Source organism: Carassius carassius, chromosome 21, assembly GCF_963082965.1.
Source record: "Carassius carassius chromosome 21, fCarCar2.1, whole genome shotgun sequence".
NCBI classification, from domain to species: domain Eukaryota; kingdom Metazoa; phylum Chordata; class Actinopteri; order Cypriniformes; family Cyprinidae; genus Carassius; species Carassius carassius.
The window spans coordinates 13430948-13712189 of record NC_081775.1 but is presented as its reverse complement, the minus strand read 5'-3'; the positions used below and the strand labels follow the sequence as shown (position 1 = coordinate 13712189).

Genomic DNA, 281242 nt, shown 5'->3' with positions numbered 1-281242 from the left:
ATATGTTGGACAGGACCCCCTTATTAGGGTTTACTGTGATAGAAGGATTTCATATGGACAGTGAGGCATTGAAACCATACTGCTGACTGTCTTCACGTGTAAAATAAAAAAAAAATCATTTTCATTGTATTTGTCACATTATATTAAATATAATAATAAAAGTTTCTTGAGCACCAAATCATATAATAGCATTTTAGAATGATTTCTGGAGGAACATGTGAAACTGAAGACTGTCTGCTGAATATTCAGCTTTGCATCACAGTAATAAATTACATGTTAAAATATATTACAAAAGTAAACATTTAAAATGTTAATAATACTTGACAATATTTCTGCTTTGTATTTTTTTTTCCAAAAGTATTTTTGACCACTAGTGTGTATTTGTCCACACTGAAGTCAACATCGGTTCACGAGGGTTAACATTTTGACACAGCTCCTTGGCATGCGCACATCAAGTCACTTGTATGCGGACAGAGCGCTAGTGCGCATGCGTGGACTGCAAACGCAAGTTTCAAGCTTTGTTTGGCAAGTGACGACAAAAACAGCGCAGACTCTGAACCTGAGGCTGTTTCTGACAGTTCTCACATCTAGTACACTTTGTACGCCTGGTGACATACTTTTGAACAAAGTTTTAACAACAGGATCAAGATGACAGTGACTTTGTTTTTATTAACACGTAGGTAGCGATGCCGATCATGACCGAAGTGTCAGATTGTTTGGGTGCACAGCAGCGGATGGGAAGCGATAGACGGGTCCTGTTCTTGGCGCACACACGGATCCCCCACACCCTGACCTCACACCTGTAGATTTACTGAGCAGATTTAAAGTCTGTACGCGATGGAAAACGTTGGAAAATTCGAGTTCAACAGGAAGGACTTGATAGGACACGGCGCCTTTGCTGTGGTGTTCAAAGGAAGACATAAACGGGTAACGCTAAGATGTTCACTTCAGATTGCCGATGCCAGTTAAGATGCGGCTTTTTATGTGTGAAGAAAGTTCTCTTCACGATTGTCATAACGTAAACCGATGTCTTTATTCACAGAAACATGATGTTGAAGTGGCGGTGAAATGCATTAACAAGAAAAACCTCGCCAAATCCCAGTCGCTCCTGGGAAAAGAAATCAGGATATTAAAGGTGAGCTTCGTAGTTACACGTTGTCTACGCACAGTTTTGCTTGCTGTACTTTATACTTTAACTTAATGTATTTGTTTAGCTATTAAATATCCGCAGATATATAGTAAACATTGCGGAACTCGACTTCTTGCTATCTGAAAGGCTTCTAACGTGGACCAAACAACGTTTACGTTAGCTATTTATATAAACAGTGTAACTTAAAGGGTTTAGTAAATATCACCAGCTCCACAGAGAAGCAGTTGCCTCTCTGACTTCTGCTCGCTTATAAAGTGAATGTGTGTTTTCTCCAGGAGCTGAAACATGAGAACATTGTCAGTTTACTGGACTTTCAGGTATGTACCTACTAATTGTTTGCTATGACTCGGGCAAATTTAGTTGTCGAGGTGTATTTATAAGCCAGTTGTGTTATTTCAGGTGGTCTCTGTTCTGTTGAAACATACAGCTTTTTCCATGTTACTAAAGATATTTATAACTCGAATATCGCATGGCCCAGTGTTGATATTATGGCTACAGTTCTCTTCATCTCATTGGTTAAACGTTAAGCCCCGCCCCTGACGCCACGCCCTATGTGCAATTTATCAGTTTTAGCCATAGTGAATAGATGTGTGCTTCATATGACTCACCATGAGTATTGATTTCATGTTGCATTCTCTTGCATCAGAAACAGTCGAATCATTATCTAAATTTCAAGCTGGACTCCATGAGAGGCACAGAAAATTAATCATCTTAAATGTCTTTTGTGGGTAAAGTACTGTAAGTAAACAGGCAAGAAACAATGGCAGGCATGGCAGGTGTCTATACGTCTGTTAAAGTATACACCTGAACCCTGTGCATGCATTAGCCAGCACCTGCCAGCCCAGCACACCCGTTAAACCGCCTGTCTCTATCATTTGCATACAGAACAGACGTTGTCTGATGTAGGATACCCTTATCAATGTATTTTAGTGAATAGAGGACAGGACTCCAGGCAGTCAGGCTGATCTGATGACAGACAGGTGGTTGTCTCAGGTGTGGAGAGATTAAGAAACACAACACATTGATTGTGTTATACCTTCTATCCTGCGGTGTTGTGCTCTTGAGCGAGTATGACAGGTTTAGATTGTGTGTACTGTTAAAATACCAGAAGACAAAATAAAAGAACAAATGAAGTTAAATAAAAAAATATATTATTGTATATTTATTTAATTACTACAAATGTCTTATATAATATATAATTTTATTTTATTAATTAATACATTTTAATAACCATTTACATATATAAATTAAAGGGGGGAAAAATCGAAATAAAACACAACATAATATTTACCTCTATGTCACTGACTGACAAAAGGAGAGTGTGTACAAGTTAATGTTTTGTTAAATTATTAACATATTAACTTAAGTTCTCAGGGGGTGCTTTAAATATATCACACGTCAAAGGGGTGACACAAAAGTTTAGAAATTTCGGATCTAAATTAAGGTACAATTAAAATAAATTGTTAATTAAATGAATCTTTTTAGTGTAGCAGCATTACTTCAGTGCACAAGGCGTCTAGTCCCAAATTGCTCTTTTAAATTGTAACTTTTCACTGAATTGCAGTTGAATGAACCACCCTGTGTAGTAAATCAAACTTCTCACCACAATATCCTCATAGAATGACTTGACAGTGAATGCACAATAATAATTCATGCTCACTCCATCATGCTTCACGCACTGTTAAAACTGACACAGGTGCATTTGATGCTATACAAGCCTGCAATTATAGGACCAGCCCCTTTAACTGGCTCCAGTATCAGTCTGATTTACATCTGGCCAGCACTTACAGGATTTGTCTTGAGTTTGTCCACCATCCACCTGTACACCGTGCTGTCAGGTGGATCCACTGCTTGGCGGCTGTCTGCTGAGCAGCTGATGGACCTGACAGCACAGTGTGCACAGGTGGATGGCGGCTGTCTTGCATGAAAGCTGAATAATAGCACAGGAAATAACACTTGTGCATAGTCAGTGAAACCCAACTCTCATCCCCCATATCACACTCGTGGAAACCTTTAACTTTGTTTGTTAAGCTTTATGTTGTTTTAGTATTTTGTTGTTTCAAAACTCCTTTGTATTGTGTGCTAATGGATCATAATGTTTTGTCAGTCATCTCCAGGGCCTGGTAAATATGTCTGCTCTGTAGCCCTGGGCAGGGCTTTACTTAGTTTACATTGCATTTCTGCTGATGGCCTGGTTTCATTTCTCACCGTTTCAATACACACACACACACACACACACACACACACACACACACACACACACACACACACACACACACACACACACACACACAGGGGAAGCTTTGCTTAAAGTCTTTATCCATGATAATTGTTTAACACTTATAAAATCAGCTGTTACACAACTTTGAAGTCATAAGGAGGCTGTTATCTTTTATGAAACAATGTTTTTTTTGCTTGTGTAACATGCTATTTAAACAGACATGCTCACTAAAGCACTCTGCTCACAGCAGACGGTCACGCCGGCCGGCTGCTGATCTGTTGACAGTCAGCTGTGGGTAATAACACCTCCTGTTTCTGTCCTGACTGTGGCAACACGCAGGGCCTGTATGGACATCAGCCAAATGGGACTTTTGTTGCACAACAAGTGGGCCATGTAAATGCCTCATTCAAACCGGTCACCATGGCTCTTGGCCTGTGTGTGGACATATTGATTTACTCCATTAAACTTATCAGGAGCAGAATTTCCACAGTAAAATACACGGACATGAAGGGGTAACAAACCATCTAGAATCCACCTCAGGCTTGATTATGCAGGCTACAGGGTCAAAGGCCATTTTTTAATTTGGTTTCTCCTAGTCACTATTGCACTATAAGAGCCTCTCAGTAGTCTTGATCTGGTCAGTAAAGAGCATTTTGTGCACTGATTAGCATAAAAGCATAGTATCTTCAGTAGTCTGAGATAGAAACGTCTTTCAAACTTGCTTGGTATACAGACAGGGGTTTGGAATATAGTCAAATATATTACTATTATTAAATGAACAGTAGGACATCCACACGATTCATCAATAATAATAATAATGATAAGAAGAATTATTATTAATTGTTGTAATTATTATAATTATTTTCTATGAATGTAAATATAATTATTTGTAATTGGTTTTGAATAAGTGTAATATTCATTTTAATTACCAATATAAATTATAAAATATAATAATTATTATTATTATTATTATTATTATTATTTGGTAATGTTTTTCTTGTTATTACTTAATACTTATTTTACATTTCTTTTAAATTTGTAACCGTTATTGTAATTAATTTACAGAAACATTATATAAAAAAAAAAAAAAATCTTATTATTATTGTATTGTTTGGACCTTACAAATGAAAGACAGCAGCAAATTAATTAAGTAGTTTCATTTTTAGATTCAACAGAATCATGTGAAACCAACACTGAACCAAAAAATAAATAAAAATTAAAAAATTATGTCAACCTCCTGTGCATGACATTTTCCGGCCCTACGTACCCATTAAAGTTTTCACAAATTATAAAAAAATTAAACATACATACATGCATAAATCAAGCACAGAGTGAGATATTTCTGTACCTGAAGGAGTGCATACAATATAACCTGTCATGAAATGCAGGCACACATTGTGATTTGTGTTGCTTGTGAGCTGATGCTATAATAACAGACTGTTCATAGAAAGCTTAGGTAAGTGAAGGCTTTGTATGATGAGTCAGTGTGAGTCAGTGACATCTGTTGTGAATCCAGCCCGAGGTCTGTCCTCATTTAGACAATGAAGACTTCGTGCCATGGCTGTAATATGGCATGTTTCTGGGTGTTGCATTAATATAATCAATTGTCACGTGTCTCTGTCTGCAGGAGATATCGGGATGTGTCTATCTTGTCATGGAGGTGAGTCAAGATGGCGAGCTGCACCTCTCACACACCCACTGTAAACCTCAAAATAGACTTGTGAAGTAGAGAAAAAAATCAGAGGTCAAATTTCACCTGCTAAGCTTGATTCAAACCTCTCTGTTATTATTGTCAGCATAAAGCCATTTGAAGCCCTTGTGTTAATGTGATTGCTCTTTCTTTTGAAGAGAGTTTGTTTTGTGTTGACTGTACACTTACAGTGTTTGTCTCCTCTTACAGTACTGCAATGGAGGAGACCTGGCCGAGTATTTACACTGTAAGTACACTAGCCTCATTTCAACCTGTCATCTGTACTTCACCATTAAATGTGCCACAGATTGCTACTGGTTGTTACAAATGAGGAAATTGTTACAACAGATCAGTAACAGTATCGTTTTTTTTTTTTTTTTCACTCACTTTTAAATGGATAATTGTACAAGTGAGGTGTCTAATTTTTCCATGTTGTTATATCTGCTTGGTCTATTTCTGTAGCTGGTCAGAGTAGACATAGTTTAGGGCAGATTGTATTGTAGAAAACCCTTGGAGCAGCACCACAACAAAGATTTGAACCTGTCCTGTATGCAGTTGTTGGCAAATTGAGATGCATCAAGAATACTAGCCAATAAAAATAATATTTTTATTTCATGGGTGATATTGAAACTGTGTATTGTTTCATTGACTTCATAAAAATGTAATTGCAAAAACCTAAAGCCAGCTACTAAATGCAAATTAAAAGTAAATTTAGGCATCACAACCTTGTAATGTACAATGTGAAAAATGAATAAATTACATTTAACAGTGTTACTAAAGGATTAGTGTTTTACAGTGTTTAGATAAATATTGAAAAATATTGAAAATGGGCATGAACAATTTGAGTAGCCAATATCAGACAATATATATCCAGTAGCTGATAATGATTAATAAATAATATTGTCTGGATGTCTAACTGATATGGTTACATTTTTTTTTACATTTTAATCACATTTTCATTTTGATATATTTCAGTTTTAGTTTAATTTTAATTTATTGCTAGATTAATTTTAGTGCTTCAAATTTACTTGAATTTTAAAGTTGTTCTGAAGTAAAAAAAAATCCAATTTACTTTAGTTTTAGTGTTTTAATCGGCTTATTTCAGTTTCATCTTCTCACCATGGCATCATTTCTAATTTTGTATCTGATGTTTACCTTTAATTTTAGCTTTACTTAAATTAACAAAAATATTCTGATAGTTTTAATGAATTATAATAACCATGCTTGATATATTGTCCTTCTGTGTCCTTTTTCGAATAACATTTTTGCGTTGATTATCAATCAACATATTGGTGATTTACAAAAGGATGATGCATCTTAAAGTTATATAATAAAGAATGATTGTTGACAGAATTTTAGACCAATGTCAGTTTCTCGAAGGTTGAAGCCTTGATCTTTCTTTGGTTTTGTACTCACTCTTGAAACTGCAGAGACATTTTCAGCAAACAAACAACTTGCCTGATCTTTCCAGAGAAAGATAATTCAGGACCTCTGAGAATAGCTTATTTCACACATGTGCTGCCACAAATAGAGCCCCTTTGGAAGTGGTCTCATCCGCGCACAGCACACACACACTTCTACGGGGTTAAAATACATCTTCATCTAACCATGAAGATTCCAGAGTGGCTACATTTACCGTGTTTACGTTGGCCGCTCTTATTTTAAGCCGTCAGACTTTGTAGCATTGTTAGGTCCCATGCCAGCCTCATCAGGGGTCATGTTTGCCTTCACCCGCTCACCTCTTGCCACAGACACACTGGCACAGAACCAAGATCCCCTGCTGAAACTCAAGCCACAGCCTGACCTCATCCACCTGTCAGTCTGTTATCTGCCCTGTCCTGCAGTGGAAAAACATGGGGGCTAAAAATAAGACTTCATTAAACAAGCATGTTTTGAGGGAAAGCAAATCGGTGACTTGGGGGGGGACTTTTTATTTTTGCTGGATGCCAACTCTTTGTAAACAGTGATGTAATATCCCACAATTCAAAGTGTTTTCATCAGAATAATCCTATTCTAAAAATTAAATCAGTTATTGCTCCTAACTCTTTCTCCATAGCTAAAGGCTCTCTGAGCGAGGACACGATCCGTGTGTTGCTGCAGCAGTTAGCGGGAGCCATGAGTGTTTTAAGGAGTAAAGGCATCGTCCATCGTGACCTGAAGCCCCAAAACATTCTCCTTTCGTACAACACTGGGCGCAAGTCTAACCCCAACAACATCTGCATCAAACTGGGTGAGTGTGCTGGGTCAGAGTACACCTTCTACTGAAGGAAACGCAAAGATCAGTTTGTACTGATTATGAGGCTATGCGATTGAGTTATCAGCTTTGGCAGTGCTTGGTTGTGGTGTTTTTGTTCTTGTGTTATGACTGCGGTTCTGTTTGCTCTTGAGTGTGTGACAGTGTCCCTACATAGCTGTGTAAAGTCAAACAGCTGAAAGACACTCTTTAACTACCGAAACAAGTGCTCAAATTTAGTGTTTAGCACCATACATTGATTTTTCATTCTCTCTCCCTCTCTCTCTCCAGCTGATTTTGGCTTTGCACGGTATCTGCAGGGAAACACGATGGCTGCTACACTCTGTGGCTCTCCAATGTACATGGTGAGTGCTTGACTTCATGTTTTATATTGTCCAAATTCTCAGGAAAATTGGGCTGCATGACTTGGGGAAAGAAAAATCGAATTGCAATTTCAATTTAAAATGTGATAAGTATTAATAAAAGTAAGTATTTTTATTATTTTATCAAGGTATTAAGATTATACTATTATTACTTAATTAAATTATTAAGCAAAATAATAAATATGAATATTAATGAATATTATTTCAACTTTTCCCTGAAAGAAATGGTATTTAAGAAAAATAAATAATAGTTTTATTTTACAGTCCAGCTGTATTATATTTATGGTCTTAATTTAGTTACTTTGTCAATCTTGAAGCTTCTCTTTGGTTAGCAACACTATGGGAAGATGTTAGCATGTGCTGCATTCCCAAATGCATTGAACCGAGCTGCTCTGAGACACTGAAAACACCAGATCATGAGCTGCATGTGTGTAAAAGAACGTATTTTCACTCTAAAATACATGGCCTTTATGGATTTCATAATCCTGTAGCCCTACAGGAAATGTACAGTATATGTCACAATAAAGTGCTGCTTTTATTTATCAAAATAAAATAACCAAATATTAGATATTCAGACTGACTCTGTGTGACTTACTGGTCTTGTTTATTTTTACAGGCTCCTGAGGTTATCATGTCACAGAGTTATGATGCCAAAGCTGACCTGTGGAGTGTAGGGACCATCATCTACCAGTGCTTGACTGGCAAAGCCCCATTTCAGGTCTGTAACATACACACACTGGCAAAAACAGACTTGAGAGAGAAAGCATCTTTTCACCTGATATACACTCTTACCTCGCTCCTTCATTTGTGGATGCTTCTGTGGTCCTGGTTTTAAATTCTCCACTATATATTCTTGGACTTCCTCTTTAAACACTTTGGATCGATTTAATGGAAAAGTTCATTAAAAATAATAATCCTTTCATCATTTACTCATCATCATGTCTCTGGAACAGACCAGAATTTAAGTTGATATTCGCTGAAAATTCTTCATGAATAAGTATTAATAGGCATATAATAATTTTTTATACACAACTACAAATGTTGAACGGTAGCATATTGTTAGAAATGCAAGCAGTGCCACCTAATGTTAGTTTCTACTGCGCCAGTCCTGATCGTTCTGGATTGCTTGAATTGCGTAAGTGCAATTGGCTGGCACCACTTAGCTGTTTATGCCCTGTGTGTGAAACATGATTGTGACATCTTACTGATAACAAAACCACATGCCTCTGCAACTTAACACACCCTCTGGTTTACTAACAAACACTCTCACCCATACATACACACATGCCCATTCACATGAGTGGTGTCCCTGTAGTTTCACTACCAGAACAGGTAGTTCTTCTTTTTACTTTGTGATGATCATATTGCAAAATATGCATGTGTGTGTAGTTTGCTGCTGCAATACTTCCACTGAATATTGCCACAGGCTGGTCATTAGTTTGTTATTAAAATTCAAAACACAATCCTGAAATGGTGACGTGCATGCCATTAAGTATTGGATTCTTCAGCTAAGCTTTTAGCCAGGTGCTGCTGTTGTTAGCAGGGCTGGTTTGTGGGTAAAGTTGACCAAGTTAACAGCTTCCAGAGTCCAGAAGGCTAACATGTGAACCCCGTCTGATCACACGGTCACAACCACATCTATTTATGGGTTTGTATTTTTAGCTTTTAGGAGTTGGTAATTTACTAGGAATTCTTGACAGTCCTGTAACGCAATGTCAGTCTGTGAATGGGTCAAGATGGGTCACTGAGTTCATTTAGATCACAGTTGTCTCTACCCTAACCAGTGTGTTTATCTCCTCCTGCATGGAAATACTGCTTTAAGTGCTTGTTTCTGCAGCCATTAGAAATTCATTATTATTTGTAAAAACAGACGAAAGCTCAAGCTTAAGATTTAATCTCAGACCTGGAAAAAATGTGTTTACATCCCAAACAGCCAGAGTTTACAAAGATGAATGCAGTTATACCATGTGATGAACTGCTCAGTACTCACCACAAACTCAATATTGTCCATAAAAATTGTGCAGATGATCAAAAAGTTACAATCATGTCAATAAAATTCTTCTATCTAAAATCATTTCCAGGCGAATACTCCTCAGGAACTGCGGCAGTTCTATGAAAGAAACCGGAGCCTGAGTCCCAGGTAAGTGACCCTGAGGACTGTATGTTAGTCATCAGTCAACATGATCCAGTTTAGTTTGGCCACAACCGGCGCAAAGGTCATAAATCTACAACTTCAGCTTACCTTTCAAAACCTGTTTGGGGTTGGGGAGATTTGTTTTCAAGAGAATAATACGTTACAGGAATAACGAAACTGATCGAAAGTGACAGGAAAGACACTTTTCTAACGTTACAGAAGATTTCGGTTTCAGATAAATGATATCGTTTTCTTTTCATGATCTTTCTGTTCATATACTGAGATGTATCTGTGTCAAATCAAGCATATCATAATGATTTCTGAAGGATCGTGTGATTTTGAGGTCCGGAAAAATGGCTTCTGTAAATTCAGCTATTCAGCTGTATTTAAAAGTCATTTTAAATTGTAAAAATATTTCAGAATATTACTATTTTTACAGTGTATTTTGATCAAATAAATGCTGTCCTGGTGAGCATAATTACAAATCAACCCCAAACGTTTAAACAGTAGTGTACCATAGCTCATATTTGTATGTTTTTTTGATAATACCCCCACAGGATGCTTCTTTTCTATCATTGTTTTTCCACATTTCATTCCTTTCCATCATTCGTGGTGAAGTTTTATTTATATATGTACACTGTTGCAATTTTGTAAGTCATGAGTATGACTTTTCTTTTAGTTTTTTTACTTTGTCAGCTCAAAGAGCTCTTGCACGACCGTATAAACATGTGACCATGTGATTGCTGTCAGTGTCTAACTCGGCTGCTTTTCCCAGGATTCCACGAGAAACCTCCAGTCACCTCAGGCACCTTCTACTTGGGTTGCTGCAGAGGAACCATAGGGAGCGCATGGACTTCGGTCAGTGGACAGACGTGCACAATCACACACTTGACTTTACAACTCTCATTAGCAAATCATAAACTCAGGCATTGTATCTCAAGGAATTGATTATAATAAAGGGATCATGGTCTATTCTAGATGAATTTTTCCACCATCCTTTCCTGGAGGCTAGTACATCTATGAAGAAATGTAAGTAAGATTGTGATGTACATCACTTCGTTTATCCAAATCTGCTGTAGTTTTGGTTGCAGCAAGATTTCAGTTTGTTCATTATATTCTTAGCCTCTCCAGTGCCCATGCCCACCTATCCCAGCTCTGCCTCTGGGAGCTCCAGCAGCGGTTCCTCAACCTCTCGCCTCACTCCTACTCAGGTACCACAATAACAGCACGTGATGCAGGATTTTTAGGATCCCTTTGGGGTGTACTGTGATATTCATGCTCCATATAAAGTGAATACAGTAGCATATAACTACACTACCATTCAAAAGTTTGAGGTCAGTTTTTAGAAATGCATACTTTTATTCAGCAAGGATGCGTTTAACTGATCTAAAGTGACACTAAAGATATTTATAATGTTACAGAAGATTTTTTATTTAAAAAGAAATGCTGTTCTTTTGAACTTTCTATTCATTAAAGAGTCCTTTTGAACAGTAATGTATATGAAGTTTTTTCGTGACAGTTTGAAACTGAAGCTCCGAGGCTCCTCCCTCAAACGAACCCCACACCATCTCCAGGTTCCCTGCTCAAAGACTCCTCTTCCTCAGACTCTGATGACTTTGTAATGGTGCCTGCTCAGTTCACCAGTAAGATGAGCTTTCGCACGCTTTGACCTATTTTGTAACAGGCAAAACTGCTTATTTGCACAAATACTAAATCTCAATCTGATAACTCTTGCAGGTGAACTAGTCAGTGCTGGAGGGCAGGACAGTCTGATGCACAGCGGGTAAGTGGGTTTACATTTTTTCAATGCTTTTAAGTGTTAAAGTGACAGGGCTCACGCAGATAGCATGTTCAGTCACATGTGGCATGCTCCTCATCTGTAGCCTGTATATTCATATAACACACATGCACAGAAGAATTTTGTTTCTGCACTTCATATAACGGTTTGCATGTCACTTGTTATGAATATTAATTTTAAGGGTGTCAGTTGACCTTTTGACCTGCTGACCATTTCTGACCATGGTTCTGTGAAAAGGGCTGTTTACGCACACTTGTGCAAAGAAAGAGGGAAGACCTTAGTGTCTAAGACAGCAAAAATCACTTACCTTAACACTAAGTTTACAAATACATTCTTGCAGGTTTTTTTAACCTGCGTGTCTGTCAACTTATGCATTTGTGACCTAGTTTTGCATTTGTGACCTAGTTTTAAACTACCGTTCGAAAGTTTCAAGTTTTTTTTTTAAGAAGTCTCTTATGAACATTAAGATTGTAATGATTAAAATACTGTAAAACAGTAATAGTGTGAAAAATAAAATTGGCTTTTATACTTTTTTTTTTTACAAAACATTTTATTTACTCCTGTGTTTTAGACATGTATGAACAATTCTTTTGCAAATCCATCTGAATCAAGATTTTAATTACAAATAGCTTCAAAATCATTGTATTGTTTTCTAAAATTGCTATTAAAATTGTTTAAAAAGGTTAATTAAATAAAGAGATATTTTCCATTTAAAAAGCTAAAGGTATAATTTAATTTAATCTTTAAAAAAACATTTTAGATAAAAAACCTCTATTTAACACACTAAATTCAAACTTAATTTATTCCGGGTTTTTTTTTATTTTTATTGAAGTACTAAAACTGAATTAAAAATTACTTAATTTACCTCTGTGATGGCAAAATGACCATCAGAGACTTCTTTCAGAAACATTAAGATATCTTACAAACCCACATTTTGAAACAGTGTTGTAATTATACAGCTGAATGGTTTAAACATAACTGTGTACATGTCTTTGTATTATTTCTAGAAGCTTACTGATGGGTGTGGGTCAGACGCCAACATCCTCCCCAACTGTCAGAGCCTCCCCAAGCCCTTCCAGGTACTGTGTGTGTTTTAGTATGGAGATTAGCATTTAATACTGTAGAGACTGTAAAAACATAACACACTCTCTCTTAATGCGAGAAGCTCACATTAACAATAGGCCTTGTTTGCATGTGTGAAGTGAGAGACAGCTGTCTGAGTTAACGTGACAGGAGAAAGCGTGAATTCTAGAGATGAAAGTAATTCACAGACCACCAGGGAACAAATGGTTTAAATGTATGTTTGTGGCAATCATTCACCCCCTCTCTCTCACTCTTTCTTTCTAGGCCTCTGGAGTCCTGTGGCAGTAGTTACGCACAGTCCGTGCCTGTTCCTGTGCCGACACAAAAACACAACTACCAGAGGATGGAGCAGAATCTAGTGTCAGTGTCTGACAGGTTGAGATTATTTTCTATTTCACTCTCTCTGACATAAATTACATACATATATGCATAAATGCATTTGTGTTTCCCTAATGCATTCCCTTATTTCTCTAATTTCAGGACGGCAGAATCAGGAGGATCCAGACCATATCTTCCCTCCCCACAGGGTAAATAAAGCAGCTCTCTTGCAGACCTGTGTGTTGATTTGCATACTTCACTAATTGAGGAAGAGACTCTAACTGTAGCTTTAGTAGGAAGCTACAAATAACAGAAATCTTTTGCAAATCCGTCTGAATCAAAATCGTTTTTGAAAACACATTAACACAGTTATGGAGATCAGATCAGTGTTGTTTTTGTTTACATACAATATAATTATTAAATTAAAAACAGTTGTCTTGCCAGCAAACTGATAAAAAACTACAAACTGCTAAATCTAAAACACAGCTATATATAAATGTTTACTAAAATTAAAATGATACTAAAAATATAAAAATAAAAGCTCAGGTTTTTTTCCCCCAAGTATATTCAAAATATCAGTAAATACATATAAACCATACTAAGATAACAAAGGTAGAAATTCATTGGACAAAGGTGAGGAGGTGTGTGTTTTTGTAGATCATATAGAAGATACTGATGTGTTGTCTATTCCTTTTTCAGTGGGAAATGTTCCTGAAAGACACAGTCAGCCTGAACCTGTTGGCAGCAGGACAGGGTTGCATACTGCAGGTAAAATACCATTTCACTGCATATCAATTGTATTTTTAAGATTTTCTTATTCTAATTTTCCCATTGTCTCTCAGATGTGTATAAACAGCCAGATCATGTCTCTCCTCTCTTTGTTAACATCACAGCCATGGACAAAAAACAAACCCACAGACTCCGGGCTCATCGGCACAATCCAGAATCGGCTGTGCACAGAGTGAGTAACTATAACATAACACATAACATAACATATTAAAACAGCTCTATCTCCATAGTCATTAGATTTAGCACAGAGCTATGTATAAAACATGATTGCATTTAAAACGCATTCATCTGAGTATTTGGCCAGTTATTTAGGTATGAAATTGTTATAATTTTTTTTAAGGAAATTAATACTTTTTTTCCAGTGAAGATGCATTATATTGATCAGAAGAGACCGTAAATGTATTTCTAATATTACAAAAAAAAAAAAAAATATATATATATATATATATATATATATATATATATATATATATATATATATATATATATATATATATATATATATATATATAATTTTTATTTTTTTTTTTTCAAATAAATTCTGTGCTTTTTGAACTTTTTATTTATTTAAAGGATCCTGAAAAAAAAAAACTTATCACGGCTTCCACAAAAATGTTAAGCAGCACAACTGTTTTCAACATTGATAATAGTAATAAAAACAGTTTATTGAGCAGCAAAGAAGCATATTAGAATGATTTCTGAAGGATCATGTGACACTGAAGACTGGAGTAATGATGCTGAAAATTCAGCTTTATGTGACTACATTTCATTTCAGTGGGATTTGGGTCGGCGAGCCATCTCTGGTCAAACCCCAAGTACAGCGTTGGTTCAGAGAGGCCTGATCACTCGCAACAAGACCATGTCTGACCTGAATGATCTGGCACAGTACCCGGCTACAGGGCCCCGCGTGCCACTTCTCAGGCCAGCGGAAAGAAGGGACACCGTCAAAAGGTATCAAGTCAACTTGGCTTTAGTTGAGGGTGAAGAAAGCTTATGATGCAGTAATGATGATAATTTATATTTTATCATCAGCGCTGGAATCACTGCTGTGATATGATTGGTGTTAGTTGGTGTTAGTTTGTTCCCTAGAGCTGTGTTTATGGGTCATCTGTGTTGTTGTAGGTCAGTAAGTACCGGCCGTCTCTCAGATAAGCTGCTGAAGGCTGTGTTTGGACATAAGTTTGACAGGGGCAGCTGTGAGAGCTTAAATTCAGACAAACTCATGGACACAACAGGTAGAGCTCTTTGGTTTTTATTATTATTTTTTTTTTATCTTATCCAGTAATCTCAAATGACTAGAACGGTTATTAATATGTTGTGGAAATTCATTGATATGTTTTCTTCATATCTGCAGTTAGTCATAAATAATGTTTTAAAAATTCCATGCTGTTTGAAATGGCATTGAGTCCTGATCTCTCTCTCTCTCTAGGACCCCCTGGTGTCAGTGATGGCACAGAACCAGGCTCAGGCAGTCCTCCTGGGGTTGTGTTCATGCTGGGCTCTCCTGGACACACACCTCCTCACGCCACTCGACCTAGACGCTTCTCAGGTGACACTTTCATGATTTTTCTTCATGAGATTGAAACACGTGTATTATATTTGCATGTTATTGTATATGTTGTACTCACAATGTTTCTTCAATTCACCACATTTGCTGTTGAAGTGGGCACTCCCAGCCCGACAAGCCCTGGCTGGACCTACGGTCATTTGCACGAGGCTTACAACTCACCTGATAGTCTGCGATATGGTAACACCGATGCCATGGCAACAAACCTATGTGAGGGTGTGGCTTTTGTGCCACCTGAACTGCCAGAGGAGACGCTCATGGAGGTAAAATAATTAGGCTATACATTATGTATGAAGGATATAGTCATTTAGACTGTTAGCCAGATCATATTAAAAACCAAGATGGTCTTGGATCATTCTGAAGGGGTTTTGTAACATAAGAAATAGATTACTAACATTTCTTAAATTTTTTAAATCTGTTTTCATGCATTATTGCTGAATAAAAGTACCGTACTAATTCATAATAATAAAAAACAACTTCTGACCCCAAACTTTGGAAGTTGTAGCGTCTATGACCATAGAGTTTCATTATTGACCAATCGGAACTGAGTATACTATTTTATTGTCATTGTGGCACCTGGTATTATGTGTTTTATTGAAAGTTAATTTCAGAATGTGATGTCTACCTCTTCTTCACCACAGGAGGTGCATACAGACTTGCTGAGCCAACTGCGCTTTATTTTAGCCTTTGCCCACTGCATCACAGAGGTCGCTGGAACAAAGGGCAGTGGGACTGACAGGAATATGGCACTTGATGCTTCATTCTTAGAGCAGAGCCTGGTGGCTGACCAAATCAGCCTGCTGAGCCGTGAGTGGAGGTGAGATACGACTCAGTCACATATGTAAACACACACACACACAGATTTTATGTGTGAAGTCTATGGCATGTATTCTGTACACTGTGAGTGATGTACACATGTGTATGTAGCTCTGCAGAGCAGCTGGTCCTCTATATGAAGTGTGCTGAGCTGCTGTCCTCTGTGCTTCACACAGCGATGGCTGGAATCAAAGAAGGCAAACTCTACCCATCAGGATCTGTCAAACAAGGTACATCATAGAAAGTTAGAAAACTAGAAACAGCCTTTATATAAAATAGAAATTGTAAGTGTTGCATTTGATCAATCAAAAAATTGCATCTACTATAATTAAGACATTCATTTTTGGTACTTTCAGTAGTACGTAGGCTGAACGAGATGTATAAGAAGAGTGTGAGCTCCTGCCGTTCTCTCACTGAGAAACTCCAGCTCTTCTTCACCAGCAAACAAAGACTCATGGACCGCATCAACAGCATTACTGCCGAGAGACTCATCTACACACACACCATTCAGATGGTATGAAAATAAACTTCTTATAATATGAGGAGAAACATATGAGTATCATATCACTAATACAGAGTATGAATTGCATTACTTTCTTATGTGATTAGATACAGACAGCAGCACTGGACGAGATGTTTCATCATGGAGAAACATCAGTAGAGCGATACCATAAAGCCTTACTGCTGATGGAGGGTCTGTCCTTAATTATTACAGAGACCGCAGATCTAAACAGTGTCAACAAATGTAAGCATGATACGCATAGACTACCATTCAAAAGTTTGGGGAAAGAAATTAATCCATGCATTAATATGTTCAAAAGTGACAAAGACATTTATGATATGATAAAAGATTTCTATTTCAAGGATGGATGGATGGACAGGAACAATTTTTAAAATCTTTTCAAATATAAAACAGTAATTTAAATTGTAAAAAATATTAATGACTCATCCCTGAGTTTGTCTGTCTGTAGGTAAACATTGTATTGAGCGGCGGCTCTCCTCCCTCCAGCCCCAAGGATGTGTGTGATGAACCCTCGTTGATTTTGCTCGGCATCAAACCCACAACATCTACATCTCATTTCATCCCAGCTGCCATATGAAATTCTGTAAGAGGAAGAACTCACACTCACCCACTCATTAAAAATGTGATACTTGGCTTCCAAAGCCAAAAAAAAAGGTCTATTTTATAATAGACAGAGATGAAATCTCTATTGATATATGCATATATAAACAAAAACGACATCTGCAGACTTAAACATCTATTTTGTTCACTGTAAAATAATATTGAGTGAATCAAGACGGTATCATTGGTTGAATAGATATCATGTTTAAATGCTTTGACCTCTGAATCTACACCAATGCATGATGGCACTTCCTCAGAGATGAATTTAATCTTAGCACTACAATGTTAAAGCCAGTGTTGGAGTCTGAATGAGTTACAGCTTGAATGCTTTTCATTTTGTCGTACTAAAACATGACTGTAGCATTAGTCTCCTGAAGTTACATGGAATGATTCTGTTTTTGATGGACTTATTCTGCATGTTTTTGCATGATTCTGATGAAATTATAGTTATCTGCTGTATCTTTAGGGAATTCATAATAATGACTGATAATTAAACATCTGTGGGCACCAAACGGTTGCTAAAATAGCAGCCGGTGGTGGATGTGTAGTATTCAGTGTTACATCTGTAAGGCTTAAATGTGGCAATTGACCAAAATTGTGGCAAACCTTTATAGACCTACTGATAAAGACTGTCATATGTTGTCATATGAGGTTGGAAAAGAATACTTGAGATTTGTATTATATTGACAATCATACTGTTATTCATATGTGTGTGATACAGCGAAGCACTTTATAAACTCTTTTGCCTTCTGGATGCCTGAAAAGAACCACTGCAGAGACAATCCTAATGGCTCATTTCGGGTTAATTAACACCTGGAAGTCAAATGAAATGAAATACAAAGACAGTCAAATGCAAAGACAGTATCTTGTGTGTAGCATTTTATATTTATCTGTTTTAGCTGTCCTTCTGAAAGTGGTGTTTTAGGTTTCAGTTTGCTTGCTGGGATGACTAGGTCTTTAGTTTTTGTAGTGATTTGATAGTGCCTTAAATGACCTAGCTTGTTTAAAATCTCACCGGACACTCAGAGACTTACAATCTGTTATACTTTCAGCGTTTCATGTCATATTCATTTCTTGCACTATTTTTGCATTTTCCAACAGGGATAACTCTAAAGGTGTTTTTAACTTGAATGATAAAAAGTTTCATATCAAGGTTTTTTAATGCAGTTAGTCAGAATTTTGTAGAATGATTGTGATGAATGTGCACTCTGTTAAATTGAGGACAATGAACTATTTTGTATATGTTGTTACAGTATTTGTGTTTTCTGGTGTTTTTGTCTTTTTATTTCCATTCGCAAAGCCTAAATGTAAAATATGTTAAGAGTGCATGTGGTATGGTTGTGTGTACTTGAATAAATTTCACTTTTATATTTACTTTGTGTATGTTGATTAATTTCAAAATATGCTATGAAAATTGTTGTCTATAAACTGTAACTGGAATTGTGGGTCTAGAATTAACTCAAATTTAAAAAAAAATTCCCTGTAATAATAGTGGAAATGTTAAAAGATTTTACTTTGCCAAGATTTTAAGGCATTAAATGTGTGTTTTAGGGCTACTTCATATGGATTAATTACACATAATTTCGCATAATTAATAAATTCTTATAATCAATCATGCAAAGTAGTAACTCGTTCTGCAGCGCTGCAAGAAAACCCCATAGACAGTAAAAGAAAACGAAGGGAAGCAAAACCTACGGTAGCCCCACCCTCAAATATATATTACGCTTTCTTTCTATGACGCGATTGGGCAAGAGCCCGTCAGTCAAGTAAACGTCACGCTCTGAGTCGAGTGTTTCCGGGTATTCAGAGAAGAAAGACAAAAAAAATCGGTCTATCGCTATGTTTCACAGAGAAATATCTGTCAGACTCCTATAACGGTTTAATTGAGAGTTGTGTTTGTGAGAGTGGAAACACAGGTGTTTTGTCACTCAGGCTCAAGATAGAGCTCCAGTGGATGGTCGGAGCGCGGGACGGTGATTTTACAGTAAGTGGCGCGTGTTGATGTTTGTGTTTAGCAGGCGAGCTAATGCTCCGCAAGCGGAAACTCAATCATATTCTTCTCTGTATGTTCGCATAAACTACACCTCTAAATACACTTAAAGAATACACATAGGTGTGTTAAACGTGTACTCACTGGATAAGAATAGCTATGTGTTGATAAGCGGAGAGTGGGTGGGTTTGTTAGCAGTAACGTTAGCAGGCTGAGGCTCACTGTCTCAGTCAGCCGTTAGAGCAGAGAGTAAACACCGTGTTGTCAATTCCACAGTGGGGTTACTGCTTTCAAAAAGTATCAAGGTAACTGCGTTCCCCCCCAAAAATACCATAATTACTAGTGTAAAATCTTAAGAAGTTAACACGGGGTCTGGTTCAAACAGAGTAGGAAACTGTCAGAGTTTTTTCTATTAACGTTACGTTGTTTCATTTTTTTTTTTGTTGACAGTGGCAAAAAAACAAATTTAATGTAATGACAGCACCTGTAGTAATTGTAATGTTTTAGCTGAAGCCTTTGTTACCTTGGTACATTTCTGCGAGAGGTGGAGTAACGTTAGTTAGATGACGGTCTATAGCTAATCGATACAGTATTGATTATACTGAAGGGCCAGGTCATTGTTTAAAAACACATGTTATTGTTTATCATATTTTAATATCTTCATGCCTTGTCGCATTTGGAAGATTTGTGCAGGCGATAATATATTTACATGTTGCTACAATATATAAACAATCAAGTTGATATTTGTTCGATAAATGTCAGTATACTGTATAGATATTTGTTTTACATTGAATTGTGAATATTGTGATGTTGTTGCTTTAGATAGGAATAGATTTGAGTAGTTTCTACGATCAATCCATTGTCCTTGTAATAAGTACACTGTAAATCACCTTGGATGAGTGATAGAGTGATACAAATATTTAAACATCAATATTTAGATTTTTGAACAAAAATAGTTAATAAAAATAAAACTAATGTATTGACAAGGCTGTTTGTAGATTTCTTAACTGACACAAAGAGGTAATAACACTTAAAGCTGCAGTCTGTACTGTATTCTCGTGTTTCATAAACACAATCCTTTCTGGAATACAATCTGCCATCAAAATGATTTATTTAATTATTCTTGCTTCTGTGAGAAAAGGCTATGAGCGATCCGTCACCTGCAGGATCCTCACATGCAATAGCCTAATAGCCAGGACAATTTCTTTATGTTTACAGACGTGACGTAATGACGCGGCAGCATGCTCAAATTTGCGAACTTTTCCTACGAAAACCTACCCGTACAACTCAAATAAGAAAATATTATTATAAGCTAACCATTGTGAATCACGCTGAAGTAAGGAGATAGTTTTGAACACTTGCTGGTCATGTACTTGCTCAAATATAGATTTTTGGATCATTTTTAACCAAAAATAGTTACAGACTGCAGCTTTAAGTTTATTACATGGTCCATTATGGGCCTCATTTACAAAACGAACATACGAAAATTGGCCGTACGGTCGTTTCAATGTAAAACATATCAATATTTATCATATTTATCAATATGGACATAAGGGGTGGCTACGATCAAATCTCACGTCATTTTATCATTTGTCAACGTGCGATCATTCGTACAATGAGACTGGCAGAATACAAATGTTTCATGAATCACACGTGAACTCTGTCCTAAGCTGATTTGTGCACATGGATCTTTGCTCGTTTCTATGTTAAATTGATAAATGAGGCCCAATATGAGGATGAAAGTCTTTCATGCATCAAAAAGTTTATAAAGACATTGTAAAAAGTAATCCATAGTCGCTTTATGATGATGAATTGATTTACTTACAGCTTTTATTCAGATATAAACATTTATCAATGCATAGCCTGTACATAGAGCACATCAAATATCGTAAACAGAAACTTAAACATGCTTGCATGACCTGTGAGAACGAACTTCATAGTTTCTTAGGCGTCCATACCATATTTAAAGATAGTTTTGGAACAGTGGACTTTCAATGGAGCGACAGAAGTATCTCAGGTTTCATTAAAAATATCTTCATTTGTGATTTGAAGATAAGTTATTCCTGTTTGAAACGACATAAGAGTAGGTAAAAAAAATTTGTGTATACTGTTCCTTTAATTCGAGTGAGATATATATTGGTCTGTCTCTACAAATTATTAATTACTTTTTGAAGGTTTAGTATGAATTTCTATATATTTGTCTAACCTAAATATATTTGCTTGGTAGAAATCTTGCACTGTTGTCTCCCCACAGAGTGTCTTTTAAACTGTTGAAGTGCCACGCAATGCACCATGGAGGAGGCCCACCAAAAGTGCAGAGGAACCTTCAGAGATCCAAGTCCTTCAATGGATCTGAGGCAGAAGACCAACAGCAGCAGCAACAACCACCACAGCAGCCCCAACAACAACAGCACCAGCCCATGCCGGTTACCCAACAACAGGCGGCAAATGCCAATCACCCCCAGTCACCGGTGACATCTTTTGCTCCGTCCGTCAGTCCCTCTGCACCCCAGTCTCCCAATTACCAAATCATCATGAGTCGGAGTCCAGTCACAGGCCAGAACATGAACATCACTTTACAGAACGTGGGACCAATGGTTTCTGGGAACCAGCAGATCACCCTGACCTCTCTTCCTCTCCAGAGCCCAGCATCCCCTAGCTTTCAGCATCAGCAGTGGAGGTTTGAACCGTCTTCATCTTACGTGGTGACATCACCCTTGCCCCAGACAATGCAGCCTCAAAGTCCGACCCAGCACAGTCCTGTCCCCATACAGGCTGTGCCAAGGTCAAGCGCTCCTGGGTCAGCTCTGGGAATGTGCAGTCAGAGCCCGACGCGGTTTATGGATGCAGGTATAATGGTTAGGCAAATCAACTTGAGCAGCCCACCTGGAAGTGGTCATTTTGTGTACCAGGATGGAACAGGATTGGCTCAGCTGGCTCCGACAACAGCTGGAGCTGTTCAGCTAACCTCACCTGGGACACCTGGGGTTGCCAGAGAAAGACGGCTATCCCAGCCGCACTCTCAAACCGGGGGCACCATTCACCATTTGGGGCCGCAGAGCCCTGTCGCGGCAGGGGCTGCTCTCCCAACCTTGGGCAGCCCTGGGCACATCACCACCTCCAGTCTGCCTCCTCAGATTAGTAGTATCATCCAAGGCCAATTAGCTCGCCCCATGATTTTTGAGAAGACAGCGCAAGGCATTGTGGCTGGTGTGGCGGCCCCGGCAACGGCCTCTTTTGGGATCCCATCCACCATCCCTCCATCCAGTCCATCCAGGAGCAACCCACCCCAAGGCCTCGCCAACCAGTCCCTGACTCCCACCAGCATGAAGAAGATGCAGCCGAAGAAGCTGGAGGAGATCGCACCCTCAAATCCAGAAGTGGCGCAGTTGAGGAAGCAGTGTCTGGAGCATCATGCAAAGAAGATGGAGAGTTTGAAGGATGTGTTCAAGGAGTACCTGATTGAGCTCTTTTTCCTGCAGCATCTGCAAGGAAACATGATGGACTACCTTGCTTTCAAGAAAAAGCCCTGTGTGCCTCTCTTCACCTACCTGAGGCAAAATGATCTTGACATTGAAGATGAAGAGGAGGAGGAAGAGCAGTCTGAGGTCATCAATGATGAGGTAAAAAAAAAAAAAGATTTTTTATTACCTACTATGTTTTCAAATATGCCAAACTTACATTTTCAGCAGCCGTAATGGTTGTCTTCATAGTCACATGAACCTTCATAAATTATTTGCAAATTTACTGCTCAAGGAAAACATTTCTTATTATCAGTGTTGAAAACGGTTGTGCTGCTTCATATTTTTTATTTAATTTTTTATTAAACCCTTTTTTTTTTCAAATATTTTTATACATTTTTTGATTTATGAATAGAAATTTACATTTTTATATATGTGTGTGTGTGTATAATCTCTGTAATCTGTCACCTTTTATCAATTTGCATCCTTGTTGAATAAAAGTGGGCTATTAATTTCTTTAAATTTCTTTAAAATCCCCCCAATTAAAAAAAAAGAATCAAAATGTATATAACTTCATAAATCAATATATTTTTAAGTGATTCGAACAAATCATCTAGTCACAGATGCCTTTGTGACCCATAAAAAAACTTTTCTTTGTATGGAACTCTTGCTCTCTTTTTTTATTTGGAAATATCAAGATCTTTTTTTTATCTGGCTTTGTATCTTTCATCTGTTTCTATGACAACCTCTCAGGTGAAAGTAGTGACTGGAAAGGATGGACAGACGGTGACTCCTGTTGCTATAGCTACACAACTCCCACCCAACGTGTCTGCAGCGTTCTCTGCTCCGCAGCAGTTCCAGGTAGAATTGTGAAGGGGGAATCATTCAGAACATTCCAAAATGTTACCATTCAGTATGATAGTGCTTTCATTTAGTGGTTTGACAGAATTGTGACCTTAGACATATCAGGCAAGCTTTAGTTAAGGTCACCAGTACTGTTTTTGCTGTGTGTGAATGAGACTCTCTCGTTGGTTTGTTTTCGGTCTTACAGACCCATGCCGGGGTGGCAGGTGGCAGCCTCTCGAACCCTGTGGATATGGAGGCTTTCAAGCGGCAGCAGGCCATGGCTCAAGCAGGTAGGGCGACGTTGACGCAGGGCAAAGGTGGAAGCCTGGTTTGTTTTCATTTGTTTCTTTATTCCCCCTTTTGTTTTCTGCTTTTCTTTTTGCTGTCCTTCCTTTTAATTTCTCCCCTTCCAATTCGCTTCTGCTTACTCAGTATTCAAGCATCTTTCCCCAGCTCTGTGTTTGAAGCCTGTAATCCAGAAAACGGGGAGCGAAGCTTCCCAACAGCTACCTGTTGGTGTCCAAACATCATTGCCATGTGCCAAGTGTTATTTCTCCTTCTTTTGGTTTTTCCTGTTCTATATCTGATTTCTTGGGAGGGATTATTTTATTTATTTTTTTCGTTTTGAGGGTATTGTGTGTTTTGCATCCCAGATCAGGCTAAGAGGTCCCGGATGGAAGTGGGTCGGCATGGGATGATATTCCAGCACCCCGCTGTAACTCCTTTAGGATCTACCGGCGTTCCCCTCCAGCAGCTCATGCCGACAGCGCAAGGTAGGAGCGCCGCTGCGTCTCGGGACAGATCCAATCTTTTTTTTACCATTACTCAATGCTGCTGGAGGTCAGGGTTCATTCCAGAGTTCCCAAAGTTGATCCCACCTTTTCTTCCAAGCATCATCTACCAGTTGTGATCCACTTGTTGGGACTCCGTTCAGACTCAGTCCTCATTTGAAATGTTTCTCTAAGCATCCGAGGGACAGCTGGGCAGAAGATACAGCTGAAGATCAATTTGGAAGACATCACATTTTTTTCCATTTATGATTTGTTCATTAGTTCCTTGAGCCATTCACCTCATCAATTTACGTTCTTCTTTGCCATATTGGCATCTCTGATTCCATCCAAGGCTCATCAGATGATGAGCCCCAAACTGGCTACTGGGATGTCCTATTTCACATAGTGTTTGTTTTGCGTTTAGTTCTGCGGTTTTATAGTTGACATCTCCTCTCCTGATCCTACCGAGCTCCTCCTTCACTTCCCTAAATTCACTGCATCGTCAACTTGGAATCTAAATGCATTTTCAGTCTTGGCTCCCTTCATCTAGCGAGTTATTTTCGTTTCTCCTCGTTTTATGGTCACCATGTTTTCAGTTCACACCCTCATTTTTGGTTTCCATAACATTGCTTCATGACCTGATGGTGAAGTGCCAAAATTGGCGCTCAGGAAAGGACCTTATAATCAAGCAGATTAACCTCAGAAAGCTTCGGAGCTGACAAACTGACATAATTGGTAATTTATCTCATGATGAAATGCTAAAAGAGGGAGATACTTAGTGTTTAAAGCTGGGCTTTACCTTCTTCTGTGCTAAACTTCCCTTGTCATATACCCTCTGCTTTGCTGTTGTGTAGCTCGAGTATTAACACAGATGTTCCAGACATTACCTGCTTCGTGCATGTTCATGTGTCAGTGCTTCAGTCGTGTCCATTACCTTTCTGTGCCTCTTTTTCTTTCAAGTTCTTCTCCTGTTTTGTAATATTTTGTTTCCTTAATTTGTTTCTTTGTTATATCTAGACTTTTCCACTTATGGATATTTCAATGGTAATGCATGATTAATTTTGTTCTTCATAGTAGTATTTTTAAGCATTGAACAAAATATTTAGATTTTCACATTTACGAGTTCTAATTTTCTTTCATTAGAACTTGTATATCTTCTTTGATTTTTGTTATGTAGTCATTGTGACACGAACGGTATTTTTCATTAATGTTCCCTTTTCTCCAGCATTGTGTAACACATTGCTGGTAATTCATAACATCATATCCATAAAAAACAAAAGAAGTTTAGTTGAAACACAAATGGGTAAAGTCGTGTCTTGAGATCTATTGCACCCCACAATCAAAATTGATTTTTAGATCCGTAAAGAATGGAGCACAGTTTTCGTGACTAATCATGAAACATCTTACTGTATTACAATGATTTATTTTATATTCTGTAATATTTTATTCCAGTACAAATATTTGACAGTTTTAAATTAACAAAAATGTGTAATATTTTAAAATGCTATACAAGATATTAAATTACAAATTAAGTTACTGTATAAAGTCTTTTTATAATAATATTTAATAATAAAATCAATATCGTCTAACATCAAAGTAATGAGAATTGGAGAGAAATGTTTTTAATTGTCATACAAATAATGTTTCAGCTAAAATTATATTACTAATCTTTGCATTTTTTAAACCAAGTATAATTTCTTCTGAATTGCAGGAGACCTATGACTTCTTTTAATTTTATCTTTATATAAGAAAAATTATGTCAGATATCAAGAGTTATATTAAATGTAAAATACAGCATTATATTGGCCCATTACGGTGCTTGTAAAAATATTTATAACAACAACAAAAAATGACAGAGAATGCAGTCTGATGGTCTCTGTAGACAGACATGAGCTAAGACAATATATTTTGTTTCCAATTCTTCATTTTCTCCTTCTATGGAACTCTTCTTTGCTCCCCGTTTCCCTCTGTCTTTCTCTCCTCTCTTTCCTCTCTCTGTTCTGTTTCCTTCATCTTGACCCCCATAACAGGAGGGATGCCACCGACTCCACAAACAGTCCAGATTGGTGGGCAGAAACAGAACCAGCAACAGTACGACCCATCCAAAGGTCCCCCGGTCCAGAACGCTGCCAGCCTCCACACGCCACCCCCACAGCTTCCAGGCCGCCTCCCCCAGGGTGGGCTCCCTATGGCTGCCCTGCCTCTCTCCCTGTCCCAGGGCCAGGCCATGGTGGTGGACCAGCAGGCTCCGGTGGCTGGTGGTCAGCTCCAGGTAAAGGTGTCAGGTGCTGGGGCCGTGCTGGCTCCAGTCAACCCACATGCCCAGCTGCAGGCACAGCTTCAGCAGATGCAGTCAGGACTCCACCTACAGATGCAGCAGCAGATGCAGCAGTCAGTCATGCAGCCTGGACAGGCAGTGAGTATGCTAAAATACATTTAGGACTATGCCACAGAAAACCACATTGACAAGTTTGTCTTCCTTATTTAACAAAAGCTTGTTCTGCTTATGATGATATTAATAAAAGTATGTTAAGATGGGCACATTTCTAGCTTTTCTCTAGCTTTTGGATTCTCTTGCTTTGGAGAAGGAAAATGATTTACATACTGTTGCAATAAACACACTGGGCAATATAGATAAAATAATATTCCTTGATCTTTACAGAAAAAAACCCCTGTAAAACTATAAACAAACAATCAAAGCATGTTTTCCAAACTTTTCACTAAATTAAAAAGAAGGATAAAATACATTTAGCAAAATTGCCACACAGAGTCTTGCAAACGAACAATTGAGTTTTTAAGTCTCTATTGATATTTTCACTTTGTGTTAAGTGTCTTCTCCCACCGAGAAAACATTTATTGTCGTGACCTTATCTTAAAGGCTTTTTATTAAATATATGTAAAAAATGAGTTTAGCCAAATTATTTAATTAAATACACTAGACCAAAAACACACATAACTAAACACTTTTTTTTATCACATTTTTACCAGAACACTTGTACATAAATACATGCCACATAGAGACTTCCAAGAATGTTTGAGGGATTATGCAAATGAACAGTTGAATTTTGAACTAACTGGGTGGTTTCCACTAATTTACAAAAAATGAATCAAACTCAAGTCATTTTTGCAGCTGATGTTTTAATCAGAGTCAGAGAAACTATTAAAAAAATCTGCTGTATAGAAAGAATAAAAAAAAATTCTGATAAAGCTCTTTAGGAAACATAATAGGCAAATAAAAAGTGCAATAAATTCATTACAATATTCAACTTTATATCAACAGCAAAATCATTATGACTGTATCATGAATATTCAATAAATTGCACAGCCCTACTTGCAACAGTATATTTTGTTACTGTTTATCCTCTCTCTTTTTCAGACTGTGGCACTTGTGCGTCCTGGATCAGATTCTTCCCAGCCTGCCCAGCGTTTGCTGTCCAACTCTCTCTCCAACCCTGCCATGTCTCCTGCTCCTCTAACATCCCCGTCCTCCCTCTCCTCCCCACACCCTTCTGTTCCGGTCCGCACCCCCAATACTGTCCCCAGCCTCTCTCCTGCTGCCCAGTCCAAACTCACTACCACGAATGGCACCACCGGGCTGAAAATGTCTGGTTTGGGTCAGAGTCCAGTTGGGCAGAATTCACAGGAATGCTCCCAGGACAAGCAAGCAGAACAAGCCAAGCTGGTGAGAACTCTCAGATTTAAAGCAAAAAAGATCTTTTACAGGGTTTCCGCGGTGCCATAAAAAGTCATAAATTTAATAATAAGAATTTAAGGCCATAAAAAGTCATAAAAACGTCCAGATTTTCCATACAAGGTCATAAAAAACATTTAGCCACGTCTTAAATTGATATGCTAGTCCATTAATTTGTTCTTCCATCAAAATGTGCTCGCAGCGGCAATGGCATTCATTTGTTTCGCCTGTTGCCGTTCTGTATGAGGAATCTGGGTGGTATCACACTGGTATCACAGCGTTCCAGAACTACAAGGTCCATGCGGCAGCATACAGACTTGTCAGAAGGACTTTCACAGAAACCCGTGCGAACTCCGAACATACTGTATCATACTGAGTCACTGCTTAGCTTAATTAAAATCATCCTGGCTATCACAATGGGAAAATGTACCATTAACGATCTATGGCTCGAAGACGGCGTGTTTAGTAGCTGGCTCAAGCCCGTTGCTAACAATCGGTATCAAGCATCCAAACACAAGACGCAGAAAAGCTGAACTGAGTAGCTGGTTAATCGCGCGCTGTGTTCGGTGCGGAGAGAGAGCCACATATCACGGACAGTCCCTCCTGCACATGAACGAACAAATACTAATCGCAGTTTTGAACAAACAAAAGGATGTGAAAGAGCCTAATTCAGTACCGCGGTGTTCTGGTGTTCAGGACTCACGCAGAGAAAGGCGTCTCAAAACGCTTGTACACCGAATTTGCTTCTTTTTGCTCTTGTGCCGACAAATACATACAAACCCCCGCCTTGGAAAGTATGCTCGAAAAAACTTTTTTTTTTCAGTTATTTGTCAGTTATTTCTTAAGTGAAAGTAAACAGTTGAGGAAAAAAATGCGTTCATCATCTCTTAAGGCGGGCGTACACGGTGCGAATTCGGATGGTCGGAAGATCGTACGTCCACGCACGCGGCACGAGTGAGTTTATTTTACAACCAGAAGCAATCGCACGAAGTTGATAGACGCGTTCGACTTGAAGCACCGCTGCATGCACAGAAGGATCACTGTATGACATTAAAGTACCGCGGGAGCGATAAGAGAGCACACATATCCAAAGCATTCGAATCGCTCTCGCGGTACTTTGATGTCATACAGGTGATCATTGTGTGCAGCGCTGCTTCAAGTCGAACGCACCTAATATAACTGCTCTCCCTCTCTCATAACTGCATATACAATATAGATACAAGCCGTGACTGTTTCCTACACGTACAGGTTATTTTTCAGCAATCGGAAACCGAGACGTTTGGTCACCCTGTGTGTGTGTGTGTGTGTTCTTGTATATGGTTTATAAATATCTGAAATAGGTATTACAATGTAAACATGGTTTGTGAGGACAATTCCTGTGCCCTCGTAAACCAAATGGCTTAAAAAATACTATACGGTGTTTAATAGAAATTATAAACATGCATTTTCCGTAATGGATGGAGGTGTATGGGGATATACAATATAGAATACCGTTACGTCTATGGAGAGTCCCTGTAAACTACATATGCGTGTGTGAGAGAGAGAGAGAACTAAAAAGGCATGGTACACGTTGCTAGAAACATCATACAGCGCTCGCTGTTCCTGTCAGAGTTCAGCGAGTTTATCCTCCTGGTCAATAGTCCACATTCGCGTGGCGCTGCCATCTTCGTCTTTCTTCTTCTGTGGTTTTCCTAGTTCGTGATTGGTAAACTTCAGATAAATCAACAAATCGGCTCGTTCAACCACGCACACGTCACGAAATCAAACCGATAGCTCACGAACTTTTTAGACATGTTTAAAAATTATCGGGAGGTCGGGAAGTGCTCGTAAGCCACTCTGCTCGGCTCGTAATTCATCGCAAATGATACGATCCGCGACCATACGAGCATACGCGATTTCCACACGATTGAAAAAAAACGCATGCAAACTCGTACGACAGCAAAAATCGCACCGTGTACGCCCACCTTTAAAGTGACCGCGCCTAATTTAGCTACTAGCTGCTGTAATGTTAATCCAAGAAAATTAAAGAAAAATCACTCACTGCTCTTGACTGCATTACATTCTAGTTTTAACAAGAATTTATGCACAGTCAAACCAAAAATTATCCAGACTCCAGATATAATTTTTGATATACATATTTTACTAGTAGGTACAGGACACTAATACATTTATGTAAGTGAGTATAAGCAAACTGTGACATATTATACCCCAAGAATCTTCATACAGTGAACTACTAGTGAAATAGATAGATATAAATGTTTTATCTATCTATCTATATATAAAATTGGGACCAAAAATTATTCAGCACCTTATAAAGCACCATGCATTGCTTATGTGGTTTTTTTTCTGAATTGCTAATGCAACTTTTTCACACCACAGACTGAACAAAATTAAGCATTGCTTGGTAATTGGTCAACAAAGTATTGATAGTTGTGTAAATATTGTCATAATAACAGTTGTCTGTAGTTTTGGTTGATTGTAATCATAAGTTATGACATTATCAAGACGAATTTGTTCTGACAGAGTTTAACTCTAAATTCATGTCATTTTATAACCATTTTAGAAGCAAAAGCAAATAAACTGTAATAATGTGAGAAATGTTCAAGGTGTCTGAATACAATTTGGTTTGATTGTACATTTAATTTTTACATTGAAGACTATCCAGTGCTATTTATTTTACATTTAATTATTTGGTTTCTGTACCTGGACACCTACAAACTTGAAAAAAACGTAAACTGTGTAAATAGCAAAAATAAATAAAAATGAACAAACATACAAATTAAAAATTTCAAACAGTGCCCACTGGTACAACCTTCAGCGGGGCCCTGCTGACCCCAGCTACGGCCCTGCCTGTGGGTGTTGAATACTGTGACCAAACACCAATAACACTTGTTATTTTGGAAAGAAATGGCATAAAATAATTGTTAATTTACAATGTTACTTTACAATGTTACAATTGTTAAGTGTTCCTGTGTTTTTGATACTCAAGAAAAAGAAGGCGAAGGCTTCAGTTTCTTAATCTTAAGAAATAATAGATTAACTCTTTAAATAATGAAACTTGTTACTTTCAATGAAAGTCAATAATAAAAAAAGACTTTTGAAAGGAGATTTAATGACTGAAGTTATTTATCGTAATTCGTGTAGGTCATAAATTCAAATCCTAATAGTCATAAAAAGGTCTTAAAAAGTCTTACATTTGACTGATTAAACCCTGCAGAAACCCTGTTTTAGTATGCATGAAAGTAGCACATTTTGTAGTATATGCTGCCTATAGTATATCACACAAGAGTGTAACGTGTTATTGTAGGAGAGTCATGTGAACCAGCGCATTGCAGAGCTCCGTAAAGAAGGCCAGTGGTCAGCTAGCCGCTTACCCAAGCTGCAGGAGGCCTGCAGGCCCAAATCCCACTGGGACTACCTGCTGGAGGAGATGCAGTGGATGGCGGCTGACTTTGCCCAGGAAAGGCGCTGGAAGATGGCTGCTGCCAAGAAGGTGAGAAGACTCGCACTCAGTCTATTATATTAGAAACTGATTATATGCACATTAAATGTAAATATATGATTATATGTAAAGGTCAGATGTAATGTTTTGTCCACATGATCTAGTGCCAATGACTGTTCAACATGGAGAAGGCTAAAATTCAACTTTGATTTTAAGTTAAACATGGTCTCTCTCTGCAGCTTGTGCGCACATGTGCACGTTACCATGTTGAACAGAAGAAGATGGAGGAACGTGAGAAGAGGGAGGAGGAGATGAGGCTGCGGCACATTGCCAGCACCATCGCCCGCGGGGTTGACTACTTCTGGTCCAATATTGAACAGGTACATTGACGTCATTTATACCAATATTATTTTAGTATTATATTAGTATTTATCACAATACTATTTATTAATACCCGAGTTGGATTTTATTATAGATTTTATTCTAGTTTTAGTAATTTTAGTACTTCAACTTAGTCATTTTAGTAACTTGCCAAGGCCAAGGCCACATTCATTTTTTTATGTTTACATTTTATTTCAGTTAATAGAACCTATATTTAATAGTTTTTAACTTTAGTTTTAGTTAGCAATAACAACACTGACTTGTACTTAAGTACCGGAACATAAATGAAAAATAAACGTAAAAACTTTTGTATGAGTCAAAAAAAGCTTAGCCCTCATTGACATTCACATTTGTTTGGTTTCATTAATGCATCATGTTTATTATAAATTAGTATTCACATTTAGAAAAAATCTCACAGTGACAAATGCTATTCCACTAAATGTGGAGGTTTGTCTTAGTTCCTCATAAAGAGTGTTTTTTCTCTCTCTGTCTTACCACAGGTTGTAGAAATCAAGCTGCATTTTGAGATCTATGAAAAACGACAAAAAGTTCTTGGCTTGCAGAAGGCTGTGAGTAAAGGTGAGATTAATTAATGTTATCTGATTTGTCTTAACTGAATGTTCAGACTTGGTTTATTAATTCAGAAGAGACTTTGTATTGCTACAGGCCAGTGTGCTAAAGTGACCCAGTCCTCTGGAGAGAAGTCCGATAAAGAGAGTAAAGGGGTAAGATCTTCTCCATGAATTCTCTGAGATCCTTCCTCATTGCTGCTTCACTCATCCTTTGATTGTACTTGACAATTTGTCTTCCCCTTTTTCCCTTTCAGCAGGAGACTGGCCTATCCCGCAAGAGAAAGTCAAGCACCTCGCTGTCGGATGTAGAGGGTACATAGTGCATTTATACATAGTTTCCTTACCGTTCTCTGCGTGTATGCTGCTGATTGATCTAATGTTGTTTTGTTGTTGAAGATGAGGAAAGTACAATAGAGGAGCAGGAGGCTGTGGAGGTGGGAGCTGATCAGAAAGCAGAACTGGCCGAACTAACAAAAGAAGGTAAGTTTTACATCTTAAACTTATGGGCATGTCTTTAAACAGTAATAAATTTAAATAAGTTTTCCTCCTTAATATTTTTTTAATATATCAGACTTAGTGCTGGGCGGTAAACCGCTTCATACCGAAAACCGTTGTATATTTTCATTACGATGTTAATTTTGAATATACCGCCATACCGGTGTATTTAATTACTCAGTGTTCGGGAACGAACGTTATGCTGCGCCGCGGCCGCGCGACACCGTTTCAGACGGACCCTTTACAATGTTGCACTTCTAAGCAGCGACTGCGAGGCGTGCTGAGGGTAAACACAGCAGTGCTCTGGTGTTACGTTATAACGCCTGTTTCACACACAGTCCAGCTGCACGAGATTGTCAGTGCGTTTTAAGGAGCGGTACGTCTGCAGCAGTGCAGCGATTGTTAACATACTGAGTTTTTTTTTTTGCTGTGCTGCAGGCGCTGAATTAAAGTGGAAGCAAATTGTTTGCGGGAAAAATTAACATGGATTGACATGGAAACGCAGTCACATGGGTTTTTGGCTAGGTTTAAAACAAGAAAAAGAGTAACAAGAATATCAACCAGCAGAAAATGCATTGTACACCTGATTATGCATAAAAAAAAAAAACGTCATAAACCGGAAAAGACCCGGTATAATAAATTATATATTATAATTATATATAATATAAATTTTTGGTCAAACCGCCCTGCACTAATCAGACTATGTACGAGCATAGTGTGTTACATGTTTAGACAGACTGAATTATATAATACTGATTTGGGGCATTTTTAAGGTTATTGATCATGCCTTCTCAAAAATATTTGAAACATACTGGTGCATCTCAATAAATTAGAATGTCGTGGAAAAGTTAATTTATTTCAGTAATTCAGTAAAACTCAAATTGTGAAACAAATAGTCAATTGTGAAATAAATTCAATGCACACAGATTGAAGTAGTTTAAGTCTTTGGCTGTTTTAATTGTGATGATTTTGGCTCACATTTAACAAAAACCCACCAATTCACTATCCTAACAAATTAGAATATGGTGACATGCCAATAAACTAATCAACTCAAAACACCTGCAAAGGTTTCCTGAGCCTTCAAAATGGTCTCTCAGTTTGTTTCACTTGGCTACACAAACATGGGGAAGACTGTTGATCTGACAGTTGTCCAGAAGACAATCAATGATACCCTTCACAAGGAGGGTAAGCCACAAACATTCATTGCCAAAGAAGCTGACTGTTCACAGAGTGCTGTATCCAAGCATGTTAACAGAAAGTTGAGTGGAAGGAAGAAGTGTGGAAGAAAAAGATGCACAACCAACTGAGAGAACCGCAGCCTTATGAGGATTGTCAAGCAAAATCAATTCAAGAATTTGAGTGAACTTCATATGGAATGGAATGAGGCTGGGGTCAAGGCATATAGACGTGTATTTGGCTACAGTTGTCGCATTCTTCTTGTTAAGCCACTCCTGAACCACAGACAATGTCAGAGGCATCTTACCTGGGCTAAGGAGAAGATGAACTGGACTGTTGCCCAGTGGTCCAAAGTCCTCTTTTCAGATGAGAGCAAGTTTTGTATTTCACTTGGAAACCAAGGTCCTAGAGTCTGGAGGAAGGGTGGAGAAGCTCATAGCCCAGGTCGCTTGAAGTCCAGTGTTAAGTTTCCACGGTCTGTGATGATTTGGGGTGCAAAGTCATCTGCTGGTGTTGGACCATTGTGTTTTTTGAAAATCAAAGTCACTGCACCCGTTTACCAAGAAATTTTGGAGCACTTAATGCTTCCTTCTGCTGACCAGCTTTTTGAAGATGATGATTTCATTTTCCAGCAGGATTTGGCACCTACCCACACTGCCAAAATCACCAAAAGTTGGTTAATTGACCATGCTGTTGGTGTGCTTGACTGGCCAGCAAATTCTCTGGGGTATTGTGAAGAGTAAAAAATTAGAAACAAGAGACCAAAAAGTGCAGATGAGCTGAAGGCCACTGTCAAAGAAACCTGGGCTTCCATACCACCTCAGCAGTGCCACAAACTGATCACCTCCATGCCACACTGACTTGAAGCAGTAATTAAAGCAAAAGGAGCCCCTACCAAGTATTGAGTACATTTACAGGAAATGAACATACTTTCCAGAAGGCTAACAATTCACTAAAAATGTTTTTTTTTTTTATTGGTCTTATAAAGTATTCTAATTTGAGTTTTTGTTAAATGTGAGCCAAAATCATTACAAGTAAAAGAACCAAAGACTTAAACTACTTCAGTCTGTGTACACTGAATTTATTTAATACACAAGTTTCACAATTTGAGTTGAATCACTGACATAAATGAACTTTTCTACGACATTCTAATTTATTGAGATGCACCTGTATTGTAACATTATGCAGTTATATAAATCTGTTTATACAATTTAATAATTTCATAATGTTTTCAAATGTTTTTAGTGGATTTAAATATGCAATTGAATTTTGTGCACAGGCTAATAATTAAGTTTATACCGTTTTCAGTGTGGTTTCAGTATGCATTACAGCAGCTATCAGCCACTGAAAACTCATATAGCAGAGCAACTGTTATAAACTGTGAGTTTGTGTCTTGTAGCTGAAGTGCCATTGGATGATCTGGTGAAGAAGTATACTGGTGCTTACGCAGAGGGTTTTGAGTGGCCGCAGCCTTCCAGTCAGAGCGAAGATGAAGACAGAGAGGAGGCTGAAGGTTTGTGTTAGGGCTGCACAATTAATCACACTTCTAATTGCGATTACAATTATGGATGCCACAATTACGTAATGGTTCAAAGCGGCAATCAATCTATTAAAGTCCATTTATGTTATTGTGTGCTTAAGAAGCATTTTTTTTTCTTCTTTATACATGTTATCTTAAGGGTTTTTCCCATTATTTTAATTTTAGTTTTAGTATAACATTATAATACCATTCATATTTTTACTTTTTTTATAATTTAAAGAAGAAACCAATCCGATGTATAGTTGACATTTGATGCTTAATACTATATAAAAGCACTAAAACGTTTTTCATTTAGAGTGTTTCAGGCTTGTTTATTTTCATATAAAATTGTGGCATGCAGTTACAATATCAAGGGAATAATTGACAATTATGATTTTTGTCATAATTGTGCAGCCCTAGTTTGTGTACGTCTACTGCTTAAGAACTAACTTTAGAGCCCCATAAAATCCCTGAAATACAAAAGGATTGAAATAAATCGGTACTTTTGGCAGTATATTTATTTGATGTCACAGTAGGGCTGCCCCCTAATAGTCAACTAACCGTTAGTTGACGAGAAGCTTGGTCAACCAAAATTGTATTAGTCACTTAGTCGAAGAAGAAGAAAATCCACAGGCGAAGTCACGTTGTTCATGACAGACAGATCGTTAACAGCTTCAGGGATGTGATTTTTCTGTATAAATATGGATTTCCGTATTTTCTGACCTCTGAGGTGTGACCTATGTAATTTGCGTACACACGAGTTGGTTTTCTGTTTTTTGGAGGGGGTGGGTTACTGCAAGATGATTGAAATGGCACAAATATTTAGGCAATTAACTAAATAAACAGCGAAAAGATTGTTTTCTAAAACATCATGGACAGAATGGTCCTGAGAGCGCTGCTTGAGCTCACAGTGCCATCTACAGGACAGTTAAAAATGTTATAGGTGCCATGTGCGAGTAGAATCGGTATTACTTGACATTCTTTCAGTCAGTGCTTCTGATTTAAAATGTTCATCTTAATGTCTATTTAGTTTTATTTTATTTTAATTACCAAAGCGCACACACACACGCATATATATATATATATATGTATATTAGGGCTGTGAATCTTTGGCAAGGCAGCGATTCGATTCGATTACGATTCATAGGTTTTCGATTCGATTCAAGAACGATTTTTGCAAATTTAGAACGATTCAATTAGATTCAATTCACAATTCAATTAGATTCGATTCGATTATAACGATTCGATTCTGCATTCTTTAAGTGCATTCATGGGGTTATTTAAATGCTTCTACTAAATTCTTTAAATGCTTAGTCAGGGGGCAAATTACAGAAGCATTTATGGTTGGAGAACCATAGGTTATAAAAAAAACAACTTTTGTCCATTGTTAAATGCTAGTTTATGATGCGACATGGCATACGTAAAAATGTATGTAAGCCAAGTTTTTAAAAAAGAGCTTAAAGAGTATTATGTATAAGCTAACATTTTGTCACACCAGGGGTGTAGCCATAATTTCAGAAGTGACAGAAATGTCAAATACAATAATTTTATGTATGTAGCCTATATAATATTAATAATAATAATAATAATAATAATTATAATTATTATTTTATTTTTTTTACAAGGAATTATCTTCTTTTTTAATTACTTTTAATTAGCTGTAATAAATCAAATACACTGCTGGACAATAATCAATCATTTGTAATCGATATTTTTTTCCTAATGGCAATTTTATGATTGTTTTATATACTAGGCTACATTTAATTAGCAATTATGACAAGAGTTAAAACAGTTAAAAATGTTATAGGCGCCTGTGCGAGTAGAATCGGTATTACTTGACCTGGTGACTTTTTATGAATGGTAAGAATTTGAGATTGCTTAGTGCTGTCATAAAATCATTAATCAAAATCATTAATAATTGTAATGTTTCCAAACTTTTGCCAGGCACTTTAATAATAACCATTCTTTTAATACTTTATTATATATTATATTATATTGTTGGCATGATTATTAAATGCTGCTTTTTATTTTTCACAGGACAATAGTATGAATTATTACAACATAAGTTATGGCTTCATCTGAAATATGTTAGTAGCAGCAACTTTATGTGGCCGCTTGATTTAATGTTAACAAAAATGTGCGCTATTCAGGTGTCTATGCAGAAAGGTGAAAGCTGAATAGCATTGTGCGCTCACTGCATGACAGATGGAAGCACCGATGTATTCACTTGTGCTTATAATACTTTTTTGGTCTTACAGATAAGAGGAATACATATTTTGAATCCGTAAAGACTCCACATTTATTTGTGTGCACTCACAATAACAAAAAAACTTGTGCTTTTGTAAAATAATGGCAGGATGGGCTATCTGCCATTTTGGTCTCTGTGAATTTGAGCTTCAAACTCAAAAATTATGTGTATACTTGCCTTATAGATGTGAAAAATACAGAGAGGGAGGACTAGGGTTGTAACGGTACACATATTGGTACCGAATATTACGGGTACGGGTCTTTCATTTTGGTACGCATGTGTACCGATTAAATGGTTCACTTTTTTTAGGAAATTCAGATGTAAATGCTGTTTTAACGCTCTTTGACATGGCACAACAGATCGCTGTATAAAGGCCCCAGGTCTGACAGCAGCATTAAGCGCAAGCGTGATAATCCCTTCCTCTTTATTACTAATTTTAACATGAAATAAATATGAATTGACATCTCACCCCTCACGTAATCACTCAATCAGTGTTTTAACCATGGAAAGAAGTCATTAAAACATCTTGTAAACAAAATGTCACAGCATTTCATTTACCTCAGACAAGTCATCAGTGTCTACAGCTCATTATTTGCTAGAGAAATGAATTCAAGTGAAGAACATTTTGCAAAATACTATAGACTATATACTTCATTATATTTTACTTTACCTGTTAGTGATGTCTTAATTATGTAACGTATGTTCAAATGTACAGCCACTCTGTAAATTATTATATTTCAATAACAAAAAGAAATTGTATAATTTAGAAGTTAGTTTAAAACCGTTTATTTAAAGAAAGCAATTTGTTCACTAAACCATTGTTTAATAGAAAACAAGGGCAACCCTATGTTACAGTAACAGTTTATGCTCTTCTCTGTTCAGACATGGATTCTCTGTTGGACAGTCCACATGATGCAGTGCTGATAGACTCTTTGCTGAGTATGGATCAGTACCGTGGGGCTGAGCGAAAGGCTTCTGGCCCTGATGGGAAGCCCACCAAGGATATCGCTGAGGTCGCTGCAGCAACAGACTTGATTCTGCCCAAAGGCAGCGCCAGGACCACTCTAACTGTGAGTCATTTACACCCTTACTCACAGGGACTGTTCAAAACATTATGATTACAGATTTAATTAAGCAGTTGTTTAAATCAAGTGGTCTCACATTGTCTGATGACTCATGGATCGTTTCCTCTCAGAGTGGTTCCCCTCCTCCTGCTCTGCTGCACGGTTCTCTGAGAGAGTACCAGCAGGTCGCGGTGGAGTGGCTGGCAAGCCTCCACCGCAAAAACCTTAACGGCATCCTGGCAGATGAAACTGGCCTTGGCAAAACTGTACAGACTGTGGCTTATTTTGCTCACTTGGCCTGCAACCAGGGTACCACCAGCAACCAAATTTAACAATTTTATAGACTATTACATTTGGTTTTCTTCTCAAAGCATTTGTTTATTGTAATTTTAAGAATAAAATGCAACACATTCTGCTGTCATGTGGATGTTGCAGGTATCTGGGGGCCACATTTAGTGGTGGTTAGGACCTGTAAGCTGCTAAACTGGGAGATGGAGTTCAAACGGTGGTGTCCTGGACTGAAGATACTCCTGTACCTCGGTAGCAGAAAGCAGCGCAGATACAAGAGATCGGTATGAACCAGAGAAAGCCAGCTAGCCCAATATGTACTCTCACATACTGCACACCTGTCTATCCATCCCTGTTGCTGTGGTCTAGCTGTTTTGCATTAGATAATTCCTTAAAATAGTTTTCAAATCAGTTTATAGGCCATTGAAATCTTTGATAATTAAGTTGGGTAGCTTTGGTCCAAGCCTTTGTCCATGTTTTGGTATGTTCTCACTTTCCCACTGTTGTCTTGTGTGTGCAGAGGTGGAGTGAGCCCAACAGCTTCCACGTGTGTGTGACTTCATACAAACTTCTGCTGAAAGATCAGTCTCACTTCCTGAGGAGGCGCTGGAGGCACCTGGTGCTAGACGAGGTGCAGCTCATCAAAAACATGACGGAGAAACACTGGGAGACCATCTTCAACATAAAGAGGTTAGGAACAATGCAACTGTTTTCTATACAGTATCTGTTGGTATCATGTTTTCTAGAGAATATTCACAGTAAATTTATCAGTTAAACAGCTGTTTAGAAGGAATGCAAAAAATAATAACACCATTCAATTTAATAGTTACTTATAGCATGTAAAATGAATGATTTTTGATTTTTTTTGAATTTTATTATTTCAGAAAAAAAGTATAGAAATTTGATATCCGCCATTTATTGGTTGTAATGTGCTATGCATCCTTTCTACTCTATTATTATTTTAGTTTTTTTAGTTATTTTAGCCTAAGTTTTTACATTATACTATTTATTAATGTTTTGAAAGATTTTTTTTATATTTTAAGTTTCAATTTATAGCTTCATTTCATTTAGTTTTATAATGTGCATTTAGCCTTTTTTATTTCAGTTTTGGTAATTAAACATTCTTTCAGTCAGTGCTTCTGATTTAAAATGTTCATCTTAATGTCTATTTAGTTTCATTTTATTTTAATTACCAAAACGCACACACACACACACATATATATATATATGTATATTAGGACTGTGAATCTTTGGCAAGGCAGCGATTCGATTCGATTACGATTCATAGGTTTTCGATTCGATTCAAGAACGATTTTTGCAAATTTAGAACGATTCAATTAGATTCAATTCACAATTAGATTCGATTCGATTATAACGATTCGATTCTGCATTCTTTAAGTGCATTCACGGGATTATTTAAATGCTTCTACTAAATTCTTTAAATGCTTAGTCAGGGGGCAAATTACAGAAGCATTTATGGTTGGAGAACCATAGGTTAGAAAAAAACAACTTTTGTCCATTGTTAAATGCTAGTTTATGATGCGACATGGCATACGTAAAAATGTATGTAAGCCAATTTTTTAAAAAAGAGCTTAAAGAGTATTATGTATAAGCTAACATTTTGTCACACCAGGGGCGTAGCCATAATTTCAGAAGTGACAGAAATGTCAAATACAATAATTTTATGTATGTAGCCTATATAATATTAATAATAATAATAATTATTATTATTTTAATTTTTTTACAAGGAATTATCTTCTTTTTTAATTACTTTTAATTAGCTGTAATAAATCAAATACACTGCTGGACAATAATCAATCATTTGTAATCGATATTTTTTTCCTAATGGCAATTTTATGATTGTTTTATATACTAGGCTACATTTAATTAGCAATTATTTAAATTTTCTGCACAGAATAAGGTAGAAAATATACTTTATAGTTTCTGTACTGTAATAAATGTCAATTAGCACTGCATCATTCATAAATTGTTTGTGGGTTTCATCAGTTCATTCTGCTTTTATTCAGTTTAGCTGCAGATATAGCCTGGCACGTCTATGAGAGCGAGATCGCTTCTCTTTCAGTGTGAAAACGTCTTCATCTCTATTTAACTTTTCCTCTCCATCAGCGAAAGACATCTGGCAAGTTTTCTCTCAGAATCAGTTTGCTAATGAAACAAACGCTACTTTCATGCATCTGATTATCAGATAAATCTCGTGCTCTTATATCAAGGTCGTTGTTAATGCTGTGGTTAATTTTAAAAGTTTCCTTCGTATATTCGGTTCATCCGCATTGTTTAAACACATTTATCATTCAGTCGAACTGTGCGTATGATTTAGACACTTACATTTCTGCTCCGTCTATGCAATAAATACAGCTGTCGACGGCTCCGATAACTCCGTCGGTAAGATGCAGAGAGCAATTGACAAACTACAGAAAAGTATAACTACTTCACGTTAGCATTACTGGCCACGAGTCCTATAGATCAGGGGTTTTCAAACTGTGGGTCGCGACCCACTCGTGGGTCACGGAATGGAACAAGGTGGGTCGCACAAAGTCACTTGGCTGCAGCTAATTTTGCGTTTCAATGACACACAGACACTAACACAGTTCAGTCTAGGGCTGCACGAATGTGACGAGTGGGGCGGGGCCTAGTGCCATGGGAACAGAGCTAGGCCGGTGGAGTGATTGGGAAATGAGCAACACTCACCGGTCTCAAGAACCACGGAGGAGATCGGAAAGATACAAAAGAGGAGCGATGACAGTGAAGGACGAGAGAGGACCAGGCCTGGGTTTTATTTTGTGTTTGTTTTTTATTTGTGCACGGCAGTCATCCGAGAGGGGCTGTCGCGCTGTTTTGTGTTTATTTGGTTATTAAAACTTTGTTTGATTGTCCGCCGGTTCCCACCTCTTTCCACGAAGGAGTCATCGAGGCGGTGGGCTGGAGTGAGTTCGCCCCCCCCCCCCCCCCCGGCAACTCACTCCAGCCCACCACATCGAGCACCCTCGGCGGCAGACTCCTTCGCCCTGCTCGATGGCACTGCGGATTCACCCCAGCGGCGAAGGATCTTCGGCAGCGCGCCCCTCCTTCCTCCCTGGCTTCGGCACCAGTGTAAAACATTAAAATCTTCACAATCACAGGAAGAAGGAGGCGGGAACTGGGAACCCACTCATCACAACGATATAGCCCACCAACATTAATAATGAACTGCAATATCCTTAGTGTGATTTTCAAATTGCAATTAAGTCCGTGTGCGTTGCGTGTTTTGAAGGTCTCAGAGCAATGTCATTAAAAGGTTCAATCGGTCTTTTTTTACCTATTTCACAATTATTTTAATCTCCAAACTGTTTTAGATAGTTCTGCTTTGCTTCTTATGCTTTTCTAAAAAAGTGTTGGATTGTGCTCCGTTCTCGCCGACACACACGGAAGGATCATGAATGCAACAAAACACAGCAGCGCAGATCACACTTCACTGGAGTGAGCCTGCTTCACGTTTTTATGGACACTACATATTTTAACGCCAGTAAACAAAAATTAAAACTTGTAAATTTGTAGTGAAATTTTCAGTTGTACTCTAAAATAAAATGGTTATTTTTCTTAAATACTTAATTTCTGTCATAAAAATTTTAAGTAAGATTAGGTTTAAAGTAATTTCACTCGTTGTTTTTTTTTTTTTTTTAATATTTTGGTGGGTCGTGAAATATATTACACTTGTCTAGGTGGGTCGTGGAATGGAAAAGTTTGGGAACCACTGCTATAGATCACACGTCAGCTGCGTCAGAGACGAACGGAGCGCGAGCGCAATCCTGTGACAGTCTCAGTCGGTAAACAGTGGAGCGCGTGAAGGACAGATAAGAGGCACGATTCATATATATATATATATATATATATATATATATATATATATATATTTATATATATATATATATATATATTAGGGCTGCAAGATATTGGGAAAAAATAACATTGCGATATTTTATTTTTCTGCGATATGAAATCTAATCAAATTTTTTCTTACAAACAAAAATGGGGTGAGCACACTTACATTCTCATTTTAAATGATTTAAACATCGACACCATCGTGTCAATTGATTAATATGTGCGAGGGAGAGAGAGCTAGACAGCGCTCGTGTTGTTTGAAGACGGTGAGCGTGCGGCCAGGGCTCGCTCGCTCGCTCTCTCTCTCTCTCTCTCTCTCTCTCTCTCTCGTACAGTTAATGAATAACGGATCAACTACGACAGCCTACATCGCACATCCTGCGATGTGACTATCGTGGATTCGTACATCGCGATATTGATGCTTAAACGATACATCGTGCAGCCCTTATATATATATATATATATATAAACGATACATCGTGCAGCCCTTATATATATATATATATATATATATATATTTTATTTATAGTTTTAGTTTAATTATACTATGCCTCTACACAATACTTTGTATGTATTAGGGCTGCCCCCGACTAAAGATTTTTCTGGTGGACTCGTAGTTGTTCATGTAAAGCATTTGTCGACTAATGGCATGTTTATTAATTATCGATTTAAATCATAATAATGTGCCTTTAATTGCCTACATAGCCTATTCACCCAAATGCACGCATAAGCTTGCAACAGCGCACCGGCAGACGAATTAATGATTATGAATGAATCAGGGAAAAACAGTAAGGAGGCTGCATTAACATTTTAATAATTTGATAAAGTAGCACTTTCTTTTTTTTTTCTTTTTAAGAGATGGCGACACTGTCGGCGACACTGACTCATAATTTTTTTTGCAGTAGTGGATGCACCTGTATGCATGTTTCATACAGATTACTTAATCTGAAAATATTTGTTTTTAATTTGAATTGGTTTATTTGGAAGATGATCTTAATGATTAATGATCTGTGTGACTTCATCAATGTGGATTTTTATTTCTTTATTTATTTTATGGTTAGTCGACTTTTAGGGGCAACCCTAGTATGCATTCATATATTGTAATTGATTTTAAGTATGCATGTTATTTTTTCTCTGTCTTCACAACAGTCAGCAGAGGATTCTCTTGATCAACACACCTCTGCAGAACACTCTGAAAGAGTTATGGACCATGATCCACTTCCTCCTGCCTGGAATCACTCACCCATACCTCAACTTCCCCATCAAACCCGGCACTGATCAGAACCAGGACTACTGCCATAAACTGGTCATCAGACTGCACAGGGTGAGGCTTGCTGGAAGTTGTTATTGGTGACTTACACCACAGAATTATATACTTTTGCTTAAATATCTTATCGGAGCACCACAATCCTATTTTTGTTTTCTTCCTTTCTGCTGTAGATGATTCAGCCCTTCATCCTGCGCCGTTCCAAGAGAGACGTGGAGAAGCAAATGCCTAAGAAGTATGAGCACATTCTCAAGTGCCGTCTGTCCAAGAGGCAAAAGAGCATGTATGAGGACATCCTCATCCAGCCCAGGTCAGCACAGAACACATTCAGCCAAACACAACCTTATCCAGCTCTTTTCCAGTTCATCTGTTTTGAGTGATACTCTGCCTTTCTACTGCCTTCTAGTGCACAGGAAGCACTGAAGTCTGGACATTTTGTCAGAGTCCTGGAGGTTCTTATGCAGCTGCAGAAGATCTGCAACCATCCAGACCTGATCCAGCCCAGAGACACATATAACTCTTATATATGTCAACCACTGCAGTACAACACCCCATCATTACTGCTCACAGCCCTGCAGCAGGACCACTGGACGGTTAGGAAGATAAATAAACACTTGGATTGTGGAATGTAGAAGAAAAATGTTTGTTTGACTGATTTTAATTTTCTTTTCCAGACTGTAGATATGTCACTGTTTGACATAATCGGTAATGAGGGCAGATTGACCCGTTATGAAGTAGAAGAGGCTCTGCCTAAACTCAGAATGACCAAACAGTTGATTGAAGAGATCTACAATGGACGCGACCCACCAGCCAGACCCAGACCATGCAAGATCAAACCTATGAGGTGTCCATCCATCCATGCAGACATATCTGCTTTGAACACATACCCGCCATTGTTATGTCATATGGATTTCTGTAGTTTTATTAAAATGACATAATATTTTTAAATTAGGCAAACCAATTAATACCACAATACAATAAAATACTCATGTTGATGTTGCTGTTTTTACACCAAAAATTGTCACTTCCTTCAGAATAATGCATGGAATTACTTTCTTGCTGAATGAATAAACATGTTGCAGGTTTTTTTCTATTAAATACAAATGCAAACATTAAATGTTAAACATTGTTATATCACCTAATTATGAAAGAGGAATTTATTTTCCATTTTTATTTTTATTTTATGATGATGTGGACATGTACAACAGGATTGGTCCATATGAATTGATACTAATTGTTGCATAATTTTAATTTCAGGTTGTTCCTGCCGGTGCAGTATGGAACTAAACCAGAGGGGCGCCTGGTCCCCATGACTAGCAGCACCACTCAAGCCCCTCGTGCCACTGCTGTGACTACTGCCCCCACCACCACTACCAACCCTGCTACTGCAGCTCCAAGCACACAGTCCAGAGGCAAATCACCTCTTACCACAACCACTTCTGCACAGGGTAAGACCCCTTCTTGTGTAACATCGAACACAAATGTGTTTGCACACTTACACCCAGAACTGTATAACAGTCTGTAAGTTTTGTGAAGTGATATGATATATGTAGTTGTGCTTCTTCCCTAAAAATATGCTCATGTCAGTTCTTGTGTGTGTGTGTGTGTGTGTGTGTGTTGTTTTTTCTGGCCATCTTACTTAATGGTGACATCTGTAAGATTTATTTTACGTCAGAAAACATTATCTTAAGCCAGTTTATGTACATTAACTAATATAAGCATGCCATTAATGGGTTTATCTCTCCCAGAGGTGTAAGCATTGAGCCTCCCAAACATCATCAAACACAATAAAGAGCAGGTGGATCAGATCAGGGTTGTTGTTGTTTTTTTGTTTTTTTTGCTAAACCTGTAGCCAGAGTTTGGGTCATGGCTAGTGTAACAGGCTGAGCCAGAGGGTGTTAACAATGATTGTGCTTAACAATTGAAAAAAAAAAAATGTGGTTACAAAAGTGCATGCCAAAATTCAAAGACTTGCCAAAATATGCAGATACAGTGGGGTAAAACAAGGATAAATATTGGCTGTGCTTTTGCAAAAATTTGATTCAAAATTTTGGTTTCAGATAGGATGCCTTATTGTAACTAATACAAAACTTCCGTTACAAATAATACATTTCATAAATCTTTCTTTCATAAATCTCTCTGCCCTTTAGCAAGTAAAAAGAATAATTTTTAATAATATTTTTTTTTATGCTTTATGAGGGTTCAGTGAAATCCCAAAATTTTCATTTTTGGGTTAACTATTTCTTTAAAATCAACATTAAATGGGAATTGCGATCAAATTGTAGGCTTGGACTTCATTTTGTCCATTGGGAATTGATAGGATTTTTGTCATTTGTTAACTGCTCTTATAATTGAATTGCTTCATTAAACAACAGTTTTCTATCAAAATAATAATCATAATAAATAAAACTATTGTCAGCTTTAATTTCATGGTGACTGCAAGCAATCAAATAAATGGCAATCCTCTGGCACTATTAGCTGTGAGTTTTGCATGGGCCAGCATCTCTCACCACCAAACAAAAAATCTATATTTTGTAACAAATTGTAAAATTTTATCTCCCAAATAACTTTTTATTTAGAGGATTAAAAAATTAATCCTTCAACCCCATTACACTCGCTCTGATCGGTCCATTCAGACTAGGGCTGCACAATTAATCGAATGCGATTGTCATGCACATCTTGACAGTGAAGCCGGTTCTGTGATTAGTGGTGAATCTCCATTACCTGCTTTCAGATGGAGCAGCATTTACTACACAGAACCATAGATCTCTGACAAGCTACGTAAAAAAACCGCAGATGATATAATCATGCAATTCTGAAATCAAGGAAATCGTTTGCGATAATGACAGCTGTTTGCGTAGCTTGTTAAGTCACCTTTATTTATATAGCACTATTGTGTCAAAGCAACTTTACAATATTAAATAGAAAAATAGTGTGTCACTAATGCAAAAAGACCAGAGTAAACACTAAATTTTCAGTTAAAGGCAGTTCGTCATTAAGCTTGTTAGTGAACTATGGCTGTGTGTAGTAGGCCTAAATTCTGCTCCTCCTGAAAGCATGTGAAAACACCGCATTCAATAACATGTTTTTACTTCATAACTCACTTCATAACTTCAGGCGGGTGTTTGAAATAAATCCTTCTGTGAAATGATGTGGTTTCTTACATAAAATAAGGCACGCAACATATTTCATAGTATTCTAAGCAGTGATAAAGGCAATTAGCATTGCATTATGGATATACTTTATTATAATGAAAATTATATCAGATAAACCATATATTTGCCGTAGTCGTGTCTTTATTAGTCATGTTGAATCAATGAAAGCATTTAAATCATCTCGGTTACATATGTAACCTTGGTTCCCTGAATAGGGAACGAGATGCTGCGGTGACGTCACCGCTATGGGAACACCTTCGGTGTGACGAATGTCTGAAGCCCTATACCATCCCGCCAATCCTATTGGCCAAATAGCGCGTGGCACCGCCCATGCATGCGTACGCATATATATACCTGGTGCCGTGCGCCATTTCACTCAGATTTCATGACTGAAGAAGAATGCTATCAAGGTACGGCACGGCCAGAACCGCAGCATCTCGTTCCCTATTCAGGGAACCAAGGTTACATACGTAACCGAGATGTTCCCTTTCATAGGTCACTTCAATGCTGCGGTGACGTCACCGCTATGGGAACGCTATACCATCACGCCTGACGTACCTGATAGCTTGGATCCAAGGAAGCAACTGCTCAAACGGAGAGAACCCGGGAGCCAAGAGCCATCCTCACATCCAGACTGTAAGTCTTGATAAAAGTGCTCGGTGAGGACCAGCCTGCCGCAGCACAGATAACATCCATAGAAGATCCACTGAGAAAGGCTTGAGAAGAAGCCACTGCTCTCGTGGAATGACCTTTTACTCCTAAGGGCGAAGCGAGCCCGCGCGCCTCATAGGCTAAATATATTGCCTCCACCAGCCAATGGGACATGCGTTGTTTGTAACCGCATGGCCTTTATTCCTTTGTCCAAACAGACAACAGCTGGTCAGACTCAACCATGGGGCAGTACGATCCAAATAAGTCTTAAGCTCTCACAGGGCAAGACTTAGATCTTCAGACTTCGCCACAGCAGGGGAAAAAGCCTCCAGGACCACCTGCTGAAAGCGAAAGAGATAGATGCGACCTAGGGACATAATTAGGCCTTGGTCACAACAACACTTCCACAGAGTCTGTGCTATAAAGTCAGGATTTATCCGGAACAAATTCCAAGGGCTCAAACAGATGCCCTGATAAACCATGCAACACAATGGAAAATCCATGAAGGAACTCGCACGGGGCGGAAAAGGCCTCCGCCGTCGCGCACCCTGTATGAACGGGAAACAGTGGATGACGGCCCACTGAGGCACCATTTATATATTCGTGGTAATCTGAATGGCTGCCACGTAAACCTTAGGGTAGCTGGTGTCACTCCATCCGAAAAATGTTCCTGAAGGAACTCCAGTACTGACGCCACTGGGCAGTAAACTGGATCCATATTATGAGTTTCACACCAGGCCATAAACTGTCTCCACTTGAAAGCATATAAGCGTCTCGTAGAAGCTGCTCTAGAATTCAGTATAGTCTTGGTAGTTTCAGCCACCAGCAGCAGCTGTTCCACCCTGTCCACCCGTATTCTGCATAATACCGCCGAAATCAGACAGATTGGGGGAAAACGCATACAAACTGGTCCTGGGCCAGTTGTGGGCTAATGCATCCAAGCCCAGGGGTGCTGGAGGGCATAGGGAGAACCAAAGCGGGTAATGCGTAGTCGTGTTTGACGCAAACAAAACCACTTCGCTTCCCCGAAAATCTGCCATAGGAGACTACCGTTTGGGGGTGCAATCCCCACTCCGCTTGCTCCAGAGTGTGCCTGGATAGCAAATTCGCTCCAAAGTCCAACGTCCGGGGACACGAACAGCTCGGATCGATAGAATTTAGTTCTGAAACCAAAAAACATGTTTCGCCAGCCTGCACAGGGGGCGAGAGCATAATCCTCTCTGATGATTCAGATATGACACGACCGCTGTGTTGTCTGATCTGAGCAGCACATGACGGCCGATCAGCAGATTCGAGAAATACTGGAGAGCCAGAAAAACAGCCAGTAATTCCAACCTGTTTATGTGCCAACTCCCTTGACAAACAGCTCCCCAGTCGGTCAAAGACGCATCCGTCGTGACAGTCTCTCGGGAAGCGCAAATCCCCAGCCGGACTCCAGTCAGGAGAATTCGCCGTGTCACCGGAATCGTCCGATGCGGAGACAACGGAGTGAAACATTCCATGCGTAAGCCCAGGCTGTTAAATGATTCAGCACAAGATCCCCATGAGAGTGTGCTTGAGTCTGCGATTGCGCTAAACACCAGCCAATCGCCTAAAATAGTTCAAACACGAACGCCCTGGGGCCGCAACGGGGCCAGAGATCCATCCATGCACTTTGAGAAGTACTGATACGCTTTGCTCTCTAAAGCGAATCTGAGGAACTTCCTGAGTCTCCTGATGATCATCAAAATCTTGAATTTCCTCAGCCTGAGTGCAAGATTCAGATGGTGTAAATCCAGAATGGGTCGTAATCCGCCGTGTTTTTTTTTTTTTTTTTTTTTTTTTTTTAATGACCGCTGTAAAAAACCCCGCCTCCATCTGAGAGGGGTGTACTTCCTCTATAGCCCCTTTGCTCAGCAGAGTTGACATCTCCTGTCGTAGCACCGCTATTTCCATCGGCTTCGCCGCCGTGGAAAGAATTCTGCGGAAAGGAGGCGGGCCTTATTGAAACTGAATGGTGTATCCGTGACAAATCGTGCGTAACACCCATAGAGAAATGTCGGGCAAGCGATCACACACGGCCCGAGACCATACTAGCGGTCTCAAAATTTCCGCTTCCTGCAACGCTGTCATACATGTTAAAATGTCCGGGCAGGAAAAGCTTGTGGCGTTCGTGCACAGGGGAAGTGTATGTATAAGAGCCGTTGCGTCTCGTTGTGTATAATCCTGAAACGTGTCCACGACAGGAATTAGGCCAACAGATTGAACATCGGGCTCTGCCGCTAGCGAAAAACGGCGGCTGTGCGAGCCTTCATAAATGGGTCGTCTGTGCAGGACCCTTGAATCGCCCCTCGATTTCTGAAAGCTGGATTGCGCAGAGTGTCTGAGGGAACGCTTGGCATTACAGCTCAATCCAATGCTGCTCGAAGCACCGTTTGCTGCGAGGCAGACAATGTAGAGTGTGTGGGGACTGCAGTGAGAGGGTTAGATGTGCATAGCAATCCACCAGCACTCTCTGGTTGAGGGCACAGTCCCTGGCAAACATCAAGGAAAACGCATGCGTCAAACTCGCTGCGTTTCGTTGTGTATAATCCTGAAGCGTATCCACGGCAGGATTTAATCCAACAAGATAAACATCGGGCCACGCTGCTAGCGAGAACACGGCAGCTGTGTGAGCCGTCATACACTGGCCATCTTTGCCAGCCTCCGCACCGTCCCTCAAACTCTGAAGGCTGAATTGTGCAGAGTGTCTGAGGGGGCGCGCGAATGAGAGCTCAGTTCAATGACGCTCGAGGTGCCCTTGCTGCGAGACAGCCAATGTTAGAGAACATGAAGGAAACGCATGCATCAAACTCGCTGCGTTTCGTTGTGTATAATCCTGAAGCGTATCCACGGCAGGATTTAATCGAACCACGCCGCTAGCGAGAACGCGGTGGCTGTGTGAATGGTCATACGCTGGCCATCTTTGCCAGCCTCCGCGCCGTCCCTCAAACTCTGAAGGCTGGATTATGCAGAGTGCCTGAGGGGGCGCGCGAATGATAGCTCAGTTCAATGACGCCGAGGTGTCTTTGCTGCGAGACAGTCAATGTTAGAGAACATGAAGGAAACGCATGCATCAAACTCGCTGCGTTTCGTTGTGTATAATCCTGAAGCGTATCCACGGCAGGATTTAATCCAACAAGATAAACATCGGGCCACGCCGCTAGCGAGAACGCGGCGGCCGTGTGAACCGTCATCCGCTGGCCATCTTTGCCAGCCTCCGCGCCGTCCCTCAAACTCTGAAGGCTGGATTGTGCAGAGTGTCTGAGGGGGCGCTCAAATGATAGCTCAGTTAAATGACGCTTGAGGTGCCCTTGCTGCGAGACAGTCAAATGTTAGAGTGTGGAAACTGCAGTGAGAGGCTTAGATGTGCATTAGCAATCCAACAGCGCTCTCTGGAGGCGGGCACAGTCCTTGGCAAACATGAAGGAAAAACGCATGCGTCACATTCGCTGCGTTTCGTTGTGTATAATCCTGAAGCGTATCCACGGCAGGATTTAATCCAACAAGATAAACATCGGGCCGCGCCGCTAGCGAGAACGCGGCGGCTGTGTGAATCGTCATACGCTGGCCATATTTGCCAGCCTCCGCGGCGTCCCTCAAACTCTGAAGGCTGGATTGTGCAGAGTGTCTGAGGGGGGCGCGAATGATAGCTCCGTTCAATGACGCTCGAGGTGCCTTTGCTGCGAGACAGTCAAAGTTAGAGTATGGGGACTGCAGTGAGAGGGTAGATGTGCATTAGCAGTCTAACAGCACTCTCAGTGAAGGGCATAGTCCCTGGTATATTAACATGAAGAAAAGCGTGTGCGTCAAACTCGCTGCGTTTCGTTGTATATAATCCTGAAGCGTATCCACGGCAGGATTCAATCCAACAAGATAACATCGGGCCAAGCCGCTAGCGAAAACGCGGCAGCTGTGTGAGCCGTAATCCACCATTTGAAGAGCAAAAACTGTTGATTAACGCGCTCGAGTGGGGGAGAGCGAGCACATGGAACTCCAGTGCATCACTGTATTCATAGTCAAGCCGCACATATCGCCCCTAACCAACACCTCGTGCGGGGCCTCGGCGACCGCAGAAGCGAAACGGTGGGGGTTAGACGCGAGGCGACTTAAGAAATACACTCCAGAGTGCGGATACTTCCTATTGGCGTAGTGCACAGGGGAAGTGTATGCATATTTTACTGTAGCCATAGGCTATCAAGGAGAGAACCTGTAGAGATGCTGCAACGAACCTCTCATAAGTGCCTCCTCGTGATAACCCATCATACGGCTCCTACCTTTCGTTGACTCATCGCGTCCGTGGAGAGGAGTATACTGCTCGTAGATGATCGCTGAGAACGCGAGATAATAGGGCACAGAAGATTCGCTTCGTACTGAAGGAATGAAATCTGAGTGAAATGGCGCGCGGCACCAGGTATATATATGCGTACGCATGCATGGGCGGTGCCACGCGCTATTTGGCCAATAGGATTGGCGGGATGGTATAGGGCTTCAGACATTCGTCACACCGAAGGTGTTCCCATAGCGGTGACGTCACCGCAGCATTGAAGTGACCTATGAAAGGGAACTTCTGTTTATTTAGCAACCACCAGGTTTCTTCAGCAGGGTGTATTTGGAGTTTCCACGCAAGAGCGCCCCCTGGCTTTCGGAATGGAGATTTACTACTGATCACAGAACCGTGCTTCACTGACCAGATACGCATGACAATCACAGCTTTAGTCTAATCGCGATTTCGATTTGTCGTGCAGCCCTAATTCAGACTGTTAACTCGTCTTCCTCTTTAGCCTCCACAATCAGCAGCTCATCAGGATCACTCTTAACAAGAGCCACCCCTAACCCCCCTTCTACCCCTCTGGCTCTGGGTGTGACAGGGGTCACCACTATGTCTGCTGTGGCCCCCCATGCCACTGCCGCCCACCCCCTCCAACCCAGTTTGGTACCCCAGAGGCTGGTGCTCAGCTCCCAGGCCCAGGCACGCTTGCCTAGTAAGTGGCCTCATCGTCACTCACTGCAGATGGGCCTTCTCCTTTGTGCCCTCTGCCTTGTGCGCCTGTTTCCTGCACAGCAGTATACGACCTCCGTGAAGATCAGAGACTACAGTATGGCTCTGCTGAAGTGGGCTAACATGCATACAGACTTCCACCAAAGAAACTAATGGTGATACTCAGCTCAAATTCAGCCAAATTGACACCATAAAGTTGGCATATTTCCAGTCTGATTTGAAGTGCAGAACATCTTCAGCAGATGACCTATAGTGGTTTCTTTCCTCACCCTTCACAAACAAGCATGAACCCTCCAGAAATTTCTCCGGACTGAACCTGCTGCCTCCAGTTTATTCACGTCGTCTTTTTTTGACATTTTTTTCTCTTTTTCTTTAATTTTTTCCCTTCTGCATTTTGATGACTAATCCGTTTTTTTGTGCAGTACAGTTGAAGGATGACCCAGAAGCTTTCTAATATGGTTTTGCCTCCCTATCTTTTCAGTGCAGCTTTTCTTCAGTTGTCCTTCTGTGGGTGTAAAGAGCGTCAAGCTTGTGGGCCCTGCTCCCCATGTCACATGTAACCATTGTTACATGGAAAACCTTTTATACAAGCAAAGATTTTCTCCCACTTTGTTTTGCTCCGCTTAACGAATCAGTCTGGTTTCAGGTGGTTTGTTTTATGTTTTTTGTTTGAGGAAAAAGTGTAATTCTTCCTGTTTAACACACCGTGGTTGTGCATGTCCCTTTCCGTTCTCACCCCGAAACTAACTGAAAAATGTTTTTTCTTTCTCAGAGATAAATGGTCAGCCACTATCATTTAACATTAGCTGTTTTCTACTGAAGGTGGAGATGTAGTGAAGGTTACTCAGTTGGTTGGGCAGGGTCGTATCACTCAGCCAGAGACCCCTGTGACCCTGCAGTTCCAGGGCAATAAGTTCACTTTGTCTCCGAGTCAGCTGCGGCAGCTCACCACCGGCCAGCCTCTGCAGCTCCAAGGAACACTCGGTAAGGTCCAGCCCATATTCATCCTCTCTCTGTCTCATTTCACTTCCATATTTCACTTGTGTCAGCTGTTTTTATGTGTGTTCAGTAAATCCTCATTATATGGCTTATTGTGATGCTTATACGTTTATGTGTCTGCTTTAGGCAACATCTTGCAGATTGTGTCTGCCCCCGGACAGACTCTTCTCAGGCCACAGGGGCCGCCCATGGTGATGCCTAATGTACCCCAGGCTGTACCTGTACAGAACTCCTCAGGCACGCCGCCCAATTCCACCTCCACACCCCAGCAAGGTAAGGCACTGCTCTGTCCTGAAGCTGATTGATATTTTCATTAGTGATCAATCGTCACCTATTCACAGTCAGGGATAATTCACCCAGAAATTAACATTCTGTCATTAATTACTCACCCTCATGTTGTTCCAAGACCTTTTTTTTTCATCTTCTGAACACAAATTAATATATTTTTGATGAAATCTGAGAGCTTCTGACCCTGCATAGACATAAACGCAACTACCATGTTCAAAGCCTAGAAAGTTAGTTAAGACATTATTAAAATAATCCATGTGACATCAGACGTTTAACCGTAATGTTTGGAAGCTACAAAAATATCTTTAAGGGTTAGTTCTTCCAAAAATGAAAATTAGCCTGTTTTTTACTCGCCCTTAAGCCATCCTAGGTGTATATGACTTTCTTCTTTCAGACAAATCCAATCCGAGTTATATTAAAATTGACCTGGCACTTATAAGCTCTATCATTGCAGTGGGTGTAAATCACCCGTTTAAATGATTCTGTTCAATCACAATGACACACTTATTAAAACTGACTTCCTGCCACCTGCTGGCAGTTTTAATTTCACCTTTAAAGTTTATTTTTATTATTTAAAAAATTTTAAATAACAGTATTCAATGTTTTATGTTTAAAATATCAAAACATTATTCATGTATTTGTTATTGCAGGTTAAATGCATTCATATTCTGCACTAAACAGTAGTGTGTAAATGCATCTAAATGCCACTTCAGATGCAGCATCTGTGTTTCCTCTGCAATGCAGATTAATTTTATTGATATTGATTTCATTTGCTTGGTAACTGCCCAAAGTTTGTATTATTCTAATTCACTGATTAAATGTAAGAATTTGACTTAAAAAACTGTGCACATTTTTACAAAATGGCTTTATAAAGGTAAAAATGCCCATAATAGGTGAAAATCTATTTAAACTTATTAGGAAAGATGAATTAATTAACTATCAGTATGAACTGACCAACAGCACAGAATATGAAGAATATCAAAAATTGTCCTTAAGGTACGAGCATAATAACACAATCAGCAAAACATCGTCTTATCATTAACGATAAAAACCCAAAAAATATTGAGATATTGGACCCCATGTAGGCTAGGACCTATTTGCTACTTGGTTGTACCTGCTTGTTTTCAGTCTTTGTTTTTTCATTATAGAAATTATGAGTTGCAATATATTACAATAATTTAACATTAATGATATTTGATTTGATTTCAAAAGATTTAAGGTAAAAGGTATAAGATTTTAAGTATGTTCTTCAGGGTTTACATACTTAATTCCTAATAAAAGGAATACTTTTTTTTTTTTTTTTTACTAATAAACATTTCTCTCTTTCTACCTAATTAAATATTTTAGAGCTTGGCTTAGCTAGCCAAAATTATATATTTATTATAGAAATTAAAATAACTTTTAAGATTTTATTTTATAATCATTTTTTAAATCTAGAAATAACACTTTCAAAATTTCAGTCTATTGTCTTTCAAGACCATGGGTCCCCTTAAAATTCTGCTAAGGCCCCCTAGTGGTTTTCCGCCCTCTGGTTGAGAACTATTAACCCAAGTATGTGATGTTCTAATGCTGTCTTAGTGAACTCAAACTTAAGTTTCTATGTTTCTGTTTGTTTCCATTAAAGCAACCACCATGGCAAGCACCACAGTCACTCAAGCTACCACAGACATGGGAACAAACGCTAAACACTCAACAAACACCACGACACAGGTAGGTGATTTTGAAAGACATGTTGAAGGAATTGATGAAGTCAATCAAATAGTTCTGGAATCTGAGCCTTGTCTTTGTGTCGAATTAGGATTCAATCGAGGAAAGGAACAGGCAGCTGAAAGAGCGTCTGGCTACTTTATTTCATGCCAATGTATGGCGGTCCTCACGCTCTGTGATGTATGGTTCTGACCTGATCAAGACCTGCTCCGTTTATGAGGGACACCCTCCACCAGCCTTCCCTGCACCCCAGCACTCCCGCTGGTCCTGGGTCGGCAGAGACAGCTGTATTAGGGCTCAGCGGACATGTGTGTCCACGGTGGCCCCACTCCGCTCAGCGATTCTCTCCAACACGGAGCAGGAGGCAGCAGGCACCTTGTTGAAGAGGTCTGGATTTGACCATGAACTTCTTGCCATGAAAGCAGTTTTGTGAGATTTTTGTGATCTAATGCTGTTTCCTGTTATATTAAAGGTTCTCCTGCATACTTCCTGCTGCTGTGGCCCCTCCCCCTCAGCTGTATGCATCCAATCCTCCACCATCTTACAGCTTAGCACAAAAATCATTCAGGCGACAGCTACAGGAAGTGTCCGCTCCACACAACGCAGAGATCCATAACTTAGCCTGTCCTCCTGTTGTCAGATTCCCTGATGTACACATGTTGGAGATGGATTCAGGTGAGCTCCACAACAGCACCTCAGCTCTGTTACATTCAGATTTAAATTTCACAAATATTACTGATATTCAGTTAAGCGCACTTGTATGTTTCCCAATATGGTATCCTCTATCCATCATAGAGCTACGATTCTGTCCTTTACAGTACCATTCAGAAATTTGTGGTTGGTAAGATTTTTAAATATTTTTAATGTAATATTTTATATACTTTGTACTAAAATGTTATGTTTTAGATTTTTTTTAAATGTCTCTATTTGGCATGGACACATTAAATTGATTAAAATCACACTAAAGATCCTTTTATTTAATTTTTTTGAGCTTTCTATTCATCAAAAAAATCCAGCCAAAAATGTAATGTCAAAAATTATGGTTTTCACAAAAATATGAAGCTGTTTATTGATTATTATTATTAATGTTTTCCACTTTGATAATAATAATTTAAAAATTCCAAATCAGCATATTAGAGTGATTTCTGAAGTGGCACTGATGTTGAAAATTCAGCTTTTTCATCACATAAATTATCCTTTAAAATATATTAAAATAAAAAAAGTTATTTTAAACTAATACAATTTCACAATGTTAAAAATAATAATAATAATTACTAACCCCAAACTTTTGAATGGAAATGTATGTTTGTATAATTGTCGGCTTTATAATTTATAAATATCAATAAAAAGTATAAAGCAGCTTTTAAAAGTTGTTCTGGTCAAGAATTGTCCATGTACAGTCGTGGCCAAAAGTTTTGAGAATTACATAAATATTGGAAATTGGAAAAGTTGCTGCTTAAGTTTTTATAATAGCAATTTGCATATACTCCAGAATGTTATGAAGAGTGATCAGATGAATTGCATAGTCCTTCTTTGCCATGAAAATTAACTTAATCCCAAAAACTGCATTTCATTGCTGTCATTAAAGGACCTGCTGAGATCATTTCAGTAATCATCTTGTTAACTCAGGTGAGAATGTTGACGAGCACAAGGCCAGAGATCATTATGTCAGGCTGATTGGGTTAGAATGGCAGACTTGACATGTTAAAAGGAGGGTGATGCTTGAAATCATTGTTCTTCCATTGTTAACCATGGTGACCTGCAAAGAAACGCGTGCAGCCATCATTGCGTTGCATAAAAATGGCTTCACAGGCAAGGATATTGTGGCTACTAAGATTGCACCTAAATCAACAATTTATAGGATCATCAAGAACTTCAAGGAAAGAAGTTCAATTCTTGTAAAGAAGGCTTCAGGGCATCCAAGAAAGTCCAGCAAGCGCCAGGATCGTCTCCTAAAGAGGATTTAGCTGCGGGATCGGAGTGCCACCAGTGCAGAGCTTGCTCAGGAATGGCAGCAGGCAGGTGTGAGCACATCTGCACGCACAGTGAGGCCAAGACTTTTGGAAGATGGCCTGGTGTCAAGAAGGGCAGCAAAGAAGCCACTTCTCTCCAAAAAAACATCAGGGACAGATTGATCTTCTGCAGAAAGTATAGTGAATAGACTGCTGAGGACTGGGGCAAAGTCATATTCTCTGATGAAGCCCCTTTCCGATTGTTTGGGGCATCTGGAAAAAGGCTTGTCCGGAGAAGAAAAGGTGAGCGCTACCATCAGTCCTGTGTCATGCCAACAGTAAAGCATCCTGACACCATTCATGTGTGGGGTTGCTTCTCATCCAAGGGAGTGGGTTCACTCACAATTCTTCCCAAAAACACAGCCATGAATAAAGAATGGTACCAAAACACCCTCCAACAGCAACTTCTTCCAACAATCCAACAACAGTTTGGTGAAGAACAATGCATTTTCCAGCAGGATGGAGCACCGTGCCATAAGGCAAAAGTGATAACTAAGTGGCTCGGGGACCAGAATGTTGAAATTTTGGGTCCATGGCCTGGAAACTCCCCAGATCTTAATCCCATTGAGAACTTGTGGTCAATCCTCAAGAGGCGGGTGGACAAACAAAAACCCACTAATTCTTACAAACTCCAAGAAGTGATTATGAAAGAATGGGTTGCTATCAGTCAGGATTTGGACCAGAAGTTGATTGAGAGCATGCCCAGTCGAATTGCAGAGGTCCTGAAAAAGAAGGGCCAACACTGCAAATACTGACTCTTTGCATAAATGTCATGTAATTGTCGATAAAAGCCTTTGAAACGTATGAAGCGCTTGTAATTATATTTCAGTACATCACAGAAACAACTGAAACAAAGATCTAAAAGCAGTTTAGCAGCAAACTTTTTGAAAACTATTATTTATGTAATTCTCAAAACTTTTGGCCACGACTGTACATTCCCCTTCCTGTCTGAGTTGGATAATATCACAACAATGGAATGCCGTTGTAAAATAATAATAAAAACAATTTAACAAGGCAATCAGAGTTTCCAACCGGCTGTAAAAAAGTACTTAATAAAACTGGTTTAATGGTATAAATTTTGGTGTTTCTGTTTGCAGGAAAACTGGAGGCGCTGTCTATACTGCTGCAGAAGCTGAGCGCTGAGAACAGGCGCGTGCTGATCTTCACCCAGATGACAAGCATGCTGGATATACTGGAGGCCTTCTTAGACCATCGTCACCTCACCTATGTACGGCTGGATGAGAGTCTGTCACTAGAGGAGAGACAGGTAAAACGCATGGAGTAACATATTCTCTGTTGCCCTGGCCAAGTCCATGTCCCACTGAGGCTGTGATGGTTTCTGGGTTGTAATTAAAGAAAGTAATGCAGAAAATGCAATACTTAACCCATCTTGTTCCTCACGTCCTGACCACTCTCAGGAGCAGGTCAAGAGGTTTAACCGCAACAGACAGATCTTCTGCACAATCCTGACCAATCGCTGCTGCTCAGCCATGGGCCACGTGTTTGACGCAGATACCATTGTGTTTTACGACACAGACCTAAATCCCAGCATGGACTTGCGCACACAGGAGTGGTGTGACAAGATCGGCCGCTCCAAAGACATCCACATATACAGGTAAGACTGATGGATTCATGAATTGTTTTCGCTTTTCAGGTTTACATTTGTCAGCTTTTTTACTAACGCTGTGCTCTGTCAGGTTGGAGAGCGGAAACTCAATTGAGGAGAAGCTTTTAAAGAATGGCACTAAAGACCTTATACGAGAGGTAGCTGCGCAGGGCATGGATTACACTCTAGCCTTTTTAACACAGGTAAGCGCTCATGCAATCACTGTTACTTTTCACCATTGAGGGCTGTTTCGAAACGAGTTTGCGTTTCAGTAGAGAGCGAGGCAGCTCTCTAGAATTTGGAACAGGGCCCGATGCTCGCATTATAAATATGATCCGGATCTTCACAGCGCACCATTCAAGATTTGTTTGAGGTGGAGGCTGGCTCTGGAGAAAAGGTGGAGGAGTTTGTTGTTCTCCACCAGGAGCCATCCCCGTCCGAATCTATCCCCCCTCATGTGGCCAGACCCTACATCCAGGCCCTGAACACCATCCGAAAGGAAACCCAATATGAAGACGAGGTTGAGGAAACCGAGGTAGACATGAAAAGTGAGAAAGTGGGAGGACAAGAAGAGATGGATGTGGAGGAAGGGGTGAGAGAGGAGGCTTCACAGATAGAGGAGTTGGCGGCAGTCATGGAGCAGGTGAGGTTATTGAAATTTATAGAAAATGTTACATGAAAATGTTGTTTTCGTATGTGGTTTTTATACCATGCAACCATTAACTTTTGGTTTTGTGTTATTTAACATGCAAATGCTGTTCATTTAACTTTATACACTACGGTTATTGAAAAAAAACCGTACAGCTTATAAATCATTTCTTATCAATGTTGAAGACATTAGTCTTCCATGTTTGTGGATATAATAATTTTTTCCCCAGGATTCTTTGATGAATAAAAAGTTCTAAAGAACAGCAATTATATGAAATAAAAATAGTTTGTAACATTATAAATGTCTTTTAGTGTCCATTTTGAAAAATTTCTCCTTGCTTGTCTAGCTGACTCCTATTGAGAGATACGCACTGCACTATCTGGAGTACCTGCATATCAGTGAAGATGAACAGGTTATAAAGGTATGAAACATTTTTACATATTACAATACATGTTATGCCTGCCATGTACAAAATACAGAATGTTTACTTGTCAATGTTTGTGTGAATTGCAGGAGCGCGTAGAAGCTGCTAAGAAAGGCTGGGAGCAGCAGCAGCAACAGAAACTAAAGGTAGAGAAAACGGAGCAAATGATCCTAGAAGATGAGGAGGATCTGTTCACCTACACCAGAGAGGATGCATACAACATGGTACAAATATATTCTAATGTTCTTTTCAGTAGGAAGTGATGTCATGTTGTGTAGATTTGATACCCTGTTCCCTTCCACTTTACAGGAGTATGTGTTCGAGAATGAGGATGGACAAACAGAAATAATGCCTGTAAGTTTAAGACTTGCACATTCCTGAAGAGAATTAAAGGAAGAATTTTGGGTGAATCTCCCAAAAACATGTCTAAATCACATTTTTATATCACTTTTTTTTTCATAATGAGAAAAATAATTTTTATTTAATGTTTATTTTGAAATTGGGGTAAAATTCTTGATGAGTTCGGTTAGAGTCACCCCTATATTTATTTAAAAATGTATGAAAATTGGTTCATAACTCTTACTACTGCTCTTTTCTGTAGCTGTGGACTCCCCCAACTCCTCCACAGGATGATAATGATATCTACATCGACTCTGTAATCTGCCTCATGTATGACTCTGTGCCTATGCCTGAATCCAAACTGCCCCCAGTCTACGTCCGCAAAGAACGCAAGAGACACATTGACCCGTCAGGTAAGACACATCAGGCTCAAGAAACGCTTTTAGTCTGAACTTACTGTGCTTAAACGTATGCTAAATTCTCTCTTTTTCTCTCTCTGCCCCCTCTTGTCAGCTCTGGGACGTAAGAAAAAGAAGGGTCATGGAGAATCAGTGATTCCTCCACGCTCTCTCTTCGATAAGGCCAGTCTTCTCAAAGTAAGGCGGGAGGGTAAAGACCAGAAGAAGAACTTCTCTCTGAAGCAACAGGCTCCTTTTGCCAAACCGCTGCCCTCACTGCTCAAACCAGCCATGGAGGCTGGGCAGGACAACCCTGAGTGGCTCATCAGTGAGGACTGGGCCCTGCTACAGGTACTAAGTCCGTCACACTATTGCATTATCACTGCCTATGTTTAACTGCACAGTTGTTGTAATTCTGCCTTTTTCTCTGTGTTCACAGGCTGTGAAGCAGTTACTGGAACTTCCTCTAAACCTGACCATCGTGTCTCCAGCACACACTCCTAACTGGGACCTAGTGAGCGACGTGGTCAACTCCTGTAGCAGAGTTTACCGCTCGCCAAAGCAATGCCGTAACCGCTATGAGAATGTCATCATTCCCAGAGAGGAGGGCAAAGTGAGTGATTGTACCAGTATCATGTGGTTTTGAATTCTTTTTTTTTTTTTTCAACATTTTCCTTGTGACGTAATTATACAAACTGTCCTGCAGCTAATATATGAAGCTAACCCTAAGAAGAACAAGACCAAGAGCATTTATAAGGTATTTAAAAAAAATAAAAATAATTCATTACATATTATTAGCTGTTTCCTTGGTAACAGTTTTTTTTTTGTTCAGTCTAAGAATAGTCGTCCTCTGCGCACGTGTCAGATCTACACACAGGATGACAATGCCACCCAGATCCAGCTGTACAACAACCGCTTTGAGCTGATGAAAATCATTGCTAGCAAGAGGAGCCCACCAATAAGACCACTGTATGTGCAGGCAGCGTCCAACACACAAACATTGCATTTATATTCTTCCAGAATGCTTTCATCAAAGCAAAAATATAATTTTTGGTGTTTTTGTTTCTAGACTGGGCATGAATCCATTCCAGAAGAATCCTAAGCATGCCTCTGTGCTGGCTGAGAGGTACTGACTCTTGATGTGTTACAAAAAAGCCCTGAAGTGAACATATATGTCGCACGTGCTATGAAAAAAAAAAATGAATAAATGTACCACTGTAGCACATATTTTTTTTCACATACAGTTTTGCATGTTCATAACTCAGCCACTGAAGTGACTTCGTTGTGCTTGTTTGTGTGTATGTGACATTGATTATACTTGGTAGTTATGGGTGTGTGGTAATATATTTTTGATCGTGGATGATTAAAACGTCTCCACGATCTGCTTTTAAAGAAATATTGTAGTATCGTGATATAGCGCACATTCTTTTAGATGCAGTTCTGGAGCATCCACCTCAGTATACTGTACAATGCGACATACGTTCACATCAAATGTTAACTCGGCAGTAGAGTTACACTCACAGGACACTGCACTTTTGTGCAATCACAAAAGTACATTATTTGCAGCTGCTTAAACATTTAATTCACATGCTGTTCTGACATGTGCTTTTTCGGAGTGCATATAGCCTACACATAAACTCCAATACTTGTTTTTTTTTTCAGACATTTTGTTTTTGGTACAGCCCTGTGATTCCAATATTAGCCAGCTTGGAAATTCATCATAAAAAAAAACTTTTACTGATACAATCTATCAATATATTGTAGATCTTTAGTCACATTTGATATTAATTTGTGGTTAAACAGCATTCATTCTTTTGTATTCATTCTTTCTTTCTTTTGTGATTTTAGCGGGATAAGCTACGACAAGCCTCTGCCTCCTATCCAGGTTGCCTCTCAGAGAGCTGAGAGAATCGCTAAAGAGAAGAAGGTGAGATAAATGTATAATAAAGTTTTTTTTTTTTTGTTTTTTTTTTGCATTTTTATTTATTTATTATATTGAACTCTTCTCTGTTTTCCTCAATCATCTGCTGCCATAGGCACTAGCCGAACAGCAGAAGGCTCAGCAACAACAGCAGCAGACTACAGGAGCCACCCAGCCTCAGGGAGCTGCTGCCCAGCCTCAAGCCCAGCCACAGGCCACTGCAGCGGCAGGAGTGCCCCAGCCCAACCAATCCGGAGCAGCAGCAGTCCCCAACACCGCTGTACTGGTTAGACTCCTTTAGTACTGCATGTTTATTATCACACTGGACTTTACGTCCACCTGTATTTAGCTCTACATTACCCAAGATGAAAGTCTAACTCATTTCTATGTTACACTTTTATTATTCATGTATACACAACTGTTCCAAAGTTTGGGTTCAGAAAGATTTTTGAAAATGTTTTTGAAAGAGGTCTCTTATGCTCTTAAGACCATGTTTATTTGACCAAAAAATACAGTAAAAGCACTTATAATGTGAAGTAATATAGTTTAAATGGTAATATTACAATTTATAAATTGTGGATTTATTTATATAATGTGTGATTTGTCAGCCATTACTCCAGTCTTAAGTAGGTGCGTTTACATGGACACTTTTTGCTTCCATCGAAATGAATTAATTCTGATTGACGAATCCGAATGTAGTGTTTACATGAACGGTAAATAAAGTGATCGGGTTGACGTGGGCGTTTACATGTCACAAGCTTCTGATCGGATTTACTCTTTTGACATGCGCACACTGCATGAATGAGTTTCCCGCTGCTGTTTTAAAAAGCACACGTTATATTTATCTACTTCGGGTCCTAATTAGGCGACGACCAGCACATGAACTGTTGTGCTGCTTAACTTTACTTTAGCAAAAAAAAAAAATAGTAGTAAAAGTGCCTCTTCCCGCACTCAAAACTAGATGTCTGTTGATGAGAGTCTTAAACGAGGACTGGAGGGACGTGGTCGTGTTCCACTTCACATACACTGAGTGAAAGGGGAGTTTTATAATGACAGGACACTTATTTATGTAATTTTGATCAGTTTGTGTATTAAACTAATATTTAATACACATTAACGTATTCATTTCAGTAGAAAAAAAAAATCTTACTGACCCCACATTTTAAACAATGACGTATTATACAGTAAGGTATAAGGCTATATGATGTTGATCTTATTTGAATTTTGTTGATTTTCAAGACTGGAGCTATCAAGACCGCTGCAGTGGGCACAAGCATCCAGCCAGGTATTATCTCATTACATTACTTTTACCTGTACTTGTTGTGAGTCCTGTTAATTTAAGTGCTGATCTATGTATATTTCTGTTTACACTTCAGCAACAGCTACAGTAAGTGGAAATGTGATTGTAAACACTGTGGCTGGAGTTCCTCCTGGTCAGTTCCAGGCGAACAAACGTCTGGTGTCTCCTGTCATACCTGGAGCCCTGCCTGTGAGTTCTGATCTAGATTTGCAGCCGATTTGATTGGTCACAGCAGTGCCTGCAGTGTGACATGATGTCCACATTGAAAGTGTAGAATACAAAATATATTCAGTTTGATTTGGTATTTTGTTGTAAAATTGCTTTTCAACTGATTTGTCCTGTTTATGTGTGTTAAATATTTGTTTCCCCAAACAGACGGCAGGAACTGCCACGGCTCAGGTGGTTCACACTCAGCAGAGAGCAGTGCCTGCAACTGCGGCCCCAACAGAGGTTGTTGCCATTGCGGCAGGTCAGAGCGTAAGAGCCGTTACCCCAGTGACCGCATCAGCTGTGGTGACTCCTGGTCAGTCCCAAACACGCACGCTGGTGGCTCCAGGTAGACCAAATGCCATCTTTAGAGAAGCCATGCGTGTTTTGGGTTCTCTGGTGGCAAAATCAATTCAGAGAGTCACACTTACGCATTGTTTTTGTGTAATCATATCTAGCTGGATAATCTACCATCATATTCTTAATCCATTATTTTTGCTTCTATAGCTCCCGGTATGCAGTTGTCTCAAGGTAAACCACTCACGCAAGCTCAATTCCAACAATTACAACTCCGACAACAGTTGCAGCAGCAACAGCAACAACAACCGCAGGCTGCATCTCCACAGATCAAAGCAGTAGGAAAGCCACAGCAGGTACACACACTCTTAGTATGTAGGATGCCATATTTGTTTTGCTTTTGCTTATCTATACTGAGGTATTAATTATGGTGAATGATGTCTAAATGCAGTTACAGTATTGCTCAACGTGTTACTCAACCCATGCTTCATGTTGGGTTTTTTTTACATTTCCAGACTTGGCCCTTATGTTTCCAGTTGTAATTAATCATAATTACAGTTAACAGTTGCAGTTGACTGATATGTTGGCCAAAATTTGACATTTTAGCATTACCTGGTCTAGGGTTGGACCGATAGATGATGCCATCATCCATTGCCGATGGCTGATAGACATCACAATGTTGAGCCGGCAAATAGCAGCGTAATAGGTTGATATAGTATCTATGCTGTCTAAGCTGTTAATATTAACAAACAATAAAATAAAAATGGAAAATCACTCACTCGTCTGAACTGAGTAACTTCTGTAGCTTTAATAAGAAGAATTTCTTACTTGAATGTTGCTTTTAAATTCTTTAGAGTAAAGATAAACATGGCAGATTGAGTGCTGCTCACTCAGGATGGGGTCTCCGCTAATATATTAGTGTCTGTCTACAGTGGTGGGTGGGGCTTGTAAAGTGTGATGTCACATTTCACAGATTTTATGAATGGCTTGTTCTGAGACGCTGCTTATGATTTATGGGGATTTCAAAAAAGTATTTTTATAATTACAGGGTGGTTGTGTATACACAGTGCCAACACACATTTATTTTCAAACAACATGTTAAAGTGAATTTTGCATAATGCCATTATTTATCAGCAGCTAAAATAACACTTTCATTTTATTTTGAAAAGAGGCCAAAAACAAAGAAAAAGCTTTTTCAACTAAGCCATTAGTCAGTTGTTCTTTAGAGAGATAAATGCTATTTCATGCATGAGGACTTTACATAAATCATTAGACAAGAGAATGAAAGAATCTTTTGTGAGGTGGCGGTGTTGTCAGAATAGCTTGATCGTAGGTTTAATTAGCAGTGACCTACGAGCCAATCACACCTAAAGAAAACATCCAGTTAAACCACCTGAATCTTAATAAACTCACCACTTCAATGCAGAAAGTCAGTGTAGCTCCCAGGGAGTTTGAAGAATGTAGTGATTAGTAGTCATTTGTAAATATCTGCTTGTCTCTGTTCTCTCCAGGAGTTGTTGAAGAAGCAGAAGCTGCAGATGGCGCAGCAGCAGGTTGCGGCGGTGGTAGCAGCAGCTCAAGGTCAGCAGGCTTCATCTACTCAGCAACCGCAGCAGGTTCACACCACACCGGCGGCTACGTCCAACCCTCAGATAGCGGCAGTCGCTGCGCCCAGAGCAGGAGCTGTGCTTCCTGTCACCAACTTACAGGTGGCCAGACTGGTAAGCACATACATACACACCCAGACTAACCCTTTCACATTCACTTGAATGAACATTAATTCTTTATATGTCTTTTCATTCAGACACGTGTCCAAGCCCCAGGACCCATTCAAGCTCAGCAGGGTCACACCGCTCAGGTGACTCTGACCAAACCACCTCCTGTCGTCTCAGTTCCTGCTGTGGTTTCATCCGCCGGAGTCACTACTCTTCCTGTCACTGTGGCCGGCATTAGCGTTGCCATTGGACAAGCCCAGAAAGCAGGTACATTCTGAAACGAGGAGACTGACGGAAAAAAGGGTTTACGTGGACTAGTCCGTTCAGCTGGACTCTAGCAGTGTTGTTACACATTACACATCTCCTCTGGGATTAAATCTAAATAGATATTAACACAGCATAATAAAAGCGTAACGTAAAAGCCAATTCAAAATGGTTATAAATAATATAATAGTATATTCTGATGAACAAGTCATGGCTTTGAAAGTGCTTATTTTGTACCAATTATTCTGTATATTTGGAATTTAGTGAATGTCAAAGAGTTCACAAGCAGGGCTGCATGATATTTATCAAAATAATATTAAAGCAATATGGCTTTCTGTGATCATCAAATTGCTCAGGCTGTGATTTGATATGCAAGCACTAAACTGGTTTTAAACTTGCTATTTATGCATGTTTAATTAGTCAAAAACAGTGGTCATGTGGCCTATGAATCTCTAATGGATTAGACATTTCACTAACTTATTGTGAAGCACCCTAAACCTAATCAGTTATCAGACAGAGGCTTACTGTAGTGAATGGTGAAAGACTGTTAATTGCAGCATTTCTGACTATAAATCAACAGTGTAGATGCTTGCTTTCTTTACTCGCCTACATCATCTCAGTGTCATTAACAAGCTTTTTGGGGCTCTTGTAGACTGAAGTGTGTGTGTGTTTTTGTGCAGGTGGTCAAGTGGTGACCCACCCGTTCCAGGTGCAGCAGGTTCAGCAGCTGTTGAACAGACAAAAGCAGCAGGCAGCTGCACAAGCCGCTGCAGTCCAGAAGGCAGCACAGCCACAGCAAACACAGGCTGCGGTGCAGCAAAAGGTACCAATCAGCCAGTGTGATTTTATTTTTTAATGAAGCATTATTTGTGTAAATGTGTCTTCAAGCCCTCTCTTCTTTCTCTCTTTATCTCTCTGTTTAGTTGGGCACGCAGCAGGCAACTCATACCACAGCCCAACAGCAGCAGAAAGTATACACCACCACTCCACTTCAGCCTGCCATTAAGACCCAGTTCTTCACCACCTCCATCGGACAGCCACAGAAACCTCCCGCAGCACAGCAGATACAGGTAAGAAGTTAGGCTCTCACAGCCAGCACATCTCTAGCACATGCTTAAGTCCAAAGCCTGACATGTGGTGTGATCTGAATGCAAGTATTGTGATGTAATGTGCCATGTATGTGTGTGAGATATATATCGTCTGCGATTATATCGTAATTGTCATTTTAACGATGTGCAATTTGAAATTATGAAGTTTTATTATTTGAGCATTTTAAAACACCCCTACAGAGTGCACACATATTCAACATGAAGTCTAGACAAGTGCGTGTGCACATTTATAGTGCATTTATAGTACATTTAGAATGATAACAATTCAAGATATGGGGACAGGAAATGTTATTTACATAATTTCATAAAGTTAATCAAGATCACTTTTTTTAATTATTTTTTTGCAACAGTTCAATAAACAAGAAGTTTATTAAATGACGTATGTTTTAGACACAATATTGCCTGTTTTTTCGACAACTAAAATAATTCCAAACATAACCACAACCACAGTGCTGTTTCGCATCTTTGAACAACATGACAGCTTTTCGTTCCTGAATGAATCAAGCATTTAAATGATTTGGTTCAATCGCAATTACGCACTTATCAACGGTGACTTTCTGCCACCTGCTGGTGGTTTAAATTTCACATTTAAAGTTTATTTTTATTATTTATATAATTTCAAATAACAGTATTGAACTTTTGTATGTTTAATGTATCAACACATTATTTATGCATTAGTAACCGCTGGTTAAAGCATTCCATGTCCTTCAGAGCTCCATTAAACAGTGTGTAAATGCATGTAAATGCCAGTTCAGATGCAGCATCTGTGTTTCCTCTGCATTGCAAAGATTAATTTTATTGATACTGATTTAATTTTCTTGGTAACAGCACAAATGTCTTATTCTAATTCACCGATTAAATGACTCAAAAGATAATCATTATTTTAGAAAAAATGTCTTTATGAAGGTAAAATTGCCCATAAAAGGTCTATTTTTAATTATATCCGTGTGAACAGAGCACCACACAGAATATGAAGAATGTCAAAAACTTCAGGAGTCAGCTGTCCACGGCAGTCCTTAGGATGCCAGCACATAACACATGCAAAGTATTGTCTAATTATCGTTAGCGATAAAATATCGAGATGATATATTTCTTTAAATATCGCACACGCCTGGTGCTATGTAGTGCTTTATGTGTGCAGTATTAGTGCCCAGCTCAGCTTTGTAGTGATTTTCCCTTCTGCTTGTAGGTCACTAAGATTCCTCAAATAGTTCAGCAGCAGATCGTATCCTCACCTCAACAGGTAAGTGTTTTAGTGTTGCACCTTGTGTTTGATTGCTTTACATTTATTTGGTGCCTTTTTAGTGAACATGAAGTCAAAAATGTTATTATTTCCTTTATTTGTGTTTGTTTCTGATTTCGGTCCACCACTGAAATGACTTGCCTTTTTTGCTGTTTTTTTTTTTTGTGCAAATAATTAACATAAATACACAAACATAAATGTTTGGGGTCAGTAGGATTTTTTTAAAAGACTTTTATACTTTTATTTGGCAAAGATGCATTAAACTGAACAGAAGATTCAGTAAAGACATTTATTAAAATTAAATTAAAATTAAATTTATGCATTTAGCAGACGCTTTTATCCAAAGCGACTTATAGTGCATTCAGGCTATCAACTTTTACCTGTACATTTATAATGTTACGGAAGATTTCTATTTCAAGTAAATGCTGTTTTCTTTAAATTTTTATTCAAGAAATAATAAAAAAAATGTTTACCTTTCCACAAAAGGATCAAGCAGCACAACTGTTTTATTCACTAATAATAATCATAAATCTCACAAATCAGCATATTAGAATGAAGGATCATGTAAAACTGAAGAATGAAATGATGGCTGCTGAAAATTCAGCTGCACATCACAGCAATAAATTACATTTTTAAAATATATTAAAATAGAAAACTGGGTAACACTTTATTTTAAGGTGTCCTTGTTACATGTTATATGTACTTACTATAATACATACATACATACATCTTCTTCCGCTTATCCGGGGCCGGGTCGCGGGGGCAGCAGTCTAAGCAGAGAACCCCAGACTTCCCTCTCCCTAGACACTTCCTCCAGCTCTTCTGGGGGGACACCGAGGCGTTCCCAGGCCAGCCGGGAGACATAGTCTCTCCAGCGTGTCCTAGGTCTTCCCCGTGGTCTCCTCCCAGTGGGACGCGCCCGGAACACCTTCCCGGGAAGGCGTCCAGGAGGCATCCGGAACAGATGCCCGAGCCCCCTCAGCTGACCCCTCTCGATGTGGAGGAGCAGCGGCTCTACTCTGAGCTCCTCCCGGGTGACTGAGCTTCTCACCCTATCTCTAAGGGATCGCCCAGCCACCCTGCGGAGAAAGCTCATTTCGGCCGCCTGTATCCGGGATCTTGTCCTTTCGGTCATGACCCAAAGCTCATGACCATAGGTGAGAGTAGGAACGTAGATTGACCGGTAAATCGAGAGCTTCGCCTTGCGGCTCAGCTCTTTCTTCACCACGACAGACCGGTACATCGACCGCATTACTGAAGAAGCTGCACCGATCCGTCTGTCAATCTCCCGTTCCATCCTTCCCTCACTCGTGAACAAGACCCCAAGATACTTAAACTCCTCCACTTGAGGCAGGAACTCTCCACCAACCTGAAGAGGGCAAGCCACCCTTTTCCGACTTACTATAATAATAACAATAAATTATGCATAATGACATGTAACCCGAATCCTTACTCTGACCATATAGTAAGTGCATGTAGTTAAATTATATTACTCAGTACTTAAATTCATAATTACATAGTAACAAGGACACCTTAAATTAACTTTTAACCGAAAACAGTTTTTACACTGTAATATTTCACAATATTATTATATATCATGTGTGTATAGATCCAGGCTCAGCCTGGGACAGTGGCCCTGACGCAGGCAGCACCCGCAGCAGGTTCGGCACAGACGCAGGTCATCCCCACAGGCACCGCACAGGTGGTGCAACAGAAGCTCCTCCAGCAGCAGGTTGTTACGGCAGCAGGAGCCTCCCCTCAAATCCAGACCCCACCGCCACACAGTCCGGCCCAGCAGCAGAGCGCCTCCGAGTCTCCAGCGCAGCAGGCCACTGCCGCCCCACAGCCCCAGCAGGGCAAAGGAAACACCCGCACTGGGGCCACCATGCGCTCCAAAACCCCCGCCAAACCCAGCGGTGGCAGCTAGAGAGTGATCTGAGGAGAAGGTACTTGGGCACAACATAGGGCTGTTTTTTTCCCTTCATTTTGTTCGGAAAGACTGGCCCTTTGTAATACAGGATCTCACCGTTGACAGTCTGGATTGATCTTTTTACAGTTTGAAGCAACACTCGTTAACCACGTCTCATGTTAATCAAACATCACTGTATGGCCAATCCGTTTCTTTGTTTTGTTTTTTTTTACAGTTTATTTACTGAAGCTCCTTCCTCTGGAGTCGAGACTGACTTTAAAACAATATGACGGCTCGTTTTCATATTGAACTCTTTACTGAGCCACTAAATGCTTGTACTTTTTCTACCATGCTACGTGCTCTGTTTATAGTGTTTAACGTCATCGCATCTTTAAGGTCATGGATCAGGTGCATTTGGATAACACCAGCCATCAGCTTCATCACTTCATTTGGCGTGCCAGGAACTCTTTTGGCAGGTCATCTCAACATTATTCATAATGTTCAATAAGTCGAATTATATGTGTCCCCCCCAATGTTTTTTTAATAGGTGTGGTGTTGTTGTCCCTTTGCCGTTTGTGTCAGTAAATATCTTTTTATTTAAGCATTTAATGATGATAATCAAGATTAGCAAGACTCTGCGAACCAAACTCAACCTTTTGGGATGTAGAAATGGCAAAGTACCTTTAGTTTGATATATGTGACCCATTCGAAAGTTCCCTCTCTGTAGAAGAATTTAATATATTCGCTTATATCATGACCCCCCCAAAAAAAAATTCTTCTCACCACATACACAAGATCAGCTACATGGATGGATACCATCTAAAAACTGTCAAGTGACGTGTACTTGTGTGTGAAATGTTTGTGTTTAGTGGTACAACAATTCAGAATGTGATTTAACAGTAAATTCATAGAAAACTAGCTGTAGCCAATTCATGGTAGCGGCAGCTGTGCCGAAGCATCGCCCTCCCAACTTTGATTTGGAAGAAATGTCATCGCTGAAATGTCAGAATAGTTCTGAACAATGTCACCATTAGTCAGTTGAGTCAGACCTCAGCTTGGTTGTTAGTGTGTTTACGTTGGCCTGCTATCAGCGATGAACGGACTTAAATCAAGACTTTCCCTCTGTGTATCTAAATCATATAATGTCAGGGCTTTCGGTCATTAATATGTCTTTTTGTATTGATGTTGGGTCAGGAACACATGTAAATAACTCAGGAGGGAGACAACGGCATTTGTATCTGTAAAGTAGTTGTGTATTCATTTAATTTTTTTTTCAGCCTACTTGTATAAAGTGTTATGTTTTTACATATGTCTGGCTTATGCTGTCTTTATTTGTCTGGGTGCGGGTATCGGATTACATTAACTCAGCGGTGCTGCCTGGAGTCCATAGATATGCATTTCTGTACGTCTGTGTGGACTTGCTGAGTGCAGTATGTGTCAGCACACCGACCAACAGGGATTTCAGCAAGACAACGCATTGAATCTCGCCTGCTCAATAAATAAAAAACACTTTTTACTCCAGCAGCAGCTTACAGAAAGATGATCTAGTAGTGACCTAATGAAGGAATGTTTTTTTACTGCAAGGTGAAGATTGTACGAGCTTTGATTTGATTAGTGTTCATATCTTGGGTTATCCATAGGGAGGCGCTCTTTCATTTTCAGTTTTTATGATCATAGCTGGTCTATTGCAGATTGGAGCAAAGTAGTAGTGTTTGCAAATCTAACGTCACTATTAGTTTTGCTTATGGTCAGGGATTAGGACAAGACCTTCATTTAACTCCTCTCACTCAGTTTGTGCTATGGACGATGCCTCAAATCATATTGCTTGCTGAGAAGAAGGTTATGTTATTCCTTTCATAACTAATAAGACAAAAGGGATGGACATCTGACTTTTAGTAACCAAATAGCAACACACTGGCAACTGCACAGCAATTCCCTTAATTTTTGAAAGCAACTTTTGCAATGCAAAAAAATCAACCTGTATTGAATTACTCTAGTGTAATTCTACCTGTATATTATTTTAAATCAACAAAAGATAGTAGTGTACAGGTAAATTAATGGTCAATAAAATTGTTTGGTTACCAACATTCTTCAAAATATCTTCTGTGTCTGCATAAAAGGGGTCACGTAAGCGAAAAAAGCTACATTGTCTGCTATCAACAGTGCACACCACTCATGTGTCCTGGTTCTCTCTTGATCTCATGTCGGAGACTGACACGGAACAGAAGAAATTGTTAAATAAAGTCTTTTTTTTTTCTTTGTACACAAAAAGTATTCTCATAAAATTATGGTTGAACCACTGATGTCACATGGAATATTTTAACAAAGTCTTTACCACCTTTCTGGGCCTTAAACATGTCAGTTGCGTTGCTGTTTATGCAGCGTCAGAAAGCTCTTGGATTTCATCAGAAATATTTTCATTTGTTTTCCGAAGATGAAACCGGTTTGGAACAACATAAGGGTAGGTAATTAATGACAGAATTTTCAATTTTGGGTGAGCAATGGTTTAAAGTCACTTTAAAACCAATCTGCTTTCTGTTGGTCAATGTTGCAAATTCATGTGAAACTTTGAATCCAATGTTAAATCCGCATGGGGAAATCTTTCACCCTCAAGGTACAGTCACATTTACTGTTGGTCTGTGATTTTTATTTTATTTTTTCATAAAAAAAAAAAAATTCAAGTAACAGAAATCTTTTTGAGAGCAAAAGATTTCCTCTCGCAGATATAGCAGTTGTTTCAACTAAAGGCTAGTTAAATTTTCCACGTTGACTGAAAGAAAGCAGCTTGGTTTGAAAAGGACTTATTTGTGAGTGGTGCTTTATGTCGCTATACTATTGACTATAGACAATGGACATGTTTGCATAAAATTTTCACAGAAATTTAATTAACGTGAACGCACTTTTTTTTTTTTTTTTTTAATTCGAGACCACGTTGATTTTTTTATTGAACTACAATTTAGGGTGAGCAAATTACAAAAATGGGTGAACTATCCCTTTAAAAGGTCATTTACAGGAGACTAGTGATGGGAAGTCCGATTCTTTTCCGCGAACTGGTTCTTTCGGACGGTTAGATTCAATAAACCGGTTGAAAAAAACGGCTCAGCGGTTCTTTTACGCTCGACGTAATGACGTCATTGGCGATGACGTAATGGCGTCACGTCTATCAAACATTCAAATATATAAAGTCAGTCATCATAACTAGTCAGTTAAAAACCTCATAATCAGGAAAAGTTTACATTTGAGTTTTGCATCAACGCACCAAAAATCAAGTAACAGCAATAATGTGCATACGAGGATTTAAGTCTTGAAGATATAAAGTAAATAAATTAGGTGTCATCAGCACAGAAACCATGATCCACTTACTATACATAATCCATTGCGATGTATTTGTTATTAAATGAACTTACGTTTCACCAGATTGCCCTTCATTCAAGCCCTCGGTTTACCTGCGCTCATAACATTAGCACAGAATCAGTTCGGTTCAGACGCTCTGTGAGTCAGTTGGCTTCACGCTGAATCACGCATCGCCCTCACCTGATTGGCTGACAGCCATCAATATAGATGACGGCGGGCGCCAAAACCTCAGAATCTTCGACTGAACGAGAGTTATGAGGCTGGAAGGTTTTCCACACGGCAGGTTACGTAATGTCTCGTTCCCTCCTCTCAGGGAACTAAGGTTACGTGAGTAACCGGAGACGTTCCCTTATCGAGTCAGTCTCTTGACATTACGTATGGGGAACAATAAAACCCCCGCTGTGTGGGAAATACTGACCAGCCCAGCTCGCATCGAGCCACAGAAGAGCATAAGCACTGGTTCTTACAGCGCATTAGCTCTAGGTCGGGTACCGGACCTGGTTGAAACACCTCTTGGCACCGAGCCAAATCAGCTCCTACACCATCGTAATCCAGTGCACCCAGATAAGCAACACTGGTGTGATATGGGGAAAATGCAGCAATATGTTGGTGCTTGGGAATACACTGCCGGCTTATAATGCGGGCATAATAAGGGGCCACATTAGATAGTGAATGAATGCCTCAACCGCAGATATTACTAAAATACCTGACGCTGTCTATATGACCTGGTCGAAACCATGGCTAGGGCACGAGCCAGGGGAGGCAAACAAATCTCCTGAATAGACATGCCTTTCGCCCAACCCCATGACGAGGCCAAACTCCTTGTGGAGTGGGCGTGCACCCCGATTGGGCAGGCGGTTCCCTGGGAAGCATAAGCTAGTCGCACAGCCTCCACTATCCAGTGTGATAGTCTCTGCTTCGACAGCGCGCTGCCCTTCTTGGCACCCGCGTAGCAGACGAAAAGCTGCTCTGAAGTTCGAAACTGGCTAGTTCTGTTTACATATGCACGCAGGGCACGCACGGGGCACAAAACGCATTTCTGAGACACTGAATTACTGTCCTCCTCGGGGCAAAATGCTTGAATTGTAATTATCTGAGCTCTGAACGGCGTTGAGAGTACTTTAGGCGAATAGCCGCATTTGGGTAATAGTCTGACTATACAATTGTCCGGTCCAAACTGCATACTCTCTCTCCCACTCGTTTCCCGCAAGCTAGCGTGAGCAATAGCGCCGTCTTAAATGAGAGCACTTTAAGGTCGCTAAACTCGGCTGGTTCAAAAGGTGGGTCGGACAGCGCACTAAGCACTAACGACAGGTCCCAGACCGGCATCTGACGAAGGCGGGGTGGATTTAGCCGCCTAGCTCCCTGAAGAAAGCTTGTGATCAGGGGGTGCCTCCCCACTGAATGGCCGTCTAGCAAGTCATGAAAAACGACGATAGCGGCCACGTAGACTTTCACTGTAGATGGGGAACTGCCAGCATCCAGACGTTCCTGTAGGAAGGTCAGAATAATGGAGATATCGCAACTCCTGGGGTCCTCATTTTTGTCAACACACCAGTTAGCAAATACTTTCCCCTTCAGAGTGTATAAACGCCTCGTGGAAGGGGCTCTAGCCTCTGCTATTGTCTGCAGCACTCGCTGATATACTCCACGCTGATCTGCCACACATGCAGGTCCCAAAGCTCTGGGTTGGGGTGCCATATGGTGCCCCTCGCCTGGGATAAGAGGTCCCTTCTCGGCGGGATCCGCCACGGGGGAAGCCGCGACATGTTCACCAGTTTCGGGAACCACGGCTGGTTGGGCCATTTGGGTGCTACCAGGATCAACGCACATCTCTCCTCCTTGATCTTTTGCAGCACCAGCGGCATTAACTTGACTGGGGGAAAACCATACTTCCGTCCCTTGGGCAGTTTATATGCCAGATCGTCTGGTCCCCTGTCCACGTACCGAATGCTGGTCTGCCATCGCATAGTGCTCCCCAGCCTGATAGTGAAGCATCCGTAGTGACCACTACACGTCTGACCACTCTGCCCATAGCAGCACCCTGTTCAAATATGGTCGTACCGAACCAAGGCGCCAGAGTCTCGAGACATGAACGCGTTATGATAAGGCATTCCGTTCCCGCTCTCCACGCCCGCGGCTTCACTCGGCCCTGTAACCAGTGTTGAAGCGGTCTCATGTGCAACAAGCCCAGTCTGCAGACCAGGGACGTGCACAGACATTTTGAGGGGCAGGGGCTCAAGTGAAATAAAGGGCACTTCTCATAATTAGGTTTTTTTTTTTAAACAAAAAGGTATATATATATATATATTAACGCAACTCTGACTTCCTTAAAAAAAAAATAATTAAAAAAGTTAATAAATTTTATCTTCCTCAAACTCACGCAATTGTTTCATTTTCAAAAGATGTCTACAAAATAATCAGTTCACAGAAACCATGGTCTCCTTAGTATTCACTAGGTTTATAGAGCAGCAAAGGAAACCATTCCACAATGTGCATGTTTTGAAAACATTTTCTATGCTACTAGTTTCAAGTATATATATGAAGAGTTCAGATGCAAAAGCCTCTAAGTGCCATCTGAAATTTTCTCATGAGCTTTTTTTTTCAAGCTCATATTTAAGTTCAGTAATTTAACTTAAATGACAATTAATAGGTAATTTTCATTGCCAGTAATGTGAAATAAGTGAACATAAACATACAAGCTTGATAAAAATGATCATTATTGAAGGAAATTTCAGATGGCACTTAGAGGATTTTTCATCTGAACTCTTCATATTTAGAATAACTTAAATAACTGCATCAAACAGAGGGGCGTGTTTTACTAATAATTTGTTTATTTTTTCACAAGGCACTACATCGTTTTTTTATTATTTTGGTGTTATCAGAATACATAACACTTTAAATTAAACTTACCAAAATAATTGAGTAAAAATTCAATAAAAGCCAATGTCATGTATGTATTTGTGGTGGTATGGAATACTATTTTATAAAGGTTTCGAGGAAATAAAAAAAGTTAAATTACTTAAATAGTTAATTTATAAATATTGTTATTTTTAAAGTTTAATGTTAACTTATTTCTACTCAGTTTTATTTATTAATGTACCAGATGCAGTTACTCAGATTTACTACATTTTTTAGAGTGTATCCTCCATCTGTTTGCATCTGTAGATTTCTTCTAAATTCACCAATTTAGATTTCTAAATTTCAGGGGGAAAGACTGTAAGTCAATAACTGGGGACGTTCTGTATGCAAATTAGGCGTCAACTAGTTAAAATGCGCACATTTGCATCTAATTGACAGGGCAATGCAGGTAAATAGGATAAACAAAATAACTAAAGCATATCACCTGGTGGTGATATATGCTTATTTTATTAACTTATTTTATTACATGGCTTGGTTGAATTCCAATGTAGAATGCGGTCTGTTATAACCAACAGACCGCTGTGCGGAGTATAACAGACCGTTGCCATGAAAAACAGAGCGTTGCTATGGACTCACAGGATTCTAACCGTAGAGACGGAGCGGACTATTTTCTTTAGTGGAAGCAATACAATCAGGTTTAACAATTGGGGGAGAGGGAGAGGGAGTGCTTCAGAACTCCTGACCTGATTTTTAGATACTATATTTCAATAAATATATTTGTTTGACAGGGAAGCTGTGTGCAAACAGAAATATATATTATAAAAAAAAAAAAAAAAAAAAGCATCCCAGAAAAAAGGGCACTTTCTCTCCAGGAATAAAAAGGGCAGGTGCTCAAGCCCCCTTTCATGTCTATGTGTGCACATTCCTGCTGCAGACGGAGGCTGTGACCACCATCAGACCTGTAGGATTGCCATCGTGTGGAGGGCAGATGCTGCATGTCCAGCCGATATGTACGCCTTCTCGGCGATGTGAGTAGTAGCTCTACATGGCCTAGAAGGCAAAGAGGTGGTTTTCCAGCCGGGGGAAGAAGCCAGGTGGGCCGCGATAGCATCCTCGACGGGAAGCGGTCAGGCGTATCCTAATTTCTCCCTTCCACCGTCGTCAGCAGCTGGGTCCCCTGTGCATGGGCTCGAGCTGAGTAAGGGGAGCGCCATGACCGGGTGAGTTCCTCATGGACCTCAGAGAAAACGGACGCGGGTCTCTGCAGGGCTTCAGCCTGGCGGACCGCGCCGAGGAAGGAACCGTCCATCCATCTCTTAGACGGTAGCTCCTTGGGGGCTGTCCACTCCAATTCCATATCTGCCTACGCCTCCGTGAGGATCGCCATAAGCTCCACTTCCAGCGAGGTGGGGGCGGCTTCAGACGGGGCCTCGGACCACGCTCCCAGGTCTGAGGCATTAGTAGACATGGCTTCTAGTGGAGGGCGGTAACTGGCCTCAGAGTATGAGAGGGGATCGTCCATGTGAGGGTGGCGTGGGCGTTGGGCCGACGCCAGTACCTCGACAGAATCCGTCGACGGAGCTCTCTGCAGTCTCCCGGTTCGCAGCTCGACGGCGCCGGACGGGGGAGAGGCAGGAGATACAGGGCCACCGTTACGGGTAACGGCCAGCCTTGCACGAAGGATCTAGATGGGAAGCTCCTCACAGGCACGACATCCCGATCCTTCGAATGCCGCCTCTGCATGAGCCCGACCCAGGCACAGCACACACCGCTCATGTGCGTCCGGGAAATCAATGGGCCCACCACACATGCGGCAAAGTGACATTTTAAGAGTAAAAATAAAAAAGAGTTATTCAATCAGACTTCATAATTTCGAGGAAATGGATTTCCCCATACGTAATGTCGAGAGACCGACTCGATAAGGGAACCGATGCAACCAGTTCTTGTCTCGAGAACAAGAATCGCTCTGACCGGCACGTGCTGCAGTTCAGTATCATCAGCTGCTCTACTCGTGTTCATGTTCTGTTTAATACAAACTCAATTTGTGAATGTGTCATCATTAACTATTAATACAGTACAGATATTTCAGAAATCATCCCTTATTCCTATTAAACAGAGTCTTTAGAGTCTTAATTATTGTCCAGCTTCCCTGAAAACCATCGGCGTAGGTTTGGTCTCATTTTTGGTGGGGACACCCCCTGCTTTATGAAAAAGCTTCTTATGTCCCCTTTTTTCTTCTTGGGTGGCATCTATAAAGTACAAAAAGGCGCAAAAAAAACTAAATATAAAAATGTTTTTACTGGCCTTTTTACTTGTATGTGGCACAGAGACGGCCCTGGTAACTTAACGTTGGCCGTCGTCAACATGCACGCGCGCACACACACACAAACACCACCCGCTCACTGCTAGTGCAATCTTAAAAGTAGTCCCGTCCTGCGCGTGTAGCCTGTCAGATACCCCGCCGCCAATCAAATTACAGAGTTTTTTGTACTGTCGTCATGGCCGTTAGAATCGATCCAAATAGCAGTGCAAAGATACAAATAGCAATTCAAAGGAGCTTGCTAAATATTGGTGGGGACAAATTTGTCATCTCAAAATATTGATAGGGACTAGTACCTAGCGTCCCCCCCCTAAACCTACGCCCATGGCTGGACTGGCCATTGGTCATACCGGGCATTTGCCCGGTGGGCCGACGTGCTTTTTGGGCCGATATCTCATACTCATACTTTTTTTTTTTTTTTTTTTTAAACGGCCCATAAAATTTGTACATCGGCGGCCCATTTGTTTTGTTTTGTTTTGTTTTGCTTAATTGGCGGCGCTGGGTTTGTGTCGGTGTAATGCATTGGTCAAAGTCAGTGTTAGTTTTTTTTTCTGACAGACCAGCCCATGAAACACGTAGATCAGCGGCCCATTGGCTCTTTTCTTGATTGACACTGGGCTGGCCCAATCACAACTTTAAACGAGTGAGCGAGCGGCAGCAGTGTCAGTGTGTATCTGTAAAAAAAGATGGAGAAGAAACGCAAGGAATGTGCAGATAAATAGCGTGAAAAAATAGAACCAGGCCCTTAAAGCAGACACTGTAAACTGTGTCAAAATATATGTTTTCTGACCTTCATCAGCTCTTGTGGCAGATGATGATAGTGAGGACGGAGGATCAGGAGAGAGATGAGAAAGTGTAGAGCCTGCGGTAAGCATAACTACTTTCAAAACACTTAGGCCATGTCAGTGTAGATTATTTCCACATCTGCATAGTTGACCATTACCGCAATTCACTAGAAATTTAATAAGAGGCGTTTGTAAACCATGTTTTCCGCCAAAATAAAAGCTTGATGCAGTTTGCGTCAAAATAAAAGATCATGTGCTTATCTCTTTCTAGTATAGAAATTGGTACAACTAATTAAGAAAGTTTCCTTTATTTTTTTGTGCATTTGTTTTACAAAATATGGCTATTACTGTCATTGGATTAATATTATAACTATTATTATGTATAGGTGTAATGTAAATAGACACTGTAACTAAAAGAGGTTTGAATTTTTCTTTGTTTAATTTGCACACTGAATATGGGTTGGAGCTTTTAATTTTGAACTCTCAAAGTGCATCAGATTAATGAATTTAACATTAAAATGCACAAAATTTTCACACGGGGGGGCATGCCCCCGAACCCCCCTAGAAGGACCGAGGACACACCACCATAGTTTTAATAAATATCCTGTAAGAAACACTGGTATTGCTATGCCAGAGCCGCTTATAGCTTGTTTTAGGATTCACCGCTGTGGAGTATAGTTCAACTGTAATAATAAATATACAATTTTGACTTATTTCATCTGTTAACTCTCACTCGTTCCTATACTCACTCATTAAATGGCATTAGTGGTTTTAATGAATAGTAGTTGGTATGCATATAATTAAGGGCGTGCAAAGATGGGTGGTGTTTATGATCATATAGTGGGCCGGTCTGGGCAAAAATGCCCGGGCCGATTTTTTGTCCCAGTCCAGCCCTGCCTACGCCCATGCTGAAAATCCCTTTGGCCTATACGTTATCTACAATATACAGATTAGAAACATTCATCTTAAAAAAAAAGGCAAAATAAAATAGTTATTTTATCACACTTTCCGATATTTAACAAAATACTTAAAAAATTACACGCATGCGCAGTATCATCAGTTCATCAGTTCTCAAATCAGACGCGTCCGAAAGAAACGGTTTTCGGTTCAGTGTACTGGTGATCCGAAAACCGATGCAACCGGTTCTTGACTCGAGAACGAGAACTGCTCCAGCAGTGGGCGTGTTCGTTCGTCATCTGGCTCTGCTCGGTGTTCATCTTCAGTTCGGTCTTCACAACAGTTCAGTCAGTGTACTGTTTGAGTAAATGAATTACTCCGGGATATTGGTTTATTTTGACTCAGATGGGGTGTCAGTCATGTTAAAAAAAGTTAACATCTTAAGTAGATTAATTGTGGATTAATGCTTATTGTACACGTGAACCATTTCAAACGATTCAGTTCGATTTTGTGAACTGGTTCAATCGGTTCACTAAGAAGAACCGGTTAAATTAAACGATTCGTTCACGAATCGGACATCACTACAGGAGACTCAAGATGACGTCAGTCTGCGGTTGTTACTGTGTTGCCATGAACGGTGATAAAATGTTAAGAAATATCTGACCTCTGAGTGTCACGATTGACCAATCCGAATCAAGTGTTCCAAGAGAGCTTGGACAGATTTGACAGGTATATTAGCTCTGCATACTAACCCAGATCACCCGCAGAGCTCGTTTGATGACACTTTAAAGCGTGCATCATGGGAACGACCTCGGTAGCTTTGTTCCACAGTGTATCCGCGTGCTCTAGATGTGTTTATTGGCGCTGACATATCTTCCCTGGTGCGGGTGGCTTGTGGTAATGCAGTGCAAGGTTGTTGCAGCGATTTGTCAGATGCTGTATCTCTCTCCGGTTGACACGAGCCTTTGCACAGAGCAGTTCAGACTAGAGAGAGAGCGTGCACACCTACAGAAGTGAGCGCGCTTTCCTCTGTATTTATCTGTAAATGTGAGAAAGCCAGTGCTGTTTATGAGGGGAAGGTTCACATCAGGCGCGTCGTTAGACATGGGCATCCGGGGCTTCAGCCCCGGATGTTTTTTTTATAGCCCCGGATCTCAAAAAATTTAATTTATTGATAATTATTATTATTTTTTTAATAATTTGTATTTATTTAAAAAAATGACCGGGTCTTTTAATTTATCCTTCGGAATCAATCATGTATTAAAGACGATTAAAATGTTTTCAAGCAGATCAAAGTTACTATGGTTACAGCTTAGAGTGCGCGCCTGAGGAGAAAGAGCTTTGGGCTTTACTGTCATTGTTGTTTGTGGCTTCTGGTGGTAGCTATGGACATTAGACACTTTTTAAAAAGTAAAATAAGGAGGCAAGAAGAGTTATCTACTGGCGCCGTTCCCTCATCATTAAGCTCAGGTCGGTGAAGGCTCTTAGCAAACCCTGGTCTAACGTACCTAGCCCTGTACTTACTGTGGTATTAATGCAGAACAACATGTACTGTATATATAAAGTACGTGGGACCTTACTATTTCGCCTATAACTAATCCATTTTGTGAGCCATAATCCGTTTCTCGTGAAGAATGTAGATGAAGTAGCCTATACATCTGATTTGGCGATTGAAACACGATGTGTAAATTAACGTTATTCCCCTCAGATGTTTAGCTAGCTAGAATACCAGGGGCCGTATTACAGAAAGAGTCTAAGATAGGATTTTCCCCAATTGGTATTACCGAAGCAAATACTAAATAACTTTAGGAATCATATCTTGCTTCATTCTTTTTATTTCAGGTTAGGAAATCCTAACATCGCTAGCATCAACTTTTCTGTCTGATAGGCTACCTATTGCAACCGATGTCACTTTTCTCATCTCGCGAGACGCGAGCTAAACGGCTTTTAATCGCTGTTTTGCTGCCGTTTTTTTAATGAAACATACAGTGAAAATGGAGAATTAACAACAACTCATTCATTGTTTCATTCTTATCATTGAACTTTAAGTCAGGTGACTATGGTGCGTTCAGACCGGACGCGAATAGCGCGTCGGAATACTGCGGTCAAGCCAGCCGCCAAGTAGAAAAGCACGGTCAATCTAGCCGCCACGTTATTTCTAGGGTTGCGTATAAACTGCGTATTACGGTAATACTGTCAGAGAACTGATCTGAATGCAGTGCTCTTCCAGCGAACGCTACTTTTTTTCCCCCCAACACACAGTCCGTTACTGTCTGATGCAGAATACCAAAATAAAACCCCCCTAATACTCATATTACAAAATAAGAACAATAATATATGCTTACATTCGAAAAGCTATAAAAAAAATAAAAGTTCTAGAATGCACAGACTGGTTCCACATCAGACAGGAAGTACAGTGTCAGCTGCATGCTGCTGCATCTACTTTCAAAAATCTATAAAAAATAAAAGTTATAGATTGCACAGACCACTTTCACCTCAGAATGAGAGTACACCTTACCACAATGTCAGCTGCATCGTTTCAGAACAGTCTGATGTGTAATTACAGAATAAGAGCCCCCCAAATATCATAAATTAGATGCTGCATCTCTACATTCAAAAATCTATAAAAATAAAAGTTATAGATTGCACAGGCCACTTTCACCTCAGATTGAGAGTACACCTTGCCACAATGTCAGCTGCGTCGTTTCAGGACAGTCTGATGTGTAATTACAGAATAAGAGCCCCCCAAATATCATAAATGAGATGCTGCATCTCTACATTCAAAAATCTATAAAAATAAAAGTTATAGATTGCACAGACGACTTTCACCTCAGATTGAGAGTACACCTTGCCACAATGTCAGCTGCATCGTTTCAGAACAGTCTGATGTGGAATTACAAAATAGGAGCCTCCCAAATCTCAAAAATGAGATGCTGCATCTCTGCTTTCAAAAATGTATATTAAAAAAAGTTATAGATTGCACAGGCCACTTTCACCTCATATTGACAGTACACCTTGCCACAATCTCAGCTGCATCGTTTCAGGACAGTCTGATGTGTAATTACAAAATAAGAGCCTCCCAAATCTCATAAATAAGCTGCTGCATCACTACTTTCAAAAATGTATATTTAAAAAAGTTATAGATTGCACAGGCCACTTTCACCTCATATTGAGAGTACACCTTGCCACAATGTCAGCTGCATCGTTTCAGGACAGTCTGATGTGGAATTACAAAATAAGAGCCTCCCAAATCCCATAAACAAGCTGCTGCATCTCTACTTTCAAAAATGTATATTAATAAAAGTTATAGATTGCACAGGCCACTTTCACTTTAGATTGAGAGTACACCTTGCCACAATGTCAGCTGCTTTGTTTCAGGACAGTCTGATGCGTAATTACAAAATAAATGCCTCCCAAATCTCAATAATAAGCTGCTGCATCTCTATATTCAAAAAATGTATATTAAAAAAAGTTATAGATTGCACAGACCACTTTCGCCTCAGATTGAGAGTACACCTTACCACAGTGTCAGCTGCATCGTTTCAGGACAGTCTGATGTGTAATTACAAAATAAGAGCCTCCCAAATGACCCGATGAAGCCAACAGTTCAATTACAGGCTGTCTCACAGGGCTGTAGAGGTCCTTTCTAGCTGCTAATCCTCCATTTGTCTGGATACTGACTGAATGCAGGTGGCCCTCTGATCTGGATAAAGACTGGATCTGGTGGCTACGGTGACCTCAGAATAAGGGAGAAACAGACTAATATTAGCGTAGATGCCATTCAAATACTTAGGTGCTAAACCATTCAGAGCTTTATAAGTAATAAGCAAGATTTTAAAATGTATACAATGTTTGATAGGGAGCCAGTGCAGTGTTGACAGAACCGTGCTAATATGGTCATAGTTCCTGGTTCTATTTAGAACTCTAGCTGCTGCATTTAGCATCTAGGACTAGCTGAAGTTTGTTTATTAGGCATGGAGCACAACCACCCTATAAAGCATTACAATAATCTAACCTTGAGGTCATAAACGCATGGAATAACATTTCTGCATTTGATATTGAGAGGATAGGCTGTAATTTAGATATATTTTTGAGATGGAAAAATGCAGATTTACAAATGATAGAAATGTTTTTTTTTAAAGAAAGAATTGCTATCAAATAGCAAACCTAGGTTCCTAACAGATGACGAAGAATTAACAGAGCAGCCATCAAGTCTTAGTAAGCGTTATAGGCTATTACATGCAGAGTTTTTAGGTCCTATAATTAACACCACCTTTTTTAAATCGTCTATGCATTCTGTTTTTTTTTAATTGGTATGTTTCGTCGGGCAGTGAAGAAATATAGAGCTGAGTATCATCAGCATAACAGTTAAAGCTAACACTGTGTTTTCTGATGATATCTTCTAAGGGTAACATGTAAAGCGTTTAGAGTCATGGCCCTAGTACTGAGCCTTGATGTACTCCATACTGCACTTGTTATTCATATGATACCTCTTCATTCAATGCTACGAATTGATGGCGGTCATATAAGTACGATTTAAACCATGCTAATGCACTTCCATTAATGCCAAAAAAGTTTTCTAGTCTATGCAAAAGAATGTTGTGGTCAATAGTGTCTTGCACTAAAATCCAATAACACAAATAGAGAGATACAACCACAGAGATCGGTCTATAATTAAGTAGTTCTCATCTTTGGGATCAAGTTGTGGTTTTTTGATGAGAGGCTTAATAACAGCCAGTCTAAAGGTTTTGGAGACATACCCTTATGGCAATGAGGAATTAATAATAGTCACAAGAGGATCTATGACTTCTGGAAGCACCTCTTTTAGTAGCTAAGATTGAATAGGGTCTAACATATATGTTGTTGTTTTACATGATTTAACAAGTTTATACAATTCTTCCTATCCTATAGTAGAGAATGACTGGAACTGTTCCTCAGGGGATCTATAGTGCACTGTCTGATGTAATATTGTAGCTGAAGGCTGCATCGTTACAATTTTATCTCTAATAGTATCGATCTTAGAAGTAAAGTAGTTCATAAAGTCATTACTGCTGTCATGTTGGGAAATGTCAACACAGTGTGCTTGACTTCCCAGCAAACTCACAAGACCTGAACCCCATAGAGAATCAATAGGATATTGCCAAGTGGAAAATGAGAAAGAAACCAAAAAAAAATGCTGCTAAGCTGAGGGCCACTGTCAAAGAAACCTGGGCTTCCATTCCACCTCAGCAGTGCCACAAACTGATCACCTTCATGCCACGCCGTATTAAGGCAGTAAGGCCTAAAAAAAAAATTTGTTTGGTTCCGGTTTCCGACCGACCCTGTCAATTTATGTGCGACCCAAATTTATTTTATGAGACTGGGGAAGAACGGTCTTTCACACATCGTTAATTAAATTACAGTTTCCTTTAAATGCTGTTTTACACTTAAGTAATCCGTTAAAAACCATTAAGTATTGCATCAAAACCCTTTAACTGTCAATTCCTAAAGTGAGCTATAACTTAAGGTTTGGAAATCGTAACATTAAGAGAAACACGGGGGGAGGGGGGAGTCAACAATTTATCGCGGAACAGAGAGGGCACTGACAACATGCTGACAGACAGGACATTAACATTACCAGCTTACTTTTAATATGAAACAAAGTCTCATTTGGTTATTTCACCTTTCAAATGTGGTCATTTTTTAAAGAAATGTTAACAATAAATACCGTTTTGTGGCTCTTGAATGTGTCGAACAGATCGCTGTAAGTTAGATCATCAGTTAAAACTAACTGATCGTCTCTTGCTTCTAGTTAATTTATAGCATCAAAATCAAATAAACCACATAAATGAACATAACAAAGAATGTTGTTTGACTACAAAAAGATGTCTGTACACTCCGTTTTTTAAGTTCAAATCCTCCATGTTAATCTACTATGAGATCGCCTGTCAAACTCCCGCGAAGGCTTTTTGTGTGTGTGTGTGCGTTTTGCGTGTCTATGGCAACAACAGACTTTAAACGGGAGAACAGAATCACTGTCGTAAAAGTACCGGTACACACATTTAAAATCAGCGCGCGTGTGTGTGTGTGTGTGTGTGTAAAACTGCCACTGGAGGAAAAAAAAAAAAAAAAAAAAAAAAAATTCCCTACCGACCAATGACCTCAACTGACAACCAACCGGAACCAAACTTTTTTTTTTTTTAGGCCTAATTAAAGCAAAAGGAGCCCCTACCATTTATTGAGTACATGTACAGTAAAGGAAAATTAAGAAGATCAACCATTCACAATTTTTCTTTTTATTGTTCTTAAGTATAATAACTTGTTGAGATTCATCACAGTTAAAAGGACCAAAGACTTAAACTACTTCAGTCTGTGTGCATTGAATTTAATTACAATACACAAGTTTTACAATTAGAGTTGAATTACTGAAATAAATGAACTTTTCCATGATATTCTAATTTATTGAGATTCACCTTTATATGAAAGTTGGGGGGTTGGCTTTTATTTTGTAATACAACATCAGACAGTCCTGAAGTGACACATCTGACACTGTGGGAAGGTATACTCTCAATCTGAGGTTGAGCTAGTCTGTGCAATCTAGAACTTTTATTTTTATTGATTTTTGAAAGTAGAGATGCAGCAGCATATTTATGAGATTTAGGTGGCTCTTATTTCGTAATTCCACATCAGATAGTCCTGAAACAATGCAGCTGACATTGTGGCAAGGTGTACTCTCAATCTGAGGTGAAAGTGGTCTGTGCAATCTATAACCTTTATTTTTATAGATTTTTGAATGTAGGGATGCAGCATCTCATTTATGATATTTGGGGGGCTCTTATTTTGTAATTCCACATCAGACTGTCCTGAAACGATGCAGCTGAGATTGTGGCAAGGTGTACTCTCAATATGAGGTGAAAGTGGTCTGTGCAATCTATAACTTTTTTTTAATATACATTTTTGAAAGTAGAGATGCAGCATCTTATTTTTGAGATTTGGGAGGCCCCTATTTTGTAATTCCGCATCAGACTGTAGTGAAACGATGCAGCTGGCATTGTGGTAAGGTGTACTCTCAATCTGAGGTGAAAGTGGTCTGTGCAATCTATAACTTTTATTTTTATAGATTTTTGAAAGTAGAGATGCAGCAGCTTGTTTATGAGATCTGGGAGGCTCTTATTTTGTAATTCCACATCAGACTGTCCTGAAACGATGCAGCTGACATTGTGGCAAGGTGTACTCTCAATCTAAAGTGAAAGTGGCCTGTGCAATCTATAACTTTTTTAAATATATATTTTTTGAGAGTAGAGATGCAGCAGCTTATTTATGAGATTTGGGAGGCTCTTATTTTGTAATTCCATATCAGACTGTCCTGAAACGATGCAGCTGACATTGTGGCAAGGTGTACCGTCAATCTGAGGTGAAAGTGGCCTGTGCAATCTATAACCTTTTTTAATATACATTTTTGAAAGTAGAGATGCAGCATCTTATTTTTGAGATTTGGGAGGCTCCTATTTTGTAATTACACATCAGACTGTCCTGAAACGATACAGCTGTGATTGTGGCAAGGTGTACCTTCAATCTGAGGTGAAAGTGGCCTGTGCAATCTATAACTTTTATTTTTTTAGATTTTTGAATGTAGAGATGCAGCATCTTATTTTTGAGATTTGGGTGGCTCCTATTTTGTAATTCCGCATCAGACTGTTCTGAAACGATGCAGCTGACATTGTGGCAAGGTGTACTCTCAATCGGAGGTGAAAGTCGTCTGTGCAATCTATAACTTTTATTTTTATAGATTTTTGAATGTAGAGATGCAGCATCTCATTTATGATATTTGGGGGGCTCTTATTCTGTAATTACACATTAGACAGTCCTGAAACGATGCAGCTGAGATTGTGGCAAGATGTACTCTCAATATGAGGTGAATGTGGCCTATGCAATCTATAACTTTTTTAAATATACATTTTTGAAAGTAGAGATGCAGCATCTTATTTATGAGATTTGGGAGGCTCTTATTTTGTAATTCCATATCAGACTGTCCTGAAACGATGCAGCTGTGATTGTGGCAAGGTGTACCGTCAATCTGAGATGAAAGTGGCCTGTGCAATCTATAACTTTTTTTAATATATATTTTTGAAAGTAGAGATGCAGCAGCTTATTTATGAGATTTGGGAGGCTCTTATTTTGTAATTACACATCAGACTGTCCTGAAACGATGCAGCTGACATTGTGGTAAGGTGTACTCTCAATCTGAGGTGAAAGTGGTCTGTGCAATCTATAACTTTTATTTTTATAGATTTTTGAAAGTAGAGATGCAGCAGCTTGTTTATGAGATTTGGGAGGCTCTTATTTTGCAATTCCACATCAGACTGTCCTGAAACGATGCAGCTGACATTGTGGCAAGGTGTACTCTCAATCTGAGGTGAAAGTGGTCTGTGCAATCTATAACTTTTATTTTTTTAGATTTTTGAATGTAGAGATGCAGCATCTTATTTTTGAGATTTGGGTGGCTCCTATTTTGTAATTCCGCATCAGACTGTTCTGAAACGATGCAGCTGACATTGTGGCAAGGTGTACTCTCAATCGGAGGTGAAAGTCGTCTGTGCAATCTATAACTTTTATTTTTATAGATTTTTGAATGTAGAGATGCAGCATCTCATTTATGATATTTGGGGGGCTCTTATTCTGTAATTACACATTAGACAGTCTTGAAACGATGCAGCTGACATTGTGGCAAGGTGTACTCTCAATCTGAGGTGAAAGTGGTCTGTGCAATCGATAAATTTTATTTTTATAGATTTTTGAAAGTACAAATGCAGCAGCTTGTTTATGAGATTTGGGAGGCTCTTATTTTGCAATTCCACATCAGACTGTCCTGAAACGATGCAGCTGACATTGTGGCAAGGTGTACTTTCAATCTGAGGTGAAAGTGGCCTGTGAAATCTATAACTTTTTTAAATATACATTTTTGAAAGTAGAGATGCAGCAGATTTTTTTTTGATTTGTGAGGCTTTCATTTTGATATTACACATCAGACTATCCTGAAACGATGCAGTTGACATTGTGGCAAGATGTACTGTCAATCTGAGGTGAAAGTGGCCTGTGCAATCTGTAACTTTTATTTGTATAGATTTTTGAAAGTAGAGATATAGCAGATTATTTTTGAGATTTTGGAGGCTTTTATTTTGTAATTACACATCAGACTGTCCTGAAACAATGAAGCTGACATTGTGGCAAGGTGTACTCTCAATCTGAGGTGAAAGTGGTCTGTGCAATCTATAACTTTTATTTTTATAGATTTTTGAATGTAGAGATGCAGCAGCTTGTTTATGAGATTTGGGAGGCTCTTATTTTGTAATTCCAAATCAGACTGTCCTGAAACGATGCAGCTGACATTGTGGCAAGGTGTACTCTCAATCTGAGGCGAGAGTGGTCTGTGCAATCTATAACTTTTATTTTTATAGATTTTTGAAAGTAGATGCAGCAGCATGCAGCTGACACTGTACTTCCTGTCTGATGTGGAACCAGTCTGTGCATTCTAGAACTTTTATTTTTATAGGTTTTCGAATGTAAGCATATATTATTGTTCTTATTTTGTAATATGAGTATTAGAGGGTTTTTATTTTGGTATTCTGCATCAGACAGTAACGGACTGTGTGTTGGGGGGAAAAAAAGTAGCGTTCGCTGGAAGAGCACTGCATTCAGATCAGTTCTCTGACGGTATTACCGTAATACGCAGTTTATACGCAACCCTAGAAATAACGTGGCGGCTAGATTGACCGTGCTTTTCTACTTGGCGGCTGGCTTGACCGCCGTGTCAGGCGCGAGTGATTTTTATGTTTAATGTCAATGAATGCACAGGAGCCTGCTTGCTGCTGTCACGTGGTGAAGTGACACAGTTTATAATGTTATATTATGTTTGGCCTCAATAAATTATTTTGTAATATGACTAAAATGCCTCGTGTGGTTCTAATGCACAACAAAGCAAATCTTTCACATAAAAACTCTTTATGATTTTAATATATGAGAGATACTCATTTTGTATTAAATGCTATTTATTCCATATATATTCTAGATTATTTGAAACATTATTATTTGAATGTAAAGACAACAAACACTTAATGTATAAGAACAAAAAAAAATCACAGGACAGGTTTCACTTTTGGAGGCTGGCTCCATTTATTATCAAAACAAAAATAAATGACAGATTAGGTGGTGTCAAGGAAGGAGGCAGAGACGATGACTCTTTCTCTTATTTAATAAGAAAAGGTATAACGAACAGAGGTTCAAGTACACAAGTGCTGCTACTCAGCGAGCTCACGTTATATATGGCTTTTACCTTAAAAGGGCTTCCTTTAAAGTCACATACACAGTACTCTTAAAGTCGCATACACAATACTCTGACAGGCGGGCGAGGGTGAAAGAGCAGCCATGTAAACGAGTTATTAAACAGATAAACACTATCTGGTGGAAAAGTAAAAATTAGGACCGGCAGTTATAATATAATTTAGGTGTGCATTTCCTTGTGTTTTGTGAATTGTCAATGCATTTCCTCCTTGTGTAATTCTAGTTTTGAGCAAACATGTAATTAACATGTTTTTGTGCTTAAGTGGTACAAGATAAGGTAAAGAAGGCTTAAAATAAATTACAGTCATGACCCCAAACATGAATCGTGAAATGTGTGTGTGTGTGTGTGTGTGTGTGTGTGTGTGTGTGTACTGGTTGTACAGGTTTGACTATACTTGAGGTCCAAAGTGTCCTACTGTTTTAAAGTGTTCTTTAATACAGTGACACCTGTTGAACACAGAGTAGTGAGTACCTGACATAAAGCAGAAAATATTGAAATATTATAGTGAAAGAAATATGCTTTCTTTTCTTGCTTACAAATTTGTTTCCTGAAGCAATGTGAACTCACATTCTTGTGGTGGGTAATCTTTATATACAATTATTATGTGTTTTTTATGACCTCTTATTACTTGCTACAATAGATTTTATTTGTAAAAATACTTAATGCTAAAAATAACAGTTAAGACAAAGAAATCTGTCTACTGTATTTATCTAAGTAAAATTCATATCTAGTCATATTACTAATAAAAAATTAAGTGTTGATATTTATGGTAGGAAATTTCTGAAATATCTTCATGAAACATATTTATTTAATACCCTGATGATTTTTTTGGCATAAAAAAATTGATAATTCTTTACAAATGCAAATGGCTTTTGCTACACACACACACACACATATATGTGTATATGTATGTATGTATGTATAAAGAGTCTTTTAACCAGATGCAGTCGAACAAAAAGTCTTTATGAAAAAAGCTGCTGAAATTACACTGGTGTATGTACATTTCACAGCTTATTATCCCCACAGGACATGATAGATGCTTGTTCATTGAGGACCATTTCAGAGAAAACCTCATTGAGATCAACAGGATCCAAGGCTTCAACAGTTAGTTGTCATGACAACCTCATTCTGGCTATACATTAAGCTGCATGTGTGTGTGTGTGTATGATGACAGGCAACAGTGAATAATGTGGTCCGTTGTGCGCTGAGTGTCATGGAAATGCATTTCAGGCGGCCTTAATGCAATGGGAGGTTTTCAAGCTCAAACGTGAGATGAAAGCCTGTGAGATTCACCCAATGGCTTCATACTATTAAGTCATGACACAGCCACAGTGGAAATGTAGTCTAACAGTGTTGATTTAATATATGAAGATATGGGAAGAAAAACAGTTCTTGGAGGAATCCTCCACACAGCTGCTTTGCAGTCTGCAGACTTGCGGAAAAGCGGATGAAACATTCATTAAGAAATATTTATGAAGTAATAGACAACGACAACTTCTTGTTCAAAAAAGGGAAAACAGCTTGGCCTTTATATATTTACGTCATTACATTCACATTTCACCTAATCTATTACTTCCAGACTCTAATGAAAGATTTGTAACGGATTAGTCTGTTATGCAGTTTTTCAGTCGATTTTACGTTTACTCAGTCTAACTAGTAGCACATGTAAACATTTACATGACATTTATTCATTTAGCAGGCACTGTTATCCGTCCACAGCCACATATAAAACAAGGGCAAACACAAACGTTGCTGTTTATGCAGCATTTATTAATCTAGGTTAGTGTTCATTTATGCATTTACTATTGTTTAATGGTCATTTATGGAAATTGATAATTAATTTTCATTTATAAATGTGCGTTGTAAATGTAGTCACCCTTGGACCATCCAAGATATAGATCAGTTAATTAAGTCAATCCAATAGATTTGAAGAAATTCAGCATTACATGGATCCTCTGCAGTGAATGGGTGCCGTCAGAGTGAGAGTCCAAACAGCTGATAAAAACATTACAGTAATTCACATGACTCCAGTTAAACAATTAATATATTAGCAAAAGCTGCTTTTTTATAAGGAACAAACTCCTAACTTTTTGATTTCAAATTAAATTAATTTCGGTCTTCCATCTATAATATTTCTTTCTGCAGTGAAAAAGTCATCTGTCTGAATCAGGACAGCAATATGCACAGATCAAACAAACAAAGTATTTTCATGTGAGAAGACAACAGGGGATGTATTTAGAACTTTTTCACTGGAGGAAGTGTTTTTATGGATTATTTTGGGCAGATAGACAATTTAAAGTTAAAAATCTTTATTGATTGATTTGTTTCTTACCACTTCACATGTCATTAACTGATGGACTAGAGTCGTATGGATTACTTGTAGATTATTGCGATGTTTTTATCAGTTGTTTGGACTATAATAAAAATTGTATAATGCAAGTAAATAGCATAAAAAAGATGATGCCAGTATAATGTTGTACATCTTTATTTTCTGTGTTTCTTTAGCATTTTAACTGAGGCTATAATATAAGTATTTTAATAATTACTAGGGCCCCTCTGGAAGTTTCTGTTTTAAGCTGTTGTAATGTGAAAAGAGCACTGAATTTTACGAGCAAGTCTTGCGTTCCACAAGACTGTGATTAAATAATGTGGAAATAGACGTATTTTATGATATAAGGCCATATTTTGTGTTTAACATTTGAGAGTGCAAGGTATAATGTGAAATCAGCTTTGAATTCAAAGAGCAGGTCTTGCATTCCACAAAACTATGATTGAATAACATGGAATAGATTCAAGTGCATATTTTAGGTATTTTACATTTGATGGCGAGAGATAGACATGTCTTTGAGCGTCGTGAGTTGTGCCGCACAAGTATCTGCCTCATCAGAGCTTCAGTTCTCCCATAATCCCTCAGCTCACATATAAAGCTGTCACTGTGTGCTCGTGTTGGCTAAATCGTAGCGCTTGAGCTCGGGTTATTTTAAGAGTTCTTATTATTTATTTACCCAGGGAACGGCAGAGAGCCAGAATCACTTGACCCGAATTACTCCATGCAATGGCTTCCTTCATTAAAACACGTCAAATGAAGCTGACAGTAGCTGATCATGTTTGTCAGGAGGTTTTCTCGGAAGTATCGCCGGGTTTTAAACAGATGTTTAAAAGAGGAAAGAGTGGAGATTGTAGAGTGGTGTTATGGGACACAGAAAGAGAGGAAGAAACCTTTTCTCCCAGACAGATAAAAATGGCTAATGTTTAACAGCAAGATCTGTTGGAGAAACATCCCCACATAATAGTGTGCATGATGTGGTATCTGGAAGTAGACATCATTAAGCAGCACCCCCTCTGTCCACAAACCCCTGTGACACACACACATGCACAAACACAGACATTTGCCAAATGGAGGTGAAAGGTTAGGAGGCCCTCCGCGCTCGGTGTGTGACATAATAGTGGGCTCTTTTCAAGCCGTGTGTGTGTGTGTCACGGTAGGATGTTATTTATTGGTTATGCTTCAAATCTCATGGAGCCTGCTTGCACTCTCAGTTACTCTCATTGATCTTATTTAGTTCCGTAGCGAGCGTGTCTCAGTGTCTGTGCATGTATGTTATGTTGTGTTATGTGTGTGTGTGTGTGTGTGTGTGTGTGTGTGTGTGTGTGTGTGGTTGAAGAGGCAAGTCCCATTTTGCCAGGCCATTTCACAATTTCATTATCAGAGAGGCCTGGGGCAAGCACACTTATTCAGCATGATTTGACAGACAGTTGTTGGGAAATTACTTTTTGTCAGAGTTGTTTTTAAAGAGCCAGTGATGTAGAGAGCAATTCCTGGTGGTGCGTTTGATTGGATGCGTGTTAAGCAGTGTTTTTGTGTGTGTGTGCTGTACTACTACATTAGATCTAGTAAGGGAATGTTCTGGGTTCAGTACAAGCTAAGCACGTCTCTGACATGGTGTCAGTTACCACAGAAAATAATTTTAAACTGCACTTAGGCAAAAATTGAGTTTACACTCAAGCACTCACAATGGAAGTCTATGGTGTAAGGCTTTACACTTGGATAAACCTATAAAATACACTCTATTCTGAAAGCATAGTGACAATATTTATAGACTGCAGTTGTCAGTTGTTACAGTGTCAATGTTACAAAAGATTTCTCCTTCAAATAAATGCTGTTCTATTCATCAATGAATCCTGGAAAACTGTATCATGATTTCCACATAAAATGTGTTTTTTTTTACACTAATAGAAATGTTTATTGAGCAGCTTTGCTTCACAGGAATAAATTAAAATGTAAAATATATTAAAATAGAATACAGTCATTTTAAATTGTAATAATATTTCACAATATTACAGATTTTACTGTATTTTACAGCTAGTTTGACACTTTTTACAATTTTGTACAGAGTAATTGCTAAACACTTTTCCCTTTAAACTTTCATCGTAAGAGTAACCATTTGATTTTTCTTCATTTTTACATATAGAAGATTCATGTTCAAGGTTCATTCAAAAACAAAACGAGTAACTTTTTTTATTACTAGTAAGTCATGTGAATCATTCACTCAACCTATTTGTTCAAAAACACTGATTAATTCAGGAACAAAACCTTATTATTGTGCACTACCTTTGTGCTGTTGGCTGAATAATTAATATCTAATAGCTTACATCTAATAACTCAATGAGCAAGCTCACTAACGTTCATTTGAGCATAAACAGACACACACAGGTTAATGTAAAAGTCTAGGTTGTAATTCCTTTCACAGATCTTTTGCAATAATATTCCTCTACATTCCTCAAAGCTGTGTCTCAACACACTGTGTAATCGGGGGAAAGGTCACATCAGCTTTATATCAGCAATATATGGGAAATGTCATGGGTCTGCCTAGTCCTCCATTAAAAACTTGAGAAATATGGATGTAGCACTGCCTTACTCTCTTCTTTCCTTCTCTGCTCACAGAATTGTATTTTTTACTAGGTGAACATCTCTACATACATGTGCTTATGTTTGTGGAGAGAGAGAGAATGCTCTGTGCTGTTATCACAAAACACACACAGTCTTGTCAAATGTTCACATTCATTTGGGGGCAGCCTGGAGCTACATGAGACTCACATGTCTGTCCACAGAGAAACCTTGATTACTGCTCTCTCTATGAGCAGAGGAATTCATTAACAGCACGTCCTGATCTTTGTGTGTGCTGAATTCATTTCCACTATGTACTGAAATGAATTTTCTCTCTTTATGGATGTGTACAGTAGAGCAAATGAATTTTGCTGTAGGTCTGAATATGCTTTGCTGTAAAAAATTCTAAATGAAATAAAAATGTGCCTTATTTAGATTTTAATGCACATTTATTACTGTGCTCTATTCATCATATATTATAAATTAATTAACGATGTTTGGCCATGGGACGTCTGAGATTTTAAATAATAAATAATCACATTTAGCTGAAAGATTCACTAAAAGGAACTAGCTCATAAGAGTTATTTGTTTGGGAATTGTGCTGTATTTATTTGATTCTTTAAAAATAACCACTGTAAACCCGGATAAGTAGAATTTACTTTAAAAAACTGAGGTAACTCGTTGCCTTAAAATTTTTAAGTAATGAAGCATTAGTTGAATAAGTAAAGTAGACTACATTCAATGTACTTAAGCCCATAATGGAATGGAATAGAACATTTAAGTTGAATGTACTTATAACTGAGTTACAGTAACTGAAGATACTTAGTTTAAACAATCATTCCCCACCCATTTATTTAACTCAGCTCGTTAAGTAAGCATTACTCCATTACCAATTCAACTAAATTGTATATTGTAACTGACCCAACTTAACTTTTAGTTCCTGAAACTCAAAATATCTTTCAATCAATAGAGCCATGTAAAATAAACACATACACCTGCAACATTACACTGATCCAATTTTATTTTTATTGAACATGTCTTTTTTTTTTTTAGCAACAAAAGAAACAAAGCCATGGCCTAATAGTTAGGTTAGGTATTTTCTCAGTAAACAAACTGTGGTAGCACTGTATGTTTTTGAATCACTAAAAAGAACCAACTTAAGAGTAATTGTCCAGGAATCAGACGACACTGGTTGCGTTGTATGCGATTGATTCACTAAAAAACCAACTCATAAGAATCATTTGTCCAGGAATCAGACGACACTGGTTGCGTTGTATGCGATTGATTCACTAAAAAACCAACTCATAAGAATCATTTGTCCAGGAATCAGACGACACTGGTTGCGTTGTATGCGATTGATTCACTAAAAAACCAACTCATAAGAATCATTTGTCCAGGAATCAGACGACACTGGTTGCGTTGTATGTGTTTGATTCACTAAAGAAACAACTCATAAGAATCATTTGTCCAGGAATCTGGCTACACTGGTTGCGTTGTATGTGATTGATTTACTAGAGAACCAACTGACAAGAGTCATTTATCAAGGAATCGGACTATAGTGGTTGCACTGTACTGTATGTGATTGATTTACTAGAGAACCAACTGACAAGAGACATTTATCAAGGAATCGGACTATAGTGGTTGCACTGTACTGTATGTGATTGATTCAAGAGAGAACCAACTCATAAGAGTCATTTGTCCAGGAATACATTTACCTACATTAATTGTGTTGTATTGTTCACTGGAAAAAAAAAAAGCATTCAAAAGTCATTTAAGAGTTGAACACTGGTTCTTTTCTGTGTTTTGATACACTAAAAAGAACGAGCTAATGAATGACCCAATATATCATAGCAAAGTTCATTACTCTTTACTTAGGTTTGAGATATATGAGCACCGGTTTACTGTTAGCAAACATTAAAATGTCACCCATTTTGCGGCTTGTAGATGAATATGTACTGCATGTGCTACACAGTTTCCTCTCAAACAAAATAAACACAACAAAAATGATAGTGGTGAGAAAACGGCAGTTAAGAAAGCATCTGTTCATAGCAATGTGGATATGTTTGCATCAGTTCTGAAATTTAATAGCACTTTAATACAGCTTTACTGTATTAAACATGAAAAACACTGTCAGTGTCTCCTTCAATTAGAACTTCAACTTCAGTTTCTGCTATAAGCTGTTTTGAACTCCAGAATGTTTTTGGCCAGATTTTGTCTGAAATTGTCACAGCATTTATTCTTTGTTTACACTTTAAGTATATCAGAGCCTTAACAAACAAGAGAGAATTGTGGCTTTATCTTGTTTTTTATCTCTCTGTGAATTTGTTAGTGTGTGCATGTAAAAAAATAAACCAGTAATTAATTAACCATGGAGCCCCAGTAGAGATATCAGTCCCACACACACAAACACTCAATAACAACATTCATACACACTCAAATATTACGCCAGCAATCTCACATCTCCCCAGACAGGTCAGTGTTTACTATCTCCGTGCGTAGCTGTTTAAGGGCCAATCCCCTAAACATTCAAGCAGGGCCCCTGGCCTTTACACAGGGTTACGTAAAGAGACAGAGGCCATTGAACCCCAATGAACTTGATCTAATCTTCCATCAGCACAAACATTCTTGAGAAACATGTCACAGTTGTCCGAATGTTCCCTTCTGTTCGGTTGTAGGTTACTGAGTTTTTACGGCTGTAATCTGCAACAAGGATTTCTGCTAGTTGCGAGACTGACAGGGGTTACTATAGGATAACAGTTGTCAAGGAAACAATGTGTTGCTAAGGACATCAAGGCTTTCCATTTTAATGGACATGTCCATGTTATCTCATTATGAAATAAAGCATCTACAGAGTAAGGCGTTTGGGGTATTTTGTCATTTAGCAGACATTCATTCTCTTCTGCTGTGAGGCTAAAAAGATCTCTGATCTGAGGTTAGACAAAGCTTTTACCTATCGACTGCTCACAGCAATCACAACAACAGTGCATTTGCTCACAATACATTAATACATTAATTTGTTTTGGCCAAAGACCTATGATGACATACAGAGAGCTAAAAATCATTACATATACAGTCAGGATCGCTTAGGAGGCTTTCAAGGTTTCCTGGTTGAAATCTATTCTGTTTGTTACCAGAGTGTGATGCAGAGCTCTAATGAAATTTGTGCGTTTTCTTTCTTTTGCATGTATACAGTCGTGGCCAAAAGTTTTGAGAATTACATAAATATTAGTTTTCAAAAAGGTTGCTGCTAAACTGCTTTTAGATCTTTGTTTCAGTTGTTTCTGTGATGTAATGAAATATAATTACAAGCACTTCATACGTTTCAAAGGCTTTTATCGACAATTACATGACACTAATGCAAAGAGTCAGTATTTGCAGTGTTGGCCCTTCTTTTTCAGGACCTCTGCAATTCGACTGGGCATGCTCTCAATAAACTTCTGGGACAAATCCTGACTGATAGCAACCCATTCTTTCATAATCACTTCTTGGAGTTTGTCAGAATTAGTGGGTTTTTGTTTGTCCACCCGCCTCTTGAGGATTGACCACAAGTTCTCAATGGGATTAAAATCTGGGGAGTTTCCAGGCCATGGACCCAAAATTTCACTTAGTTATCACTTTCGCCTTATGGCACGGTGCTCCATCGTGCTGGAAAATACATTGTTCTTCACCAAACTGTTGTTGGATTGTTGGAAGAAGTTGCTGTTGGAGGGTGTTTTGGTACCATTCTTTATTTATGGCTGTGTTTTTGGCCAGAATTGTAAGTGAACCCACTCCCTTGGATGAGAAGCAACCCCACACATGAATGGTGTCAGGATGCTTTACTGTTGGCATGACACAGGACTGATGGTAGCGCTCATCTGAGAATATGACTTTGCCCCAGTCCTCAGCAGTCCATTCACTATACTTTCTGCAGAAGATCAATCTGTCCCTGATGTTTTTTTGGAGAGAAGTGGCTTCTTTGCTGCCCTTCTTGACACCAGGCCATCTTCCAAAAGTCTTGGCCTCACTGTGCGTGCAGATGCGCTCACACCTGGCTGCTGCCATTCCTGAGCAAGCTCTGCACTGGTGGCACTCCGATCCCGCAGCTAAATCCTCTTTAGGAGACGATCCTGGCACTTGTTGGACTTTCTTGGACGCCCTGAAGCCTTCTTTACAAGAATTGAACCTCTTTCCTTGAAGTTCTTGATGATCCTTTAAATTGTTGATTTAGGTGCAATCTTAGTAGCCACAATATCCTTGCCTGTGAAGCCAATTTTATGCAACGCAATGATGGCTGCACGCGTTTCTTTGCAGGTCACCATGGTTAACAATGGAAGAACAATGATTTCAAGCATCACCCTCCTTTTAACATGTCAAGTCTGCCATTCTAACCCAATCAGCCTGACATAATGATCTCTGGCCTTGTGCTCGTCAACATTCTCACCTGAGTTAACAAGACGATTACTGAAATGATCTCAGCAGGTCCTTTAATGACAGCAATGAAATGCAGTGGAAAGGTTTTTTTGGGATTAAGTTAATTTTCATGGCAAAGAAGGACTATGCAATTTATCTGATCACTCTTCATAACATTCTGGAGCAATTACATGAAGCTTCAGAAATCATTCTGTTGTGCTGATTAATATTTTTGTGTAAACTGATACTTTTTTACTGATACTGTTTTATCATCCACAGGACAAAATCACAACATTGCATAGACAATGAATATCTCAGTTGTTTGAAATTGTAATTACAGCTATGCTCACTGTAATAAACACTACTAAGATAATTAATACACAGACTTAAGTATAATACAGTCCATTGCCCCTAAATGTTGTTTATGGCATCTCACTACTAGTTTTTATTAGACAGTAACCATTTCCTCTTGTCCTTCAGGCTGAATTGTTTCCTTGTGAAACACAACTGTGTGTCTTTGAATAAGGTGTTTTTGAGGACAGTGCTGATCTGGATGCTTTGATCCCAACTCCTGTCGTCCTCATTGCTGTGCTTTCCTGTCTTGGAAAGCCCATTTTAAAGTGTGTATGTGTGTGTGGGTGCTGAACACATAGGGTGGGGGTCATAGGATTCTGTGTGAGGTAGTGTGAGTTTTGTAGATGTGTGTGTGTGAGAGAAAGGGCAAGCAGACACGTGGTGATAAACAGCTTGAGTAATGGCCGCTCCTGACAGCGTCTGATGACTCTTAGTGAGAGAGAGAGCAGAGATGGGGGAGGAGAGAGGATGGCTGAGCTCTTCAATCATGATCGTACACATTGATCTTCAACAATCTCATTTCAACAATAATACAACTGTAAGTTTTATGTGCTAATACGGTGGTTAAATATTAACAAACTATAAGCAAATTTTTATTTAGGTATAGGTATATACTCAAAAATTGTTGTTCCAAATATTATGTTGTTTAGGAATATTCTGGAAATGATTTGCAATATAATGAAAGGAAATGTATATTGCAAATATTGTTGGCATTTTGACAAATCGCTTTCGTTTCTCTTTTGTAAGTTACTTTGGATAAGTGTCTGCTAAAGGAAAAAATATAAATGAGGACTAAAAAGGACAAAAAACACAATAAATATATGATTAAAGTGGTCCATATAACTTGCTGACTATATTCTAAGTCTTCTGAAGATATATGATAGTTTCACATGAGAAGCTGTCCAAATTATAAGGTAACTAAAAAAGTGTCCCACATGGAAAGAACCTATATGTGGATATATGAAACCTATATGCAGTGTATATGCACATATATGCTGCATACTGTATATGCATATATATGCCACATATAGGCAAAATTGAAGTGCATATATGTGCATATACAGGAAATATAGGTCTCCTGTATTGCTTCTTCATATCCACATATAAGCCCTATACATACAAGATATGTCTTCTATATAGCTAATGGCAGGATCTGGTCATTTTGTAGCTCATATCCCATTTTTGACTGTCATACATGATGCCTAGCTCATATTTTCTATTATCAAGGCAAAAACTAAGAATTAAGGGAAAAAATTATGCAAGAACTTATGTATGTGCGAACATGTTAAATTGGTATCACATGTAATTGGCATGTTATGAAATTTAACTATGGCAATATATTAACATGATATACAGAGCCGGACAGTAATGGAGTACATTTACTTGAGTACAGTAGCCTACTTAAGTACAATTTTGAGGGATCTGTACTTTACTCGAGTATCATTTTTGGGGAGTACTCATGACTTTGCTCAAGTACATTTGAGAGGCAAATATTGTACTCTTTACTCCGCTACATTTCTATCCATAACCGTAAGTACCCGTAACTTCTTCGGCCCCGTCCACGCGGAGACGGACCCCCGATCTTTTTTTCCCTCGTCTCAAGAAATATCCGCGTCCGCACGAAACAGATGTAGTATACATGCCAGACCAGCATGTGGCACTGTAATTCTGCCACAGAGATACATTTAAAACGGAGAAGAAGACATGGATTTGCTGCTGATAAACCCACAGACCAGTGGTTCCCAACCTTTTTCAACTCGCGGCCCACACAACCACACACATACGTTTGTGCGGCCCACTTAAAAAAAAATTAACTGACCCCGCTATTGTTGGGTTAATAACTTAGTACTCAGAAGCTAGATTGTTAACTGTATTTATTGAATGAACTAGGGCTGTGCGATATGGACAAAAAAACAAAAACCTATCGCGATTTCTTTGATCAATTTTGCGATTGTGACACACACTGATATGCTTTTAAATAAGATAATGATAAGATAAGATAATGTCATAAATGCATTCAGGATTAATTTGAAACACATTTCCAAAAGAAAACCAATTAGAGCTTTATCAAAAAGTTGTAACGTCTCTAGAACAGACATAAGTCAAAATTATCACTATAGTAAAGATGTAACAAAATGTATAGACTTATGGCAAAAAAAAAATCCCGTGTACAGGGACTTTTTTTTTTCTTTTTTTGCCATGCATTGTTCATAGAGCTCATTAATTGTAGCGGTACCTCAGGTGTTTGCAGTGTGTATACAGTATTTGTATGCGGTTAGCAGCGAGAGTGCATAAATATAACGCGAAAGCACATTAAAATAATGCACGAGTGCGAATCTCTCTGCTCGCACGTATATTTCCTTTGCTCTGTCACAAAACCAGACGTGCTTGTTCTGCGTGGAGAGAGTATGCGTACTTAAAACGTACTCGGTTATAGGGATGGGACGATAACCGGTTTTATCGATAACCGTGATAAAATGTGCTGAAGGTTAGTAATATCGTTTAAAAATGAATTATCATTAAAACCGTGTTTGATTATCGCGGTTTTAATAACTCGCTATTAAATCATGTCCAGCCAGCAACAGTCTGACGCAAGCGCAGCGCACAATGTTTTTTTTTTTTTTTTCGAGAAGGAATGGCGAAAGTCAGTGACTTTTCTATGCTTTTCTATGCTTCTACACTTTTCATTGTAAGGAAGGAAATGCCACAGAATTTAATCTTTCTTTAAATTAAGTGCATAGAGTTGCTTGTTTTATTAGTTGTTTGTTGATTATTAAATATAAAACTTGCTGAAATGTTTTCAGTGTGAGCATCAACTATTTTTGAACACTTTCATCTCGTTTCAACAAAACCGTGATAATATTGATAATCGTGATAATTTTAGTCACTATAATCGTGATATTAAATTTTCATACCATCCCATCCCTACTCGGTTACTAACGTAACCTCGGTTCTCTCTAGAAGAGGGAACGAGTACTGCGTCTTAGCTAAGACGCTACGGGAAAAGTCTCTTTTCACGATACACTGAAGCAAAAAATTATCCTTAATTTTGAATTATTGTAAAGCGCATTTGCAGCAGCACACAGCCATAGGCGAGACGGCTCGCTCGCTCGCTCATTGGCTGCTCTGCGGCAACTGCATAAGCCAACCTGCATAAGCTTCGCGCCCTCCATGCCACTTCCCGCTCGAAGGGAGGGAGCTCGAAAAGGCTGACTCACCTGATTTATTTCATCGCCGAAGCGAACCAGAGTGAATCGTACGCACGGCAGAGAACGCAGTACTCGTTCCCTCTTCTAGAGAGAACCGAGGTTACGTTAGTAACCGAGTACGTTCTCTTACGAGAGTTCTCTCGTACTGCGTCTTAGCTAAGACGCTACGGGAACCCAATGTAAATCGCCGTGCGTGCAGAGATCACACACCAATAAACCTGGAAGCGACACCCAGGATTTACAGTGCACAATCACCCGAGGGACTCACAGAGAGTCCTAGAACAGGAGGGGGGAGACCCTCCGTCCCATATCTAGCAGCGTCCATAGACGCGGCAATATGACATCACATAATCAAGGCAAGGCCTGACCAATGTGGTAATGTGGGTCTTACGCAATACTGCCCATATAACAGTCGGCAGCGCATAGCGTTTACGATCTCAGAGTTCCAATCAGGACCCTGATTCAACTATACCGACAAAAGCTTTGCTTGCAGGGCGGGAACCTCTAGGTTATAGAACCTGATAAATGTAGACGGCGAGGCCCATCCTGCCGCCATACATATATCCTGTAAGGAGATCCCACTAGACCATGCCCACGACGAGGCGACGCCTCTTGTGGAGTGTGCTCTGACGCCCAGTGGGCACTGAAGGCCCCTGGAAGCGTAAGCTAACGCTATAGCGTCAACAATCCATCTGGATAGGCTCTGTCTCGAAACAGCCATTCCCTTGGAACGTCCACTGAACGAGACAAACAGCTGCTCAGTCTGTCTAAAGACAGAAGAGCGAGACACATAAGTTCTTAAAACCCTAACGGGGCAAAGAAGACTCGAGTCTCCATCCTCTTCTGACACCGACAGGGCAGACAGGGAAATAACCTGAGCCCGAAACGGTGTGTTGAGGGATTTCGGCACATAACGGTGCCTAGGTTTGAGTATGACCCTTGAGTCTTTAGGCCCAAACTCCAAGCACGTCGGGCTCACCGAGAGCGCGTGCAGGTCACCCACACGCTTCACTTAAGCGAGAGCCAACAAGAACACTGTCTTGAATGACAGATATTTGAGGCTAATCGTTTGGATAGGCTCGAAAGGGGAACCTTTCATGGCCTCCAAAACCGTCAAGAGGTCCCATACAGGGACTGACGGAGGTCTGGGAGGATTCAGCCTCCTAGCTCCTCTAAGGAAGCGGATGACCAAATCGTTCCTTCCTATTGACTGACCAAGCGTTGTCTCAGAAAACGCTGCGATAGTGTAGGAAGGAGAGAACCTCCGTCACCTCACAACTAAGGGGTGAACGTCCCCGAGCTGTGCACCAGCTGGAGAATACTGACCACTTCGAGGCATAAAGCCGTCGAGTCGACGCAGCTCTAGCCTGAGTGATAGTATTTAGCACTCCCACTGAGAGATCAGCGGGTAACCGTTGAGCGCCCACACATGGAGGGACCACAACTCCGGTTGAGGGTGCCAAATCGAGCCCCTGGCCTGCGAGAGTAGGTCCCTCCTCAACGGCACTGGCCACGGGGCAGTGTCTGCTAACTGCATCAAATCTGGAAACCATGGTTGGTTCTTCCAAAGTGGTGCTACAAGCAGCACTGAGCATCTTGTTTCCCTCACCCGTTCTATCACCTGTGGAAGGAGGGAGACGGGGGGAAAAGCATAGAGTGGGCAGCGCGGCCACCTTTGTGACAGCGCGCAACAGTTGATATGTTGGAGCTTTTCCCGTTCTGACCACAGGCCAAAGAATGGTCTGCCCTCGAGCAGCGCTCCCCATCCCGAAGTGTAGGCGTCCGTCGACACCATTTTCACTTTCGAGGAAATCCCCAGGCTTACACCTGATTGGTACCAGTCGTTCGCTGTCCAGGGTTTCAAGGCTGTAACACAGCTCTGATTGACCTTGAGACGCAACTGACCGGATATCCACGCTCTGCGCGGTACTCGTACTTTCAGCCAGAACTGCAAGGGGCGCATGCGGAGCAGGCCCAACTGAAGAACTGGTGATGCTGAGGCCATGAGACCTAGCATCTTCTGAAATTCTCTGAGCGAGAAGGTCGCGCCGCAGCGGAGAGAGCTCGCTGCGCGCTGAATGCCCAACGCGCGCTGTGGTGACAGCCACGCCGTCATGGAGCGTGAGTCCAGAGCTATACCCAAAAACAGTATCGTCTGACTGGGGTTCAGCGAACTCTTCGTCCAGTTGACACTGAGACCGAGTTTCTCGAGGTGATCGAGTAAAATGGCCCTGTGTTCCATGAGCTCTGATCGTGATTGAGCCAGAATCAGCCAGTCGTCCAAATAGTTCAGCACTCGCATGCCTCTGAGTCTGAGAGGAGTGAGCGCTGCGTCCATGCACTTCGTAAACGTATGAGGAGCCATGGACAAGCCGAACGGCAGGACTGTATACTGGTATGTCTGGCCCTTGAAGGCGAATCTCAAATATCGCCTGTGACGTGACGCTATCTGTATTTGAAAATACGCGTCCTTCAGATCTATCGACATGAACCAGTCTCCTCTGCGAATATGCGCGAGGAGTCTCCTGGTTGTAAGCATTTTGAAACTGCGTTTCGCCAATGCTTTGTTCATCCTAGCACTCCTAGGAAAAAAAGCGCTAAAAAGTGCGGAGGGCATCGAAAAAACTGTAGCGAGTAGCCTCTCTTTAAAATGTCTAGCACCCAATCCGAAACCCCTGGAAGCGCTGACCATGCGTCTGCATGAATGGCTAAGGGTTGGATGCGAAGCGCGCTCTGTTGGCTGGGCAACGGCAGCACTTCGATGTGCTGCAACATGGGCGTTAAGCCTGTGACATTTGAGGCGGGGGGCGCTGATCACAGCGGGCAGATCGCTCGTCCTCGACCCCTCCACGGTGCTTAACCGAGTGAGGGAGGGCTGAGCGGGTCCCGTGGGACTCGTGCTGTCTGTGAGTAATTGTGGGCTGTAAGCGTGCACATTTACTGCTTTTGACTCGCTGTCTGCCTGGGCAGAACGAACGTGCACGGGTTTCGTTTTTACAGAAACCACATGACGTGTGTGACATAGTGTTTGTGGTCACTGAGGAGTGGGCACGTTTACTATGTAGTGCGCGCGATCGACCTGAGTCGCTTTAATGGGCGCGAGCCCTGTGTGAAGGGCTGTGCTTATATGTGGAGATGGGCACTGAGCAGTGGGCATCGTCACTACATTTATAGCACCAACGGCCGTGGCCGGGACACCAGAAATTACACCTTTTTCGGGAAATATCTGGGTAGCCGTGATAACGGTTTTTGTGTGCAGGCAAGCGGGCAACTGTACAGGCTTGCACATTGCAAAAGACACTGAGACAGTCACAATCCCTGGAACTGAAACAGCGGCGTGCTTGGGTGAGAGTTCGGCCGCGGCGGGACTCGTACACCGGCGCTTTCCTAGGAGTGCTAGGATGGCTTCGGGGCTTCCGGCCTCACCGTAATCCTCTTCCGTGGTCCCCGCGGCGCGGGGCGACGGCCGGTAGAGCGAGAACGGGGTCTCGAGCTGCGTTGCTGACGCTGTTGCGATGATGCAGCAGGAGGCGGGGGGTGTGGCTGAGAGCTTTGCGGGGCCGGTCTAGCACGACTCGCTGCAGAACCGGAGCGCTTTGGGAGGAAGTGCTTGAATGCTTGCGACGCTTTCTGGTCCTCGACGAATCTCTCAACGAACTCGTTGACAGAAGATCCGAAGAGGCCAGCGGGAGTCAGCGGGGCATCGAGGAACGCAGTGCGTTCAGACTCTGCCATGTCTGAGAGCGTCAGCCATAGATGCCTCTCAGCCACCGTAGTGGAAGCCATAACTCATCCCATGGCCTGTGCAGCGGATTTAGTAGCGCGAAGAGAGAGATCCGAAGCACTCCTCAAATCCGCGAGACAGATAGCCTCAGGTCCCATCTCGTCCAGCTCCAGATCTTTTAATGGATCTGTCTAAAGGTGTGGCTGGTCTCATTAGCATTATGCAGCAAAATTTTGCAAGCCTAAAGAAGTCCATTGTCTCTTCTCAAAAATGTAGAAATGTAAAAAAGCACAACTCAGACAGAAGTCATTATAAAAGCAAGCATATTTTTGTTTCTCAGCCCAGGAAATTAATGTGACAAAAATATCGCCCTCATGCAAAATTCTGTTGGATTACTGTTGGAATGACTGGATTTTGCACACAAAATTTAGCAGAGTAACGATAAATGTGACCTCACCATCAATGATTTGTTCAAATCAGTTTTAATGATTTGTTCATAAATCGATCTGAAGATTAAATCAGTCTGAATGATTCACAAATAAGCCTAATCTAGTTTTCACTGACTCAATGATCCAGCTGCAGCATTTAAAAGTTCACATTTTAGTCTGTTCCTCTCACAGTGCTTCCATATGAATTCACAAGACTTGGAATATAGTCCACAATTAATTTGGGCTTTTATGATACTTTAATGGTGTCACCTTGGAGCTAGAGTCCTCAATCTCTTGTATTATAATTATAAGATTATTCTTAAAAAATGCACCTTTTCTTTTTTAACTGATGGAAGAAAATCACACAGGAACTCATTTTGGAACAATATGATAGTATATAAATGACTATACCTACAACTTGCATAGAGTATGTGCAGCATGTTTATTCAGCTCTATAAAATTTTACAGACTTAAGCAAAAAAACACATGGTCATATGTCAGACATAAACCCTGTCTCTTCTGATTGTGCGTGTGAGGATGTGTGTGCTGTCTGAGAGACACTCATTAATCCACTCTGCCATTATTAGGGTTGAATAGGGTCTGACTATGATTAATACTGAGAGAGCTTTTTCTAGGGGAAAGGTCCCTTTCACTGTGTTAATCACCGCTGACCTCTACCCCCGTGTGTGTGTGTCGGTGTGTCTCTGCTTGTGTGTGTCTGTGTGTTTTGCTGCTGGCCTCTAACCCCTCTGAGGAAACACAGGAGAATAGCCATCTTATGCACACTAGACTGGCCAGCAATCATTAAAGGGAAAGAGATAGAATGAATGAAAGAGATAAACACAGAGGAGTGTGTGTGCATGCAGGAAGAGCAGATGAAGACAGTGATGAGAAGAGTCGCTTCGTATTTTTCTGTCCTTTATTCACACACTGATGTCTCTTGGGGTTGGAAAACAGAACTTTACAGTCTTATAAACGTCTCTCAGAGCTCACTGTGGTTACTCAATGCCTAAGCTTTGCCATCATGGGAACATTTTACATTTTAAAATATAATGAAATAGAAAACGGTTATTTAATAGGCAATATAGGCAAAAAGTAAACAGGTGTGGCCTCCATACCGACCGCAATGGCATGAAAATGCCTGCGGCAAAGTATTTTGTAGGGGCGGATGAGGGAATCTGCCAAGATTTGTGGTGGTGGAGTATTCAGTATACATTCATCAAAGAAAAACATGTCGTTCTCCATTTCCTTTTCTCTCTTTTTCTCTCTCTCTCCCTCATCCCTTGTGAGATCAAGATGACTACATGAATCTGTAGAGGACAAAAGTGTATTCTATCAGCCTGAGACTGTACAATACTTGGATCTGCCATGAGCACAGGAATGCCTGCGATCGCATTACAGCCTTCTAACAGTTCAGTTCTTGCTCTTCTGCACTCACCATTACTTATTTTCTCTCATACAAAAAAACAGTGTGGAGGAATTGGAAGTTTTTGTCATGTGTCAGAGATTACAGCACATGCACTCATTAGGTTTCACACTCTGAGAAGTTTCGGCTCTGGATACACGCGGCCTCCCCCACACATATGTGCACACACACTCACGCTCATCCATATTTATGGATCACTCACACTGTCACATATTATCGCATAAGTCTACAAGCTAATTGAGCCTCTCTTGGTCTTGGTTTCTCTCTCCTTCCACCACTTCTCTGTGTTTGTTTGCACCTGGGGCTCAATGAAGGCAACTTTATTTTGGTATTTCAGCACTTTTCCGAGCAGCTTATTCCATCTTTAATGGCAAGCATGTCGAGGGGGAGGGGAAGATTTTTGCTGAGACATACCAGCCGCTCTATCGTATCATCTATCACCACAGATACTAGTGTACAGAGAGCACTGACAGAAAGAAAAATACACAGTTAACAGCAGATAACCTTGAGACTCTGTATCTAGACTAGAGTGCATGCCTTCACACATTCAGCGGAAGAAAAAACGGCTGTTAAATAAGCACTAATGAAAGACATTTTACCAAAATTGCTCTGTTCCGAAACCTTGAGCTGCTAGGCAATTGACATGTTCCTGATCTGAAGGCCGACTCAAAAAATTATGTTACTTTCGAAGATACCTCAATTTGGCTATGCAACATAAGCGTACTACTAGGGCAGTGCTCTCAAAATTCACAGTGAAGTCTAAAGAATAGTTTGGTTTTTATTTGGGGTGCACTGATAGGATTTGTTTGGCTGATACCGATTTTAACAAACAACTATTGGCAGATTCTGATACAGAAACCGATATTGGAGTTGCATAAAGCAGGGCTTAAAAAAAAAAAAAAAAAAGATTGGTGCACTCTGAGCAGAATTGGTATCTGAACGTTTCTGTTCCTGCGTTCCTCTGTGAAACCGATTTGAGTAGAAAACATATCAGTTAATAACTTTTTTCCTTTGCCAATAATAATAATAATAAAGTACAGCATTTAATTTACTCAAAAAATCATGAAAAATCAAAATCTTTTAGTCATAGCCAATACAGCATCATCTTTTCTAGATTTACTAAAGACCAAATGTATTAAACAAAAGAAAAAACTGTCAGCGCAATAAAAAATTTAACATTTTCGAGATATCTAAAAATGTTTCAGCATGGATAAAAAAAATAAAAATGCTACTCCTATAGGCGTTAATTTTGAGAGGAAAAAAACTGCCTAAATTAGTAGGCTGTATGTTTCATTTTATTATTACATTTCAGAAATAATGTAGGCTAAAATAATGGTAAATAAAAGCAAAAAAGCCCCATAGACTTAAAATGGCTCTATATCAAAGTTACCAACACAATTACACTATTTTAGTTCCCTTCTCTCCACAACAAATTCCTTTAAAGTTGTATTTAAGCTAAATGTAAGCGTCAAGCCAAAACAAATTAGTTTTAAAAGGAAACTGAAGCCTACATCTCTCATTATGCACAAATCCAAATGTTTGTGTCTGGATGCTAACCTATTATTTATTATGTAAACTATAGGCTTTGTCCTTCACTCGCATTATCGACATAAAACATCATCCTTTACATATGGGCGATATCAGCATTGAGGCGCTGGTCACACTGAACGGCACAGACTGTACTACTACAGACTTTTTAAATTGAGCAATGTAAAGTTTTATGTTTTTTTAACTGTATTTTATTTTGATAAGGAACAGGGTGCCATGTCAAATTAGCAAAAATGTGTTGTATTGCTCATGGGGGTGTGGAGGGATTAAATGTGACTTGCACTGTTTTAGAGTTTGTTCGAGGTATATCTGTCTAGCAACAGCAGAGCCTATAAACAGCTTGAGACTGCTCTCCTTTCTCTTCCTGTCCTTTGTCCTGCTCAGGGGTAATGCGTAGGCCCACTGCTCTGACTCATACAACACTCACATTGAGAGAAAAACAGCCCACCCTCAGAGAAAGAAGGATGACGCTCTTTGGAGAAGAAGAAAGGCATAAAATGAACAGTAAACCATCCAAAAGATATCTCTTCATTTTTCTGCTCTCTTTCTCTCACCATCCCACTCTTCTCTCCAGACCTCCCACGCATGAGTCCCCACCGTTCGCTTCTTTTACAGATGGAGATCCTTTGAAAGCAGTTCGAGGTGTTCTATTTTTCTCCTCTTCTCACCCTCTACTTCGTTCATCCCTCTGCCAGCTCACAGCTCTTTGTATAACCTGAACGCCACTTCATACACTTCATTCTCTGCTGTATAATTAATTACCCACAGCATGAGCCAAGTCAAATGGAGCTGGCTTCAACCAACGCTGACCATTACTGGAAATGCTGAAGACTAATTTAGGTAAAGAGGTTGTCAAGTACCTAAGTAAGAGGCCAAGGAAAGCAATTAGCAGAACTTCTCGAAATTTGGTCATCTGTGATAATCACTTTAAAGGTGACTGAAGAAAACATCTCAGAGGGAAGTTAATGTATGATCTAGTATTCTTTCTTAGATCTATCCACTAATGTTTTCTGTGCGGAGGGTCTACACGTTTGCTTTCAGAAAAGTGACATAGTCACAGCTCTCTGGAAAATATGTTGCTTTCAATTGTGCTGTGAAATATATAGAGAGAAAGAAAGAAATAGAAAGAGAGAGTTTGTTTTCTGTTTATCAGACAGGGTTAGTACAATTCAGAATATTAGAATTCTGTTATAATTCATTAACTGTAATTGTAATTTAAAAACAAAGAATTTACAACAGAGCAATTATCTTGTGGTTATTAGGAATATATTAGTCACAAGCAACACAACACAAATAATGACACCACAAATTATGACAAATTATACATATTTATTCACTGATATAATCAAAACAATTATCATCAGAATGTCACGGCTTACGCTGCTGGAAGGAACACGGAGCCGAGGGATAAACGAAACAAGGATTTATTAAATAAAACATAGGCAAGGCAAGTAGCAGATAACAGGTGGCAAGTGGCAAGTAACAGGTAACAAGTGACAAGTGACAAGTGGACAAGCAACTAGTAACGAGTAGACCCGACAAAACAGAACTGAAAGGACAAGGCTTTTATACAAAGGATAATTGGGAAAACACAGGTGGATGGCATGACTAAATAAACAGGGACATGGAACACATGCGGAAATGACTAGACACACCTGGGAACTAATCAAACCACACACGGAAGACAGAAACTGGGTCACAGGGGCAAAAACACACAAAATGAGTCCAGGTGTGTGACAGTACTCCCCCCTCCCGGTAGGTGCGTCCTCGCACCGTAGAAACAACAAAGGGAGGCGTGGGTGGGAACTTGGGAGGAGGTTCCGGTGGAGGACAGCCTCCCAGGAGGGGGCCAGCAGACAGGGACTACAGAGGAAGGAGATGACGGAGGGAGGAGCCAGGGAGGAGACAGGAAGGATCTGAAGCAGGAGGTACCCAGCAGGACCCAGGCCACAGCCATAACGGCCCAAGGTGGGGCCGACGGTGGAAGGAGCCATGGAGGAGGAATGGTCACCGACTCCAGGGACTCGACCCACGGCAACGGAGCAAGTGGAGGAGGAGCCCGAGGCGGAGACGGAGAGCCGAAGAGCCAGGGTGACGGGGAGGAGCCGGAGGTCCTAGGCGGAACTGATGGCTCTGGTGACTGACGCGGCGATGTGGATCCGGAAGGCCGCGGTGAGGCCAGAGTGACCGAGGACTGAGGTGTAGCCGAGGGGATGAAGGAGCCTGACGGAGCCGGAGGGACGGAGGGATGAGGCGAAGCCGGAGGAGTGGAGTCCCGAGGCATAGGATGGACGACGCCAGACCAAGGCGGAGCCGGAGGGACGAGGGAGCCAGGCAGAACCTGCGGACTGCCGGGCCACGGCGGAGAGGAAGGAGCTAGGAGCCATGGTGGAGCCGACGGGTCAACGGGCCGAGGCGGAGTCCAGGCCTCAGAGGCTGGAGGCGGAGGTGAGGGAGACGCCGACCAAGGCGTCGCTGGAGGATGGCGGTCCCGCTGAGCTCGCACCACAATGATGGTAGGCTGAGGGCGAGCAGAGGGGCAGCCAGACGACAGCGGAGGAGGAGGCAGGAGTGGGTGGGAATTTTGGAGGAGCAGGCATTGGAGTAAGCTCTGGGGCTGGAGCCCTTCCTGGGCTTAACGGAGGATCAGGAGCCCGTCCTGGGCTTAACGGAGGATCAGGAGCCCGTCCTGGGCTTAAAGGAGGATCAGGAGCCCGTCCTGGGCTTAACGGGGGAACAGGAGCCCGTCCTGGGCTTAACGGGGAATCAGGAGCCCTTCCTGGGCTTAACGGGGAATCAGGAGCCCGTCCTGGGCTTAACGGAGGATCAGGAGCCCGTCCTGGGCTTAACGGAGGATCAGGAGCCCGTCCTGGGCTTAACGGAGGATCAGGAGCCCGTCCTGGGCTTAAAGGAGGATCAGGAGCCCGTCCTGGGCTTAACGGAAGATCAGGAGCCCGTCCTGGGCTTAACGGAAGATCAGGAGCCCTTCCTGGGCTTAACGGAAGATCAGGAGCCCGTCCTGGGCTTACAGGAGGATCTGGCATAGGTGCATTGGAAACCCCCTCATTTTGACCCATTTGGCGCTCCACATTATGCTCCCTCGTGGTGGGCAGTGTCGCCGGCTCTCGCACCTGGTCTGACGGGTTGCTCTCTGGCTCTCCGTCATCGGTGGGCTCGGGCTTATGCCTCGTACCGTGGGGAGATTGTAGGCTGGGCACTGGGTCCAGAGTGGACCTGGCGAGACCCTCCATTGGGCCGACCGTGAGAGGTGACCCATTTCTCACCAGATTCCACTCTATAAAGGCGGCGAAATCCTCCCGAGGACCATCTTCGGGCGACAATGCTCTGCACCTGGAGTTCAGGCTGGCGTGATAAAAGGTGCAGAGCGCGTGGTCCGGGTAGCTGGTGGCATTAGCTAGCCAGAGAAACCGTCTGGTATGGTCCTCGAGAGACAGTCCCTCCTGCTCCAGCAGGAGGAGGAGGTATTCGGGGCGATAAAGGGGATCCATGACACACACTACGGAAAGAAAAAGACAGTGAAAAAACGGAAAACAAAACGGAGGGAAAACACGCAGTTTTTAACTTTTTAGGTCGGGTCTTCTGTCACGGCTTACGCTGCTGGAAGGAACACGGAGCCGAGGGATAAACGAAACAAGGATTTATTAAATAAAACATAGGCAAGGCAAGTAGCAGATAACAGGTGGCAAGTGGCAAGTAACAGGTGACAAGTGACAAGTGACAAGTGGACAAGCAACTAGTAACGAGTAGACCCGACAAAACAGAACTGAAAGGACAAGGCTTTTATACAAAGGATAATTGGGAAAACACAGGTGGATGGCATGACTAAATAAACAGGGACATGGAACACATGCGGAAATGACTAGACACACCTGGGAACTAATCAAACCACACACGGAAGACAGAAACTGGGTCACAGGGGCAAAAACACACAAAATGAGTCCAGGTGTGTGACACAGAACAATTAACACTGTCAACAAAACCTTTTTTTCCACCACAAAAAAATTAATAAATAAATAGATCTGTTAATTTAACACTGATGTTGTTTAATGAAACTGCAGACTTTGATGAGATACACAGAACTTCAATAATTTGGAATAATTTTTGTCTTGTTGTGAAGGCTGGAAGCAGAATTTTTCACAAACTACTTTTCTAAATAATATCTCTGGGACAAAAGCATTGCATAAATTAGAATGTTTGACACAAAATGAAAACATCAACAAAAACATTGTCCGGCCACTTTTACCGTTCCATGTTTACAAACAAAAAACCGGGAGACACAGCCGTTTAGAGGATATTTCTTGTTAATGATGTCACAGAAATTACAGCAAATTTCAAACCGATGTGTGAATGGTGATTTACCGGTAAAAATACAGAAAGTGTGAAAGTGTGAACAGTGGATTTTTTAATTTGCTGGTAAAGTCATTCTGGTAAATTTACAGCAATTTACTGGTATTACTGTGTGAAAGGGGCTAATGTCATGTTATCTACCAGCATCAGTTGCATCGCTTTTCTGCCATTCACAGATTCACAGGGTCCATCCTAGGTCATACAGGTACACTTTTGTGAGTGAATTAGGACATTTTCTTCTTCTTCTCCTTCTAACTTTTTTCACTTACTATATAGTAGGTATTAGGGATGTATGCGATTTTGAATGTTGCCGCAGTCATTTACTCTGCTTAATCTCTGCCCCTTTCTTACAGTTGACTGCAAGTCCCCACCTTGCAATTTTCACCCTTTTTCTTTTTGAATAATCCACTTTACTCAGATGTACATTCAAATATGGACGGAAACATCTGCTGCTACTTCCATTTCATTGCAACTGTCACATATCACATCATTAGCCTGGTAGCATGTGCTCATGCCTAACTCCATTGGAATCAGTTGTGCGTGTTGAGCCATGAAGCTCATGTGAGTGATGCAGGTTCAAGTCTGCCATTCTGATTCCATTTCCTCTTTCTCTACTGTTACGTACCTCTCTCAACAGCATAAGCTATTCCAAATCCCCAAAATCTCAACCCACTATTAAGCAGAGAAACTCTGTAATGGTTTAATAAAAGAGTATGGAGAGGAACAACTGGTGGGAACTGATTCTCCTGATGTGAGTCTTTGTCAAGCAGGCCGTGGGCCTGTTATTAATATCTCCTGACAACACAATCATACATACAGCGGAGAGAAGCAGAGCCGATAAAGATGTAACAATTGAAACAGAAGCTCTATATCACAATTTGATGTTAAGACATCCGTCTTTGCTGTGGATATGTGTGTTTATGAGAAAACGAGAGAGAAGCAGAAAGATTCTAACAAATGGATGAAACACAAGCCCACAGGAGTGCTGCTCCGGGATGTGATGAATAATGTCGCTGCTGAGACGTGTAGATTTGGAGCTCTCTCTCTCTCTCTCTCCCTCTCTCTCACACACACACACACACACACACCTACCTACACACATCCTTTCCAAAGAGCTCCAAATGTGCCAATATTACACACCAATCCAGTGTGTGCCGTCACTTTAGAGAAATCCTCCTGGGTTTCTGCAGTCCGACTGAGATTTTAGACTGGTACGTATTAGACAGAGAAGATGAAAGAACTTCAAATGAACAGGAGACACAGGAAGCAGTTAACCCTCAGTGTTCTGGTCTAAGAAAGCTCTTAGCAGGTACTCAGAAATACTATGTAGAGTCAAAGTGTCGAGCCAAACATTCACCGCAACTGATATTATAATTGTTTGATATTACAGTATAGTAGTTTATAGACTCGATGAATGATTGTTCACACTCAGTCAGGTTTGTGATGGTTATAATATTATTAAAACACATGGTATACTTGACTTGTTACTTCAGAAAAACACAAAATATGTTTTAATAAAATATGAGTATAGGATTACACTGTGATGATCGGTGAAATATGTTTATCTTGTACTTCCTAACCTTTTTTACTTGAAGCCCCATATATTGTCCAAGGTATATTCAGTTTTTTTTATTGTTATATATTTCTGTTTATGAACTATCCATCTAGCAGAAATTGTGAGAATTTATATGTTACATTTAATTATTCGTAATTCCATTTGTGATTCCAACAGTTTCAAGAACTGCTCTTGAGTCAATTATTTAGACATTTTAATAAAAAAAAAAACAATCATTTATTAATTTAAATATTTTTAAGTCATTCTGCTGTATCCTTGGAAGTTTGCTAAGGTCGCCTAGGGACCTCCAAATAGATCCTTTCATGAACTACATTGCCATAGCAAATAATATTTAATTAAATTTACATTTACTATTTTCTCACATAGATGAATATAAAATTAATTAAAATGTTCATAAATGTAAATGTTTAGCCTCCTATATTATTTACTTGAATGTTCCAACGCCTGAAATGTGAAAAGGTTGTTTTGAAAGTGGTAAAAAGTACCATTCCTACCTTAGAAAAGTAATTTGAGTAGAAGTGCAAGCATTAAGTTTCAATGGTGCTCAAGTAAAGCACAAATTGCCCAAAATAAAACGTAATTATAGTAATGAAGCACAATTACTGAAGTAATTTACACCTCTGGCTCTTACGCCCTCTTCTCATGGTTGTGGGTGCTAGATATCTGCGAGCAACATGATATTAGTATCCTGGAATAGGATGTGTGTGTCCTGGGTGGGGGCGGGTTATAAGAAGAGAGGAGGACAGAGAGAGAGCTGAATAGATGGGTCTGCTGTGTGTTGGGACACAATCAGAATAAATCAGACTAAAGGCCTGGGCCTCAGCCATCTAAAGCACGGTCATTTCATTAGCCGTATTTATGGCCTTCCAGCCCCCCAGATGACCCTCTCTCTCCTTCCACCCCATCATCCCTCTCTCTCCTGCTCTCTCTTTCATCCTCCCACAGAAAGCAAGCTCTCCTGTCTTTTCTCCTAAATCCTTGAAGTTGCACCTTTATTTTTTTTTTCCATTGTGGATCTCCACCTTATTCATGGCGAGTAAACTGACAGAGCGGTGTAAAAAATTGCCCGGGATGAGTTATTTTATTCAGCTCGGTGGAGGATGCGCAGGTTTTATGTATGAGATCCATGAATGATGCCCTCTTGTTTTGATGCAGCAAGATAATATGTCTGTAACCGCATAAATATTCATGATATGTTCAGTGGATCGTAGCTTGATAATCTCGGAAGATTTACTTCCATGCCTGCTGCATTTTTAAACGCTGCAGATCATCCGTCTCCCAAATGTTAACGCGGCGTCCTTATTTTTCCCTTCTGTACTGCCTGATATCTCCTGATCCCTGCAGAGTTATAGGGTGCAGGAGAGCATTTTAATAGGCTCTCTTTGATGAATATGGGATTTTCCGATCTAAAGGCTGTCTGTCTTCTCTCCTTCGTGGTTTGTGCCAAGTTCCTGCTTGGAAGACAAACTGACTCAAACCTCTTTTCTCCTTAACTATGGACTCAAAAATAGCCTGTGTACTCTCATGTGGCACAAGTCTATGAAAAAGTCTATGGTGTTTGATGCTTGGGTGTTACTAGGTGGCTGCTGAGCAAAGCTAAATCACTCCCAGGTCTTTGTGATATTCTAATATTTTATTTTGGCAAATTTGATTGCTTATAAAAGCATTGTCATTCCATCTCAAAATTGTCAGTTCTGAAACAATCAGAAGTTGGAAATGTAAGTTATAGCCACTTTATATAAAGTGCACAGACAGACGATTGCTAGTGATATTAGGTCTTGTTCACTTGCGTGAATTATTTGTATTTTACACACACAGGAGAACTTGTTAACAAATGATTATATGCACTTTAATTGGTTGTTAACACTTATCAAAAGTTAATAAATTTATTGTTTTCTAAATGAGTGGCTGGATGCTGGAGGTTAGTATTTAACATATAAAACACCAAAACCATTACCATATAAAGGTTTCCGCTGCCTTTTTGATGCTCTCTAAAGACACAGTCTCGCAAGAACATGCAGCAAGATCCTCAGACAAAGCGTCAAAGGTGTGTCATCCTCAAAGCAGACTCAAAACCATGTGTGGTTTCAGTTGTACCGACATGTTTTCTCTCATAAATTTAGAATTAATATGAGCATGAAACCTATTAATAAATCATGATCTGTTTGTGAAAACACGGATTAGTGAATGAACCAATTTCTTGTCTGAGTGAATTATTCAATCACTTGACTTCTTCTGTGCCTCCCAAAAAATGGAACAATAATGCATATTCTATTCTTTTATTCATAAACTGTTTCCATCATCATTTATGTCTTCTTAGCTAAAAATAAATGTAATGATTAGTATTATACATCTACAGCAAGTATCCATGTTTGTTTTTATTTGCATTTTGGACATTTTGGACAAGTGTTACTGTCTGGCCTTTTTAATTTGGTGTCCCAAAATGTGCATAAAATAAGTGTTTGGAAGTGTATGGCAGCGGTACTTAGGCTTATAGGTTTGTTCAGATCCCTAACCCAACACTAATAATCCTTCACTGGTTTTCCTCATCTCTTGATTAATGCTAATAGAATTCAGATTACAGTTCTTCAGGACAAAAATAACAACTGCCTTAATGGATGCTTGCCATGATGGGCACTCTCGGGATCTATAGTGCAAACATATATAAACCTGTTTCTACAGTCATACAAACACTCCAGCTGACATATGGTCAGTAATGGAAAGACAGGACCAGTGACTTTGCCAAATTCTGTTATAGTGCTTCAGCTGTATATACAGGACAGGAAAATGTGAGTGGTTTCTCTTTCTGTTTGTGTGTGTGTAACAGACGGCTGTACAGTGAGTGCTGTGATTGCAGTCTACCAGGCTGTACTTAGTACCAAAAGACACTTTTCAGAGAGTATACTGAACATAACAACTTGAGACAGAAAAAAGGAATGGGGAAAAGAGCGCTGGCTGCAGGCCTGAGGAAGGCAGACACTGGAATACAGGCTGGAATGTCAAGTATGTGAGCGGTCAATAGGGCCATCTGTGTATGCCTGCTAAAGAACCAAAGAAAAGACAGAGATTACACAAAAGGCCCTGGACACCAGTGTGTCAATGGGTACATGTACGCATTTAATTAATTTATCTCAACTCTGTTGCACATTTTTGTATTTGGGATTTCATCACTAAATGTGAGCTGAATCTGACAAATATCTTTTATTGAATAAATCCTTTTTTGAAGAAGAAGAAGAAGAAGAAGAATGTAAAAAGTTTCATTTTAGGCTTTAGGTTAGGGTAAGTCTATAGTTATAATAATTAGCTTTATATAAAAACAATATGTGTATGCTCAATGTGAGTATGTGAGTGAACTGACCAGATGATTCAAACTGAATCACAAATAATTTCAGACCTTATCAGCTCATTTGATTAGATCAATCAGCTTAAGTCTGACGTTACGCGTCTTGTTATTTTCTGCAAATTCTCTATCAGATTGTAAAGCAGGAGACTGTGGTTTACAATGCAAGTTCTTAAAGGCTTAGCATAAATGTGTGATACATTGCTTATAAACATCTGTTGAGTATTATCAACCCACACGAGTGTACTATAAAAGGTCCAATCACATTTATCATTGTTCAACAAAATTTCACAGACAAAATCCGGTCATGCCTATAGAATTCCACACAACATGAAATTCATGCAAAATTGCAGTGCTGACCAAAACAAGGCGTGTGTTTTGTGGGTCCTTTACTTCTCTGTGTTTGTGCATTCCAAACAGATTTTGACCAAAACGTAAGTCACTCGATATGAACTTGTTTATTGAACCATTGCATGAAAACAATGTACACAATACAATACATGATACTGCTAAATAACATATTTGTTTCCATCTATTTAATTGGTCAAAATCATTTCTCTCATTTCTACTTGATTTGATAAGATTTCAACTTTTTATCAGTAGTTAAATTCAAAGTGCTTATCACTGCAGGTTGTAACTTTAATTTCACTTTCAATTTAAGGCTGCAGTTGAATTACTATTCAGTTTTAGTGGGTTGAAATGTTTAAAGTGTATGTCTATGAGACATTCTCAGTAATATAGATTCTGAAGTCTGTGTATGTAAACCGTATTGACTCTGTAAACCCTAAAGCCAAGCTCTTCTTCCTCTAGAGTAAGAAACATTGAAGAGCTGATGATTTATCTCTACCATTACTCAACACAGCCTTCAGCCAGAGATCTTCTGTGTGTGTGTGTGGTGTACTGGAGGATATGAGATTAATTTAAAGGCCACCCTACATCCTCACTTTTACTGATGTTGTATTTCATACAGACATATTTTTTGTTCCTTCTCTTGCCTTTTTTGAGCAAATGTCACCTGCTCTTCATATTCTCTATCCTTTTATTCTCCCTCTCTTTCTCTCTCGGCTGGGGAGGGATAATTCTCCGGAATGTTCCCTCTGTTCTCTGGTTGCTGTAATGAATACCAGCTTTGGTACGTTAAATTGTGTCTAGACCTGAAGCATGTACACCTCTCTCTCTCTCTGTGTGTCCTTCTTCTGCTGATTGAGAATTTGTGATATAATTATAATGGTGCTATATATAACCCACACGCCGTTCCAAACATGTCTCCTCATTTTTATTATCTGCACTCAAATCTTTTCCTATTACTATTTCCTTGTAGACTAATTATGTAATGCCTAAAATGGGTTCATTTTTCACCATTTTGAAGGGTGGCTTCATTTCCGCAGATGAGAAGTAACAGAAAGAGTAACGGAGTGTGTGTATGTGTGTGTGTGTGTGTGTGTGCTTTGAGTAATCTGTGTGGTGAGAGTCTGGAATGTAGATGATCTGTCCGAGGAATCCAGCATGTGGAACTGTTATCACAGATGTGCCTGTGTGAAGTAACCATCCGTCTGAGAGTATATAAATAAGAGCAGCGTTTTCTTTTTCTCTTTCTTGTCAGCCAAATTCATTTGTCACTTTTGTGCCACGGTAATGTCTTCAGCTGTATCAACAGGGAGAGCTACTTTGAGCGCCTTCCATCATTCCCAACCCCCCCCTCTCTGCCCGCTGCCTCTGTTGATGTTGCTCATCATTAATTTGAGCTAGGCTAATGGCTCTCTGCTAGATAACCACCAATTTAGAGGCTTTGAAATCAATAGCTTGTAGCTAAAGCTTTGCTTGCAGAAGAACCAGCAGGGATAAGACTTTGATGCCGGCTTAGATATGAAAGTGTGCGCGCAGCTGAGCAGATTTTTTTCTCCCAAAGCCTGACAGAACAAAAGACCAGAAGAGGAAGGCGATGTGGTGAGAAGGGACTTCCACTGCTTTGCTTCCAAAACCAAAATGTAGTTTGTAGTTTAATATAGAGTGAAAGTCTGCTATTCATAAGTTAATTCTACAAAGAAGTCTTAAAGACAACATGGAATTTAAAAATGGACTGTATTTAATTTCTTAAACAGTTCACCCAAAAAAAATGAACATTTGTTACATTTACTCACCCTCAGCCCATCCAAGATCAGTATGTTCTCATTAAAACAGATTCGGAGAAATATAGCATCTCTTGTTTACCAATGGATCCTCTACAGTGGGTGCCGTCAGAATGAGAGTCCAAACAGCTGATAAAAACACCGCAATAATCCACATGACTCCAGTCCATCTATTATTACATGTCTGTAAGGAACAAATCTATCACTAAGGCATCCACAAGTCTATAGTCAACTTTAAGCTGTCACTTTTGTCAATAATTTATAACACAAGCTTCCTTCAGTGATAAAGTCCATCCCCTGTTGTTCGCTCACATCAAAATCCACCAACATATTTGTTTAGAGCTGTTTTGATCTTTTTTGCTTGTAAACCTTACTTGATCTGTGCATATTTCTTTCCTGATTCAGACGAGAAGACTTTTTCTTTCATTTAGAGAATGCAATATTATGGATAGATGACTCATATTTTAGCTAAAAACAACAGTTTAAACTCAAAACATTTTAATGATTAATAATTAAATTAAAGACCTGTAAATATCCAGACTCATGTATCAAATTCTTAAAAATGGAAATTAATCTATTTTCTAAATGCATGTTGAGTGTATGTTATTGTGAGTGTTTCATTCAAGCGTGTTATATTAAAAAAAATGTTATGAAATGTTTATATTTAAATCAGATAAAAACTGCCACCTGATAATCCATTACACTAAGATGTATGTCACAATACCAGATAATATATCTCTAGTTACTTTGTTAGATTGCAAATTTATGTCTATATTTATATTATTTAACCATGAATTAGTAATTCATCAATTCAATTTTTGGAGATTTGCACCATATTACATTTTACAACATGAACTAAGCTTAACAAGGTCACATAATCTGATATTTTAAAAGACATATTGACCTAGAGACCCTGCAGGGGTCCTCTCTGTGATAAACTTTTTTTCTGCAAAATTACCTGAAAAAAAAGAGCAGCATATCATTGATCCAAATGCTATCCAATAGTCATATAGCAATTAAGTTTGCCTTCATTCTGTAATGCTCGCCTTTCACCATTCACTTGTTTCCTGCCCTACATTTTGTTTTGAGCAGAATATCCTATTTAACTCTTACACAGTTCATCAGTTCTCATCCAAATCTCTGAGCTTGTTTTTCATGGGCAGTTTATTATATGGAAACCACATTGTAATCCATTGCAAATCAATAAAAATAAACTCAAGTTATAATGGGCGGTACAATGTGATTGCAATATTTGATGTACCCCAGTGGGTTTGCTTGTCTGTTAATCCACACACACACACACACACACACACACACACATAGGCAACTTTAACTGCTTTAACTTTATCGCAGTGCTGAGTAATTGGCCATTGTAGAGATGGAGGATGAGATAACACTGTGACACTTCAGGCTCTGGGGAACTTTGATAAAAAAACAACCCTTTTTCCTCTTCAGTGGTGGGTGACCAAGGAGAGAGAGAATGATAGAGGAAGGGAGGGATGGTGGTGTGGCGGTATGGATGGGCGGAAAACTGGATGGGTAAAGAGAATGAAAAGACTGCAGAGCAGAAAGAAAAACAGAGCTACAGAAAAACAAACCCTGACATCATGGAGCAACTTTGAAAATGAATGTAGGTCAAACCAAACCTGGTCTTAATGTTACACATAAGACCACATAATGTTTCCAGGCAGATAATCAGATCAGATGGTTAACAGAAATCTGATCAAAACATCAAACAGTGTGCTTTCAACACTATTCCTGTTTTAAAGGGATAGCCCACCCAAAATCTGTCTTATGATGAGCTCAGGTTGTGCCAAACCTGTAGTTTCTTTCTTCTCCTGAGCTCAAAAGAAGATATTTTGAAGAATGTTGGTAACCAAGCCGCTTCTGGTTCCCATTGACTCTCACAGTATATTTTATAAGAAAGAAACACATACAGGTTTAGAACAATTTGAGGGCAAGTAAATGATGATTTTCATTTTTGACTGAACTATCCCTTTAATTTCTCTAGTTTGGCCTCTACATCAAGATGAAAGAGCACTGAAACATCCAGTGTTTGAGGCAATGTGAAAAAAACGACTGACTCACGCTTATGAATGTCAATTCAGGGATTGTTATTATTGTTATTTTTTCGCTGGCTCTCTGAAGGTTACCCTGACACACATCCATTGTAAATGTCAAAATGCAAATCCACAGACTCACACTCGACATTAACACCACGAGGCAACAATATGAGGTGGCTGTGTGTCAGAGATTCATCCTGTGAGATCACCGCCATATTGTTTTACTTTAGAAAAGCAGGAACACATGTAATGATGCTTACAGTATAAACCGCCGATTACACAAGAGCTTGAAACGAGCTGCCCACACAAACAATGTGCCCCAAGCGGGTCAACATCATTTACACAGAGATATGGAAATGAAACTCTGTTGACATATAAGACTCCTCGGGAAGATTGTGTGTGAAAGGTTGATTAATTCTGGAGCGTCACGGATGTATGGCTGTTGGTGCCTGAAGGCCGTGGTTGGCTGAGCTGCAGAGAAAAGGATTCAGATCATTAGTGAAACCACAGGTCATTTACTGAGCCCACAGTGTGATCTCTATGACACTATTCTTCAATGTTAAAACACTGTATCCACAGCTTGTGTCTCCACGGGCTTCAAATAGCCCAGATGTGCAGGGCCTGGAGAGATGCAGCTCAGGGGGTGTAACACATTCATGTCTCTGAGCCATTTGCCAAAAAGTGCATGTGTTTTCTGGAAATGCACTAATATTTCATTTGGATGACAGAACCTTTGATATTTAGTTTGGCCATTTTAAACTATTTTTGATCATTATGTAGACATTATGTTTGTGGTTTAAATAAGTCACAAATACAGGAGTCTGGTAATGCCAAACAGTTTTGGTTCCCAATGACTTCCAGTGTAGTTTTGTTCTTAGAAAAAACAATTAACTTAAGAAAATCAATAGGAACTGAAACTGTTTGGTTACCAACATTGTTCCACAGAAGAAAGGAAGTTATACAGGTTTGTATCGACATAAGTGTGTGAGTCAGGTCTGTCCTTAGCTGACGCAGGGCCCAGGACTGATTTTTGAGTGAACTATCCCTGAAAACCTTCTCATATTATTTTGTATTCTTTAGATTTTAGACATTAAATTATTGACATTGTTTCCTAACAAAATGTAAAAATAAATAAATGATAATAAACAAAATAAAATAAATCAAAACAAAAATAAATAAACAAAAATATTACAATTAAAATGATGAATCATCCCGTATGAATCTTATGACACGGTCATACAGGATTAATAATGACAATGAAATGTCAAGCAGAAATTATATTTCATATTTGTTACAGTTTAAGTGATCTCTCTCTCTCTCTCTCTCTCTCTCTCTCTATATATATATATGCTTGTCTGTATGTGTCTGTATGTCTCTCAGATGAGATGATAAAAATGAGCAATGCTTGTTTAAACTCACAGTTGCTGCTTGCTACTTGTTACCTCCAAACATTTTGTTCTTTAAATAACATGTTAAATTTATTATTATTATTTCCTCTACATGGTTTCCAAATCACTTATTTATTAAATCTTTAGTATATTATTTGTATCAGTATATCTTCCTATTCTGTTCATATATCTTCTGACAAGTGGTGTGATTTGCACTGATTTACATAGCAGTGGGACCTATTTTCAAAAGGAGCGCACTGGCCCTTTAAGAGCTGAGAAACTGCACTTGACGTCCAGCGGACTCTTGCTTTGCCAGCAGCAGCAGTCAGTCTCTTTCTCTCTCTCTAACATACACACACACACACACACGCGGATTCAAATCATCTCTGAACCGCAGAGATTCTCCTTCAGTCGCTTCGTGTATTTACAGCCGCCGCTGCGAAAAACCACTAGATAGAATGGGCACGAGCTGCTCTTCTCGAATCACAGCCGTTTGGAGATAAGAGGGCGGAAACGCGAGTAAAACAGACAGAAGAGATAGAAAAACAGAGGAGGAGCGCGAGAAGGCCGAACCCATCGAGGGAGCGCGAGAGCAGCCTAGTTTCTCACGCGACAGGCGCGCGGCGCTCCAGTGGATTTGCGTCTCAACCCGACGAGGACGAAAACACGCCCGTAGCAAACCGTACATGTGGATTATTCGCGGAAATTTCTTAATTTCCTCCTCTTCAGAAACTACATAAACGTCCAGTAGCGATAAGACCTTCACCTTCCGCGGAGAGGTAAGTTACTACAAGATGTTTTGACCACGAGTCTGTCAGCCGTTTATCGGTTTTAGGGGAGTCATGACTTCTCAGAGCCGTTGTTGGAGTCACGGGGTTTGTCTGCGGCTAACGGCCATTATTCCTTAACTGAACCTCTGCTACATTGAATGAGCGTCTCCGAGCAAGGCGGAAATCAACAGCTCCGTGAAGACTGGCCGGCTAGTTAGCATAGCTAGTGGTATTTGTGATTTAATGTAGCCGGAATGCCGTTAAATGATGACCGGCACGTTACGTTATGTATTCGATTAGCTTTCTAGCATTATAAACAATGTTTTGCAAAGCACACTGTCTTCCGTTGAGCAATTTTCGGGGGTCGGCTGTTGAGCTAGCTGATTTAGCTCGGATTATGTGTTGTTGTATTGTATTGAATGCTTGGCTAGTTCTATAGTAACGCTGCCGGGTTCAAGCATAGGATGAGACGTATAGTTTCAGTCTGTTTTGGATGCGGTTCTTGGGTATTAATCAGACTCCAGATGGGGGTATCTTTACTCGTGCTGCAACAAGGTCCTGGTTTAGAAAGAATAGAGCTACATAATGATGCCACTCGAGGAGCTTTGATAAATAGTTCTGTCAGTTGGCTGTTTTTTTTTGTACTAGTAAAGTAAAATAATTGCAGGAAGACTGACACAAAACTTTAAAATAATACAATAATAATATTATACTAATAAACAACACTGAATAATAGTCATATCTACATTTACACTCTCACACACACACACACACATAACATATATGTATGTATGTATATATGTATATGTGTGTGCGTGTATTTGGGTCAAAGACAAAAAAAGGGTTTAAGCATAAAAACAATATGTGTTAAACTGCTTTAAACTGTTGTTTTATATTTTAAAGTTTTTCTGTTTAATTTAAATGCATTTTGGTTTTTATTTTTCTTAGCAAAAAATATATATCATAAATTTTTCCGATTTACAAAAGGCACCCACTAAAATATCATTGTGTCACAATCTTCTCACATATTTAAAACAAAAATCTATTTATGACATATTAAAAGATTTATTTCAATAAAATTTAATGTGCTTCCTTATTCTTTAATATAAAAAAAAAATGTATATTTACAAGTCAGAAGTAGCATGTTGTTTGAATTTTTACATAAATATTGTTACACTGAATGACAGTGTAACATTGTTTCAACCAAATTTTGACATTGTATTCTCCAAAAACTTATTTGAATCCTTAAAAGTAGATATGTTACTTATATTTAATGTGCTATATATGGACATAACATAACTTTTGTAAATTTCTTGTGATGTGGACATCTTAACGTATTTGAACCATTTATATATACATAATAAATATACACAGTACACACATTATGAAAACAAAAATGAGATCAGATATCTGATACTTTTTTATTTTCTGTCATTAATACAACGTTGTAAAGTTGTGAAACTGCATATTTCCTCAGAATGACTTGTACTCTGTATGAAAAATGTTTTGAATAGTTCCTGTGGCTCAAGTGGTAGAGCATTGTGTTAGCAGTGCAAGGTTGTGGGTTCGATTCCCAGGAAACACATGTTAGGTAAAAACTGTTAGCCTGATTGCACTGTAAGTCGCTTTGGATAAAAGCGTCTGCTAAATGCATAAATATAAGTTTGGAAGCTGCACTTTAAAAATATAAGGCAAATACAGTTTCCTTTTTTTGCTGTTATATATATATATATATATATATATGCACACATACACCATTTGCCTCTTGGAAAACTGCCAGTGTTACTTTTAGATAATGTAAAAGTGGGTGTCAGAGTTTAAATATTTTTCTCAGAAATTGGGACCACTGTCCCTACCCCCAGCCTCTCAAATGAGTATGCCCCCAGTATATAGATAACATTTAATGGTTAAAGACCAATAGTGCATGGGAATAGCTTTCACCGACTTCAACAGTGGTTTGTGAGCCCATATTTAGAGCTAGCACTCATGCAGTGATGTAATGAAAAGCAGTTGTTCAGAGACTTTGGTTTCCTTCATTGTACTGTAAATATCACTAGGAAAGCATTGAGAAGTCTTGCATAAACACGACGGGTAACATTGTTTGTGGACCTCCTGCCCACTTCACAAAGCTCTCTAACACCTTCATAGCTTGCTGATGATGAGGTTGGAACTACACTCCATCTCGGATGTTGTTATTAAGGGTCAATAAATCATAGTGGATACCAAATGCTTGTCAACAGCTGTTGATTTGCACATGAAAGGCAGTGGAATGTGAAAAATGGAGGCCACACAGCTAAAGTGTATTAGTGTAATTGGACATGGGCCAGCAGAGGGGCTTTTTTCTCTTGAGCAGCATTTTTTCCCACTGTACATTAGAAGAGAACAAAGCACAGTGTCATAAGTGGACCAGCGAGATGCCTGAACCCAAAACAGAACTGGCCTCAGACAACCTCTTTGCTCCACAGGGCTGCCAGGACTCATGGCCAGAAAACAACAGATTTGTTTTGGACTCACATCAACTCCAGTTCCACCCCTCTGTGTTGTGTATTGAGTAATGATATTCTTTCTCGCTCTCTTCACTGCTCCATGCAGATTGTTGATAAGCACTGAAAATAAATGAGTTTGCCTTTTAAGCATTGTCTGCTGAAACGTGGAGCTAGTTTACCACTTTATCTCTGTCTGTTTTCAAAATGCTGTGCATAGAGTCTAATGCACAGTACACAGCAGTTTTGCAGCTGCAAGCTATATTACAGCCGGCCTTCTCCTTAATTCATGTCAGATGCTTTGTTTCTGCTCATAAACTGCGGAACATACTCGAGGACTATTCAGGGACAAGATAAGGAGTTGATAGCTTACAAAGTGTTTGTCCTTGACCGTTCTTCACTTTGATAAATGAGCAGCTAGAGTGGAACAGCAAAGGAAATTAAGTGTATGCAAAATGCTTTCTGTGTAAGCAGACTCCTTGGCTTGTCATCATGCTGTCAGTCTTTGAATCGACTGTGGTGGACTGCTTTGCTGTGTTGGCTGTGTTTTGCCCCTGCTGCAGTGCTGCCTCTATAAGGCTCCAGAAGAACTGCTCCTCCTGCAATCACTGTGTATTGAAAAATGTTGTTCTTTCATAATTGGAAGGGCAATTTGTTTTGTGCTGTTATAGGTGTTAATTACCATCAGCCTTGTTTACTTATATATTTTTCATGTTTATGTTAAACCCTATTCAGAAATTTGAGTTTTGTAAGGTTTTTTGAAAAAAGATTCTTATGCTCACCAAGGCTACATTTATTTGATCAAAAAACTAGTAAACAAGTAATTTTGTTGTTACAATGTTGTTACAATGTTGTTTTTATACAACTCTTGAGTATGTTTTAAAATGTAATTTATGCCTTTGACAGCAAAGATGAATTTTCAGCAGATGTTAATCCAGTCTTCAGTGTCTCAACATCTATCAGAAATCATTCTAATATGATGTTTTGCTGCTCAAGAAACATTTTGTATTGTCAACGTTAAAAACAGTTGCACTTCTTAATACTTTTGTGGAAACCATGGTACTTTTCCTGGAGTCTTTGAGGAATTGAAATTTCAGAAGAACAGCATTTGTATGAAATCAAAATTGTTTGTTTGTTATATCATTAAAAGTGACTTTATTGTCACTTTTGATCAATTTAATGGATCTTCGCTGTACAAATGTTTTAATTAAAAGAATAATTTATGTATTGATTACATATCTGCTCTTTCTGTTGTTCACCTCCTTTAAATGCAGTATTTTTGGATGGTTTAGACTAACAAATCACACATTACACATTATAGTTAATTAGCTTTAGTTGCAAAGAGCACTTCACTATTACCAATTTTTTTTTGTTTTTTATAAAAAAAAACAAACACTTTCAAAGAGTATATTTACAGGCCTTTTGGATCGATGAATATTCCTGTTAGAAAGTGGGCTATGAGCTTTCCCCTTTAACCCACTGTTGTGTTCAGTTCTCTTGCTTGCTATCAGCAGCAGTGTCATATCAGACACTGTTAGATTGCTGGAGTTTCCCCAGTGGTGGAGTGATATCAGCATGACGTAACCACTAGAGTTATATGTGTAATGTTTACACTGGTGTGTTTGTTAGCTCATTTAGGCAATAATACCCCATTTCTGCTCTTGATGGCACCGTACCTGGAGAGAAGTTTATGCTGATCGGTCATATATAGAGCAAAATATTTTTCAATTAAGAATTTTGACAGGTTAAGAGAGAGAAATGTGTTATGCTATTTAGATATACAAGTAACAAATCAGCTTATGAATGGTTAATGAAAGTTTAAGTAAATGAGTGACATTGACTATGTGACAATACTACACAATAACAATAAACAGAACTGTAAAGTCAAGTTTCTTTTATGCAAAATGGAACTTTAAATAATCCTGATGGGTATGACTTGATTCTATCAGAATTAAGCCTGACCAATCCCATTAGTTAAGGCATAGTTTTGTACTAACTCCAGTGGCATCTGTCCTGCACTAGTGTTGGTCAGTTTTATGAGTTATGGCTGGGCAATATGTGCAAAAATTCTTATCTCTGTATTTTTTGGCTGATTTGTGATGTACAGTATATATCTCTGTGTTTTTGTATTTGGATAAAAAAATCTGTATTTAATATATATATATATATTAAGGGTTGCACCGGTTGACCGGCCATAAATCGGAACCGGCTGTTGGTTTTTGGTCTTTTTTCGGCCGATTTTTTTCAGAAGTGCGCCCGCGTGCACAGACTTCATTGTAATCGTTCGCTATGTCATTTGTGTGGAAGTATTTCGAAATCTGTGTGTAGGACACGGGCAGCCGATCAGCACTGGAAATGCAGAGCTTCATGTCTGAGGCACAGATAGCAGGAAGCGATCAGCCATTGGTGTACTGGCGCACAAATAAGAGTCCCTTTTCTGTGCACACTGAAGCTGTACCGGTCCGCGCCCTGAACACGAGTAGATCGTGAAGAGATGTTCAGATCAACTTCTCACGTGTTGGATGAGAAACGAAACGGACTAAACTGTGACAAAACTTTTTTTTTTTTGTAAATTAGAACTTGCATACACGTTTGAAAAGCCAGAAATAAACATCAGTTCTGTATAGGATGATTATTTTTATTTTACCTTAAAATTACATAGACTTAATTTGGTTTAAAAATCACCTGCTGTAGCACACTGAGAAAAAGTGTTTCATTTATCCAATTAAAAAATTTTAGGGTAATGATTCACATCTGTATTTTTTAACTTAGTTATTTATTAAGACAATAGTTATTTATTTTCATTGGCTCAAGTTAAAAAAATATAGATGTGAATCATTACCCTAGTTGTTTTTTTTAATTGGATGAATGAAAACACTTTGCATCTTTGTTTTATTCACACCAACAATATTTGATTTGAACATTTTGGAATAATCTATTTATATAGCATACTTTTATTTAGTCTGTAAATAAAGACACTGGTAAAGACCTTTTTTTTTTTTTTAAACCAAATTTAAAAACTAAAATACTGAATGCTGATTAAGAAACATCTTATTGAATGGGTGTTGATTGTGTTGTTTGGACTGTAGAACTATGCAGTTATTGCCTTTTAATTTCACATGGTTACAGTTAATCTTTTAATTTAAGGCCAGTTCTCTGTAGTTTCAACCCAATTCAAAAACAAAAGCTAAATGCTGATGTCTGTACCATCTATGTTTGTATTGAATGTAGGCTACTTATTGTGCAGTTACTGCTGTTAATTTCAGATGGTTGCAGTTATTGTTTTCAATAGCCAAAAGCCAGTTTGGCCTATTAAATACCAAATAAACATCTTGTTTATGCACACTTTCGTTCGTTCTTGTTTGTTGCTTAAAGATAAAAAAAAAAATCGGAATCTTAATCGGCCAGTTTGTTTGTAAAAAATTGGTATCTGAATAGGCCATGAAAAATCATGATCGGTGCATCTCTAATAAATAAATAAATATATATATATTAGTGCTGCAACAACGCGTCAACTAGGGATGGGCGTTTTCCGCAAATATCACATTCGAATATTTGAGCTCACAAAAAACGAATATTCGAATATTAGTTTATTTAAATTAAGTTTAATGAGACAGACGTTATTTTTCAGCAACATCTATTGTTTCCGTCATTTTGAACAAGCTTACACACAATAAGCTTGAACATTGTATTTTGTAGCTGAAAACCTTTAACAATGCCTGCAAACAAACAAAAGTACAGATTAAAAGCAAAAAAAAATAAAGAAAGAAAAAAAATAAAATAAAAGTGAACAAAGAAAAAAAGTAAAGCAGCCTGCAGCAATTAGGCTATTGTAGAACGTAGCCTACACTTAACTTTGAAACTTTTAAACTGTCAGCAAATCTTTTTTTCTTTTTTTCTATTGTTTTACATGTTCTTGTTAAGAAACACAGGTATGTAAAAATGATCGGGGGAAAGTCGGCTCCTTAGTCTGTTAACAATAAGGCCGGCCGCGGAGAAAACGCGCTCTGACGGCACAGACGTTGGCGGGACTCACAAATAACGGTGTGCTAAGCGAATAAGTTTTGTGAAGCGCTTCGTGTTTTTGTTTCACCACTGAATGGGATCCTCATCTGGAGGAATACATGGCTCCAGCAAGAACTGTTCCCACTCGTCTCGGCTGGACTCTGTAATCATCGCTGAAGAACTGGCTCAGCCTTTTCCAACGAGTGGGCATTGCATCCTCTTCATCGTTGGTGGCGCCGGCTGCATCCGCACCACTCGCATCAAGGAAAATGTTCTGTTAATGTTCCAAAAAGTTTTTTTTTCTTACTTATCTCATGTTTTCATCGAGAAACCTGAGATGTGCCGAGGGTCTAGGGCAGATGCGAGAAGAGGAGTTTTCACTGTATTCTCCAAGTTAGCGGTGTTTATTCGTTGCTTGAGAAATGCCGCAACAATATTCTTGAATTCGGTCACTTTCTGTGTTTCTCCACGGCATATTTGAATTACTGTAGAAGACCGCAGTTCTTAGGGGCCGTTCACATATCGCGTCTTTTGCGCGCTCAAGTTCGTTATTTCCAATGTAGGCACGCGGTATGCACGCTCATAATGGAAGAGACGCGGTCGCGATCGTCATCGATTACGTCGACTACAAAAATACGTCGACGTGCGTGAAATGCGTCGACGCGTCACACTGTTTACATCTTGCGTAATGGCATACTGGGAATGGAGAAAGTGACCTAAAATTAATATCATGGTATTTTTCATCTTTTGAACGGTGACGGTATAATATCACGGTATAACTTTTTTTTGGTACATTTTGGGAGGAGTAGCCTGTCCTGTCTCTCTTTAGTATGTGAATAAAGTTAATATTTTTATAATATAATAAGTAAATGGTAGGTATCCTTATCAAAAAGAGACATGGGAGAGTATTATGCATTCTCAACATTTATTTTGCAAAAAACCTAAAGATCTTACTTAACAGTGTACAACAAAACAAAAATTAGCAGTGTAATAACACAAGAACAGTGTAATAATGTGTACTTTTCTCAAAAACTAACTCTCTCTTCATCTGAACTCTGATGAAACTAGACATTCAAGTTCTTTGCCAGGAACACCAACCTGTCAACATTTTCTGGCTTCAGTGATGCCCTGGAGCTTGTTACAATATTGCCCCCTGTGCTGAATGCACGCTCGGAGGGTGAGCTTGTGGCTGGGATGCATAAGTATTTTTTTGCCAGACGGCTAATGCGCGGGAAGTGGGAACATTGGAGACGCCACCACTCCAGTGGATCAGAGTCACTGTCAGCCGTCACCATCAGCAGGTAGCCATCTAGCTCCATGTCAAAGCCCTGCTGCTTTGGTGGTGCACTGCTACACTTTGAGAAGAAACTGCCCAGGCTGTGTTTGGGCTTTTTCAGTTGTACAGTGCTAGTTTCCCTCTCGCTTTGGTCCTCTGTGGAAGAGGCATCTGTGGCTGTCTTCTCTTCCAGTGCTTTGGTTTCTGTAGCTACTCTGCTCCTCACTTCCTCCAACTTATCAGGTGACATGTAGGTGGTCTTGAACCGTGGGTCCAGGAATGTTGCCATGTTGAGCAGCTCATCAGTGGCAGGATCTTTGTATTTTTCATTCAAATAATCCAAGACCCTCTTCTTGATGTCCTCGCACAGTCCTGCTTTGTCTTCTTCTGGCTTCAAAATGTTTGTATTGAGTAGATGGAGGACTGGCTTAACATAGGAGACACTAACATACTCCTCTCCTGAAAGGGCATCTGTAAAATCTTGCAGAGGCTTCAGTGCTTTGGTTATGGCCTCCAACACATCAATGTCTTGCCAGGTGGGTAGAAGGTGGCGTGACTTTTGGTCTGCCGCCAGGACTTGAGTGATGGCCTTCTCCTGCTCCAACACCCTTTCCATCATTTTGACACGGGACCCCCACCTTGTTGGGGATTCTGTGATCAGCTTGTGGGGGGGCAGGTTCAGCTCTCTCTGTGCACTGGTCAGGGCATTCTTCTTTTTCCAGCTGTAGGAGAATGTGCTGACCACTTTTTTGCACATACCTGTGGCCCGTGCAACTCGAGCATCATGTTGGACACTCCTCTCTGGGAAGTAAAAAGAACGGATAAAAATATTAGCATAAGTGGGAAAAGTAGGTTATCATAGTTGAAAAACGTAATAAACCATTAACTGTAGAGCAGCATAAGTATTTATTTTATGGACACACTGAACATTAGGCTATTACAAATCTAATAGGCCATGTTGTATGTATGTTGGTCAATATTTTGCACATTCCTGCACAAATAGTACAGCTTTTTCATTTTAAATACATTTATATTCTACATATTTTTAATAATATTTTTCATATAATCTGATGATAATTGAATTTTATATTTATGTTTTTTTTTTTACTTTCTGATCCGGTCCCCAGAGGAATCACGGCTAAACAATACTAACAATGAAAAATACAATACTAATGTGGTGGCCTTAAATTTGTTTTTGTTTTCTTTTTTTAATACAAACAGAAAAGGACTTGACAAATTTTCTGAATATAAAATGTTAGGTTTAGAAAGTGTAACTTACCAATAGCGTTGTGCAGTCTGTGTCCAAAACATGCGAGTCTCGTCCATTTATTGATTTCCAGAGCGCGCACCATGTTTGCACCGCTGTCAGTCGTCATGCACACCAAACGCGCTTCATCCAAGCCCCAGGCGGAAAGTGCATCCTTCAGTCCTAACGCAATTATTGCTCCGGTGTGGTCTTCGGGGAAGAAGGCGGTCTGTAGGCATCTGCTGCGCAACTTCCAGTCATCGTCAATGAAGTGGATGGTGAGGCTAATGTATGGCTCAGTAGTTCGGCTGGACCATAAATCAGTAGTGGCCGAGTAGGCTTCAAGGTGGCGGATTTCGTTCATGACTCTGTCCCGTACCTCCGTGTACAGCTCTGGCAGACACTTATGGCTAAAAAATTTCCGACCAGGCAGCTCATATCTTGAGTCCAGAGTGTGAACCACATGTCTGAAGCCATCTCTCTCTATGGTTTGAATGGGCACCATGTCCTTTGCGATATATAGCGCAATTGCCCTGGTAATATCTTTCCATTTCTTACTACTCTTGTCGTAAGGTGTAGCAGCAGTAAACGATGCCTTCAGTGAAAGCTGTGTAGTCTTGGGACGCGCTCCGCTGGTGCTGCTGGTCCCACTTGCGCTCGTTTTGGCCCGGGTTGCCTCTTCATATTCACGGGCGTGCGTGTTTTTTAAATGATGAAACAGGTTGCTTGTGTTTCCACCTCTTGCTGTCACAACACGGCGGCAAACCTTGCATATTACTGAAGTTTGCTCCGTGTCGGATGATTTAAAACTGAACCAGTTCCAAATAACGGAGGTTCCTCCTCTTTTTGGAACGAGAGTTACCTCTACAGTGGCCTCGGCCTCTCCGTCTGGTTCTGACACTTCACTCATCTCTTTTCAAATAGTATATAGGCTACAGGCCTGACCTTTCTTCACGATGTTTCACCAGCCGTTTAATGGCCACTCCGCTTTTACCTACGACGTGCAAGGCTGATACGAATGTGTTTTACTTTTTTATTTACAACAAGATATATAGTATAAGGACCGGTATTCAGACCACAACTGAACGTTTGAAGAAAATGTAATGCCTTATTATTTAGTAGGGCTGTTTTCGACTAAGGATTTTCATAGTCGAATCTGATTTGTTAGATTTTGCCGTAGTCGACTGATAGTCGACTACGGAGCTAGAGCTAAAACACATATATCACAGAGCTAAAACACATATATCACACATATATCATAATATTTCATAAACATGAGGAGCGATATGAGAGAGAAATTTGGTGATCGTTGTTTAGGTACATTAAACCACGTAAAGCTTTTTAACGCACATGAGAACCGCGTGGAGTCAACTCGCACATGAGAACCGCGTGGAGTCAACTCACAGCCGCTCCGCAGCCCTGCTGAAAATGTGAAGCAGAAACGCTTAATATCAGATAACGTCCATAATAATTGGACTCCGGGTTCGATTTTTTTTTACCATTTTCAGTGGTTATGAGGAGCAATATGAGAGGGAAATTTGGTAATCGTTGTTTACATTAAACCACGTAAAGCTTTTTAACGCACATGAGAACCATGTGGAGTCAACCCAGAGCCGCTCCGCAGCCCTGCTGAAAATGTGAAGCAGATTTTTGAATACATTTTTATTTATTTACATTAGTAAGCTACAGGACATCGTCTTTCAAAACATGACCTGCGCGAAAGCGAAAATATAAATAAAAATGTACCCAGCCCTTCTGAAAATGCGAATGCGTCTCTGTCCCCAGCACATTTCAAACCAAACTGACGCCCATGTATTCGACTATGAGGTTCATAGTCTAATCAGACCTCTCCGAATCGAATCGTCGAATCCTCGACTATTAGAAGTCAGCCCTATTATTTAGAATTAGATATTATTGATGTAAATGCAGCCGTTCAAGGAACATAATTGATTTATTACGGTATTAGAAAATCCATGTCGTGGCGCAATGTCACACCGGTGATGACTATGACACCGGTCTACCGCCCACCCCTAGGCTGAAGTAAGGATAAAATAAAAAAATAAAGTAAGTCTGTGTTGGCGCAGGTTTCGAACACGCGTTAGGGGCCGTTCACATATCGCGCCTAAAAACATGTGGAAAATGCTAGTCGCGCCGCTTTCTCCTTCTTTCCAAAGCACTCGGGCAGTTGCGCCCCTGGGATGTCTGCCGTTGCTAAGCAACCATGACGTGCTCTCCCCATGAAGACGCGGAAATTTCAGAAAAGGATAAATGGATTTGCAGCACTAAAAATCGCTTGCAGTAGCTCTGCTACTAAATTTATTTCAAAATGGCAATCCATATACAGCTATGATCAGCAGTTCCTTCATCTTAGCTGAGCTTTCAACATTGTTACGGGAAAGGATGAAGCTGATTGTCACATGACCTGCGGTGTGTTTGCGGCATTCTGAAAAGTTGAGATGTTTTTAACTCGATGCGGTGCAGACGCGCCTGTTTTCACGTGCGTGTCGCGACTGTGTGGCTTCTATTATGAGCGCGCATACCGCGCTCCTACATTGGAAATAATGAACTTGAGCGCGCCAAAGACGCGATATGTGAACGGCCCCTTAAAAGACAGCGCTACGAGACAACAGTCACAAACCATCGAGCTACACCGAATCAGCTCCAGATCTCTGGAAACCATGCTAAACCATAGCAGAACCCTGACTACATTTTATGGTTTGTGATGCTAAAGAACATTTCATGACGTCTCAGACAACTGTAAATTTGTGGCTACTGTGGTTTAATTATAAGCGCCATCGTAAACTCATATTTACCATAGTACCATCTTTGCCTCTTTATTTTTGTATACTGTAAAAACTTCAACCACATTGGTTGAAAATGAATAAAGGTTGAAATATTATATTAGAAGTTGTACTTAATATAATTATTATATAATTATATAATTATATAATTATAATTAATATAATTATTATTATTAATATAACTACTTATTAATGTAGATTAATTATTTATTGTAATAAAAATAATCGTTAGATTAGTCGACAGAAAAAATAATCATTAGTTGCAGCTCTAATATATACAGTACAGACCAAAAGTTTGGACACACCTTCTCATTCAAAGAGTTTTCTTTATTTTCATGACTATGAAAATTGTAGAGTCACACTGAAGGCATCAAGGGCTATTTGACCAAGAAGGAGAGTGATGGGGTGCTGCGCCAGATGACCTGGCCTCCACAGTCACCGGACCTGAACCCAATCGAGATGGTTTAGGGGTGAGCTGGACCGCAGACAGAAGGCAAAAGGGCCAACAAGTGCTAAGTATCTCTCGGGGAACTCCTTCAAGACTGTTGGAAGACCATTTCAGGTGACTACCTCTTGAAGCTCATCAAGAGAATGCCAAGAGTATGCAAAGCAGTAATCAAAGCAAAAGGTGGCTACTTTGAAGAACCTAGAATATGACATTTTCAGTTGTTTCACACTTTTTTGTTATGTATATAATTCCATATATAATTCCACATGTGTTAATTCATAGTTTTGATGCCTTCAGTGTGAATCTACAATTTTCATAGTCATGAAAATAAAGAAAACTCTTTGAAAGAGAAGGTGTGTCCAAACTTTTGGTCTGTACTGTATATATATATATATATATATGAAAACAAATAAAGTGAATGTGACCATGTAAGCCTTTATACAACCCGAATTCCGGAAAAGTTGGGACGTTTTTTAAATTTTAATAAAATGAAAACTAAAGGAATTTCAAATCACATGAGCCAATATTTTATTCACAATAGAACATAGATAACGTAGCAAATGTTTAAACTGAGAAATTTTACACTTTTATCCACTTAATTAGCTCGTTTAAAATTGAATGCCTGCTACAGGTCTCAAAAAAGTTGGCACGGGGGCAACAAATGGCTAAAAAAGCAAGCAGTTTTGAAAAGATACAGCTGGGAGAACATCTAGTGATTAAGTTAATTGATATCAGGTCTGTAACATGATTAGCTATAAAAGCTTTGTCTTAGAGAAGCAGAGTCTCTCAGAAGTAAAGATGGGCAGAGGCTCTCCAATCTGTGAAAGACTGCATAAAAAAATTGTGGAAAACTTTAAAAACAATGTTCCTCAACGTCAAATTGCAAAGGCTTTGCAAATCTCATCATCTACAGTGCATAACATCATCAAAAGATTCAGAGAAACTGGAGAAATCTCTGTGCGTAAGGGACAAGGCCGGAGACCTTTATTGGATGCCCGTGGTCTTCGGGCTCTCAGACGACACTGCATCACTCATCGGCATGATTGTGTCAATGACATTACTAAATGGGCCCAGGAATACTTTCAGAAACCACTGTCGGTAAACATTATCTGCCGTGCCATCAGCAGATGCCAACTAAAGCTCTATCATGCAAAAAGGAAGCCATATGTGAACATGGTCCAGAAGCGCCGTCGTGTCCTGTGGGCCAAGGCTCATTTAAAATGGACTATTTCAAAGTGGAATAGTGTTTTATGGTCAGACGAGTCCAAATTTGACATTCTTGTTGGAAATCACGGACGCCGTGTCCTCCGGGCTAAAGAGGAGGGAGACCTTCCAGCATGTTATCAGCGTTCAGTTCAAAAGCCAGCATCTCTGATGGTATGGGGGTGCATAAGTGCTTACGGTATGGGCAGCTTGCATGTTTTGGAAGGCTCTGTGAATGCTGAAAGGTATATAAAGGTTTTAGAGCAACATATGCTTCCCTCCAAACAACGTCTATTTCAGGGAAGGCCTTGTTTATTTCAGCAGGACAATGCAAAACCACATACTGCAGCTATAACAACAGCATGGCTTCGTCGTAGAAGAGTCCGGGTGCTAACCTGGCCTGCCTGCAGTCCAGATCTTTCACCTATAGAGAACATTTGGCGCATCATTAAACGAAAAATACGTCAAAGACGACCACGAACTCTTCAGCAGCTGGAAATCTATATAAGGCAAGAATGGGACCAAATTCCAACAGCAAAACTCCAGCAACTCATAGCCTCAATGCCCAGACGTCTTCAAACTGTTTTGAAAAGAAAAGGAGATGCTACACCATGGTAAACATGCCCCGTCCCAATTATTTTGAGACCTGTAGCAGAAATCAAAATTGAAATGAGCTCATTTTGTGCATAAAATTGTAAACTTTCTCAGTTTAAACATTTGCTATGTTATCTATGTTCTATTGTGAATAAAATATTGGCTCATGTGATTTGAAAGTCTTTTAGTTTTCATTTTATTACAATTTAAAAAACGTCCCAACTTTTCCGGAATTCGGGTTGTATTATGTGCAAAAAAAAGGGTTAAAATCACATTTCATTCTAACATATAACATTGCAATCTAAAAACAAAATAACAGCCCATTCACACGATGTGCCAGCGTTACAGTTGAAGGAGGTTGTTCTGAAGCTTAATGCTAACGCGACCGTCACAGTAACAACAACCAATCACATTCGTTTTCTGGTGTTTGCATGAACGCGATTGGCTAGCTTCTGCGCTAGGGTATTTGCATAAGGCGATCTGATTGGAGGATGTCTGCATTGGCGCTTGTAAAGTTAAAAGTTTAAATAGGTTGCAAATACCATTTGGACTATTAGACTAATGGTCATATGCTGAAGGTAAGGGAGCCTTTGTTTTTACTTCAAGGGATGTATATGTTAGTGTCCTTGTTAGTGGGCGGTGTTTTGAAACATTTGAATGCATTATTTGAACTTGTAGTGTCTGTTGGACTGTGGAGTGCAGAGCACAGCGCACTTCTGGGCCTTGATCTGACATCAATTTTGTATATGGTCAGAGTTGAGTAGTGCTGAGTGCCCCATTAACATTCACTAAATTCACTGTCTGGAGGGTCTGACTGTAAATCCCTCACCGCAGCCATTTACAGGGATTGGGCAAACAGCCGCTACTCACCTCTCCTCTACTCTCAGATGCCTCCTGTGTTATCTTTACAATCAGTTCCTCTTTCTTTGTTACACAATAGTGACTTACACAGAACCACAGCTTAAAATAACACAGAAGTACTTTAGCCTTTTTTTTTTTACTTCTTATGACCAGCATACATCTGCACCAGCAATTGTATGCATGCCAATTCTGTCAATTTGAAAATTTTGTCCAAGCCTGTTGGCAGACTTACCCTGTTGGATTTGACTATAGAAGGTGGTTATTGCATAAATCCATCATTTTCACATAGCATTTCCTGCTAAGCAAAATAGAACTATTGCAAGTTCCTTTTTGCCTAATGGTTTATTTGTTTATGATGTGATTATGCATATTGCACACTCTTAGTATACAAATCCTTTCCTTTTTTGGATACATTCTTAATCAGTCAAAATAGATGCCCTACGGAAGTGAGCATGCGTAGTGCAGCTGTAATCTATCGATGCATTAAACTAACTGCATGAACTCATGTTCAGTATTCGTGCTCTTTGTAAGTGTTCTGTAGTTGTCAGCTGCAGGGGTAGAAATCGCAGGGTACATCATGATATGATAAGAATCACGATACAATAATATCACGAATACAGCGATTCTGCGATATATATTGCTAGACAATCCTATAACAATACATCACGATATCTGTCTAACCATGAAATAAATGCCTGTGAAAAAGCTAAGTGCAAGTTCTCTCTTTATTCAAGTTCAAGCTGATAGAAAACTGCACAAAATGTTCTGTAAATCAAATTTAACATGTTAAGTAAATTAATCATTTTATTCTTGGACTTATTAAAAGCTTACACATTTCTTTGTGTGTAAACCAACCATTTAACTGCTTTTCAGCTTATATATTAGGGATGTAACGATTAACTATCTCGTCAGTAAAGCCGGTTATCTAATCAGTGGTAAATTCCACCAGGTGTGTGATTTCACATAGAGCAGCTGTTACTACACAGAGCCGTTGTTAACTGACAAGCTTCGCAAATCCACGCTGATACTGAACATGGATTTGCACAGCTTGTTATTTAACAACAGCTCTGTGTAGTAACAGCTGCTCTATGTGAAATCACACACCTGATGGAATTTACTCACCTGATGACGAGATGTGCATTAATTATAGGGCTGTGGAATTAATCAAAATCGTCGTAAAATCACGATTTGAGCATGCATGATTTCTAAATCGCTTTATAGCACGATTTTCCGCGACCCGACCTCCCACAGTATGCTATTCGACCCTATTACAGTGCAGCATGCCTAAATAGTGCGAGAACAGAACAGACTGGGCATATGCATACGTAACTCCAGGTTCACACACTCGGTCTGTGATGCATATTTTTTCAGAGCCCATGTTAATGGATCAGAGCGTTCACACTGCATGTGGTAAAATATGCAATAGATTTGAACAGAAAATGGTAGAAATAGAAAGGTGTGAAAATAATTAATATCTAGCACATGAGCATAGAAAGAGTTGTGAGTGCAGAGCAAGAGGAGAGACACGTTTTAAGTTTGCGCACTGCACTCTCTCCGGGCACGCTTGTCTGGTTTTGTGACAGGGCAAAGGAAATCCGTGTGCGAGCAGAGAGATTTGTACTCATGCATTATATTAATTAATTAATTAATTAATTAATACACACATTAATGTGCTTTCACATTACAATATGTGCTCGACATGTTCAGACAATGTGTACAGATGGAGTACGTGTGAAACTGTATAATATATAACAAATCTATTTCAACACCTAAGGCACCACCGCTACAATGAGCTCTATGGCCATTGCATGGCAAAAAGGAAAAAAAATCCCTGGACATGGGATTTATTTTATTTTTTTTGTCATATGTCTAGACATTTTGTCACACCTTTACTTAGTGATTATTTTGACTTTTATGTCTGTTCTAGAGACATGTTACAACCTTTTGATAAAGCTCTAATTGGTTTTCTTTTGGAAATATGTTTCAAATTCATCCTGAATGCATTTATGACAGTAAAGCATGTCTGTGTGTGTCAAAATCGTTATTAAAATCGAAATCGCAAAATTGATCAAAGACATGGCAATAGGTTTTTTCTGTCCATATCGCACAGCCCTAATTAATTATCGGCCGATATTTATCGTGCACCCCTAAAATATACACCAATTACAAGTATAGGCCATCTTTTTGTTTCTAAGTGTATTATTCAATTGTTGCTCTTCAGGTTTCAAACTATACCTTTTCCAAGTAATATATTTTGAACAACTTGGTTATTTTATAGCTTGTCCTAGGTTTACTTCTCCTTTTATTGACTATTTCAGACAGTGTTTGAATTCTGTTTTATCACCCATTCTGTTTGAGAGGATTTTGCTTTTACTGCCAGTCTCTATCTCCTATATGTGTGTTTTGAGTTTAACTAGGCTGTTCTCTGGTTTCTCAGTGCTCATGGCAGCCCTTTGCACTTCGACCTGAATATCAGGATAGTTAAAGGGTTACTCCACCCCAAAATGAAAATCATGTCATTAATCACTTACCCCCATGTTGTTACAAATCCGTAAAAGCTTAGTTTGTCTTCAGAACACAATCTAAGATATTTTGGATGAAAACCGGGAGGCTTGTGACTATTATGTGTCAGCCACAACAGAAGGATATGTTTTCCAAGTGTATCTCGCTTCATAAAATAGAGATTGAACCATTGATAGCAGATGGACTGTTCTGACAATGTCTTTCATACTTTTCTGGACCTTGACAGTGCAGTTTACTCAAGCCTCCCGGCTTTCATCCAAAATAGCTTGGATTGTGTTCCGAAGACAAATTAAGCTTTTACGGGTTTGGATTTACATGGGGGAAAGTGATTGATGACAAAATGTTTATTTTGGGTGAAATAACTGTGTGTGGGCTCACTCATCTATTTGATGTGTTTTCTTCATTGTCCTCTGTGTTTTCTCTGCTGCAGCAATTGTGAGGGTGTATTGGTGGTGACTCTCTCCGCCTCAGGGTTTTGTACTCGGTGGCCCATTATGAAACAAGCAACTGCTTATTAAACAGAATGTGAGGGGTGGACAGTTTTGCGTAGCAGAGCCTATAGCAGCTGTGTGTGTAAGAGCTGGTGAAATTGACAGATGTGTGTGAAGATGGAATAGAAACAAGCTTTGCCTTCCTGCTATCAGCCATTTCTTACTGTTGATCTCACTGGATCTTTCTCCACTCTAGTCACTCTGAATGTGAATGCCAGCTTAAGGATTTCTTTGCATGATCTAGGATATATTGTGTGTTGAATGAGGCCAGTGATCTTACATCCTATCCAAGAACAAAAAGCTTGTTTTGTTGATGTAAACCAAAACTGCCGATTCCATAAAAAAAAAAAGTAGCTTATGAAGTTATTATGAAAAAAAAATAATATGGTCAGTTAAATAATAAAAGAGGGAGGGAAAAGTAACCAATTTGAGATGGAGAACTAAGGCCAGGAAATGACAAGACGGTGGAACTTGCCTGTTGGAAAAATCCCTCTGACACTTCCTATGTCCCATTGTTTTCTTTACAAGTCTGTAGGATTGTTCAGAATGGCCTATTTAGAGATATAATCTGGCTGCAGCTCTGCATTTGGGATTTAAATATGTTTTAGCCATCATCCTTTTAAATCTCCAAGTGCTTGTTCCTAAACTGTAATAAATTCTTCATTCCCCATGTAATTTTGTATGAATACTTCACAGTTTTCTGTTCTATGCTCAATGTTATGTATGAGGTCTGTAGTTTGTGGATTTTATATGGTAGTTGGTCCCAGGATGAGTTTGCTTTGTGTGTGTGTGTGTGTGTGTGTGAGTTTCTGGCAGCATAATAAAGTATTGACTCATGTGGAAGAGTGCCCATGACTTTACTGGAAGAGGAGCTGTGCTTTCTATCAGTGTCTGTTGATCTCGTATCAGCAGCAGTCTACAGTAAGCAAAGGCTGACTTTTTTATCTATGGTAATCAGCACTAACAGCAGTGTTCAGATATCTGCAAATATGAACACTGATAATAGAAATTATTTCCCCGCAATATAACATGTTCTGTGGTCCAGGGTCACAAATCAGTCATAAGTAGCATGGGTATATTTGTAGCAATAGCCAACATTGCATTGTATAGGTCAAATTGATCCTTTTTTATTTTTTATGACAAAAATCATTAGGATATTAGGTAAAGACCTTTTTTTAAATTTTTAACAGATTCCAGATTTTCAAATAGTTGTATGTCGGACAAATATTGTCCACTCCTAATAAACCATACATAAATGAAAAGCTTATTTATTTTAAATGATGTATAAATCTCAATTTCAAAAAATGTACCCATTTTGTGGTCCAGCATCACATTTGAGTGCATAACGCACAGAGCCATTTGCTCACAAATGCTTTTGACAATGATCAACACAGAGAATCTAAAGTGTGTTTACATGACATGTTACTACAATTTGAAATTTTGAAAATGCTGTAAATCATTAGCTTCTAAAATGGGACTTAACCTACATTGTTAGACTAAATCTGATGATAATTTTTATGTCACTCTTTGTCGGTATAATTTCATCTAGGGTTGTACTTGGGCTGCATGATTAATTGAATGCGTTTGTCATGAGCATCTTGTCATCTTGATAGTTCTTTTTCTTTTAATACGTTTTTAATGATATTAAGATCTTTGATCCCATAGAATTTTCATAGACCTTGTCACCAATGTCGATATCAAACATATAAACATAAACAAATAATAATAATAAAAAAAAAACTCAAGCTCACTGGAGATAAATAAGGCCATCCTTAAAAATATTTTGGTTTGCAGTAACAGTAATTAAAAAAAAAAAAAGGGTCGGTAGGTCGGTCTATTTTTTTTTTCCAAGTTTCAATGTAAAAAAAAAAAAAAGTAAATTTTTGTGATGGTGATGACGTCGGTATGAATTTAAACAAATTAGCATATCGTGACATCACTGACTGGGTCTTCAACCTGTGCCTTCAGGCGCATCATTGCAAACCTCATTTTGATGCAGGCTATATAGACCACAAACAAATTTAAATCTTTGTCAAAAACATGTTTATTGCATGAATTTCAGGTGAAAAAAAAAATGAGGTACTGTTTTACTTGCATCCACCGCTACGTATCAATGCAACCTACACATGAGAGAACGTTTACTTTTCTTTCTTGGGTTGTCACTTTTGTAAAAAAAATCCTGTTTGATTTGTGTGACGAGTGTTCATTGAATCGATTGTAAAATCGATTTTGCATGTCTAAAGTTAAATACGGCAAATAACACCAAATATAGGTAAATCCATGGACAACAGGCAGGAGGAATGTAAAGATTCAATATATTGGTAAAGACCAATATTTCTGATGATTTATTGGCGTGAAGTTACGTGCAAAATGACAAACAGGAGTGCAACATTTTCGAAAAACAATAAGCAGAGTGGACTGCCATAATGCAAAACATTTACTGCAGGCTTCAACATGGCTGTGTTTATGATTAAATTTCAACAACAACAAAAAAAATCGCATAGGCGATTTTCTTAGGCTATCAAAAAAAATATTTTTTCGAATATTCGTCGAATTTAAAATAAAAATCCACATTCGAATGCGCATATGAATTTTAGGTGTGCATTAAGGAAGCTGCCTTATGAGCCCCGGTACGTGTTCCATTCCATCTCGCCGCGCGCACAGCTGTGTCTACACAACTTTCAAAGCCGGACGAGCTCAACACGCAGTATCTGCTTTCTCATCTTTCACCTTGTGTACGCGCACGAGATGCGATGACAATATATGTGTCATTGCATTATAAGGTTATGTTAGCCTATACAGTTGAATCAATGTGGAGAAGATCTTGTTTACATCATAACTGAAACCAAGCCGTTCACACAGAACGCATATTTCGCGCATCTCATGTTTTTAAATGAAAAAATGTATCCTGTGTGACTGATTTTCAGCCCTTTTTATTCATTTAACAATGCATGCATACATGATGCTGTTTTGTTTATAGTTCTTTAAGCAACTTAATTAATAATAATTGGTTCATAAACATTATTTTAAAATATTGTTTTTTTCACAGTCATGTATTCTAATGCAGTAATATTTTGCTCGATGCATTATCTTGAGCCTCAGAAGAGAAGCAAAAAGCTTTTCTTCACCCTAACTGAAATTATGCATTTAAAATTCGAATACAATTCGAACATTTAGCATGGCAGCAATGAGCACTGGAGCTAGTCTACGAGCAGCAGTGCACAATAACGACATACATATAGATATATATAATAATATTTTTTTTTTTTTTACTGTCATTGAGTAGCACCGAGTGAAAAAAATCAACGTTTTCTTCATATCTAGTGGCAGTGATCATGACATTAGTCCAGATAAGTAAACTTTGTCTTTGTCATCTAGAAATAGAAGGCATCATACTAGCTATATGGGCGTTTCTAAGCGTTTATCTCTTCCTCCGGTGAAAATGTTGTTGCAAATGTAGCCGCGTGTCTGTTGCTGTGTTTGGCAGGTGCTTGTGTGGGTGCTGTCCCATGGAAACAGTGTTGGAAAGCTTGTGCTGTAGGGAAGTGAGTGCGTTTGGGTCGCTGTTGGTCGATATCTCTCTATCTGTCTGTCTATCTAGTCTATCTATATATCCTAGTATTTATCTATTTATCTATAATCTGCGCTATCTGAATACTCTCGTCTAATACTCGTCTCTCTCTAGCCACACTCAATGCTCTCAATGCGGGCTTTGGTAAATTCTGTAAATGTAAATGTACATTTAAATTACGTTTACATTTATGCATTTAGCAGTAGGGGTGTAAATCGGATGGTTCTATATGATACGATATTGATTCTCATCGATGCGATATTTTTCCGATACCTCAAAAAATTCTACGATTACATCTGATACAAGAAGTATATCGATCAATATGTCGATATTTTTATATTATATATATATCTATTTTAAACAACCATCTTCATTTTTATTAACTCACAAATGCAACCAAAATATATAACAAGAACATTTATCTGAATTTTTTACATCCTGTACCTCAGTTGGGACATTCACAACAACAACAACAACAACAAAAAATAGGCCTACACATTTTTTTAAAGAATAAAGAAAATAAACAATTGGAAAAACAATTCTGGCTGCTACTATGAAACTTTTCTACAGATAACCAAATCACAAGCAGTAGCAGAAAATAAATAAAATACAACACAGACATAACACATAAGTTTAATAAACTCTTTTTTTCAACCAGGCTTTTCAGCTCAGTCTAAAATAAGTTTTCAGGTGCGCTACAGAAATGTAAGGCTAATCAAATGTAAAATAACTGCACAGACTTCACTGTATAAATTAAATATCGATCAATCATTATTGATGTTACAATGGTTATTTAGTCAAGAGCAGTAAGCACTTGTATTTTTTTTTTTTTGACAGCATTATTTTATTATTAGTTTGCTTTCACTTTAAGAATGAAGCACAGATTTAATATACTGATACACATGCCTTTTCTTTCTCAACTGTTTACGTTAAGATATGTCTAACCAACTGTTAACTAGGATATTTGCCAAAATGCGCATTTTGATAAAATTTTGTCTGTATTCATCCATGCACAAAAAGCGGAAGATTTAGTATTCGCGCTGTCTAGACGCAACTGTCTGTGTGCTAGCTTGCACTTCAGATGTGTGCGCTGAAAACTTCTCACACAGCGACTGTTCCGCCAACAATCCCGAGCGTCTTTTATGCTTCACCTTGTGCCTTCGTGCAGGGGCAGTCCTTATATCGAGTCCTGATATGTGAGTTTGAGAGAGAATGCACACGTTGGCGATAATGCATAGACGGGCATTATGTGAAAATGTGGACAGTGCAAAAAAGGTGCTTATACTTTATATTTATACTATGCGTGGCATCGTTGCATCGTATCGTCAGACATCGTATCGATGTATCAATCCATATTAATGAATCGTTACACCCCTATTTAGCAGACTTACAGTGCATTCATGCTATACAAATGTATAATTTTTTTTGACCAGTATGTGTGTTCCCTAGGAATCGAACCTATGACCTTTTGCGCTGCTAATACAGCTGAACCACAGGAACACTACCAGTTATCTTGCAAAATATTATTACAATATAAAATAATGGTTTCTATTTTAATATCCTTTAAAATAGAATTTATTTCTGTGATGCAAAGCTGAATTTGCATCAACCATTATCCGGTATAAAGTGTCACATGATCCCATGATTTAGGAAATATTTAGATGTTTACATTTGGAAGGGCTTTACGGAGTGTGCTAGAATGTAGACGGATGTTACGCTCTTCAGAGTATTATGTTAAGCAATGATGATGTCATGCTAACAGAATGCCAGAGGGTTGTTTGGTGCACCTGAATAAACAGCACAAGAGCAAAAGCAGCTATTCCTGATCTTCCCTCACTATGTGAGTTAAGGATCTCCCGCTCTATCTTCATCTCTTACATCTCTTCATCTACTTTACTAGGTGAAGTACACTTTACATGTCTCTCTCTCACTCACTGTTATTTATCTTGGATGTAAATGCAGTCTGATGGTTTTAAATGCGACAATGAGGTTACAAACTGACTTTTCCACTGTGCTGTACTGTCATCCATCAGCACTATTTGATATCAGAAGGAACATACTAGGGATACACTGAACTTTAGCCACTAAAACCATGGACAGTATGTGACATAATTGTAATGCTTGCATGATGACCAAATGGGGCCATAGGGATTTTGACTGCTTTTGCGGTTTTTTTTTTTGCACATTTAAGATAAGTAACAATGATAGACAGAGAGAATGAGAAATTTGGGTCAGTGAGTACAGACTATCTCTCTCACACACACACACACACACACACACACACACACACACACACACACTCAAATTCAGCAAGCATCAAGCAGAGATGGAGTAAGAGATTGAGGGGCAGTGGAGTGGAGATTGTGAGCTGTTGAGAGTAACCCTCAGTAACCATGACCCTTGGTTTCATATCTGCACAAAAGGAGACAGCCTTTGAGACAAAAGAAGTTTGAGAATTGAGACTGTCCTAATTCCGAAGGCTTCTCACCAGTCTCTCTCTAATATCCATTTATAGGATTACTGTAAAGTTCTCTTCTGTGATATCTCTCTATAGACTGTAGAGGATGTGAGCGCTTGGCTCAGGAGGAAATTCCAGACTGCTAAGAAGAGGCTTGCAGGTTATTGATGGTGGAATCTCATTTTCTGCTCGGCCGCTGCTGAAAAATGGCTGTCTGAAGCAGCTTTGGCAGACAAAAGGTAGCTTTACCGACAGCCAGCAGGAGTGTGTTTGTGGTTTGAAGAGCTAGGAGAGAGACTACTGGTGTTCCCCTACTAACTGTGTGTGTGTGTGTGTGTGTGTGTGTGTGTGTTTTGTTTTGGTGAGAGGAAATGTGTATCAGCTGCACACACACACCTGATGCAACGCTCATTCATTCTGTAGGAGGAATCAAGACTTATACATTAGGGCTGCAACAAATGATTATTTTGATAATCAATTCATCTAATGATTATTAGAATGATTAATCGACTAATCATCTATTATTTTGCTGATTAATCAGTAGACATTTGATTATTCAGCTTTTGCAATTAGTTAAAATATTGAGTTATACATATTCTAACAAATAAATTAAGATAATCACTTTCACACAGCGTTTGAAAGGCATATTATGTAATTACAATTATACAATTGATTTATACAAATAAATATATTTGGCACACAAATGGCGCTTTTCCACTACACAGTACCAGCTCGCCTCGGCTCGGCTCGCCTCGACTCGGCTCTGTTTGGTTTTCCAGTGTGTAAAAGTTCAATTCAATTCAATTCAATTCAAGTTTATTTGTATAGCGCTTTTTACAATACAAATCGTTACAAAGCAACTTTACAGAAAATTATGTTTCTACAATATTTAGTAGTAGCTAGTAGTTTGTGCACGTTTGACAGGCTTTTAGAAAAATAAAAATAATAATAATAATAATACAAGACGTAGTCAGCTAGATGATGAACTATCAATATTATTAATTAATAGTAATTATAGGATGCAGTCACACATGTAGCAATAATTGTTAGTTCTGTTTGTTGATTCAAGGTTAGCATCATCTGGGGTCCTCTGAGGGTCAGCATCATCTCTTCTCAGGTGTTCTGGATCCAGACTGGAGCTTGTGTAAATCCTAGTTACCACGGGATGTAAATCCCGTGGCAAAACATAGAAACAAAATAGAGACATCATTAGCATAGCTGCTGATCCAACAAAGTAAAATTAGTTTAACCCAAGCTAAAGAATAAAAATGCAGATGCAACTACACTCACAATTTAAGAGATACATTATTCGAATGCTTGGCGAAAGAGATGCGTTTTTAATCTAGATTTAAACAGAGAGAGTGTGTCTGAACCCCGAACATTATCAGGAAGGCTATTCCAGAGTTTGGGAGCCAAATGTGAAAAAGCTCTACCTCCTTTAGTGGACTTTGCTATCCTAGGAACTACCAAAAGTCCAGCGTTTTGTGACCTTAGGGTGCGTGATGGGTTGTAGCGTGGTAGAAGGCTAGTTAGGTACGCAGGAGCTAAACCATTTAGGGCCTTATAGGTAAGTAATGATAATTTGTAACTGATACGGAACTTAATAGGTAGCCAGTGCAGAGACTGTAAAATTGGGGTAATATGATCATATTTTCTTGACCTGGTAAGGACTCTAGCTGCTGCATTTTGGACTACCTGTAGCTTGTTTATTGACGAAGCAGGACAAGCACCTAGAAGTGCATTACAATAGTCCAGTCTAGAGGTCATGAAAGCATGAACTAGCTTTTCTGCATCAGAAACAGATAACATGTTTCGTAGCTTGGCAATGTTTCTAAGATGGAAGAATGCGGTTTTTGTAACATTGGAAATATGATTTTCAAAAGACAAATTGCTGTCCAATATAACACCCAGATTTCTGACTGTAGAGGAAGTAACAGTACATCCGTCTAGTTGCAGATTGTAATCTACAAGATTCTGTGTGGTGTTTTTTGGTCCAATAATTAATATCTCTGTCTTATCCGAATTTAATTGGAGAAAATTATTTGTCATCCAATCTTTTACATTTTTAACACACTCTGTTAGCTTAGATAATTGGGAAGTTTCATCTGGTATCGTTGAAATATATAGCTGAGTATCATCAGCATAACAGTGGAAGCTAATTCCGTATTTTCTAATAATATTACCAAGGGGCAACATGTATATTGAAAATAGAAGGGGACCTAGGACGGATCCTTGTGGCACTCCATATTTTACTGATGATAAATGAAATGACACCCCATTTAAGTAAACAAAATGGTAGCGATCGGACAGGTAGGATCTAAACCATCTTAGAGCCTGCCCTTGAATACCTGTATAGTTTTGTAATCGATCTATGAGTATGTCATGATCTATGGTGTCGAACGCAGCACTAAGATCAAGTAAGACTAGAAATGAGATGCAGCCTTGATCTGACGCAAGAAGCAGGTCATTTGTAATTTTAACAAGTGCAGTTTCTGTGCTATGGTGGGGCCTAAAACCTGACTGAAATTCTTCATACAGAAAAAAAGTTGTACCTGTACCGGCTTCCAGGTACTTTTTTTCGTACCACCTCCGGCGAGGTTCCAAGCGAGCTGAGGTGATACTATAATGTGACGTGAAAACACAGCAGACTGCTGATTGGTCAGAGAGAATCATCACTATTCACTGCGTCATCATTACACGCGCCAGCAATAGTATCCAGATAGTTTTTTCAGCAGTGTTTCGTTTTGCTGCCCTCAGCCTCTCCTGAAACAACGTTTGTCTTCTTGCTGTGAGAAACAGCCACATCCCGAGGATCAAAAACAACATGCACTCGATTTCCTCCATTGTCCTGTGTGTGTGGGTAGCGGGTGTGTGTCGCGTAGAAGATTACGTCACGGCAGTTTCCTGCAGCGTCGCTATGACAACCAGGTACTATTGTGGAGGTACTATCTGCAATGGAAAACGGAGCGAAAAGCGAGCCGAGGCGAGTCGAGCCGAGTCGAGTTGAGCTGGTACTGGTAATGGAAAAGCGCCAAAAATGAGATAGCAGACAAACTCTTTTTCATAATTTAGTTAGCAATATGAGAAAGTAGCTGAATGACACATCAATCTGCCTAAAATCTCTTTTCATAAGTCATATGGATAAGAAATAAAATAAAGGTTAAGTGATCAGAGGTTTTATTTTTGGATAACTATTTTCACAACATAATCTCTCTTAAAATACCTTATAGGGTTAAGATAATCAAAACAGTCCTGAGCTAGAGCAAGCTTTAATCTCTGCAAACCAAACTATAACTTTAATGAAACCGTTTTTTCCACCACTAACAAAGATTTTATCATTGGCTAGTTCCAAACTGGAGAGCTGCTTTATAAAAGAAAATCAATTTGTAATTCTAACTGAAAGCGACACTGACTCTTGTTTTTCATGTTTAATACTGTAAAGCTGTTTGATTTAAGGCTATCTATTGCATAAAGTACTATATACACACTGGTCAAACTGCATTACTGCAGGCTCCTACATAGATCATATGAAATTAAACGACTACAAGAATATTTGTAAACTATTTTTTGTTATCGATAATGTCGACTAATCATTTCAGCCCTATTAAGCATGGCTATATTTGTTTGTGATGACTGGCTTTTAATCTGCACCTAAGCCTTTTGATGTATGTGTTGTATTTCTGTATATATATATATATATATATATATATATATATATATAGCGATGGGTAGAAAAAAACAGATTTCTTGATTTTATTTGGTTCTCATTTTTATGAAATGATATTGATTCCTCAATCCAGAGAATCGATTAGTTTAGCCTGTGTTAAGAATGGAACATTGAAGTGTGCTACCCATCCAATAAATGCAATAAGCTTTGTGCTTTTTTATTTTTGATCTAAAACAAAGTCTCAGATTTCAAATTGTGTCCATTTTATTACAGTATTCGAACTATAAGTACCAGTTTGGCACTGTTTAATTTGGAGTGACAGATGGCTGTATCGCCCAAGTTCAAGAGAAGCGGCAGCGGGAAGCGTGCATGAAATGATCACCTCCTCCACTTCAATACCAGTTTCAGCATGAATGAACATCCAGGATATGTTAAAAGAGAGTTTTGTATATTTGATATAAATAAACCCTAATCCTAACCCTAACCTTATAGTATATTACTCCATATATATTTGTATAATTACACTGTAACAAAGGTACCTTAAAGTGTAGTCAGAAACTCTGTAAACATTTCCTACACTTGAGCCCTAATTGCATCAGTATTACTGTACCAAGTTGTGCCTAAAAAGCTGTTCTAAAACCACTGTAAACCATGACATCTGTAGTGCTTTAATTGATGTCTAAGCTACCATCACATTATCTAGGTCAACTTAAGTAAAAAATAAACTAGTGTGATATGAGTTGGTCTAAAGTGTTTAAACAATGAGTTATTGTTTTAGTCTGACTGAACTCAGACAGTTTTAAAGTCCTTGTAAAGATAACATAAGCTAAATGGACTTATTTGGCCACTGCGTCTTGCTGTTTTTTTTTAATGTCTTAGTTTAAAGCGATTCTGTTTCATACTAGCATGTCAGATGCGCATGATTAAATGTCTTATATTTTTTAAACAATTGTACAAAACCAGTTTATTTCCCTTTGATTGGTCTGCTTCTATCAAAGTAAAAATGAAGCATTCTGAGTTACTGGCGTTTGTACCACGGTGTCTGTGTGTGCATACATATACAGGAATCTAGTGTCACTCTGTGTACAGGCTGTCTACATCCTGTGTTATCTCTGTAGCTAGTTTTGTATGCTCTACCCAGCCATCACAGATGTGTGGAAGCACCTTGTGGTTCACTATGTGACCTTGATCAAAACAGTTGTGGTATTGCTCTTTCACACAAAGACGCTGATCGTCAGTGATGTAGGCGGAGAGGATTAGTGTAGATTATCCTGCACATTATTGGGAAGTCATTCACTCTGCTGTTATACAACACAAATGCTTCTTCTCTCTGTGTGTGTGTGCTTGTAAAAGACCAGGCTGTATGCTTGCTTCTGTATGTATTCGGTGTATGAGCATTTTGTAGGCCTGTTTTAGATTTGCTTGTTTACACCCAGGTTGTGTTCACACGTGCTGTTTGGGGATCTTCTGTGTGGTCATGTTGGTTTTTGTCAAAACATGACTGATGAATACAGTCTAGGAATTGATGTACAAGTGGGTGGGGGTTGGTCTGTGCTCGTGTGTTTTTAGAGATGGGGGATGGGTCAGAGATCTATGTATTTGGAAGCAGAGTGGAAATACTATGTCAGGATGTTGGGTTGTAAGCCAATGTGCGGTTAGTGTTACTGGACACTGAAACAGTATGGAATGGTGGGATTTCCCGTGGTTTGGGATGCAGCTTTAAAATGTTAGCTTGTCACAGAGCATTTGTCTTTTGATCGATAAATCAATATGGCTTAATAATTATTAGAGATGCACTGAAATGAATTTTTTTTTATAATCTTTTATTAAATTATATAAAAATAAGATTTTTTTTTTTTTTTAATTTTAATGATACAGAATTAAAAGAATACAAGATCATAAAATAACCAAACATTTATTGAAAGTAAAACAATAAAATTGGACAGAAAATATATTAATATTAAATATCAATATTTTTATTCCGTTCTATGCAAAATAATCAGATTTACCTTTTTTTTCTTTCTTTTTAAAAAAAAAAATACTCCAATAATATATAGTCCTACAAAGCTAGTATTGTCAGAGGTTGCGCATGTCATATTTTTGCCAGATTTTGGCCAAATACTGAAAATGGCATTTTTGCCTCATAATTTTTGGCTGCTGAAATTTCAATGCATCCCTAATATAATGATAATAATAATAATAATAAAAAAAGAATTTAAGGAGAAGTTTAATTTATAACTATAAAATTTCAACTAATATTAAATTTTTACATGTATGGGAAGATGGTTGCTGCATGTTGTGTTCTCAAATGAGTGTTAAAGCGACTCACATTCAGAGCAGATGCAGAGATGCAACCCTCAACATTAAATCAGTAAATCACTCGCATATGCGACTAAATGTCTAATATTAGCTACTGGCTAATAAATTCTCAGATTTTACTTGCCAGTGTGTGAGTTGGAGGCTAAGTATAAGTTAAGCTTAGATAGGACTATATTTTTACTTTGCTTTTTTCTCACATGCAAAGAGAGAGACCGAGCGAGAGAGTCTTACTAGGGATGTTTATTTCAACTGGTTAACCGTTAACAGACCTTAAGAAATTTGACCAGTTAATACAATCAGTTAAACGGTTTAAAAAGTTTTTTTTTTTTTTTTTCAGTAATTTAGCAAAATATTTAAAAAGGTTTGCTGCATGGTTAAAATACCCTACACATATTAAAAAAAAATGTTTTTTAGAGGGAAAAAAGTTACATTTTGTTATTTCATTCAGAAATAGGCTTAATGCACAGTATTAAGAAAAGAACAAATGGTAAATGGTAAATGGACTGCATTTATATAGCGCTTTCAACAGACCCATAGCCATCCAAAGCGCTTTACAAATTGCCTAACATTCACCCATTCACACAACTCATTCATACACCGACGGTGGTGTCAGTCATGCAAGGCGCCATCCAGCTCGTTGGGAGCAGCTGGGGTTAGGTGTCTTACTCAAGGACACCTCGACACTTGGTCAGGTGGAGCCGGGGATTGAACCACCAACCTTCCGGTTTGTAGACAACCTACATGAACCATTGAGCCACTACCGAGTACTGTATATATACATGTATGAGGAATTTGTCTTGGTAAATTGGTGCTTGACAAAAGAAAAACAAGAATAAATAATAGAACAATGAGATAAACAATTTTAAAATAAGACAAGTAAAAGCTATACAATAAGAGCAGAAAAAAAATCTGGAAGATAAAAATATGAAATACAAAATAAACATGAACATTAACTCTACATTTGTGCAGAATATGTAAAAGTGGGGGAGTGCAAATGCTCACAGTTGAAACTTAAATTGTACATTTCTGAACATTGTGCAAAATGTGCTGCGAGGAGCCAGTGCAAAAGCTTACAGTCTGGGATGTGAGAATATAGCAGCCGGAGTTGTGTGTTAATGTAACACGTGTGAAACAACACGTGTGTGTGTGTATGGTGTTTATTTTTTTATGTCAAGTGTAATGTCCATGGGCGTGAGTAAGAAGCCCTGATGGGTCATGGGTATCATTGATAAGGACAGTTGCGGATGTAAAGAAACTGTTTTTGTGGCGTGAGGTCCTGGTCCTGATGGACTGCAGTCTTCTGCCAGATGGGAGTGCTTCAAAAAGTTTGTGTCCAGGGTGAGAAGTGTCAGCCACAAACTTAACTGCCCACTACAGGGTCCTGGAAGTGTACAGGTCCTGAAGAGATGGAAGGTTGCATCCAATTACCTTCTCAGCAGAGCAGATGACATGTTGCAGTCGGCCTTTGTCTTTGGCAGTGGCAGCAGCATACCAGATGGTGATGGAGGTGGTGAGAATGGACTTAATGATGGAAGTGTAGAAGTGAACAATCATTGTCTTTGGCAGGTTGAACTTCTTCAGCTGCCTCAGGAAGTACATCCTCTGCTGTGCTTTTTTTAAATTAGAAAGCTGATGTTTAACTCCCACTTGAGGTCCTGGGTGATGATGGTGCCCAGGAAGCGGACAGAATCCACAGTTTCTACTGAGGAGTTACACAGGATAATGGGGGCAGGTGGGGCTTGTTCTTCTTGAAGTCAATCACATTCTCCACTGTTTTTACAGCATTGAGCTCCAGATTGTGCTGATTGCACCATGTCACCAGATGGTCAATCAGACTAGAGCTGAAACAACTAATCGATTGAATCGATTAAAATCGATTATTAAAATAGTTGTCAACTAATTTAGTCATCGATTAGTTGCTAAACAACTTTTATTTGCCGTAATCGGCTCATTTTGTGAATATTTTAAATCTGCAATGACCAAAGTGTGGCAGTAGTGAGCCACCGCAGGGTTTTATTCAGCCAGTACAGCAGGAGAAGTAGCGAATAGCCAATAGCTGGCCTCGTTTTATGTCACATGCTTCCCGAACTGCGTCTGCAGCATTCAGCGAGATGGTGGAGACAGACAGCAGTGGAGTAAGCTTGAGAAAGAAAAAGAAAAAAGCGGAAGATAAAACTAATTCAACGAAGTCATCCAAAGTGTGGGAGAACTTTACTTTGAGCCTTCAAAAAAGAAGAGTAACCTGTAAACTCTGCACTACTGAACTGTTTAAGACTTTTATTTGTGCAGATTCTCCTGTACAATGTTGTTTGTTTAGTCGTAAAAAAACTCATAACATTGCTTTATAACAGTTAACATTTAAAGATTTACAAACATTTTCTGTGATCAGTTTGTCGTTTACCAGTTCATAATTCAGTCTTGCAGCCTAATTATGACTGAATGAGAGAGGTAAAGGTTTAAATATATTTGAAGTGCTTGAAGTATTTTTCTGGACAACCTTCTGATTGATTTTACTTTAAAATGTGACTTCCATTCAGGTTTCATGCCACTGGCACTTTATTCGAAGGATTGTTTACAATTTCCCAGGTTTAAGTTGTGTGTTTACAGAAAAAAAATAATAAAATGCAATGTATTGCAAATTTATTCTGTTTTATTCTTATTCTTCGTGAAAATATTTTCTGAAAGATTCCTTAATAAGCTTTGTTCGGGATGTTAATCTACTTTAGGAGCTCTAAGGACTGCCATGGTGAAAACATTATTTGAAATCTCCTTGTGAAATTTGCTAGAGTATGGGTCAGTGTTTTGATTGCAGAAGAGTTTGACAAAGGATTACTAACACATAATAAAACAAAACTCCAGGTATATTTTTGATGAGGATATGACAATGCAAAATGGTTAAAATCTCTAAAAGTCTATCTTGAATGATAAAGACCCTTTGTTAATAATTTAATTGGAAAAAATGGGCAAAACTAAAATATAAGTACATAAAGATTAATCGTAAAAATAATCGACAGATTAATCGATTATCAAAATAATCGTTAGTTGCAGCCCTAAGGCAGACTCATCCCCATCAGAGATGAGCCCAATGAGGGTGGTGTTTGACAGACTCGTGACTGGAGCTGCAGCTGTTGGTGTACAGGAAGGAGAGGAGAAAGAACACAGACTTGAGGGGAGCCAGTACTGATGTTTTCACATTCTCACATGCTTTAAGGTGATGCAAATACTTGCAGTGTTGGGCTAGTTACTCAAAGAATGTAATATATTACTCATTACTAGTCATTCCTTTCAAAAGTAATATTTTTACTTATTACTTTCTGGCAACAGTTATTAGTAAAACTACTAGTTAGATTACTTTTTCACACCCCACAGAAGTTGTAACTGTGTATCTTCCACACAAAATTCTTCTAGAATGTTACTAACAACATATTCTGCCTCATCATTTGACTAAAATCCACATAGGATCATAGTCAGAGGTTATTACAAACACTCAATAGTGACAGATGGTGACATTCAAGTAGAAGTGTTGTATTAATCTCATTAATTGTCAAGTGAAGCCTGAAGCTAACTGTCATTTCTGTTACCCATATATGATTATATTTCATTGTGTATTTTATCAAATCATAAGTTTGTAAGAAACTGTTTAAAGGGTTAGTCCACTTAAAAATGAAAATGTGATGTTTATCTGCTTACCCACAGGACATCCAAGATGTAGGTGACTTTGTTTCTTCAGTAGAACACAAACAAAGATTTTTTACTCAAACCGCTGTAGTCTTTTAGTCATATAATGGAAGAGAAAAAATTAACAAACAAAACCAAATTAAACCCTGCAGCTCGTGATGATACATTGATGTGTAAAGACACGAAAGATCAGTCTGTGCAAGAAACTTGTTTGTTTTTTTGATTCTCAAAGCCGTGATTCCTATTCTCTTCCATTATATTACTGATAGACTACAATCGTTAAACAAATCGAGCTAAAAATCTTATTTTTTTTGTTCTACCGAAGAAACAAAGTAACCTACATCTTGAATGCCCTTGGGGTAAGCAGATAAACATAAGATTTTCACTTTTGGGTGAACTATACCTTGAATTTTTCAAAAGGATTTTTAATTATAGTAATATAATGTACCACATGCTGATCAGAGTGATGTGGATGGGATGTAATGCTAGAGTAAAGCCACAACAGTGTTCAGATCATCTTTTTTTCAGACACAATCAATTTAATGCAATATTTCTATCTGCAGAATGTAAGCTTTTCCATATACAAGGCTTGCCTGCTGCACTGGGGACATCACAATAAATCTAGGAATTATTTGATTGTTGGATTTTAAATATGTGGGGTTCAGGCATGAAAAGTAACTAAGTATCTCATCTGTTTTATTTCTAAAACAACACAATGGTTACAGTTAGCGTTACCGCTTCTGGTTTCCTGACATAAGTCAGCGCTGTTTATATTTCTCAGCAACCTTATCATTGGGTGGCAAATGCGAAATACATTTTGGCTCCCAAGTAAAGCTGCTCTGTGTTGATAAACGGTCTGCATTGCACAGTTCAAATGTAGCACGGTTTAGTTTCACTTTCGTTTTGTTTGCCGTTAGATTTTTCTCAAATGCAACATAAATGACAGCGCTTAGGAGTTGGACAACACAGTGGTTGCACCAGTGCGACCGCTCACAAAAATTAGTCGCACCAGCAGAAAAAATGGTCGCAGTCTAGAGCCCTGTAATGAGATGCGCACATGTAAGAAAACGGTGCCTTGTTTCACTCTGAGTCACGCAGCACATATATTAATTTATAAAATCAAATTCCAATTTGATAATTGCATTAAGCCATATTGCAGTTTCAGTTTTAGTTTGATTAATCGTGTAGCCCTAATCAGCATACTGTTTATCTGCCTTTTCACATTTGGCATCCATTCAGAAAATCCTTAAATATGAATTATGGTGTGGTTTATCAGCAGTGTTGAAAGGCAGATGGCTGATGACCTGATTTGAAGGTGGATATAAGCATTTATTGCTCTGAATGTAATTTTGCACAGAGCTGTAGGCATTTGACTCGAGTCCAGTGATTAAAGTGACGCAGGAGTTTAACAGTGTTTTAGGAGGGGGAGGGTGTTTTTATTCACAGCCCGTCACAGAGGTCAGACAGCTGCCCTGCATCATGATCCCAAATAACCTACAGGGGCCACTGGCTGAAAGAACAATGGAAAGGTCAGATGAGAGGGGAAAGAGGGAGGAAAGGAGAGAGTAGGGGTGTTACAGAGGAGAGAACAGAAAGAGGCACTGAAAAAGGAAAATACAGTCTGTCTTGTCTCACACACACAGAGACACACACACACACACACACACAGGGAATGTCTTTAAAATCAGGCCCACTGTTGGCACAGTGGTCATAGTCACTGTGCATGTGAGCAGCAGTAATATGCAAACTTTGTTTATGAGCCTGGATGCAGGTGATGGTGTATTCCCAAAAAGCTGTCATACGCAGGGTTTGAAATTAACTTTTTCACTAACCAGCTAATTTGGCTACTAAATTTTTTTTAGTTACCGGTCATTCATTTATAACTTCTTCTAGCCAAAAAAATTTAATACATAAATAACCAAAAAAAGTATATAGTATTTTGTCGCAACTGGTGTAGACACGGTGTGAGTCTTCAGGTGTTTTTCGACATTGCTTTAATGCAAAGGAAGCGCGCCCGTCACACCGTTATTTGTTGCATAGTGACAGGTACATGACTGTACTGGGGTTAAAATTCAGCCCTGGACAAATCCATCTCATCCGACCCACAAATTCCCTGTGAATGTTTTGCTGAAATATTTAAACTCTGCGGCATAGAATCTTTAAAATATGTCAGAGAGTTTTACACTAGACTCTAGTCTGTTATTGTGGCAACATTTCCATGCCTAGAAATGTGATGAACTGTGATTGGTTGTTTGACATGTCAGTCAAATGGCCTCATGAGGCAGGCCTTGGCAAAAATATATTTTGTATATGATAACATCTTGTAAATAGTCAGGATGGAGACTTTTTAACACCTTTTCCACCTTCATAAATGTGTTCAAATGTACTAACCTTCAAAATATTTGGATTAGTAATCATTATATTCAGCAAGGATGCATTCAACTGATCAAAAGTAAAGACAAAAGGAGACTTATTTCAAATAAATACTGTTCCTTTGAACTTTTTATTCAAAGAATCCTGAAAAAAAGTAACCGTTTCCACAACAAAATATTAAACAACTACAACAAGAACAAGATGTTTGAGCACAAAATCAGCATAATTTCTGAATTATCATATGACACTAAAGACACCTGCAGAAATTCAGCTTTGATGTCACAGGAAAAAAGGGACATTTAAAATATATTCAGATAGAAAAACGTTATTTTAAATTGTAAAAATATTCAACACCATAACTGTTTTTACTTTATTTTTGATCAAATAAATGGAGCCTTGGTGAGCAAAAGACTTCTTTCAAAAACATGAAAAAATATTTTCAAAGCCCAGACTTTTGAAATTAATGTTATAGATTTATAAATGTTGTATGTTTGTTCTTTGATAGATAGTACATTAACTGTTGCTAATAAGTTGAACATTATTATACAGTATTATCAAAAATTGCAATAATTTTTTTTTTAGATGGTTGCAGAAAATAAATTGTCTGGAGCAGCTGTGTGGTAAACCTGCTTTCATTTAGACAGCTTCATAAATTATACTATTAAGGATCTAGTTTTGATCTGATTTTTAACAGCCTATTTTTCCATCCCTGAAACCGGAAGGTTCATTCGAGAAGGAAGAGCTGCGCATCTCAGTAAATTCATGCCGCAAGACATTGCTTTTCCCCCAGAGGATGATATACAGCCTGTCTTCAGAGGATAGAAATTAGATTGACAACATTTCTACAGTCTAAATGTGGTGCGCTAATTAATACACAACATGCTTCACAGCGAGTGTCAGATTCACTCTGTCTGAGGGCTTAAAACCCAGACTGAACATTCAAGCTTAAATGCTGAAGGTGGGAAATTAGAGGTGATAATAATGTTGCTGATTGAAGTTGCATTTTGTGCTGTGGGATTATGGGAGATGTTGTGGCGTAGACGTCGGAGATGCAGATGGATGGGGACGCACACCCGGCCGCCCCACCTCATGCTGTCTCTGACATTACTGGGCCAGCAGGAGGGACCTGATCATGGCCCATCAGCTAATGCCTTTCTTCCAGCACTTACGCAAACTGCCAGGCTTCTCATTTATTACATCCATCATGACAGACAGAAGAACTGGGCTCAGCTTTTGTGAGAGTCAATAAAAGATGTCAAAACCTAAAATGTGTGAGAGAGAAATACAGTGTGGTTAATGGTAAGGCAGTTAGCGCTGGTTCTTTCCAGTTCTTTCAAACTACCCATGTGTGTTTATCAGCAGAACGAGAGGCGGAAAAAGGTAGGAAGAGAAATGTAATGCAAGAGCGAGGTGGAGGGAAAAAAGGGATAGAGTAATCATACAAAAGCCAGCCACTCCTAGAAAGGGAGAAGAAAGAGTTGGGAATGAGTGAGCACTGTGATTGAAAGAGGGAGAATGAGAGCAAAGCAAGAGAGCGAGGGGTAAGTGAGTTCATTCGTGCTGTTGGCAGGCAGCCATGAGCTTGCCTGTGGGTGTCTGTATCCGTGCCAGGGCATGTGTTTCCCCTTCTGTCTGAGGGCTTAGTCTCTCTCTCTCTCTCATAGAGCGATATCTCCTTTTTTTCTTTCTCATTCCACTCTCCAAGTCTCTCACTGTTCCTACTTTCCTTTCTCTCTTCCTCTTTTCTTATCTTTCACTTTCTCTCCCAGTCTCTCTTTATGTCTGTCATAGCAGTTGTGGTTTTTCGATCACAATGCTTGACGATGCCAGAAAACAGTGGTAGGTTTGTTTCCAGATTTCCACAGTTGATACTGTGCCAGTAGATCAGCCAAATTCGGACAAATGTACGCTTCACACCCAATGTCTTCCTTTTTAAATAAATCTTCATTCTCTGGGACTCATCTTTGGGAGGTCGGTTTGTGAAGCCTGTCAGTCTCCAGTGATTAAAACCATAATGCAAAGGCTAATTGTAATTGTAATAACCACTTGATTTTATTGAGAGTTCATTCTGATGTATGGGAGTTTGCATTTCATGTAGTGGCCAGTTAAATACTGTAAACTTCTATCCATAGGAATTTGTGGTAGTTACACAGAAGTTCCTTCACCTAGAGAAGTCCTAACTGCAAAGGGCAGTTTAGAAGAATTTATGCAAGTGTGAAACTATAAGCTTCAAAGTTCTCAAATTTATAAATTTACCAAAGACTTCTATTTCAAATAAACAGTTTTTTGAAAGTTTTCTTTAAAACAAAAACAAGGAACACACATCAGACCTGTGTTTTCTGTGAGTAATGTGTGATTGATTTGGTATTGCATGCGTGTTCATGTTTATGTGCGAGTCTACAAAGTGCCTTCAGGATGACAAAGAATTTCTGTTCCTCCTCAGAGCTCCAAACATTCCTGGACTATTGAATCTCCTCCCCCAGCACAGTAAAACACTCTGCTCTATCCATGTAAATCATTCAGTGACAGACAGGAAGGAAGGAGGATGGTAGCGTGCCCCTCTTTGTGTTGTAGAAGAGCTACAGGGCTTTAGAGCAGAGGACCCGACTCGTTGTTTTAATGTCAAAGTATTTGACAATACTTAGTGACCTTGTTTTAGATAATGTACACACACAACTGTTCATCTATAGAGCCAGACTTCTCTCACATGGTAATTTTTGTATGTCTGAGGCCCCTTGAGATGGTAGTGGTTTGTATGTCAGTACTGAGCAGTAGGGCTAATGACACACAGCAGCCATAGAGGGAAAAGCACATTCAGAGAAGCATATCTGTTTGCATTTGTGTTTATTAGTGTGATAGCGCTACTTCCTTTTTTATCTGAAGCCACAGAGTGTAAAGGGCTATTCTTTAACTTTTAACTAGAGCAGCCTGATAGTACGAAAGGGTTTGTAATGTCATTCCATTGGACGCCCAGTGGTAAAATATAGGGGTGCTCCGATCAGAATTTTTGAGGCTGATCACAGAAACCAGTATCTGCCGCTATGATCATGATACTGCTATTTTTAAAGCTTTCTTTTTATCATGTAGAATTATTTATAGGAAGACTCAAATCAGGAATTTTAGACATTCAGGGCCTGAATTAAATTTTTGAAAATTATGTATATTTAAAAAATATTTATCACCTAAATGTTTGATCATGCACTGCATTTTTGTTTTACAATCGTGCAATTGTTGCACATTAGATTACACCGCGCAAGCCTGATTTTGTGAGCTGAATGTGATGCCACGGCCTTTTACACCAGGTTCACACATACTCTGTTTGCAGTGCGTTTGCGGTCCATGTGTGGAAATTAAGTGGTGCAGAAGCAGCAGGTGCTCACTGTGCTTTCACACAGGAGTCTGCAACTGATCCGCGGCTGTTTACTACAAACACAACATTTATCCATTTATTTTGATTTCAAATCCAAACATTTTTACCTAATGCTTTTTCACCATTGTGATTTTTTTACACTGTGCAGTAGCTTATACAATCTTTCATAGACATGTTTAAATGCAGTAAATGTAAGAAACACATTCAGTGCTTTTTACTTTTGCATTTACTTCTAGATTTATGAAGTTGCTCAAGCAAGTGACAAAACATTTAAACTACTTTCCTTACATTATCTCAAGCATTCTAAGTTAAAACTTACCACTGACAGAAACCGTCAGCTCTACTGCCTTTTCTTTTGCATTTAAAATCTTTATTACAAACAATCCTGCGGTTCATAAAGAACTTTGTTTTACTACCTCCACCAGTGCTATATATTATTGCCTTGTTTATCTAAAAGTGCTCTTTTTCTTTAAACCTAGCCAAAAAGCCATAGACTATGTTGACTGTGAAACACGGTAAACTTTCATTACCGTATTTTTCGGACTATAAGTCGCACCTGAGTATAAGTCGCATCAGTCCAAAAATACGTCATGATGAGGAAAAAAACATATATAAGTCGCACTGGACTATTAGTCGCATTTATTTAGAACCAAGAACCAAGAGAAAACTTTACCGTCTCCAGCCGCGAGAGTGTAGGGTACAGGAGCACTGAGCAGCATAGAGTGCCCTCTGGCTGCTGTAGACGGTAATGATTTCTCTTGGTTCATGTCAAATTAATTTTGATAAATAAGTCGCACCTGACTATAAGTCGCAGGACCGGCCAAACTATGAAAAAAGTGCGTCTTTTTAGACACAGCCGATCGATCATAACAAAGTGATTTTTGGCCTATAGAGATCGGTAGCCGATCAATTCGAGCACCGCTAGTAAAATAGGTTGCAGATACATGTAATCTACTTTTTAGAAACCACTAATCACCACAGATCTGCCTCATGTCTCATGAAGGTGCCAGGATACTTTGTTTTGAAGAAGCTGTTTCTATTATTTTGACTGAAATGTCTACTAAGTAGTGATGTACCTAAATGATTAGTTTTTTTACCCAAACACTGAAACCGTAGTTAAAGTTTGGGTAATTACATTTGGGTAATCGAACTCCGTATGCTGTTCAGGGTGTCTGGTTTCCAGGTGATTTTTGGTAGCGAGCCAGCTCATGCTATGCAGCATTTTTGGGAGTATGTCCACAGTGTTGATGTGTTTGATTGTTATCAATGTTGTGTTTTCAATGTTGTGTGAACAAAATAGACACTGACATGGGAAAAACACATCATCTGAGAAGTGCTAACTGTTTTGCTCAATAGTTTTTGGTCCTCTTAAGCACTTAAACTGTTTTGGCTGAATATTTTTGGTTTAAATTTTGGTGCATTAGGTTAGTAAGAAATACTAACCCTTTGGGATTTTGTGATCTTGTGCAGAGGTTGCACCTCAAATTATCATTATCCATCACTTTGTTGGACTGGGTTGTAAAATAGGCATTATGGTTTGTTATTGTTATATAATATTCAAATGGTGTATATCTTTGATATCTTCCTGATATCAACATTATTATTATTTTTTAAAGATTGTTTAACTGATGGAGTAACAAGGGAGAACTTGGCTAACATTTTATTTTTAATTTTTTTTTATGCAAAAATGGGTCATTTTCCAAGACAGTCTATGATAAGCACTGCAATATTTTCTTCAGCTAAAAATAATGCCAAGAATATTAAAGGGAAATTCAAATGTTGATGAATGCCAATCATTAGTTCGCTGAAACAGGTTTATTCTTTGATTTCCTTTACATGTATTGTTTAACTGTATTGTGTATTTAAACCACAGTAGTTAAATCTACAAGAAGGCCCACATCTAAACATAATTCACACTACTTGGCTTCATGTTACAAAGTAACCCTGCAGGTAACATCTGCTTGTGATGGTTCTTGTAAGGTCACTTTCAGGTCACTGCTTTAACATTATGCGAATCCTGTAGATCTCGCTTGTGACGTTTTTGCAAAACTTTGACAAGGTTCTTGCATATCCAGCTGGTTACCAAGATTTGTGTCAGATTTGGCTGACAGCATCATGTATGATTCTAGGTATGCCGTTGTTCTTAAGCGTTGCCTGGCGCTCTCAACACTAAAGATGTTCCGATACCCTTTTTCTTTTCCCGATACAGATTCCGATACCTGGGCTCAGGGTAGGGGTGGGCGATATCTCGATATTTAAAATATATCGATATATTTTTTAAACACGATATGGATTTTGACATAGTGTATATATCGATATGTTGTTTATATTTAATTCTGATTCCGCCACTTTGCTTGTTTGCCTTCTCTGTGCTCGCCCCCGCCTCCTTGATTTTGTTCCCCCTCCCCTCGCGTTTCGTCTCAACTGTACTAGACTGTAGTATCGAATAATCTATTACTATTGTTCAGCAAATTGTACATAGCCTAGTACTACTATTAAAATTAAACGAGCATAATTTTTTCAGGAATAATCACTCTACATTTCTTCCATGTTTTATTTTTAATAGTAAATCCCCTTTGTTTACCAAAAAATAAAGTTTGCTTAATTTTCAATAATTAAAAGATAAATTAAGTGAATGTTTTATGCCTTCATTTGATAATCAGAAAAATGTAAATACACAGAATTTCAGAGGGGGAAAAAACATTTCATAATGCTATTTTAAGATTTTTTTTTTTTTTTTTTTAATTTTTTTTTATGCATTTAAATAATTAAACATGCTAAAACATAGAATTAGGAAACAATAAAACATATGGTGAAGAAAAAATAAAACATTTCATAGGGCCCTAAACGGAATATTTGGCATATTATTATAATTTTTTTTTTTTTGTAGTGGTTTTTGGGGGGTTATTTTTCCTGTAATGATATCGAGATATATATTGTATATCGAGATATAGCAAAATATATCGAGATATATTTTTTGCTTCTTATCGCCCAGCCCTATCTCAGGGTATCGGCCGATACCGAGTACTGATCCGATACCTGTATATACTACTAGCCCTGTGTAAATTGCTAGAATTATTTTATGGTGTGCTTTAGACTTATCCCTTAATAAAACATGAACAAATACATGGTGAACTACTGTATTTATTACAGTATTTTTATTATCTGACATGAATTTGACCGTAATATTATTTTTTTTCTTAAGCGAAAAAGAACTTCAAATGCAGCCAAAAAGCTAACACCGCAAACTAAAAAATGTATTTTAGTTTTACAATATAACCAATATAATTGTTTTACAATATAATTTTTTAAATATAAAAAATAAAAAACTGCAACAAATAAGTCTAAGAATATAAAAAAATATATATATTAATCAGATAATCTCTTTACAACAAAACAAGTAAAAAACAAGCAACCATCTAGGCATAATTATTATGCCCATCACCCACAGAGATGTAGAATTTGCAGGAGTAATATTTAAATAGTATTTTGCAGTTTAATATTCACAGACACTAGTATATATTCGGCTCCAGTCTTGAGCCCTGCGCTTAGACTAACACGGAAGCGACTGAATGCAGCTGCGGGTACCGAATATACTCGGGACAGTGATGCCGCGGGTCAATGTATAAACAACCTGCACCCGACCAATGTTTTCAACTAACCCGCCCGCAACTCGGACCGCAAAAAAATGAAAATAAAATATTTTACCCGACCCGCTTCCTGACCCGCATTTTTTAAAAGTAGTAAATGCTTCGCCCCTTTATATTAACATAATTACTTAAATAGGCTTTAGCCTACAGGAAAATAAGCGTTATGACCGCACACACAAGGCTTGCCACAAAGAACCAGTTATAAGTAATGTAAGTAGTAATAGTAGTAGTAAAAGTAATGATTATGCATTTAATTGTTAGTAATAAACTGGTGTTTTCTGTGTCGCTGCTAAGATGAAGTTGATGATGCGGACTCGCCAGAGATAAATGCACATTTCATATGGATTACATAATCAGAGAGTAGCCTATTTATTTTGGTTTGAATATTTTCGTTTAAAAGTAGACATTTCAAGCTTTCTGTAATATATTGCCTATATTTCTTTTTAAACCCACCGACTAAAAGATTAAGATGCTACCTGACCCAAAATATCACCCAAAGTTTCTACAGCTTTTTTCTTAGCTATTTCAGAATCTGGAAAAATGACTGGGGCAAACTTGTTACTGCAGTCATGTACGGCATGATAAATGCTCGTCACTTCTGCTGCCCAAACTTTGTCAGCCTGTGGGTCATTTGGTTTGTTGAAAAACGATTGCACTGATTTGCATGTTTCTTGATGATGTGCTTTTTTCTGTGGTAGCCTACTCACATGAACCATGTCGCTTCACGTCGTATTCTCCTCCATGTCCCACAGAAAAAAAGTTCTCTCTGCTTCACCATCTACAGGTCTTAATCAAGGGTATGCTGCGGTCCATTCGCTATTAAAAGTGCATCTTCTCTTTTTCGTGGCCATTAACCTGACTGAACAGCGCGCGCGTCAACAGTTTGAATGATGTACGACTGAGCCTATCGACTAACGCTTTTATTTCTCTCCTCTGAACTATTGGACATAAGTTAACACTTCGCCTATGGACGTATCCTTGTATTTATTAGGCAGGGTCGAATGAAAAAGCGGGACAGATGCTCAATTTGCGTGAGGTGGGACAAAGGGTAAAATTGCTGTACAACGTAAAGCGGGACAGGTGGTCACTCTATTCGCACCAGTTAATTCAACCAATAAAGTGTAGGTCTATATATTTCAAAATCATGTATAGTACTATATAAATTACAAAGGTTTAATTGGCATCTTTATTTCAAAGGACCCGACCGACTGCGACCCGAATATCATTAAAAATATTTTTGGATGACTCGTGACCGCAGGCACCCGCTCATTTTGGATCAACCCGCGCATCACTGATTCGGGAATCGGTAACTTACTATCGGTACTACAGAGACAATGGTATCATCACATTTTTACATTTTATGCACCGACTTGGTAGTGAAGTGGCAGTACTTGTGGCATCCCTAGTTGCCGTTTTACTGTCTGGTTGGTGCAGTCTGAAATACTGCTAAACAGTGGACATACAGCTAACACGTTTTCATTTCTTCTTCGCTGCTCTAAACAGGGGTTGCTTGTGGCAACACAGCACAACTTCCTGTGTTTGCAATGCATTCTGAGCAGCAAAGAAGAACCGTGCAGCGGTTAGGCAAAGCTAGCGGTCATAGCTAGGTCTTGTTTAAGAAAATGGTATCGGATCGGTATATGGGTTCATGTACTCGCCGATGCCAGAATTAGTTGTGGTATCAGTAATATTTCCGATTAATACTTTACTATACTAGTATCGGAATCGAGACAACTCTTCTCAACACCTGGTGCTTTGCTCTTTCTGTCTCCAGTTTATGGTGTGGTGGAAACCACCTCCTCTGACCGACACTATCAAAACGCTTACAACTGCAGTGCTTTCTTGGCCCTCTAGTCTCTCTTATCTGGCTGTTCAGACAATGAATTTTAATTAGAGCATAATTAAATTAGGTGGATGAAATACATTTTAATGTAAGGTAAATGTGAAGTATGGCAAAGTACTTTTATTCTGCAGTTTCATTCTAGTTCTGCGGATATTTTCTCAGCTGTCTGAAACAAATTCTGTTGTATAACAGCTACTTGTATGTCTTTTTTATAGGAGTTATGCACATGTTTTACAGTAGGTTTTAACCTGCTTTAACAATGAACGTGCATTTTAAATGATCTAGGCATTGTTTAATGTGATTCGTCTGTCCTTGTTTAAGTAGATATAAGTTGTACTTGCATGCTATGATTTACATAGGGATGTTACCATTATAGTTGCTGAGTGAACAGACTTGCATTAAAGAAATTTTGAACATTAACTTGGTTTAGCCATACTGTGTGTTTTTGCTGTACCTGTGAAAAAGGGAGTATCATAATGCAACAGAGCACACAAGCTGCCTTAATGAGCATAGAAAGAGACAGAGCGAAGAAGAGGAGGATATAGAGGGAATACAGAGTGATCCATTCATACACACAGTGTGCCGACATGTATCCGGCCAGCAGCAGGTGGTGGCTAGGACTTCTCTCTCGCTCAATTTCTCTTTCACTTGTCATCAAACTCACAGTTGCTTATCCTGGCTTTCCGAAGTTTGGTGCACCCTCTATATAATTTTGTCCACAATTTTGTTTGACTCCACAGATTGATTGTTGTATCAACAAATATTTATTGTTAACAATTAATCTACAATGTTTTCTCTCTTGTTTCTTCCAGGTTGGTGACTGCCAGGACTCAACGCCCCATGATGTACAGCGTTTGTGACAAGACCACACCCACTTTCAGTGTGTAGAGGAAGTTGCATCGTCAGCATGTCCTCGCACCCTCAGTCAGTACCTCAGGGTCGGAGGGCTGTGGATGCTCGTCACCTTCCTAGTCCTGCCACCCTTCCTCTGCAGCTGAGAGCCCATGCGGTACGGTACTGCACTGACTATAAAACAAAATCTTTCCAAAAATTAATGTTATTTATCACTAATCTGCATCCTTGGACTTCCTGAACTGTGAGCTAAGAAAATTTATGTTGTAGTAATCTGTTTATTCTATTATATACTAGGGATGCAACGATACCCTTCTTTTCCAATCCGATACCAGATACTAGGTTTTAATTTAGCTGCAAAAGTTATTCTAGAAAAGTCACATGCGCAATTTTATAAAATCTAAACATTTAGTCAAATACAATTTAGGCTAGTGGGGATCAAATAAAAGTGAATAAGTGTAGGACTAAATCTGGTAAAATGTTACACATTGCTCTTTTTATTGTTGTAAAATACATTAGTGAAAACAAGTAAATGTATTTATTTATAAATATAAGCTATAAAATGAAAAGACATTTCTTTTAAATGGACAGCACAGTAATGAAAACAGCAACATATGATAGATATAGGAGTCCTATCTATGTTGCTGCCTCCATTACTGTGCTAATTAGATTATTAATAGCCTTATAGGACAGAATAAGAAACTCTATAATTAATCTTTCATTGACCAAAGGTATTAAAATACGAAAAGCTCCAATACAGAATGGCAAAAAGTGCTTATTTGCATACCGTGTGCAGAATGATATGCTTGAAGCAACATGGAGTCGCAGTGCACGTTGCTACACTTAGAGAAGTTCAAAGCACAAAGGAAATAGATATTGATGTGTAGTTTGTTAAATTTGTGCAATAGTTTGAGACTTTTCTTTCAACAGTTTTAAATTGTGTGCTCTTGAAGGGAGTTTCATTGTTTTGACTAGGGATGCCCGATCATGATTTTTCATGGCCGATTCCCATACCGATTTCCGATTATTTTTTTTTTTTCTTTAAGCAACAAATAAGAAAGAAGGAAAGTGTCCATAAACAAGATGTTTATTTGGTAGTTAATAGGTCAAACTGGTTTTTGGCTATTGAAAACAATAACTGTAGCCATCTGAAATGAACGGCAGAAACTGCACAGTAAGTAGCCTACATTCAATACAAACATAGATGGTAAAAACATCAGCATTTAGCTTTTGTTTTTGAATTGGGTTAAAACTACATAGAACTGGCCTTAAATGAAAAGATAACTGCATAGTTCTACAATCCAAACAACACAATCAACACGCATTCAATAAGAGGTTTCTTAATCAGCATTCAGTATTTATTTTAGTTTTTAAATTTGGTTTTAAATTTAAAATAAGGTCTTTACCAGTGAGACTAAATAAAAGAATGCTATATAAATGTTAAAATCAAATAATGTTGGTGCGAATAAAACAGTGTTTCATTCATCCAAAATTTTTTAATTGGATGAATGAAACACTTTTTTTCAGTGTGCTACAGCAGGTGATTTTAAAATCAAGTTCAATCTATATAATTTTAAGGTAAAATAAAAATAATCATCATATACAGAACTGACGTTTACTTCTGGCTTTTCAAACTTGTATGCAAGTTCTACTTTACAAAAAAAAAAGCATTTCAGTTTTGTCACAGTTTAGTCCATTTCATTTCTCATCCAACACGTGGGAAGTTGAGCTGAACATCCCTTCACTGTCTCTGCTTGTGGAGGGACGCAAACAGGTACAGTACGCTCGCGCAGCTTCAGTGAGCGGCGCAGGAAAGACTCTTATTTGTGTGCCAGTACAACAAAGACTGATCGCTTCCTGCTATCTGTGCCTCAGACATGTAGCTCTGTACTTCCAGTGCTGAACTGCTGCCCGTATCCTACGCACAGATTTTGAAATACTTTCACACAAATGGCATAGCGAATGATTACAATGTAGTATGTGCACGAGGGCGCACTTCCGGAAAAATTGTCTGAAAAAAGACCAAAAACAGTCCGATTGCCGATCGCGTATTTTAAGCAAAAACCAGCCGGTTCCGATTTATTTTTTTGACTGTCGTAACCGAACGTGACCCGCAGCATGATTGCTGAACAGAGGAAAAGACAGCTGCAGCGGAGGGAAGAGTTAAATAATAAAATATTATATAAAAGAGACTTAAATATTTACCTGTGCCTCAAATTAAACTATAGAATGGCTTCAGAAGACTTGGATTTTGACTCGTCTGACCTGATTCGGCAGAAAATACCAGTATCGGATCGATGCATCCCTATTATCACCTTACTAAACATGCACACACTATTTTTATGTACATGTAGATCTGACCATTGACCAGAAAGTAGTAAAAAGTCTTGTGTTACTGAAGATTATCACGTAAAATTTGACCCTCAGCCACCATCTTCACCCAGCAGAGATTACTGACTGGTCTTATTGACCACACAGAAAATCTAAATCAGTGTCACTCAATTCCAGCCAGCTCAGAAGCCAAGTGGAACAACACTTCATCCTCCAAACTTTTGTTCATGTTGGAGTATGTCCTTTTTCTGACACAAAGCAGATGTTCATGTTTTCCTGTAACATTTAATGCCAAAAATTTGGTAATCCTTAATATTGGTGTTAATAGAATATAGCCTAAACTAGCTAAATAAATAGTAACTGTAACACTTAAAAGTTAGAGACTCTCAATTGAAGTTCATTTTCGTGGATGGATTACTTTCCAGTGTAGGTGCATGACTGATATGACGTCAACAGTTTCGTGCAAAAAGTAAGACTTTAAGCTCCAACTAAAGGTCTGTGTATTATCTGTAATCTTTGGTTTGAGTACCAAAGATTTAGGCTAATTGCTCTTAGCATTTAGCACTGATCTGGGATATTTTTCTGGTTTTCATGTCATTAAAAGCGTGATTAAATCTGGAAACATCTGCATTTTATCTGGGATTGTATCATTTGTTATATTTCAGTAGTTGCATTCTTCATACAATGTCATTATTTGAGTTTTTGAAATGTCATGTGTTTATTTCAGGATGTTGGTGGACTGTTGGACTACCATCCTCATGCTCGGGACTATGGTTCCCATTTGTCCCATGGATCGATGGCCCCACCTCATCGCCGCAGACCATCCCTTCTCTCTGAATTTCAGCCTGGCAGTGAAAGGTACAAAACATGCACACGAGCAGACAATATATTGTGGCTGCCTTGCACTGAGATCTTTTCTATTTAATCCTGTCCATTTATGTCCTTTAGTCTAGCTGCCCATTTTGCCCTTCAGTCTAGTTGCCCATTTTGCCCACAATCTGTTGTTAAGCCTTTCAAAGTTGTGGCAGAAGGCTGTGACAGCAATGGCAAAACTGAAGTAAACTGTCACTCTCTTTTAAGATGCTGCTTTAGGGAAGCATTTATTAGGCCTGCATATACAGTGAGTAAAATAAGTATTGAACACAGCACCATTTTTCTCAGTAAATATATTTCTAAAGGTGCTGTTGACATGAAATTTTCACCAGATGTCGGTAGGGGTGGGCGATATGACAAATACAAGAAAATAATAATAATAAAAAAAAACAATAAAAAAAAACAAGCTCACTGGAGATACATAGAGTCAGTGATGAAATGAGAACAAAAAAACTAATTACACGCAACCGTAAGTGTATAAATAATACATTGTGTAAATGAATTAGTCTTCTCTGTGTAAGTTAGATGTCTGTCTGTCTGTCTATATATATATATACACACACACACACACACACACTGTATATACGCATAATCATTAGCATTATTTATTTTCTTCTTAATCTAGTTACAAAAGTGATTTAGTCAAGAGCAGTAAGAGATGTTCATGAATGGCAGACAGGACGAATATTGGGCAGCTTACCCTTTTAAGGCTGAAGTCCGGATCCAATATACTGTTACAGTACATATGTGCTTTCTCTCGCAACTGTTTACATTACATTTACATTTACATTTAGCTGACGCTTTTATCCAAAGCGACTTACAATTGCTATATATGTCAGAGGTCGCACGCCTCTGGAGCAACTAGGGGTTAAGTGTCTTGCTCAGGGACACATTGGTGTCTCACAGTGGATTCGAACCCGGGTCTCTCACACCAATGGCATGTGTCTTATCCACTGCGCCAACACCACCCCTTAAGACTTTTAAGGGGTGGTTTGTTTACTTTCCCTTAAGACCTAAATGACTGTTTATGAGGATACTTGCATTTGTATGCATATAAGTGTTTATGCAATCGTTCAAAGTAGGGCTGCAACTAACGATTATTTTGATAATCGATTAATCTGTCGATTATTTTTTACGATTAATCGATTAATCGGTTTATGTACTTATATTTTAGTTTTTCCCATTTTTTCCCCAAGTAAATTATTAATAAATGGTCTTTATCCTTCAGCATAGATTTTTAAGAGATTTTAACCATTTTGCACTGTCATATCCTAATCAAAAATATACCTGGAGTTGTTTTATTGTGTTAGTAATCCTTTGTCGAACTCTTCTGCAATCAGAACACTGACCCATACTCTAGCAAATTTCACAAGGAGATTTAAAATAATGTTTTCACCATGGCAGTCCTTAGAGCTCCTAAAGTAGTTTAACATCCCGAACGAAGCTTATTAAGGAATCTTTCAGAACATATTTTCACGAAGAATAAGGATAAAACAGAATAAAATTGCAGTGCATTGTATTTTATTATTTACTGGGAAACAGCTTTATAGCTTTTGCTGTGAAATTGTAAACAATCCTTCGAATAAAGTGCCAGTGACATGAAACCTGAATGGAACTCACAATTTAAAGTAAAATCCATCAGAAGGTTGTCCAGAAAAAAAAATTGGACAGTCACACACAAAAAACCTGCTGTGTGAAAAAGAGCAGTGAATACTTAGAAAAAAAGTGCATTTCAAATATCTTTAAACATTTACCTCTCTCATTCAGTCATAATTAGGCTGCACGACTGAATTTTGAACTGGTAAACGACAAACTGATCACAGAACATGTTTGTAAAGCTTTAAATGTTAACTGTTAAAAAGCAATGTTATCAGCTTTTACGACTAAACATTTGCAAACAACATTGTACTGGAGAATCTGCACAAATAAAAGTCTTAGGGGCCGTTCACATATCGTGCCTAAAAACGCGTGGCGCTTTCTCCTTCTTTCCAAAGCGCTCGGGCAGAAGCGCCCCTGAGGCGTCTGCCTTTGATAAGCAACCATGACGTGCTCTCTCCTTGAAGACGCGGAAATTTCAGCAAAGGATAAATGAATTTGCAGCTCAAAAAATCACTTGCAGTAGCTCTGCTACTAAATTTATTTCAAAATGGAAATCCATATACAACTATGATCAGCTGTTCCTTTCATCTTGACTGAGCTTTTAACGTTGTTACGGGAAAGGATGAAGCTGATTGGTTAGTTCTTGTCACATGACCCGCGATGCGCTTGCAGCATTCTGAAAAGTTGAGATGTTTTTAACTATGCGGTGCGGTGTTGGAAATAACGAACTTGAGCGCGCAAAAGACGCGATATGTAAACGTCCCCTTAAACAGTTCAGTAGTGCAGAGTTTACAGGTTACTCTTCTTTTTTGAAGGCTCAAAGTAAAGTACTCCCAGTCTCCCACATCCTGCTAAATGCTGCAGAGACGCTGTTCGGGAAGCACGTGACATAAAACGAGGCCAGCTATTGGCTATTCGCTACTTCTCCGTCTGTACTGGCTGAGTAAAACCTCCGATGGCTCATTACTGCCACACTTTGGTCACCGCAGATTTGAAATATGCACGAAATGAGCCGCTTACGGCAAATAAAAGTTAGCAACGAATCGATGACTAAATTAGTTGACAACTATTTTAATAATCGATTTTTATCGATTAAATCGATTCGTTGTTTCAACTCTAGTTCAAAGCTAATAAAGCGGCAAAAATGCTCACAAGCTCTATTAACCATCCGATTTATATCGTCATATCGCCCAGCCCTAGATGTCGGTAACAACGCAAGTAATCTATACATACAAACAAGTTCAGAAAGTAAGTTCTGTGAAATAGTGGAAATACCAAGGGAAAAACTATTGAACACATAAAGAAGGGAGGTGCAAAAAAGCATGGAAAGCCAAGACACCAGCAGAAATCTATCAGTAATTAAAAGCACTCTTGCCCCTAGTCAGTGGAAGTGAATATTAGTTGATTTTGTCTCAACTGATGGCCTTTAACTTTATATAAAAAAAAGCCTTACAAATAAATAAATTAATACTTAAATGCCCTTTGGCATTTAAGTGTTGACTGGTGACACTATCACGCAAACGCGTTGATAGGTCTCCACCAAATTCGTGGGATCCCTTCAGCTCGAGGAGCCCTCTAGAATGCCACCATTGGTATGGCATTGGAATATGCATTGGTAGCCCCCGGGATCGCTAGATCGGCCGGTGCCAGACCGTGAATTTAACCACCCTTAACTCCTGAACCCCCAAAACGATATATATGGGTAGGGCTCTAGTTATTATTAATAATGTTGCAATGATTTTGAAAAATAAGTATCTAAAATTAATAGCAGCATTCAAATAGCTGCAATGCTCTTTTAGCTGCGTGCACTGTAGCTGAGGAGCTGAATGAGTGCCAGTAAACTGAAGCCCTTTGTTAGCATTTTAATTAGGCTATATGACAATCAGATATTTCTACAACACAATATTTGAACTTATATATGCGCAAAAAGACATAAACCCACAAGTGAACTTGAACTAATATGTGCTAGTCAGAATGTGAAGCTCTTGTTGTGCATGCATGCAGTGGTTCTTCCCTTAACAGTGCACTGAAACACAAAAATAAACCCAGAAAATTTTACAACTGTAATTTTTTTTTTGTATATGACATTTCCAGTTATAGTTATGAACCTGAAGAGCTGAATGAACACCGGTAAACTGAAGTGCTTTGCTATCGTATTATTTAAGTCAAGGAAACTGTATGAGATTTAATTAGATATTAAACACAGAAACTAAACAATGTTTTATTATAATAGTGTTTATTTATAATTTATAATTTTATGTAGCCTTGACAGACTTGCCCTTTTCAAAGTGATTCCAGTTATATTTTTAAGCAATTAGAAACCATCGTGACGAACAGTGTGCATCTGAAATGTTTTGAATAAAGTAATGCATTATGGCCTTTAATTATTGGCCAAGTTTTCAAATTGGGTTGATAACGATGACAGTGAAAATGAACATTAATTGGCTGATACCGATATGGCGGCTGATATATCATACATCCCTAGTTTGTACCTATCAGAGAAGGAACCATATCAGCTGTTTGTTTATTTGGCCTTTGAGGTCAGCATGAAATTGAAATTCATCTTAACGTTTTAGTATATTATCAACTTAACAATGCATATTTCCTTTTTATCAATGTTGTCATTAACATTTTTAATCAAAATATCTTTACTCAGTCTTCTGATGAAATAATAGACTTCTCTCTAGTAACCTCTCAGATGTACATCACAAAAGGGAGGAAATTATCTGTTGCTACTTCCAGTTGTACAAATAAATTCAGGTATAAAAATAAGTTTGACTGACTATATTATATCATAACTTAGTATATTATACTAAGAGTATATTTTGGTCAGGAGATTTCAACAACTTTCTAATCATTTGCCTTTGTGTTCCGTAATCCAGTCTGTGATTCTCTCATCCATACCATTGTTCCTTTAATGCAGTGATGCGTGTGTGTGTGTGTGTGTGTGCATGCTAGGTTAAAAATATCGTGTTTTCCTTTCCTCCATGCTGTGATTCTTTTCGCCATATAAGAAGCACAGTGTTGAATATGTGCGTGGGTGTATTGGGAATAGCTGTGTTTCTCCTCAGTCTGAATGCTGAATGTGGTGTGTGTGTGTGTGTGGGGAGGGGGGTGTGTGTGTGAGCTGAGCAGTATAATCAGAGCCTGGTACAGGAGAGCTGGCTGTTCTCACAGGAGATGGACCAACACCCCCGAGATACCAAGAGCTGCTGGTAGGATGGGTTAACTTGAATACTAAAGTGTCTCTGTGTTGGTAAGGTGTGTATGTATGCTCTTCCACATCCTTTACTTCCCCACTGCAGACCTGTCATCTTCCTTTTTTTGATGGGCATCCAAGTCAGATGAAAAACTACTAGTGCTATTAGAATTTCCTAGCATACATAATCAAATGTTCTACAATTGAAAATGCAGCCCTACTTCTTAAAATTGAAACAATGAACTGCACATGAGCCAGTTGTAGTCTGTAGTTTTTTGTTTTGGTCTTGTTCTGGCTATGTAAATTAAGGTCTGTTTTTGGTCTTTTAAAGACATAAGCCTTTGTGTTGTTTTGTGATGACTTAAGTGATTGGGGTTGAAAAGACGTTTTGTGGTCTTATCACCGTTTATCCTGTAGAAAGAGAGAGATAATAAGGGATAGAGCGAAATTAAGCTGGCGAACGATCACAACTTCAGCGCAGATAGCGAGGAACTTCCTGATCTCTGCTTCATTTCAGTTTGAACACATTTTTTCGTCACGAACGTTGATCTGCCTTCAAAACAGCCAGTAAAAGAGTCGCACAATAACGTGCGTCATCACTAGGACACACCCTTTACGGCATTCATTCTGGAGCTCTTTCTGGAACTGAACCTGGCAATGTTACTAGGTCCCCAACCCGGGATCAATCCCAGAATCAATCCTGGGACGTGTTTGCATTCACACAGAAGGCACTCCGGTAATTTTTTGGGACCAGCGTGCAGTGTGAAAGGGGACTAGAGAGATGGAATGATGGCTGAAGAGGAGAGATGGAGAACATTACAGAGGTATAGGGGCAAAGATCGTCTACAATAGCTCAGACATTCAGCACGCATGATCTGTCCTCAATTCAGAATGAGGTCAGAGGCCAGTTGCTCTCTGTCTCTCTCTCTCTATCTCTCTCTCTCTCTCTCTCTCTCTCTCTCTCTCTCTCGTTGTGTGTGTGTGACTCTGTGTATGACAAATCCAGCCTGCAGATAAGATTATCTTGCCCACTCACAGAAAGAGAGCGAGCATGGGTGAAAGCTGCAGTGTGATGTAATTATGTAAGTGCCAAGTGCCTATTGAAATTGGGGGATTTTGGTTAAATTGTGTGTTTTCAAGCATTTCGGTATCTTATCGCACATTGAGTTTTGCTAATGTACATGTTACCTTTGGTCTGGTTTAGATTAGTTCCACCAGTGAACACATCAGTGCAGAGACACAAATGAATGTGAATAGTCAAGATGCAACACACCAGTGCTTTCCTTTTATTCTGCTGAAATCGAGAATCTCTGCCAAAAAAAAAAAGAAATACGAAATAAGACACTAAATCTTTATTTCTCTTGTGTGCCTGCTTCTGTTATTGTATGTGACATTAAATTATATATGTTCTTTCAATTAATCAATATTCCAAAGTTCTATAGTTTGGCAGCTAAAACATAATTCGGCTACTAAACATTTTATTTTAGGATTTTGTTCTCAAATACTTTAGTTGCAGTCACATTAGAGAAATTTTGTGGTTGAAAAGGTCCATTGTCACCGCTCACAGAGGAGTCATTTTCAAACCAAGCAGCATTCTGTTGGTAAATGCATTGGATCCATGTGACCAACCCATTTCAAAATCTTTTGAAATTACAGGATTTTGCCTGTGAAAATTATCTGAACAATGATGAATGTGACCGCACCTTTGGTCTGATGAATAGGTCTGGCACGATCATTAATGTTACTGATTTGATTTTAACCACGGAGTCAAAAACAGACCCAGCTTGGCCGGTTACATCATATTAGCTGTCATTATTTTGTATTATAAAAGTCTATATGAAACCAGTACTGACATCATCCATTAACAAAGCCATGTTGATTCAATTTGTAGAGCTATCACTAACAATTATTTTGGTAATCAAGCAATCAGTCGATTGTTCTGGCGATTAATCGAGTAATCGTATACTTGTAATGAATTTTTTTTTGTGGTAATAAAAATAGACCTAAGCTAAGAAGAGCCTTTTAAATTACTTTAAATACATATATACTAGCAATGAGGCACTTAATCCACTATATTATATAGCTTTTGGCTATTTTTTTATGACAGAAATGCTACAGCCACTGTAATTTATTGAAAATGTGGACATCAAAGCATGTAAACTCAGAGAGAGGGTTTAAACTTAAATTCTGAAATGAACAGTTAGCATAATGAAAAATAAATTAATGTATTCTCTAGCGGGGCTCTGATCAGGATTTTTGAGACTGATTACAGAAAGCAGTGTCTGCCAGTAAGATCACCAATACTGATCTTTTTAAAGCATTCCGTATAATTATTTATAGCGACGATCCAATCAAGATTTTTGGACCTTTATTCAGGGCCTAAATTTCATTTTTGAAAATGAATTCCCCTCATAGGTGATTCTTGTGAGATGGGATTTTTTTTAATTTAATGGGGTGGAGGGGGGCATTTAGGTTATTTATTTCATTTTAATCTGGACTACAACATGCTCTAGAAATTGTTTGAAAGTGTTTTGATTATTTATTGTTCATTCACACTTTAAATTGGGCTCCATTAGTTAATATTAGTTAATTCATTAGTTAACACAACCTGCCAATGAAAAATTCTTCAAAACATTCATTAATCTTAGGTATTCCTATATTTAATAATACGTTAAAATCGAAAGTTGCAACTGTTATTTAATAAGCTAAAATGAACTAAGATTTAGTATTTAAGTATTTTTTAACAAAGATTTATAACTTCTGTAGCAAATGTAACTATTTCTCATTGTGAATGTTAATGCATTAAGTAATGTTAACTATTGACGTCTTAATGTAAAGTCATACCTATTGGTCTTTATAGTTCTTTTGCACTTTAATTTGTGTAAAATTTTTACATTTATATATCTTTCTGTATTGCTTTATTGTATTTAAATGTTCAGTTATTTTTGTTATGAGAAAAAAAGTTATTTAACCTGTATAATGACCACTTTTTAAAAAATAAAATGTCAATACTGTGATAATACCGTTTACTGTGATAAAAGAATTAGCAATTAATCGCAACAGGAAAATTTTATACTGGCATGTCCCTAGCCATGACTGAGCAATTGTATAATAAGGAACATTGTCTGATGGCTTTTCCTCTCCTTGCATCAAATTCTTTGAAGATGTCTTTTGTCTGTAGCATTCACATATCACGCTACATTTCCTGCTCTCTGTTTCATTGTCTGTGTGGTGTGGAATGGCTCACATGCATGTACGTCAGCATTTGTTTGTATAAATCACAGTCAGTGCTGGAGTCTGTGTGTACTGTTTATTTAAACTGGGTAGACTGTGTAATTAATATGAGGGATACACCCATTTATGTTTTCAACAGTGTACACACCCACACACTTTTATCCCCTCGAGAGCATATACACTCAAGCTCTTTAGTTTTAAACCTCGGTAAACATTGTCTGGTTTGTCTTGAGAATCTTTATGACCTGATTTCACCTCTGGTTATGTCATACCGTGTAAAAATGCAAAATATGTGCAGGGTATTGTGGATGTATGTTTTCCATATGTCTAACAGACAAAGTCTGCACTATGTTTGTGATCCGTGGGCAAAATAATGAGGATGTGTAGATGTTTAGGTGTATAAAGTGCATATGTGTGCATTTAGTGTGTTCATGTGTATAATCTCTGGCTTTGTCACAGGAAGGGAAGTCTTTTGAAAACTGGGTGTTAGTGTGCACATGTGGTTTTAGTGTGATGTGTACTGTTGCCGTTCAGGGTTATTGAGTTTATGTGTGTGTGTAAATGTGTTTGCTCTTGATTGGTCTGAGCTACAGGAAGGCCTGTGAACCACCAGATCATACAAAGAACAGCAACTTGCCCTATTTGGGCCTCAATCAAAACATGTACAAGTAGACCGAGATGGTAATGCAAAATAAAACCAATGTTTGGGGCATATATTTGCATTTGGGAACACAATATGTGCCATGAAAAATTATCGTATTTTTTCTTACACACTAAAGATAAAAAAAATATATATATATATTAATTTTAATAACAATAGCAACAGATATTTTTATTATTATTATTATAGATTCATGTTTTGGTGTTTCAGGGTCACTGATTAGAAAACAGTGCTTTAACTGCAGCTATATATGTGTTTGTGTGTGTGTATATAACAGAAAGGTCAGGTGTTTGGTGGCAAGCGAGAACAAGAGTTGATGTGTATGTGTGATTTGATGTGGATAGTGTATTCGTGTGAGGGTCAAGCACCTCTCCTTTCCTCTTATATCTCACACTCTGTCCACCAGCATCAAGGTAAGTTTACTCTTCGCACTCTTGTGTGAAAAGGCTCACTCCTGTACCGAGCACAGCATGGCACTGTTGCCTCTGCAGCACTCAAACATTGCCATGGTTAAGCTCATCTTTGTTCTCAGTGACCTGTACTTATCAGATTATTTGTGAAATTAATTGCAGAGATCCTGACCTGTCCTGACTGCTCTTGTAAAACTGGGTGTTTCATTAGACCCATACTTAATGGATGTTTAGCACTGGGGTTATGATGGGATGTCTGTGTGGTTTCTCAGTCATTCAGGTCATTGTATTGTATCTTGTGGATTTTGTTAGACATGTTTATTTTTCTCTCATTTGTTTAAATAAATGCATCATATGTAAACTCTTTAGGTATGTACAGCATTTCTAAAATCTTGTCAATAGTTAATTGCTATTTGTTGTAACAAATTCAGTTCAGCCCATTCTGGTAATAAGTGTCCCTTTTTCATGATCCTATTGATTCCCAGTGGATAAAATCAAGTCTTGCCCTCGTTATCAATTGAAAGCATTTTATATTACTGGAATCTTATTCACCCATCTGAGGTCTGTCGTGGTCTTCTAGTCTAACTTTTGGTAAATGTCAGTGTTTGTGTGTAAAAAGACAAAACTGCTTTGTTAAGCTTCTTTATGATTAGACTAATGTATGTCCCATAATTCACTTCTCTTCTTGCTCTTTTCTGCCTACAGAGGTCAAGAGCCCCACATCCGATATGAACACATTTACCTACAGGACCCCGGCAGCCAATCAGAAGTGGAATACTCCGAGATCAAGCGTGCTCGCTTGGAAATCGGGACAGAGTCTCTTATTCGTCATTCAGCTCATCGTCAGCCCCTTACGGTGGGTGGAGCTGAGGAAATGGCAAAGGTTTGCAATTTTTTATTTTGTTTTTCATCATAGATGTTAATACCTAGAAGACATATTTGTAACTATTGCTAGTTAATGTGATGTGTTCTCATTTTGGTGGAAAAAAAGATGCAAGTTAGTTGCTAATTACAGTCTGCAACTGATGGCATTCACACATTTTTAACCTTTAATCTTAAATTTAAATGACCATTTAGGAGTGGGTGATATAGTGATAGACACTATTAACCGGTAGAGATTTTGGACTATCGTCTCTATCACAGTGTTGTGCTACATGGTCATGAAAACTCAAAGTTTGCACGTTTTCATTGTGGTTTAAAAACAAGTGACTTTAATTAAGCAATTCATTGAAACACATTCAGCAGCAAAAGAGAACTAATTTTGCTATATGTCAGAGAGGCCCGCAAACATGAAGACAGCATTATTTTTTGTGGCTTTATAGGCTTAAATGGTTAAATACACACACTTGTATGTTTCAAAATGCCTGTCCTCACAAGAATCCCTGCAAACATAGTAATTTAGGTATTAAGTGAAAGCAAACAGCTGAGAAAGAAAACGTGTAACAGTATATTGGATCCTGGCAGCTCGTAAAGTGACAGCAGTCTAAATCTCTCACTGCCCTTGACTAATTCACTTTTGTAGCTTTAATAAAAAAGAAATATTTAATTTACACAGTGAAGAATATGCAGTGTTTTTACACATTTAATTACTTTATACAACGTGTGTAGCATTTCTTATTTATTTGTTCTACTCTAGTCTTATTGTTTGTAATTAGTTTTTCTATTCTTATTTAATCACTGTTAAAAAAACTTTTTTTTAAATTCATTTTTTATTATTATTATTTTTTTAATCTAGGCTATTATTCATTTTTGGTGATATTGACAATGGTGACAAAAATATTAATTTATGAAAAAAGAAATGTATCAAAAATATTTATGTAATAAAGACTATAACTAAAAATAACTATATTGTGACATTTTTACAGTGAATTAAAATTGTTAATTAATAAAATACATGTAGCATTTCTCATTTGTTTTACTGTAGTTTTTTTGTCCTATTGCTTTCATTTAGTAGGTATGTGTGGGACTACATTTACATTTATTTATTTAGCTGACGCTTTTATCCAAAGGGACTTACAATTGCTATATATGTCAGAGGTCGCACGCCTCTGGAGCAACTAGGGGTTAAGTGTTTTGCTCAGGGACACATTGGTTTCTCACAGTGGATTCAAACATGGGTCTCTCACACCAAAGGCATGTGTCTTATCCACTGCGCCAACACCACACTAGTCAACTAAACGGTACTGCTCATTCTAGTCAACACTGAAACTGAAAACAATGGTTGATTACACAACAGAAAAAAAACAATTATCATTCAAATTACCATCCTCAGACCTTGCATGAGTTTTCTTTGTGTTTTTGTGGTGAGCTCAAACGTAAACCAGGCGAAAGACAAGTAAGGTGTGGGATTATTTAGAATTAGAAAGAAATTGAAACGTTTTGTGTAAACTGTTTTCCTAATTAATGTTGTTCAGTTGCTTTGACATAATAAAGGTGACTTGACTTGTAAACTGTGTAATGTCAAATTGGCTTACAATAACTCTTCTGGAGCGGTGTGTAATCATATTCAGTACAGACATGTAGGCGTTAGCTTAGAGACTATCCAAAGCCAGCTAATGTCAATCACATCATTCACTGCGATTCCGTCTGTGCGGTCTATTTCTCTAACGAAGACCCACTTCAGTGGTGGTGCGGTATGTCCAGACGCTTTCCGAAATTCTGTTGGCTTGCTTTTCATTATCTCTGCATGCTTGCGACTTCAGTTCCCGAAGAGCATGTTTTTTCAAGTGCAGGAATTTTTAATCGCCTCTTTTTGTTTGTTTTGTTTTTAGATTATACATTATGAAGTGTGCTTTTAAAAACGGTTTTAATGCCATTCCTTGATACAATTACCAGTTGTTTTTGACTTGTGTTTTAATATGTTGGCTAAGATGAAGATGAAAAATTCTTTCAGGCTATTGATTGATTTTCCATTGTTCTGCATTAACCCAGCTGATTTTAATAAATAAGCATTGGTTGACGGTGTGTATGTTTTTTTTTTTTTTTTTTTTACGATCGCCTAAAATTAAATGATGATAATATGAGGCAAGCATAGGCTATGGCATAATTTTGACCTATTTTTAGTTGAATTCATTTAGGTATTTGACATTGTGATTCATAGAATAGGTATTTCAAATGTAGGCTATTATATACGTGCACGCACAAAGTTTTTTTTTTTATAACCCTCTTTTTGGGGTTTATTGCTTTTAGACTAGTCGACTAGTCGGATACAAAACTTCATTCAAATTAGTCGTTGCGCACATCCCTACTTATTATTTTCTTATTTAATTACTGACTGTTTACTTCTCTTCAGTGAGCATGTTTTTTATTTATTTTTTTAAACCTAGGCTATTTAAATGTGATGTTGACATTGATGACAAAAAAAAAATAGGAATTTATTTATGAAAAAAACAATTTGGTATCAACATCGTTTGTCATAAAGACCTTATTTAAATCAAGAATAATAATATTGTGACATATCGTTACAGTCAAATAAAATTACTCATGTAGTGATATAAGATTACTACCATTCAGATGTTTTTCACAAAACTATTAAGTCGCCCAACATACAGTGTCAAGCAAAGTACATGACTGCCCTTGTATTTTGCTTCATCCATGAAACCTTAAGTTTGTATACCAGTTCAGTGGTTTTGTGTGTAATTGGCAGCAACCTAAAAAGTATCTTTAAATTTAGCATTAGTTGTGACAAACAGAGAGCTTACTCTGAATCCTCAGGCTTGTGCATTGTGATAATTGCAGGGCTAGGCTAGAAAGGATGCTGCATGCTGTACCTGGATTAATCTGACTGTAGAGAAGAGCGATAATAAGTCTGTTCAGCAGATTATCACTTAGTCCATATTTATTGGCCTCGTAAATCAGCCTGTCTGTTTCCGTTGGCCTGTGTTTTTATCATCCTGGCCAGCACTGCCATTTACCACTACAAAGGCCTGCTGGGAACCGGCATGTGTGTGTAGACACTGTTTGGGTTGTGAGTGTCTAAAAGATTTCATCTTAAAGAGTTATGTCATTAATACCAGAACCTCTGACTTTACAGTTGTGGTTTTATATGTTAGACTTTGAGGGAATTAATTTGTTTGTGGTGTAACGGTAAACGGCACAGGCAGATGTTTGGACTAGCCTAACTCTTCAACTTCTTAGGAAATCTCTTCTAGGTCGGGGCTCTGTGAATTGTGTGTGTGTGTGTGTGTAGGTGGAATATAGGTAGCCTCTCTATAACAACATACTGCTGCCTCACACCATGTGAGATCCATTTCTGGTGCTTTACAACTGTAGGTGTCACCAGACTGTATCAGGTTTTGCCAAGTGTGCATCACATAGCCAATAATGTGAGTGTTTATTGACTGCTTGAAAGACTCGCACTATTCTCTTCCTCACAGGAACAATGAGACCCAGTAGATGAGTCAAACTGTGCGGGAAGAGTCACAAATGTTGCTGGCAAAAAATTTTATGCACTGGCTATAGGAATGGTCTCATCTTGTGGACAGAACATATATATATATATATATATATATATATATATATATATATATATATATATATATATTTATTATATATTATTAATGCAAAATAATTAGATTTTGTTTTTGTTTATATATATCATATCTCTCTGAAATTAAAAGAATACTGCACATTGTAATTTCTATTAGTGAAGTCTATTTATTATAAAAGCATCTGTAAATAATACAGTTAAAATGGTGAAAATATGTAAACATGCATTGCTGGCTGAAGGTATGCCCCTACATTTTTCTGCTTGTGCTCCTAAAGTTTTTTAGTCAGGGGCTACAGTTCTCCTTGTAAAAACAGTTAGTATGGAGCCCTGTAAATCATTTTGAAAAACCATGTTTGTATGTTGGGTTAGGGTTGAGAACAAATGGGTTCCCTATTTGAGTCATTTTTAATGTAATCAATTGTTACTGAATTTACTTGAAGTTATTTGTTTAACATTTGAAGCAAGCCTTCTGGGATTTCTTGGATTTACTTAAATTTTTAAGAGCCTATTTACATACTTTTCAGGCATTCTAATTCTTCTGAATTTGTGTCTTTGGCAATACAATGTATTCTTAACTTCATTCTTAAACTAAGGAAATAGCAGTTAAGAAGTTTTATTTTGTAAAAAAAATAAATACATATCAGGGTTTCCCATACATTCATTAATTTGTGGCGGCCCGCCACAATATCAACGCTGACCGCCTCGGATTGATTCAGATTTTAAAACTATTTAATATGGGTACAATTGTATTTTATTGTAGAGCTGCGCGCTGCTTGCTCCCTCCCTCTCACAAACTGACAACGGGAGGCACGCACGAGTAGCCCCTCCTCTTCGAACACGATCTGAATCAAAACATGAGCATGCGTTAGTTACAGATGTTGCCGGTGCTTAATGCTTATTCCCCCAGCGAAGATTCCAGAATCAATCCGGAGTTGAATGGTTAGTAATGAACACTGTTGCTCAACATAACTCTGAGAAGTCTATGTTAAGCGCTGTCGCGTTTCCATTACAGATTCGCGCAAAACTTTAGTGTTTTTTTTTCTCTAAATATCGATAAACAACTATTGCGAGATGACGGCGTTTCCATTAACCGATGTAATGCGACTAAAACGTCATTTTTTCCCTCTCGCGATCAGTCACTCCAAAAATCATGGCAACGGACGTTGGTAGGTTTATATATATCACAGCCACCAGACTAGACATTATATTATTATTATCTCCAGGTTCAGGTTGGTGTGTGTTGGTTTTTGTCCACTTCAATCTCCAGGTTTGTGTGTGTGTGTGTGTGTGTGTGTGTGTGTCCACCTCCAGGTCCAGTTTGGTGTGTGTGTGAGCCTGTGTGTGTCTGAGGCTGTGTGTGTGTGTGTGAGTCTTTTTGAATGTTTGAGTGTGTCAGTAAGTTTGTGAGTTTGAGTGTGTGTCCATCTCCAGGTCCAGGTTTGTGTGTGTGTGTGAGCAAAATTTGCAACAAGAAGTCTGTGGAGCAGTCATAGCATAGAAAGTGTAGCAATGGCATAGCAATGTAGCAATAGCAATGTCTTTAAGGGATCTGACACTAAGTGTTGGCAATGGAAATGTGTACTTGTCACTAAAAATATATGATATATTTATGATATATACACACATATATATATATATATATATATATATATATAAATATAAATATAAATATAAATAAATATATATATATATATATATATATTTAACTCCCCCCACCCCCCGGTCCCCAAACACCACACCACCGCAAATAGAATCTAATTCTGTGGGAAACACTGCATATTGAGGAAGCAATTGGGAAAAGTACTTTTTAGTGTAGAGAAACAGGGTGCCCTGAATTTGCAACCTGTAGTTAGGAAATGCTTTTTTCACTAGACATTTCACTATATTTCACTAGACTTTTAGATTTATTTTTCAGGCATTTAAATTTGCAGCATAAATACATGGGTTATTGTTCAAGTCTTGAAAGGATTAAACAAGCTGTATAAAGGAAAATGTTTGTGCGTTGGTTAAAGTGTGTTAAAGCTGCAGTCCGATACGTTTTTTTTAAAAATTAAAAATAATCCAAAATCAATATTTGAGCAAGTACATGACCAGGCAGTGTTCAAAACTATTGCCTTACTTTAGCCTGATTCACAACGGATAGCTTATAATAATTATTTCTAATTTTAGTTTTACAGGTAGGATTTCTAAGGAAATTTGAGCATTCTGTTGCATCGTTACATCACGTCTGTAAACATAAGTTGTCCCAGCTACTAGTCTGTCGCATGTGAGGATCGTTTATAGCCTTTTCTCACAGAAGCTGGAATAATTCATTTTATCATTTTGATTGCGGATTGTTATCCAGAAAGGATTGTGTTTATGAAACATGAGTTTGGTTACTCACATTCTTCAAAATATCTACTTTTGTGTTCAGCACAAGAAACAAATTAATATAGGTTTGGGACATCATGAGTGAGTAATCAGTGAGTATCCAGCTCCAGGTTTGACAGTCTTGTGAACAAATAATCTGTATGTTTTATGACCTTATTTCAGTGACTTCAAAAAAAATTTTTTCTCTGTAACTATGCATAAAGTTGTTTTCTCAAAAACACAATCATGTACATGCATGCTATTTACATATCATTGTAGCGCAGTTTGTACTGAATACAGTGTTTTCAGACTTTAGCCACGTATATGTTTATAAGCAACCGAAAAAAGAACAAAAGTCAGGGCATGTCAAAACTTCTCCAGGCCTCAAAAACCCCCTAGACCTCAGAGCGTTAATGTTCATCTCTGAGTTTGTGTGTGTGTGTTTGTGTAGCAGGATTAAGGTCACTGTGATCACACCTCCTGCTTGTGGCGTGATGTAAAGGGCAGAATGATTATACCCTTAGAGCAAGCCTGTGTGTGTTGTGTGCTAAGGTCAGTGTGATCACACTCCCATCCAGAGATGTTGTGCTGAGTTATGACTTCCCCCTAAAGCTTTTGTGTGTTTTTATCAACCATGACAATATGGGGTTGGAGGCAGAACTGTTTGTGTGTAAGTGGAAGCCATTGTGCAACAGTAATTAATTAGTAATGAATCTGACCTAGATGTGATGGTTGAGTGGTTGAGGATATATACATGAGGATATGAGTGCATTTGGGTGAGAGACAGACGGCGAGACATTTGAAGGGACACTCAAGTCAAAGTGGACAGAGGAAATCTCTCATCCTCTTTATATAAGAGCTGTCACACTCGATCACACTCATGAAACTGAGCGAGTGGAACTGAAAGCTCAGGGAGGAGAAGAGTCTCTCACATGCACACAGGTGTGTGTGCCGTTTTCAGCATACCTGCAGCACTCTGACAGGTGTGAACCAGCACGTCTGTGTCTAATGGCTTGTTACAGCTCAGGGTGTCCGATGACTTGTGTTACCCTGACATTCTATGATTCATAAACGTTTTATTGAGTCAGAGCTCAGAACTGGATTTTACATGTTCTTCACATACTCTTGAAAATTTGTCAGATTCTAATCCACGTCTATTCTGGGTTGAACAATGGATTCTGGAGAATTATGGATGACATTTGATGCTAGGGTGTTTTGGGTGGTTGTTTTGGAGTTGCTTACTGGGCTAGGCAAAGGCTCCTCCTTTAGGTCTTTAGATGTGCCTTGAATCCAGTGTAAAATAGTATTTTTCCACCTGGCAAAAGTCAGATTGCTAAAACCCTATTTGCAATGTCAGTGGCTTCGTTGTTGAGTATTGGCAGTTGCTTGGTTGCTAGTAGTCATTCCTAGTTCTGGGTGCCCTAGTGATGCTTTTTACTGTGATATTTTGAGGGATCATTTATGTCTGTAACATGAAATGATGCATGAAATGGGTCTGCAACGGATATAAAATGTGAATACACTCACATACGTCATTCCACCAGCTTGGCGCAGTCCAGGAAAAGGTCCGTGAGAGTGATTTTGAACTTCTTTGGGATGGCACCACAAGGCGTCGTTCACTTGCAGAGCTTCTGGAGGGCACATAAGTTTTAACCAGTGAGTTTAGGTATGTTGGTGCTGTGCCAGTGGTCGTCTTGTAGGCAAGCATCAGTACCTTGAATTTGATGCGAGTGGCTACTGGTATAATCACACCATAATCATCCATAATCACACAGTCAAAATATCACTGCGTTTAAGTAGTTCAGCAGAAATGTCTCGCATCGTGTGATCTGTGAATTTTATTTTTCTTGAAGATTTTGTTACAAGATTATTTTGTCTTAAATGTTTGTTTAGAAAATGAGTTTGTACTGGCTTATAATTTTCAGAAAATCTGTGTTGTGCATTAAAAATTTTCTCGTTATCAAATCACGGCATGAAACAATTTATCTTTTAATTACTGAAAATTAAGCAACCTTTTTTTGGCAAACAAAGGGGATTTACTATTAAAATTAAAACATAGAAGAAATGTTGTTTGATTTATTCCTTTAAAAATAATGTTTGTTTTGTTTAAGTAGTAGTAGTAGGCTATGTACATTCTAGTGAAAAATAAACTTCAAAACAAACCAGACCAGTTTTTATGTCCTCATTTAGTGAGACGGCAGAGGCTGAAATCACTGCGAGCATCACGCGTGCTTCACTATATGTGTGTAAATGAATAAATTAAACCTCGCTTCTGCGCCATTTATTAACAGAGTCACGCAGAACATGCAGGATTCATATTTAAATAGACTTTTGTGGCTTAATAGTTACAGATACTAGTCCATATTGCGATTTGATTCACGATACTTCTGATTAATTCATTCAAAATTTGACAAATTTCGTGACATTCCACTTTAAACTGTAAATTCGGTTTTTATGACTGGATTCCATGATTCCCTCCACGTTTTCCACATCAGGGAAATCATTCTGATATGCTGATTTACTGCTCAAGAAACAGTTCTTATTATTATCAGTGTTGAAAACAGTTGTGCTGCTTGGTATTTTTGTGTGAAAGCTGTAATGGGTACTTGTTTTTAGGATTCAATGAATAGAAAGTTCAAAAGAACAGCATTTGATTGATTTAATGCATCTTTTCTGAAATTATATATTTTGTAAATCTCACTGATCTTAAACTTTTGAACTGTCGTGTACACTTACTGGTGACTCTCTTTCAGCCTGGATGACTGTTGATGTTAATTGATAAATGAATAAGTCTCACAAATGCACTTATGGGTGTTAAATGAACTTGAATGTGTGTATGTTTGAACAGCATTTCATAGAGAAATAAATGGGGATGAGCACTCAACACACCTTTAGTTCACATACACACACCACACCTTTGTCTCTGCCCCACTTTAACCCTGCAAAAGTTTCAGTCAGTCTGTGTGTGTTGGCACTTGTATCTGTTTGTGTGAAGGTTACTGCAGTGCATATCCATGTCTTAGCACTCAGGGTTGTGTTTATTTAAAGCTGCTTGGGGTTTTAATTCTCATACACACATTTTGGTTCTTGGTTGGTTCTTGTTACTGAGACTTGGCAGGATTATAGTGCTTGTCCTTGAATGTAATTGTGTGGGGTTAACAAGGCACTTTTCAGAGAGTGAGAGTGAGAGAGTGTGTAAATACAGATTTGAGTCCTAAAGTGACTCCTCTATCAAATCCTTTTCAAGTGTTAAATCCTGCCTGAAGTTTGGAATGCCTCTAGGACTGTGTTTTGAAAATTAGCAGAGCTCTCAAGCTGTCCTTGGACATTTGAGCTTTTTCTCCCTCTTTCCATGGACAATCTGGAATTGGGGCAACACATTTAAATTGTCAGGGGTTTCATAAAGATGAGATTATTTGTTTCGGCCTTTGTTTTAGGTGCGGAAGCATGTTAGCGGGCTTTGTTCTGAACGCACTTCATTTCGTGAAATGTTTGCTTATTCTTCATTTCATTTATTTAGACAAGTAACTGACCAACAAAAAATGCATTAAAATTAAGATACAAATTATACCAAACCAAATCCGTTCCAAAGAAAAGAATTCTACAAACAAAAAATATGAAGTGCATTCAGAACAAGGCCCGCTACCATGCTTCCGCGGCCAAAACAAAGGCCGAAACATCAAGTCAAAAAATTATGTCTGACCCACTTCCCTTCTTCCGGCGTACTGCCATTCGATTTACCGCCCCTTATGACGTTTACAATTTTCTTAACTAGCAAATTGAACTAAACAAACCTCAAACCAATAATATTTAAACATAAATAATATACAAGAAAATACACTTTCTTAAATGGCTACAACATTATTTATGAAAGATTACTTTGTCTATTGTGCCGTAAATTATAGCCAAATCTATTTAAATGCAATTTCATGTTTAAAAGCTAGTTCTTGTTTTTATTATTATTATTATTATATATATTTTTATTATTTTATTTTATATGTAGTCTTGTTCTTTTTTGTTGTTGTGTGGTTGTGTCCAGTCCATGCATCTGCCTGAGTGATCTTTAAGTGGCGGTGAGAGAGAGAGAAGCTGATACCCTCCCTGAACACTACTCTTATGTAACATTCTTTTTATCTGAGAGAATGAACCCAAAGGCTCCTTACCACATTTTAAACTAGTTGAATATTCAATAACCTTAACCACTGATCTGCGGTGTGTACATTCAACAGTTTATTATAAGAGGTGAGGCTTTTACCACTAAACAGTCTCTAAGCGGCACTGTGTTGTAACCATGTTTTTCATAGTTTTGAACGAGAGAAGAACGGGTGCATTGTATCTATTTCCAGGAACCCAAAATGTCAAAACCTTGAAATGCTGAATAGCATTAATTAGGGATGCTTGCCAAGGCATGCATCACTGTTGCTATTGCTCATGCTTGAGGTTAGGGGTTTGTTTAAATCCCCAAACCTAAGCATGAAACCTTGAAATGTGTTTATCCTTTGGACTTGGAGTTGTTAAATGATGCGGCTTATTTTAGTGTGACTTATATTTACCTGGTTGTGATAAAACAAGTAATTTAAGATGATGATGGAAACCTTTCATTTAATAGTAGACAAACTACCATTCAAAAGTTTATTCAGCAAGGATGTATTAAAGTGATCATTAAATATGAAGCGGCACAACTGTTTTCAACATTGATAATATTACGAAACACACTTGCTACTGAATAGCAGATTGCAGGCAACCACAAGTCATCTTATATGGAATTATGATTCTAAGCAGAAGTAAATATTTTATATGGATAATGTTCATTAAGAGGAAAAACCATTTGAAAACCTCAACTTCTACAAACAAAATAAAGCATTTATCAGGTCTGAATGAGTACAATGTTGTGTGTGTTTATACAGGAACGCAGCAGCAGCAGTTCCATTGGAAAGATTGAGCCCATCTCTCCCGTGAGCCCAGTGCCCATGGATCCCGACCTGGACCTGGTTCCCTCTCGCCTCTCCAAAGAGGAGCTAATACAGAACATGGACCGGGTGGATCGGGAGATCACCATGGTGGAGCAGCAGATCTGCAAACTGCGTAAAAAACAGGTAACCTTCACCCCAGCTATCATAAAGCTGAATGGACTAGGATAGGATCCTAGAATGCATTTTTTATTTTAAATAGTTGGCCTCCTAAAATAAGCACAGGACAGTTTGCAAAGCGTTTTATTTAGATGAAGACTAAATTTCTTTCTAAGTACAGCTTTCAGAGCTGCAATAAGTAGATGCTTTTCATCCACAGTGCAGTTAGTGTTATGTAATTTTGGACACTCTAGTGTAGTAGCAATAGTAGATAAGTGTGTGCGGTGTGGAGTTGTGATGATTGTGTGGTTATTGCCTAAGCAGGCCACACGGTTACAAACACACTTCCTCTCTTTCCTCTCTGTCTCCTTCCCTCTCTGTTTCCTCTCCCTCTCTCTTTTTTCTTGGTGGTGTCATTAGTCAGTGGTCTACTTCAAGCGTTAATGCAGTAGTATCATTTTAGGTCACTTCAGTGGAATAATTGCATCAAGTATATTCACCTATTTTATGTCTTTTAATTTGCACAAGAGTAACTGTATGCATTATAAGATTGCATTAGAATGTATTCTCAGATATTTCTAGTCATGCCTATCAGGGCATTGCAGAAAATACATAAGCAGACCGCGTTGTCTTGTAAAACAGACCCCCTCATTCACTTGAGATTTTGGACTGTGTCCAAACCGCTGCTCAATAAATCGAAGCCACCTGCGCTCCATGGGCTAGTCCATTGAGGGGGTGATTGAGGATAGGAGAGGGAGTGAAACGACTTTGAGTCTGAGTGCTTGTTTAAGTACAGTCACGCTACCAAGGAAAATGAACCTCCTCTCCTCATCTGCCCCTCAACCCCATACTGTTTTCTTTGAAAGATTTGGCATCTTTTTCAGTGAGGTAACAGACCCCAGCCATCGCTCTCCTTTCCCCTTAGGTTTCCTCCAAGCATTAAAACATCTGGGGTAATTAAATGGTATGGTAAACTTTAACGTAAAGCGAGGGAGTGATGGAGAGAAGAGAGACTATCAGATTACCGTGTGTTTGACTGTCTGCGAGGGCGGCAGGACGGCTCGTTTATTTTCTTTAACTCGGCACACACACAGCGTCTTGATCCTGCATAGAGCTGATCCACATGACTTTGGATTCATGTTTGCAAGACGGAGGCCCCTTTCAGGATTTCATTGGAGCCAGGGCCTCTGCGTTTCTGTGTGCATCTGTGTAGAAGCTGTGAAATTATTGTTGATCATCAATCTTTGACTATTAAGTTGTCTCGCTGACTCTCTTAGCTAAAGCATTAGTGCTCCTCAGCCAGTCAGAGAGCTTGTCTGATATTAGTAGTGCTTCTGATGTGGGGACAGCGTTAATATTAGCCCACATAATATTGCATTTTTGTTGTGTCTTGGTTTTTACTCTAGCAGGGTTGCATTATTCCTCTTTTATCAGTATAAATAAGTGTTTCAATATAAGTATTATTTTATTTTTTAACCTTTGTCACTGTTGATTTATAGCAGTCAGGATTGTTAGGAATGTCATACTCAGTTTTTATTTTTTTAGTTATTTTTATTTTTTTATTCTTATTTTTTAGCAACAGCTGGAGGAAGAAGCTGCGAAACCCCAGGAGCCGGAGCGCACCATCTCACCTCCACCCAGTGAAGCCAAACACCGCAGCCTTGTCCAGATCATCTATGATGAAAACAGGGTGAGAACAAAAAACACTGAATCTGATTACATAAATGTACATATATATTGTATTAGACAAGTACACATAAATGTTAAATGAACACTGGTGTTCAGAGAAGCTCATCTGTAAACAGAAGCAGGTAAGTCGAACAGCTGTGATGTGTCTATGGTGCTAGTGGTCCCTCTAGTGGAGAGAGGCTAGAGGATTACAGCAAGGGGTCTTAACCCGGGGCTATTTTAGCCTATATGATTCATATATATGATGTGAAATATGTATTTGTATATTTTTCTAATGGGAAATTGACTCCAATTACTTTATATAGCAGATATGTTAGGTTTTGGTTGTGATAATCTGCCAACATCTGTATATGAAGGCACACAAAACACAGTGTTTCCCGTACATAAACTCTAGGAAGATAAAATTTCAATTCCACTTCACGAATTTCCATATTTTCTGAACTCCGTTGGATGCAAATGAGTAAATCTGAAGAATGCGTCGTCGACTTTTTTCATCCAATGCGGCAAACTGGATCAACCACTTTTCCATACATTGATTTATTTGTGGCGGCCCTCCACAATAGTCACAAATATCCACCACCCCCTACCATCAGCTCCCATGTCTCACACATATGGCCACGACTTTAGAGAAGCATCGCATTCAGTTGGCCTTACTGTAGCCGACTCGTCAGTAAATGGGTATAAAGCAGCGCTGCATGGGACAAAAAAGTAATAGCCAAAACCAACGTAAATTGTCCTTATTTAGCGTAGATGTATGTTGATTTAATCAGATGATGTCGTGATTATAAATCATGATTTAAAGAATAAAGTGAGAGCAACTCCTGGTTAACATGTACTATTAATAGGTTGTGTTTAGTAACTATTTATACTTGTTTTCTGTATGAAATGAAAACAGGATGAAACAGGAAATATGTAAATGGGAACAGCTTTATTGGGCATTCAGTTGTATTACAGTATGTGACAGTTCAGAGAGTAAAACAGATCTGAAGTTCCAAACTTGTCTGAATGCAAACATGACGCAATGATGTCATAAATATTCTAATTAATATGTGACGTCACCTGTCTGCCACAGGTCTCACAAAATCCTATGGGTAAACAATGAAACATGATGACAGTTGTTGAATAATTGGACCACCTGAGAATCCACTGCCTTTGTAGCACTTTTTTTTGTTTTGTTATAGTGGTGCTTAATTTCTTTTTTAAGTTTTACTTTTTCTTGCTGTCACATCTTGTATGCATCTGAAACCACCTCCTGAGGTTTAAGTGATCGGATTATTGGCTATCCTTATTGAATGCGCCTTGGAGGGCTTTTTTAGCACTAAATTTTAACACGCCCTTTGGAAAGCTTCATGTATCTCATGTTTCTGGCTTTTACTGTTCTCTGTCTCAAGTGTATCCAGGTCTGTACATTCATTCCCTCCATCAGGTGGTTCTGGCTTCTGTCCTGCTGCGATCTTTTAATCACACCCACCATCTCTTAATCCATTAAGGCCTCTCATGCTGCGATACTGCTAAAGAGCACTCACGTCTTCCTGTTCTCTTCCAGGAAGTGCTCGATGCTCTCTGAAATCCACGTTATAGAATACAGAATTTTGTGCTGATATCATGCTGATTCATTGTGGTAGAGGAGATTGTCATATTAAATGTGCCATGTTGTTTTCCTTTGAATTTCACTTTATAATGTAAATCAAGATTCCAGCAGTAAAAAAGGGTTTTGTATCCTTTCTTACAACATGTGTAAATAGCCTCTGGCATTGAGCTATTCAATAAAACAGCTGATCAATAAAATTAACAGCAATCTAGTGTGTGTTAAGCTACAAAAAGAAAGAGCAAGTGTGTGTACTAGGGATGGGAAGATTCATCGAGAAAAAAAAAAAGTTATCGATCTGATGCATTGATTAAAAAAACAGTGTGCATCAGATACAGTTGGCATTTGTATCGCGATGCATCACATGTATTTGCATCAGTAAAAACCTATTAGTTTATTTATAATTATTGGTGGATGCACTATACTATACTTTTATTGTTTAAAAAGCAACCAAGATTTTATATGTAGATTGATTTATCTCTAAACTTTCTCAAGCGTGTTCTGTCATCACTGCTGCTGTGTGAATATGACGTATCACAACACCACGGATACCTGAGGAAAAGCGGTGATTAAGTCCTTAATGTCAATCAACTAATTGTATTGACAACTAATAATCAACTAATAATCAACAAATAATCAGAACTAATTGTGGAACTACCCACTTTTGGGTGTTTTCGCACTGCAGGAATTAGGTGCGATTTTAGAACTCGACTGCCGGACGTGTTTGAGAATGCCCTCACCTGCCATGGTTTAAAACGCTATGTAACATACTGCAAATATTGTGTCAACTTATTTCGCAAGTATGATGAACAACAATAAATACACAGATGCTGAAGTGCAGTTATTGTACCAAATGTAGCACTGCCAGTTGTCAATGAAGATTCTTAATCCTCCTTTCCGTTCTTTCAAACGCTTTACGTATACGTCGACATTCCCTGTCCATTATTGTGAAACCCACGAGATACAACAAAAACACAGCTCTGATCACACTTCTTTGTTAACGTTGTTGAACACCGGGCACAAATGACATTGCTGTCGACCGGCTTATGTCACATCCTAGTACACACGGTCGTTGTGAATGCAACACTTTAAATGGTACTGGAAAATAGTGCACGCAAAATCATACCAGTACTTTAGTACTGTACGTTTAGTTCTGGAAATAAAGAGGTGCGAAAGGCCCTGTTGATAGGCATGCGCAATCTCCACCCCACAGTAGGGTTGTGACGATGAGGAAATTTTCCCACCACTTACAATACCGGTAATACCAGTATCACCGCAGGAGGCGGTGATTTTCCTCACTTTCCTTCGCTTTTAAATTGCTTGTAAAAGCGGCGTTCACATTTTGCTTTCACTTATAGATGGGAATCTGGCATAAAGCAATTGTTCGTTGTTAGTTTGTTAGAATTTTCCCTATTTTCCTTGCTTTTAAATAGCTTAAAAGCGCCATGCGCATTTTACTTTCACTTTTGAATTAATTTAGCAGGCGCTTTTGTATTTTGTTTCGAACCTAAATCATTTGCCATCGTCTTGTTTGTCTCACCTTACTCGTCTGAATGGGGACTCCGAAATATGAAAAAATATGAACCTTTCGTTACCCATAATAGGGGCACTTTAATGAGTGTTTCTTATAGCAGTTAAAATGTAGTATTCATTTAAAGGAGTCATACCCTCGTATTACCTTCGATACCTACTGCTGTATTATAGTCTTTCAGGCCCTTCTAAAAAAGAAAAGTGGAAAAAAAAATAAACACAGAGCTCCTCAGACCCTTATTTCTGTAGGCATTATTGTCTCGCGAGATCTGATGCGATATTTTGGCTGTCTTGGACGGTCATTATAATAATGCAAATGAGGGGCGCGTTGATTGGTTGCAGGAAGGGGGGGGGGGGTTGACAACGCAGGTAACGCTTTAGCATATCATTACAAACTGACATCATGGCACAAGTTGTGAATGAACGCGACCGGCTTCCCGGCCAGTGTATAAGTATGAGGTGCCGTTTAGGGCTTAAATCAAACTTCATTCACGCACACATATGAAACACGCTTGCATATATACTAAGTGGTCACACATACATGTATATGAACTCACGCACATAACGTTACTCATATGAGACACGAGCACAGCACACACACACAAATATAAGACGAGCACAGCACACACACAAACTAGACGGTGCCTCATATATAAGCGTTAGGCAACAAATAAACAATAACCGAATTCATGATGATCTCAGTCATTTGTTTTTTGCAAAGTACGTTAGCAGCCATTCCCCATACCTCGAAGCTAATACTCCTGCCAGTGTTGTGCCTGAACGCGTTCATTGCACGATAGTTCAAGAACTCGTTCATATTTTGGGCGAACATGAACTGAACGTACCGCATTACTGCCTGATGAACGTTACTGTGAAGTCGTTCATTCTGGTGTCTGTGAATGCCACACTCTCTCTCAGTTTAACTTCGTTCAGTAGGATGCCAGATTTCTATAAAGCCTTCTAGGCGAAAACACACCTAAAACACACCGTAAACCGGCCTTAATATGTAGCGGGAAAATCACCCAATCTGGCAACACCAGACTCTCTTGTTCAAACGCGTTCATCAAAATGAACAAATCTTTTTTCGAGTCATTTCGTTCACTTAAGGGGCTTTAAATGTTACTATTAACTGGCAAATTCCCCGAACACATCAACCTATGCAATCTTGATCATATTCTGAATTAAGAAATCATTATAATGCAGTCAAAAGTCCGTTTTTGCAGTCAGTTTACAGGGAACATAAATAATTACTTCACCACGAGTCTTTCGTTTATTTGTCTAGTGACAGACGCAATAGCAGCATACAATAGCGCATTAGCAGTTAGATGCTGTTTGTTACACACAGTAGAGCAATAAAAACACAGTCTTACCGTTTCAATTGCAGGCAATTTTGTTGGAATGGCGCTTTTCCCGAGCTTCGATGCCAACTTCGCCTGATATTGCCCCAAATTTGTGAAGGATGTCAGCGTACAATGTTTAGCACAAACACGTAACGATATGCCAGTGGGAAGGGTTGAAGGAACCACGTCATTAAAAATGAATTTAATCCACTGGTCTCTGATAGGTAGGTCCGTTCTTGGTAGAGAAAACACATTTACATGTTGATTATGGCAGTCAACCACAGAGCAACTCACGTGTGCACTAGTTCCAGCATCTTTCTCGACTGAATATGAGGGGGAGAGGGGAAGGGCGAGCTTCCTGCTGCGGTGTCCATATATGGTATATCCTGCCCCGCCTTGACGTCAAGACGGGGAAGAAATCAAAATCTCGTATTTGAGTGCGCGTGCACGTGGGCTATTTTACAAACCCTGAGGTAAACAAACGCTTCACTTTTAAATATCGGCTTCCCGGCCAGTGTATAATCGTTAGGCAATCATAACATACATTGATTCTCGTGGAAAAGTGCAAATTGTGGGTCATGACTCCTTTAATGATTTTAACTTTTAATTTAGTGATTTTTATGCTTTAAAGAGCAATTTTAGATTGTGGTGTTGTAATGTTCTGCTATCTCTTCTGCTAACTATAAAAGGTACAGCTGTCTTAAAACCAGAGAGAAAGGCTGCATGGCTATTATTGTATGTGTGAGAGTCAGATGGTAATATCATTGCGTTTCTATTGGTCAGCTTTAGAGGACCTCAGCTTAGCCTAAAAGTTGATGGTTGATGGTTAGGTTGATCTATGTTAAATTTGCTTTATGGAACATCTTTTTACATTGAGTGAGACTAACTGAAATAAGCCTGGCCTATTTGGTAAACTTGTTTTATGAAACAGGCCTCCAGACATTAGATGTCAGAAGATAGACACATTAATTTATGATTTGCTGTCTGTCTGAACCAAAGAAATAAAAAAAATGTTTTTTTCCATTGAATCGCATTGTTGAATCGAATCAAATCAAATCGAAATCGCTTCTCATTGCATCGCATCGTAATAGGGGTGAATCACATCGCATTGGTAGCTGCTTCATTTGTATCTTCAGCATATCGTATCATTGGCTATGCATCGAGATTTCAGTTATGAGATGCACATCCCTAGTGTGTACATATGTCAGTCAAATGTAGAAAAACATACATTTAAGGGAGAGCACTGATGGAGAACCGATTTTTGATTTATGCATTTTGACAATATATTTGTTTAACTGATTGATTTAGATTATACTTTAAAGTAATATTAGCAGTATTAGTAGTACTTATTACTAATTAAAAAAATTCCAATTAAATTGTGTAACTTAAATCTGCTATTTAAATCACAACCCTCAAATGTGAAAAATAAATTGACAAAATAATCAGCAGTTAAATCACTTATCAGCGGAGCTGCTATTTGCAGCCCTACTTATGTGAAATCTACTGATGTAGTTCATTGCTGTGTTCTGAATAGATGTTATATAAATGTGGGTGGTCATATTTTTTTGTGCTCATCATAATATGATTTTTGAGTGACTTTAAGTTTATATTCTGCAATGATTGCGTTTATAGTGAATGAGCTGGCTTTGCATTGTGAGAAAAAAAAATCCTGTTTACCATGATACGTCCCCTTTAAAATTATGGTAGGCTGATTATTGTTTGCCTATTATAGATGAGATTCACAGTTAAAAATGAGCATATCATCTGGTGATCAGATCTGCTCACTGAAAAAGATGATTTCAAAGTGTAAGCTGCTTGTAGTTGGGGACATCAATGTTTGGATAATTGTGGGAAAACGGCTAGTAGATGAATTACTGGTAGAAAATGCCCTCTTTATGCCATCTCAAAATAATGGAATAAACCCCATCACCGCTCTTAAAGGATCAAGTTTTGTTTGCGAGAAAAAAAGAAAATGTAGTTTTAGTTTTTTTTTTTTTTTAATGTTTATGTGAAGGAAAAATAGCAAACCATAAGGTCTCCATTGTTGTTGTTTTTCTTTCTGTTACTTTCTTTTTTATCTCTCTCTCTCGCTCTCTCTGAGCAAGACAGCACAGAACATAATAGATTCTTCTTTCTTTATTGCATCTAATTAGATTACCTACCCAGCCTTCTTTCCCTCCCTCTCCCCTTCTTTCTCTCTCTCTTCTCTTTTAGAAAGGGAGAGGGGAGAGAGGTAGATTGCAGAGGGCAGCGAGTGTCTTCTGTTGAGAGCTCTATTAATAGTACATCCCTTATACACTGCTTTGTTTATGTGTGTGCGCTAGAGAGAGTGTAAGGTGTGCTGCTGTGGTGATGTCCCGCTGACATGTGCACTGTGTTTTTTGAACAGAAAAAGGCAGAGGAGGCTCATCGCATACTGGAGGGACTCGGACCCCGAGTAGAGCTGGTGAGTCCACATTTCTCCTTGTATTATCCTCCTTTCACATATTGCCCCCCCCCCCCTTTTCCATCTTCTCATTTAAAAAGAGCTTACGATGCTAATACTTAATATATTTTGTATCAGTTCAGCTCGTGTACTTGCACACTTGCAGTGTTGTTTTCAAAAAGTAATGGGGTCAGGTGTCGCATCAGCTGATTGTCAGCGTTGATGGTCTTCAGTTTATGTCATCATATCATGCGACAACATATCTCACAATCTTTTTTCTTAATATGTATTGTTTTTTTTAATGTAATTTGTATTATTTGTGGTGTATGAAAACCTACGGCTGTAACATGACCTCGATAGTGTGAAATATGAACTCCTTCAGCCTGTGTGTGACTACATGCACTGCTGCCTATTTGTTTACAACATGGCTGTTTACCTCGTGCAGAGACATTTGGCACAACACCACTCAGCATCCATTAGATTAGAAACCTAACTATAAGTGACCACCAATGCCTTGATAATCGAGGTAATAGAACAGCCCTTCTGGTGCCACCTCTTTTATCATACGCTTTGACACCGAAGAGACACACTGCCACATGTCTATTTTCCCCACTGAAAAATCCAAAGAGAAGTTCTCCCAGAGCTGGGATGCACTGATGTGACCGTGGTGTGCGTGTGTGAAACTGAACTCCACTGCTTTCATCTGTCTCCCCTACAGCCTTTGTATAACCAGCCGTCTGATACCAAGCAGTACCATGAGAACATCAAGATGTGAGTATACTTCTCTGTATCTCTCGTTGTTTCATTCAGAACCATAAACTACTCCATCCACTGAGAGACTGAGATCTGTAGCTTAAACAATTAAAAGCATGCTTATTTGCCACCACCTTTACTGCAGTTTATAATGATTATGTGATATTGTTGACCTCCGGCAGAGCTTCCACCGGATCCCGAGGGAGGCTGGAGATATTGAGTCCGAGTGGACCATGTTCTCCACCTCCATTGTCGAAGCGGCCGCTCGGAGCTGTGGCCGTAAGGTCTCCGGTGCCTGTCGAGGTGGCAATCCCCGAACCCGGTGGTGGACACCGGAAGTAAGGTATGCCGTCAAGCTGAAGAAGGAGTCCTATCGGGCCTGGTTGGCTTGTGGGACTCCTGAGGCAGCTGACAGGTACCGGCAGGCCAAGCGGACTGCAGCTGGGTGGTTGTGGAGGCAAAAACTCGGGCCTGGGAGGAGTTCGGTGAGGCCATGGAGAAGGACTATCGGTCGGCCTCGAAGAGATTCTGGCAAACCGTCCGGCTCCTCAGGAGAGGGAAGCAGTGCCCTACCAACGCTGTTTACAGTAGAGGTGGGGAGCTGTTGACCTCAACTGGGGATGTCGTTGGACGGTGGAAGGAATACTTCGAGGATCTCCTCAATCCCGCTGTCACGTCTTCCATTGAGGAAGCAGAGGCTGAGGGCTCAGATGTGGACTCGTCCATCACCCAAGCTGAAGTCACCGAGGTAGTCAAGAAACTCCTCGGTGGCAAGGCACCGGGGGTGGATGAGATCCGCCCTGAGTACCTCAAGTCTCTGGATGTTGTGGGGCTGTCTTGGCTGACACGCCTCTGCAGCATCGCGTGGCAGTCGGGGACGGTGCCTCTGGGATGGCAGACCGGGGTGGTGGTCCCTCTTTTTAAGAAGGGGGACCGGAGGGTGTGTTCCAACTACAGGGGGATCACACTTGTCAGCCTCCCTGGGAAAGTCTATGCCAGGGTACTGGAGAGGAGAATCCGGCCGATAGTAGAACCTCGGATTCAGGAGGAACAGTGTGGTTTTCGTTCAGGCTGTGGAACACTGGACCAGCTCTATACCCTCTACAGGGTGCTGGAGGGTTCATGGGAGTTTGCCCAACCAGTCCACATGTGTTTTGTGGATTTGGAGAAGGCATTCGACTGTGTCCCTCGCGGCGGCCTGTGGAGGGTGGTCCGGGAGTATGGGGTCCGGGGCCCTTTGCTAAGGGCTATCCGGTCCCTGTACGACCGGAGCAGGAGCTTGGTTCGTATTGCCAGCAGTAAGTCAGACTTGTTCCCGGTGCGTGTTGGACTCCGGCAGGGCTGCCCTTTGTCGCCGGTTCTGTTCATGATTTTTATGGACAGAATTTCTAGGCGCAGCCAGGGGCCGGAGGGGGTCAGGTTTGGTGACAACATGATTTCGTCTCTGCTCTTTGCGGATGATGTTGTCGTGTTGGCCTCATCAACCCAGGACCTTCAGCATGCACTGGGACGGTTTGCAGCCGAGTGTGAAGCAGCTGGGATGAGAATCAGCACCTCCAAATCCGAGGCCATGGTCCTCAGTCGGAAAAGGGTTGCTTGCCCTCTTCAGGTTGGTGGAGAGTTCCTGCCTCAATTGGAGGAGTGTAAGTATCTTGGGGTCTTGTTCACGAGTGAGGGAAGGATGGAATGGGAGATTGACAGACGGATCGGTGCAGCTTCTGCAGTAATGCGGTCAATGTACCGGTCTGTCGTGGTGAAAAAAGAGCTGAGCCACAAGGCGAAGCTCTCGATTTACCGGTCAATCTACGTTCCTACTCTCACCTATGGTCATGAGCTTTGGGTCATGACCGAAAGGACAAGATCCCGGATACAGGCGGCCGAAATGAGCTTTCTCTGCAGGGTGGCTGGGCGATCCCTTAGAGATAGGGTGAGAAGCTCAGTCACCTGGGAGGAGCTCAGAGTAGAGCCGCTGCTCCTCCACATCGAGAGGGGTCAGCTGAGGTGGCTCGGGCATCTGTTCCGGATGCCTCCTGGACGCCTTCCCGGGAAGGTGTTCCGGGCGCGTCCCACTGGGAGGAGACCACGGGGAAGACCTAGGACACGCTGGAGAGACTATGTCTCCCGGCTGGCCTGGGAACGCCTCTGTGTCCCCCCAGAAGAGCTGGAGGAAGTGTCTAGGGAGAGGGAAGTCTGGGGTTCTCTGCTTAGACTGCTGCCCCCGCGACCCGGCCCCGGATAAGCGGAAGAAGATGGATGGATGGATATTGTTGAACTACGCTTGAAACGCAATCAGCAGCGATAGCGAACTCATTTCACTATATTACTTATATATATTTCTTTTTCCTCCTTTATATGTGAGCCCTGTCTGAGAGATGGTTTCTGAGTGCTGTCTGAGAGGTGCGCACGCGTGAAGACGGTGCTCATGGAGCACGGGAGCATTGAATGGATTATTTTGCAACTTTATAGGCCTTGAACAGTTAAATACACTTTTGTGTGTCAAAATGTGTGTCTTTGCAAGTATCCTCATAAACGCGTGTAACAGTGTATTGAATCCGGGCAGCTCTTAAAGTGACAGCAGTCTAATGTTCCTGCTGTCTGTCATTCATGTTAATCAAACAATAAAATAGAGAAAATCTCTCTATGCCCTTGACTAAATCACTATTGCAACTTTAATAAACAGAAATGTATATTTAATTTACACAGTGAAGAGTAATCAGTGTATTTATACATTTGATTGCTTTGTACAATGTGTGTAACATTTATTATTTATTTGTTCTACTGTAGTTTTTGTCTTGTAATTAGTTTCTTGTCAGTTAACTTCTCTTCAGTGAGCTTGAGTTTTTTGGTGATGCTGACAGAGATGTTAAGAATTATGAAATTTCTATCGTAACACCAATTTAGATTTTTGAAGACCATATTTAAAGTAAAAATAACTAGGCCTATATTGTGATATTGTTACTGTCAAATAAAATTACTCATTGTGATATAAGCTTTTGGTCATATTGCCTACCCCTTATTAGAGCCCTATAAATATTCTAATATTACAGTTTCTTAAATGTTTGTTAATTTAGTCCCTCACTTGTAGAATTTGTTTCATCATCTTTTATGTGAAATTTTGGTTCTCAGCACTGCATAATGCAGCTGAAGACTATTTTGACTATTATTGAACTATTATGATTTTGACTGCACAGAGAAACAAAAATTATTAAAATAAAAAGGTCCTGTCTAAGGATGTCACTGATTTATCGATGATCGATTAATTGTGAGATAGAGATGAAGGCTGTGTGTAACGGTGACCATATATAAATGCATCATAATTCATTCATAATGTACAAATTATGCCTTTAATGTGATTTAAACTTTAAAAGTACATTAAAATAGAACATGGAAAGCAATAGAAATGTAGTAACTCCAGGGACAACAGATGAAAAATAGCCTTTTGGCTAATTCTTGTGCATTTACAGTAATGTTAATTAATGTACACTATCCCTGTCAAATAAATAAATAAATAAATAAATAAAATAAAGAGGCGTGTTCAGTGGTCATTAAAATGATCTCAAATGTATGGCACGCTCTCTTCATTTTATCAAATGATCATAATCGCATCTATTCATTTTATAATCCTGCTACTAGCATTTTATTCAAACTAGAAAGCGTGTTGTTGTTGTTGTTTTGAGTGGCATTTGCACATCCAATCATACCAGTGACTGCGCCGCTGCAATAAACACATTTTGCAGCATTAAGGTTAACTATTAATTGATCAAGCAATGTGGAGTTTTGCCTAAGGACGGAAAAGTTGCAGATTTCACCTGGGTTCAAATTAGTCAGATTTGCCGTGATGACCACCAGAAAGCTGCTGAGTTTGAAAGCATCTTTGGTGTGAGCTGTACTTTGACAGTGGATCTGCTTTTGCAAGTGTGAATTATACCTTCATTTATTGTGGTTAACAAAACCCTTACTTCCAATCATTCTGTGGTGTTTTTGGTCATTTGGCCTCATAATTCACAGACATGCAAAAATGTGTTTGAGAAAGATATAGTATGTATTTCAGCTGTTCTTTGATCACATACAATTGAGGGGTTTGTTCTCAGGAGTCCTTTATTAACCTGAGCAGCACCAGTGGGAAGTATTTGTGTAATAGTTGATGTGTGGGTAGATCATGGGCGTTTGGCTACATTCTAGGTTCCAGTGCGTCTCGCAAAGCAGCTAATCTTGCTGGCCATCTGGTGTGTAATGCAGTGCAACCTCTGCACCTATACACTTAATCTCACTTGCACAAGTACATACATAAACCAATGACTCAAAGAGATCCTGCCAAGTGTACCAGTGTCTCATCAAATGCAGATGATGCCAGGTCGATTTTCCCTCGACATGTAGGCATAAATACACATTTTCAGAATCAGAATCAGAATGAGCTTTATTGCCAGGTATGTTCACACATACGAGGAATTAGTTTTTGTGACAGAGGCTCCGCAGAGCAACATAACAGCGACAGAACAAAAAACACAATAGGAATAAAAAATACAAAAAAATGCAAATAGGTGGGTAAGGAATGACAATATACAAATTGACAATGTATGGCAGGTATATTACAATGAGCATTTATGTATGTACATGTATATTATGTGCAAAAAATTTAAGTGTACGCTAAGTATGTATGTTAGATAAATAAGTGTAGTGTATATAAATATAAATAGTGTGGTGTGTTCCACAGCTATTATCAGCTGTTCATAAGATGGATTGCCTGAGGGAAGAAACTGTTCCTGTGTCTGGTCGTTCTGGTGTTCAGAGCTCTGTAGCGTCGACCAGATGGCAACAGTTCAAAGAGGGAGTGTGCTGGATGTGAGGGGTCCAGAGTGATTTTGCCAGCCCTTTTGCTCACTCTGGATAAGCACAGTTCTTGAATAGAAGGGAGGGTTGTACCGATGAGTCGCTCAGCAGTCCGGACTACCCTCTGTAGCCTTCTGAGGTCAGATTTAGAAGCTGAGCTGAACCAGACAGTTACTGAAGTGCAGAGGATGGATTCGATGATGGTGGAGTAGAACTGTTTCAGCAGCTCCTGTGGCAGGTTAAATTTTGTGCGTAGTGCTGGAAGATAAGACCCTTTTGTAGGATTTATTAATGCATGAAATGAGCAGATTAATGGTCATGACCTCTGCCATGTGAGAGAATTCATCTGCATCCAGTGAGAGAATAAAATGATTACTAATCTGAACTGCATTGCTTGCTACTAGCTAGTTAACAAACATTAATTTTAAAGGTTTGAGGTCAGTAGGTTTTTTTTTTTAAGATGTTAAATGTTTTTTAAGTTTCTAATGCTCACCAAAGCTGCAGTCATTTTATTTGATCAAAAGCACCTTAAATCAGTAATATTGTAAAATATTGCAGTTACAAATAACCATGTTCCTTTTTAATGTATTTTAAAATATTATTTGCGTTGAGCTATATTGTTTTTTAATTTGTTACATTTTCATGGTCCTTAGGTATGTTGATGGTCCAGTTCCTTTTCCAAGTGACCAGACTTACAATTTCCACCTAGTGGAAAATAAAATAAGGCCCCCCCAAAGAAGACTTTGCATTAATGGAGAGAGCCAAGTCATATCTAGGGTCCTAGAACTTTGCAAAATTTGTTTGCCTTTGCTTTCTGTTGCACAAAGCTCACTGATGCATACACTTGGTTTCTCTTGTATATGCAAAGATGCATCAAATCTGAAGTTTAGAGGTAGCATTTTGTGCTGCTTAATGATTATGTATTCCTGTTTTACAGAAATCAGGCAATGAGGAAGAAGCTTATTCTGTATTTCAAAAGAAGAAATCATGCTCGCAAACAGTGGGTAAGTAATAGCACTCAAATGAACAGATAAAAACACACAGCAGGATGGCATCATTGCAGCTCGCAGTGCCTGAATATTGGGCACATTTGTTTATTCAGTACTAGGCCAACAAGGATAGCCTTCCATAGGATCCCAGTGAGGATCTTAATGTTAGGAAAGTGTGTAGTTATTGAATAGTGGGGTGATTAAAAAACTAGATCGGAACTGTAAGATTTTAGTAATTACTTTCATTCTAATGTTTCCTCTCTTGGTGAATTCACTGCAGCATATCATTTTAATACTTTTATATTCACCCTTTATGTTCTGACTTGTGTGTTCAGGAGCAGAAATTCTGCCAGCGCTACGACCAGCTAATGGAGGCCTGGGAGAAGAAAGTTGAGCGCATCGAGAATAACCCACGCCGCAGAGCCAAAGAGAGCAAAGTGCGGGAGTATTACGAAAAACAGTTTCCTGAGATCCGCAAACAGAGGGAGCTGCAGGAGCGCATGCAGAAGTGAGTGGCCCTGTGCTGTTGTGAACTTCGGAGACATCTGCATGATCGTGTGGTTTCATAAGTGTATTTAAATCTGTATTTATATGTGTTTCTCTACAGTAGAGTGGCTCAGCGAGGTGGGGGTTTGGCCTCAGCAGCCCGCAGCGAACATGAGGTTTCTGAGATCATCGATGGCATCTCGGAGCAAGAGGTAGGGGTGCTGTTGGCATTAATGCATTGTTTCCTGTACTGCTTTTCAGTCCCACATCTACATGGAAGAGTGCACCATGGAAGAGCACATTTTACCATGTTGTGAGCTTGAAAAACACTGTAGCATGAATTAATGTCAAGAAACATCTCTTCATATTGTGTTTTGCATTCAAAACATTAATTATTGAATGATTAACTCACATACAGTGAACTTTTAATGAATCAGCTCACAAGTTAGCCATCTGAATCTGAATCATTCACTGAATGAACTTTGTGAGTATTTGTGGAATCATTATCACCAACTGTTTGTTTATATGACAACATACAGTTAGTCATTTTTTGGCTTATAAAATATCAGTCAAATCGTATATTATACACCACCTTTTATATATTTCGAGTTAGTAAGATTTCTTTTAAGAAATAATTTTATTTAGCATGGATGCATTAAATTAAGTGACAGCAAAAAAATATTTTACAAAATACTATCAAAATCAAACAAATGCATCCTTGATGAGTATAAGAGAGTTCTTTCAGAAACATTGTAAAAGTCTCACCAAACATGGACAGTTGTGTATATGTTACCAAAACTGCTATAACAATTCTGGAGAAAAACGTTGCTAGACTCAATAGATAAGTCTACTCCTGAATGTAAAAGGATTGTTTATGTGTCTGTCTGGAAAAAGTGCACAAATATCAAAGTGGCTTCACAACTAATGGTCTCTTACACAACAAGTGGGGTTTTGTGGCTGATGCACTTCCTAAACACAGACATAAGATTCAGTGGCCACATATTTGCTGACTGTCTCTGCCATGCTTTTGGCATTACTGTTTCTCGGTTTCTTGTCGCATATTTATTTTCATTTCATGTTTTGTGACTGCATCTTCCTCTCTCTCCCTCTCTCTCTCTCTTTCACTGCAGAACTCAGAAAAGCAGATGCGTCAGTTAGCTGTGATTCCTCCCATGCTGTTTGATGCCGAGCAGCAGAGAATAAAGTTCATCAACATGAATGGGCTGATGGACGATCCCATGAAGGTCTACAAAGACAGACAGGTCATGAACATGTGGAGTGAACAGGAGAAGGACACTTTCCGTGAGAAGTACGTTCTGTCCTCTTTAGATTGATGTGCATGTTGATTTTGCATGAAGGAATGAGGAGTTATGAAATTGGTTCTAAAATGTATCAGCGTGTGGTTTAGAAACGCTCTCCTGGTTTTCGAGAGCTCAGCAGTTTGTGTGCATGTGGTGGTGTTTGATTGGTGGCTAGTGGTGCAGCACTAGGTGAAACGTGAACTTCTGAAACCTACATCTCTGTGCTGATGCTGATGTAAGCACGACTGCTTGAGTTCACGTCTCCAGTCCTCTACAGGCAAAATAAAACGATCATGCAACTGAAATAAACATGCAGTTTTAGAATGACCACAGGCTCTTAAGCTTAAAAAGTGCTTTCAGACAGCGGTTAGGCAAACATTTTAGATTCAAGATCATAATAAATAATCCTGAGTACAAAATGTAAGATGAAAAGAACAAAATGTAATGTATTAAGGAAACATTAGCAATATTTCGCCAACAAAAAGCTACATTTGCCTGTTGATAGTAGTCAATTTCAAACAAAACAGCTTTCTATTGGTCAACATTTTAAATTGTCACATAGAATTCCCAGCTGCATAGATTCCTATTGAAATGACTGGATTTTACCTGCAAATACTTTAGAGGGTTGAAATGATTTATTAGCGCTTCTCTGATGGCAAATTTTGGTTGATTATGTCAGCATCGATTTTGTACATAATTTGAATAGGTCACAACAGGTCAACATGTCAGCTGTGTGAACGCACTTAACTTTAACCAAAAAGGATGCTAGAGAAAATTAGTTTTTTCGAGCAGTGGTGTCTTGTTGCCAAAGAAATTCACTTTGACTGGTTTACCACCTGTAAATACGACAGGTGTAAATACGAAAAAAAAATTTATTTAGTTAAATAAAAGCTTTTTTGGTGTTTTGCTAAATAAGAAATACACTTCAGTGCATCACTACTAAAACTGTGTCATATTGGTTTGAGTGGCAGATGCTTTGTAAAGTTCTGGACCATGACGCAGAGGTCAGCGGCAATAGGAAGTGAGAGAGAGATGTTGTCTAGTCTAGTTTTTAAGCATGAGCTAATGAGGAACCTTACCAGAGAAATCAACACACTCTAAAGAAATCAGCTTCACAGAAGTCACCTAAAGACGATCATACAGCATTTGAACATTGTGTTTGCTCTGTATAACAGCTCCTCCTCTCCCTCATTGCAGGTTTATCCAGCACCCAAAAAACTTTGCCCTGATAGCCTCCTTTCTGGAGAGAAAGGTATACACCTGCGTCTTTATTAATACCATCCTCTTCATCGCATTGTTTGCCCTGCAGGCGGTGTGCATGAAAATGATCAGAGTGTATGAGCAGAACGAGGAAGGTTTGAAGTGCTTTGTGTGTGTGTGTGTGTATGTCTGCTCACAGACAGTGGCTGAGTGTGTCCTGTTCTACTACCTGACTAAGAAGAATGAGAACTACAAGAACATTGTTCGCAGGAGCTACCGTCGCCGAGGCAGGAGCCAGGTGAGCTTGAGACTACATCTCCCAGCATGCCCTTTGACATTTTAATGCTGCGTTTCATTTAAAGTTGAGTGTGAGATATTCCTACTTGGAAAATGTTGTATAAAGAAACAAAGCCAGTGCTGTAATTTATTTTGAGGTGAGTGATTATCAACAGAGAAGAAAATTTAATATTTTTTTATACATTATCAACAGGCTTATTATTGTGTAATGTTGCAAAATGAAATGCTGATATGTTGTTTGCTTAAAGTCCAGCCATTTTGCATGTCATCTCCAACATCTCTGCAAAATCAGTAGTAAGCTTCCGCAAGCGTTGAAATTGAAAGTCCTGCATCAAGTGGTGTCCTATTGCTCTTTCCAAGTAGAAAGCTGCAATTCCGACTTTCCGAGTTGAATGGAATGCAGCATAAGATCTGAAAACTTTCAAGGATGTTGACAATGGCATTGTGCTACATTAAATGATATTAACATTGTTTATTTGCTTGTGGATCTGTCCCCTCATTTACAGCACATACCTCATGATTATAGTGTTTAAAGTTGTGGTGTGATTTTGGCTTTTCTTTTTAATGGGAGTGTGTTATTAAAAATAAATCAGCATAATTCTAATGAGTATCACAGGCACACTCCTCAAAGTGAGCTCAAACCATATGAAGTAATTATCTAGCTCTGTGCCCTGTTGGAGTCTGCAGTGATTCTTTCCTGATCTTACACACTCATTAATTTCTGTATGTGTGTGAGGATGATCACGCACACAGAGAGAGTCACGGAACTGTTGCATCGTGAATGTATGAAATGTCTTTGTTTTGTTTTAAAGCACGAGAGCATGAGGTGAAGTTGTTAGAAAGAGATCTCTGTGTGTGTGTGTGTGTGTGCGCTGCCTGCAATAATAGCAGGCTCAATAAAAGCTGATAGAATAATGAGCCCAGAGCCCAAACACATTTGTTTTACTGGTCTTTTGCTGCTGGAGCGGTTCTGCTCAGGTCATTAAATATCGCCTGATCTTAATGGGTTCGCATTAAAACGCTCTTAGCCAGTGCCACAAACACAGAAAACGAGGGATACAGTGGGATGAGCCTGACGGGTGAAAGAAAGCATGAACAAAAGGGAGACAGAAAAACAGAAAGCCTGTTACTGTTTGGATGAGTGCATCTGTATACGTGTGTTTAACTGTGCATGAATAACTGAGTGTGTGTGTGTGTGTGTCTGTGTGTGCGCGCGCATGCAGACATGTTTAATTTTACCGTTTCAGAGTAGAAAAAACATTACAATTATTTTGGAATCAGTTGGTTTGCATGGAAGAAACTTTTTGCTGAAAGTGAATCCTGTATTGTGACTATCCTCGTATGTGTGTGCGTAAGGTTATACGAGGTGCCGTCTGTCAAACTGAAAAGCTCTGAGGCAGAATCGGAGCATGGAGATGTTGAGATTCCTGCACTCTTTCACTTCATTGATCTGTCCATCGTCTGTCCCCTCAGATTCTGTCTGTGTCCCCCTCCCCCTTCATCCTTCTGTCATCCATTTTTCCCTCTTGTAGTAGTTGTAGTGGAGCATACTCTCTCTTTCCTGACAAAATCAGATGGTTTATGGTGCCTCATAATTCAAAATAGACTTCTTATGTGAAGGAAACCCCAGATACATAGAAGTGAGGCCTGGGTGATAGGACCACCACCTATTATTATTATTATTATTATTATTTTTGCCCCTTACAAAGAAACTTATAGAACAATGTCCTGGTTCTAGGGCATCATAGATAAACTTGAGCTTGTGTATGCAGGTGTTTTTTTTTTTTTTTTTTACAACTTAATCAGGATTGTGCATTTATTCCAGCAGATGAGAGATGTGTTGTTGTTGTTGTTGTTTTTTTTACTGGTTTTAATTTGCTGTTTTTTGATTGGCTGCATTCACAGAATAATCAACAGGCACAGCAACAGGTGAACCGCAACAATCAGGAAGAGAAAGACGAGAAGGAGAAAGAAAAGGAGGGAGACCATGAGGAGGACAAAGCAGAGGGAGATGAGAAAGAGGACGGCATGAAGTGAGTATCTTTCTCTCTTTTACTCGCCTTATCTCCTTCTCATCTCACACCCATCCATCAGCTGTGTTTTCCTTGCATCTTCTCTCATCAAATCATTTGAACCTGTGGCTTTACAGCTTGTTTTTCTCTGTGATTCAGCTTAAACAGCAAAGGCACAGTTATGTAACTGGCAGGTGGAAAAAGTATTCTGCTGACTTGCCACTCAATGCTAGTGCTTAAGTTCTCTGATTCAGAGCACCTTTAAGCAGTTTGGATTTTAAAGACTTTAGGATAGAACTGTGGTCATGATACCGAAATTGTAGTTGTCAATACCAGATTTTTTTTTTTTTTTGCCACAGTAATTTCTACTGTTTTTCTAGTAATCAATAAAGTAAACTTTAATACAAAAACAAGTTAAATATACTGAATGTAAAAATGTGTATATAAAATACTGAATTAAAATATATTTTATATACATTTTAAATCAATATTGTAGGTGGTTGGGGGGGGGGGGGGGTTTATACACATTTAAATTAATATTAAAATTATGAACAGCAAAAAAAGACTGTGTTTCTCTTTTTCTTTTTAGTATGGTTATTTGATGAATATTATCAGCATAATAGACTGGTCCATGTGGGAACACAGCATTTAGATTTCACTGAACAATGGCTGTGCACAGATTCTGGTTCTCTATGATTTCAGCCTAATTTAGTGAGTTGTTAGTTTCTGTCACTCACAGGTGCACACTATATTAAAATACTCTAGGGAAGTACAGGTAACAGTGTATTAATCTAAACTAAACCTGTGCAGTCAGCAGTACTGCAGGGTGTGATTAGAGCACATTAGCACTGGCCCGAATACACAGGCCTCAGTATACGCCCCAGCATGGCCAGCTATACATTAAATGAGTGCATTAAGCAAAGTCTGTGCGTTTCTCTGACTTCTCCCCCATGATTCTCACAACCTGCGGGCACAGCTGCTGCTCCTATATTTAGTACTGTATCTGCAAGATGGATAAGGTGCAGGTAAGATAAATGAGGGTCTGCTTATGCCACAGCCACTTCATGATGCTGTGCTGTACATCTGAAAGGGAATACACTAGCTAGTGAGCCAGCATTTGCACAGTGTTTTCACATTCATATAGGGCTTTTTTAGGTTGTGTGTGTTATCGGTTATCTATCTCTCTGTCTGTCTGTCTCATAATCAAACATGATGTATGAGTAATTTTGCTGTGATAAGAGCTTGTTTCGACTATGATAATGATATTTTTTTGTTCTTGCAGAGATGACACCTCTGGTGAGGATGGAGAGGAGAAAGAGCCTCCTGTAACCGCTAAAGGCAGGCGGACCGCAAACAGCCGCGGTCACCGGAAAGGACGAGTCACTCGCTCTATGACCAACGAGCAGGAAGAGAACACTTCACCACTAAGCAGTGAGCTGGGTAAGCAAACACTTGCATACCATTTACTTTTTTTTTGTGGGTCTCTGAGGTCATGTTCAAATGAGTTCTTTGTTTTACTCTGCAAATTAACCATGCACAACCTTTATTGTATAACATTGTCCCACTTATAGTTTTATAACTTCCCTTTTCTGATTTCCCTAAATCTGAGGACATTTTAACTGCAATATCAACAGAACAAGAATGATCCTAATAATGAAATGCTGTACAAATACTTTGATGGTTGAGTAGAAACCATCTGTCCCCTGAGTGTCACAGTGTTCCCTGGTTTTACGATGAGAAGGCAATTCATTTTCTGAAATGCACTTTTTCATGATGTTTAGCGCTCATCTAGCTTGGCTTAGAGTGTTCTTGAACTTATGTTGATTGTGCTTCAGTTACAAACATCCCCTATACTTCAGCATGAGGGTCAAAACAGTGCCTGTGGCAGCTCTTGGACTTTTACTAATGTCACAAGAGCTTGAGTCATTTTCAGTCACTTCACCTTGAGTTTCTGTCTTTGCCTGTTTGTGCTTTTTGTTTGGTTTAGTTTTAAGTAATTTAAGTATGGATATGAATTTGCAACTAGGGTTGCACCAATATGATTTATTTTTTACCGATACTGATTTTAACAAACAACTATTGGCCAATTTGATGCCGACATTGGTCAGTTGCATAAAACAGGGCTTAAAAAAAAAAAAAAAAAAAAAAGATTGGTTCACTATGAGCAGAATCAGTATTTGAAAGTTTCTGTTCCTGCATTCCTCTTCGAGTAGAAAACATTCCGGGTTAAGAACATTATTTTTTTTTACTTTTTCTTTGCCAATAATAAATAATAATAATAATAAAGTACTCAAAGAAAATCATAAAGACAGTCTTGAATGATCTCTCTTAGTCATAGCCAATACAGCATCATCTTTTATAGATTTACAAGACCAAATGTATTAAACAAAAGACAAAAATGTCAATGCAATAAAATCGTAAACAAAAAAAGTTTCAAGATATGTACAAATGTTTCAGCATGGATAAAAAAATGCTACTCCTATAAGTGTTAATTTTGAGAGACAAAAACAAAATTTTGTTAGTTGAGGAATAATGTTGGCTAAAATAATGGTAAATAAAAGCAAAATTACCATCACAATTAGGCTATGTAAGTTCCCTTCTCTCCAAAGCAAATCTTCTAAAGTTGTATTTAAGCTAAATATAAGCGTCTAGCCAAAACAAATTAATTTTAAAAGAAAACTGAACCCTACCTCTCTCATTATGCACGAATCCAAATGTTTACATATTAGCGAAGTATCTGGATGCTAACCTGTTATTTATTAGGTAAACTATAGGCTTCATTCTTCATTTGCATTATCGACATAAAACATCATCCTTCACACTGAGCGGCACAGACTGTACTACTACAGACTATTTAAATTGAGCAATGCAACGTTTTATGTTTCTTTAACTGTATTTTATTTTGATAAGGAACAGAGTGCAATGTCAAATTCGCAAAAATTTGTTGTATGTGCGTGTGAGGGACCGACGCGATCACGCATTGTTTTCCCAACTGTTACTCCCTAATTTATGGTCATACCAACGCTGGTTTGTCATACAGATAGATGCAAAACATCATTCAATACTGTAAAGCTTTTGTAAAATAAAGAAAACTGCTTTCTGCCTCTTGTTTTTGTCTGTGAACTTCAGAGTGTGTTATAATTATCCAAAACTCATTTTTTTTGTACCAGTCAGATGTGTCAGATTTAGGCCCAATCGCAATTCTTATTTATACTCCTTCATAACTTCACCAATTTCTTATTATTGGGGGAGGGGGCTAGACCTTTTTTTTTTACGAACATTTCTTTGAATAACATGGCCGTAAATATGAACACACGATTGAATGTAACATAAAACAAATTATTACTCTTCATTAAAATCTTTATTAATGCCAATAATGCTTACATTTATGGGTCTTATTGTTCACTCGTGCAGCTGTGTTGCCCCTGTTTCAGGTTTATGCTGAGATAATTCATACCCCTTCGTTTGTAGTGTGGTCCCTGAAAATCTTCATTTAAGGGGCTATCTGGCCCTTCCCCTTACCCCTCCCACTCCAACCAAAAGAGAATGGAGACACCCCTAACCCTTCACATGAACACGCAAAACAGGGTTAGGGGAATGGGGAAGGGCTAAGGTGTAGAAATGGGATTGGGCGTTAATTGCTTATTTATACAGGTGCATCTCAATAAATTAGAATGTTGTGGAAAAGTTAATTTATTTAGTAATTCAACTCAAATTGTGAAACTTGTGTATTAAATTCAGTGCACACAGACTGAAGTAGTTAAAGTCTTTGGTTCTTTTAATTGTGATGATATTGGCTCATATTTAACAAAAGGCCACCAATTCACTATTTCAACAAATTAGAATATGGTGACATGGCAATAAACTAATCAACTCAAAACACCTGCAAAGGTTTCCTGAGCCTTCAAAATGGTCTCTCAGTTTGTTTCACTTGGCTACACAAGCATGGGGAAGACTGCTGATCTGACAGTTGACCAGAAGACAATCATTGACAGCCGTCACAAGGAGGGTAAGCCACAAACATTCATTGGTAAAGAAGCTGGCTGCTCAAAGAGTGCTGTATCTAAACATGTTAACATAAAGTTGAGTGGAAGGAAAAAGTGTGGAAGAAAAAGATGCACAACCAACCGAGAGAACCGCAGCTTTATGAGGATTGTCAAGCAAAATTAATTCAAGAATTTGAGTGAACTTCATATGGAATGGAATGAGGCTGGGGTCAAGGCATATAGACGTGTATTTGGCTACAGTTGCCGCATTCCTCTTGTTAAGCCACTCCTGAACCACAGACAACATCAAGAGGCGTCTTACCTGGGCTAAGGAGAAGAAGAACTGGACTGTTGCCCAGTGGTCCAAAGTCCTCTTTTCAGATGAGAGCAAGTTTTATATTTCACTTGGAAACCAAGGTCCTAGAGTCTGGAGGGAAGAGTGGAGAAGCTCATAGCCCAGGTTGCTTGAAGTGTTAAGTAAGTTTCCACAATCTGTGATGATTTGGGGTGCAATGTCATCTGCTGGTGTTGGTCCATTGTGTTTTTAAAAAAAAACAAAGTCACTGTACCCGTTTACCAAAAAATTTTGGAGCACTTAATGCTTCCTTCTGTTGACCAGCTTTTTGAAGATGCTGATTTCATTTTCCTGCAGGATTTGGCACCTGCCCACACTGCCAAAAGCACCAAAAGTTGGTTAAATGACCATGCTGTTGGTGTGCTTGACTTGCCAGCAAACTCACCAGACCTGAACCCCACAAAGAATCTTTGGGGTATTGTCAAGAGGAAAATGAGAAACAAGAGACCAAAAAATGCAGATGAGCAGAAGGCCACTGTCAAAGAAACCTTGGGCTTCCAGACCATCTCAGCAGTGCCACAAACTGATCACCTCCATGCCACACTGAATTGAGGCAGTAATTAAAGCAAAAGGAGGCCCTACCCAGTATTGAGTACACGTACAGGAAATGAACATACTTTACAGAAGGCCAACAATTCACAACAATTCACTAAAATTGTTTTTTTTTTGTCTTATGAAGTATTCTAATTTGTTGAGATTGAATTGGTGGGTTTTTGTTAAATGTGAGCCAAAATCATCACAATTAAAAGAACCAAAGATTTAAACTACTTCGGTCTGTGTGCATTGCATTTAATACAAGAGTTTCACAATTTGAGTTGAATTACTGAAATAAATGAAATTTTCCACAACATTCTAATTTATTTAGATGCACCTGTATATGTAACTATTTTATTGAAACAGTTTTGGAGATTTTGATCTCTTCTATTTGTGTAGATAGAAGCTGCACTTAGAAACCGGAACCGAAAACTGCAACCTGGGTTGTTACCAAGATGGACGCTGAATGTCATTATAGAGACTTCGTTATTATTTCACGTTATATGACATTCTTCTTCTCTCTACATTTTAGCTAATCTGGAGATGAATGAAAGTTCTCGCTGGACTGAAGAGGAGATGGAGACCGCAAAGAAAGGTCAGAACCCATGTTTGGTATTTTGTGACTACTGCATTTATTGAATAGACTGTATTCTCAGTCAGTGTTGGATGTAAAGCATTTATTAAGTAACGCGTTACTGTAATTAGATTACATATCTACTGAAAAAGTAAGGGATTACCATATTTTCACTATAAGGCGCACTTAAAAGCCTTTGATTAACTCAAAAAACGATAGTGTGCCTTATAATCCGGAGCACCTTATATATGGATCAAGCCACTCTGTCAAAATGTTGACATTCCCTTTAGCACAGCTCCATCTAGTGGATGCATAACGGAAACCCAGTCAAATGTTTGAATGCAGTATCTTCTATTCTATGCGCCTTATAATCCGGTGCGCCCTATATATGGAAACAGTTCTAAAAAAGGCCATTCATTGAAGGTGTGCCTTATAATCCGGTGCGCCTTATAGTGAGGAAAATACGGTACTGCAAATTTTTTTGTAATTTAATTAGTTATAAAGTACATGCGTTACATGCAGTAAATAATTTCACCAGTTCTAAAATCAATATTGAATTTGAAATTTAAATTTACGATCTAAAGATAAAACAGACCTGCCAACATGTATGCATTTTTCGTACTCTGCATGCATTTTGACCCATAAGTACGGTTGTACGATTCGCTGCTCTCTAGGTACGCATTTTGTTGCTTCTCGCATTTCGCCGATTTCTGTTTCTACGCAATCTATGACGCTGATTCTGCCGCTGATCCACAGTGTGTAAGTGGAGTGAAAAGCTTTCGGCCAGTCAGAGCGGTGCATGTTAACCCGCCGCCCACCTGCCCCTCCTATCCACAAGCTTAGTTGGCAGAAAAGTGGGGGAATGGCTTGAAATCTAGAAGGTTTTAGACATGCCAGGTGCTGATTAACGTAAGATAAATGTAACAAATAGGCTATGTTTAGCCTAATTGAATTTATGAACATTAAAAATGACCTTGACATCATAACAAGCAGTCCAGCTGTGACGAGCTCAGTTCAGTTCACGCGTTCATGTAGGCTGACATGTAAGGGTGGCGCTGCCAAAAAACGCACCTAAAAGCTGTCACAAAGAACCGGCAAAAGTAATGATTATGAATATTTTATATTTTATGAATATAATTATTAATAAACAAGTGTTTTCTGTATCAATGTCGTGTCGACTGCAAAGATAAAGTTGACGATGCTGTCTCGATGCTGACGATGCAGTAGTGAACGCGCCAGAGAAATGCGGAATGGATTAACGTTACATTAGCAGAGAGTAGTCTGTTTTCTTTTTCGTTTTGAATTTTTCTGTTCAACCCTCTTGAGTCGGTTAATGCGTATTCGTATTATGAGTCATTTTCTCCTGATAACCCCGAAAAGAACTTAAATTACACTTTTCAGTTTTGATCGTACAGATAAGATCAATACATCAATCGAATCTGTAAAGGGTCTACTTTTATTTGTATACAGACATAATAACAACAAAACTTTGTGCACTTATAAAATAAAGATAACAAACAAGGTGTGCTGTCTGCAGCCTTTGTCTGCGCTGATCTTCATTTAGAAACATGTCATTAAAATGAACTGTAACTCCGTGAATACTCAACGAAAATACATGAGAGAGATATCTATAGAAAGCTTGACATGTCTACTTTTAAACTAAACAAGTGCAGCCGAAAACAGATATTCTGTGATAAAGTAATCCATATGAAAACAACCCGATGTCTGTTTTTCACATCTCCCTTCATTATCTTCTAATTCAGACACGCCCCCGCACTGAACGCTCTATTCAGATTCTAATGTTAAATAAAGTTTTTATTTTTATTTTACTGTTTGCTTCGCGATGAGAGGAATAAGACATAATTCAACCCAAAATGTGATTTGGTTGAGGATTTGAGATTTGGATTTCCTCAGAAAAAAAGAATGAAGCACTTTATTCAGCAGAGATCATAAACATGAGTAAGTCTCTTATTATTTATTTATATACTTGTACTAGTTTTCACATAACGTGTAAACATTTTACTAGTTAGACTTTTTCCAAACTATAATTCCTGATTAAATGTATAATCAAGTGAAACATTATGAAGTTTCAATAACAATATACAATACTATACCATTCAAAAGCTTTATGTAAATAATATAAATGTAACTGTAGCAAATGTAACAAACAATGCTGTTCTTTCAATGTATCCCCCCAAAAAAACCTGAAATAAAATAAATAAATTCTCCGCTCTTTTCAACATTAATAATAATCTATTAATATGAGCACAGAGATGTTTAGTTCTCTGGTGACAAGAAAACTTAAATACTCAGATACAGAAAAGACTAAAATCAATTGAATCTAAAAGGGCCTACATTTATTTGTGTACACTGACAATAACAACAAAACACTGTGCTTTTGCAAAATAAACAAAACAAACAGGGTCCATTTTCTGCCATCTAGATCTCAATGAGCAACTTTCTACACGTCCCAAACTCAGCGGAATTTGACACAGACACGAGAAATGTGTCTATAGAAAGCTTGTCTACTTTTAAATGAACAAATAATACAAAAAATTATGTAATCCAAATTAAACTGAAGTGAGGCACAGTCTTTCCTGTATCTGAAAACTTGAAGTGTCTACTTTTAAATTGAACAAATTCAGATCGAAAACAAATATTCTCAGATTATGTAATCCGTAGCGAGGTACAGTCTTTTAGGTATCTGAGTTTGAAGTCTTTAACTATTCTTAAGCTTTTTTATTATTCAGATATGTTGTTTTTCAGAGTGTTTCTATTTGTTAACCAAAGAAGGTTACATTTTTTTAAATAAAAATGTTTAAAGTATTACAGTTGTTTTAAAGCTTAAAGGCTAAACTATTCTATGTTTGACTTAAATTGAAAGAATAAAGAGTTGAATTTCTATTAAGTTTTATAGGGATTTTAAGATGAAGCGTATTTAGCGATTTGAATAATTAAGTTACTTATTGAGTAACTGAGTTACTATTAGGACAGAGTAATTATTAAAGTAATTTAAATACAATATTGATGATGTAATTAGTAATTACTTTCTGAAAGTAACTTACCCAACACTGCTCACAGTATAGACAAACAATTAGTTGGAAAACACATTAGTAAGGGACCATTCACACAGAACGCATTTTTTCATTCCAATGCGGTACTTTTCCGTTGTTTTTCTAGTGAATGCGCTTGACGGACGTTCATGACCGTTGCTTCTAGCGTCTTTTGCAGAGCCTCGCACTTGAGCACCGCTTTAAGACGCTGTGTCAAGTTAAAAGAATTTCAACTTTTACATGCAGCGCCGCTCATCAATGTCAGTTCCAAAGCAGTGGACCAATCAGAAGAACTCGGAGGCATGACAGCTGTTTTATTTTGTTTTGTTTTTTATGGCAACATGGCTTGTCTCGAGACCCTTGCGTTCTGCACTGCGCTTTTTTAAAAAACATTCCTGAGCACTGCACCTCACATTTTAAACGCAAAGACGCATTCTGTGTTTTTAAGGGAAGTCGTGGCCTAATGGTTAGAGAGTCGGACTCCCAATCGAAAGGTTGTGAGTTTGAGTCCTAGGCCGGCAGGAATTGTGGGTGGGGGGAGTGCATGTACAGTTCTCTCTCCACCTTCAATACCACGACTTAGGTGCCCTTGAGCAAGGCATCGAACCCCCAACTGCTCCCCGGGCGCCGCAGCATAAATGGCTGCCCACTGCTCCGGGTGTGTGTTCACAGTGTGTGTGTGTGTTCACTGCTCTGTGTGTGTGCACTTCGGATGGGTTAAATGCAGAGCACAAATTCTGAGTATGGGTCACCATACTTGGCTGAATGTCACTTCACTTTCACTTTCACTGTGTGAATGGATCCTCAGTGTTTTTTTTTTATTATTTAGGCGGATTGGATCAAAATAGAATTTTAAAGACAGTAATTTTTTCAGAAAAGGTCATAATGGGCTTTCTGTTTGTGTTGACAGTTCGTATTTCCCTGTGTTTAGTTAAATAGATTTAACTAGGCTTGATAAGACCTGTAACACTTAGCCTAGCAACTCCACAAACATTTACATGAGCACTAGATCACACACTGTGCCTTTGTCCTCATTTCACATACATGCACTTAGTGATAGACATAATAATGTGTCTTTATGTGCGAGCCACGTCTTTATATGATAGCTGGACATCCAGACATGTCATTTACTCATAGTTTAAGAATAAGAGCTTCATAAATGGAACTTCAAAACCTCATGGGGTATTATATGCGTTAAACAGAAAGTTTGAGTAAAGAGCAAAGGTCTCATCTTCTTACTTGTATGTGTCAGTGTTGGGTCTGTAATGTAGACTGTTAGTGTGTTAAACGGATGCTCTGTTGACCTAATTTAGATGAGCTACTTCCACATCGCTCTGTTAACAGCTCTCTGTTTCTCTGGCACTGGCACATCACATCTGATCCATCAAGCAGCCTGCTCCACACCACTCACAGGATCTGCAACTTAATAACATTTCATTAATGATAAAGTCCCCTGGGCCTAATCAAGTTTGTTGTTTACAATCACAAGAACTTGTCCTGTACTCCATGACAACAAGTATCCATTTATATAATGTTATAGATTTTATAGATCTTCACATTAATTTTGAAGAGCGCTCTTTTAAAATGAGGGTTTGGTGTTAATGCATGATGATTAATTTGCAAAATTAGCTCATTCAGAAGTTGTCACAATATTGCAACACAGTAAATCACAACTCTGAGCAAGTAAGCATATTATTATTATTTGTTTACATTTTATGCCTATTTTCTGTTCAGTAACTTGAAAGCAGTTAGTGATTTCTCATGCAGTCTTAAATGTCATCAAAAAAACACTTAAAATATTATGCACACACACATACATTTTCATTCATTAATGTATACATTTAAATAAACTGTGACACTAGAACCCTATTTATTTCTCTCTATTCTAATCTATCTATTCATTCATTCATTCAATTCTGCAAGAACCTTATTTATAAACTTTTTTCATTTATAGATTTAAAGAAATTATGTTAATGCACAAACCGCTTTTATTTAACTTAGTAATTTATTAATATTTATTTATTCATTAATTCATTCATTCATATAATTTCCCCAACTTGCATTTTTTATTTTATGTGTCTGGTTAACATCAAAACATTTTAGGAAACACTGTGTATCTTTTCACTTTTATGCAGATGACACCCAAATTTACATTCCAATCAAGCGCAATAATCCTGCAGCATTAAACTCTCTTCATCTATGCTTAGAGGAGGTGAAGGCATGGCTAGCTCAAAATTTCCTATCCCTTAATGATGATAAGACCGAGGTCATTGTTTTCAGCCCGAGTGAAAGGTCCCAGTGCACATGCCCAGACTTGGGGAATCTATCTCCCTTTAAATCTACAGGAGTGCGGAACTTAGGTGTTCTTGTTGACCAGCCTTTAAAGTTTGATAAACACATCTCATCTGTAGTCAGTTCTGGTTTCTACCAACTTCGCTTACTTTCTAAAATCAAAGGCTTTCTCACTCCAATAACTCTGGAAATGGCAGTTCATGCTTTCATCACGTGTCGACTGGATTATTGCAACTCACTATATTGCAGTATATCAGATTCTCAAATCTCCCGTCTTCAGTTAGTCCAAAATGCTGCGGCCAGACTCATTCATAATTGTCGCAAATATGATCATATCTCTCCCATCCTCAGATCTTTACATTGGTTACCAGTCCGGCAGAGAATAGATTTAAAAATTCTTCTCTTTGTCTTCAAATCTTTACACAACCTTGCACCGGTTTATCTCTCTGAACTTATTCATCCGTACATTCCGTCCAGAAGTCTCAGATCCCACGACCAGGCGCTGCCGGTAGTTTCTCGTGTCAGACTTAAGCGTAGAGGGGAGCGTGCTTTTGCGGTTCCCAACCTCTCTGTTTTTAAGTCTCTGGTCAAAACTTATCTATTCTCGTTAGCATATTGATTACTTATCTTAGACTGTTCTTATTATTTTACATTTGCTTCTTGATTTTATAATTAATCTTCGCTTAGTTGTTCTCTATGTGCTTATGTCTGTTTTGCTGCTTTTATTTTTTTATGCTTGTTCTGTAAAGCACTTTGGTCTGTCTAGCGGCTGTTTAAATGTGCTATATAAACAAATGAACTTGAACTTGAAAACCAAGCCTAGACTGTGATTTTTGCCAACGCTGCTGTTATTACCCTCAGTGTACCTGCTTTGTCTTTGTCTTTTTATTACTCTGTTCCCAAATATACTGCCACCCCTCACCCCATGACCCTCTTAACACCAGCCAGTTACCTTGCCTGTGCTTTTTAAATCCGCTTACAGGTCTCTATGCTAATATGTAAATCTGTGATCATTATTAAAGCGGGAGAGGGAGACAAGAGTAATATATGTTAATGGCACCTGGCCATCTCGCTGCATTCCTCCACACAGAGGGAGAGAGAGCAGCTCTGCTCTGTGACTACTGCACGCTGGCACAGCCTTTTAAAGGCAGGGTGGCCTTGCTTGTGTTCACATCTCTGAGTAAATGAGGGGAAGTGAGTGTCAGGGTTCCCGCGGGGTTTTAAAAAGCCTTAAAAGCATTGAATTTATTAATTTGGAAATAATACCTTAAAAAGACTTTAAAAAGTCTTGAATTTTGATGTCTGGGTCTTAAAAATTGTGCTGTATGTAACTTCTATGTATTGTAATTTTCCTCAAAAGTTTCATTTGTCAACCACGATTATTTGGATTAAATGACGTAGTATAAATAAAGAGTGGCAGAACCAATAATTGAGAACGCAAAACACAAAATACTGCAAACATGTGATGCCTTCAGTAAATTAAGATCACGTGCTACAGCACCACAACCATAGACTGCAACAAAACACAACACAGACCTCGAGCAACAAGCAAAGGAGAAGCGTGAAAAATCCAAGAAAATCTCAGCATTCCACAGGGAAAGGTTGACTGATGCAGTTATATACATTTGTTTTTACGTTAGCTAGCTTAGGTTATGGGGAAATGTAAATTTAATGAAGCGTGGCTGGATAAAAACTATTTTCGTCATTGGTTAAAACCAGTGGACAGCAACGTTTTTGAGGCTTTTTGCACCATAGCAAAAAAAGGATTCAGCTAGGTAAGTCTCATGCCAAGTCATCCAAGCACATGAATGCTCTCAATGGACAAAAACAAAATCCTTCCATCGCCTGCGTGTTTCAACCAACTAGTGTTAGCCAGCTAGCTGCTAATGTGCCTGAAGCGGCAGCAGGAGCTAATGTTAAGGGCCGTTCACATATCGCGCCTAAAAACGTGTGGAAAACGCTAGGCGCGCCGCTTTCTCCTTCTTTTCTAAAGGGCTCGGGCAGAAGTGCTCCTGAGGCATCTGCCGTTGCTAAGCAACAATGAAGCGCTCTCTCCATGAAGACGTGGAAATTTCAGCAAAGGATAAATGGATTTGCAGCACTAAAAATCGCTCGCAGTAGCTCTGCTACTAAATTTATTTCAAAATGGCTATCCATATACAGCTATGATCAGCTGTTCTTTCATCTTGGCTGAGCTTTCAACGTTGTTACGGGAAAGAATGAAGCTGATTGGATAAGTCTTGTCACATGACCCACGGTGCGCTCGCGGCATTCTGAAAAGTTGAGATGTTTTTAACTCGATGCGGTGCGGATGTGCCTGGAAAAAACTGGCGTGTCGCGACCGCGTCGCTTCCATTATGAGCGCGCATACCGCGTGCCTACATTGGAAATAACGAACTTGAGCGCGCAAAAGACATGATATGTGAACGGCCCCTTGGCCAGCTTGCTGCTAGCGCTGTAGACCCTTTAGCTATGACCACAACTAGAGTGGATCTGCACACAGCTTTTGGGCCCACGCCAACAATGAAAGCCGAGGTGTTGTGGACTCTTAACACAATCACTAAACACCAGTCCTACAATGGAAATGAGGGTATCTCAGAGCTTTTCAAATGCATGTTCCCTGACTCCGACATCGCTAAAACATTTACTTGCGGTCACAATAAAGGAGAAGTTGACGGAACTGGCTGTCCTTGCTGCCCTGAGTGAAGGGCTAAGGAGTTGACTGTGTTTCTTAATTAGGGCCCGAGCACCGATGGTGTGAGGTCCCTCTTGGAATTGCTCCGTTTATTATTATTATTATTATTATTATTATTATTATTATTCTCTAAGATGAATCGCATTTTTGAAAGCCTAAACATGCTCGAAAAGTCATGAAACTTTGCACACACCTCAGAACTGGCGAAAATTTACGTCTGATATGGGTTTCAGAAGTGGGTGTGGCAAAATGGCTCGACAGCGCCACCTATACACGTTCAACGGTGTGCGCCTCAATCTACGTTTCACGTACATGTATGAAAATTGGTATACACATGTATCTCTCCAATACCTACAAAAAAGTCTCTTGGAGCAAAATCCGAAATCCAACAGGAAGTCGGTTATTTTTAATTTTATGAGCAAATTTTGTGTCATTTTTGTCATTTCCATGCGTTGTATTTTAACGAACTCCTCCTAGAGATTAATTCAGATCAACACCAAAGTTGGTATGCCTAATCTAAAGGCCTTTGCAATGTTAAATTGCGAAGATTTTGAGTTTTCGTTAAAGGGCGTGTCCGTGGCGGCCTGGCGAATTTCGATGATTCGCCATGAAAAATGAAGTTGCTATAACTCAGACATACAATGTCCAATCTGCCCCAAACTTCACATGTTTGATGAGACTCCGAACCTGAACAGATTGACATGCCCATATTCAGTTATAGTCATAGCGCCACCTATTGGCAACAGGAAGTGACATATTTTACACTGTGACTAACTACTCCTAGAAATTTTATGACATCAATGTCTTTTTTGTGGTCCGTCTAATCTAAAGGCCTGTGCGATGTTAAGTTGTGAAGATCTTGAGTTTTTGTTAAGGGGCGTGTCCATGGCGCCGTGACAAAATTCAAAGTCTCGCCATGGGAATAAAAGATGTTATAACTCAGGCATAAAATGTCCGATCTTCCCCAAACTTCACATGTTTGATAAAAGTCCTGGCCTGAACAGATCTGAAGGCCAATATTCCATCGGGTGTGGCAAAATGGCTCGATAGCGCCACCTATACACTTTCAACGGAGTGCGCCTCGATCTATGTTTCACGTACATGTACAAAAATTGGTACACACATGTAACACACCAATACCTACAAAAAAGAATCTTGGTACGAAATCCTAATCCCAACAGGAAGTCGATTATTTTGAATTTTCCCTGCAAAATTGGTGTTGTTTGTGCCATTTTCAGGGGTTGTACTTTAACAAACTCCTCCTAGAGATTTATTCAGATGAACACCAAACTTGGTCAGTGTAATCTAAAGCCCTTTGCGATGTTAAATTGCGAAGGACTTGAGGTTTCATTAAAGGGCGTGTCCATGGCGGCCTGACAAATTTCGATGTTTCGCCATGAAAAAGGAAGTTGCTGTAACTCAGACATACAATGTCCAATCTGCCCCAAACTTCACATGTTGGATAAGACTCTTGACCTGAACAGATCTACATGCCAATATTCAGTTATAGTCATAGCGCCACCTATTGGCAACAGGAAGTGAAATATTTTACACTGCGACAAACTACTCCTAGAAATTTTATGACATCAATGTTATTTTTGTGGTCAGTCTAATCTAAAGACCTGTGTGATGTTTAGTTGTGAAGATCTTGAGTTTTCGTTAAAAGGCGTGTCCATGGCGCCGTGACGAAGTTCGATGTGTCGCCATGGGAATAAAAGATGTTATAACTCAGGCATAAAATGTCCGATCTTGCCCAAACTTCACATGTGTGATAAGGGTCTTGGCCTGAACAGATCTGAAGGCCAATATTCCATTGGGTGTGGCAAAATGGCTCGATAGCGCCACCTATACACTTTCAACTGAGTGCATATACACTTTCAACGGAGTGCGCCTCAAGCTATGTTTCACGTACATGTAAAAAAATCGGTACACACATGTACCACACCAATATCTACAAAAAAGTCTCTTGGTATGAAATCCGAATCCCAACAGGAAGTCGGTTATTTAGAATTTTCTCTGCAAAATTGGCGTTGTTTTTGCCATTTTCAGGAGTTGTACTTTAACTAACTCCTCCTAGAAATTTATTCAGATCAACATCAAACTTGGCCAGTTAAATCTAAAGGCCTTTGTGCTGTTAAATGGCGAAGATCTTGAGGTTTCGTTTAAGTGCGTGTCCATGGCGGCCTGACAAATTTCGATGTTTCGCCATGAAAAAGGAAGTTGTTGTAACTTAGACATACAATGTCCAATCTGCCCCAAACTTCAAATGTTGGATAAGACTTTTGACCTGAACAGATCTAAATGCCAATATTCAGTTATAGCCATAGCGCCACCTGCTGGCAACAGGAAGTGACATGTTTTACATTGTAACAAACTACTCCCAGCAATTGAATGACATCAACATTTTATTTTGGTCAGTCTAATCTAAAGGTCTTTGCAATGTTAAATTATGGAGATCTTGAATTTTTGTTTAAGGGCGTGTCCATGGCGCTGTGACAAAATTTGATGTCTCGCCACAGCAAGAGAAGTTGTTGTAACTCAGGCATAAAATGTTCAAACTTCCCCAAACTTCAAATGATTGATAAGAGTCCTGGCCTGAACACATCTGAAGGCCAATATTCCATTATAATGATAGCGCCACCTGCTGGCAACATGAAGATTGGCACATATTAATGACTTTGACATATTGCAATTATGTTTATGACATGAAATGCATATTTCTCACCATTCATCTTTTTACTAAATCAACTCGCTGGCGGTGAGCCCGGGTGCGAGGGCCCGTTCATCGCTGCTTGCAGCTTTAATTTAATGTATTGTTGAGTTCTAATTTTCGGTGTTTATTGTTCAGGGGTCTCTCAGTTCCCCATATTCCCAGCATGGAATAAGTAGCTAGCTAATGTTAAAAAACAACTTAACATTGTTCGGCAAACTGTCTTGTGGCCTACTGAAATGTTTTTATTTTTCACACCTGCTCGGCTTATCTTTTACCGATTCCACATTTGAAAAATAAATGAAAACAAGTTCAAAGATTTTGTTTTTCTTTGCTGGTAGGGACATGAAATAGGTATTGATTTTTTATATAAATGGTCTTAAAAAGGTCTTAAAAAGACTTGAATTTAACTTGAAGAAACCTGTAGGAACCCTGAGTGTGTATGTGGCCGTGGGGGCACTTGATGGCAGGATAAAGACTTGTGTAACGTAAAACCTAGAGCTTCTGCACACAGCTCTCCTCCTGTGTTCTTTTTAGATCTTTTTCTTTAGAGGCAGGAGCTGCAGACCAATGTGTGTGCATATTAATTGAGTTTTTTAGCTCTAGTAAATGCTGATAAATGTGAAATCTTACTAATTTTTCGTATAATTCTCTCCCAAAAACACACACATGCCACAAACACTGCAGTTTTGAGCTGTATTTAAATAAACACGAGCAAGTCGCTTCAGTTGTCACTCCTATGAATAAGTGAAGTCAATGTGAACAGAACAAGATTCAGCTCTCTGAAGAGGAGTGACAACTGGATTAAGCTGCAGTGTGTAAGCACCCTTTCCTTTTCCAATTGTCTTTATTTTTGTGGTGGTGTTTAATTTTTTTTCTGTTGTTCTCTTAGTCTTTGTCTCTCACTCTTTTTTCTTTCTGTCTCTCGTGTTGTTTTTCTGTCTGTTTCTGTCTTTATTTCCCTATCTTATGTTAAGTATGTCTTCTTATCTTTTTCTGTTGTTTGTTCTTTCTAAATTTCTCTTTCTTTCATTCCATCTTTGTCTTCCATTACGTCTATGTCTTTGTTTTTGTCTCCATTTTTGTCTTTTTCTTTTATTTCTGTCTGTCTTCTGCTAGATTTCTCTTTTTATCAATGTTTTTATTTATATATTTTTTTTATTATTTCTCTCTTTCCTTCTGTTTGTTTTCTTTTTATCTGTCTGTCTTTGAATTTGTCTCTTCCTCTATTTTTCTGACTGTCTTTTTTTATTTCTCTCTCCCTGTCTTTTAGTTCATTCTTTCTGAAACATTGAGTGAGTGGTTAGATTCAGTTGTTGGAGTGCAGAGAGAAAGGAAGTGGCTGAATTGTGGGTTGGCACGAATTAGAGGATTTGGCAAGCCTCCCTGTTTCTCCCTCTCTCACACTGTTGTTAAAGATTGTGTGTAGAGGTCATATTGAAGAAGAAAAGCAGGTCAGTTAGGAATCGCTTTCTCTCTGCTTTCATGATATCAACATCAAACCTCTCAAATCTCTCTTTCTTTTTATTTCTGCTACAATCTCTTGCTCTCATTGTTTGTTTGTTTTTGTGTGTTTCAGCATAGATGTGTTTTGGCACAGATAATATGCATTAGAGTGCGCAGAAGAGAGAGAATGATAGAAGAGATCAGATGAGGTTGTGAAGGGAGGGAGGGAGGACGGGCATTAGGGAGGTGGAGTCACTGCATCTCAGCTTCACTTTGCTGTTAAAGTCCAGCCAAGCGGCAGCCAGTGAAGAGGAGTGGAAAAAAACTGTGGTCTTGAGACAGAAAGAGAGAGAGGACTGGCGAGAGAAAGCGCGTGAGTTTGATAAATAGAGCGAGAGAGAAGAAGAAGAAAAAGAGAAGGGCTGCTCTGTTTGGAGAGAATCAGAGAAACGACATTGCAACTATCAGAGGAAGAAAGGGAGCTCATTTCCCTCCTAAACGCCACTCCCTTTTTCTCTCTTCTACTTTCTTTTTCTTACTCATGCTGTTCTGGAGCTCCAAGAGCCTCTGCTGTGCATTTCCATGGAAGGCATTTGAGAGAAGAAGAAAAGACTGATGGAATAATAGAGAAGAGTGGACCAGAGGGCTGCATATTTCCTTTATGCATCTCCCTGATTGGATGATCCACAGTGGGCCAATGCTGAGGATTTCAATTGGATGTAGCATTGGTACATGCCTTTGAATTACCGAAGCTGATTGGACAGCATTGTCTTATTGGAGTACTCTTAACATTTGGAGGTACTGGACAAAATGTAATGTTTTAAAATTGAAGATGAATGAAACCTGCATTTCAGGAAGTTTAGGACAGTTTTTGACCCTTCACTGGATTTAACCGCTACTTAGCCTTTTGTTAGATTGTGCAAGAATGGAGTTTCCTTGACTTTTGACCTGTTATGTAGAAGTACTTCTGGGTAATTGTGTATGTGCACATTACTAGGCTATTATTTAATATGCCTTTGCACTGCAGTGTCTGTGTGTGTTTGCCATGTTACATAGATTAGGATGTGCGTGCGTTTCTGACAAACAACTGGAAGTTTGCAGAATAAACAGAGACAGAAACAAGGTTCAGAGATGGTGAAGATAAGCATACAAATCAGACTTCAAATGATTTCTTGCTTTGCTTGTTTGTATGTCACTAAGGGCATTTTTTTGCGCTTACACTCTTCATTTTATCTTTCCATCTCATTCTCTCCATCCTTGTGCAATCTACTCTGACTGTCTTGTAGCTTTGATGTGGAGGGCAGGAGTGCTTTATTGTGGTCACTAGCGATATAAATCAAAGCAGCTATTTAGACTGGACAAGATAGGTTCCTAATGTGAAGCTAACCAGCACACAATGACTTGGCTGATGTCTGCTGAGCGTTAACTTGGTGTTAAATGATTGAGAACAGTTCATGTCAGGCTGTTGCCCCACTTTCCTCCTTCAGATTGCAAGCTACAGCACACTTTGACCTTTTATTGAGTTTTTTCTTAATGACGACGTGAGGCTGGGCAAATGGGAACGCTCGAGGCTTCCGTTACCCAGCGCACAGGGATTTTGTGTGTTAGGCAGTGTGTAATATAAATCTTATATAAACTGTAACAGCCTTGGTGCTGCCCTATTTTGAGTGCATGTGACTTAGTGGGACATCAGGTATTAAAGGAAAAAAAAGAGACCTGCACATATGCTGCTCTTAAAATGTTTGTGACCAAGGATGCATTGATTGATTTCAAATACTTGTTGTCTATTTTAATCTATTTGAAAATGCAGTTGCAATTAATCGGTTTGGATATTATAGTGGTTTTCTCATCATTTCCCTTTCTCCATATCAATAAAGGGACATTTTAGTTTTGTCATGCAGACGATGACGCTGTCTCTCATGTGTTGAAATAACTATGACGGTAGTTACTCTTTCACTCATAGTTCTGTTCCTGTTTCTACGTTAAAGTGAGAATGTTCCTTCTCTCACTTTCATAGGTCTGCTCCAGTATGGCAGAAATTGGTCTGCTATCGCCAAGATGGTGGGCTCCAAAACAGTCTCCCAGTGCAAGAACTTCTACTTTAACTACAAGAAGAGACAGAAACTGGATGAGATTCTGCAACAGCATAAAATAAAATCGGTCAGTTCTTAGAGAGTGCAGATTGAATTATTTATAATCATCTGTAGTATTGGTTTCATGTTGTTGTTTTTGTGCTTGTGTTCATTGTAGGAGAAAGAGCGTAAGGCCAGACGTAAAGGTAAAGCTCTTCAGAACGAGGAAGCCAGCGCTCCATCTGCTGCAGAGGAAGAAGAGATGGAGGGATCGGGAGTCAGCGGCAATGAGGAGGAGGCTCAGGAGGACGGAGAGGGTATGGACGCAAACGCTTGATTCTTGCACACTCACACAGCCACATCATCATGCAGTAATTATTACACAAAGACTAATGTACAACAAAACACAGTAATTTGTTGCACATTACTCGCTGACTCTGTGTAATGGAAGTAATGAAACTCAAAGTTCAGATCTGAAAAAACAAATGAGCAGTTTGGTAATTATGTTATCAGCCGTAGCTATGAAACAGTTCACACTGAAACCAAACACCTCTTGAGGTTTTGTGGTTGCCAGGAAGTCCCACAGCAGCTCGAATCAAATGGCAGAGTGCTTTTCTCAGAATATCATGTACACGAGGCCTAGACTCACCTATGACCTCACCGGTGATACAACCCTGACCTACTTTTTGTCAAGTTCTGAGAAAGAGGCGACGCTGTCTGCACAAGCATGAATTGCTTTTCCAGGAGAGCGGCAGTTTGTGAAGTGGTTGTGTTATAGCAGAGCGATCAAACTGTCTAGGTGTCAAAGTGCGTGTCATGCTGTGGACGTCGTACTTCCACAAGTCTGCCAGGCAGCTATGAAATAAATGCTTTGTGCTGTGTGTTTGGCAATCAGGTGTGGCTTGCCGATAAATAGCTTTCGTAAGCTTTCATAAAGCCACATTTATCAGGTCAAAGCTTGTGAAAGAAAGCCAGCAAGGGAAGTGCTTATTATGTTATGGTTATTGTGTAATTACATCCAGTTGGGAGAGCACACTCAACGGCTGGGGTTTGTTATGCCAGTGGGAAAAGGAGGCTTATCATAATCCCCCGCTGTGTATTTACTGGTTACGTTTACTTTTTGATTTGACAAAGGACATGTTCGATTCAGATAAGAGTGATTCTTCGTTGAGGTTTTTTTTTTTATGTGCCCCTGGATGATTTTAATATTTAACGGTTTTTCAAATGTTTTTAATGCAATCGTTACATTTTAAAGCTATATTTGCCTTTTCTGTTTATGGTATCTGTTTAATGGCTTTTTTCTACTATCAACAGTAAAGAAATGTACATTTGTCAGAATTTCACCATTTTGGAATTTTAACTTCCTCTTCATAATTTATTAAATAAATTAGGTAAATCCTTTGTACTTTACATTTACTTTACAATCATATTTTTATTTAAAGTTGTCTAATAAGTGCAATTTATAGTTTTTCTTAATATATCGAAGAATCACTTTTTATAATCACTGTCCCAATACTGCTGTCCATTACACCAATCATTTCAGAGGACAAGCATTTCTGAAAATGTTTGTTTTGTTATGAATGAAGCTGAGAAACTCAACTTCGCCATCACTGAGTTAAATAACATTTTTAAATAGATACAAATCTATAATCTGTATTTATTTATTTTTTCCCCATTTTTTATTTTTTGAGTGAGGGGGGATTAATGCACCCTTGGTGAGCATAAGAGACTTCTTTCAAAAAACGTTAAAATAAGCTTACCACCCCCAAATTTTTGAACAGTATTGTACTTTACCAAAATGTAAGTTATGATGTCCATAATCAGATCTATATTCCAGAACATGAAAGAAATGTTTTAACATGGATAAAACAAATAATAGAATTTTCAAGGGCCCCAAATTGAAAAATGAATTGCCCAAAACAAAACACCTTTCCAATCAAATCTCACTTAACAGATCAGCTGATATTTGTGCCCTGCGTTCTTATGATGTTTACTATGTTCTTTTTTTCAGGTGGAGCCAATAACAGCTCAGACACTGAGAGCCTCCCTTCCCCACGCTCCTCAGATGACAGCAAGGTCAAAGAAGAGGGCTCGGCACGGCCCAAAACTGCACCCACTTCCTCCTCGTCCTCCACGGACAAGGACATGGCAACTTCGGACAAGGGGCCGGATGAAATGCCAAAAGTGGAGGAAGGAGAAGTGGAACAGGGAGGAGTGAAGCTGGAGGTAAAGACCGAACCGGAGGAGTGTGATAAGGAGGCAGCAGGAGATGATAAGAAGTCTCCTGCCCTGGAGGTGGAGGAGGGCAAAAAAGAGGTAAAAAAGAAAGAGCATGGAGGAAAGAGTGGAGCTCAAGACAGCGACTCCAGCGCCACATGCAGCGCAGATGAGGTGGAGGAGACGGAAAGCTCAGAAAAGAACAGGTGCGAGTGTGCATGAGTGTGTATGAGAGCGAGGGCTGATTGGTTGCTTGGGTGGGGTCTGATGTGTTTTGTGGTTAAGGAGGCAGGGATTGTTGATTTGTCCTGTAGGACTCTTATTTTTTCCATGACAGCAAACACTGTATATGTTGGCCGAGTCAGGGGAAACATTAGCCTGTGAGCTCGCCAAACATAACACAGCGAGAAGTGTGTGTGTCTGTCTGGCTGTCTTTTGTGTATTTTGCATTTTACATTTCCATAAGACTGCATGTGGAAAGGCTATATTTGTTTATGTGTGTTGCGATGATGATTAAGTGTTTGTGTTTGTGGTTTTGTGGCATTAATGGGCTGTTTACAAAGACAGTAAATAAGAGAGAATGAGGCTTTGACCTTATTAAGCAATAACTCTTCTCTGCTCTTCTCACTCTCAACACAATGACGTCTGCTAGGCCGAGTTTGTTGAATTTCGCCCATGATGGAGTGATCACTTCTCCAGTTCAGAAACCACTGGACCTCAAACAGCTCAAGCAGAGAGCAGCTGCTATACCTCCCATAGTAAGTACTTACCCACACTGACATTCTTCTTTATTTTCACCCACTCGTGCTTTAAAATTCATGAGATTTTCATGTTAACAACAGCCGTATCTGGCCAGATTACGCAGATTAGCATCTTCTATCCATGTTGCCATGGTTACTATTCCCATGAGATGCTAGTTTTCCACCTCTGCTCTTAGCTATTCAGACACTTATGATGAGCTAACAGCCAGAACGTCAGAGCTCTGGCAAGAGGAGAGGTGTAGAAACTGATATGTGCTGTTCTAAGAGGAGCTTACAAGGTGTTAGTCTCAACAAAACAAGCGTAATTGTTTTAAATGACTCAAACTGGTTGTTTTTGTTTCTTTTCATTTAAGACTACACGTGAATGACCTCTGTTATGATTGATTAACCTTTTGTGAACACCACCCTGTTTAAAAACAATGATGTGGATGTGGGCGGTCATTAGGGGTGTGCAATATTTATTTTCTATGATGACACCATATTTGTTGTTTTAATAATGTGTGAGCTGACATTATCAAGTATGTTACTCAACACCTGTCTAGGATGCAGCCTAGTATAATGTAGTTAAAATACGTATTTTAGTTTTTGTGGTATTTGTATATAATGTAGTTAAGCAATATCACACCAGACAGTGCTGTTTCCCCCCAAATATCAGCATGGTTTCAAACTTGATATTGATTTTTATACAGTTTACTGATTTTATACCAGTCAATAAACAACAAAGTTAATATTGCGAGTTATGTTCAGAATATTGTCTGTTTTTTTTTCTGTATTTCCACAAAGATTATAGCCATACACAACAATGTTTGTTTTCTCAGTGAGTCTGCTTTTTTAAATCGGGTGAGTTAATTATTCAGTGACTCATTCATGAAGACAGTCACTTGCTCCATTACTGAATTAATCAGCCATTTCAACAAATCTGTTTAATGAATGAATGAATGAATGAATGACTCATTAAGACAGTGACTTGCCGCCACCAGTTGGTGTTTTTAGCTCCATAGATGATGCATACCTCTAATAAGGTTTAAAATTATTGCTCTTATAAAGGTAAAAAAAAATCCTGGAAAAAAAAACTATTGCCTTCTTAAATGTGATTGTTGTCACAGCTGTGAACTAACTGCCACAAAGAATGTAGCCTGTAATATATTCAGGCCAAAACCAGCACCAAGGTACCAGCACAAAAAAATACTAAGCACAATATTGTCTAAATTATTGTTAGTATAAAATATCAAGACATAATAAGTTATATAATAAGCAGGGCTGAGCCTTGTCAGTACCTGGATGGGAGACCCCCTGGGATAACTAGGGCCTCTTTACACTGCAGGTCTTGATGCCCAATTCTGCCTGTATCCGATGTTTTTCTCTGTCCGTTTACACATTCTTTCAATTGTGACCGATATCCAATTTATGTGTACACTTGACATACCGCCTGAAACATCGCGCATGCATTGTTGTCATTTACTGCCTCCACATTTACTTCCTCATGAGAATGTGACTTGTGCTGACAAAACGAGTCACTTTGAGCAATTAAGAAAAGAAAAAGAAAATTAGGGGGAAAAATGAAATTCTCCATTAAAAGACCTTCAAAAAGATTTATGACTTGATGGAATGGGACAATCAATGACTAGCCCATTTGAAGTCGATAGTGAAGCCCTCCATCTTTTTTAGTATTAATTACTATATAAATAATCACAATACAGCTATTTTTTTATTTTATCTTTGCTATTATACATAAGAACAGATGCCAAAAAAGTACAAGTAACCTAGAAAGAAACTAAAATGCATTACCTTTATCATTTTATATCTAAAGCAATTATGAAGGAAAAAAACTAAATGTAAAAATAACTTGTATTCATTACTTGTAAAACTACAAAAGCAGTTCAATGAATTGCAGCAAATAATGCCCTCTTTTCTTTTTTTTTGTTAGATTAACATTATGATAATGATACAGATGTCCTATACTGTAATGCATGGATCTAATAAAGTGTTACACATCAGATGTTTTCCCCCAACAGTTCCCTAAGCGTTCACTTAAGACAAAAGCAGATTATGTTTGCGTGAATTCTGAAATACTGTAATTCTGTATATATGTGTATTTACTGGGTTTGCGCACCGTCAGAAGCACTGTACTTTGGATAACAGTCAGCGCGAGAAGCGAGCGGAGAAAATGTACAAATATTTTTTTTTTTTTGCCTGTAGCTGAAAATAACCTGTGCAAATTTACACTCATTTTGCCAGTACGGGTCACATATGACGTCGTTAAAACGCGGGGAAGTACCAAATTGACGCAGTTTTTATGACGTACAGAACGCAATGATTCAGAAAATCCGATCTGCCTTTTTAAAATGACAGTCGCATTGGCACATATCTGTTTTCTATCAGATTTATTTCCACATATGAATGAGGCCTAAAACCGATCTCGAAATATCCGAATGCATGCGGTTTTTTTCCTGTTTACACTGTCATAGAACAGATCTGATCTGTGTCACATATGAGCAAAAAATCGGAATTGGGTCACATTTAACTGGCAGTGTAAACAAGGCATAGGTTGCTGCTGGAAGAGGTGTTATTGAGGCCAGCAGGGGATGCTCACCCTGTGGTCTGTATGGGTCCTAATACCCCATTATAGTGATGGGGAAACTATACTATAAAAAGCACCGTCCTTCAGATGAGACGTTAAACCGAGGTCCTGACACTCAAATTTGCCCATTGGCCTCGGACCATCATGGCCTCCTTGATCATCCCCATTCACTGATACACTGATCATCATTCTGTTTCCTCTCCACCAATAAGCTGGTGTGTGGTGGGCGTTCTGGCACAATATAGCTGCCCTGGCATCATCCAGGTGGATGCTGCACACTGGTGGTGTTTGAGGAGATTCCCCCTTTCATGTTAAGCGATTTGAGTACCCAGAAAAGCGCTATATAAATGCTACAAATTATTATTAATTATTATTAGGGATGCACCAAAAACAAAAATACTGGATGCATTTGGTCAAAAACCAAAACCTAAAATGCTTTGTAATAATTATTTATTTTATTATTAAATAATATAATTTTGTAATACTTTAAATGTAACTACATTTTAATGATACTGAATTTAAAAAACACCAGCAAATTAAACAACCACACTTTTACTGAAAGTAACACAATAAAACTGGACAGAATTTATATTAATCTTGTTAATACTTTACAATACGTTTCATTAGTTAACATGAATGAAGAATGAACAAAAGTTCTTCAGCATTTATTAATCTTAATGTTAATTTCAACATTTACTAATGCATTATTAAAAGCAACAGTTGTGTTTGTTAACAGTTAATGAACTCTGAATTAACATGAACTAACAGTGAACAATTGTATTCTCATTAACATTAAGAAATGTAAATAAATAATGTAATGTATTGTTCATTGTTTGTTCATGTTAGTTAATATATTAACTAACATTAACTAATGGAACCTTATTGTAAAATATTACCTTTATTTTAAATATCAATATATTATTTTTATTAACTTCTATGTTACAGAATCAAAAGTTTTTTTTTATTTTTTTTATATAAATTATCCAAATAATGTATAGTCCTACAAAGCTATTATTAATCAGAGCATCATTTTACCAGCGGTGCCCATTACAGCTGTACTAGCCTACACCATGTTACAGTACAGTAGCACTACTGCAAACAGGAACAAGTATACTTTTTGTATACTTGTCTTGCATAGAAATTTCCTGTCAGCACATTATTTGAGTGGACTTTGCTCTTCCGGTGAGCAAGAGAGGTACATGAGCGGAACGCACATTCATAGAGCAGAATATTGAGCGGAGCGTCAAATGGTGTAGTGAAGAGGAGAATGCAACCTGTACAATAAATACTGCCTGGCGTGGCACGCCATAAATATTATTGTACGTAGCCAATATTTTCGGCTCGTATTTTTGGTTGTTTTTCTCTTTCTGCCAAAAACTTAAAAATTTTGAACATTTTCATTACTTCACGCCTCTATTTGATCACTTCGCATCATCATTCGCTACAATTTATTTGGTCTTTTTGCTTATTCGGTTTAATTTCAGTTGCTGAACATTCGGTGCATCCCTAAAAGAAAAAAAAAGGAATAAAATAAAATATACATATATATATAATATTCATAAAAAATATATTGTTTTTCATGATATGGCACTTGTTTATGTAGCATGTACATGTTTTGTATAATGCTGTGTAAAGGGCATTTTGTGTGTCTGCTTGTAGATGCCAGAGATGTCAGTAGCAGGACGTGATAACCGGCCCAGGTTGCTGGGGAAGCAGCAGGCTATGCCTCACGCTCTTGCATTGTACCAGCAGCAGATTACCATGGCTCATGAATCTTCCCAGGAGGCCAAACAGCAACAATCACAGCCAACCAAATCTCAGCATAACACAGGAGGTGGAGACTCAAGCAGCCCAAGGGTCAGGACTCGCAGCCCTGGTGTCTCTGAGAGAGAGAGAGAAGGTAAGCTGGTCTTTATCCCTCTGGTCTTTATCTTTTCATCTATTCTTTCAGTTTGTTTTTCTCTCCAACTTTCTCAACCACCATTGTTTTCCTCGATTGTGCCTACTACACCAATAGAGCAAGTTCTGATGTGTGTGTCTGAACACATGTGGAGTGAGCAGTAGGGTTGTTGCCTTTTTGAGTACTGTGAAGAGTGTTGGTTGTAAATAAAGTAAAAAAGGACAGTGTATATTTAGCCAAGACCTGACCACCTAGACACTAGCCTGGACAGCTAGTGAACCAACTTTGTTACTTTATATGTGCATCATGTGAATTATGAAATTCATCTGCAAAAAAGTGGTGACATGTTTTATAGGCAAAGGGTGCATCACATCACTGTTGTTTGGTAAATTTTCAGAGGCAAAATAATTTCAAATGATCTTGAAATTCACATTAGGGTGAAAAATTTCCTAATACAGATTTAAGGGTCTCAAGTTGGTCTCACAGGTTCTCCAAGATCACCGACAGAAAGCTGCTTGGTTTGAAAGTGAGCTGTGTTTCTTACATCTCTACACTATTGACCAAAGATTAATCTGTTTGCCTGCAAAATAGTGCTGAAATTTTGCAATGATCCACCTAACCACAGAAAAATTTAAATCTTGAGTTTTTTTAAATATTAAAACCAACTGAAACTATACTGGAATTAAAAAACAAAATACAGCCAAAAAAAAAAAAAAAAAAAAAAAAAAAAAAAAAAAAATATATATATATATATATATATATATATATATATATATATATATATACATTATTTATTTATATATACATTATATATATATATATATATATTTTAAGGATCACAACTGTAATTATCTTGGCAGTCTTTAATCTCTGAACACATATTAGGTATCACAATAGATTTGTGACCATATTGGTAAGAGCTGAGATAAGAGGTTCTTATTTGTTCTTATTTAATGTCCATCAGACATGATTTCATATTTATTACACTGCTCTTTGGCAAACTGGATTCTGAAAGGCCAGTTGCAGAATTCTGTCTGCAAATGTGTTTTGTATAATGACCACTAAAGTGTATTATTGACTTGTTGCCCCTGGCAGTTAATTTCCTACAAGGCTGTGCTAGTCTGTATATCTCTCGCATCACTCCGTGGCATCTTTCCTCCTTCAAAGTAAAACGATTACAACCCAAATCAATATTTCATGTTTTTTTTTTAAATTTTTTATTTGGGGATTAACAAAATGAGATAATGTACAGTCAGTAGGTCATTTTGGCATAAAAAATATTTTTATTTTGCAGTAATTTTAGACTGACTGTACATTTATGCTTTACTTAAACTCTTGTTTTCTATATATTCTATATTTCAGTGCATCCCTATAAAAGTGCTGACAGACATAACATCACATCATATAATCTCAGTTTTATTACATGTTATTTATGGGTGGAGTCCTCAACAGGGAAATTTCACTTCATTAAGGGGTGGTTGATTGCGATTTCACTTTTGTAACATTAGTAAGTGTGGAATGTTGCTGTTTGAACATAAACACTATCTGCAATGTTACGAAGCTGAAAGTTCAAATTCAATTTAAAGTCTTTTGATATTCTGGCAGTTTAATGCCTACAAAAATGGCTGGTAGGGACTACAACAAGTTACTTCCTGGGTTCGTGACATCACAAACCCAGATAAACCTTGCCTTTGAGAAAAGGCAGCAAAGGGGCGAGGCCATGGTGAGCTGCTTTAGAGAAGAGGAAGAGAAAACTAGAGGTGTACGTAAAAATCTATTCATATATGAATCGCCATTCTGTCTTTTAATGATTCTAATGGGCGATATTAACGATGTTGTTGTTTACAATACAACCGGAGCACATGCCGCTGAGGTGAGGAGTGGGACGGTCAGATGCACATTAGAGGCGGTTTAGCCAATGACAACACACTGGGCTAGCTAACCATTCATAGCCCATCACCTATTTCTGAGGGAGGGGCTTCATAAAAGCAGGAAATGATCAGCGCGTTTCTCAAAGAAAGGACAAAGTGTTAATACATGTTAGACTGCGCCCCATAAACACAATCAAGCCTAGAAAAAAAAAAAAAACAGTGACCCACCTCTTCAAAAATAGATTGTTATGGTGTTATTTAATTTGGGCACTGAGAACTAAGTTGTCACAAAACTGCTCCTTTCGAGTACTTGGAGAGAAAGAGAGTCTTGGGTCATGGCCATGTGATGAGCTGCAGTGTGTCTGTCCCTGCAGAGCTGGAGGGGAACGAGAGATGGCTTCAGGCTCTGCTACATGGATTACGTAGGTTTACACACCACATGTATACTCACTGTTGGAGCAGACTCTAATCAAGCGTGTTGATTTCTGGTAGTGTGAATGATTCGCAGATGTGTTTGCATGCCGCTAAGCTCACAGATTCCAGCTTATAGTGTGTTGATGAGCCTGATGATCTGTGAATGTGCGTGAGGAAGAGTCTGAATAACTGCTGTCTGCGTGTTTTCACAATGGAGATTGCTGCTTTTGATGCAGGGGTTGTAATGATTTGTGGAGCTTTGACATTTTCACCTTCGGCAAAAAAAGACTGTCATAGAATGCTATCCAGTAATTATCTGTTTGACATTCACCTTTGTATGTTTTTTTCCATGTGTGCAGATAAATCTCGGGCATTCTCTCCTCTTGCGGATGGTAAAAAGATACCCGGGGCTGATGACGTTCGGGCTGTTGGTCTAGGCCGGCCAGTGATGTCACCATACCAGCTCTCTCCCAGAGACATGGCCAAACTCAGCCATGAACAACTACTACAATACAGTCCCTGTAAGACAATGTAGCCCTGTTAATTAGGGCAAATTTTTTTTATTTGTGTGTGTGTATGTATATGTGTGTGTGTGTGTGTGTGTGTGTGTATATATATATATATATATATATATATATATATATATACATAGACACAATGTAATAACCTTTGGTAAACATAAAATATGTAAGAAAGTTTTAAATATTTAAGATTTTTATTTTATAAAAAAATAGTCAAAACCATAATATTATTGGGAATTATCGATACAGTTTAAAATATTTATTATTATTATTATTATTTATATCTAATTATGATCATATCTAATTAATATTAGGGATTATTTGTTCCATCATATTTCTTTTTCAGCGTTTCTACAGTGTTGCATATTATAACCAATCTCACACGATTCCGTTGAGTTTAAGAATGCAGTGGCCAATCAGAGGCGATCAGATTAGTCATCGCTGAAACACCAGAGTTTTGTTGTTCAATCCGCACTCACTGTCTGAATTCTACTCTTTCACGAATTCTCTCATTATAAACAACAAAGTGCCGGTCTATGTGCAATGTAAGTATAACAGTGTGACGAGTGGAGCGGGGCCGAGAGCCGTGAAGACAGTGAAGGAGGAGAAAGGACCAGGCCTGGGATTTATTAATTTTTTTAATGACATTTAAATCAAACTGTTGCGCACGAACAAAACCAAAACACAAAATAAAATCCAGGCCTGGTCCTCTCTCCTCCTTCACTGTCGTAACTCCTCTTTTATCCTTCCGGAGCTCCTCCATGGGACTCGAGGCCGGTGAGTGGCACAGGTATCGCTCATTTCCAATTACTCCACTGGCCTCGACCCATTTCCATGGCTCTCGGCCCCGCCCCCACTCGTCACAAACAGATGGACTAAAAATATATAATGTATAGTTAACAGATTACATTAGGCTGTTTTAGCCATACCCTGGACTACAGCCTTCATCAAACCATAATATGCTACCATGTAAAAGTTTGGAGCAATTACAGAAAAAGAAGAAAAAAAGAACACCAACAGCATTTCATTATTTTTCAGTTTAGATGTTTATTTAGTTGCAGAAGATTTATTTTGTAGAGCCCTGCATTTAAGACGACTTTTTTACGCCCCTAGGGCTTTGGGCCAATTTTCACATCATAGTTCAGAGGCAAGCTGGGCCTCGGGCCTGTTTTAGGCTTCTCCTTATTTTTATATTTTTGACATCCATCAATTGGGAAGTCGTGGCCTAATGGTTAGAGAGTTGGACTCCCAATCGAAAGGTTGTGAGTTCGAGTCCCGGGCCGGCAGGAATTGTGGGTGGGGGGAGTGCATGTACAGTTCTCTCTCCACCTTCAATACCACGACTTAGGTGCCCTTGAGCAAGGCATCGAACCCCCAACTGCTCCCCGGGCGCCGCAGCATAAATGGCTGCCCACTGCTCCGGGTGTGTGCTCACAGTGTGTGTGTGTGTGTTCACTGCTCTGTGTGTGTGTGCATTTCGGATGGGTTAAATGCAGAGCACAAATTCTGAGTATGGGTCACCGTACTTGAACGTCACTTCACTTTCATTAGTGATGAAAAAAATTGGTGCGCTAGTGGAAACCACGACTGATAAGAGCAGATCGACAGTATTTAGTAACCTGCAGCCTGCAGCAGCATGCATGCCAGGTTCTGCATCTGGGTTCAAGTGCATGCAGTAGGTTAAAGCTTTCCGCAAAGCCCCAGCAAAAGTAATTACCATGAATGTGTCAGGGGGAAATAGGAGATAAAGGAGTTATTTACCAATAAACTAGTGTTTTCGGAGTCTGTTGCAAGAAGATGACGATCCTGACTCGCCATCTCCTCATTAGACGCGCCTTTAGAGAGAAGTGCCTCTTTACGAATTTATGATTATGAGACATGTATTCGCTGAGTTTCAGTTAATTTTTGTGAAGCGCTCTTGTTCAAGACTGAGACGGCAGAAAGAGCATCATTTTTGTTTTCTTTATTTTATAAAAGCGCAACCTTTTGTTGATATTGTGAGTCCACACAGATAAAAAAATAAGACCCTTTACAGTTCCTAATGATGTATTACTCTTACCTTTATGTTAAGTTGTCTGAAGTTGTTTTCACTGAAAGGAAATGCAAGTGATTGCGCTGGCACCTCCATGTCCTGCAAAGCGCTCTTTAGCTTCTGCTCTCTTGGATATAGTCCACATTTATCTAGGTTTAATGTTTAAACCTTTTTATATGCTTGAACTGTTTTAATATATCTATAGATTTATTTTAGACAAGTCATGATGATTTGAGAAGGCTAAATTGATTGAACATGGGCTATGATCAGCTCACTGTCTGCTGCTAGTCACTTGGGGCCGGATTCACGAAACATTCTTAAGAATAAAATTCTTCTTAACTGCCAATTTCTTCTTATTTTCTAACTTAGGAAAAAAGATAAGAAAATTTTGTATTCCCTCAAAAAATCTTCTTAAGAATGTTCTTATATTTTTTCTTAAGATTGTTCTTAAGACAAAACCTAAGAAGAATTCAAATTCTTGAAAAGAATCTTCTTAAAAATCATCGTAAATAACTTCTTAAATTTAGGACAGCCCCAGACTTGTCTTAAAGCCCAAACAATAATAATTATTTAATAAATTTATTTCAAATTAATTGTTATATTTAAGCATTACAACAACAGCTACATATAATAAACAGGAGGACTAGAGATGTGCATGAGTTTTCTGAAGGGACAGTGATGACTGTTAATGTAAACATGATCACTCATGATTAGACTGTGTGTGACGCTGCTTTTTGCCTACTTCAAGACTAATTAGCAACTCTAAAACGAGTCAGATAGGGAGCTTTAATTGAAAGCGTTAATTTGAGCTTATAAATACATAATCTTTGGCAGTATTCAGCTCATATGAATGCGCAGGACGCATTTGCTGTAGAAGCGTGGACTCGAATACCGGAAGCGTTCACTCAGATGAGAGCGCAAAAACAGCACAAAATGAATGAAACGTATCGCTGCAGCTTGAGACCGACTGTTTTAAAAGTAACTTTACAAAAACAAGCCGCATTAAAAACGTGAAGCTGAGCTCCAGTCAAAGTCATAACAAAAATATACAGTCTATGGTGCGTGCTTATGTTATTAGGGTATGCTTATGATTATACAGGAAGCGCATGGAGACAATAGTGTAAGTTTAGCAGCGCGTAGATGTTCTTAAGAATGTATTTGAGAACTTAAGAATTTTTCAAAAATTGCACTTAACATTCTTACGAACTTCGTGGAATTTATATTAAGAAATTTCTTAATATATTTCTTAAGAAGATTTTCGTGAATCCGGCCCCAGGTCAAAAACTTATAGGCCTATTTAATGAACAAAAAATGCTCCAAACATTTTTCTAAATAAACTTAATTAAAAAAACTAAACAAAATATAATCACTTTGCCATTACATACAAAATGTAATTATTTTAATAGCTGAAACAGTAGTATAAGCCATTTTGGGAAAAGGGGGAAAAAAAGACGGGCTCTGGCCAGTAATCCTGATAAGCTGTCGGACACGGGCCGGGCAAGGGTCTACATTTGAGGCCTGGCAGGGCTTTATTCTTTTGATCATTTGAACTTTTTCTATCCCTCCAAAAGTTCAGAAAAAAATCACAGCTTATGTAAAAATATAAAGCAGCAAAAAATGTTTTCAACATTGACAGTTATTAGAACCATTTTTAATAACAGTAATTATTGATAATAGAGCACCAAATCAGCATATTAGATTGTTAAAATAGAAAACAGTTAATTTAAAACGTGATATATGATACTGTTTTCACTGTATTTTTGATCAAATAAATTCAGACTTGAGCATAAAATTATAAAAAAAAAAATTTTCTTTGTCTAGTAGTGTAAATAATACCATTAATATTTGAAATTTTGTTATTAATATTATTGAGAGATGTATTTTTTCATTTCCCTCTTTCAGCATTGGCACCCACTCTACAGCCACAGGAGAGAATGGCTGCAGTGCGGCCTCTCCATATCCCAGAACCCCCTCCTCTCATCTCCTCTGCCAAACCTGGTGGTTCCATCACGCAGGTAAAAGCAGCACAACTCGTATAACTGGGACCTATCATCAGTATATTATGTAAAATACATTCAGAGTGTTTTAATGGCTCGTTAATGTGAACATGCATAAATGCACTTGTGTGCATGTTGTTTTATATTGCAGGGTACTCCAGTCCAATTGCACAACCCTTCTCATGGCTCCGACCATGGGAAAATCCCAGCCCCAGGATCCATGGCTCTCTCATGGATGGACCAGAGGAAAATGGGTAAGTTTGAGTCATGAGATCACACATCAGCTGTCCATTTTCTATATCCAGCATCTCTTTCTGTCTCCTCAGGAGGGTTTCCAGTGGTTAAACAGGAGCAGTTATCTCCACGCGGAGCCGTCTCCTCTCAGACTGAGAATCTCTCCTCACAGGACAGCACTACATCACGGGGTGAGTTTGGAACAAATCATTATCCCTTATCTCAATTCAGTTTTAAATCAAAGAGATTAAAATGCAGAAATAAGGCTCATAGCATGAAGAGATTGAAAAACTTAACTCGCTCTCACAGGCCCCATGCCAGCTGTTCAAGGTGGCAGCATCACGAAGGGCATCCCGGGCACACGTGTGCACCAAGAACCTTCCATATCATATCGAGGAGGTTCAATCACTCAGGTAAGAAGCTTTTTTCTGCATAGCACACATTTAAAAATGGAAAATTCACAGAGAACTTGGCTCATAATTGTGGTTACAACTGTCAGTGTTTTTCTGTTACGTGATGTTCTCATTCTTCGAATCTTCACATAACAGTGAGCAGTCTCCTCATATAAAAGCCCCTTCAAAAAGCGAATGGAACGGGCAGTTTGTGTCAGAGCCATATAACGTCATATTATGACATAACTGGTAATCAGTTGCCACAGCAACAGGTACACCGAGTCCAATCCTATTCTCTCCTTTTATTAATGTGTTTATACGCCTACGCAGTCTGATGTTACTGATCACTCAAACACGCACTCAATGTGCCAACTGACCTACTGTTACACATTACACGCTTAAGCAAATCCGGATGGGTTAAGACGAGTGTTTAATCAGACCAGAGATAAGCTCTGTGTTTAACTGTATGACGACATTGGCAGATTTATGGGGAGATAAGGAATCATTGTCAGTAAGAGTTCACCTGAGATAAGGGCATATGCAGCTGTACAACATACGGTGTTAAGTAATGCTAAAACATTATCCAGTCCGCCAGTTAAAGATCAAACTTTTAAAATTAATTTGTCCTGTTGCGATTTCTTGCAACAGTTTGAATAGTTGTCTGCCTTTTTTGTGGCACAAAATTAACATGATCATATTCTTCATTACAGTAACCTTAAAATATAATTGTTATGAAATACCAGTGACACAAAGTGCTCGCTTCCTCTTTTCTCACAACACAAGGGCCAAACCAGGTCAGGCCCCAGGATGTCTTACCAGCGTTGATGTACATTGTAGTCTTCCTAAAATTAAAAAGGTTTTTGTGTGGCATGTTTTTAATTATTTTTATATCATTTAGACTGGTTTTATGTAATATTGCCATGTTTATTATGAATGATTTATCCATGCACATCATTATTTTTTAATTCATGTAGTCTTGTAATCTTTCATTCAAAGCATTAACATCCCCTCCCCCCTCAAAATGACTTCTCTTCTCTGATGATGCCTATTTGCAGTAATTAGCAAACAGCAAAAATTCAGTCAAAATCGAGTTACACCCTACATTTTTTTTCCCCATTAAACAAAGTATCAGTTGGATATATTTTACAAACGGGAAGAAAAAATTACCATTCTGTTTCAAGCCTTTCCTGTCGTTTCTTTCAGGGCACTCCTGCAGATGTCTTGTATAAGGGCACAATAACCCGTCTGATCACTGAGGACAGCCCTAGCAGAGAGAGAAGCAGAGAAGAGACTCCTTCTAAGGGGACCTTAGTCTACGAGGGCGTCAGTGGACACATCCTCTCCTTTGACCGTAAGTGTACACAAACATGCAAATGCTCAGAACCTTATAAAGGGAGCAGTTGTCTCTGACTATTGTTTGTGTTTTAACACACAGGGGGTCCCAATTCTAATGAAGAGGGTCGTGGAGACCTGGCTGGGCTGAAGCGGACCTATGACATGATGGAGGTTGGCATTTCTCGTGTGCCACCCATGAGAGACTCAATATCTGCCACTGAAGGTGAGCATAAGACGCCCTTCTTTAACAAGCATGTACAACAGAGTTCCATTGTTTATCCTTTTCCCAGTTAACATTCTTTCACCTGCCATCTCTCTCTTTTGCAGGCTTGGTCGGTCGAGCAATGCCTCACGAGCGTGATAGTCCTCATCTACACCACATCCGTGGATCCATATCCCAAGGTCAGAATGATCTCAGAAACTCAGCCTCGACTGAACACCTTTAGCTCATACAAGCTCTTGCTCTTATTTCTTGTCTTACATCTCTTTTTTTTTTTCTCTCCCAGGAATCCCACGTGATGACTGTCAGCGCCGGGAGGTTAAACAGATGAAAAGAGAGGGTTCCCCATCACCCCGTGGCCCTGGTCATCCCACTGACATTCTTAAATCACGCTCTCATGACAGTATGGTGACCACCGTCAAAGAGGGAGGACGCTCCATTCACCTGATCCCTCCTGAGGGGGTTGTGATAGGCAAGCCTAAGGAGGGCTCAATCACCCAGGTGACTGGCTTTGATTGGTGTTTTCTTGGTATGGTTGGATATCTGACAAATGAGTTTTAATACAGTGAAATCCTGAAAGTACTACAGTTTTCTTTTCATGTTTATTTCATATTTAGAGGTTTTGTCTGAAACTGCTGAAATAGGGCTATAAATACGAAAATTTACAAAATTATGAGAACAATATAAAGAAAATCCAAAAGTAAAAAAGACTTGATAAGATTCAAATGTTACCTTTACAGTATACATTAAACATCAGTACCACTCAACCATCTGTCAAATTAACTGAATATTCACAAAATGTGTGTTCTACAGGGTACCCCTCTGAAACAAGAGCCTGTTGGCTCGTCCAAGCGCCATGATGTGCGGTCCATCATCGCCAGCTCTCCTCGGCCTTACTCTGGACTGTCCTCTCATCTAGAGCTCAGGCCTGAGCACAGAGGGTCTGACAGGGCTCGCTATGAGGAGGTTGGGAACAAATCACGACCCAGCGCTGTGGTCAGCACCCCCAGTTCTCTGTCCCGTACATCTCCATTGGCAATTAGTGGAGAGCAGAGCAGCAGACCCCACCACAGTCCAGTGGGCTATGAAGATCACAAACGATCCGGCTACCCTCCACCCTCACACAGAGCCTCTCCACTGTCTGGCAGAGAAACTTCACAGCGTGCACATGAAGGTATCATGTTCTACCAATCACTGGCTTTCAGGAGCTGGTGGTAGTTTGTATGGTGTTAAAATGTTGTTTCACTGTGTGTGACTTAGGCTCAAGTAAGGCCCAGCAGCAGGAGAGAAAAGCCACTCCCACCCCTCGAGAGGTGAGCTCCACCAAGTCTCCACTGGCAGTTAGTGAGCACACTGCGTCTTTGGCCTACGAGAGGATCCTGCAGGGGCTGGGAACGGATATGTACCATGGCCAGATACCTCTAACATTTGACCCCGCAACTCTGCCCAGGGGAATCATCGAGCCAGGTATTTGCAGTTTAGCAGCACAAATATTAGGGTGCAAACGTGCGATTTCCAGACCAGTAAAATGTTATACATTTTTTTAATTAAAATGCTATCAGGGTATTTCCCATTTAATTTTCCTTCTTATTCTACCTTTCTAAAGTTTGGGATCCGTAAAAAAAAAAAAAAAAAAAAAGGTTTAAATTGATCAAAAGTGACAGTAAATAAATGTATAATGTGAGAAAAGATTTCAATTTATTTGTTCTTTTCAACTTCATATTTAAAGAATCCTGGGAAAAAGTGAGCAGCTCATCTGTTTTCAACATTGATAACACGTTTCTTAAGCACCAAGTCAACATACTAGAATGATTTCTAAAATCTCATGTGGCACTGAAGACTGGAGTATTAATTGCTGTAAATTAAGCTAAAAAACACAGGAGTAAACCACATTTTAAAATATATTCAGATAGAAGACCGTTGTTTTAAATTATATTATTCCAAAGTATAACTTTTTACTCTATTTTTGAACAAATAAATGCAGCCTTGGTGAACAAAATAGACTTAAAAAAACTGGCCCCAAACTTATATTTGAAAATAATTGTAGCATATCATGCATTATGTTATGTATTTGTCAGTTGGCTTTGACTTTGTTTCTTGTCTCCACTGCAGCATATTATCTCCCCCGTCACCTGCACCCTAGCCCTGGCTACCCTCACCACTACTCACCCTACCTGATCAGAAGTTTCCCTGAAACAGCAGCCCTGGAGAACAGACAGACGCTCTTCAATGACTACATTACTTCCCAGCAGATGCACCAGTGGCCAGCCGCTGCTGCAATGGCTGCCCAGAGACCCGACCTGCTCAGAGGCCTTACACCTCGAGAGCAGTCTCTTAACTTAGCCTACTCACCCACACCCAGAGGTGAGGGCCCCTTAAAGAGGCTTTTATCTTTCACATCATTTAACCCTCTGGAGTCTAAGGGTATTTTTGGGGCCTGGAGAAGTTTTGTCATGCCTTGACATTTGTGCTTTTTTCAGTTTCTTATAAATATCTAAATGGGTAAAGACTAATCTCACTGTAATCAGCACAAACTGGGCTGTAATAATATGTGAAATGCATGTATGTACATGATTGTGTTTTTGAGAAAAAAAATATTATGCGTGGTTAGTGAAAAACTAAAAATGTTAAAACGCTTGAATAAGGCAAAAAAACACATAAAGAACAATGGTTCCCGGGATTTTTGAGAACTGGAGCTTGTAGCCTAGAATTTTTCTTTCTAAATGATGTGAAAATCATCTTGTTTACTCACTCACAGAAAACAATATATTGATTTAAATTTTCTAAGACACTTTTTGTTGGTAAAAGTCATATGCGAGTAGGCGTCAACTACCATGAATATCATTGTGATTTACACCTGAGAAGACAAAGGCGTGCATAATGAGCTGCATAATGAGCCATTCAGTCATCTGTGCCACTGTGAGTGAGGAGTTACAAGAGAGAATGTGAGAACAAAATAAATCTATATAATTTTATGTTTGTAGTTTATTAAGAATATATTTAATTATCCCACAACATAATTTAATATCCACTTGGGGGAGCAGTTAAACAGTTTATTAGAAACAATCAAAGCTGACTTTCAAACAAATTGTTTGGCATACTTACTCCAGTCACACAATCCTTCAGAAATCCTTTTAACAATCTTATTTTCTACAAAAAAAAAAAAAAACCGTTTGTTGTTATTATTATCATCATTATTATTAATGTTGAAAAGAGCTGAGAATATTTTTCTGGGTTTTTAGGGGGAATAAATGGAAAGAAAAGCATTTTTTGTTACATTTGTTACAGTTATCTATTTGTTACATTTATATTATTTACATCAAGCTTTCGAAGGGTATAGTGTTGTATATTGTTATTGAAACTTCATAATGTTTCACTTGATTATACATTTAGTCAGGAATTATAGTTTGGAAAAAGTCTAACTAGTAAAACGTTTACACGTTATGTGAAAACTAGTACAAGTATATAAATAAATAAAAAGAGACTTACTCATGTTTATGATCTCTGCTGAATAAAGTGCTTCATTCTTTTTTTCTGAGGAAATCCATTTCTCAAATCCTCAACCACATCACATCTTTTTGGGGTGAATTATGTGTTATTCCTCTCATTGCGAAGCAAACAGTAAAATAAAAAAAACTTGAACAGTCTCGCTGCTTTTTCTTCTGTTATGGGCGTATTCAATCCGCGCGCGTGGTCACATTAGATATAATGAAGGGAGACATGAAAAACAGACATCGCGTTGTTTTCATATGGATTACTTTATCACAGAATATCTGTTTTCGGCGGCACTTGTTTAGTTTAAAAATAGACATGTCAAGCTTTCTATAGATATCTCTCTCATGTATTTTCGTTGAGTATTCACGGAGTTACAGTTCATTTAAATGACGTGTTTGTAAAAGAAGATCAGCGCAGACAAAGGCTGCAGACAGCGCACCTTGTTTGTTATCTTTATTTTATAAGTGCACAAAGTTTTGTTGTTATTATGTCTGTATCCAAAAAAAGTAGACCCTTTACAGATTCGATTGATGTATTGCTCTTATCTGTACGATTAAAACTGAAAGTGTAATTTAAGTTCTTATCGGGGTTATCAGGAGAAAATGACTCAAAACGCGTATCCGCGTTAATCGACTTGATAGGTATCTAGATACCTAGATAAGATATATAGATATCTTCTAAAGAAATAGAGCACAGTTTAAGTCATTATTCACTGACAATTGCATGAGAGTTCGTAAACGATGGTATATTTCATTTTTTTGGAGAACTATTCCAAATAACTGCTTACTGAATACAAAAATAAAAACCAACATGTTACATACTTGTAATCATCTGATGCACGTGCATTTTTTATCCGTCCATTTGCAGGAACATCTGCCTCTCCCATGGATCGTATCACATACATCCCAGGAACCTCTCCAGCTTTCCCCAGCGGAGCCTACAACACATCTCCCATCTCACCAGGTACAAAGCAGCAGACTCACTCAAACAACATGGTGATTTAAAATTAATTTTCTTTATAAGTGTCATTCACTTTATGCCTTTATTTCTCAACAGTGGGAGCCTCTCACATGAGCAAGATCCAAGGTGGTTCAACTTCCTCAGAGAGAGAAAGAGAGAGGGAGAGGGAGAGGGAGAGAGAGCGGGATCGTGAGAGAGACCGAGAGCGGGATCGAGAGAGGGACAGGGAACGAGACAAGTCTCTCGGTCATGGTAACGTGGAACATGCCCCTATTTGGAGACCAGGTGAGCACCCTCACTGCCTTAACTTTGAATGTGTACAGCCACTTTATGGAACGTCTTTATATCATCTTCTTTGGGGGCTCTTTTCAGCAAATATTTATAGGAATAATTGTTATTAATTTAGCGTATTGACAGTAGTGCTGCAAACGATGTGTCGGCGTCATCGATTACGTCGACTACAAAAATACGTCGACGTGCGTGAAATGCGTCGACGCATCACACTGTTTAAATCTCGTGTAATGGCATACTGGGAATGGAGAAAGTTGCATTCTATCACAAAAACAGAGACCGCTGTTATCAAAAGTATGGGAATGCTTCAAACAGAGGCCAAATAAAATGGCCATTTGTTCCCTTTGAAAAACCGATATGGTGTACCACGGCAGCACAACTGTGATGCACGAGCACCTCAGAGGTGCCATCGTAAACTCATATTTACCATGGTAAAATAATTTACTTTGCCTCTTTATTTTTGTATACTGTAAAAACTTCAACCACATTTGTTGAAAATGACTAAAGGTTGAAATATTATATTAGAAGTTGTACTTATATTTTTTTTGTAAAGTTATCCAAAGGATTCATTAGCTAATCAAAAAAAGAACATTAGATTAATTATTTATTGTAATAAAAATAATCGTTAGATTAGTCGACAGAAAAAATAATCATTAGTTGCAGTTCTAATTGACAGATTTCACAGTGAACTTGATAAATCATTAACTGTTTTACTGCTGTTCTTTTAGATCCATTTATATAGTATTTTTTAATGTTTAATTGACTTGTTTTCATATTTTATTTTTAGTTTGTTTTTGTTTATCTTCTTAATGTACTTGTCATTTTTATTAGTTTGAGGTTTTCAATTTATGTATATCTTTTATTTTATTTCAGTTTTAGAAATGTAAGTATTTCAACTTTAACATGTGTTTTTCATTTGATATTTATATTTTTTCATTTTCATATTTCATTTAAGCTTCATTTCAGTTTCTTAACATACAGATTTATAGCTGTAATTATAATTGGATTAATATTGAGTTGTTTGGTGTTTGTGTACTTTTGCCAATAATCATTATGCAGGTCAGCGTTGCTAAATGTCTGAACATTGTGTCCAAACAGGAGCACCAGAACAGCTTGGTGGCAGCAGCAGCAGCAGCAGTTCTCGTCCCCCGTCTCATCCATACAGTCACCAGTCATCTCCGCTCTCCCCTCGCCCCCAGGACAGCCTGCAGCAGAGACCTAGCGTTCTGCACAACACCAGCTCAAAGAGCCTGGCCAATTCTGAGCACAACAGTCCCTCTGTGCTGCGGTGAGTCTCCACTGCTCAAACTGCTGTCTGATGGTAAGTCCAGCGAGATAAACAACATCATTTGTTTACCTTCACCTTTCTTCAGGCCACCAGGATCTGCTCGCTACCAGGGCTTCAGTGGGCACCTTCGGTCTGGTTTAGCCAATGAGGGTTACCCATCTGTTACAGACTCAAATGCTAAAGATTCAAATAGAGACGGGGGCAAAAGCCATGGGCGTGGAGGTCTGCCCAAACATCAGGACCATTCATCCTCTTCCAAGTCTGACCCCAAGCTGGCCAGCCCTGGTGCCGGTGGGTCATACCCCTCTCCGTACAGCCAGGCCCCTGGTGCCCACCTCGGTCTGCCCACAAGTCGAGGGCACCCCTTGCTGGCTTCCGAAAACAACCGCGGCAGCAGTTCCGTCCCATCCCGTGGTGGAGATGGCATCAGCAGCGCGTCAAGTAGGGAAAAGACTCAAAACAAAGTGATGTCCATACAGGAACACGAACTTCGAGCACTCGGTAAGACCACCATGACAGCGGCCAACTTCATAAACGCGATAATCATGCATCAAATTTCTTGTGATGCGGCGATGCCAGAGACTGGTGCGCTCGCGACCAACGGCACCTGTGATGGTAAGACGCTCTGGGACCTTTGGGCTGTTAACGCCACCTTCCCTCTCCACCCCACCCCACCCTTCCCTTCCCCTCCCTGTCCTTCCTGTTCTTTACCAATCCACCCTACATCTTTCCATCCCTCCACCCTTCCTCTAGCCCTCCTGCGCCCCTGATCCATCCCCACCCCCTTACGTCTGTGGCCTAGTGCACGCTTGTGGTGGTTGCCATCGATCAGAATCAACCCCGGTTTTCATATTATTTTGGTTTATTTATTTATTTTGAATATGCTTCTACCTATTGCTTTTTTTTGGCATCTGAAGCATTGCTTAAAGAGCACCAAAGGTTTACCTCCCCTTTTGCATCATCTAAACCTATTTGTCTGTTCGCCAAATCCAAATTTTGAGGGGAGATTCTGCATGTTTCAGTCCAAACTTCCACAAATTAATGCAGTGAAGCTCATTAAATGATTTGAGCTTCTGCTCTGTAATGGCCACAGGCGTATATCTTAGTGGACTGATTATTCAGTCTACGCCCTAACGGTCCAGAATGACGTGTCTGGAGACCAGCTTTTCTAGACCAGAGAGAGATCCTGAGGTGAACTTTAAGAGCTGGCATTCAACAGTCATGTGGTTGCTCATCGTTTCATAATGTCTTTACTGGCTTGCCTCTTGTGTTCCCCTTTACATCTTTTTTTTTTTTTGGGGGGGGGAACGTTCCATAGCTTTACGTTTGCTTCCCGTTTCATTTCCTTTTTTTGGAGGGAGGGCACTCTGGCACTTTGACAGTTTGATAGCTGCATGAAGCAAACTAATTTTACAAGTTAAAGAAAATGAGGGTCAAGACGGATCTGGAGCTGAATGATTTCAAGGTGTTTGGTTTTTAATGGTTGTTGAATATCTGGAATCTTCCTCAATCTTATTGAATCTACAGCCAAAAGACTAGTTTCAAACACATAAGTCTTGCTTTTAATACACTACTGTGAAAAATTTAAGGCAAGTGACAAGTGAAAAGTAATTTTTTGGGGGGGTGGAGGCTTCTTCAAAAATAACAAAAGTGTCTGAAACAATTATGTGGGATTAGAATCAATAATTCCTCATGATTCACATCACTGCATTTAACCGATGTTGTTCTTGGATGTGCTTGAAGTCTTTTAAGACCTTTCTATTCATTAGAATTGAATCCTTGAGATGTCTGTGTGTGTGTGTGTGTGTATGTATGTATGTGTGTGTGTGTGTGTGTATGTATGTATGTATGTGTGGTGGTGGTGCAGATGTGCAATCACAATTCGTAATTGAATAACTTGCAGTAAGTGAAGGTGGGATTAGGGTTGCAAAGGGGTGAAAAATTATGGTTATAAAAATACAGTGTTTATAAATTAAATTAAATTAAAATTAAATGTATGCATTTAGCAGATGCTTTTATCCAAAGCGACTTACAGTGCATTCAGGCTATCAATTTTTACCTATCCTGTTCCCAGGCAATCGAACCCCCAACCTTGCGCTTGATAGTGCTATGCTCCACCAATTGAGCTAAAGGAATATTTATACAAAATAGAAATCTTTTTGTAACAATGTAAGTCTTTACTATAACTTTTTATTAATATAACACGTCCTTGTTGAATAAAATTATTCGTTTATTTAAAAAAAATAGAAAATATACTGACCCGAAACCTTTGAATGGTAGTAATGTATTATTAAAAAAGGGTGTTTTTCTTTTTTTTTTTTCTTCTTCTTTTTTTTTTACTCTTTATTCATCAAATAATCATGAAAAAGAATCACAGGTAATAATATATAAAAATAGTAATGTGTCCAAACTTCTGACCAGTACTGTACTTCTGTATGATAACAGACAACTGGCTAGCAGAAAGAGCATCTTGATATTTTGTGTTCAGGATTTAAGAAATGATCTGTTTATGTTATGTAGGAAAGCACAGTGCATGTAGGGGGTGTGGCCTCAAATAAGCAGTAAGCAGTGTGCTGTGTGTGTATGTGATTGAGCAATGTGTAGGGAAGAAATTAAACTGGAATTGCATTAAATCGGGTTTAATGCAATCCCTAGGCGGGATACGCGGAATCACACTAAAGGACATAGAATAGAAATGCTCTCTCCACTGTGTGCCTTGCTCGATCCCAGTTCTGCGATCAGTTTTCCTTGTGCCTAAATTGTCAAATACATACACAGCTGTCAAAATGTCCATCATTTGGAGTATCTTAAGTAAATACAGTCAGTTATGGTGAATGTAAACAGGCGGGTAAAAACATATATTTTTTTTTTAATATAAGTCAGAGCACTAAAAATAGAGTTGAAATACGGGACTGTCCAGGGAATAACGAGATGTCTGGTCACCCTATATATACACACATACATATACACACATATATATGTGTGTGTATATATATATATCAGCCTCATTTTCTATCATGTCAATATATACTTTATTCTGTTGTAAATATAACAATGGCTAGTATGAAAACAGTGGAGAAAATCCAATTTACAGCTGCAGAAAAAGGAAAATATCTTAGGCCTGGTATTAAAGCAGATATATCCACCTCTCCTTCCTTCACAGCTCATTTTAAACATGCATTTTGCTTCTGTTTTATTGTTGTTTTTGTTCAAAGCATTTTTGCTAATCAGCAGAGTGCTTACACTTCACTACAGTCAGATGCCTCCATAATGTTGGCTTGATCTCTGAACACACGTGTGAGCAAGTCATTGAGTACTGTTATCCCAGAGCCTGTATGTGACCGCACCGCTTACACACCCGTCTCTGCTTTTACCCTCAGAGTAATCCAGAGCCTTCTGCCACACCATACTCAACTGCACTTTCATGTCTTCTCTACCTGTCTATGTGTGCTTCCCTGTCCTCTCTGCAGCTCACCAAAAGGCACTAGAACAGCTGTACGGGTCTGAGGACAGACTTTCTCCAGGTCAGCAGCCGCCTTCTGCTGTCAAAGGCTCTCAGAGAGTAGTCACCCTCGCCCAGCACATCAGTGTAAGTGCCACAAAAATGGACAAAAATGGCCAGCAAATTCTCGTAAATTACCGTATTTTTGGACTATAAGTCGCACCTGAGTATAAGTCGCATCAGTCCAAAAATACGTCATGACAATGAAAAAAAAAAACATATATAAGTCGCACTGGACTATAGGTCGCATTTATTTAGAATCAAGAACCAAGAGAAAACATTATCGTCTACAGCCGCGAGAGGCGCTCTATGTCTTCAGTGTAGACTACAGGAGCACTGAGCAGCAGAGCGCACTCTGGCGGCTGTAAACGGTAATGTTTTCTCTTGGTTCATTTCTCTGGTTCATGTCAAATTCATTTTGATAAATAAGTCGCACCTGACTATAAGTCGCAGGACCAGCCAAACTATGAAAAAAAGTGCAACTTATAGTCCGGAAAATATGGTAAATGAAGCAATCTTCTTCACAATTAAAATCAAGTTTACCTTTTACATAGGTAAAAAAAAAAAATATATATATATATATATATATATATATACTAAATATAAATGTGTACTTGTCTCCTGCTTGCACGTCACCAAATGGATGTTTTCTCTTTACAGGAGGTGATCACTAAAGACTACACACGGCAGTCGCAGCAAGGCCAGATAGGGGGTCAATCATCTCTACAGCCTGTGTTTGGATATCACAACTCCCCTGTGCTGGATCTCACTCGTCCTCCCAGCGCTCCCCAAGCCCAGACCCCCACAGACCCCAACGCCCGCTACACCCCAGAAGGCACTGCTGCTGAGAGGGAGAGAGGGAGAGACAGGTCTCCTTCTCAGAGCAAGACCTCTCCAGTGAGTCTGGCTGCTGATGGGATTGAACCGGTTTCACCACCAGGGGCCGTTTCAGAGCCAGAGACACCAGGAGCTGCTTACCCTAATGAACAGGCGGAGCAGGGGTATATAACATACAAACAGATGCATTCACATGATAGTGATGGGAGTGGGTCTTATTAGAGTTAATTGGTTCAAACAACGATTCAGACTGATTCTTTGCAATGGACACTTTACACATTCCCTTGGTTCTCGGGAAGTCATCATGCTTGAGTGAACTTCCATAGTGGTGTACAGAAAACTATAATTATAATTTCAATTAGATTTTTAATAGCTCTAGAAGCACGTCATCACAGTCTGTGAAAAGAGTCCATTCTTTAACCCTCTGGAGTCGATTAATGCGTATATGCGTTATGAGGCATTTTCTCCTGATAACCCCCGAAAAGAACTTACATTACACTTTCAGTTTTGATCATACAGATAGGAGCAATACATTAATCGAATACATCTTTTTTTTGTATACAGACATAACAACAAAACTTTGTACATTTCAACGCGTCATTTAAATGAACTGTAACTCCATGAATACTCAACAAAGAGACATGATAGATATATCTATAGAAAGCCTGACATGTCTACTTTTAAACTAAACAAGTGCTGCCGAAAAAAAATGTTCTGTGATAAAGTAATGCATACGAAAATAACGCGATGTCCGTCTTTCACGTCTCCCTTCAATATCTTCTAATGTGACCACGCCCCCGCGCTGAACACTCTATTCAGATTCTAATGTTTCACTGAAGCGAGCGGCTTGAATACGCCCACACAACAGAGGATAACGCTGCGAGACTGTTCAAGTTTTTTTATTTTACTGTTTGCTTCGCGATGAGAGGAATAAGACATAATTCACCCCAAAAAGATGTGATGTGGTTGAGGATTTGAGATTTGGATTTCCTCAGAAAATAAAGAATGAAGCACTTTATTCAGCAGAGATCATAAACATGAGTAAGTCTCTTTTTATTTATTTATATACTTGTACTAGTTTTCACATAACCTGTAAACATTTTAACAGTTAAAGACTTTTTCCAAAGACTTTTTCCAAAATATAATTCCTGACTAAATGTATAATCAAGTGAAATATTATTTAATATTATTAAGTTTCAATAACAAACAATACTATACCATTCAAAAGCTTGATGTAAATAATATAAATGTAACAAATAAATGTAACTGTAACAAATGTAACAAACAATGCTGTTCTTTCAATGTACCCCCCCCACCAAAAAAAAAAAAAACCTGAAAAAAATATTCTCATCTCTTTTCAACATTAATAATAATAATAATGACAATAATAATGACAATAATAACAATAAATGTTTTTTTTTTTTTTGTAGAAAATCAGATTGTTAAAAGGATTTCTGAAGGATTGTGTGACTGGAGTAATAATGCAAAAATTTCAGCTTTGAAAGTCAGCTTTGATTGTTTCTAATAAACTGTTTAACTGCACTCCCAAGTGGATATTAAATTATGTTGTGGAATAATTAAATATATTCTAAATAAACTACAAACATAAAATTATATACATTTATTTTGTCCTCACATTCTTGTAACTCCTCCCTCTCAGTGACACAGCTGACTGAAAGGCTCATTATGCAGGCCTTTGTCTTCTCAGGTGTAAATCACAATGATATTCATGATAGTTGACGCCTACTCGCATATGACTTTTACCAACAAAAAGTGTCTTCGAAATTTAAATCAATATATTGTTTTCTCTAAGTGAGTAACCAAGATGATTTTCATATAATTTAGAAAGAAAAATTCAAGGCTACAAGCTCCAGTTCTCAAAAGTCCCGGGAACCATTGTTCTTTATGTGTTTTATGGCCTTATTCAAGTGATTTAACATTTTTAGTTTTTCACTAACCACGCATAATATTTTTTTTCTCAAAAACACAATCATGTACATACATGCTGCTCACATATTATTATAGCCCAGTTTGTGCTGATTACAGTGAGATTAGATTTCAGCCATTTAGATGTTTATAAGAAACTGAAAAAAGCACAAATGTCAGGACATGAAGAAACTTCTCCAGGCCCCAGAAATCCCCTTAGACTCCAGAGGGTTAATGAATCAGTTAAACTATTTGACTCAATAGAAGGATTCCTTTACTAATTGGACATCATCTTTCATAATGTATTTTCAGTTCTTGTTCTCTGCATTTGTGTCTCAGTATGGGATCTCGTTCACCGGCCAGTAGCTCTCAACATCCAGCCTTCTTCAGTAAACTGACTGAGAGCAACTCTGCTATTGTCAAGAGCAAGAAGGAAATGATTAAGAAGATGGTGGTTGGCACAGAGGCTGAATTCAGTGAGTTAATGGGACTGAATCTGTTGGGTTTTAACTGGCATTAATATGTATGTTATTGTTGCTGGCTAAACTTATCTTTTCCTGTCTCTGTTTTAGACCCGGGCCAACCTGGGACAGAAATCTTTAACATGCCCGCCTCTACAAATGCAGGTGAGCAGCTCCTCCAGTTGTGGTCTTTTCTCCTCAACAGCAGTTCATTTTATACCACTGTCCTTTGTCTTAAGGAAAGCTTGCCAAATAACTTCACACACTCCTGTTTCTTTAACACAACCACTGTAACATCTGTTTTAGTACCCGTGAGTGTGCGCAGTCACCCGCCACCAGAGGCTAGCGGTAATACTATAGGTCTGGAGGCCATTATCAGGAAAGCTCTCATGGGCAATTATGATGAACAGATGGACGAACGCTCACCGTCCAACTCTGTCAACTCGATGAGTGTTGGCGTGCCAGCTTCAGCGGATGGGCGTTCTGAAGACCCCTACTCCCTGCCAGGTGCACCAAATAAACCCTTGATAATGCAGCTACCTTCATGGCAGCATGTGTCAAGTTTTGGCTCCATTTTTTGGACCAAAGATGTTCACATGTAAATTAACAGCATGTCATGATAAATTGTTACACGATGATGAACCTGTATTTAATGCAGTTGTGTTTTCTTATCTTGCATACTTTAATTTTTTGAGGGCTCAACATGTTCATTTTGGCACCACCCCATTTTTTTCTCATTTTTACCAAGTGACTGGTAAATATGCACTGTTTTGTTCCTTTCATGTCTACAACAAAAGAAGCATGGCCTCTCTTATGTATTAGTTGCATTTGCATACTTTTTTCACTGGTTAGAACTGATCTGTATCCTGTTTTGTGTTATGTTCCACCAGCTGAGAATTATTTTGGAAACACATTCAGATATCTTTATATTTGTTTGTCTGACTATCTCTGATTTGTGTCCTGTGTTTGAATTCAGTTAAATCCAAAGGAGGGCGCTCTAATGGTCGCAAGACTAAGTCTCCTGGTCTGTCTGGAGGAGAGAGACCTTCATCTGTGTCCTCTGTCCACTCTGAGGGAGACTGTAACCGTCACACCCCACTCACCAACAGAGTGTGGGAGGACAGACCCTCATCTACAGGTACACGTGTGCCCACACACAATCACAATATATGTAGCAACATCTGCCAAATAAAATAACTGAATCAATTTCACCTAATATTTCAAATCATTATATTATACATTTGGGTTAATTTATGTTAAATTCAAGTTAAGATTTTTTTGTTTTTGAGCAAGGGGGAAAATGAATAATTTCTGAAAGGTTGCAATAAATTGGTCAAAAGTGACTATTCATCTATTCATCAAAGAACCCTGAAAATAATTTTATCAGGGTTTTCTACAAAAATATCAAGCAGCTCAACAGGTTTCAACTTCGATTAAAATCAGAAATGTTTCTTCAGCATCAAATCAGCATATTACAATGATTTGTGAAGGATCATGTAAATTCAGGTTTATCATCAAAGAAATCAATTATATTTTAAAATACGTTTAAATAGAAAAGCTTCGAAAAAGGACTTTTTACTGTATTTCTGATTGAATAAATGCAGCCTTGGTGAGCATAAGAGACTTCCTTTGGAAATGTTACAAAGTCCTACCGAATGGTACTGCACATTTTATGTATTTATACATATTCTCTGACATTTTTCTGGTTCCTACTCTTAGGCCCCACTCCATTCCCCTGTAACCCCCTGACCATGCAGATGCGTCTCCCCAGCGGGATGATGCCGGGACCCTCACCTTCCCCAACGCAGCAGGGCACATCAGCGCCTCCACAGAGCCAGACTCAACCCCGCACCTGGGAGGAAGAACCCAAACCTCTGCTGTGCTCTCAATACGAGACCCTGTCAGACAGCGAGTGAACACACACCTCACGCTGCATACACTAGGACTGAACGTTTGCTGCTTGTGAACAGAAACTTGTTACTGTAAACGGGGATGTTCGTAAACACACGTACTCATGTCCATGCTGACATACGGGAACATACGTCCATCAGCGCTCATGCCCTCTGATACCTCTACACACATAATCATGCATAGAGAAAAACATCCCATAACCCACCCAAGCGTGCACACACTCACGCCATCAGTGGAAGTGCATTACATGGCTGCAGACGTGGGTTTATGTATCAGTGTGTTGGCGTGTGCGTCACTCCAGGACTACTTGTAGAATGAATCACTTGTTAGGTTATTTTTTTTAATCAGAGTTGACTCATGGACTCATGGAGCTCTTTTGTTGACACGTTTTGGAGCATTCCTCATTAGACTGCTCAGGACACACACTCTTATACTGTAATACAACAGCAAATTGTTTATTTTGTGTGTGTGTGGTGTAATGCAAAGGCTGGATGAAACCGAAATAAGCACCACACACACACACAGGCGCGCGCGTATGGCCTCTGAGTTCTCATGTGCATCTGCAGTCCTTCATGATGATTCATGTGTTGTCAAGATGACCCTGTTATTTTTTTATGGATCTGACGCTGTTAGGTCATCTTGAGTATTTGTGTGATGAAACAAGACCTTCAGAAAGGCAGGGTAGCTGATCCCTGCACTACACTCTACTGGTTTTGAAGCAGATTTCATTTTATCCTGTAACGTTATGTCCGTTCCGTGCTACTTCTGAGAGTTTATGTGGGAGGCCAAATCATTGGTTTTACAGGGTCCTCATAATGTTCATTTGTTAACATCAAACCTTCATTTTTGGCCTCTAGCTGACCAATAATACGTTGTCTTTTCCATCATCTCTCTTTGATAGTAGATGTCCGAACTTTTTTTATGTACATGCACCTTTGCATGTTTTTTTTTGTAATGAGTTAAGCACTTAGTCGGCAAACGGTTCCTGTCAGTGTCCTTCAGTGGATGCCGACCTGAATGCAACTTTTTAAACAGCATTTATTCTAGTTTTTCTTATACAGAGCTTTGTTGATTTGTTTTGTCACCTACCTTGTCAAGTGTTCCACTCTCTTGCGACAATCACTGGCAGAGAGTTGAGCGAGTGGACGCATCTTTAGGGGAAGCTGCTTTATCAGGTCTGAACGTCCCAGCAGACCTGTTGTTTTTCACGTCATCTGTTTGCTGAAGAGTTAAAGCCATGCTGTCTGGCCAGTCCTTTTGATATGACACTCACTGAGAGCTGCTTAACTTTTGCTCTTTATGCTTAAACGAAGGCTTCGGGATGATTTCTTTCTTTCTGTAGGGTTCATTTGAGCAGAGATATCCTGCGTAATAAAATAAAATTGAGGTGAGCAGACGCCACACCTCATCTAACCTGTAGTCCTTCACTCTGTACAGTTTTAAAGATAATTCTAGTGTTAAGTGCCATGTATTTGACATATACATTTCTGAAGTCAAAACTACCAAGTGATTACGCACAGTTGTTTGTTTTTAAATTTGTTTCTTTTCTCCTTGTTATGCCAGGGTTGTACAATTTGTCACGCAGGCACAATTTAAATCCGTGAAGGAGACATTTACCGTGTCAGTCTCCTCTCCAAAACGCCTCAGCGGTGGGGTTACTAACTGCTTTGCATGCATATTAGATTTAATGAAATGTTTTAATTCGTATTGTTTGACTTTTATTTGTCACATGGTTTTACTATGAAAGTTATCTTTAACAGTTCGAACTGCAATGTTCATTGTAATCTCCAGACTTTGTGGATATTTTTGGAAGCTAATTAAAAGATGAAACGTAAAGTTCAGCAGTGGGTTTTATCCAGTGGGGGCTTTTGTTGTTGCTTTGATGGTCGAGGACCGTTTTAGTGCACTACCTAGTGTGGTTTTGTATAATGGGGCTTTATCTTCAGTCACTTCAATCCCAAATACACTCTCATCAAGATCCCTGAATGGGGTGAGCGAACAGTAGCTATACTTTTTTATTTTTTTTATAACCATAACATCTGCACAGACATCCCAGAACGCTCTGCTCTGACTTTGAGATTAGTTCTCTGACATATCACTCCAGACAGTATTGTATTTTGTGGACAAGTCACTCTAAAGTTTAGTGTTTTCTTGTATAGCGAGCTCTCTTTCCTCTTTATTGACTGTTTGTTTGACCTTTTTACTGAGGACAGTATTGCACTTTCCTTGGATGAGGAGGCGTTCTCATTTGTAACTGATAAACGTAAATGAAGCTGAGAGATTAAAACAAATGAAGAGGAGAGAGATGGGAAAACAGCGGTAATCATCGCCCCTCTTAAGATTGGAAAGGTTAAGTGGGTATTTGGGTGGCATCTGTTTTTGTACAACCATTTTGTGCATATTGCTTTTTCTTTTTTCTTTTTTTTTAAGGCCCACTGTATTATAGCGAGGAGTGTAAATAGACCTAAAAGGATGTACATATTTATGTGATTTGCTGCAAGATTGATATTCACACTGTTGTATTTCAACATGGCCACCAGCAAGCTTTGTGGATAGCAGTGTAAAAATTAAACAGAAAAAAAAACAGACACTGCCTTAATGTTTAAATAAAAAGCTTATTGCCATTGATTTGTTTGTTGTCCTTTTTTTATTGCTCCACTGTTGCCGTTGTTCTGTTGTTGGTAGTATTTATTCATTTGTCAGTTTATAATGTTTTTTAAATACTGATCTTTGTAAAGCACTGCACACGAGTGGTTGTTCAGCTCATAAGGCCTTTACTAATGAGCAGATAAACCGAATCAGGAGCATGGTGATGACTAAAATGAGAAATTCAGGAGTGAGATTTATGCTGTGTATCCGAAATCGCCTCCATATGCCTCCAGTTCTAGGGTTGCCTAAATCCAATTGCTATTTTTCTGGTTGTAAAAGAGCACCAGGTTTGGTGTGCTTGTTTGTAGAGCTGCACAATTTGAACTAGGAGGACTAACAATAATTATTACAAATAGTTATTACTAAAATATTATAAAAGAACTATACTATGGTAACAACACCATGTTATTATAAAATATATTTTTTTAAATAATAATATTGTAAGAACACTATTATAATGTGAATGCATATTCTAGCCTAGCGTCTAGTGAGTGTGCACTGGTTGTATTGTATACTCGTCACAGAGGTGCACTCCAGCACTACTCAATGTCCATTGATTCAGACACCACAGCTAATGGCTCAAATAGTGCACTATATAAGGTATAAGGTGAAGATTTTGGACATGGCCTTAAAGCTATTAACTGAGCAGATGTCGCAAAGCTCTTGGATTTTATCAGAAATATCTTAATTTGTGTTCGGTTTGCTTTTAAAAGCAAGTACTTCAGTACTTTTACTTGAACTTGAGTAAAAATGAGTCTTCACATCTTTCGCTTGTAATGGAGTAATATTTGACCCGCAGTGTCTGTACTTTCACTCAAGTAAGTAATGGACTTACTTCGTAAGCTGTGTAAATTGGGAAAAACTATGTGGATCGGACCAATCAGGCCTTATAGCCTACAGTCATGATTGGGAGAAGAGAAAGTGAACAGCAAGTGGGAGATTTCTAGAGAGATTTTACCAAAAAAGGAAAAGGTCAGAAAACTATGACTTGAAATAAAGGGTTATCATATGGCAAGCCGTTCTAACATTTAATCTATAAACCACACTAGTATCTAATTTAACATTACTAGTACTTTTTTTTTTAATACTAGTATATTTTCCATTCATCTTCTTTAGGTACTAGTGTCTTGTGTAAAGCTACTTGTACTTATTCATCAGATACTAGTGCTTATTTATTAGATACTAGTATTTATTCATTAGATGCTAGTACTTATTAGATAGTATTACTTAATCATTAGATAGTAGTACTTATTCATTAGATGCTAGTGCTTAGTCATTAGATGCTAGTACTTATTCATTAGATATTGCTACTTAATCATTATCAGTGTTGGGAAGGTTACTTCCCAACACTGAAATGTAATAGGTTACAGATTACAAGTTACCCTGTTTAAAATGTAATAGTAGTGTAACTTTTTCAATTACTTTATTAAAGTAATGTAACTAATTACTTTTGAGTACTTTTTGATTACTTTTGTAAATTTGTGAAAATTAAAGAATAATAAATAAAAGCATATACATCAACTTAAATACAGTTATCTAATAAGCATGTGACGTATTCTGTGTAATAAACTCCTAAACATTGGTGTTTCTTTTAAACTGCTGTCTCTTTGTATATGATGATAGTTTTCTCAAAATAAGTAAAATGCACATGAAGTGACACAGAGCAGTTCTAGAAATTATGTTTATGTGCTCGTGTACTCCTATATTGAGGCAGGCCTATGTGCAGTAAATGAAACCATGTCTTTGCCATTAATTTAAAAAAACTATTTTTATATGGACCTGACATAAAAAAGGTTTAAATCTTTAATTTGGGGACATGCAAAATAATTAAAAGCTCCCCCTAAACCTATGAAAAAAATCTGAATTTTTTTCAGCTAAATTACTACTGTATCATTACAACAGATAATAATGATGTCCTTTATATAGTATTTTGAGTGATGACTGATGAGCAACGTGCTGCTGCTTGATTAAATAAATAAAAAAACAAAGACAAAAAAGCATCTTTACAGATGAAACTCTCTCTCTCTCTCTCTCTCTCTCTCTCTCTCTCGCATTGATTACTCGGAGTCTGATCCAAACCATTTGGCGGAGGCGCGGAGAGCGCGCGAGTCATGACTAACACTTGATGACTTATTAGAGATTTAATTATCAAATGGCGGATTCGCAAATGATCGCTTTAGTACATTCGGCAGGCAATTATACAAAAATTATATTAATATGGCAAAATCGGCTGCCAGGTCACCGGGAATTGTCCTGGTTCTCCCGGTGTCCAGTCCGCGCCTGATTTCCAACACGCAGAATGTGGAAGTCATATATTGCATTTTTGGGGCTTAATATTCACAGACACTAGTCCATGTCATGTTTTGATTCAAGTGTACTGACCTACTTTTGATTTAGTCATCCAAAATGTGGCATATTCCGTCCGCGTTAGGCATTCCGTTTTTATGACTGGATTCTATGAACCAGACTGTGTTTCCGCATCCCGGAAATTATTAGGGCGGTATGTCTTAGAATAGTCAGCGCAATTTGGGAAAGAAATCAGTTAAATCTGTATGTGGATGCGTGTAAATATTCAAATGTAATCCCCTTTGTAATCGTTAAAAATTTCATAAGTAACTGTAATTTAATTACTCATTTTTTCGTAGTAACTGTAACTAATTACAGTTACAATAATTTTGTAATTAAATTACGTAACGCCGTTACATGTAACTAGTTACTCCCCAACACTGATCATTATATAGTTGTACTTATTCATTAGATCCTAGTGCTTATTCATTAGACACTACTATTTATTCATTAGATGCTAGTACTTATTCATTAGATACTAGTACACATTTACAAGATACTAGTACTTATTTGAAATGTTACTAGTATGATTTCTTATTTTACTAGTACATTTTTTTTTATTGAACTCTACTGTAGCCATTTGGACTAGTCATAACATAAGGCGAGTAAAAAGGCAGATCTGAATAGTAAGATAAGAATAGTTACTAGTAGTAATTACAAAAGATACTAGTGTCTAATAAATAAGTACTAGTACCTAATGAATAACTACTAATATTTAAATAGATACTAGTCACTATTTCAATAATTACTAGTCAGGAATTAAGAGATGATATAAAAAAACAGAATAACTATGACTCCCTGTTCATTTGAAGATATCTTCAACCTCATAAAGAACTAGTGAGAATGTATTTGGAGATACCTTCGTTTAAACAGATTATTACATAAACATGAGTACCTCTCCACTATCCAATCAGAGTCCATATAGTAAAACAATAAATTAATATGCTGAATTAATTTGATTGTTGAGTAAGGCTAACTGGCTTTGTATGTTATCCTATCTTGCTAATTGGTTACCATGAAAACACAAAAACACAATGGAAGATTACGAACATGTTGTCCAACAAAGCTATAATGACATGTTTTAGTCCAAATTCACTTTACAACATCAGTGGAGTCATTGAAATAATGTATTATTGTAATCTGACATGGTTTCTTTAATCAGAATGAGGCAGAAATCATGCCACTTTATATTATTCTATACAGTGATAAAGGCTATATCGATTACCATTGCATTTTAAACTTTATTCTTATAAAAATACCAGAGATGGCTTGAAGTGCACAGATAAAACCATATGTTGTCATAGTCATTGTTTTATTTCTTCATGTTTCATCAGTAAAACATCTATCGCATGTTATTCCGCTACTAGGCTACATCTTCAGTGAAAGCTGAATTTCCTGGATCATTATCAGTGAGTCTTACTTGTGGAGTTTCTGCGCGAGGGCGTCCTCCAGTGATGAGTATGAATGAAAAATAAATTACATTTATTGAGTACTCATTATTGCTCACAAAACCCTAATTTGGGTAAAAATTTCAAACATAATTACGAACTTTGATGTAAAAATTTGCAAACCTTACGTTTTTCTCAAGAAGTGTACATTTAAATTTTTCTTGCAGCTATATTTATTATTATTTATTCTTAAATACTCAGTTTTATATATTATAGTGAAATAGTTTTATTACAAAAGTAATATTCCTTGTTTTGTTTAATGTTTCTATTTATAAATATTAACCATAATCAATATTAGTTTTATTGATATATAAAAACAACATTTTGGCCAAATTGTGCTTTCCTACAAGTACAGCAAACCTGTTTTTTTAATATATATTTTTATATAGTGTGCCCTGTACAGAATATTAATGTAAAAACATTCAGTGTCTGTAGCACTAGTGTGCCCTGTACAGAATATTAATATAAAAACCTTCAGTGTCTGTAGCACCAGTGTGCCCTGTACAGAATATTAATATAAAAACCTTCAGTGTCTGTAGCACCAGTGTGCCCTGTACAGAAAAATTAACATAAAAACCTTCAGTGTCTGTAGCACCAGTGTGCCCTGTACAGAATATTAATATGAAAACATTCAGTGTCTGTAGCACCAGTGTGCCCTGTACAGAATACTAATATTAAAAAATAGTGTCTGTAGCACCAGTGTGCCCTGTACCAAATATTAATATAAAACATTCAGTGTCTGTAATACCAGTGTGCCCTGTACAAAGTTAAAACATTCAGTGTCTGCAGCACCAGTGTGCCCTGTACAAAATATTAATGTAAAAACATTCAGTGTCTGTAGCACCAGTGTGCCCTGTACAGGATATTAATGTAAAAAAATTATGTCTGTAGCACCAGTGTGCCCTGTACAGAATATTAATATAAAAACATTCAGTGTCTGTAGCACCAGTGTGCCCTGTACAGAATATTAATATGAAAACATTCAGTGCCTGTAGCACCAGTGTGCCCTGTACAGAATATTAATCTGAAAAAATAGTGTCTGTAGCACCAGTGCCCTGTAAAAAATATTAATATAAAAACATTCAGTGTCTGTAGCACCAGTGTGCCCTGTACAAAGTAAAAACATTCAGTGTCTGCAGCACCAGTGTGCCCTGTACAAAATATTAATGTAAAAACATTCAGTGTCTGTAGCACCAGTGTGCCCTGTACAAAGTAAAAACATTCAGTGTCTGCAGCACCAGTGTGCCCTGTACAGAATATTAATATAAAAGCATTCAGTGTCTGTAGCAGCAGTGTGCCTTGTACAAAGTAAAAAACATTCAGTGTCTGTAGCACCAGTGTGCCCTGTACAAAGTAAAAACATTCAGTGTCTGCAGCACCAGTGTGCCCTGTACAAAATATTAATGTAAAACATTCAGCGTCTGTAGCACCAGTGTACCCTGTACAAAATATTAATGTAAAAACATTCAGTGTCTGTAGCACCAATGTGCACTGTACAGGATATTAATGTAAAAACATTGTGTCTGTAGCACCAGTGTGCCCTGTAAAATGTAAAAACATTCAGTGTCTGCAGCACCAGTGTGCCCTGTACAGAATGTTAATATAAAAACATTCAGTGTCTGTAGCACAAGTGTGCCCTGTACAAAGTAAAAACATTAAGTGTCTGCAGCACCAGTGTGCCCTGTGCAAAATATTAATGTAAAAACATTCAGTGTCTGTAGCACCAGTGTGCCCTTTACAAAATATGAATGTAAAAACCTTCAGTGTCTGTAGCACCAGTGTGCCCTGTGCAGAATATTAATGTAAAAACATTCAGTGTCTGTAACACCAGTGTGCCCTGTACAGAATATTAATGTAAGAACATTCAGTGTCTGTTGCACCAGTGTGCCCTGTACAGAGCATTAATGTAAGAACATTCAGTGTCTGTAGCACCAGTATGTCCTGTACAGAATATTAATGTAAGAACATTCAGTGTTTGTAGCACCAGTATGTCCTGTACAGAACATTAATGTAAAAACATTCAGTGTCTGTAGCACCACTGTGCCCTGTACAATGTAAAATCATTCAGTGCCTGTAGCAACAGTGTGCCCTGTACAGAATATTAATATAAAAACATTCAGTGTCTGTAGTGCCATGTACAGAACATTAATATAAAAACATTCATTGTATGTAGCACCAGTGCTATATGCAAAAATAAATAAATAAATACATACAGCCCTGGTATGATACTTATTGTTTTTTTCTGGAGGAAAAATATGAAATTGGTGTGTTATCACCATCCTGCCACCAGAGGTCACTCAATGACCAAACACATTAGGCTACTATGTTTACGATATTACAGTGTTTACAAAACTGACAAAAATACATTTTCTATGTGCTTGTGTACAAATATTTTTTTTATTTTCTATGTGGTTTCCTCAAAAAAGTACACCCATCTGCTTGTTTCTGTTTCCTGTCTAATTTCTCTCCTATATGTTGTTGGCTCATTAATATTCAACATATGATTACCATACAGGGCAGAAATGCCAATTTAAAAAGAACTAGTATTTATTAAATTCAGGATATCTCTGGTCTTAAAAGTTACTAGTAACTAAATAATAAGCACTGGTTCTATTTTTTCTTAACAAGAAGTATATAATTAAATACTAGTCACTATTGGTATGAGTACTAGTATCTAATGATTAAAGGGTTAGTTCACCCAAAAATCTAAATTATGCCATTAATAACTCACCCTCATGTCGTTCCAAACCCGTGAGAATTCTTTATCTTCGGAACACAGTTTAAGATATTTTAGATTTAGTCCGAGAGCTCTCAGTCCGTCCATTGAAACTGTGTGTATGGTCTACTGTCCATGTCCAGAAAGGTAAGAAAAACATCATCAAAGTAGTCCATGTGACATCAAAGGGTCAATTAGAATTTTTTGAAAAATTTAAAATATATTTTGTGTTATGTTTTAACTCAGAGGGAGTGTCAGCCACATTAAAAAAGTTAACAGCTTAAGTCATTTGTGGATTAATGCATATTGGAGACGCGAACTGTTTAAAATGATTCAGTTCGATTTGGTGAACTGGTTCAAAAAGATCCGGTTACATCGAATGATTCGTTCACGAACCGGATATCACAAACTGCTGTGTTTTGAACTCTCTCACAGACACGGAGGAGAAGACAATGATGAATAAAGTAGTAGTTTTTGCTATTTTTGGACCAAAATGTATTTTCGATGCTTCAAAAAATTCTAACTGACCCTCTGATGTCACATGGACTACTTTGATGATGTTTTTCTTACCTTTCTGGACATGGACAGTATACCGTACACACAGCTTCAATTGAGGGACTGAGAGCTCTCGGACTAAATCTAAAATATCTTAAACTGTGTTTCGAAGATAAACAGAGGTCTCAAGGGTTTGGAGGGTGAGTTATTAATGACATAATTTTGTTTTTTGGGTGAACTAATCCTTTAAGTGCTATTGTCTAATGAATGAGTACTAGTAACTTTACAAAAAACACTAGTACCTAAAGAAAAAGCACTAAAGAATAAGTACTAGTACTTAATGGAAAAGATACTAGTATCTAAAAAATTATTACTAGTACCATGAAAATAGATACGGTTTATAGATTAAATGTTAAAACGGCTTTCCATAGTTATCATCAGACACGAGCTAAAACGGTGTCAATTTCAACGTTCAACATCAGAAGTAACTTACTGCACCTTTAACTTGAATGTGAAGTGTAAGCCGCGTATTTATTTTAGCTGCTTGTTGCAAACTAATATTTATCATATTTGAGCTCAAACAAAGTAGTTTGTAACACTAGGTGGATACATTAAAAACTTGACCACAAATCAATGAATTTCAATTTGTTCACTGATTAGTACAATAACGTTAGTTATCACACTATATGAATTCAAAGAATGTGTGATTGGCATAATTCGAGTCTGATTCAGTAATCTTTATAAAATGATTTGACAGCTAATCCAGTTCTGTGTTAAGTGAAAGATTATGGAAATTAATTTGTCAAAAGTAATTGTGAAAAGTAATACACAATTCTGTAATTGTGTCCACGTTTAACCTACAATCGGTGGATTAATAGCAGCAGCAGCAGCAATACAAATATGTTTGCTGTGCAATGTGTGCATCGTCAGCAGTTGAAGCGTCTCATCACTGCAGTATATTTGAAAGCATCAGGACACGTGTTGAGCACTAGAGGGCGCTGCTGACCTACATGTGCAGTTCTTTGTTGCTGCAAGCTCTTAATTTATCACAAAAAACATTTAACAAAAAACTTTTTTTCATGCTGCTGAAAAAATCAAAAGCAGATAAGGAGGAATTATTTTAAACATTCTTCTGTTTGGGGCAGAAAATCCCCCACTAAACATCACAGAGAGACCATAGGGCACAAAAACATATTTTGAAATATGATCCAATATATATAATGCCAAAAATATATTTGCTAAATATATTCGATTTTTTTTTGTTTAAATATATTTAGCAAAATTGATTCAAAATTATTGCTTTCTCTTTTTTGCATATTTATTTGAGTATCTTTTAAATATTAAATATTGATATTTCCTATATATTTTAAATAGATTTAAATCTTTGTATATTTTACTCTCGATATTTTAATCCAAGAAAATACATTCACGTGTATCACAAAAGTTAAAAACCTTTGTCTATAACCATGGCTGGACTGGCCATTGGGCAACGGCCCATAAAATTTGTACATCGGCGGCCCATTCGTTTTGTTTTGTTTTGCTTAATTGGCGGCGCTGGGTTTGTGCCGGTGTAATGCATTGGTCAAAGTCAGTGTTAGTTTTTTTTTCTGACAGACCAGCCCATGAAACACGTAGATCAGCGGCCCATTGGCTCTTTTCTTGATTGACACTGGGCTGGCCCAATCACAACTTTAAACGAGTGAGCGAGCGGCAGCAGTGTCAGTGTGTATCTGTAAAAAAAAGATGGAGAAGAAACGCAAGGAATGTGCAGATAAATAGCGTGAAAAAATAGAACCAGGCCCTTAAAGCAGACACTGTAAACTGTGTCAAAATATATGTTTTCTGACCTTCATCAGCTCTTGTGGCAGATGATGATAGTGAGGACGGAGGATCAGGAGAGAGATGAGAAAGTGTAGAGCCTGCGGTAAGCATAACTACTTTCAAAACACTTAGGCCATGTCATGAGTGTAGATTATTTCCACATCTGCACAGTTGACGATTACCACAATTCACTAGAAATTTAATAAGAGGCGTTTGTAAACCATGTTTTCCGCCAAAATAAAAGCTTGATGCAGTTTGCGTCAAAATAAAAGATCATGTGCTTATCTCTTTCAAGTATAGAAATTGGTACAACTAATTAAGAAAGTTTCCTTTATTTTTTTGTGCATTTGTTTTACAAAATATGGCTATTACTGTCATTGGATTAATATTATAACTATTATTATGTATAGGTGTAATGTAAATACACACTGTAACTAAAAGAGGTTTGAATTTTTCTTTGTTTAATTTGCACACTGAATATGGGGTGGAGCTTTTAATTTTGAACTCTCAAAGTGCACCAGATTAATGAATTTAACATTAAAATGCACAAAATGCAGGGGGGCATGCCCCCGAACCCTTCTAGAAGGACCGAGGACACACCACCATAGTTTTAACAAAAATCATGTAAGAAACACTGGTATTGTGATGCCAGAGCCGCTTATAGCTTGCTTTAGGATTCACCGCTGTGGAGTATAGTTCAACTGTATTAATAAATATAAAATTTTGACTTATTTCATCTGTTAACTCTCACTCGTTCCTATACTCACTCATTACATGGCATTAGTGGTT

The 281242-nt window shown here is 38.7% G+C and overlaps 4 protein-coding genes across 11 annotated transcripts; 3 read left to right on the top strand and 1 right to left on the bottom strand.

Annotated features, from left to right (window-relative positions):
* The first annotated feature begins 483 nt into the window (after window positions 1-483).
* Window positions 484-18679, top strand: LOC132097581 (serine/threonine-protein kinase ULK1-like). 2 transcript variants are annotated; one of them, XM_059503394.1, is made up of 28 exons: window positions 484-927; window positions 1043-1135; window positions 1426-1467; window positions 4999-5031; window positions 5272-5308; window positions 7118-7291; window positions 7586-7659; window positions 8294-8395; window positions 9759-9817; window positions 10587-10669; window positions 10790-10840; window positions 10934-11022; window positions 11331-11454; window positions 11549-11594; window positions 12617-12688; window positions 12957-13067; window positions 13173-13219; window positions 13710-13778; window positions 13904-13971; window positions 14575-14750; window positions 14922-15034; window positions 15229-15348; window positions 15463-15629; window positions 16008-16183; window positions 16294-16412; window positions 16539-16696; window positions 16792-16927; window positions 17154-18679. In XM_059503394.1, the coding sequence occupies exons 1-28, from the start codon at window positions 838-840 to the stop codon at window positions 17207-17209; spliced, it is 2685 nt and encodes an 894-aa protein (XP_059359377.1). In that variant the 5' UTR covers window positions 484-837; the 3' UTR covers window positions 17210-18679. The 2 variants fall into 2 exon arrangements, with proteins under 2 accessions (XP_059359377.1, XP_059359376.1); XM_059503393.1 differs by having other exon boundaries at window positions 485-927; window positions 13853-13971.
* A 403-nt stretch (window positions 18680-19082) lies between these two features.
* Window positions 19083-72914, top strand: ep400 (E1A binding protein p400). 5 transcript variants are annotated; one of them, XM_059503388.1, is made up of 54 exons: window positions 19083-19289; window positions 21550-22918; window positions 23510-23617; window positions 23808-23892; window positions 24256-24375; window positions 26403-26788; window positions 27749-28054; window positions 31371-31556; window positions 31745-31885; window positions 32387-32465; window positions 32553-32611; window positions 32713-32770; window positions 32849-32938; window positions 35529-35642; window positions 38779-38966; window positions 39092-39269; window positions 39396-39532; window positions 39769-39938; window positions 44277-44451; window positions 44568-44704; window positions 44801-44987; window positions 45069-45238; window positions 45652-45842; window positions 53003-53203; window positions 54043-54204; window positions 54346-54492; window positions 56132-56217; window positions 56306-56601; window positions 56687-56889; window positions 59324-59493; window positions 59645-59841; window positions 59924-60035; window positions 60182-60475; window positions 60828-60902; window positions 60995-61129; window positions 61215-61259; window positions 61507-61657; window positions 61758-61993; window positions 62082-62255; window positions 62349-62399; window positions 62475-62611; window positions 62712-62768; window positions 63491-63569; window positions 63679-63849; window positions 64803-64848; window positions 64940-65052; window positions 65239-65419; window positions 65578-65723; window positions 66879-67088; window positions 67172-67349; window positions 68027-68169; window positions 68270-68416; window positions 69645-69698; window positions 71308-72914. In XM_059503388.1, the coding sequence occupies exons 2-54, from the start codon at window positions 21581-21583 to the stop codon at window positions 71623-71625; spliced, it is 9318 nt and encodes a 3105-aa protein (XP_059359371.1). In that variant the 5' UTR covers window positions 19083-19289; window positions 21550-21580; the 3' UTR covers window positions 71626-72914. The 5 variants fall into 5 exon arrangements, with proteins under 5 accessions (XP_059359371.1, XP_059359373.1, XP_059359372.1 ...); XM_059503390.1 differs by lacking the exon at window positions 24256-24375 and adding an exon at window positions 25390-25416 and having other exon boundaries at window positions 19084-19289; XM_059503389.1 differs by having other exon boundaries at window positions 19084-19289; window positions 71314-72914.
* Window positions 72915-127332: 54418 nt separating this feature from the next.
* On the top strand, window positions 127333-271606 carry ncor2 (nuclear receptor corepressor 2). 3 transcript variants are annotated; one of them, XM_059503401.1, is made up of 46 exons: window positions 127333-127758; window positions 173422-173618; window positions 176520-176650; window positions 186474-186651; window positions 197514-197702; window positions 199252-199365; window positions 206212-206268; window positions 206966-207018; window positions 212768-212834; window positions 213155-213327; window positions 213427-213517; window positions 214436-214614; window positions 215804-215858; window positions 216006-216104; window positions 218009-218136; window positions 219398-219555; window positions 223523-223585; window positions 237778-237920; window positions 238011-238149; window positions 239844-240255; window positions 240702-240807; window positions 245051-245291; window positions 247537-247584; window positions 247936-248097; window positions 252032-252144; window positions 252278-252380; window positions 252453-252551; window positions 252670-252773; window positions 253956-254103; window positions 254188-254310; window positions 254415-254489; window positions 254594-254808; window positions 255121-255481; window positions 255568-255774; window positions 256420-256671; window positions 258670-258765; window positions 258859-259047; window positions 260152-260341; window positions 260427-260956; window positions 263812-263930; window positions 264504-264844; window positions 266946-267082; window positions 267179-267232; window positions 267374-267574; window positions 268044-268205; window positions 268787-271606. In XM_059503401.1, the coding sequence occupies exons 2-46, from the start codon at window positions 173517-173519 to the stop codon at window positions 268981-268983; spliced, it is 7104 nt and encodes a 2367-aa protein (XP_059359384.1). In that variant the 5' UTR covers window positions 127333-127758; window positions 173422-173516; the 3' UTR covers window positions 268984-271606. The 3 variants fall into 3 exon arrangements, with proteins under 3 accessions (XP_059359384.1, XP_059359385.1, XP_059359386.1); XM_059503402.1 differs by lacking the exon at window positions 247537-247584 and having other exon boundaries at window positions 260427-260842; XM_059503403.1 differs by lacking the exon at window positions 247537-247584.
* Window positions 135302-137264, bottom strand: LOC132098261 (E3 SUMO-protein ligase ZBED1-like). Its single transcript, XM_059504433.1, has 2 exons — window positions 136793-137264; window positions 135302-136314 (listed from the first exon to the last, which is right to left on the bottom strand). The coding sequence occupies exons 1-2, from the start codon at window positions 137262-137264 to the stop codon at window positions 135302-135304; spliced, it is 1485 nt and encodes a 494-aa protein (XP_059360416.1).
* Window positions 271607-281242: the final 9636 nt, after the last annotated feature.

Coding starts and splice junctions, on each gene's coding strand:
- LOC132097581 (XM_059503393.1), top strand. CDS start 838: ATGGAAAACGTTGGAAAATTCGAGTTCAACAGGAAGGACTTGATAGGA. Junction 12,689..12,956: donor GCCTCCCCAAGCCCTTCCAG/GTACTGTGTGTG, acceptor CTTTCTTTCTAG/GCCTCTGGAGTCCTGTGGCA. Junction 16,928..17,153: donor TCTAAACAGTGTCAACAAAT/GTAAGCATGATA, acceptor GTCTGTCTGTAG/GTAAACATTGTATTGAGCGG.
- ep400 (XM_059503388.1), top strand. CDS start 21,581: ATGCACCATGGAGGAGGCCCACCAAAAGTGCAGAGGAACCTTCAGAGA. Junction 23,893..24,255: donor GCAGGCCATGGCTCAAGCAG/GTAGGGCGACGT, acceptor TTTGCATCCCAG/ATCAGGCTAAGAGGTCCCGG. Junction 61,260..61,506: donor GACAAACAGAAATAATGCCT/GTAAGTTTAAGA, acceptor TCTTTTCTGTAG/CTGTGGACTCCCCCAACTCC.
- LOC132098261 (XM_059504433.1), bottom strand. CDS start 137,264: ATGGTGCCCATTCAAACCATAGAGAGAGATGGCTTCAGACATGTGGTT. Junction 136,315..136,792: donor CAGACTGCACAACGCTATTG/GTAAGTTACACT, acceptor TTTACTTCCCAG/AGAGGAGTGTCCAACATGAT.
- ncor2 (XM_059503401.1), top strand. CDS start 173,517: ATGTCCTCGCACCCTCAGTCAGTACCTCAGGGTCGGAGGGCTGTGGAT. Junction 186,652..197,513: donor GAGCTGAGGAAATGGCAAAG/GTTTGCAATTTT, acceptor GTGTTTATACAG/GAACGCAGCAGCAGCAGTTC. Junction 199,366..206,211: donor TCATCTATGATGAAAACAGG/GTGAGAACAAAA, acceptor TTTTTTGAACAG/AAAAAGGCAGAGGAGGCTCA.